At 41.2% G+C, this 288,358-nt stretch overlaps 2 protein-coding genes across 2 annotated transcripts; both read right to left on the bottom strand.

Annotated features, from left to right (window-relative positions):
* Positions 1-56,712: 56,712 nt before the first annotated feature.
* On the bottom strand, positions 56,713-215,695 carry GUCY1A2 (guanylate cyclase 1 soluble subunit alpha 2; the record flags this gene model as incomplete). Its single annotated transcript, XM_082011315.1, has 8 exons — positions 56,713-57,308; positions 68,676-68,830; positions 105,050-105,193; positions 126,234-126,719; positions 183,359-184,077; positions 196,667-196,788; positions 200,093-200,154; positions 215,444-215,695. The coding sequence occupies 8 exons, from the start codon at positions 215,693-215,695 to the stop codon at positions 57,101-57,103; spliced, it is 2,148 nt and encodes a 715-aa protein (XP_081867441.1). The 3' UTR covers positions 56,713-57,100.
* A 69,710-nt stretch (positions 215,696-285,405) lies between these two features.
* LOC309417369 (vitelline membrane outer layer protein 1-like) lies at positions 285,406-287,361 on the bottom strand (the record flags this gene model as incomplete). Its single annotated transcript, XM_082014864.1, is given in 5 exon segments — positions 285,406-285,612; positions 285,616-285,691; positions 286,418-286,512; positions 287,193-287,280; positions 287,282-287,361. Coding segments are annotated over 5 exon segments (546 nt in total).
* Between the last annotated feature and the right edge of the window lie 997 nt (positions 287,362-288,358).

Below are 288,358 nucleotides of genomic sequence, written 5' to 3'. Positions count from 1 at the left end.
TTTGGCTTTCAGGAAGTAGATAACCAAACACAAAATTCTGGTCAGAAAGCTCTTGCACTGCAGACACGACTGAGGACATGACAGAGGGGTTTGTCATCCCTTCAGTCTGGGAACTCCTTCATCAGAGAACAACAGAGAACTGGAGATTAGGGGAGCTTCGAGGTTATGTCTGGGGTACCTCCATGCATGAGCTTGTTGACTGAATAAGTCAGTTTGGGTGACCTTTATTTTTCTCTTCTGATCATGCCTAGTCAGCTCAAGTGGCCACAAATACAGGTTTCCAGCCAGCAGGTGCTGAAAGTTATACTGAAATGTACCAGAGTGGGGAGAAATTGCTCTAAAATTTGCTTTGAAGTTGCTAAGGAAACTATCTGCCTCCTATCATACTGGTTCAGCATAGCTTTACAATACAGGTTTAGCTCCTAGATGTCTATATGAGGGACTTTTCAGTGTCAAGGGAAGAACTGAAGAGAAAGAAGAAAACATTTACTTACCACCAGCATATAAATGATAATTGTTTCTGAGTGAGTTCGAAGTCTAATTTGTGGTGTGAATCATGGGGCTCTACCCTGGGATTAGACACCTATCTTTTCACCAATGCTTTTAGCACCAGATCACCTAAAAATAATTGTGAGCAGGAAGCCTAGAAGATCTTTTTTTCTTTTTCTTCTTTCCTGGCCAGCATAGAGCTTTCTGTTTCAAATTGCAGTAAGTGTTCACTGCTCTACATTTCAACCTCTTGAAACTTCTGCGTGAATTTTGGCAACTGGAGATGATGGGTTATCTTCCAGAGTCTCTTCAGTTTCTCTCCAAGAGAAGTGCAGGGAAAAGGAAAAGGAGAATTTAAGAGTCATCTCAAGCTCTTTTGATAAGCTACAAGTTTATTCTAGCTGAAGAACCAGATCCTTCTGGAAGCACCTACACCAGGTGGAAGAAAGCAGGCTTTTAGGAATTCTCCAGAAAAGATGAGGACTGGAAAAGTCAAATTTGTTTTCAGATGGGATTAAAAGAGCATGCAAAGCCAAGAGCTTGCAGGCTGTTAAAAAAAGACTTCTTCTGGAAGTCTGACCTTGATAGCAAAGAATGCGTGAAATAATATCACAACCCACAAATGGTAGGAGGAAATTTGACCTGGAATGAGACAGGCACAGTTAGAGGTGTGCCTCTGAGCAGAGCCCCAGGGCTGCACCCTCACAGAAACACAGGTCCTGCAATACCCACTTCCTACATATCACATACCACCTCCTAGGTATCACACGCTGATCCCTCAGCCCTGGTTGTACTGACCAGCATAAGGAAATATTAATTTATTTCTTACAGCAGACCTGCCTGGCACACTCATCACAGTGTGATCCAGGAAGGAAGAATGATTCATGTGATGAATGTGTCCTCTGAAAAACATAACTCTCTCTCTCAAGTGGTGTTCAACAACAGTGAAAAAAAAAACCAGCCCTAGCCTTTGTTGTTTATATACTGGTCTAACAGATGTTCACTGGTTCTATGCCTTTTTTCCGTCCACTTGAATCTCTGTACCACCACATTATAACTTGTCAGAGCATGAAGTGTTTAGTTCAGTGGCTGGCCAAAACTAAATGCTATTACTCTTCAAGATTCCTAACTCCTATCATAAATAATACATGACTATTTTTAATGGTAGCCAGGAATGTTAAACAATGACTACTGTACCAGACAAACAAGAGCTACTGTACTAGACACCGGAGGAAAAAGCCACAGACAGTCCTGCCATCTCGAGTGCTGGCAGTTGATAATGTCAGACAGATGACTAAATAAATAAATGTTGGGCAGAAGGTGGGAAGATTTGCATAAATCAGTCAGAACCAAGAGTACAGATGTCACATTCTACAGTAGTCATCCCCTCTAGGAAATCATGCTTCTTCACATTGCCAGATCCTATCTTTCAGTGGCACAGATTATGTCTGCAGACTTAAAGAAATGCTAGATGCAACTTCCATATTATTTCACAGGGGTTTTAGTTCTGATGCATCTTCATTCATTAGAAATATGCTGGCTTTCATTCCTCCTTCTATCCCACCCTCACACACAAAATGATTCTCATTTCTGCAACTTAAAAGTACAAATCTGACTCCATCCAAGCAAAGATGCAAGCATTTTCCCAAGGTTGTTTTTGTTGCAAAACTGACATAAGCAACAAAGAAATGCAAATGAGCAAGTGTATACAGAAGTGTCCCCCAAGACGTCTGATCTTCTTTCCTGAAATCAAAGCAAAGAAGCTTTGCTGAAGGTGAAGGCTATTCCTGCCAACCCACAGCAGATGTCATGGCCTGAACTGTTAGTGTCCAGCTACACGAAAGATCGGTGACTCAGGCACAGGCATACCCTCAGTACAGCTTATGCTAAAGTCCAGGGATGCTTTTCAGCTGCAGTAGGGACAGAAGCTTTGCCCAGGCACCCAGATATTCTCTGAGAAACACTAGAAGATAAACCTTGGGTCTGTGCTACCCATTTATGTGGACAGAAGCAAATAGTCTCCTGCAGTTTGCCTGGGACAACTATGCTCAGACTGTCCACCAGATATTCCACCTGCCTCCATCACTTTATCACCTGGCTGTCAGGCAAAGACAATCCAGGATCCTTTCTCTCATGGCCCTAAAGGTGCATGCCACAGGGCTACCTAGAATTTGTAGACAGCTTGGTCTTCATACACTGTGGTAAAGGAGTGATTGGTGGTGCAGGTACCAAGGATTCATGGGTCTGTATTTGGGAGCATGCTAAGATGTGGATTAAGTTCTTTCTGGACCATGTTCCCAAAGGCAGTGCAGTGGTAGCACTGAAGTTAGTTCCTAATTCTAACCAGTTCATTTAGTTATACATTTTTCCTGGAATGGTAATGGTTAAAACCAGTGTTAAAGCAATAACTAAACATTTGCAACTCAAACACAGGTATTAAGGCTGAGGGAGGCCACCTTTTCTGTTTCCTGCAGTTTGCCTCAGAGCCCACGGCACCGCCATACTAAGATTTTGTCAAATGAATTTTACTAAAGCTCACTTTCTACACAAAAGACTTTGAGTGATATGAATCATCATCACCTAGAAGCACCTTTCATAACATTATATTAAATTAAACAAAGGAGAACAATGAACTAGATTAGACTTTAGGGAGCACTGAATCCTCACTCCTATTTTTACAGATGAGTGTTTAGATGAGCTTAATATAAAGTAGCGAAGAGATAGGCTGCAAGTTCCAACAAAAGGATGGCTTTTAGACATTAAAAAAGGAATACTATTATACAAGCAAAAAAAATCTCAGTAACAATCATAATACATTTGCAATTGTTACCCACATATTTCCATGTGTGTATACAGCACCCCTTTTCCTGGTGCTACGGTCATACTACCATGCCCCCCCTGACTCACAGCTTGATGGCTTCAGTCTGGTAGGGTGGAGGAGGTTCAGCAAGTTGTCAGCATCCAGAATCCTTCACCAGGAGGAGTGGTGGTGGTTTCTCTGTCTTCACTCTAGGATCCACTTTCTTTTTCTTCATTGGTCTACAATGCCATGTTACATGTGAATTTACTGTATATGGTGCATTTTACATATGTTAGGTACTTGTTCTCCGTTACCCCTAAAACCAGTTTTGTCCAGCTCTACAGCTGCATCTCTTTAAATAACCATTAGTGAGAGCCATGGGGTCTCTAGTGCAAATCCTGTACCCCATCTCTTATCATCTTATGCTTGCAATCCTCTCCACTGCATCCTACAAACCCATTTTTCCTGGGGGTTTTGTCTCTTTTATCTGACAGACCACATTATTAAGTCACAGTCATAAATATTTCATTCTATATAGAATGCTTACTTGCTACTATAATCTATATAAAAATTATGGTTGTACCATATACAAATAAGCAACAGTAAAACAAGTTAGACATGCCTAGTTGATCATTAGAAAGATTAAATGAAAACAAAACTCTAGGCAGGTCAAGAAAAGGTCAGACAAAGCCTTGACAGCTCAGTACAAATCCTGTGGCCTGTTACTAGCAATGGCAGTATTGTATTACTAGGCTACAGGGCTAGAGATGAGACAATCATGGGGTGACTTCATGGTGTGTCTCTAAGCTTTTATTTGTTTAGCATTTCAGATAATTGCACTGTTCTCTGCTTCAGCTGTTAATTCTTTGGCTGTTTTTTTCCCATTGATCTAATTGGGTTCTTTTATTTTCATGGCATTTTAGATATACATATGTATAGATACAAAATGAATACCTGAGTAATGGAAGTTTTTAAAGTGGGACCGAATGAATCCATTGCCAGTGAAAGAGTTACACTGGGAAATAATTTTGCTGCAGAGGTTTTAATCTCAAAATAATTTCTTTCATATTAAGTCCCACTAGAAATAATATTAAAATGAAAATGGAGTAATGGATCTTGTAGAAAGATCTAGGGGGGATATAAAATTGAATTAAGGACAAATTAGTCAGTCCAGTTTTGGTGAACACATGGACTTAATGTGATGAGCAAAGATCAGAGGCTTAATTCAGTGCTCTCATTTGAGAGTTAGAGAAAGGCTTCAAGCTACATTACATGCAAGTAAATCTACTTACGAAAAAAAAATTTATCCCATTCTGTCTGTCTCCCTGAAGGAATGGATCTTGAAAGTGTTTAGTGTGTATGTACATCTAAATCACAAGACTTATACAGCGAATGGAAAATGTAGATAAGCAATGTATCTGGGTTTAGGTGGTTAGGTATACTTATTTATATGAGGAGGAAGAGGAGAGAGGATGAGTAGAGGAGAACATTTGTCTCTGCTTCCAAGCCTTTGGCATGGAGGCGTGAGAGCCCACTCTTGGTGGGCATGTCAGGAGGAAAGAGGAAGAGGAACAAATCTGCTAAGTTTAGATTACAGCAATTTGCTCCCGATTTGTTGTTCCTAGCACTGACTGATAATCACCTCAAAGTTCAGTGCTTTCTACTACCTGCAATAAAAATTCCGGTATTCAAGCTATATGAGCATATTTAGAATTAAGCACGAAAGAACTCAAACAGTTACAATTCTCAGCCCTCCCCCACCTGAAAGAAACCCCCACAACTTAGTATACCTTTACCAGACTGCCTCAGGTCATAGTTATGTGAAGATATGGATTCCATAATGAAAAACAGATGTGCTTCAAAAAGTGTCTCCTAATAGACAACAAGCTCTTCAACAGCTTCATCCTTATTTGAATTGACATTTGTCCAAATACATAATCAGAACCTCAATTTTATTACCACTGGCAAAGTAAGCTGTGGTCTTGTGTTTTCATAGCAACCCACTGACCATGGAATCATTTTAGATTCTGATTGCCATGTAGAACGCAATCAGATTGGTTAGTCATGATTTATCCTTGGCAAATCCATGCCAGCTGTTCCCAGTTATCTTCTTGTCCACCATGTGTCCAGCAATGTCTTCCAGGAGGGCTCACTCTATGATTTTCCCATAGACTGAGATGAGGCAGACCAACCTGTAGTTCCTGAGGTTGATCTGTTGGCCTATTATGAATACAAGTGCAACATCTGCCTTCCTCTGGTCATTGGGAAATCTTCTCCCATTTCCATGATCTTTCAGAGATGATACAGAGCAACTTTGCAAGGACTTTATCAGCTCTCTCAGCATCCTTCGATGCAGCCTACCGAGTCCAATGAACTCATGCAGGTCAATTCCTTGCAAGCATTCCCTGACTCAGTTTTTATCTGCTGCTGGTCATTCTCCTTCTCCCTGAACACCTTCACAAGGGGGCTTGGAGATGCTGAGGCAAAGAAAACATTCAGTATTTCAGCTTTAAACAGTTGTTGTTGTGTGCACCACTACACATTCCTGTTATATGTGAGAACACTTAGGAAACCATTAGCAAGCATAATCTTTTCAAGACAATCAACTTCATATGATGTTAGGTCATGCATACAAATTGTATAGATTTTCCACTGCCTGAGCATGAAGCCTGGCAGGAGCGGTGCAGGTACATCAGTCTGTATCATCCATTTTCTTAGACACACATTTTGTAGCAAAACAAATCAGAATCACAGAATCACAGAATGGTCGAAATTGAAAGGCCCCTCTGGAGATGATCTAGTCCAACCACCCTGCTCAAAATAGAGTCACTTAGAGCAGGTTGTTAAGGGCTATGTGCGGTTGCATTTTGAATGTGTCCAAGGGTGGAGACCCCAGAACCTCTCCAGAAAATTTGTTCCACTCTTTCATCACCCTTAGAGTAAAAAAACTTTTTTTTATGTTTAAATGAAAAAATCAGGTTGAACTATCTTTAGTCTTACTTGATGGGATTCTTGTTAGTTAATTTTACTCTGTGAGAGTTGAACATCAATGTAAGATTTATTTGACTTACTACGGAATAAAATGAATTTTCTTTCAAACATCCTTCTTTCCACTGGTTATGGAGTGGCATAGACAGATGATTTTAAACATCTAGTTCAGATGACATGAATCCTAGCAATAGTCATTTCTCTTCCATAGCACCATACAAAGTCAAAAATGAAAAAGACTAAAGACCCAATTAAAAAAATACTGCTTTTTCTCTAGCTCTCTGGCTGAAAAGAATGATTTCCAGTAGCTAGGATTCAAATTGTTTAAAAAGCTATTCTGCTTTTTTTTTTCCTTTGCTGTGCTTTGCTTATCCTCTCTACTTGTGGAAAACATCTTTATGGAATCCCTTGTGCTATGGGAATACAATACCTTATCCCACTCCATTTGTAACCTCTAAATCTGTTGGCTATTTTCAACTAGAGTTAAATTGGGAAAAACATCACATAAGAACCCAGCACCAACATGTTTTGTGAAAATCAACAGATGGTTGATAATAAGGAAAAGGAGAGCAGAATTCAGTGTTTATCTATTTTGAAAGGTAATAGACAACTGACCAACCTGCCATGAGTACCAGATGGCCAGTCAGAGTACTCATAATTCCAACCTAGCTACAGGACCTGATTGTTTCTTGCCTTGAAAACAGAAAACAGGCAGGGAACACAGTAGTAAGGGAATGATACGGGGGGAAAGGGGCCAAGAGAGATATCTGGCATGTGATAAACTACATGGTATCATGGGAATTCTGGGAACACAGAGAACCTGGCGGTACTGCAAAGGGAGCAGGTGGGGATGGATATAAGACATAATCTATGCGAAGTGAGTTTCAGTAGCTCCACATATCGATCCACATAGTACCTTGTACAGTCAGGAACTGAAATGCCATTGGCCAGACTTCAGACTGACAGCAAACGCCCTAAGAGTCAGTTTCTGTTCTCAGTTATAGTGTTACAAAAGTAGAATAACTCCCCCATTTGTTATTTTATTCCTAGTTATCACAAGGTGACCCGTCTGTTTATATTTTCTCACGCAATGCATGGTTATGGCAAATTGAAATTCCCATCAAATCACAATACTTTGCATATACTTAGCAGCATCTAAGAAACCAAGTGTTTCACAATGTCATATTCCTACTTGTCAAATAGAAGACTACCATCTGATTAACATTTTAAGTGTCAGAGTTTCTTGGATGACACAATTAGCAAGACACAGAATAACTTCAGACATATGCTTTAAAATACTATAAGAGAGAAAGGAGAATTAAGCATAAGTAGAAGCCCAATCTGTGGCCAAAACAAAAAAGATATGTGCCTACATTTAGGTTCTGAAATGTGTAACTAATCGTTTTCTCAAATGAATCAGTTTTCAAAAAAGCTGGCAAATCCAGACTACTCCAGACCCTCACATCTGCAAGTTTAATGCAAGGAAAGCAATCTGATTAGGGATCAGAATCCTTTCCTGAGTTAATTTGGCAGGTGCTGACACATGGAACCCTGATGTAATCCCTTTGCTTTTCATCAGATGAGAGAGAAAAGTGTTACATCTTTTCCTAGCCTGAGAACCCTGAAGTGGGAACACACACAGTAAGAAGCACGTAAATCAATCTCCATTCACTAAAGGTCAAATCTGTCTATTCCATACATATCACAGAATCATTTGGTCTGTGAGGATGTTATAGGAAACAGTCAAAAGCCTTGCCAGTGTCAAGACAAACAACATCCACTGCTTTCCCCTCATCCACCAAGCTAGTAATTTCATCATAGGAGGTGATTGTGTTGATAAGGCATGGTTTCTCCTGTGTCTCCATGATGACAACTCCAAATCACCTTCCTGTCTTTCATATTTGGAAACAGTTTTAAAAACACAGGAAGCAGGATTGTTCCAGGATTGAGGTGAGGCTGGCCAGTCTGTAGGTCCCTGTATTCTCCTTTTTGCTTTTCTTGAAGGTAGGAGTGGCATTTTCTTTCTGCCCATCCCCAACCCCCCACACCGTAATCACCACAATCTTTCAAAGAATTGAAAGCAACCTCAAAATTACATCAGCCATCTCCCACAGCACTTTTGGGTGTACTCCATTAGGTCCCAGCGACATGCTTATGTTCAGTTTTGTTTAAATGTTCCCCAACCTGATCTCTTTCTTCAGACTTCCCCATTTGTTTCAGGGGTCTGTGATTCCTGAAAGCAAATCTTACCAGTAAAGACCAAAGCAAAAAAGGTATTGGGTGCCTTGGCATTTTCCCTGTCCTTTGGCATCAGGTCTCCTGCCCTATTCAGCAGCAGGCTCACATTTTCCCTCATCTTCCTTTTGCTCCTGAGGTACCTGTAGAAACTTTTCCTGTTGACCTTCATGTTCCTTACATGTTTCAACACAGGTGGGCTTGGGATTTCCTAACCTTGTCCGTGCACTCTTGGACACTGTCTCTACACCCCTTATAGGTTACTTCTTCCTGCTTCCACATCTTGTATGCTTCCTTTTTTGTGTTCCAGTTTTGTCAAGAGATCCCTGTTCATGCATGCAGACCCACTGTTGTCTTTCCTTGGTTTTGTACACATTGGGATGGACTAAACTTGTGCCTGGAGAAAACAATCTTTGAAAATCACAGAATCACAGAATCACAGAACCACTAGGTTGGAAAGGACCTTCAAGATCATCAAGTCCAACCATTAATCCAGCGCCACCATGTCCCCTAAACCATGTCCCAAAGTGCCACATCCACACGTTTTTTGAACACTTCCAGAGATGGCGACTCCACCACCTCCCTGGGCAGCCTGTTCCAATGCTTGACCACTCTCTCGGTGAAGAAATTTTTCCTAATATCCAATCTAAACCTCCCCTGGCGCAACTTGAGGCCATTTCCGCTTGTCCTATCGCTAGTTACTTGGGAGAAGAGACCAACACCCACCTCACCACAGCCCCCTTTCAGGTAGTTGTAGAGAGCGATGAAGTCTCCCCTCAGCCTCCTCTTCTCCAAACTAAACAAGCCCAGTTCCCTCAGCCGCTTCTCATAAGATTTGTGCTCCAGACCCCTCACCAGCTTCGTTGCCCTTTTCTGGACACGCTCCAGCACCTCAACGTCCTTCTTGTAGTGAGGGGCCCAAAACTGAACACAGTATTCAAGGTGCGGCCTCACCAGTGCCTAGTACAGGGGCACGATCACTTCCCTCCTCCTGCTGGCCACACTATTCCTGATACAGGCCAGGATCCTGTTGGCCTTCTCGGCCACCTGGGCACACTGCCGCCTCATGTTCAGCCGGCTGTCGACCAGCACCCCCAGGTCCCTTTCCTGCTCTCCAGCCACTCCTCCCCAAGCCTGTAGCGTTGCATGGGGTTGTTGTGGCCAAAGTGCAGGACCTTGCACTTGGCCTTATTAAACCTCATACAGTTGACCTGTGCCCATCAATCCAGCCTGTCCAGATCCCTCTGCAGAGCCCTCCTACCCTCCAGCAGATCAACACTCCCACCCAACTTGGTGTCATCTGCAAACTTACTGAGGGAGCACTCGATTCCCTCATCCAGATCATTGATAAAGATATTGAACAAGACCAGCCCCAGAACCGAGCCCTGGGGAACACCACTTGTGACCGGCCGCCAGCCGGATTTAACGCCATTCACCACAACTCTCTGGGCTCTGCCATCCAGCCAGTTCCTCACCCAGCAAAGAGTAAACCTGTCTAAGCCACGAGCTGCCAGTTTCTCCAGGAGAATGCTGTGGGAGACACTGTCAAAGGCTTTACTAAAGTCCAGGTAGACAATGTCCATAGTCTTTCCCTCACCCACTAGGCGGGTCACCTGGTCATAGAAGGAGATCCGGTTGGTCTAGCAGGACCTGCCTTTCATGAACCCATGCTGGCTGGGCCTGATCCCTTGGTTGTCCTGCAGATGCCCTGTGAGCACTCTCAAGACCAACCGCTCCATAATCTTCCCCGGTACAGAGGTCAGGCTGACAGGCCTGTAGTTCCCAGGATCCTCCTTCCGGCCCTTCTTGTAGACGGGCATCACACTGGCAAGCCTCCAGTCATCTGGGACCTCCCCTGTTTACCAGGACTGCTGAAAAATGACGGAGAGTGGCTTGGCAAACTCCTCCGCCAGCTCTCTCAGTACTCTCGGGTGGATCCCATCAGGCCCCATAGACTTGTGGGTGTCCAGGTGGCTTAGCATGTCCTTGACTGAATACCCTGTTGATACCTGGACTGGCTATTAAAGACTGAGGCAAAGAAGGCATTAAGTACCTCAGCCTTGTCCTCGCCTTGGAGACAATGTTCCCCGCCATATCCAGTAGGGGATGGAGATTCTCCTTGCCTCTCTTTTTGTTGTTAATATATTTGTAAAAACATTTTTTATTATCCTTTTTTTATTTTTATTATCAACCAGATATTCAGGACTGTCTTCTCCCCAGGGTCATATCCATGGGATTCTTCTAAACAGATTCCCAAACAAGCCGAAATCTGCTTTCCTGAAGTCCAAGGTTGTGATCCTGATGTCTGCTTTATTTCTTCATCTAACAATCCTGAACTCCACCACCCATGGTCACTGCAGCCAAGGCTGCCTCTGACCTCACATTCCTGATGAGTTCTGATTTGTTTGTAAGCATGAGGCCCATATCCTCTTGTTGGTTCCTTGACCACCTGTGTCAGGAAGTTGTCATCAATGCTGCCCAGCAACTTCCTGGATTGCTTGTGCCCTGCTGTGTTCTCCCTCCAGCAGATAATGGGGTGTTTAAAGTCACCCATGAGGACCAGGCCTTGCGAACATGAGGGTCCATCTACTTCTTGCTCGGGCAGTCTGTAGTGGATTTCCACCACACCATCACCCATATTACTCTGCCCCTCCAAACCTGACCCATAAGTTAGTGCATCATCTGTCACAGTCTATGTCCATTCCCCCTTCTAGTGCTGATGCATGGGAACTAACTATAACATAAACGCATTATTTCAGCTAAAATTCAGGTTTGTTTTCTGCCACAGAGTCAAACATCTACTATGTGGATGGGAGAGAGAAAGAAAAGCTGTACAGCCTCTACCTGACAGTACGATTGATGTGCACATCTTTAAATTGCTGTAAAAAGGGAGTAAGATGTCAGGTTAGGTTGTTGCTTCCAGTTTATATTCACTTTGGAGAGGTCAAACCTGACAGCTCCTTTATATCAAGTTCTTACTGTTATCTCAACTGATATCGCAGTACCATGTCCAAGGAGCTATATGCCCTCCCTCCAGTTTGACATCTAAACTATTAAATCTTGCATGAATGAAACAAGCTCCCTTCAGCCTCCTACACTTAGAGCAAGCAGACTACAAGTGACCTTCAGACCCACAAATGGTTTAGCTAACAAAAGCTTCAAAATGCATCTTATAAAACATGGTCTATCAGTCATTTGTCTCATTTCTCTATGAAAAGGGCTACTGGTTTTCCTATAATTTTCTGAAAGAGATGGTTGTGACATAATCAGGAAAGGTTGGATCTGAAATATTTTGTGAGAAAGAACTTAGCTGAGTAAAAGCTGAACTAGTCACAAAGATAACTAAGTCTGTGTTAACTATGGATGTCTTAGCTAAAGATGCTATAACAACCTTGGCCACAAGGACATAGTGAGGCACAAAGCTTGTCTCAGGTGGATGCGCAAATATTAGGTTCACCACACTCTGAAGACCACTGCCAGACTGAGGCCACAATAAATTTTCCACCTTCTCTTTTCTTGACTGCCAGCTCTGCTTGCAGCTGTCAAATCTAAATCCAGCTCTGCTCACTATTGATAAAAGCTGCACTGATTCCAGCAGGAATACTGAAATGAAGAAGGTTGCTTGTATGAACAAAGGTTCAGAAAAACAGATTTTGATCTCTGCTTTCAGAAAAGTATTCTGTACATTTATGGTATTTGACAAATTAGGCAATTTTGCTACCTGTGCTATGCTTCCTCTTATTAAGTTCAATTTTTTGTTTCATTTGGATCTACAGTTTACTTTCACCTTGGAGACATTGCATCCAAACTGACTAAAGGGGAGCTAGACTTGTCTAGCTTGATGGCCAGCATAATATCATCTATCTCAAAGCATAATATCATCCCCCCCAACCTCTATTCCTCCTGCTAGAGAAAGACACAGGGCTTCAGCCATTCTTCCCAGTAGTTATGTGCAGCTACTCAAAAGACTGAACTCAGGAGTCATAATTTTCTAGGGATTTAGCAATACGGTCATGTCTGATCAGATTTACTGAGCTCTTTGGAAAATAAATACATAAATCTGATCATGTACTCATGCAATACCTAGGAAAATTTTCTAGTGTTTCAGTGTAAGTCCAATGGCATATTTGACAATGTTATTTCTGCTGATGTGTAATATAATGTGCTTTTTCAGGCATTTGAGCAATAATATCCATTACAGTGTTCTTCAGAGTTTTACAAGGTTGCACTTACTCTTTTTCTTTTTGCCGTCATGTATTTAAGTGTCCTTAACAGTAACAGACATGTTGCATCACATTGCCAACATTTTGCAATATTATTTAATACACAGCCAAAAAAGAAATGTCAGCAGGATGATTATACTTTCACATTTCACTGTACCAGTGAGGAACAATTACACTGAAATCCAATAAAAAAATAACTGCTAGAACAGGGAGCTGAAAATACAAGATGTCAGCCTAGAAAAAACCTGTATTGCTTTTCTGCAGAGGGTGCAGACATTGTTTTTAAAAACACAGTGGAAATTTCTAGTTTTCTGGGAAAAAAAAACAACAGAGTTAGATGCATCACAGATCTGAGAAGGAAAGATAAATCTGTAAACAAAGTTCACCTTTAGGAAAGAGCTGTTGACATTCAAACTGTTATGCTTCTGCTTTTCAGAGAAGCAAAGTGAGCCCTGTGGGTAGATGGGGCAAAAAGAGACCAAGGGAAACAGACCAGTAAGAATCAGATTTAAAAGGAAAACAGAAAGTGAAGTGCCTGACTACACCTGGAAGGCAGAAAGGATGAAAATAAGAAATGGGCAAGTAAGGACATAATTTATTCACCTGTGGAAGAAGACCTCTGGGGGAAGAACAAAGCAGGAGATTTCCACACTGTACATAGAATAGGGTAGAATAGAATAGAACAGAATCATTAAGGTTGGAAAAGACCTTTAAGATCATCAAGTCCAACCATCAACCCAACACCACTATGCCCACTAAACCATGTCCCAAAGTGCCATGTCTACACTTTTTTTGAACAATTCCAATGATGGTGACTCCACCACCACCCTGGGCAGCCTGTTCCAATGTTTGACCGCTCTCTCAGCAAAGAAATTTGTGCTAATACCCAGTCTACACCTGCCCTGGCACAACTTGAGGCCATTTACTCTTGTCCTATCGCTAGTTACTTGGGAGAAGAGACCAACACCCACCCCACCACAACCCCCTTTCAGGTATCTGTAGAGAGCGGTGAGGTCTCCCCTCAGCCTTCTCTTCTCCAGACTAAACAACCCCAGTTCCCTCAGACGTTCGTCCTAAGACTTGCTGTCCAGATGCTTCACCAGCTTCGTTGCCCTTCTCTGGACACGCTCCAGCACCTCAACATCCTTCTTGTAGTGTAGTACCTCAGCCTTGTTCTCATCCTTGGTGACAATGTTCCCCCCCATATCCAGTAAGGGATGGAAATTTTCCTTGGTTACCTTTTTCTTGTTAATATATTTGTAAAAATATTTTTGGGGGTTTTTTTGTACAACTGTAGCCAGATTAAGTTCTTGTTGGACTTTTGCCTTTCTAATTTTCTCTCTGCATGACCTAAAAAGATCTTGTCCGCTTCTTAAGTTGCTATCTTATTACATCTTACCACCTTTAAAAAGTCACAAGACAGCAGACTGTTCAGAAAAATACACGCACAAAGCATCAATAACATTTTGCAAGTATGAACGAAACACTTAAGAATTATTCCCCTATTTTTGTTGACTCTTCAGTTTTGCATATATGCACATCCACTTACAGTGCTGGTTTATGTAGGTGACTGATAGCTCTCTGAAACTGGGACTCTTCTGTAACATTTACAAACATTACTGAGCACAAAAAGTTCCATTCTCTGCCTGGGACTCTCCAACATTACCAAAAACTCCCATAACTTATGCTCAAGAAAAATGGTGTATACTGCAGGGGAAAGTGATTTTTAGAATATTTTAGTCAGCATGCCTATTGCATAAATAAATGTCAAACACATTGCAGGCTACCAAATTCAGACAATTATTTATCTGAAGATTTAGGCACCTAAATTTAGGTATCTGCATGAGCCAGAAATTTAACCTTTGATGGTAGCCAGTGGAGATCTGGACAGTACAGATATGGACTCTGGAGAGCTATTTGTCTCCTCTAAAAGCAAACATCTACATGTGGTCAGGTAAATATCTCTCTATACTCCGCTGCCTGACGTGATTAAATATCCCTTGATTATAAAGGTAGCTTAGATGCCTGGCTCAGAGGCTAAAGGTGTTAATAGCAGTTTTCGCATTATAATTAGAGAGAGAGCAGCCCTTGTACGTGGCAGAACTAGGATATTCTAAGTTGCTTTAATGGCTTTTCTAAAATGGCCTCCACCTGGACTGGTATTGTGTCACACATCTGTAGATGTCTGAACCTTTATCTGAGTCCTATCCTTAAATCCAGAAGCAAATGAGAACATTGCTCAATTCCTCATTTAAAAAAAAAAGAAATTATCTAAGAATTTCAAAATCAGATCAAAAAACACACCTCCAATTCATTACAATCAGGACTAACAATAAGGACTTCTGGCAAAAGGAGAAGGGGAAAGGGGAAATGAACTATGAAAAAGACTTCTCTAGATCCAAGGCTTTTATCAGACTTGGTATGGCAAAATCATCCTTCATGAGGATTTTTTTTTTTTTTTTAATTCTCCAGTTTTATGAATTTTTGTATATGTCTCCTAACCAGGACCTGATATGAAGCTGTCAATACCACAAGATGCTAGTAACTGGCATAATTTTCCTGATTAGCCACAAGTTTGACTGACAGCATAGTTTGATTAGAGCTCAGCAAAAGCATACATGTAAACCAGACAGTTTATAATTGTAATGCAGAGACCGCTGTGAATCTCTTTCAAGTTACTCTGAGTCAACTGGAAAAGTTTTTCAAAGAAATATCTGCTTTAAAGTAACCTTCAGTAAATTGCTATAATTATTTTTCTAGCTGAAACAATTAGTAAATAATTGAAAATTCCTTTTTGATGCCTTTCACCATTTCAATTATAAATTCAAAAGTGCATTGTTAGTTCTGGCAGCTCTTTTTTTTTTCCCCTCCTTTCTCCCTAAAAGGGTTAGTGACCGGTAGGCACTGCATGTTAATCAGGTGTTATCTATTGAGAATATTAATTTGTCAAAAAGTAGACTATATGAGTGTGGTGGGCTCTAAGTATTGACGACTGGTGTGAAAACATGAGGCTCTAAATGTCAGTCTTTTCCCTGGCTCATCGCAAGCTGGGTGCTGAGTCAGGCCCAGCTTCATCAAAAGACATGCTGGTCATCAGACTTTTGTCACTGAGAGATACCTAACCAGGTATATAAATAAAATCAGATGATGGGATACCACATGGTAGTGAACACAGTACATCACAGCTGTGATATAACTGTAATCACGTCAAACAGTACTAAAAGAGATATTGTTATTTGAGGGAAAGGACCTCCTATTATATCAAGTCAAACTTTGTCAAGTTGTTTTCACTACCCAGAATAGTCTTCTTTCTTATTCAAACAGATACCTTAAGGAGTTTCAGAAGATTACTTCTAGCATTTTTGAGATAAAGGTAGGTAGCTAAGTAGGTAGGTAGATGAGGCAGCCACTCATCTGGAAGGCGAAATTTTATTGACAGTAAAACAAGAAGTATGATACTTTTATACTTTGAATAAGCTTTTTAAGCTCTGCCTTGTATCAACTCTGGAGTGAAGCAACAAATATATTTATGACTTTTGTTTTTAATAAGAGGACAATGAGATCATGCTTGCATACCAAAGGTTTGAAAGTTAGTATGATGGCAGAAGTCCCTCTGCTCAGAAATAAATCAGGCTGTTGGAGTCTATGGTTTACCACATGAGAGTCAGAAAATTACTCCCTGAAAGTAGTTTATTTCCTGGGTTCATGCAGCAAATCAGAATCGAATAGAATCGCAGAAACATTTGGACCTCCTGACTGATACTTCTGGATCTAAAGATACCTTGTTTTGAAATTCAGAGGAAATACTTTGGACAAAATCCCCATCAAGCCTAACTACATTGAAGGCATAAATGTTATCATGAAAACTCAATTTAAAGGGTGTTTTACTGTGTCTTGCTTTATACACCTGTCTTCTATGTTCCTCCCAATAATGGAAGAACTCGTATAATTCAGGAAACTGTTTTCACACAATTTTCAAACAAGACAGAACCAGAAATCTGGTTTCAGATTCAGATTCCAGGAATCAAAGGAAAAAAAGCCCTTGCAGCTCAGCAGACCTGTAAGCTTCAAACCATTGGGATAAGCACTCAGAAGACATCCATATCCAACCCCAAATGGATAAGGTGCCTGAGCTTCATGTTACTGAGCTATTGGCACACTTTCTTTATCTTCTCTTGAGAAAGACAAGCCTTTTAGTGTTGTCATCTCCATTTTTTTACTGAGTTCATAGCCTCCTTGTCATAAAAAAACCCATGCAGCCATAAATAGTTTACTCTTGTTACCATATGCATTTTAATATTTATTTTCCCACAGCTTTTCCGGTCTAGGTAAGGCCAATGTCATTACACAACTTAAGGTAAAGTAACCCTTTCAGAGCAAAAATTAAATAAACAAATCAATAATGCTTAATTGTTAAAGAAAAGATGACTTCTTAGCTAATGTAGCTGGACCTTTGCCTTCCAATGTCCCTTCTACAACATGGAGCTTGCCATTTTCAAAACAATCCATATACGTTACTGTGGAGTAACCTCGGGGTCCAGTCAGCTGGTGTTTCCCTCCCAGTAAACCCTCATCCAGGCAGCGTCCCAAGTGTCCAACTCTTTTCTCCTGTGTGTGAGATACGTAGGAGGCAGCTCTGTTGCTGATAACCAACTCAAAAGATTCCTAAAGCATGACTCATTAATTCTTCTTTCCAAGTTTTAGGGAATCATGTTGCCTTTCCATATGTACGAAACAGTACCTTCTTATCCATGCTGGAAGCATTTCCATAGGTTGCTTGTTTGGTAGGGAGTCTTAGGAGGAACTCAGAAGTAGCTCGAGAGCAAAGAGTTACAAAGAGTAGGCTGCAACTTTCTTATTTCCAGGAAAACAGGTTTTCACCAATTTCCCTACTGTTTACAAAGTATCCAAGAGAAAATAGGGCATAGTGGGGCACCAGAGGAACTAGTTCAGAAGGCATCATCAAGAAGGCATTGGAAGGAGTTGCCCACCAGTGCCTCCAGTAACTTCTGTCAGCCTCTACCTCTGATCCATGGAAAAGAGTCTTGATTGATCACAGAGGTATCATCTTGCAGAAGTGTATAGTGCTAATTGACTCAGCTTGTTGTAAGGGCTGTCTTTTGATATAAAGTCTATCCTTGTGAGCTCCAGTTTGGCTGGTGCCTGTTCCTCCTTGACATATGTGTCTGAGAATGGGCACAGTGCCACCCAACAGATGGTCATAAATGTAGGCATACTGGAAACCTAGTATGTACAGATCTAAAGCCAGATTTCTCCTCCAAATAGGAAAATTATGTAGAGTTTCTACATTCTTCATCAGCTAAAGTAATTTCTACTTTAAATATCTCCAAATACTTTCCAGCACAGTCAGAGTGACTTTGGGCTCTAGCATAGAAAGATAGATTATTCCTGAGGGTGAGGAAAGAGATTATGAGGGATGCCTCTTTCCAACAAAGTCGATCCCTATAAAATGCGTGGTGTTAAGTGGAAAATGAAGTTTTCTATGGTTTTAAAGTTCCTCCAGAGGAAACGTATACATAGAGTAGACAAAAAGGGAAATTCAGTCACATGTGGAAAACTTCTCAGTTATCTCAAGATTTCATCCGTGTTGTAATTATACATTCCACTAGTCTCCAGCTTGCTATACAATATGGCAGGAGACTTGTTGCTCTCAGAGCAAGTATGGTATTAAACAGGTTTTGCTTTTCATAGCTCAGAAGCTGGAATCTAATTTATGCAATGCATGCAAAATTAAAAAAAAAAGTTATTTTCCAGTGACAACCCAATAAAATCTACACACCAGTTTTTTTCAATCCAAACAACCATTGCAGGGCAGTTTATATATCTTCTCCACTGTTAACATTTCACTTAGAAAAAAATATTTTCTAGAAAACTAATCAAAACTCTTTCCTTCTTTCCCTGGCCTTGCTTTCATTTTTTTTCTCAGCAGCGTAGAGCATGGAAAGTGATTTTCCTGTTCACTGCTTACTGCCTTAGCTGTTTTATTGCTTTTTTTTATACAGGTTTTGTTTTCAGTCAGAATGCCCTTTTTGTTCTGCTAGCTGTCTACACTTCGCACCACACATTGCCTCTTTCTCAGACAGATCTCTGTGATTTGATTTCCTCTACTTTACCACTCTTCTTTGTAGCTGGTCTAATCTAATGTCAGGTTGTCTTGGTGGAAAATTGATTCTGCCAGGCTGCTTTGTGGGTTTCAAGGAGCTTTGAAGAAATGAGTATGAGCAAAAAGGGCAATGGAGGAAGTCAGGGCTTACAAACATTTGGATCTCAAATTACTGGTTCATGCCGTTTTAAGGCAGAAGAGATGGAGCTTCTACTCCTTATAGGAGGGTCAAGTCTCCATGCTCAGGTTTTAGCACTTGTTATTGGAAGCATACTTCCAACTCTGTCAGCTTGTCTACATAAATGAGGGCAAAGCAAAGACACTTTCCTGTCTTCCTTAACCAGCATTCCCAGCTCCCTCACCTCTGGAGATTCTAAACGGTCTGATCAAGGTAAAAAAAAAAAAGAAAAAAGAAAAAAAGTGGTTTTTAAAGGTACTTCTAGAAGGTGTTAAAAATGCTAAACTGAGCATCACCAGGTGAGATTAGTAGCAGCCAATTTCATCAGAAAGTCATCTGCCTGAACAACTAAAGAAAAGTCTTTCTACCATTTTTGCATTAAGAGAGTCACATCCAGGAGCCTTGAAAGTTAAGTTTCTTTCAGACTGGCTGATGGACCTAGTCATCCAGTCCCACTGCGTCTGCCATTTTTGTGGGCTGGCAACTTCTGAGATAGGCACAACTTCGAAATAGAAATGGTTACACATCTGCGCATGACACACTGTTCATAATCAGAAGATAAAGCCCTCTTACCTCCTGCAGTATATCCATGACTAGAAACTTTTTGTAATGTCTCTACACAATGGCCCATGACACCTAATACAAGGCACTGGGCACTCAGATGCGAAGTACAATATATGGAAGATTATGCCTCTATTTGTGGAAGACATTATGCGTGGTGATTTTACATTTGAATATAATCAGTGAGTGAACTGGAGACCATGGATACTGTGAAAATATTCTCTGTTGGCAAGTATGTGTTTGGTAGATGTCAAATTTGTGGAGGTTAGTGAGAGGGCCTCTGTGGTGGGTTTGACCTTGGCTGGCTGCCAGACTCCCACCCAGCTGCTCTATTGCTCCCCCTCCTCAACAGGACAGGAAGAGAAAAGAGATGAAAAAAGCTTGTGGGTCAAAATAAAGACAGGGACATCCCTTACTGATTACTGTCATAGACAAAACAGACTCTCCATGGGTTCATAGGTCCTGCCAGGAGCCTGCTCCAGCGTAGGCGTCCCACAGGGTCACAGCCTCCTTCCTGCATCCACCTGCTCCGGTGTGGGGTCCTCCATGGGCTGCAGGTGGAGATCTGCTCCACCGTTAACCTCCAAAGGGTAATTTCCAAACCTTTCCACCATTTTTTTCTAAAAAATATACAGCGGGAGTTTTATAATCTTAAACTACTATGTAGTACTACATGCAAAAATCCTCATAACTGTAACTATTAAGTGTTTTTAAAATAACTGTTCTTTTTTCTTTCCCTACTTCTCTTAAGGCCGTATTGATGGACTTATGCTGTACCATGGATGAACAAGTCAGAAAGTATAAGTAGTTAAACATGATGCTTGAGAAATTTTCTGCAGTGAGTACAAGACCCTCAGGCCTAACTTGCACCTGACATTGCCTACATTTTCAGGACAGCATTATGGCTCCCCATCTGCTTCAAGCCTTCTGTACGGAGGACCAAACTTAAATTTGGTCTTTGCTGATTTACTGTGTGGTGGGATGGGAGAAGGAAAGGAGAACAGATGTTTTTATAGACAACTCCTGAATTAATGTCTTCTACATGATAATCTGAAAATGCAGGGGACTGAGTTGGAAATCCATTTAGCTCCTTTTCTTTATTCCTTTGTCCATCTGTGAGTTGTGTTATTTGTGGGTAAATCTGTGGAAAACAAGAACTGGAGGAAGTTGGTAGGTCTGCTTGTTTTAGGAGGAATATAAAATGATATAAAACATATGTACAACATAATATAACAAGAAAACCAAAATTGAAGTCTCACTATGCATAAGAAAAAAGCATTATCGCAGAACAGGAATGATACAAAAGAACTGGCAGAATTCTGCCTACAGAATCTGTCCACAAAATCTGAAATCTGATAAAGTTATTTGGGCTATTCAGAACGTTAAAATAGCAGAAAGAACTTTAGAATGCAGAACAGACGGTATATGGACAAGTGAAATGTAAAGTTGGTAAGTACAAAAAACACCACAAAACTACTTTTCCTTCAACAGTTGAATGAGAAGTCTGTTGGTTTTATCACCTAAAGAAAAGAAGCTGCATATCATTACAGATAGACCACTGGAACCTCTACTTAATGCATCACATTGATGGAAAAAAGCAAGTGATATGTCACACTGCATGAAATAGCGGGCTGGGGAAGAATACTGCAAAAGTAATGCAATTACGTTTGCTAGTTCTACCATAGCAGCCACCATTTTTTGAGAAAAATTGCACAGAATTATAGAGGGCTTGAGAGAAGGCATGATTATTAAGAACACAGCAAAACATTTAAAGGGAGGTTGAAAAGAGTGGAATGGTTTCCTCTAAAATGGAAATTAGTAAGAGGAGATGAGAAATAACTATACTAAAAGAATTGTGATAGATAAGGTGGATGAGGAACTTCTGTTTCCTCTCTCTTGCAATGCAAGAACAGGGAGATACGCTAACAAAATCGAAAGCTGGCAGAATGAAAACTGATAAAATCCATTCCCTACAGCAGATAATTAGACTGTGATGCAAGTACATTGATGGAGGTGCAACTGAGGTCAAGGTTTCTGCAAGGTTGAATGAAATTGGAATGGTTACATGAATTAATACCAGTAAGAATGTCAGAAAGAAGATAAAGCCTCAGTTTTCATGGCTAAACCAGTCTCTAACTTCTAGGAACAGGTAGAAGGCTCTCAGTACCAAGCTTCTTTATTTTGCAGTTTATATGTATTTCTCAGTGCTATTAGTAAGATTCCCACAGTATGGCCAATGGAATTCCTCAAATAAGTCGATTTTACAGTGTTGTTCTGATTGCATTTTGGGTCTGTTCACAGTAACATGACAGCATTGCAGATGGTGTAAAAGCCTGTCTCCAAAAAACAATCCAGTCATCACTTCCATTTTCAAAATCCAGAGATGAGTCATTCCCCTCCCACAGGTAAATGTATTTGTTTGAACATCAAGCTCTACAAACTTCTATGTATATCCTCACAGTGAAAAAAAATTACAGCAGAGTCCTCCTCTGTATTGATAAAACTCAGGTTTCAGCCCACCATAACATCAAAATAACAATACAAGAATATTCTAAAAAACAGTTTTGAAAGTTGTGCTAAAGTCAAGGTAAGTGACTGCTCTCCCATTGTCCAAAAATCCAGTCGTATTATCATGGAAAACAATTAGGTTGGCTAGGCCCGATTTACCCTTGAATACCTGTGCTGAAGGTGACTCTCAATCACCTTCTTCTCTTCTGTGTTCCTGGTAATGTGCTCCATCAGGACTTGCTCAATAATTTTCCCAGGGATCTAAGTGAGGCCCATCAGCCTGCAGTCCCCGAACTACCTTTTTTTGAAGATGGGAGACCTTTCGCCTTCCTCCAGCTATCAGGGGCCTCTTCCCAGCTCCACTATCTCATGGTCTCTCTAGCCAAGACTGCCATTATCACACCTCAAATCAGTTGGTCTTAATTAGGAAATAGATAGCTCTCAATCTACAGTTACTCAATATAAAACAGGAAAGACCCTGAATTAACAGCAGGGAATTTAATCCCCACTTGTAGAGAAATTCAGAGGCTAAAAGCAGTCTAGCAATGGAGAGGCTGGCTTAGGTATTGCAGAGACCTGGGTTCATGTCAATTCTGTCTAATTTGACGGAGAAACTTGGATTTATCTCATAGTTGCAACTCCCAAGCAACATTGGGCTGGGTCTTTACTGTACATGTGCAAACTAAAACTTGCAAGGGTGGCCACTGAACATCAGACAGGACAGAGCAGAGGTTCCTGATCCAAAAGAGGCACCTCGCTGTGGCCTGGTTAGCCATTACTGCAGCTAAACCCCATACTTTCCTCCTTCGTTTCCAGCTAATTCTGGCACAGTCCTGCGCTGCTGGCCCCTGGGGTTTCTTTGTTTTATCTGTCTAACAACACACGGTATCTCTGTCAAGTTGAGGAGTATGTTAGATAGCAAACATCCTTCGTACCACAACGTCTTAAAACCCACACAGATTTTAAAGCAGCAAGGATGACTGCCAAGCCGCAAACCAGGGATAGAAAAACTCATATAACCCTTTCTGCTATTTCAGCTGTCAGAAACCTGTGGTGCACTCCCAGCTCTGTCTTTGCTGGTTAATCTGGCCAGTGACTGCCCATAAGTACGTCCTTTGTGGGTGACTTTTCCAAACCTGTGTTCCTGTGCGTATTTTGCTCAGATGAAGATGAACATGCAGACTGCCTTCCCACATCGGACTGTACCATCAAGCTGTATCTAGGCCACCAACTGCAGGTTGCATGGGCTGAAAGGGCTGTATCTGCTACTCGTATATGGAATTGCACAGGGCATAGAAGGAGGGCACGGGCAAGGCAAGATGCATCACACTGCTTTGTGGGACATAGAGTGGTGGATTTGGTGTGTCACCAAGCAGCAATAGGTGGTAGGTGAAGGGCACTGTGGGGTGCTCCTGGCATCCCTTCCACGCGGCTCACTGCTACTGCACCTGCGACACACACAGGCTCTGCCTGGGTAGAGCATCAAGCACTGGAGGAGTTGACCTCAAGTGGAGTGCGGTACCAGAACAACTGGGCAGCGAGCAATAACCAGAAAGCCTGTGTGCATGCAGAAGAAGGGCAAGCCAAATTCCCAGGCCACAAATCCTAGCAAAGCAAATTTCCTCTCATCTCTTGAAAAATCACTGCAGCTCACCAAAATATGGCAGAAGAAGCAAAAACTCGTGTCCACTACTAAAAGCTTTTAGATCATTATGATGCCAAAAATCAGCACCAGTGATTCTGAACAGGTTGCCCAGAGAGGTGGTGGATGTCCCATTGCTGGAAACATTCAAGGTCAGGTTGGACGGGGCTCTGAGTAACCTGATCTAGTTGAAGATGTCCCTGCTCACTGCAGGGGGGTGGGACTAGATGAGCTTTAAAGATTCCTTCCAACCCAAACTATTTTTTGATTCTATGATTCAGACTTGCTCACAGATTTTTCTTGGGCTATTTGAGAACAATCACATATTTGGTGCCCAGCCGCCCTAGGAAGGCTCTGTGTTTCTGGAATGCTGTTCCTCAGGCTCCAGATATGACCCCTGTAGGTAAAAAACACACTTACAGGTCACTCTGATTACCCACAGTGTTTAAGATCATCAGATTAAGTCAGGAAGGGAGCTGGGGGGAAGAAGTGTATGCTGTTTGGATAAATAATAACATTTTGTCTTAACATGATATTACGGGAACTGTCTTTTTGATTGAGAAGGCCTCTGAGACAGCTGAAATGCAATGGTGACCCGGTAAATATAAGGCTGAGTTCATAACTGACCTTCTATTTCTCACCAAGCCACAAGAAGCTGTGGGAGAAATGGCAGAAAGCTGAGAACAAACTCATTATTTTAAAGAAAAACTTAAAAAAGCTTTGAATATCTTCTTTCCTGAAGACATTAAAGTGCATTGAAATTCCTCACAGATTCCACAGCAGCTGTGGATAACCTGGTCTAACACAGTTCTCCTGCTCGGTAGAGGCAATGGCAGCACAGCGCTATGGGTTTTGTGACCCATTTTTCACTGGAAAAACCTGTAAAGCTTCTTCACATCTGTTAAGACTGGCTGTGCATTACAATTGTGCAAACATATCATATCGGAAAATTTTCACAGTTGATTCCATGCCAGTTCTCTCTCTTTTATTTCCTTCTTCTTCCAAACTTATATGATTGTGTATTTTTAAATTCAATATATCTCTTCCCTTAGCATTGTTCCAGTTGGTGAGATTTTAAGACATTAGTGCAATATGCTAATGTTATTATACTAATACAGAAATAATCTAAAACAATGTATATCTGTGGCACCACTGCTAGTATCTGCTGTACTGTTTCCACACAAACTCATTTTATCTATTGTGCTCAGGCCTCTAGCCTTTCTTCAGCTGGAGGGGTGATAAACTTTAAAGTAGTAGCAATTTCCTGAGAGCTGAAAGAACGGTAGCATTTGAACCTCTCCTCAGCTGCATGGAAAAACACTGTGAAGTTTAATGTGAGAAGAAATTATAGAGAACATATCATTGATGGTTAGACTTACTAGGGAATTATGTGCTGTAGAACTACATGGTTGCTTAACAACCTGTAAGGAAGGAAAGTGTCCACTATTGTTTACTAAGGCTTTTAAAATGAATTATTTTAAGATGATTATTGCATCTCTGAAAGATACCAGTTATTTTTAGGGCTCCATCATAAAGACTTTATTGTTTTTTCCCATGTGAAGATAAGGCTTCTGCCATAGTGGTGCAGACACTGACAGAGAATGTTTTTTAGATAAACTGATTTATTGAGATCCCTACATAGGATAATGCTCACAAGGGAAATTGAGTCTCTCAGACAGGATGATCAGCTGCTATCTGGTTGGTGATGGGGGTCTGCAAGGGCCATTGCAGCAGCATCTTCATCTGGGTCAGGTGAGACACCCCAAACCCCATGTCGTCATGGGGATTTTTTATATCCAGCTGGGCTATGGTCCTACATGATCACACCCACACAAGCAAGATCCATTGTTACTGATTTTCTTCAAATACGTAAAAGCTTTTCCTGTCTTAAGTGGTGTTGGGTTGACGGTTGGACTTGATGATCTTAAAGGTCTTTTCCAACCTTAATGATTCTGTGATTCTGTGATTCTGTGGAATATGTACAAAGGACTTTCCCATGTGACCGTTCCTGCATCTGCAGAGATGGTTTCTACTGGCCATACAGGTGTCCTGTTCATGTACAGCTTGGTCAATTCTGCTGCAGGAACGGCCTTAGGGTGTCTCTGGGAAGGCCAGAGTCGCCACCCGGGATGTTACTCAGGACACTGAGGCAAAGCATCCATGTCTATCAGCTGGTCTATGCAAAGCAGCAAGGGGAATCTGCAGGGCTGTCCAAAACCCACCCTGGAGAGCAGCTGTCAAAACTGGTCAAACGCTTCATAGTGAAGCCAGTAGGAGTTCAGCCGAGCACTTTGTCACACATCAGTCCTTGAACCAAACCAGTCCCATGTCTCATCAATGCAGAAACTGGCTGAGGAGTTCCTGGACCCCCCCAGGGAACGAGTGACTAAGTGCACGGGGAGTACACGCAGGCGAATCCCTGCTATCACAGTTATAACTACAGGGCAAACTCCCAATTTCATTTTTGTATCAGATTTACGAGTTAAATCCTGTAACTCTTGCCACAGTAGATATATTTGCTAACCAGAACTTCAAAGGAAGGGCTGAGATCAATATCGGAGTCTTTTGCCATACACAGTCTACTAAAGTTACTGTCGTTACAGCACAAATTTCACATTTCAGTATTACAATGGTGTTGAGTCCCCCTCAGGATGCTTTGATGTCTCAGGTTCTCTTCAGGTTTATTTTTTGTCATGATGAAATGCAGAAAAGATGAAGACCCACCATGAGCCCATTGCTACTGGTCAGACAATATGTATTTTATTATGCTGATGCAAAGGAAAATCAAATAAATATCTCACAGTTTTCGGGACAATTTAAAATGCCGTTTCCCTGCATAGTAAACCACTATTTCTTTCCCCTACACTTTTATTTACCTTGTTTCTTTTGTTCTATAGCTCATGCATAATTTCACACCGGCATAACTTCTGGAGAAGTAGGATTTTGCTTATTAATTTAAACAATACAGAAACACTCAAAGAAGCATCCAGACAGCCATTTCACAGGCTGAACCGAATAGGCCTGGGCTGTTTATGCAGCAGAGTTTTCCTTTTTGCAGCCTGCTGAGAAGTCTTGTACACTTAATAGTGTTAAAAGACTCACAAAGCAAAAATCAAGTGTACAAAACCCCGCAAGAAATAAGAGGAAGAGTATAAAGAATTTAATTCACTAGAAAAGCACAGACTGAGAGCGTGTCCTGCGATGAATGCCAGGCAGTTTGAAGCAAAGGGGTTTTCTTAGAAGGTCTTCAAGGGTAAGCATGATGTCTCTTTTCTCTACCCAAGCCTGTGTAGTGTTCAGAGTTGGTGCCCACTCAGGCATAGCATGGGCTACATGCAAACCTTCTTGATCGGACCCTACCAAGACACCTGGTAGTAGTTCTTCAGGAAGGCAGTCAACATCCAGACATGGAAGACAAGCTTTCCCGGTGTCTCATGCCACTGGCAAGTAAGTCCTGGTGCACAGCCAGTGATGCTGATAGGAAATAGATAGTTGTCAGACTGGAGATCGTAAGGAGATGGATCATTCACAGAGAATGGACAAGGCAGCCCAGCAGTCTCTCCAAAGATTTGGTATTACGTAGATATAAAGTGTCAGATGTGTTATTACCTCCCCTTTATCAGAAATAACACATTATATTGCTAGAAACAGGCTTCACCCCAGGCTGAGTATAGGGGTACATCGGTCCATCTCAGCTCTGGAAAGTGATATTGGCATTGCTACTAGGGGAGGAGGGGTCTGAAGCAGGGAAATAATCCTGGGAAGCAGGGAAGAAAGGATGCTCCAAAAGGCAGCTGTGCTCCCAGAGATCAGCTAACGTGACATTTGCCTAACAGCTTGCTGACATTATGCATTGTGTGCAAGACCATGCCCCGCCGCTTCCAGCTGAGTATGTTTGATGCCACGCTGCTTCTCCAAGGAGTCTTGCTGTCTCAGAGAACCGAGTTTACTCCCCCAGATTCAGCGCTACTGCCGAAGGGTGTTAAACATCTGAGCTGCTTTGGACAGGAAAGTGCAGCCTTTGAGATACTCTCCTGTCTATCAATCCTGTAACGTTGTCTAGACTGTCCCAGGAGAGGGGGTGGAAGTGTAAATCAGATTTATGCGTAAATCTAGAAGTGTAAATCAGATTCTATAAGCATGTCTATGCAACATGTATAGGGAAAAAATTACACATTACCAAGACAAAACCCCAAGGACCCTCTTGAAGCTCTGGTAAGAAATGAATCTTTCTTTGGAATTCAATAAATGGCTGAAATCTTCTAGGAGCTGCGTTCAACAGTTCCACGGCTTTGATACAGCGCAGCTAATACCGCGCTGGGATAGGTTCACGACATACAATAGTGGCACAGCACACCAAATGAGGGTAGGTCACGCTACTGCAAAATAATTTATGTGAGGAGAAGCACCGGCTGGTACCATGGGCGTAATTATGTTTATTATCTGTGAGCCCATGGTGACAGAAAATATGCACTGCAATAGCTATATCTCAGCAAAACAGTAGTCACCCACACTGCTGATGCAGTCATGGTCATTTTAGGAATTACAACAAAGTAATATCTGAGGAAAGTTATTAAATGTGATAATGCAACAGTGCCTGGTACATGCTTTTAATTTTTTTTTTTTCCCAATAAAAAGCCTGAAACATCATTCTCCTACCAGGGCTTTAGGCTGTGCCTAGGTTTACTCTGGTCCTGCAGGGAAGAACAATTAAATGTTCCTGTTTAATGCCTCACAGATCTGAGTGCGGTTCCCCATGTTGAGACCACAGACTGGCTGCATTTTTATTTTATTTTTTTTTCAAAGATCCAGTGTCATCTTGCAGTTAAGCTAATGCAGAAATTATTTGTCTGGACTTTAGTGTGTTTATGAGGGTGATATATGAAATTGAACCTGCAGAGCTCCATGCTAATAACTTCAAACCAAGCCTGCATTTCTCTCTGTAAGACATTTTCTACTGAGAAGAGAAATATGGTCTTGACGAAAAATTATCAGATAAGGATTTCTGTACAGAGTTATGAAGACCAGAATAAGTGATATGGATTCTCCTGGGGCACGAACCAAGGAGGATGTCAAGGCGTGGGCTGTCTTCGGGTTGCGTTCATTACGCAAGTCGGCTCTTGGGACAAGATTGCATGAAGTGCTGCTTCAAACTCTGCAGATCACACACACAGCCTTTAAACCGATTGCTCCTTTGGCATCTCCTAACTTGCAATACCGTTTTGAAAGCAGCCAGTTGAGTCAGGAATTCGGTTGTCCTTGTTTTCTCTTCACGTACTGATTTGGTTTGCTCCTCATTGTTCTATTGTCCTCTGGGGCTTGTGGTATATTACTCTTATATTTTTCACTGCCTGAAGCCACATCTGTTGGTTCTTTTTTCACTTCACCCATGTACTTCCCCTGCATCTTTTTTTTTTTCTCTGCCAAGAAAAGAATCTTTATGATCTTTATGAAAAGAATCTTTCTATGCCAAGAAAAGAATCTTTATGATTTCACCACTGTAAAAATTGTCTATGGCAAACTTTCTTTGTAGCAGAAATGGTCACCAAATATGTCAAAATGAAAAAATCTGCAGTCATGAGCCATTTAAAAAAAATCAAGGATTGCTTTGGTCTGATTGTTCAGTGACTAATCAAGATGACAACATTTAAATAATAATAAAAATAATGTATATCTTTGGTGGAAGTTGCTACAGAGACATTTGAAGAAAATTCAGCTCAACCCAATCAGGACCATGCACAGAAAAAAAAGTGTTAAATTATGAACAGCATTTTTCCGTGTGTAATGGCAAATTAAGTTGCATTAAAAAATAATTAATCCCCCTGTACTCTGCTTTGGTCAGACCCCAGTTAGAGTATTGTGTTTAGCTCTGGGGTCCCCAGCATAAGGACATGGACCTGTTGGAGTGGGTCCAGAGGAGGCCACAAAAATGATCAGCGGGATGGAACACCTCTGCTGTGAGGACAGGCTGAGAGAGTTGGGGTTGTTCAGCCTGGAGAAGAGAAGGCTCCGGGGAGACCTTATTGCAGCCTTCCAGTACTTCAAGGGGACCTTACAAGAAATCTGGACAGGGACTTTTTACAAGGGCATGTAAAGGACAGGACAAGGGGTAATGGCTTTAAACTGAAAGAGGGCAGATTTAGACTAGATCTAAGGAAGGAATTTTTGACAATGAGGGTGGTGAGGCACTCGAAAAGGTTGCCCAGAGAAGCTGTTGATGCCCCACCTCTGGAAGTGTTCAAGGCCAGGTTGAAGAGGCTTTGAGCAATGTAGTCTAGTTGAAGGTGTTCCAGCCCATGGCAGGGCGGGTGGCACCATATGTTCTTTAAGGTCCCTTCCAACTCAAACCATTCTATGATTCTATGAATCTACACAAAATCTAAAAGCACTTTCACCAGGAGGGCACCCTTCCCTGTCTTTATGCCATCCCATTACTTTTCCTCAGTCTGATGTGACTGTGCAATAGTCTCACTGTGGAGCGGGCTGTTCCTCATTTACTGTCTGTATTTCTCCTTGTCACCTGTTTGTTTTCCTAACCTCTGCAGTAGAGGCTATTAAAATAGTTCTGAATAGTTCTGTATACTTTAATCTTGGTTAATTGGATCCTTCCCTCCTCTTTTTTCACAACTATTTTGTTTTCCTAGCATTTATGTAAATATTTACTTCTTACCGCATTTCTCCACTACGTTTCTCCTTTTAAGACCATTTTCTCCTAGGTCCTTTTCTCCATCTACACCACACCATCTACTGAGGTGTGTGGGGAGGGTGGATGACTTCACAAGCATGCCTAAATTACAATCAGTGAGTCATTTCACTCGGCTATTCATTTCTGAGTGAGATCCCACATTTTTCAAAATTGCCTACGTCAGAGCCTAATTAAGGAATTAAGATCCTAACTGTATGGAATGACATTGAAAATTGCAGTGCATGGCTTAATGAAGGAATGCATTTTCATGGCATTAATTATTTACATAAGGGAAGAAAATGAGTGATAGTACTGCTACAGGCAGAGGAGTTCTCACTGGGCAGTGAGATGGGCAACGAGCTGAGCTGCCTGCACTCATTAACAATGGAAGCTGTAAAGAATATGTCCTGGTTTCAGCCAGGATAGAGTTAATTTTCTTCACAGAAGCTAGTGTGAGGCTGTGTTTTGGATTTGGGATGAGAAAATGTTGATAAGGTGCTGATGTTTTGAGTTGTGGCTGAGTAGTCAAGGTCAGTCCAGCTTCTCGTGCTGGCCTGCCAGCGAGCAGGCTGGGGGTGCACGGGAAGCTGGGAGGGGACACAGCCAGGACAGCTGACCCAGGCTGGCCACAGGGATATTCCATACTATATGACATCATGCTCAGTATATAAAGCTGGGATGAAGAAGAAGGAAGGGGTGGAGGGACATTCAGAGTGACGGTGTCTGTCTTCCCAAGAACCCATTACACGTGATGGAGCCCTGCTTCCCTGGAGATGGCTGAACCCCTGCCTGCCTGTGAATGAATTCCTTGTTTTGCTCTGCTTGCGTGCAGACTTCGTTCTGCAAGGAAATTGCGATGTCTTCAGGGATGGGGATAGTGATAAAACAGTGTTGCCAGGTGCTACAAAGCCAGAGGAGGCTTTGCATTGCCTGTTTGAGAAAAGGCAACATGACACCATTTACGTTGTGAAGACTTAGCTGAAGGAAGCTGCTCGTATCGCTTTGCAACTGTCTGCCCTCACGCCAGCCCTTGGCATAAGCGTGAATGTTGAAACCTTCCTGTGGTCACACTGCATCTGCTGTATTTCTTCAGCCTCTCTTGTTCTGAGGTCCTGGGCAGGAGGCTCACAGGCTCATCACCCTTCCCGTGGTGGTGCTGCCTCAGTCCACCTCGGTCCTCCCCATATCAGCACATTACTCATAGTCAGGAAAATGCTTCAGGTGGTGCAAAAAGAATGGCTTTCTCTGCTTCCAAATCACGTTGTGAAACCATTGCAATTCGTTCACTACTTTGATGTGATGTGTGACGATGCAGAGCGGTTGCCACAACAACATACTCCAGCGGCCCAGAGAAGGGGAGACAGCCCTTTGCAAACCAGCGGCAATTACCCCTGTGCCCTCCGCCCGATCGTGGCTGCTGGATGCTGTGCAGGGATGGTGAACCCTAATGCCATGGTCAATCTGAGTCTCTGCAATACTAACATTTAAGCACGGTGACTCGTGGGTCTGACCAAAGCCCGTTACGCAGCCTCCACCAGGAATGTCCCAGGTAGATTAGTAGTATTGGAAAACCTCAAGTGTTTTTTTTTAATGATTTGCAGACAAAGAAATTATTACTGAACTAATCAAGCTTTTATAAATTATGCTAAAGCTAAATATGCCATACTTCTCTGACTACTATATATTTGCTTCAAGAAACTGTAATTAAGAGAGTATTGGTTTACCACACACTTCCAGTGTCACAGATCATTTATGCCACTGACATTTACACAAGCTCCTTTTGACCTGGACTATGCAGCAAATACTCAGCCAAGTTTCACAGTTACTCTATATTACACTTCCTGGAGGTAGTGATCCACTATATAAAATTAAAATTGATTATGTCTTGATTTTCCAGAGTATCTGAGAAATTCATAGCTTTTTCTGAGATGGAGAAAAATTTTGCTTGATTCCAATATAAAATAAATCTGAGCCTAAAGCGAAGAATAGTCCTTCCTTTTTCGACCAATAATCTTCTCTTTACTGGCAGAAAAAAATTGTCTTCCTCCCTTGAATGCCAGCACAGACATCAAGAGATAATTCTTTTCTCCTTATAAACTACAGTCTCCAATGTTTAAGCTAATTTTAAACCCCCGTTTATCCTAGAATTCAAGATTATTATTACTGCTATTGATGGGTTTTCAGCAGCAGATTTATATAATGGGCTGCAATATTATTCTTTTATGATTTAAACAGAAGTTCAGTACCTCCTGATAACAGATCCCTGAACAGTTTTCTACAAGTAACAGCAGCAAGCATCTCTCTTCTTCTTTTGCCCTTCGGAAGCCCTGCTTAAGCCTAGCTTATACTCATCTGCTTCTTCCATCTTCCATTTTTTTCTACACTGTTATTTCAGGTGGATTTGTGCTCATTTCATTTTAAGTTCCATTCTAGGTTCCAGCTTAAGCCCGATTTCATGCATTGTTCTTGGAAAACATCATTACTCAGCCTGTGTACTGCTTTGTACATAGACGTAATTAGCAATAAAGCAAGCCTTGTATGTAATACAGCACACGCACAAAAAGTTAAATTTGACACATTTGCATGTTTTCATTGCATAACCAGGATTTACTGTGTAGACTTCTCAAAGACTTCAGCTATCCCATCCTTTGAAATAGAGATATTTAGTATTTGTACTGCCTACGGCTTCAATATACTAAAGTTTTTATAAATGATGACCTAAAACTCTTCTATGAAGAACTTAAGGCGTACGTACCACTTGTAAGCTGTCTCATTTAGAAATAATGCTGTTGAAATAATACAGAATAAGAGCAAAATACAGCTCAGTTTGGTAATATGCTTACAAAAACAGAGCTTTAACATAACCTGTAAAAATACAAATGTCCATGTCATCCAAAACATGACAGTTGCAGTTTTGAACACATAGTCAAAGATCTTAATCATAATAGCCAGGTGCAATATACGAAGTTCTTATGAAACATCCTTCTACAAAGACTGCCAGCTGACCACATGTTCGTAGTGAAGGAGGCAACTCGGAATATGGAAGGGGGAGATCAGCCTGCAATCTATAAAGGTATCAATACAAGAGGAAGATGTGGCTCTGACTCCAAACTGGGCGCTCTCACCTCAGATAGTGACATTTCTATTGTTGGAGAAGGAGCAGTGTGAAATTTCAGAGCATTTTCCCAATGCATTGAGCATTTTTGAGTATTTCTGGTGTTAGTGAGAGAGCTGGAGAAGCTCTGAGTCCATTTGGGGGAAGAATCTATTAGACTCCGGGATACCTAGCACAAGATGTCTTGTTGGTATTCTGATAACACAGGACTTAGTAATGTAAATGGAAAATCAAATCAACTTCTCTTAACGCTCTGGTGTCTTCAGACCTGAAAGAACTGGACATATCAGAAACTGTAAATGCATCCAGCACTCGAGAAAAAGGTGAGAAATGAAGCTAAGCAATTTGTCGTAACTCATTGTCCAGCTTAGCATTTCCCAAAGCATATATCTGAAAGGAAAGAAAAGGAAAAGAAATAAATAAATATGTAATATTCAGTCCTAAAAGTGTGAAGAAGTATTTATAGGTGTATTGGAACAAGTAAATAATATCAGTAACGACCTGTATGACCTGCCCTGTAACAACTCAGGTGTGTGACAACAGGTCTACTTCTCACCTGACACACTGCTGGGCTGCTGCCACTGCAGAGGGACCACCTAAGGTTTATGAAACTCAGAGCTGACCATCCACGTGCTGCCAATCACAGGACTTTGTGACAGGGAGCTGAATATTGCCAATAACAGAATCAGGAGTCTTTTTGTCTGAAGAGCATTGCACTTGGCTTCCCGTGCTGCTGCAAGGGTTTCTGAACACCACCGTTTTCATGTGCAGTAATAAACTCTGACAGCTCCAGACAGACAACTGAAATAAAAGCAGTATTTGTTCTTTCACCGCTACTGTAGGACAAGCAGTCTATCTGGATCTGTGCACTGTAGGATTATATTGGCTTTCTGAAAGTAATTACAATAAAGCATGTTATACAAGAAGTAACAGCCAGAGCAAGGGACTACTAGTAGCAGAAATAACTGAGATGGGAAAAAAAAATGCAAATTACATAATATTATGTCTATTTCCATGGATGCAGAAGAGACATTTTCTGGATCAAATGAAATAAAACAAATCACAGTTCTGTTTTACTTGCTAGTACAAGTATTCAAATAATTATATTACTATATTAGGTGTGTTATTAAAATTTCTTTTAATATTTCTCTGGACCTTAGGTAAAGCTTTATTTTATCATTTGTGAACATACTCTAGTAAAAGTAATCTTGTACACTGATAAAAAAAATACGTCTGATCTTAGCCTGGTTAGGCAGTTTTCCCTTCAAAGAATGTGATGGTTTTGTCTAGGAAATCAATTATAACCTCATCTTAATGTAATTAATTCAGTTGCCTGAATACAGTGTCATTTTGTGGCATCTATGAGATCGATGTGGCATTGGTAAATATGTCCCTGAAGAAGTCCTTTGGCCACTTAGGAGTTAAGAGGCCAAGAAAGGTGAACTAGGGCATCTCAAACGCTGAAGAGGTCTGTGTTTAGGAAGCTGAACCAATATCCCTTGCACAGATATTGATGTTTAACTTACTTTCTTACATTTTTAAGAAAAGTCCTGAGTACAGGTGATGGCTGAAGGTTGATTCTAGCGCCACATAAAACAGGAAAAGGTACAGAGAACCACAACCTGGATCTGTCGAGAGATACACTAGGTGGCAACTCAGCCTTTTCCATCTCGTGGCTATATTCTTCAGCTGCACCACTTTCTGCCTCCTTAGCCTAACAGAGCAGCAAGTGACGTGAGCACTTTGAACATTTTTGATGGTGCTATATTCTCTACTCAAAGATATACTATTGCATCAGGCACACTTAAGATGTTTTTTATATATGCCCTTTAATAGATGCATGGTCCACTGGAAAAAAAATAGGTTAATTAAATAATTGTATTTCCCTTAGGCTTTACCTTGCTGTCAGTCACAGGAATACACTAACTTCCTGAATGCAAATAATCAGAATTACACACAGCATTTCAGATATCATCCTGTGAATACCCTATGCAATGGCATTGATATTTCCCTGTATCTATCAGAAACATTTCTCTTGTGGTTAGATTTTATTTTCTCATATGACATTAGTGGCTATAATCATATACTTCTCAGTCAGTACCCTTCTATTTCTTTTTCTTCTTCTGTCATTTCTAAATTATGAGCTTCCAGTTGTTACAGGAATGCTCGCAATTAATCCTGGCACACATTACTTATCCTTTCATCCTACTTCTATTTCATGTGGTCTGAAAGCCACTCCATTCTTCCCTTATTTCATTTAGCTCTTGCTGTGTTGATAACAACTCCCAGTTTTGTGCCATCAACACATAATGATTCCTCTGTACTAAGGTCTTTAATGAAAATATTGAATCAAAGTGGTCCTCAACTTCAGTTTCTGTTCCATTCAGCCTGTGCATCTCGCACATGCCTACATCTTAGGAGACTAGTAAAACAGAATTAAAGTATGTAATGTGCTCATATATACAGAGTGGAGAAAATAATTTGTCTGTGTAGACCTACAGGAATAGCTCCTTTATTCAGTACTATTACCTAATTTTCTCTGCCTCTGTACAGAAATCACGAAGGGATATTACATATAAGAAAATAAAAAAATCTTTTTGATTAAAGCTGTTAACATCCCAGACTTAATCCCATAATACTTGTGCTCCAGGTACTCAGATAGAGTCAACACACAACGGAGCGTTTTCCCCATCGAGATGATGAAGGACCTCCAAGTCTTTCTTGTAACACTAATCTTGGCCCACCATGGGTTCTTCATTTATTTCCTTGGCCTACGTGTTCTTTTTTTCCTAGGAATAGGGAAAATTCTGTGAAAGATCACATGAAACTTGTTTGTGCTGAGACATTTTGTCAGAAATCTACCTTTTTGGTTTGTCCCCCAGTGAAGAATCACTAGATGGCCTTTCCTGCTCCAGCCAATATCCTTTTCTGTCTAAAACCCTTACTTTGTACGCTTGCTCCCAGAAGACAGACCACCTCTTTTGCCCCAGGCCAACTGTGATGCCCAGTCCGTGTATTGATTTTAACAGTTAGTTTCCAGTACATTGCACTATCTCCTCCTGGTGCTCGTATGACTTTCAAATTCTCTTTCTCCCATTTCTTCCCTCGGCCTATAGATCACCCTGGACTCTCTTCTGTGAGTGTCTCCCATACAAGAATATGAAATCAGACTTTTTCTTGAAAGGTCCATCTACCCAACAACTTGTCTGTAACAATATCCACAGGGAATGCTACACAAGGGAGAGAATAGAAAAGTTTTACGAGACCTCTGGCTGGTAACTCTCCCAGACCCCTGCAACAAAGGGTTAGTGGCTTCCTGAGCTGACAATAGCATCCAGTTCAACATGTTTAAAATCAGCTGATGAATCTACCCTCCATCAGCTTTTCTAATTGCTTCTATTTTAGTCTCTGAAATGTTCTGTTGGCACCGAGAGCCACAATTTGATTACACACTCTATGAAAAAAAGTACTTTCTCTTGCATTACTTGTTTTTTCATCTGCTGCTTGTAACCTCATTAAAGGCTCTCTAATTCTGGCATTGTAAGAAACACAGTAGAATCACTTTCAATCCCCTTTCACCATAGTATTCAGAGATCTTTATCATAGTCATGTCTTTTCAAACCTGGGCAATTCTTGCCTATTTAATTTCTGGAAGATATGCAACAGCTTTGATAATTGTCATTGTCCTTGTCTGTACCTTTTTATTCCTATTGTATCCTTCTGTGCTAGAATTATGTGGACTGCGTATGGGTTTTAAGCTGAAGCATTCCTTACATTCATACAGTTGCATAAATGAGCTTTACTGGACAAAGTGAGATCTCAAAATGCAGTGTTATGTTAATAAAAAAGTAACTCTCCCAGCTAAAAAGACTCTGAGAATTGTCTTTATCATAATTTTGTGGTTGACATGCAGTATTCCCAAATCTACTGTAGATTAGAACTGACTCCCACATACCAGTGTTATTCAAATTCCCATCTAAACATTCCAGTATAATTTTCTGGAATAATTTTGAAGACAGGAATAAGCAAATCATGAGTATTTTTCTTGGAAAATATTCACCAGGCTTAAAGCCAGCTGTGGCAAGGGCAAAAAACCCTGAAATTTTAGGATAGGTTAGACGTTCCTTAGCTTTAGCCACGTAAAAGCCAAGCACATTTGGTACTGAAATGTCAGAATAAAACTCCCCTGCCAACATTTTGTATTAATTGAAATTCCATTTTCTCCCAGTAACACATTACACAGAAAAATATTGCAACCAATTCTGGTTAACGGTCTTCTGTAAAAAAATAGCAGGCAGAATGAGTCATGTTCTCAGGGATATAGAAAAGATGAAGAAGAAATGAAAAAATGGGCAACACAAGCAGCATTTGTAAGGCTGATGATGTTACAGTGTGCCAGCTTCCTTTGTTCTTGCGTTGGTAGCAATGAGCTAGTGTTAATATTTCATTGTAATGTCACCCGTTTTCAAACTATGTTCTCCAGGACTGAAATCTGGTTCTGCTCTGTTGTTCTACAGAACCAAGAACTGAACAACCACTGGAAGAAATTAGCTGTTATAGTATCACCCAAAACAGAGATTTTTTCCAACAATCTGTTAAATTTCTTAAGCAGCTATGTCTCAAAACTCCAAAAGTTCAGTCAGAATGAAGGCTTTTATATTTTTATATATTTATATTTATATTTTAATTCTGCTATCCATAGGTAAGCTGTCAACAGAAAAAGAGAAAATGTCAATGATTCATCATGACTTTTAATAGACTTTTGTATGATTTATTGATGTTAATATATTGTAAATAACTGGTTGGACATTAAAGGGCAAATGAAATGTTTTTTCTTTAACAGACAATTTGTAAATGAACAGTATAAATAGAACATAGTCATCACCACTTTATGTCATTTCAATCTACTGTCAATTTCTTTTCATATACAAATTCACCTTTTTTGTAATCTTTAATATCTATAAATCCTGCATAATGAAACATGTTATTTACACTGTGTATGACTCACAAATAATTACAAATAAAAAGTATACAAAATGATTAAAATGTATCATAACGTGAAAAGCAAGGAAGATACAGTGGATGTTCTGATTAACTATAAATGCTTACATATTTGAACATATATTTCTAATCTGAAATTTCTAGATGATATATCTGATGATTTTGATCAGGAATACTGGTTCTTATGCCTGCACTACCGGAGAGGAAGCAATATTTCCAGACATAATGAGCCACTTAAGAAACATTTGGGAAACTGCATAGGATGAAATGTAGTCATTTTAGAAAACAAAACCCAAAATATTTGACATTGTAAAATATAAGCAATTTAATTCATGCTATACAAGACACATTGTATATTAAACCAATACTGTAAGATGGCATTGTAAATAAACCATTAAGAGCTATAACATTTTAAAAATAAGCAATTCACATGGCATTTGTATCATAAAATAGCAGATGTATAATATTATTCACATTGCAACCGAAGAGATAATAATCCTGTGAAACTGCAGCAAACAAATTGTTCGAAACATTGATCACAGACCTGATTCATAAAATATGTAGGAATGTGTGTAGAATGTATGGAAAAATAAGTCCTTAGATATCTGAAATGCTGCATTAGATACTGGGTGTGCAACTCCCACCTACAACCACCCGATGAGGTACGGCCGCGGTCCCGCCACCCTTGCTCACAACGTCTGCAGAAGGCCCGGCCAAAGCACGCCTTGCACGAGGCCCCTGAGGTTCTTTGTCCTTTGAGGTACCTGTTCACTTGAGCACACGCAGGACTGCAGCCTAAATGGCCCATGTAACTACGCTTTAAATCCAAATGCAGGTCAGGGGAAAGTGCTTTCTCGTTCCTACATGGAATACGTTACACATCGATGTGCCGGACTACGATTCTGTTTACAGACCGAGGGTTACCCAGCAAATATGACACTTGCAGAATCAGACCACTGATGGTTTTGTACAGCAAGGAGTGTGGGATATGGTTTCAATGCCCTCTGCAGACTTTAAGCCCAAAGACTCCTATTAGCCATAATAAGAGTCTTCTGGTTTTGATTTGCAAGGATTATCAGGAGATAGGAAGTCTGTAGTTGTTCAGAACACTGTCTTTCTGGCATGGCGGTACTGACCAAGGTTTTGACTGAGCTGTAATAATCTGCTTTGTTTGTGAAGGCTTAGGACCACCACAGATCAGTTTTGATTCACAATAACATTCAAAGTTCCTACCACAAAACCTACTTGCCGAGTCCCAACAGGGTATTTGGGTATTGACCATTTCAGCAATGAATCTTTAAACAATGGTTATTAAAAAGGACAGTCACCTCCTGTCCCATGGCAGTATTATAGCTACTCGTATAAAATTTACCTATGGAAACTCAGATACAACTCCTATGAGACGGATGATCAGTGTTGACCACTGTATTTGAACGGTGTTAGTTCTATGTGTGGCGATGCCAAAGAAGGAGGTTTAAAAGAAAATGAAGTTGACAAATGAGCTCTACCTCACCATCCCCCTCACTTCTCTTTTTTTTCCTTTTTTCTTCTTTTCTTATTGCTCCAGATACATTTCACGAAACAACAGAGAGTAGGTGGTACCAATCACGTACACCTGCCAACATCTGAAACTCCAAAAGCTGCAACTTCCCTGTTTTTCCTTAGTGTTGGCCAAGCTGAAATGCATGGCCATGTGCCTGCACCAGCTGAGCAACGTGTCAGCATGTGTTTTGCCTACACACATCAACTCTACAGCGTGAGGCGAGTCCAGTGCACTTGCAAAGTTGGTCCACCTCTAGCAGTAAGCCCAACACATCCATACAAAACTCTTCTCACCTGAGATACAGAATTGTTCTGCACATGTTTAGTGTGGCCTTTTATCCAGGATTTCCAGGCATCGGGCAGCCCAGTCAGAGCTATTGACATGGCTGAAGAGATGTCAAAAAATTCCAGACAGACACAAAAAGGTATCGCAAAAGTGAGGAAACACCTACTCTTTCACGTGGTACCATGAGAAGGCAAGTTCGCAACATACTACCAGATGCAGTCTCGACATATGAGAACTCGAATAATGCAGAGACACAGACTTAAACTATTTTTTTTGCCATTTTAAAGGATGAGAGAATAACAATAAATACAGTCTAGATGGCATCTTGAGCACCTGGCAGTGTAAATGAACTGGTACTTTTCTTACCATGTTATTGCAGTACTTAGAAAAACAAGCTCTGCCAATGAAACCCAGTGAATCAGCTACATTTGTGACAATATTTTTTTTTTAATTGAAGCTCTATAGACTTCAACTGAGAGCATGTAGGGGAAGACACAAATATTTTATGAGCAACTGTTATGTGTATCAGCAAGGTTTAATGAGGAAAAAAAGAGAACTTACTAACTTCCCTATAATACCATTTTTTTAACTAAGTACACGCATTTCTTGTCTGTAAAATCTCTGTATTTGTCTTAGTATTCTGTCTTCTTTGATCACGTCTTCAGTGACTTAGCTCTGAAGTATATAACAGAGGTATCCTGGTCACAATTAGGAACAAAATGTCCTGCAGTGGAGTTTCTCTGGAGAAACATTTTTTTCTGGTTATTGTATTACTAATGTGACAAAAATTAATTCATGGGAAGACTGAGACAAAGAAGGTGAGAACTGACTTGAAGGAAACCTGTAAGTTTGGGTTTTTTTTTTTAGATCCAGCTAATTTCACCATTACAGTAAACTTTCAGATAAAATGGGAAGCAGAAATGAAGGCTGGTGCCAGTGTCCATGGCAAAGGCTTCATCAAACATGTCTGTTATAATAACTCAAGAAACTGAGAAACTGAGTAAGCAATGCAAGATCTTCAAAACTTACTCAGATGAACTTCAAAGGTTTTTTGTTATTTTGCTGATCAATGACAGCTCATAAATGAGATTTTGGATCTATTTATCTTTATGAATCAGGTACTGCGCAAAGGTCATGCACTAAAATAGCTCATTATTTTTCCCTTTCAAAGGCATTAATGGGGAGTCAGAGTAGGATGGTGCCCACCACAAGTTAACTAGAAGCATGAGAAAAGAGTATTTGTGGAATAGAAATGTTACTGTTAGTATTTAGACAACTGTTTGTATTTAGACAAGGCAAGACTTCTTTGCTTGGTCCTGTGAAGAACAATAAAACCTTTATTTGGATTATAAACATTTATATGAATACTAGCCTAAAACTAGAGGCATTGAAATAGTTGTATAGTATATTATATATTGCTTTTCTTATAGAGTGTACCTTATGCTTCTAACATGGTGACAAACAACCTAAACTTTTTAGGACAAACTAAAAGTACCTCTGTGTAACAAACACCATTATAGCAGATCACACTATAAAAGCAAGATGTGAAGTCACAACACAGTGCAGGCGTGCCGTTAAAAGCTAGTTTGGAGTACCCTTAGAAGGCTGTTTTATCCTTCTGCTATCTGTTACAACATGCCTGCATGAATTTTGTAAAGTTTCTTCTTCTTGTTTGAGACCTTTGGTGGCTTTGGAAAAAGGAAGGGTAAAAAAGACAAACTGTTTGCCCTCAGTTACACTTTGCAAGAATCGTATCACCAAAGCCTACTCAAAAAGGAGACAGAAAGAGAAAATTAAGAAGTATCAATAGATGCTGAACAGAACTAACAAATTATTTCTTTCTTATAAGGAAGGCCCAGGCTATTGGCACTGCTTGCAATTGCTAGAAAAAAGAAGTGGCTTATCAGGAGGAGATTCAGGAAAGGCATTCACTGATGTCTCTAGCCTGCAAGATTTACAGATAGCATCTGCTTTTCCATTTCCCGGCAATACATGGAGAAAGACCCCTTGCTGTATGGAGGTCTCTGTAAACAATAACTCACAAAACAGTGATTTTAAAACAAGAAGAATAAATGTACATTTTTTTTCAGAAGCTCATAGGGTCACAGCTATCAAGATATACATTCTGTTATAGGAAAAGCAGTACAAATGTTAAAGCTTTTAAGACCATATGTAGTTCACTGCACACACAGTTTTCCCATGGCCTACACATATGGCACATCAATTTATTACAAAGACTCATGTTCCCATAGAGGGATTAATACTGAATTCTGCTGTGTTATACTGGTGCTGTGGCCTTGAATAATTCTTGCTCAATGACACAACACAAGCGTGGTTAGTACATATAGTATGCACTTCAACTGCTCGCAGTCAAAGACATAAATGACAGAACCAAAATTTACTGTTTTGTTTTCAAGTAGATAAGTCTTTGGTTAGTAATAAATTTAGTTGGTTTGGAGAAGCAATCGTAACAGAAATAATTTTCAACCAGAGGTACTTACTGGAACTTCCAGACCACTAAGGCTGCCAAATGAATCTCAATAAAAAATTGAAATGCAGCATGCAATAGTTTGTATGGACTCTGCTTCTGTTGGCAGGTGTCCTTGTTCTTTGCTAAACAAGGACAAGTAACCAGACCAAATTTTGCAATTGCTGCCTTGGAAGATCTTGGCTTGTATGCTCTGCCGAGCTTTTCTTTTCATGCTCACTCACAGTAAAACTCTAACCTGCCACATCCCTTCGCAGTAGATTGCAGGCTGATGTTTTAAAATAATGTTCAGATTTACATAGTACTAAAATTAATCTCTTAACCATTAAGTTGACAGAAATGTCTAGGGACACCACTTTACCTCCTCTGCATATTACTGAAATGGAAATACTGTCATTAATTAGATTATCCTCATATCTGTAAGGAATTTTATACAAACTGCCTCAGTTCACAAACGTCACAGTGCTCTAAACCCTAACAGAGTTCTAGTATTTAATGACATCCAATATTATTTTAATGCTAAGCATCCTTTGTTGATAGTGCAAAGTTTTAATCTTCTTACTTAGTGCAGAATGCTTGTACAATTGTCCAAGTATCGTCAGAGAAACTTTATAGGACACACAAAAACTGTACTACAGATTACACAAAAAGCATTTGCAGGCAGCAAAATTGGTCCATTTCCACAGGAATGCAAACTTTGAGGTGGTCAGTCGCCACATTTTAGGGCTACCAAATATATTTATCCAGCTTGCGAAACAGAGGAGTTTGAAATAAAACAAGCAGCAATTCTCAGCTTGCTCATAATTCTCATAAAGCTGGGATTAAAACTGCACTGCACTGACCAGCTCCTTCCCTTTTTTCTGCTCTCAGTAAATGACAGACCACCAATATGTGGCTCATAACTCTTACTAAAAATTCCCACTCCTAAAACTGAGTATCATGAACTCAGGTTCCTACAATAATCCAAGTTCTTTACTCATACCTACAATTTACCTTCACATATGTCTGGCCCTGACATTGGAGCTGTTTGTGACCATCTTAGATAAGAATTAGGTCTCAGATTTTACTTTGGTAACACTGAAATCAAAGGGAAAAGTCAAAAGATACAACTCTAAGGCATCAAAGATTAATCATCCTTTAGAGTTGCCTGCAGAGGAAATGATGATGAGCCTGAATGAATTGCTAGTTAAATCACCATTTCATAATTGCAGCAGGCTCCTGGAAGAAAGGTTTAAAGAAGTATCAGAAGTATGAGATTTTCCATTAATGGTTTAATGAATTTCATGGGTTTTCCATTAGGTGGGAGAGTCAGGATCACAGCGACAGACAACCGGAAAATTGTTATCACTTCTTCTAGGCGAGATATTGCACACAAAGTTCAATTTGTTCTCAAAGGCTTTGGGAAGAGACTGAACTATGACTTGATGAGCTCAGGCTGTGAAGTTCATGCCAATAACCCTAGCTTGTTTTGCAAAAGTTTCTCCTAATCATTAATTTATCCCACTGAAACAAATAAACCACCAGAAGATTTTTAGTAGCATTCAGTTCCTTCTCTAAAGTTGGCCATAGCAGGAGAGCTAAGTGGCAAAGAGAGCAAGGGGAATATTTGTGGCTGTGAAACACTGGTTGGACTCTCCAGGATGGTGATCTGAAACAGCTTAACAGTTGTTTGTTGCACCAGTGGATTGCACAACTACACTACACACAGCCTCTTCAAAACACTATGGAATCCTGCAAAGAGGAACTTCAAATTTTAGTAAACTGGGAAAGGTGAAATCAAATCAAGAAGGGATGCAAATTCAGTCCTAGAAGAGAAGCCCATCATATTCAGAAAAAGCAGTATTAGTTCTCCGGCAATACTCAGATGAAAAATTCCTGTGTTATTAATCTCTGGGCTCTAATGTAACTGAGTTTTAACAACTAAAGGGATGATGATGACCATGCCTCTAACCGAAGCAAGGATGGATGCCGAAGATGCATGATTTGGTTGAAAGCAATCCCAAGAGTAGGTGACAATATATCCATAATATCTCAAGATAGCTACCAGACATGGCAGTGTCCACGTATTTTGTATTTTTTACTCCTATTTTTCTACATATTTAACCAGTCATATTACGTTCTATAAAATACAAAGTATGCCATGAAACGTGTGCATAAGGTGTAGGATGTACAATGCAGATAACTGCTGGTGCTGCTTATCCTGACATTTCTATTTCACAGCTGAACCTTAACACAGTAATAATGGCACACAGCAAATGCCAGATAAATGGTATTGATGCTAGTTAAATCACAAAATCAAGATTACTCTTGACCTCTCTTAGAATGATGACCAAAGGCTTCTGCAAGAACAGAATTTGCAAAAAGGACTCTAACTTATAAGATATCTAAAAGACAATGAGCATAAATACTTTACAAATATTTTTCACAGTGATTTGATTCGCTGACATAAGTTATTATTTATACCTTATAAATACCCTATACTTGTCAATGCCTTAGATCTAAAATAAAGAGATTTCATGAAAGGTCTGCAGAAAAGAGACATACTACAGAAAGAATTTCTAAAGAAAGCAGTGAAGATTATTCCTGAGCTATGTATAGCTTCTGAATATAAAAGTAAAAAGAATTGCTTAGGTCATACTAGAAACTGCATGCAACTACTGCCAGCCCTGTCTTCAGCTGAGACCCAACCTGTACCTTGCAGAACTTTTCACCTTGACCAGACAGGCTGAGGCTCCCTATCCGCAGTGGGTTGCTGCTCCTGCAAGGTCATACACAGTATGATGGAATTGCTTTGCTATGGAAAATAAATAACTGAAGAAGAATGAAGAATAAAGAAGTATTTTGTTTGGTTGGTTTTTTTAAGCCCAAGTAAGTAGTAATACAAATTTGCAAAATCACGGCATAAAAGAGAAATCTTGAAAATGCAAATGTTTGATGTAATGAAAAACAATTATCCACTTTTTAGTAAAGATATGCTGTGGTTTGGAAAGTTGCTTTCACTGTAGCTCCCTTATTAGATTTGGGCTTTGGGAGTTTAGTTTTTATTTTTCAGTTGAATAAGTTTAGCGATAAATGATCTCCCCCCGCAAAGAAGATAAAAACGTTAAGCCAAAGACTCTTCTCAGCATTCAAATAATGGCTTTAGACTTTCACTGTCTAACTTGAGGTATGTGACTTTGAATGGACTGTGGCCAAACTGATTCAGCTGATAAAGCAGCAACCGCAAGGTGGATCTGAATAAAACAGAATCAAGACTAAACCCTGTCATTCTTCCAGTTGGTGATTCAGATTATTTTTAATGTAATTTTAGGGGTAACTTGCTTTGAATTGAACAGTTTTTTGTTGCTTTTTCTCCAAACATTATGATATTTTCTATACCTTCACCTCTGTTACTGAACTCATTCTTCTCTGGCAAGCGCGTAATGTCTATTTTTAGCTCCATGAGCTACTAATCCAGTTTCTCTGACAACTGCAGTTTGTTGGAAGAAACGACTAGTGTTACATAGCCTCAGAGCTATGAGCCCATTTGAGAAATTAGCTTCTTAGCTGACCTTTAAAGTAAGTGAGAATAATGTGCCTGCAATACCGCAGGGTTTGGATTTCATTATCACAGCAGCGTGTACGAGACAGGATGCCCCTGCTGCACAACTTTGCCTCCCTGTTTTGTTTTCCTGGTAATTATAGAAACTGTTTACTGTACATGGAAAATATGCAAGTTTTCTCAGCTCTTGAGGACAATACTATTTCTAATTCCTTCTCTCTGGAGAGAGTGACAGTTCACAGCATGCAGGATTGCATGCTATTGCTTCTTCCCAAGAAGAACTTTCCCACGGCCTCCGTAACCAGGACTGCGGTGGAAATCACCACAGATGTCTAAGGATCAGAATGGCAATTGCTGACAGAAGAGAGAAGTATGGGGCCAGTATAGCAGAGTGGCAGCCCTGGTCCTTCCCACTTGCCTCTGGTTCACAGCCTGACCCAAGACCCTGTTGGAGGATCTGGGAACTCCAAGTGCGTAATAACGCAAGTACAATTTGGGACGGGTCAGACAGAAGCTTTAGTAACTATGATTGTAGTGAGAGAACATTTGGCCAGCATCTCCCCCTCTGCTCCCCTGTTCTTTCCCAAGTGATTGCAGAGACCAACCTACATACCGTTTCAGAAAAAAGAGAGGTGAGGAAAAACAATCATTTCAATGTTAACAAAACCGGGTATCCATCCCTGGGAGGGATGGACTCCTTAAGTAGGAGTGTGCTAACTGCCACTATTTTAGGAAGGAATCAAGCAGTAAAGTACGTGACGATATGGAGAGATGGCTCTTCATGGATCCTATAGGAGTGGCACACCAGTATTAGCTCAGAAGTGGGGAGTTGGAAACAATCATAGACTATTAGCTTTTAGTCAAAAGGAATGTTCTTTTAGTTAGGATAAACCTCTTAGCCAGACCCCTCAAATCTTAAATATTAATAATTTTACCACCACAACCCTTTGAATCTCTGCTTGCAGCCTGGCCCCTGGCTCTGATGCGTTTCTCTCCATGTATATTTGCTGTTCTGTCCTATTACATGCTCCCATTCTTATTAGCAGTGGAATTCATCTCACCTACAGTATGGTAGCTAATCTGAACTAGTCCTCCAGCTCCACACTGTAGTCACTCAGGAGAGAGGCAGTGATTTACTTCATCCTAAACACATTAACCAGGAACGATCATTCTTTCAGATGCCAGGATGTCTGCTGTGGCTGTAGAGGGAGCTGACTTGACTAGCTCAGACCAGACATAATTTTTAAATACTTAAATTTAGGTTAGCTGAATTTCACTCAGTCTTACAGCAACTGCCAAACTCCTTGGTGCTTTAGAGCATAATGGGTTCCTGTGCAACTTGGGCAGAGTGAGACATAAGAATAATAAGCAATATTGCAGCATCAAAGACATTAATGGTGGCAACTTTGTGAACGGCTAATTTTCTAGTGAGGCAATATAAATGCCATGTAATCGGGATGGGAATTTTGTCTAGAATGGGCTTTCTTTAGACTTCAGTAAAAGGCACAATGCTGACACCTGTTAGGAAGTGCATTTGACGCCCTGCACTGGGGTGCAGTGTATCTCTTAATACACTCTAAATCAACTGAGTTAAATCTAGGTCTTGCCTAACGTGATCTGCTTGGCATTTTTGCAGAAGGTGCTTGGTGAAATACTGCTCTCTTTGAAATTAACTATAAAAAACTGTTGGTTGAACGTGTTTTTGAAAACTCCATGTATAGGACTGTTTCTGAAGACATGGTGTGAACTGTATATTATGTTCCAGATTTTTTATCTTTTTGTTACAATACAACAACTTTCCAAGCTTTCTTTCAGTTTAAGCATTTCTAAACAATATTTACTTACAAAGCAGAACAGCTTTCACTGTTTTAAGGCGCTAACATTTAAGTACTGCATCTCTACATAATTTTTCAAAGGCATACTTACTATCACCTCTAAATTTCTACCACTTGGCAAAGTACCTCACTTGTAACATTTCACATCTAGTTTTCCATTCAGTACCAAAACTCGTAAAGGAATTCTGAATCCTATCTCCAGAAAAGTCAAATGATGCAAGGACATTCTTCGTTGCGTTTAGAATTTTTAGACTTTCTTTTTCCCCCACAATTTTTCTCTGTAACTAGAGATTCAACTCATTTAAAATACAAAGGAACTTTCCCTCTTCCTAAAATAGTGCACTTCTTATGCAATTCCACTAAATCTGTAAGGATTATGGACTCTCAAACTCATCCTAATGCCTTGAGAGTTCATAACATTATGTACAGCACTTTCTTGCATTTTGCATCATACCCAGAATACTCGCTGGGTCATCTGACTTCCAAATACACAAAAGCTGTGAATCAGCACCACATCTATGCACAGCAGCTCTCTCTTACACACATACTTCGCTTTCTTCAGATGCTTCCTCTCTGTTGGCTTTTTACCTACATACTTTGCAGGACCTGTGAGAAGTTTCCAGAGACGAATGCTTACACACTGTAACACTGGCAAGAACATGGGACTTCACTTAGAGGTGTAATGAGAAAGCAAATCTTAGACTCAGCTTGACAGTCCCTCAGTAGATGAGCTAACTTGGATGGAGTTGGCTGGGCAGTGCTTTCTCCCTTAGGATCCCTCAGAACGTTATAAAGGTGGGCAACAAGCTTCATCCCCGCTGAAGACCAGAGCATTCGTACACTCACAGCTACACATCTGGGAGCACCACCTTGAAAAAGGTGTAAAAAACCGCACAGATTAGAAACAATTCCACATTTCATCATCCAGCACAGGTTAGCACTAGGAAAATGCACCTTTGGTGCTGGCTGGATTTTTAGAATTTGCTTTCATACATCATTATGAACAACATTTCAAAGGAACATAAATAGTATGGACCTATAACCCAGATTCTCAAAACTTATTTAGGCACTCAGAACCTCAGGATCATCCAGCAAAGTTAGGTTCAACCTTCAGAAAAAAGCTGTGTTTACACAGAGAAAATGGGATTGAGAAATATGTCCCTTATGTGACTATGAAAATTCTACCTCTTCCTTCTTAGCAAATGCAAATAACCTGAACCAGGCAGCTGTGCTTTAAGTGTACAGTTTCAGAACGATTGTAACAAATCAGAAATGCCATAGAAACTTCAAAAATAAATATACCTGTCCACATCTCTTTTTTCAATATGATCTATTCTCTCAAACTATGGCTCACTTTTAAAAAAAACTCTCCTTAATAGTTATTTATTCCTAACCATGTTCTTCCACAATAAGCTCAGAAAGTCTGATACCGATTTAACAGTATGTTCCAGTCTCATTAGGGAAGGAAAAAACCAATACCTTAGAGGTATACTGGTAATAAACAAATGTCAAAATGGATTAAACAGTTTTCCTCCTCTCTGGGTATTAATCAGTTTTAGCATCTATTTACTGTTGTGTATAAAGCAGAAGTTATCCATTATACCTGCCTGTTTTATTGCTCACATTTATCATTCCTGGGTATATCTTACATATATTACCGGTACTGTTGTTTCTAGGATGGGAGACCAGTCTTACTCAGTGAGCAGTCTTTAGAATATTGTGTTTAGAACCAGAACTCTTTTCTAATTCTGCTCTATAGTTCTGATTTTGCTCTTACTTATCTAAGTAAGTAGCAACATCTTTTTTTAGAAGATTATCAAAAAGACAACACCTCACAAAAACACGATTCCACTACATACTCTCCTCCCCTGGGGAAGAGGATGGCAGGACAAACAATACACGATAGGGTGTTATTCTGTCATTTAATGTTCTGCTAAAAGGCGGTTTGTTAGCATGATAGGTGTCCTACAAGAGTCTACACAGAACAGATTAGCATGGCTTTACTTATTGCTTCAAGAGTAGTCATTAGAGAGTATTGCTAGGGAATAGTTATCTAGAAAACAAGTAGCTCAGTGTGCGACCTTCTGCTAATGGAAAGTTAATTTTGGACCTATAAATTCAGAAAAGCACAAAAAATGTATGTTAACGATAACCTAGTGACTATCTCTCTGCTTTTTAGAATTTATATGTTCTGTTACCATCTTTACTACAAGCTAACTAACAAGGTTTATGTAGGCATTCTGGCATACAGTTCAGGTGAAGATGGCACACAGGTTTTGCACAATTGGGTTAGGAGCTGAAAGCTCAAAAGCTTTTCTAAGTCAAAGTCCTAATGGCATCCAGGCATCGTGATTGGCAGTGCTGATATCATACGTAAAGGGTCCAGACATCAGAAGAAAGAGATTTCCAGAACCGCAAGTAGCCTCTGCTCTTGACAGTCACCATGGCCACTGTATCGAACCTTTATTTATCCCTCTGGCACTTAGTTTGATTCAATTTATTTTGGCCAATGCAAAACTCTGAAAACCAGCACAGACTAAAAGATTTGAGACACAGCACTTGGGCTGGAAAGAGCTTAATTCAGTGGGATCAATCTCACTTAACTTGGCCATCTTAAAATATAGATGTCTAGTCTAAGTTTGCCCTCTGTGGGCACTGAGAAATTTAAGCACACCAAGGGATGTCAGCAGCCTCACGCTGTGTCTAGAGCAGAGGGGAGAAGTGCCTGAAGCACTTACCTGTCCCCCGTCTTCAGAGGAAACTTGATTCTTGGAATGCTAAGGCCAAAGGGGGCCAGAAAGCTGAAGGCAGAAGGGAGCACTGCTGCAGCCCAGGCAGCCAGCGGGTCCCTCCTGACGCCCTTTCACTCCACTGCCTCCCTGCTAGCCATAAAGCGGGGAAGATGCTTGTTTCCCTGAAATCCTGTGTACTCTCTTTTTGTCCCAAATAAAACCCGTTCAGCCCCACTCTGCCTGTGGAATCTAATACCCCAGGAACAAACAGCCGGTTTAACACAGGGAAGCAGTCCGAGATGCCTCATGCTGCTTTTGAGAGGCCATTTTGTTGCTATAGTCACACAGTGATACTAACTTGGACCACAGGTAACGGGAGCTCAGCGTTTCTAAGCTACAGGAACAAGTAAGCACCCGTAGAGGCGAATGATCTGTCGCCTATGACTGAATGGTTGCATTCCCCAGTTTCACTGTTTTGCCTGCTTTCATGCATGATTGACAGCCAAGCCACAAATGATCAATCATGTATATGAGGTTAAACACTTCACAGATTTTTGTTGTAAGGCTGCTCATGCCTTGCAAATTAATAACATAGTTAAGGAGTAACTCCTAGCTGCATGGATAAATTTAGTGATTGGGAAAGTTAAAAACATGCCATGGACCGTTAATGTACTGACTTCTCCACCTGAATCCACCAGTGACAACCTGCACTGAGGCCTTCTCCCTCTCTAAGGATGTGAGAGCCTGTCGTGTCACCGTAGCAGTCCTGTCTTTGCTGCAAAGAAGAGTAAGAACAGCCCTTTAATCCCAGTTATTCTTTAGATATAAGCAGCCATGTCAACAACAGATGCTAATAAGAACAATAACAGGAATTACTGACTACCTATGTCGCATGCAGGATGCTAAAGGAAGGAAAGTGGAGGTCTTTTGAAGAGCAGAAGCCTGATCGAGAGCAGGAGATGTCATGCAAGGTGACGGAACTATGAACAGCAGCAGGAGCCGATCAACTCCTGCCTGTCGAGTCTCCTGCACACTCAGCTTCTTCAATTCATCCACAGCCTCTACTGTCACTGGCACCCTCAATCCCAGTAAAAGATGAATAACGTATTACCTTGAAGGAAGGGAACCAACTGTTTCTGAGTTTGACAAGCTTTCTTATGCTCCTCGTTTTGTTGCGAATTTAAGCATGTTGCTATTTCCAATAGTACACACGTATAATTTTGCAAAAGATCATCAGAACCCTAAAATGAACCCAGAAGCTCTGAGACTGCATTAGGACAGGGAATTAGCTCTCCTCAGTAAGCTCTGAGCACTCAGGTGAGGTAGTGGCCTGAGACTGGAAGAGGAAAACCCAGAAAATGCCATAAATCTGCAATGCTGCTCTTGCATTACAGACCACTTGGCAGGACAGCTTGCATGAAGCATGCAAGTGGGACAGCTTGTGGCAGCTGAAGAATTTGAAAGCTGTCCAGCAGTTAACCTTGCCCCAACAACTGATACAGGTTTCATACTCTTTTCCAATTCAACGCAGCGGTTTTGAGTGGTATTTTTTTTTTCCTTCATTTTTAAATCATCTGGGAGAAGAATCTATTCAGAGGAATAAATATACAATGTGAAATTGGTTAGCAGAGTTTAAGCCTCAGTGCGGTTGATATGATGCTTTTAATGATACTTTTATATGCATGCAACACGTCATGGTTCTACACTGCTTGCTTTACACAGAAAACATGAAAGCGGGATGCTAATGGAAAACAGAGAAAAGGTGGTTATACACCTGATACTTCTGCTGGGCTTGGTAGGGAACACCATAAGCACAGGAGAAGACAGCATTGTGAAATGGCATATGTACATACATGAACCACAGTAGGACTTGCTAATGACTCAACTGCAAGGATTTCTTCCTTGGAACAGACAATTCCCATAGAAGATTTCCACGGTTTTAAAAGCTTTGTTTTGCTGTTTGCAGAAGCATGTTTCCAGGCTCCAAAATGCCTTTTGAAACAGACTCAGATCTGAAGCTGGATGTGGGAATAAGCAGTGAAGCCAAAACCACATCCACAGTTAAAGACTACTGGCTCTTTGGAATTAAAAAAGAAATATTCTGTGGGATCCTGCAAGAAAACCACACTTGGAGAGTCCTGGCTTAGCAGCAATTCTCCCATGCAGTGGCTTTTGTCTTTGAATGGCAGATATTACCAGAGTGATGTAGAACAAAATTTATCCACCACTCTACCACCTCCATCACTACTTCCTTCTTACTCCGAGTGCCTGACCTCTATGCTTTGCATCACAGAAGAGACTGTGTGATGGGGAGGTTCAAGCAGATGGAAAAATCTGACACAAGATCTGTAAAAAGTGCTCTGGCGGAATGACTCCTGTCTCTGTTTACTTAGGCCTCATGACTTTTGTACAAGAAGCTGGCCACTGGGTCTGCCTCTGTGGTCAGTCTGTGGTCTCTGGTCCCTCTGAGCCTGGAGCAGAAGGAAGCTGCACAGAACAAATTTGCAGCCAAGGGACCAATGACCCCAGCTAGAGTCCTCATGTCATCCTTCCTTAGCCCTGTATAGGCAACGTGCAGTAGGTCTCCTCCCTCTATCTTCAGAGAAGGTGGATTTTTTCATACAGAAACTCAAGAGCAGCTACGTGAAGAAACACGGGTGTATAAATTCTTAATCAGAGGAACAAAAGATCATCTGTTTTATAGGAAGGAAAATATTATAATTCCAACTAAAGTATGTGATTTCTGCATCCATTTCAGCAACTCTAACCTCTCCACCTTATCATCCCAAGGTATGGAAACTCTGAGAACCTTTTTATTTATGAAGATAATGCCAGGCAATTGAGAAAGTTTTCCCTATCACTAAAAGTAAATGCTGTTGAAGAAACGTTGAGTCTGACTACTATTTCATTGACTTCACAACATCAACCTTGATAATAAATTTCATTTCACTTCACAGAGGTGTCCAACAAAATAAACTTGCTACCTAATATTAAAGGCAGCAGATGCAACTACTAAGTTGGAGGAGGAAGTTAAGGAGTGCTGAGGATTTGTTTTACAGTTTTCTCACACTGAGATAGAAAAATGTCCCTAGAGAGCCCACATTTTTTTATTAACTTCCGTTGTCATAACACAGAAACAAATAACACAATACATCAGTGCTGAAGTTCTGGACACATTACCTTTACACAAGACTGTAAAAAGCAGAGACTGTATATCCTTATACAGTAAATCTACTCCAATTTGGGACCTAGAAGATTTATTTGCAAACACTATCATTGTCTCCACGGCAATGTTGACACCAATTTTCAGTTTTTGCACTGATCTCTGCGATTATAAATTTCCTTATAGAATAAACTGTCACTTGAGAGGATGAGGATGGTGATACAAAATTTTTTAGATTGCTTCTCCAATTTGCTGGTAGAATTAGCATTTATCCATCATGAAAACGTTTCTATAGATCTACCAAGATCAGCGACAGAATTAACCCAGACATTTCCTATTGGCAACTGGGAGACACATGTTATTGAGCTACAAGCTTTTGATCTGAACCTCTATGTTTGTCCTCTTCAGAGGACTAGGTGTGGTGAGAAGAGAAAAAAAGTTTGTCCAGAGAGATTTGTACTCTGACATCAGCACCTACTGAACAATGAGGATATGCCAGTGAAGTCAGAATGAAATCCTAATCTATTGATAGCTATTTGAAAAATTTTCGCTCCAGGGAACTAGGTAATGACATCAAAACCACAGCTTTATTAGCTGGGAAGTGGTGTTCCTCTAACAGTGGTGAAACATGAACTTTGCTCCATTTATGATTCTTGCATGTCTCACTAGTGTTGCCAGGAAAAAATGCATGCTACAACCTGTGTATGTGCAAAGTAATGGCTATAGGCAAAAACTTGTCATCCTATGCAGATCTGTAGTTTAGATGGAAATTCTGCAACCTCAAGGTCAAACAGTTTTTGTTAGGTCATTTTTCAGAAAGGCAGTAGAGCTGCAGATGCTGTTTATCAAGGTAGATGAAAGATTAACTCCTCCAATCCCAAGGATGCTCTAGTATCAATGGAAGAAATATTTAACATTAGTGTTCCTCTAGAAAGTGAAGGAATTTCCATTTAAGTTTCTGGGCTAATCCCCATGCATCTACCCTCTTCAGGCAAGAAAAAGACCACACCTGCGTAATAAATTCAGATGTCCTCTACATGGTGAAGTCTGTATACATTCCAGATAGTTCTTTCTCATCCAGAAAGGCTTAATGGAAAGGAAGCCTAAAACATGTTCAGCACAGGCTAGCGGTGCCACACTGACTTGTTCGCACTCTAACATGGGCTACTGGTCAAAGAGGAGAAATACAGCACTGTCTCCCCTCCACAGAAATATCTAACTGGATAATTTTGACGGTGAAAGATAATTTTGTGGTGAAAGTTATTTCCTTGTTTTCAAAAGGTGCCTGAAGTTGTGACTACTAAATCCATAAGCAAACTCTAATTTCTGGTCTGGATTATAGAAGTGCAGAGCTTCTCATGCCTCCTAGTGCTGTTGAGAGTCTTATCTTTGATTTCAGTGAGCTTTGATCAGGCCCACGTAAAGCTAAGCCACTTCAGAATCATTGGGCAAGTGTTAACTAACAATCTGCAAGAGCAAAACAACGTCGGCCCACTTCAGTACAACCCTAAAGGAAGTAGACCTGCAGAGGAAAACTGACTGCCAATATTTTTGAAAAGGAAAACCTGACAAATAAAGTATACCTGAAAATGTGCTTATTAGGGGACTGATCCACATCTTGTTCCAATTGGATTCACTGAAGACAATAAAGCTATATTAACTTTCAACAGCAAAGAATTGGCCTTTTTAAAAAAAAAATTGACATGGCCTCATCTAAATCATGAACTGCCATTTACATTAAACTTGGGAAAGTGTGGCCTCCCCGTTTAGTGCTTTTCTGGTCTACATTAGATAAAGCAGGGGACCTTTCAACTAATCCAGCAACAGAGGAAATTTCCAGATGAGCATTGTTAATAACAGATAGAATTTTCAATAATCGAACTGGAGTAGGAGCACAAGTCCTATTAAAAAAACATGGAAAACCAGTATCCAGAGAGCTTCCAGTGTCCGCTGGAATTCCTCAGAATAAGTTTTCACAAGATCAAATTTTTTTTAAAAGTCCAGGACTTCTACCAAAAATCAGTTTGGCTGATAATTTAGTGGGAAACAAGCCCCACTAAGCAGAACTTTTCTGTTTGTCAACCCATTAATCTTATACACTTTCCATTGCCCTGGAAGGACTGGACATACAGCACTGTAGGACAAATACTGAACATTATTTTATATAAGCAAGACAATGCTCATCTACAGCTTTAGCATAAACATCAGGTAAAGAGATTTACCAAAGTGTTTTTTACTGTAAAATATCGATATTTTTGTTGCCAAAAAAGTCAAAAAATGACTTCTTCCCACTTGTATAACAATGAGGTTTGATAGGTAGAATGTATGAAATATAAAATAGCTTCTTCTGAAAAGCTATCTAAGCTCACTCAGCTTATAGTATGTGGAATGTATTTATCCAGAAAGTGAAATATGTATAAAAATAGGTAAAATTCCTACAATATTTGTATTGAATTATAATTCCTCCTGCCAGGAAGGTTACAACAGGTCTACAGTATATGTATGAAGCGTTTGTTCGTAAAGTTAAAAAACATCATTACCTTACTGAAGAGCACATTAAATGTAGGAATGCATAATCAGAACTGACTCTCAATTCTGCTTAGCTGGTGCAAATCTACAGAGAACCATCATCCTTTCTGCACAAAACAAAACCAACCTCTAATTTGAGAGTTGGGATTTTTTTTTGTTTTGCTTGATTTTGTTTGTCATAGAGGGGCCAGACTGAAGTTTATGAAAGAAATTCCTCTGGAAGTGGAAGTACATTGTTTATTTTTTTTCCCTATCTCCACTTTGTTTACCGACAGCAGTCACCCACCTTTTAAAATGATTATTGCCTGACATTACATGGAGCTTTTACTGCTTGTTCAGAACAAGACGGTGAACTAGAAAGAACCTCCAACTCCCCTGTCATGACCCAGTTCTGGGCTTGTGCTTTTTTGACGAGTCTTTGATCTGCAGCAGGCCTCATAGGCTAGTCTCCCGGAGGAACATGGTGCCAATGTTGTAAGAAACCTTTCTCACTCTGGCAGAGGTGATGGAGGCTTTTGGCGGCTTCTGAGCACTTCTGACCTCAAGGAAGTAACAGATCCCAGGAATTTCCTTTGGAAAGTTTTCTGGAAGCTCTTCACGGGAACGAGGGATAAAAATAAAATTTTCTTCCTTTTTCAAAAGCCTAGGAAAAAAAAAACAACAACAGAGGGATATAAAAAAACCTGTGTAACACAGTCCAGAAATGTCTCTTTGGAGGACATTGATCCTATGTGGTCCCAAATAAAAAATTTGAATGAAAAGTATTATGTAACATCTGAACCAACCCTAAGGCAGGATCCTTAGCTGATATATATTAACTTAGCATCATCAACTTCAAGGAGCTCTGTTGACTGAGATCGGCTGAGGACATGGCTCAAATAAACGCATTCTCTGAAAAGCAGTGTCAGCATTCAGAAAGTCACGTATCAAAAAGGGAACCAAATTCATAATGATCATTAACCATTATGTATCATTTAGCTCACTTAAAACACTCCAGTCGGGCCAGTTACGGAGAAATGAATGTTTCAGAGTGATGCCTACCACCAAATCTCCTGCTGGAAAGTAGGTACAAAGGTGACAGTGCTTGGGAGCTCTCACAGGTAGAAGCAGGATGGTCAGTTTGTGCTCTCCTCATACACAGTATATTGTGTTTCATAAATTAGGTTCAAATACAGGAAATCTCAACAAAAAATCCACAATCAAATCTGACATGGGTTTATTCTGGGCCACCTGCTTGGGGTCAAAAAGGGATACAGGTTCATGGGTGCCATGAAGCCATCCTCCAGGCATGCCCACACAAGTGGTACAACATCACAGATCTGACTATACTGCCTTTTGCCATTTGTCATCTTCCTCCACAGTGGAGAAATCTCTGTATGGCTACACCTGAAAATTTAGGGCCTCTTTATCACGTACCTTCCCTGAAACTGGTTGGACTTGTAAAATGAAGAAAATAAGTCTACACATTTTCTTTTTGTTTCCAGTAAATTAAGTCAGGGGTACTCAGTCCCTTGCAGCATTGAAAAGAGCAGGTTTGAGGTAATGGTAAATTCTGAGCACAGATGGATATGTGAAAGCAGTCTTAGCCTTTTCCCCTCCCAAGATGTTTATTCTTTCTCTCAATCAGTCTTATTTGAAGCTCAAAAGCATCAGTGGGAAGAACTTTATTATCGTCAGCGGATCTTGTAATAGGTTATTTATTTAACGTCTCTAAAGCTAATTTCTGGGAAGTAAGCGAATGAATGAATCCTGTTGCCAGGAGAATTTTCCAGGATTCTAAGCACATGTAATGGCACTTCCTTTACTGACCCTTTTTCATGGGTTTTGGCTGAGACAATCTGTGTGAGCTCATTGAAATGTAAAGGCATTTTCTTCCCAGCTATTACATAATGAGTTGGTTATAAATCTAACAATGTTTTTGCCTTTGAATTTCTGTGGCAGTCTTTGTTTAGCATGCCGTTTGAATGTCATAATCTATTTTCCAGATTGACAATTTTATGATCAAAATACTGTAATCTTTTCTTAATTGCATGAGAGTTTGCAGAGGCCTCTACAGAGATGCTTCTCTCCTTTCATCTCTGCAATGCTCGAGGTAAATATTTTGTGTTTTAAAACTACAGGCTTAATACACAGAAATAACTCTTTGATGGTTCCCAACTAGATTTCTGCAAGCAACAGTTGAACTCTTAGAACTATCCGAGCTAAATCTGTAAGCTTGTGCTGCAGTCATTCTTCCGCAAAATGACTATTCACTGTGGAGCATCTGGCCTTGCTAAAAATCAATGGTTTCCTTCTTATACCCTAATATTATCTAATTGTAATGACAGCTGTACAAATCTGAAACCATAAAATATATATTATATATACTCTTTTATACTCAGTTCAGTGCTGGCCCTGAGCTTAGTTGTTATTTCACAGTCTTTTCCTCATAGAACAGAACTGCAAGATATTAATTAAAGGCCTTATTTTCAGCTGTTTTGTGAATTGCAACTTGGTCGCAACGAAATGCTCTGAGAATATCAAAGGTGCCAGAAGTGATGGGTGCCTAGCCGATTAGTCCTTTGGAAATTCCTCCACTACTGTGGCTTGTGATAGACTCCACATCCCTATATTAGATGCACTGTTTGAATCAGCCTCTCATCCTCAGAAATTTCTAGCTGACTTTTATTGAGGTAACATTTCAGCTCTCAGGCAAGCGTGGTAGGAAACCATTACCAAATGCTAATGGAAGCTTATGATCATATACTATCCTACTTACTTTAGGACTTTTAAGAAAAAAAAAAAATTGCTGGCTCTTGTAATAATACTGTTAGAAAGACTTTAATCAGGACAAAAATGGCCTCTTGTTAGCATTCTCCTAAAGAACAGGTTCTTCAGATTCCTTAAATATATTGGTCCTGACACTTGGTTTCCCAGGCTGAGAATGAGATCATAGTTCAGAAATTGCCTCTGATTTCTTATAGCTTTGTGTATACACTAAAGAAATGCGTTATCTGCTAATCCTCAGTGCTTATGAGTGGAAGACATTTTTCTGCAGGAATCTTCCCTCCTATTCTTAGGCCATTTGTGTTGTTAAAAAGAACATGTCCCACTAAATTATCAGCCAAAAGAACATGTTAAAGGCCATGTCCCAGATCTACAGCCCTGTCTAAGTTCTTTTTCTTCCTTTGGCTACAAAGAACCCTAAGGGATACTTCTGCCAAGCAGCAAAATGAATAGTGCAGACCCTCAGCAAGGGCTAGGCTAAGACACACAATCAGTTTTTGCATTTCTCCTCTGGCTCAGGGCAAAAGAGAGTGTAAAGCCTTCTGGTCTGGAAGGTTTCTTGGGTGGTGGTACACAGTTCTGCTTGTTGTCTCACCTTGTGGTCCCTTCTCAGAGCATTTTGCTGTGACCAAGTCAGATTGCCTGTTCTGAAAGTTTAAGAGCACAATCTGTCTTGAGAGCACAATCTATCCTTCACCTTCAGGAAATTATATGGCACCTTAAACTCTACATAAAATGTCCCCAGATTATCCCATAGTCATAGAGCTTAAGTTGAAGTTACACAGCCTCCACAGTTCAGGAATATGCATATAAAAATAGTAGGAAAATATTCCAAAGCATTTATTTCAGCTGTATTTCCTGCACCACTTCTGTGTATTTCCCTTAAGATCCCTATTGCAAATGAAATTTTTATAGAAGATTCAAAATTCTGTGTTCCACTCAAGAGGTTGGATACAAAATTTACAATTCAGTGCTCTAAATTGTGAGGGTCAGGCTACTCAAGCATTCCTATAAATTGCTTGGAACTAGGTCTGCCCTCAGCTTGTCGTCTTGGTTGATGTTTCAGGGGATGAAGAATTTCTTAAACACTGATTTGTAATTGATTAACTTTGACAGCTTTCCCTCCTAACCTGAAATCTTACAGAACTGTTTAAATTCTTGTTCTGTCCCTTCCCTGGTGGAAATGCTGTTGCTTTCAGACAAAAAGAGATGGTATCTGAGAATTATCCATTTATTTTTGAATTTTCAGTTCCTTCATTAAAAAAAAAAAGTGTCAGTATGGAAACAGAAAATGTGGTTATTTCCTAGTGGAAGCAAAAGCATTTCAAGGTCAGGAGGTCTGTGTGTGAATGAAAATTAGGATCATTCTTAGTGAGAACCTTGAAGAAGCTTTTAAAAGCTGTAGCTTTTTTTTGCATAGATTAAATGATAGGGTAGTTGTATTTCAAACTATTTTGGCAAGGAACAGTCACATCTTCATCAGTGAGTCCATATATTCAGAAAATGAACTAAGAAAAATTTGTTAAAACAGAATGATTTGTTGCAAGGCCCTCTATGTTGAGTGCATGCTTTCCACAATGATTCTTACTCTGTCCATGCCCATTGGAAAGCAATTTCACCTCTTTATCTCTTCATCTCTCAGAGAGAGACGGAGTACAGACCTTTGTACTTATCACTGGATGTTATGAAGATTAATTAATACTCGCACAATAAAAGTACCTCTGCTTGCCCTCAGGCTCAGCAAGAAGGATGGCTACAAATATTTTATGGGATTTTCTGTGAAAAGTGGGCTAACCTGCTCTGTTCCTTCCCAAACAAGATACAGTCACAAACTGAAGTATCTGACCAAAGGGAGGAATAAGATGATGAGAGGAGCAGCCACTTAGCAGCCTGGAGCAGCAACTCCTTTGGAAATATGAAAGAGCAACTCCTTCGGAAACAGAAAAAATAATCTTCCTCGAGAAGTGTATTTCCACAGCTAAAGGAATAAACGATTGCCACACGTGCTAAGTAAGCTCTAGCTGCTTTGGGAAACAGCCGTGCTGAGGAAGCACTCACCTAGCTTCAGCGTGCTCTAACACTTTGAGTTCCACCATGAGGGCTTCAGAGGACATGCTGCCCGTACCAGTGTCTGCAAACCTTTGAAACCTCGTCCCCGCTGCTGTGACTAGTGCTTGCTGGATGTGGCTAGCACAGGCTGCCACATCCCAGCACACTCCACAAATCCCAGCAAAAGCCGGCAGGTTTGTTTGGCTGCGGGAGCTTGGCACACTGCATCATTTGTAGTGCTCAGAGGCATCTTTTCTCTCGCCTTTTACACCGGGCTTGTCTTAAAAACCACCTTCAGGCCATGCAGTCAGGCCACATCCTTCCAGAGTCAACAGACAGCAAGGAGCAAGCAGGCGACCCCGGTGGTGACGCAGCCCGTCCTCGGCCACGCTCCTCCTCTTGCTTGCCAGTCGTGCCGCTCGCGGTCCCCTGACCATAGGAGCAGTTCAGGGGTATCAGCCTCCCCAGAACAAGGTACAGCGTCTCCATTGCCTGCACGGTTTGCTCCCCTCTGTCTTCCTCAGGCCCCCCCCAAAATGTACACTGGGTATGCTTTACGTCACAGTTCCCGACATAAGTGCCATAAACTGATATATATATATGTACATAAAATACGTATTCTATAATAACCTTCAAACACATGTTCATATCTAATTAGATATGAAGATAATTATAGTATTTAGTGCTTCAATAAACGATGTAACAGGAATGTAATATTCATGCAAGTTATTAACAACAGCCGAATATTTATTCAGCTTTGGTTTTGCGTAGGTATACATTTTAACCTCTGCATAATGAATTTTCACGTACCCTAAATAAAAGTAATGTTATGATAGGATTTGGCAATTTGCTAAATCAGAGTTAAAAAAAGCACCCACTCAGAACTGAACTTCGATGTAAACGTCTTTTGAGAATACTGTTTTGTATAGAAGAAATTTAGACAATATTTCTAAAAGAAATACAATGCACTACAATAAATGAGAATACACAGTGCCTTTCCAAATATAGTATGCACCAAGAAAAGCAAAGTTGGCCAGGTCAATCTTCCATAAATGTTACCTTTCACAGGGATAGCTATCAACAAAAGAAAAGGTACTTTCTGCCCGAACTCTTAAAGAACTGTAAAAACTGTAGCTAACCATGTTCACATCCACCTACTAATTGGTACAATTAGGAAAATTTAATGAATGACTTCCCAAACGGATTATCAGAAGACTCTCCTGCTGTATTGCTGAGCCCTTCCTCTGTGGCAACAAGTGTTGGTCACCTCACCAGCTGGGTATCTGGTATGATAACATATGCTAGCTCATTTGTTTCCACATGAATTCAGATGATAAATTATTATGGCACTCATTAGAAATATTGGTAGGCTGCTCATAAAATACACTGTATAAAGATATGAATTTGCTATTGTAATGTGCAAAATCAGTGCACTTGGTCTTAAATTTTAGTGGCTTTGAACTTCTCCCCCAGTTTCTATACATGCTAGGAAGACCAGGAGACTGAAAAAACCCTGACTATGTCTGGATCCAATTCATTTCACATGGTACTTTATTACTTTTTAAACTATGGAAGTTTGTGTATTGGTGTTTTTCCTTCATACAGATCAGTTGTAATAAGATTATGAAGGGATCAGCATGATTTTTTAATGCAATATATTGCACATCACATGCAGCTCAGCACGGTGAGTGTCTATCACTGGTGTTTAATACTTTTTTTTCTCACCCACCTAAGCAGAAGGAATACTGGGTCTCTGCTCTGTGCTTGGGATGTTAGAGAATGAGGCTCAGTGAATAGGATTACACCATCACTAGTAAAAGCCCACAGGGTCTGCGTTGATCTAGCAATGCTGGCCTCAGGACTTGTCTGGATTTGTCTAGGCTTGAGCTTTTTGTAGTTTTAGCAGTTGTGTAGCAGTCAGATGACTATTGCCCAAATATGTTTTAGCTTTAGTTTAGCTGTGTGGCACTGTGGTGTAACATATACTGTTAACTAATTGACAGTGATCTAACACAGAGTTACTCTGTGTAGAGTGAACTACCCATGAACCTTGAATAAAAATGTAGTGTCACGAAGCACAAGCACAGGCAGACAGCAGAGACCCCAGCACGGTAATCACAAAGCACAGTGACTATGGGGGTGCAGCCTCGTGGAGGCAGATGATACATGGAACAGAAAAACAAGAATAAACCAGTGCATTTTGACTAGACTTTAATATTTTAATTAGACTTGCAATAAGTTTTTGTGTCCGTGTATAAGCTGTGTTCCCTTTCTGTCCATAGCTAAATTGCCTGTACACCAATATGTCTCATGAAGGCATACATGGTGAATTGACCAATATCAAAAGAAACACTTTTTTTAAAGGATGCTCAGAAATAAAATTTAAAATAATCTGGAAAGGCTCTTGGAGAGCAAACCCATTTGTCCATATGAGGCAGGAACATATAGATATAGATAGACGAGAGAGATAGAGGTAGAGATAGATAGATGTATAGATGCAGATGCAGATGAAGGTATAGATATAACTTGTAGGAAAAATTATATATATAGATAGATAAAACGTGTAGGAAAAATAATGAAAATAAAAATCTAAAGAAGTTTACAGAAATGCATAGTTTTCATTTAAAATCCCAATAATGAGAGTTGTATGTACATCCTTCTTAATTACCTAAAAGCAAAATTTCTTCCATACAACATTCTGTGAGATAACTGTTAAAACCCTATTCAAATTCTGCAGTTTTTAATCAATTTTAAAGGCTGAGGGGCAATTTAGGCAGGTGATCCAGCAGTGACCTCACCCAGCTCAATAAGGAGCTATGCTTGGCTGTTCTCTCTCCTAAAGCAGAGAAGGATGTGGGATACAGGCTGTTCATCTTTCCCTAAGGTCAGGTCCCAGATGTATTGCCATGCCAGCACGTGATAATGGAAAGTATCTGTACCCAAAGCTTGATGCAAGAAGCACCTTCTCCACAAGGGAAATATATGCTGGAAAAGACCAGGGGCGGAAAGAAGAGAAAAAAGAGAATTCATTTTTAAGTACAGTTACTTGACAAATAGCAACAATTATGTTTACCTGCTTTTGATAACTGCTTAGCGATCCCAGGGCATTACATTGTAATACTATTAGGCAAACGGGATAAATGTAGGTATATTATATTAATATCTGATAAACATCATCATTCAAGGCTGAAACAAAGAATTAAAAAATATTTAATCTCTCTTCTGTGCTGAAGAAGAGACTCATAAATCTCATTGTGCTTCCTTCCTGAGTATGGAAAACAGGGTAATTTTATTCAGTTCAGGATAATGTAGATGAATTAAATAAACCTTGAGCTGGATTTGCCAGTTTACTAAAGGAACGGGGAATGTGTTATTCTTCTCCTGTTCCTTCCTGGCCACATGTTTAAACATGGACCAGCCTGGGACCCTCTACTCGTTTCCACACGTTTCACTGGAAGTTTTACCAGTGCTGTTCCAGTGCTTTCCTTTTACAGTGCTCAGTGATTCAAAGCAAATGAAATGAAGCTCTGTAAATCCTTCCGTAAATGGACCCGCCTGAGTCAAGAGAACAAGGTATATCGAACAGAAGTGAGCTCTCAAAAATCCCCAACAGATTCAAAGGCCACCTTTGTAAGAGGTGCTGTTTCACATGGCAGAGCTCTGCCCAGGCAGGTGTAACTGGAGCAAGGCTGCCCCAGGCTCAGTGCTGCTGCTAGGCAACACCACATCTTATATTTATAATTTTAGACTGTGATTCTTGCATAGGCAGATTATGGGCTTGTAGGGAAGCGTCTGAAAGCAATAATAGGCATTCTGAAGTGTGATTATAATTTGAATGCTGATGACGCTTTCTAGTGCGCAATCTGTACTGTAAAATGAAAGCTGATAAGTATTAGACATGTTTCTAGTATCTGCGAGCTTTGTAAGCACAAAACTTGTATCAGAATTTTCATCAGGGGACATGGTAGACGCAAACAGGTAATGATCAGTGCCAGTAGTTTTAATTAACAGAGAATTCTGTTATTTTCATACTGATTGCAGAATTATCTACTTTGGTAAACATTGCTTCTTAGATAATAAAAATATTAACAGTGCAGCACAGTGTGATCAAATAGAAGCATTTGGTGCAATATAAGGTGAACTATAAAGACATTTCAGTTTGTGATGAATCACTATTTGCACACAGCAAATTCTATACTCATGGAAATTATATTTAAGAAAAGTTATATACAGATGCATCAGATCACTACTTGGTTATTTGGATAGTATGAGTACATTATGTTCAAACCTCCTAGATCACCTTCAGAAGCTCTCAATAATTCTGCCCTATAGAATATTTTGTAATTGCAGTCTGTCCCGGCCACTGTGTCAGCAGTATCATTTCTTGGTTTCTTCCTTCTCTGTTCTCATTCTTTCAACCATGCCAGAAGGTATGGTTTGAAATAGCTTTTCTAAGTCACCCCATGCACACTCATTTTATTTTCTCATTTTTATTTTAAGCATGTAAAATAAACTAGTTCCTTGCCTTTTCATCCTTACTTTTAGTCATTTCTCTTCAAGACAGAGGATAACTGCTTCTCATTCAAACATGTATTTTCTTGCTGTTTCTACTTCTTCTACTTGCACTTGAAGTTCTCTGAATCAAGCCCTGAATCTGTTCAGCACATAGCAGCAGATTTTTTACATAGTACAATAACGCAGATAACAAATACCAATAATTCTATATTTTGTTGTGGTATTTTTGCAATTGAGTTATAGCATTACTGCATCATCTGTCATTTTTCTATTATCTTCTCTTTATGAAAGCAATAGTCTAAATTTGTATCTTTCTGGAAGATAAGCACAGACATGATGATCATATAAGGTGAAAGTTTGGCCATCCTGAAACAAATGGTCCTATTCCTACTGGATTTCTAGGATTAAAGGGAAACAAAAAAATTTTTGATACAACCGGGAAGATATACAGGGCAAGAAAATCTGACTCACGTTATGCTAGCTAGGTCTTAGTAAGAATGCCCTCCAAACTCAGGTTACCTGCATTTGACTTGTTACGGTATGGTATGACCAATGGCAGCCTGGTAGAGGTGAGACACAGACTGACAAGAAGCCATCTTCTCTGTGCTACAGTGTACTTGGAGTCAGATAAAGGGCAGCATAAAAGCACATATTTCTAGCAAACTCCATATACAAGCCCTCAAACTGGCTTTCAGAACAGACTTTTTGTCACCAATGTGATCAAAAGAAAACATAGAATCATAGAATCATAGCATGGTTTGGATTGGAAAGGACCTTTAAAGGTCATCTAGTCCAATCTCCCTGCAATGAGCAGAACATCTTCAACTAGATCAGATTGCTCAACAATGACCACAAATCTGTTGTCTCACAGAGAAGGTGCCGTATCACTCTCATAACCAAAACCAACAGAACTGGCACTGGCACAGTGAAAGTGACTCTGGCTTCAGCATGCCAAGAAAAGAGTTTTCTGCATAATTGTCCCCACAAACACTCACTACTTATACTGCCAACTGTATTTTTCTTAAAATAATATGAAACTGTTTAGCTCCCAATTTCTGCTCTCAGAGACAAAAACTTGAGCAACACCATAGCCCTGAGTGGAATCACACCCTTGAAACACATTTGTGAAGATCTCTCTTCTGAAAAAAGTATGGACTGTGCTTTCAATATACATCGAAGACCTTCTCAAGTTGGAGAACATGCCTTTATAAGAAATGTTGCTGCACAAGAAGACTTCAGGTCCCTGTCACAGGGACTTCTCTCCATGGTTGCATTTTGCCAGAATCACTTACCTCCATTGGTGTAAGATTAATACTAAAGGCCCTGCTACTGCATAAGTTTTCAAAACCAGAACACAACTGGTGAACAATCTTGAGTTCACTTTTTAAACAATGGCTTAGAGGGCTTCTCTTATCCCACAGTGGAAGACCAGGAACCAAAGCCACTATAGCAGCGTACCTGGAAGGTCCCAAAGACAATTTCTTTTCAAGTGACATCAAGTTCCAAACAGCAATTTCCTGCATATTTACTGAATTTATTTTTATTTAAACAAACATTTTCTATACCCGATAGTAGGTTGCATCTGTGTTTCTCTTGCATGTTATCAGTCAACTGTATGAACCTGATTCTGTGCACTTTATGATCAAAAGTCTATTCAGTTTTTCTGCCTCTTGTTAAAATGTCATTTTATTCACTAGTTTTAATTGCTTTTAAACTTTAACTTCTGACTGATTCATATTTTAACAGATCAGATGCTTCAATTCTTGGATGAAGAAATTCCATTTAAAACTTTAATTTGCATAAATAGGTATGGGGAAAAAATAAATATTGAGATTCACAGTTCTGCATAAAAAAAGGAAGAAAAGCAGTATTGTTTGAGCAACTGCATACAGATTTAGCACAGAGAAACAGTCCCCAAACCTGAGCAAAACCATAATTCAGAAAATTACTTCAGATACAGAATGTCAGAAAAAGAGTAAGATTGAGATCTCCTGCCAAAAAAGTAAGTACATCAGTAGTAATCCAAGCAGCAGAAATTCTAATAGTCAAGCTAAATTTGAACAATAAGGAACACCTTTTTTATTTAGGAGCTGTTACTCCTAATCAGATTTAATCAAGCCTGCTCTCTATTTGCATAATTTCTTCAGAGAGCTAAGGATAATGCTTTGCCATTTTCAATCTTTTTTCTTATGTTAAGAAAACGCTTCTATCAAGTGTCTCTTACAGTGCTACATAAGAATTTTTGTCTTCAAGGAACCATAAAAACTCTTTGAAAGCTTGGCCTTGCTGGCAAAATTAAAGGCTTTCTTCTGAGCCAATGGGAATGTGCTTCTCTCCATGAACTGTGGCTAGCAAGTGGAACCCAAATCTTTAGCCTAAAGCTATAATAGTGTATAAAGTTATGGTGCTATGGGAGAAATCTCCCACTTGGGTTACACATTATTTTAGGCAGGAATGGTTGGCCCTCCTGTTCTGCTTCCTTCCCTCCACTGCCTGACTTTGCACATTCTGATGGCAAACAAAAGACTGACAGCCCCATGCAACACCTCTTCCCAGTTGTCCTGGTGCCCTACCAACTTTCTGTTGAAGTTCCTGTGTTGAGGACAGACAGAGCATGTTACAAGATCAAACCCAAAACAGGCTGAAATAAAAACAGTATGAAAAGGCAAAGAGGACTTACTGGTACGTGGTTGGACTGACATTGATGCGGCGTGGGTGACTTCCTGATTCGAACTTGCTTGCAAGGGTGACATTGTTCCCAAAGAGACAGTAACGTGGCATTCTCACACCAACGACGCCAGCCAGTACTGATCCTGAGTGAATGCCTATCCTCATCTGGAAGAACATGAGATCCATGTCAGTCTGTCTGTCTTGTGCTGCCCATGGTTAATGTCATGAGCACTTATTTGTGCTAGTCACAGCAATCCTTTCGAAGAAATAAAAACTGAAGAAGAAAGAATGAAGTGGAAGAAAACAGGCTCTCCCATTCCTCTAGCTTAAAGCAGATGCAGTTAAAAAAGAAAAAAACCATGGTTTTCTTTTTACTAAAACTAGTTTCTTCTTCTGTGCACATTTGCTGGAGACTGCAACAGTCAAAACAGGAATCACAAACAGAATAGGAATGACCAAGGGTTACTGCAATATCAGCCATCTAATTACACAAATTTTGCTTGAGGGTTATTTTTGCCACCACTTCTAACACAAGCTTTAAAGTAAGACTCAAATTTTCCCAAACTGACAAAGGGTAGTAAAATGGAGTGAATGAACATGGCACTTTTATCTTCTTCGTATTTTTTTCTTGCAAACTCCTCAGGGTCTAAGGTCTTTCTCACTTTATCAGACTGAGAGGTATTGCAACATTGAAGATGCTGAAGATTAAGGCACTGATGATTTTAAAAATAATTGTATCTCCCCTAAAATAAGGAGGATTAAATCCCCAGCATATTAAAAAAAACCATGTGGCTATTCTAGCAATCATCCCCTGTAACTGTCTGAGATGTGGCCATAACTTTGATCTGTAAAGCTTGGAGTCACCACCCAAACTTCTTTCAGAGTGAGTAATCAAACAGAGGTTTATTCTGCATACATTTTAGCAACCAATTGTGTTTGCCAATAAAATATTTTTTAACAAATAGGAAAGTCTCTTTCTCTTGTTAACTTTATAACATTAAAAAAATGAAAAGAAGATATTTATATCTTGTGAGGATACTCTTACTCATAGCAACTGGACTGCTGCAAAACATGAGGTAACATGAAGAAAATAAATATCAGCTACTAAAACAGAGGGTCTGATAGGGTCTGAATGAGAGACTGAACTACTCCATACGGTACTTTGACTTACTCAATTCACAGTTATCACACTGTGCTTTTGTTTGTCAATCCCTATTTTTTCAATAACACAATACGTATTTACTCAAACACAAATAAAAAAATCATTGTTAGCATTTTTTTACGTTAAGACAAATGCCAGCATTTTACAACCTTGGTGTCCATGACGTTCTATGAACACGTGGGACCCCACATTATTTCACTGACTATAATTCTTCCCATGTGTCCAAGACTTTTACGATGCGGCTAAGCAGCCTCTTCATTTTGTTCCTCTCTCATACGTCACAGACAACAGGTACAGCGTTATATCTGCTATGCACTAAGCCCATGCCTAACCTAAGAACATGTCATTCTGCATTCAATGTGATACTAGTTACAATGTTCCCACAAGCAACCTAAAACCTTCAATCTTCACAATAATGCTGTTAATTACAGACTAGGATTTAAATAAATATCTGTGAATAAATAACACTTGAATTTAAATGAGCTTTCAAACCTTTACTACAGTTTGGAAGGCGGCCACTGAAATCCTTCAAATCTCTCTATCCTGTTGGGCTTCTCTATCCAAACTCTATCCTACTGGGCTGTGAAGCACTCACAAACTTGCTTTGGCTGTGAACATCTGTGCAAACCCATCACACCCACATTATTTTGGGGCATGAAGATTTTCTGCTTTTTCCACAACATACATTTAAACTCCAAAATAAATGGTTATTTAATAATTCACTCAGGAGGACATAGGTTAGATCCTCTCTGAGCTACTCGACTTTCAGAAGGGATGGGACAGAAGAAGAAAGGAAACAGCTTTTCTATTTAATATAGTATTTATCTAAAGAGATTTTTAAAACCCTTAGTTTGGCTGAGTACATAACATTTTGTGTTCTGTAGTATCTTTGATTTTTTTAAAAAACATGCTCCTACAATAAAAAAGGTAGATGTTCTCACAACCACAGGGTAAACTACATAGAGGTACTGATGAGAATGTCAAAAACTGAAGTTTGCATTGGGTGCAAGAAAGTTAATGTAGGTTTTCTCATTAAACTATTCAGAGAAATGCCTAATACAAGACAAAATTACACCAAGAATGGCTTGCAATAAAACTCTGCTTATGCTTCATTATATGGTTCTCTAGAAGAAAAAGCCTGCAACAGTGATGCTATTGCCATGAAGTATTCCTTAGTGTGTCTTCTTATATCAAGAGTAACCATTATATTGGTCATATATTACTTTTTAGTGAAATAACGCTTTTCATAAAAATGACTTTTCGAAATTTTATTTCATCTGCAGATAAGTTACTCTGTTTTTTTCCTCACTGAGTTGAAAAGCGTGGTGTCAACAGTTTAAGGCTTTTTCTTTTTTGACAAAGGAAGAAAATGTGTGATCAAAGTATTAGCAACAAGACACTTACTGGGGCACATCAACCTCTCACATGAACTTTTCAGCAAAAGAAAATCTGCCTATAGAACTTGATTTAGAACAATAATAACAGTTATAGGTGTATAGTTAATAGTTCCCAAGCTAAATGGCATATGTATTATTTGTCTATAATAACTGTATTCATTTATGGCCTTTAAATACATGCGCAATATATATTATATATATATATTAACTACCTCATACTTAAATTGAGCATTTTTAATAAAATGCATGCTCTTCATTTGTGCTGACTGCTCCTTTATCTGTCCTTAATTATTTGGCTAATGATAAAAGGGCACCATATAACTGAGACTGAAAGTTCAGAGGCATTATGCATATAAATGGAAAGACAGCTCTTTGGAAACTATCACAAGGAGAAAACAGCCGTGGGGAAAAAAAAGAAAAAAAAAACCAAAACCAGCAAATACTAGACCCCCATATCTAAGGAACAGTGACAAGATGGACAAAGGCAAAAGACATTTCTAGAGCAGAATATTGGAAGGCACAATGGGGAATAAAGCATCAAGAAGTGTGAAAAAGAGCAAGAGACCTGTGAGAGGCCTTGTAGATAAAGAGAAACAACTTGAACTGGCTGCAATGGAAAGATTTAGAGTGGAAAATGACAGGGAGAAAAAAGATTAATTCATTTGATCTTTGCAGCAACTGTGGTAATAGTGAGGTGGAGAAAAGCTGATGCGAGTGTCAGAGGCGTAAAAGAAAAGCAGCCTGCATTGATTGATGGAAGACAAGAGGAAAGACATAGCTACGTGGAAAGGAAAAGAAGCTTTCAAAAATTCTAAAGAAAATGGAGCAGTATTTGGATATTGCCTGCAGGATAAGGCACAGGGAGCAGAGAAGGCTAATACCTGAGTGACAGGAAGGATAGTGGTTTTGTATAATAGCGATAAAGATGGTTCATAAGGAAAGATAAACAGCACTGGAGCTATGGTCATCATCTAATGGGGAAACGTGCCACAAGTGGTTATCAGTGCGAACTGATGGTCCAGAATGGATCGAGAGAGAAAAGTCAAGAACAAACAGGAACAGCTATGATCAACATAAAAATATTTTGATTTTCTGAACCAAACATTTTGTTAATGTGTTTTTCTGACATAATGAGTTGTGTGTTACCCCTTTACATGTCCTCATTACCAAAGTATGATTTTAATTTTTCACAGGTAAAAGTTCTGGGTTTGGTTTGGTTTTTACCTGCTGTGCAGTTTCCATCACTTCCAATAGCCCCAATGCCTTCCTAGGCACCATACTGACAACGGTACTCTTCCATCAAAATAAAGCCTATTTCAAGTGAAAGTATGAAAGTAAATGAAACATTGAAAAGTCACAACCCATCTAGACTCCCTTTATGGTGAAGAGGCACAAATATTTTATAAAGAGTAAAGGAATGTAGTGGCATGCCTGAAGTAAATTTCATCATTGCTAATTTATTCCTTAATAGCTTTTTCTGTTAATCAGTACATTCACAATAAGCAAATCCAGTAATTTGCTTTATGTTCAAAGCTCTAGAGCTTTTTTTCTTTTTAAAGCCTGTTGAAAAATGCATTTTCCTTTCCTTTCCTTTCCTCATTTCCCCACAGAATTTTCCAGGAAAAAAAAAAAAACTCTGACATTAAAATGCAAGTGGAAAGACACCATTTCACAGTCTGAGAAAGTACTTGTCCCCTCAAGAACATTTTATAAAAACTCTTCAAATCTAAGATTTTGACCAATGTATGTCTGCATGTTGATAACCAAGAGAACACATTAAAACCTGTATTTCCCTTCAGTCAAAACTGAGGCATTGTACTACAAGACTTAAAAATACTTCCTATTAATTAGACCACGAAACATAGGTTCAAACTGTAATGATTCCTAACAGGATAATTAACTGTTTTTTTAAATTATTCTTCAAGTTTCTTATGTACATGGTGCTATGCAAAAGTATTTGCAATCTTGGTTAAAGGCTTACAAATCTATTTTAAAAAGCATAACCCTTGCTTAATTCAGAAGAGAAAGGAGACATCAGAGACATCTTTCCTGATAGGCGACAGCATGAAGAATTGCATAAGGACATGACAAGAATTGCATAAGGACAAAACAATTATTTCTGAGTTGAAAAGAAAGGGACAGTATTGAAAGGCAGAGTAGGAAAATGAAGAGTCCATGGGTACCTTTCTTTTTGCCTGCCAGTAAAGAGTAGTTGATGTTGTAACATGCAAGTAGACTTTCCAATTCAAACCAAAGGTTCACGTAACCTGTTTTTGGATAAGCACAGGGCAAAAAATACATGCTCATTTCCAAAATTCTCTCTCTGGAACCAGTAATTTTTAGTTCCGGGACCAGAATAAATCCTTTCGGTAGAGGAAAGGTGTTTGTTGTTCACAGCTCCTCCTCAAATATGAACTACGATAATATTTCATGGGAGTGGTAGCGGTACACCTTCCCACCACACGCACAGAGAGAAGGACCTTAATAAACAGTTCTCACACTCTGAAAAACTTACTCCCATGCTCAAAAAAGAAGTCTTAGGTTGCCTCACAGGTTAACTGCATCCAGAAGGACTCAATATTCATTTTCACAGAGCTGCTTGCTTTACACAGACACTGAGCTGAAGAAATGAGGGCAGGCTGGGAAGTAGGTGACACAGTTCGGAAAGCAACCATGGGCAGAAGTAATCCCTCAGCCAGCCAGCCTGGAGCATTTCAAGCCTTAATAATGTGACTGACTGGCAGCTGCTCAAGACTTTGTGCTGAGCTGGTGGCAGAGCTCAGGTCTGATACAAGGCAGTAGCTGTATGGAAATACTTCCAGGCACATGGATGTCCAAAGCATTTAAATACAGTAGGAAATGTTCTGCTGGATCAGGACTTTCAACATCAGTTTCAATAATGTACATGGATATCTGTACACTACCATTTCTCAGACAAATAAAGCACTTTTGCTGTAACCTACTGAGTGATAATCTGTGTTTCAGTAAGGACCTTCTCTATTCTGTCCTTAAAATCCCCTTCAGAAAGGAGAGTCACCTCTCGCATAGCGCCTTAGCTATTAGGCTGTGACAGACTGCCAGATCCTTTCAAAGAGGTTGTGCCAAATTCTGTAAGATGTTATCTACCTGATCTAATATCTTGTAGCAGCTTCTACAACAGCGTTATCTCTGAATCTCAACACATGCCTTACACAGGGACATTTATTTGTAAAACTTACTAACGCAAAACAGACTCTACAGAGCTCAGAGCTCTAAAATCAGGGCCACACACTGATGAGCCAATGTGCCTTTCTGCTCCTTCAAAGAACTGCAAGTTGACAGGACTGACAGCTATGCCCTGACATACGCTTTAGTGTGTGGGTTATCTGTATTCTTAGATAGATTTATAAATACCACAGTGTCTTTCTGGAAAGGGACATATGACAGTACAGCTCCCTACAGAACTGTTGCCAAGGAACAGACCTGCTCAGAGGAAAATTTAGATCACACTGAATTTCACAAGGTGTTCTATAGAACTAAACTACAGGGTATATTTCCCCCATATTTGAACAACATTTGGAGAAATGAACACCTAGCTTTTTTCTAACGAGAACTTCCTATATTTCTTACTCATAGACTTAGAATTATTCAACCTGTCTGAAGCAAAAGACACAGAAAATTATACAAGGACAATGAAAAATACAGTAATAATCTCAGAAAGATTGAATTCCTTAGGATCAATAAATCAATTTTAAATAGTTATCGGGTAAAGCAATCATGTGGTTTGTGTGAAAGACATACAATTAAATTATAACTAATGTGATGCACATTACATATGTACACCCCTGGACTATGTTCTTGGCATAGAGTCATCTCTACTGAATGTGGAATAAGGAGTTATGAAGCATTTCTACACAGAGAAGACCCAGACTTGAGGAATAAAATTCCTTTCCTTTTTCCACCTAAGCTCTTCCACTATGATCTAAGTTTGCCTTGCTTTGAATAGTGGTTGGATTAGACGACATCCAGAGGTTTCTTGCAACTTCCTTTATTCCATGATTCTATATTTCATACCCTATGACAAAAAATTATACCTCTATGAGTCTTCATCATCATAAAGTATATAAAGTATATCATCATAAAGTATCATAAAGTAGAATGAGATGAAGTAAAAACCAAAACCAAAGGCTCGGACTAGTTTTGTGGGCTCATTAGTTCTAGTGCCAAAGGAAAGTTTATGCTGGGGCAAGAATTTTTGAGCCAAATTCTGCCCTGAGGCATCATGTGACTTCACTGTGACATTGCTCCGGGTCTAGGTGAGAAGAGGATGTGGGTCATTTGTAAGAAAACATCTGACCTGAAATTATTTACCAGGAGGGGGCAGGGTATAAACCATGTAAACAAGAATTTCTAGAGTTGCTGAACTGAAGAATAAGTCCTATATCCTTCCCCTAAGATTCCAAAGAAGAGACATTAGTGTTAATGTGCTTCTTCGTAAGAAGCTTCTCCCTCACCAATAGAATGTTGCATTTCATTGCTGATATAGCATTTAATCAAAAACATTTTTTATTGTTTTCTTTGGATAGTAATTTCCACAGCAGGAATTTAATTACTATGTGAATCTGTGTGTTCAGGCACTTAAAAAAGAGCTAATCATTCAAGCAAGCCCACATAGCAGTAGAGGATTTTTCCCAGCCTCCTCTCCACTGACACCCAAAAAAAAATTTATCAGAAAGTTCTGTTTGATCCTTAGTGTAGGAGGACATCTTTGTCTCACAGTGCCATCATATGACATACACTGAATGGATTGGGTGATATTTTAACAAGGAAAAATGACATATGCTCAAAATATTTATGGGAACAAAGAAAAACTGTATTCTAAAAAAGAAGTTGGGCATAAGGTTTTTAACCTTAAGAAACAGTCTTTGATACTTTTGCTAAATTAGTCATTTAAGTTAGATTTCACCTAATTTTAACCACCTAGAAGTTAGGTAGCTCATTTAAGTTAGATTTCTAGACTCCTTCTAAACCAATGAGGTAAAAAACCTCAGTTCTTCACATTCCCAAACTGACACCTAGGAAGGGCTGGATCAATCGCTCCCAGAAGTGTCTAACTCTCCTGGTGGAAGAGAGAGAGACATTTAATGGTACGTTTAGCCTGGACACCTCATGCACAGACAGCTAAAGATAGGTGAGATGAATCCAACCCTGAGACTGGGAAAGCTGACACGTGTTCATCTTTGTGTAAGATGAGCTACAATCCTGTGCATAAATGATCAAAGAAACAGGTGTTGATGGATTGGACCCCATCAGAAGATCATTCTATTTGTACGACAGCAGAAATTTCTTCAGATATTTTAATGTAATGGTCTTTGAATCTAGCCTGTAATCTTTGAAATTGTAAAACAAAATGACTTTTCAATGAAAAAGTCATGCTTCATCTTTTGATCATAGTACATGCTTTTATGCATACATGAAATTCATGCTTAGGGAAGAGCTTAGAACTAATCAACAAGGATCTGCTGCATAACAACTTTAAAATCTACAGTAACCATTGACGTATAAGAATCTTGCAGTTTTTCTATTAGAAGCAACCTTATCTAGCCTATGTACCATAATGATATTTCTGTATCAGGATTCTTCCCAAAGGATTCTACACTGTTGAAGAGACATAAATTGCTGCCTATACCTTTACCACTGTGTGGTGAGTTGACCTTGGCTGGATGCCAGGTGCCCACCAAAGCTGCTCTGTCACTCCCCTTCTCAACTGGACAGGGGAGAGAAAGTATAACAAGAAGCTTGTGAGTCAAGATAGGACAGGGAGAGATCATTCAGCAATAACCATCACGGGCAAAACAGACTCAACTTGGGGAAAGATTAATTTAATTTATTACGAATCAAATCAGAGCAGGATAATGAGAGCTAAAACCAAATCTTAAAACACCTTCTCCCCAGCCCTCCCTTCTTCCTGGGCTGAAATTCATTCCAGATTTCCCTTACCTCCTCCCCTCCCCAAGCAGTGCAGGGGGACAGGGAATGGGGGTCGTGGTCAGTTTCTACTGCACCACCCAGCTTCTTGCAATCAGCACCAAGGTAAAAATAAAGACCAAAAATTTATTAATTCCCCTCCTCCATACGGACACAGTAGACATGAAGAAAAAATCAATGGGCCAGGTTTTGCAAATATGACTGTTCATAAGCTGGGAAAAGTGGAGAGACTATTTCCTGTAGCACCTCTCAATCTAACAAACAAATATTCAATTAAATACAGACAAATACCGGAAACAAGTCAACATATGCCCTCTTTTGAAATACTGTAAATCAAGGAATGACCCATTGAAAGATAAAAGACTGAGAACATCCCAAGCTGTGCATCAGGAATGCTTAGTGTTGCAAGTTATAATAGATAAAAAATAGTTTGCTTTCTTGTGAAGGAGCTTAGGGCACAGCCATCGTCATAGAGATTTGAATACTAAATGTCCAACATGACCACTCTTACTCATGCTTAACTAAAGGATAGATTAGCTTGTAAAGTACAGAAAGTTTCCATATGACAACTGGGGCATACAGACACTTTATACCATAATCGTTCCAATATTGGAACAGCTCACAGTATTAGACCATCCTTACACGTCTCTCAAATGATAGTGACGTTGTGTTCCTTTGCTTGTTCATCAGTTTGTTTTAAGAACTTCAATGTCTACAGACTTACCACGGGACAACATAAGATCTAAATGACAACAATGATTTTTGTAGAATTTACCCTCCTGTTAAGCCTGGAGAAAGTCTCCACAGCTCGCAGGTAATGATTAGCCTAACAGGAATGGCAATTCTATACAAAGAGAAAAGAGGCTCTGATTGTATAGATCCTACAAGCAAGAGTCTAAGACTTCACCTTGGCTATAATTGGGAAGGGGTTTATTAACACTCCTTGTTGGTCATTGTACTTCACCATCACAGAGCTTCAGATTTATGCAGGGAAAGTGAATTTCCTCTGCAGTGAAATCTGAACACACATTTGCATATAATGAGGTTTTTTACGTCTTTCAGACAGGCAAATCCACTGAGTTGAGAAAAATTACTTCATGTAACAAAGGGAATGAGCATGAAGAGAAAGGGTGCTGTTTTGCACTGAACTGAGAATTTTAGCAAAGCATTCACAGACTCTCATGATTCATGTGTAGCCAGCACTTCAGCAAGTCAATCGAAATTTCGTGATACCACAAAACAAGTCTAACAAAAGCTAGCGTCAGAACTTAGAGAGTATTCTGTACAGCTCTGTTACCTTCACTGAAAATCCAGGTTAAAAAAGAAATTTGTAATTAAAATGGTTAATGAAATCAATGAAAAATAACACTGTAACTCATGTAAAATGTAACATTTCCTATTCCTAGATTTAAGCTGCAAATCTATTCCTAAATTTAAGCTGCTTAAATGTCTGACTATTATTGCATGTCAGATGTGCCATGAATGGAAATGAGATACTATTTTACTGTTGGTTTCAACTGCTTCAGATAAAATTGTTAACTGCACTGCAATTTTAAGGGAAATATTTAGGATAAATTTGCATGTCCCAGTGTTTTCATGACTAGAAAGATTTCAACCTTATTTTCAAAGCAGATAGAAAACGAAGACCTGATGATGTCAAGAATATGACAAAATCTAAACAGATGGAGACAAACTGCTCTCAGATGAAGGTGAATCACTTATGAGAAGGAAACACTTCAATGTTCAGTCTAACAACTTTCCTTCACTTTATTCAGTGATCTTTCCCTCTGTGTCTCACACCCATCCCCCCCACAGAGACACATTGTCAAAGACCAAAGCATGGGATCACACACATTTGGTTTTAGTTTGTGCATTCTGTAAAAAACTGCAATTATCACACGTCTATTATAATAATTTATTTTTATATATATTATGCATTTTGTAAATAGAAAAATTCAAACAAGTTAACATGCTTAGTCAAGATGACCTCTGCCCATCTTCACAAGTTTTTACTAATTTATTTTTCTATAATCCACAAAAATATACACACACAAATAAAAGCGTATTTGTGCTTTTATTTGTGTGAGTGAGAAAGACCAAAAAGGAAAGGCAAAAAGACTTTAAGCCTCAATTATCCTTGCAAGTTCTTTTGAAAATCACTAGCCAATTTAGACACTAATTCAGTTTTGGATGCAGTAGCAGATGACAGCATGGCATATCTATAACTTCATTGTTTGTCGCTGCTGCCCAGCCAACCTTTAATGCAGATAATTGAGTGAATTTGGCAGCTGAAGGACAGAGATGCCTAGCCCTGGATTTTGCTTATCCAGCATTATCATTACTTGCTTCTTTCCTGCTGCTGCTCTTGTCTGATGGTGCTTTATTTGGAACTTTTCCAGTCAAATTCTGCACCCAAAGCCATCTCTCTTGGTTCAACCTTGGTAGCTTTTAGTCCCATTCTTTCTTTATTTCCTCCCAAATGCATGCAAGATGTGTTTTCACAGAAAGAATCCCTTTATTCTCTGGTGCCCTATATTTTTCATACCCTACATACCTGTCATATGGTGTAATTGACATGACATATGTCAACTGGTGTAATTGAAAAACAGGAGTAAAATATACAAATTCTTCTCCCACAGAGAGCAACCAACTCAACAATCCTCCTCCTTTAAATTTCTAAACAAAAATAAAACACATTTGTCTTTAAAAATTAATTCAGCTTTTATCAGATGATATATAATCAAATCACTGTGAGAAAAGCAGAAAGAAGCAGCAACCATTTGAACTACCTGAAATAAACTGTGTTATCCTCATGGTAGGAAAACAGCAGAAAAAAGGATGAGTGGAAAGTTGTCTTTAAAAAAAAAAAAAGTTGCTTGTTAAAATGAACATTAAAATTTCTGACATTAATATGGACTTTTTTGTAAGGTAGTATTTATTTCATAGGTCATCTGCAGAGAGCACGCAGCCAAGACAAGCAAACAAGTTTTTCTAATAAAACCTTTTCTAATAAATTAATAGTTCTTTTAAAATCGATAAGCAACATAAATTATACTGGAAAGCTAAATATATCTATGATTATCTACAGGAGAGAAAAAAAATATTTTATTGCTTCAAAGTCTATCTTTTAGCCTTAGTAAATCAAGGGAAAACAGTTAGAGAGAAAGAAATCATTAGACATTTCAGAGACTCTGGCTGTGGTTTTATGAAGATTAAATCATGTCAATTTAATAATTTTTATTTGTATTTAACTTGAGTCAAAATTAAGTGGATGAATGAAATAAAGTACATGAAATATGCCTGAACTTAATCTCACTCGTACTTGTGCCTAGTAAATAAAAGTAAATTATGATGAATTTTATTTAGTGTGTTTGTTAATGATCCGTAACAAACAACACACATTTGAAGTTAACTGATCACACAAACTGAATGCATCAAGAAATATACTCCAAAGTAAAAACACAGAATTTAGGAGAGAAAATTGGAAAATTCTGCGTAAGGTCTCCTGAGTGAAGACCAAAATGAACTTAGTTAACATGCAATCTGGCGACATAAAAAAAGTAATTTGGGGCTATGAACATGATATGACACTCAAAATAATTCCTTCCTACAGAATTCTAGTTCAACCACACTAAGAATATTAAGTTAAAACCCAGGTACTGTCAACAGGAAAGATTTCTGAAAAGATCAACAATCTGTTCAGATCCTTAAAAGGTTTTGTTTAAGGGGGAAAACTAAAAAAACCCATAAACATTCACAGCTCAGCTAAGTATTACTCAATAGGGAGAATGTGATAATTATCTACAAATATCTACAAGGTGTTAATGCCAAAGAGGGAGATATGGTAGGTGGGGACACAACTAGAAATAATAAAATCGAAATGAAGACATAGATGAATATCCAGCTTCCCTAGGCCTAAACAGACTATATTAATGGCAGGGACAGATTCCTGAGGCAAGTGTGTTAAGCTACATCATATAGGTCTTTTCTTTAGGGCACTAGTAAAACACTTGAAAATACATGGTAAGGACGTTGACAGGAAGATGGACAGGATGCGTTAATACATATATGTCTTTTTTAACTCTAACATCATACTGTATTTAACGACAACTAATTAGAAAGTGGTGATACCTTTGAGGGGTTCAAATGACTGCCGAAAAGTCTGTCTTCCTGTTATCCTTAATAACAGATGGGGTAGGAGAAATATTTTTTTAAATCCTGAAACCACTTAAAGAAACAGAATTTTGAACTTCAGTTTTAAATTAAGTGTAACTTGGTTCACATTCTCTTTAGAATTTCACTTAAACTTTGTTCAAAAACTTGGGCTGAACTAGGGTTTAGCATTTTGAAAAGACATCAAAAAGAACTTTGAGAATCTGCTTTATCACCTTGAACAAATCTATGTAAAAAGAAGTTAGCACTCTGCACCTAGTACAAGCAACACTCAAAAGTAACTAAAAACAGTCACTGAGATACAGAGTTGTGTCCAATATTGGAACATCTATTTCTGTGGTAATACCAGGTGTAAGAATAAAAAGAGGAACACATTCCTTTTGAGAAAAGAAATGTATCATTTTTAGCAGAATCCAGGTTGGAAAATATTAAATAAGAAATAGTGGTTTAAGTATTTTGGAAAGCAGATGAGACTGGGATCCCAAACTCAAAAGCTTCAGCAGAACCAGGTCTCACAAGATTTGTACCTTCTCAGGTCCTCACTGGGCAAAAGGGATGGCTCCAGAGACACTAGGGAGCATATGAGCTAGTCTAAGAACCTGGTAGAACAGCAGGGAGTCTTGAGGCCTAAAACTTCCTCATATGAACAGAGGATTTGTAGACTCCAGATCTGATCGGTGAACTGGGGATGATCAAAGGGTGTGAAATCCTAGAAAGCACATGATCTCCACTGGTCACCAAGCAAGCTGTCACTACAGTTCTTGAAACCTGCATTTCTGGAAACCATCTTGGGTGTCATGGAATCCAAAGCCCATTTTGGCAGAGAACTTATGATCAGATCAGGGTATAACATTAATCTAGTTACTGGAGATAAAAATGGAGTTTTTTTCAACACCACCCGTGTTGAACCAATTTTACTTACAACATAAACTTGGATTTTTAACTTTTTTTTTAATAACACGATGATCTATGTCTAACAACATACTTTGCAGTATCAAGTACACCATGCATAGCAAACTGGTGCAATCTTGACACGGAAAGAAAGTTGTATGATTTTTTAGACCGTCATCCTTCAGGAATGTGACTGCCAGTTCTGTTAATACACTGAACTAGTCATGTTATTTTGGCATTGGTCTGTTCCTCATCACAGACGATCACAGTTAAGCTTCACATGGATAACTATCAAAATAAACCCTTTCACAGGAAATACTTTGGCAGTTGTACATTCAGCCTCCATGAGGATGAGAGAAAGGATCACCTCACTAAAGGGCAGCAACCTCCGAAGTAAAATGAGGCTATGTCCTACAGTGGTTTTGGTTCAAAAAACAATGGTTTTGAAGCACATACCCCAATTGTTCCTACTTACTCTACATTGCTTCACTTTATAAAGTGGTTTTGCTCTGCATGAACTAGACCCCTGTCAGAGGAAATTAAAGCAGTAGCTGTGCTCAAGAAGCACACCAAAGTCAAGATAGACTCTTATGGGCATATCAGGGTCCAATTCAACATTTGGTCTTTCAGACAACATATGGCAGAGCCATTCAGTCCAAGGAACAAAAGCAGTCCAAGTGAAAGCCTCAAATTGCATTAAATGTAGATGTAAGGTCCTCAGCACAAACTCCATCAATCCACTGGTCTACTTGATGAGGTGGCAAACCTAGTGGATCATCAGTAACAGGGGCAAAAGAGCAAAACTAATTACCTAACATTAGCCAGCCAAACCTGTGATCATACATTTAAAAATTTACTTTCTAAAATTCTAACCAGTGACTGACATTTTATAACAATAAATTAATTACCACACAAAAATGTTATGGCTGTATTAGAAATGCTTAGGACTGAAATGTAAAATGAAAACAATGACATCTTTAATTAGAGTAGTAAGGCCCACAAAATTAAGAGATTCACTTATATAAAAATGCTGTAGATGAACCTTGAATGAAATTAGTCAAAACACATTTAAGATTTCTCATTGCAAAACTGTTTAATCCCAGAAGCTTCCCACATTAAAGGTTTGGCTTCATACATTTCAAAGATATAGCACGTTAAATTCCAATTACTTCATAAAAGGTAGGCAGTGTGCGTACAAAAGATACTTGCAACAATAGACTGCATTATGGTGTGTCTCAAAGCTCATTATAAAGCAGCTACTACAATGGACTGTGTCTGATAGCTCACCACAATTATTCTTCATTTAGTCTTACTTGGAAATTGATCTTGGTTTATAAGCAAATTCAGAGAATCCTAATGTACTTCTAATAATCCCCATGAGAAAGATGAATAATGTTCAGACTACATGTTCCACAGACACCATTCCCCATTGTAGAAATGTGGGAAGAGTAATGAAAACGCCTTTCCTCTTCCCTGAAGTCAATTAATTATTTTCTATAAAAAAAAACACAGGGGCTTTCTTCACATCAACAACCATCCAAATTCATGTAACTGAACTTAATACACAAATTTGAGCAAAGGGAAACAAATCTTCTCCTTTAAAGCATACATTTCATTAATATCTGTTTAAATCATGGAACAGTGTACCTCAAAAAGCACGCAAACTTTTTAAAAAATATGCCTATATGTGAAGAACCTGTTAACAATGAAATACATTTTCATATTAATCATGAGGAAATATTGCCAAGCAAACATAAGTTCTTTGTATCTCTATTTTTTGCCAAACTAAGACAGGCTATTTTTCTATTTTAAATATCTTCAAAGCTTTTACCTGCACTGTAAGTTTCAGCGAGGCATACAGGCTCTGAGCTATGTTAAGATGAGCTTGTTCGGATCTGATCCAATACAGCCCCAGAAGCACAACACTGTTATTGGGTCAGCCCAAGAGGCCATGAAGACTACTGTCCTCACTCAAACCATGGCAGTTGTCAACACCTATGAAAAATTATCAGAACATGACAAGTGCAGAGTGACACATTTCCAGTTTTTGTTGCTTCCGACCAGTTGTGACTCTGGGTCTTCTGAGGTGAAAGATGTAACAACTTCTGTTGAGCCCCATGTCCTCTAATGCCATCACTACACTGTTATGGCTGCTCGAACCAGCTGGTGTAAACCTGGAACAGGTAACTGATATTTGCCTCTCCCTTAATTGCCAGCATATTTCTGGTCTTCTTTCTTTGCTAGATTTTTCAAAGCTATGCAGTGGGTTGGTTCCTCAAGCTGAAGAGCAGCTTTTGTCATATCCCTCAGGCACTAATTAATATCAGCTTACTTGACTGCAGCTCCTTTTTCCATGGTCTGCCATCCTGGCTGTAAGGCCAAGGCAATGATAAAACTGTCCAACTCAGCAGCAACAGTCCCTGCTCCCCTCTACATACCCTTGACTTTATTTAAACAAACTAATTCATTAGAAAATGGGCATACAATGGATTTTTAAATATGGAAACAGTTCTGCTTGGCGTGGGGACATCTGGAAACCCTCCCGCAAAAATGATTTCTCAAAGTAAGAGTTTTGACAATGTGCCATTTCTGTGGAGGTCACAAGCGGTGCTTCTAACATCACCCCAGTCCAGTCCGACAGAGTTTAAAACAGAAGGTACCATCAAATCGCATGATTTGGCTGACCGCATTTCCACCCAGTTAGCCCTATGCTGACACCGACAGCTGACAGCACGCTGCAGCAGGTCTCCTGGATTACGCTCTGAACAGGGTTTGAACCTTTTTAATGAACTCTCACTGACCCAAAGGCTGCCTGAAAAAGTATTTGGGTCAAAGGCAAGGTAGGACAGCGGAGGGCAATTGAAGCTGGTGAGCGGGCTGTACCCTGTGGGAGGGTTGGGATGCCTGGCTTTGCGGAGAAGAGCTATTGAGAAGGGAAGAAGTGTTGTAGCAGTTAAGGGCATGACAGAAGATAAAACACAGGCCTCTTTCAGGGCATTCATGGGAAGGATGACAATGCCTGTTTTAAATGCTGTAACTACCAAACCCAATAAGCAATATGCCTGGGCATAATCACATGGAGTAAACGGGAATCTTGCTTATAGAAAATGCCTGAAAAGTAAAATTCCAATGCAAGACAAAACAAAGGAATGGGAGAGGAGAAGTGTGGAGAAAAGGGGGACTGGTGTAAGTTAAGTTTTGATAGGCTAAACCCATAGTGAGACATACCAGCAAGAGACAATGATGCATAACTGTTTCCATGAACCAGTAAGAATTCCAGGTGTGTCACGGAAAATGTGGGAAAACTATAATGCTTGAAACAGCATTGGGCTATAAAAGTATCATCTTCTGTTAGCCCAGAGCAATGAGAGGACATGAGTCATGTTCTCATTTCGTAACCTTGTCCCACAAACTGACAATATGGTCAGGAAGTCGTTGCATCAGGATAGAGGGCATTATTCACAACATTGTCATTACTGTGCAAGACACATCAGGAGATGGACTTAAAAACGTTTGCAAACAGAATGAATTAAAATGAATGCTTTATCTAGATGGCAAAATAAATTATATTCACATCTGCATAACCCTCGCGTCCAGCTGAGGAAACCACAAGTCCAATTAAAGATTTGCTCTTTGCTGGTGTTCTTGGAAAGAAGCAGCAGAAAAACTGGTAGCACGAACTCTCTCACAGAAATTTACACAAATTTCAGTGCTTTCTACAGCCTGTAAACATGCTGTTTGGTTCTTATGCACATAGATTTGCTGTTCAGAGGTGTACAATCACCTCTACCAAGGTTTTCCTATTGTTTTTTTTCTCCTTTTCCTTTTTTTGGGAGGAGAAGAGGATGGTATAGAGAATTTTTAGGAAGTTGTCAGTGTTCCACATTTCTTTACTGTCTTCAGAAGACCAAACTAAAAGTAGTCATCTGTTGCAATTTTGTCATAGCTCCAAACAGAGGTCCAAACTTTCTAAGGTAATTTTTGACAGTTCAGATGTCCACAAAACATAGATAAGGTTCTAAAACATGCATTTGTTTCTCACTTTCTACCTTCTTGAAAAAGCCTTTTGATTCTTCTTGAAAAAGCCTTTTGATTCTTCTTGAAAAACATTGTTTAGAGCTTGGATTTCATTTTAATGTTAGTGTTATGTGGACTGGGCAATGATGATGCTTGTTGTTCAGGTTAGAAGAATATTAAATTTTGTATAAATTGCAGATTTAAAGCATCTTTCCTGCGAAACAAAACTGAGGTCCTTCAAAATATGAATTGAGAAAATGTTGGCAGCTTCAAGAACAGCTGTTATGCTGTTTTGGGCTTAATGGTACACACTCAGCTGAAGTGTGGGACATTCACCTTTGCGTAATATAAGGCATGGAGACTGAGCTTGGTTTTACACACTGCACTTAACCATTGGCTGCTCTTCATGCCTTTTTATCTTCCAAGAAATGCCATCCCAAACCATAGAACTTTTTGTTCTATTAAAAGATCATTAAAACGAATGCATTTCACAGAAAGTTTTGGCTTAAAATAATCTTTTTTTTCATATGTGCAAAACATTTCACCAAAAACAAAGAAAAAAATCTCAGATAACTTTACTTACAGAACTGTCAAAACCAGGAAAAGGATGATATACCTGACTTACACTTCTAAGTCAAGCTGTATACTACCCTATAGAGCCCTAGACTACCACTGTCCAGGATGCCATGGTTAGTCCCACTGAAAACTAGATTAGAAACTCTGCACTGTCTTATAGTTTGCAGTTTGTGGAGTGTGGCTCCATAAGTTTGTGTAGACATAACTGGAGAGACAGTTCTACTACGAGAATAACCTTTCTCTGTTCTGCAAATATACGTTTGCAAACAATCATTTTGATTCTGAATGCCTGTTTTCTTTCTAGTCATGAACAATCAGACCAAAAAACTTATTTACTACGTTCACTGGCGAACAGATCTTTGCAAAATTAACCTCATCTCCTGTAAACAATAGTCTTCATGTGTGAACAAGAGTAGGCTTTATTATTTAGCTATTTGCCATTCATTCTCATGCATTAAAAGTTTTTCCTCTGTCCAGGGAGCAAGAATGTCACATAATTTAGATAACCCATACACAATGCAACAAATGGCAAAAATCAAGGAAGAGCTCATGAAAAACAAAAAGGCTAAAAATACTTTGGCAAGTGCTCAGAAATAATGAAAGCTCTGAGAACAGAAGAAGGATGTTATAGTCTCCTCAATATGTTTATAATTAGCAATTTCACAAGCACCCTACGAGTCCACTGGGGAGGAAATGACAGTGTATGAGCCACCATAAAATGTTGTAGGGTAACCACACTGAAATAGATACCATGACCTCAGTCATAGCAGACAGAATTTGTGCACTCTCTTTTGTTGTTTTTGTTATCTGAGCTATCCTAGCTATTAAATGTGCTATTCCTTCAGAAAAAGAAGTTGGCATTTAGCTGCAGCGGTATGTGACTAGGAACAGGCAATAAGTTAGATAAGCATGTAAGAACAACTGTACTGTATCAGACCAAACGACCATCTAGTCCAGTGCTGTGGCCCTGAAAGCAGGCATAAAGCTTGAATACAGAACCCAGTATGCAAGGTATGGTATCCTGAACACAAACAGGGTTAAATGAAGGACTCACTGAAGCCTGTGAGAATTTTAATTACAGTAGAGAAAAGGTTTCAGAAAGTGCCAAACAGAATGTAATAAAGCTTTGTTCTCTCCAAAAGTTTAAGAAAAGGGAGACTAAATTTGAATATCAACTAGGTTCCTAAGCGATGTGAGGTTTTGTGGTAAACGTATACAGAAATAAAAACCCTAAGTTTGCGCTCCACATCATCTTCTTTTAATCTTCACCTTTGAGAAAGTTCTTATTCACAGATAGCCCAATGAAATGGAGACAGATATTTTGGAGTTAGAAATAATGGAACTGTCTTCATTCCAGTACAAAATTTCAGGGCTTACAAGAAATGCCCTGAATTTAACAATTTTAATTGTTAAAATTAAAATGTGTTGAAATTAAATTAATTGGGGTTTGAGAGTTTATATAGGAAAAGGGAAAGACTCAGTCATTAATTTGGGAGACATTTTCATGTTGTCTTGCTGCATATAGCTAAGAATCAAGTGGCGTAGAAAACATCCATCAATGCATTTACAGAAAGTGTATGGATTTCTTAGACTTCCAGAGGCTTAAAAGCTGAAATTGTGATTATTGCAAAAGCTAGGTTAAAAAATAAAATCACTACCTTAACTTACATTCTTTTGAACACTTATATTACTTGTTGTTCTTTCAAAAAGTACCTCCACTAACACGTTTTGAACTTAAGTTTTTTATAATTGTCTTCTAATCATGAAACATCTGAACTATTGAAAAACAGCAAAATTACATGTTCAGTGATCATTCTGGCTTTTAGTCATAACAGTAGTCTGTAAGGCTACAGACTGCTCGTGTATGCAGATGAGTCACATTGGTGACTTGCTGAATCTGGTCTTTCATACAAGTATATGTGTGTGCATACACACATACATATATATGGAATATTTATATATGTTTAAGGAATTATTTCAGTTTGTTCTGATTCAGAGTTTTTGTTAGTATTGCTTGAACCTAAATATAATTGTGTGAGACATGGACTTGGCTATTACCTAATTTTCTAATAGTTCAATAGCTGTTTGTATTAATTTCAGTAAGTCCAGACAGATATAGTTTTCTAAAGAAAGTCAAAAATAGGCCAGTTTAGGGCTGGCAAGCACCAGCTAAATGCAGAGAAGTTTGAAGGTCTGCAGTGATTTGGTAGGTGCAAGTCCTTTACTTTGTAATTCAACACAACTAAGGAAGATCCCGTTCTTATATAATACAGATTCCATACATGCATTCATAGCTGAAGAAAAAGCTGCTATTTAACTAAAATTTAATTTTGTAAAACATTCTTAATACTTCAGGGACCCACATGTCCTATAAACAAAAGCTCTCACAGATCAGATTAGACCTTCAGAGCCCTCCATTCCTTAGAAAATTAATTCCATGAAAGTAAAACATATAGAAAGAGAAATCCAGAGAGCTGCTGAGCAATTATGGCTTCTGTTGATTTCAATGCCTCAGAGACATTCCACACGCTTTTGGTTTTACAAAATGGTACAGTTGTACCACTTTGAGCAAATTGTTGAAGACAGATATACTTGTAATACAGAGAAGAAAATGTTTGGTCTTTCTGTCTTTATAAACCAATAATCAAAAATGGCAGTTTCACCTCAGAAAATCAAAGGCTTAACAAAGGTAGCTAAATGCAAAAGATTTTCTACTTAAATCAAAGAACATAAGCTCAGCTCCCAAACCACTTAGATGCACAAACGTGTAGCTAGCTAACCAAGTTTGAAGCATTTCCATTATCTATAAACCCTGGATTGTTTATGATTAAACATCAAAAAGACATCTCAAGAATGATGTTGTTTCCTAAGTTCAAGCAACCAGAGTGTTGCGAGATGATTGCCTTTTCATAATATTGGAAGGAAAGTGCAATAACCAGTTACTGAAGATGGCCTATACAACCTGCTCTGTAAACTGGAAAAAAGACAAACACTAGATGCAAACAGAAATCACAAGCAAATAAAAGATCAAACTCCTACAACCAGAGACCATAAAAATGACTTTTTGAATAGACTACCTATTTTAGAGTTTGGTGTGAGTAGTGATTTTAACTGTCCTACTTGAGTTGCCACACAGATGCCTGATTTTCAGACCACAAAGCTCAATTATTTTTTGACAAGAGGCCACCTTCAGATCACAGCATTTTTTTTCAGAAAAACACAGAAACATTTATTGGAAAAACAGGGGAATATTTGTGTCATTTCATATTATGTATTTGTCATTGTCACTGACATAGATTGGTGAAAAATCAGAAAAAAATTCTTTAAGGTAAGGTTTAGTAAAAGCCTACTTCTTTGAAGTAAATCACATTGGTGGTCCCAACAGAAATGATTAATTCTGCAAGGTGTTGTTTGTGGCTACCAAGTGATTCCTAAATGACCACCCAAGGCAGGTCCTGGGCTGCATCTGCAGGGCCATCACTAGCAGAGGCAGAGATGTGATCATCCCACTCTACTCAGCGCTTGTCAGGCCGCACCTGGAGTACTGTGTCCCCTGCTGGACCCCAAAGATACTGACAAACTGGAGAGGGTCCAAAGGAGGGCCACAAAGATGATGAAAGGGCTGGAGAACCTTGTGAGGAAAGGCTAAAGAAGTTAGGTCTCCCTAGAGAAGAGAAGTCTCGGGGGGACCTCATCACAGTATTCCGGTACTTAAAGGGCAGCTACAAAGAGGACAGAGGATCTCTCTTCACAAGGAGTCACATGGAGATGACAAGGGGAAACAGGTACAATTTGCACCAGGATAGATTTCATCTTGGTATAAGAAAGAAATTTTTTACAGTGAGAGCAATCAGTCACTGGAACAAGCTCCCCAGGGATGTGGTGGAATCCCCATTGCTGGAGGTTTTCAAGATGCGATTGGACAGGGTGTTAGATAATCTCATCTAGGCTTCCTCCCCCAGAAAAAGTTGGACCAGCTCATCTTTCAAGGTCCCTTCCAACCTGGGCTGTTCTATGATTCTATGACTTTTGATAAGCTTTGTTTTAATCCATTTTTGTCATTTTAGATTTTAAGACAATGGTGAAGACTTCAACCAGTATTATAATGTTTAGCTAAATGTCAAGAATTATCTTGCTCACTCTAGGAAAACTACATACCAGTAAGAAATTACCAAGGACCTTGTGTTTAATGGTGTCGAGGTTTTGCAGGAAGGAAAAATGGGATCTCAGCAATACATCACTTCCTATCTTCCTCCTCAGGGTTGATTCTTTTTCCTGTAACAAAGCTTCAAACCCAGACAAAAATCAGGTCTTCCTTGAGGATAATTATCACTTGGGCCCCTCCAAGTTCTGCCAGATCAAAGAAATCCCAGTACACCCTAATCCACTTGTGTTTATACCACTTTCCCCTTTCTTTTTATTGACCTAATCAAATGGGTCACAAGCTAGGAAGAAGACAAAGTGCCCTTTAATTAACTGAACATCCTTAGATTAATTGTGCCTTGTTTTCCCTTCTTTTCCACTCAAAACTAATGTCTTTGCCTCTCCTCTCCTCACTTTTTAAAATATTAAAGCAAAACCAAAACCCAAATATTGAGATATACCAAAATATGGAGATTGTTTTGTTTAAAAAAACAAAAAAAAAGTTCAGGTTATTCAATATGAAGTCTCTGAAGATGATTATTTACTTTGAATGACTTTTACCCTAGTTTGCACAGAAGAAGCTGTCGCAAGTTTCTCTGAAGTATTGGCATTTTTTCCAAAATACTCTGTTTGGAGTGTCTCACATGAAAGGAAGCTGAAATACCATTAAACATTTAGTTTATAGATTTATTTTTGACAGGAAATACATTTTTCCTTAGGGAACCAAACTATTCTGAAACAGTTGAACAACGTTGCTGAACTTGTCAGCTTCAAACAGAAGGCCAAGTATAATCCTGCAGCCCACCCCCCATCTGAACTGTTCGTTCAGATCTAGCAGCGTGTAATGAGTCACTGTTTAGCCCAGAATAATGACAATAGTTATGTGATAGAGTATTTTAACTGGGGCTTAAAGCTGCAGACTTTGACTTTTCTTCTCAGAAGTGTGCATGTTGGAGGGAATGGGGGAAGAAAAGTAGAGAATTCCCATCAACAAATACACTTTCTTCTTAATCTTGCAGAGGAGATGCTGGCAGCTGCTTCCAAAAATCCCGTAACTGTGGATGCCAGAGTATGGAGCCAGATCTGCATAAAGGCTAACATATCTGCAGGATTACCCAGCAGGGCTGAGAAAGACACTGTTCTCCGTGACACAACCCACAGGCAGCTCTTCTGGGACTCTGTGCAAGGCTCTGCTTGCAGCCCAGGCTCAGAAAAGCCAAGGGCTGCTGAGGTGCCCTTCCTTGCAACAGGAAAAAGCTTTGTGTCAGGGGGGCTTTTTCCTGCAGTGAGCATAATCCTCCCATCAAGATTATATTAAAGGGGCAAGATGATAAGTCGTGGGGAGGAGAGCTATGCCCTCTAAATGTGTAACACAAGGTATGCAGTATAAAATAGCACATGCAGCTCAGCTCCATTTTTTGTTTTTTATTTCCAGTGCATCTTATCCAAAACTATTCATGCAGTAGGAGACAAAGGAGAGGTGACAAGAAGAAGATGGAAAGAGGCCCTTTCTTGAATCTTTTTCTCCAGCCTGTATGAGGGTGAAAGAAGAGCTATGCTAGCACTGTCACCTAGCGCATGAATGTCCAAGTTGCAATACCCAGGCGGATGTATTACTCCTGCGTGCTGGAGGGCTCCTGGAGGCATAACACCATCTCTTGCTTCTAGGGGAGGATCAGATCAAAGGAGGAGGCAGATTTGCCCTATTCACTGCTAAAACCTGCAATTTATGGCACGTTATCTCCCCAGATAAAGTAGAACATTTGGATTAGGGGACTTCACTGTCTGGACCCTTGGAAGAGGGACAGAAAATGAAGGGACATCAGTGATGTAATGAGGTTCCGAAACAAAAATATTGCCCGATGTAGAAAGGACAATGTACATAACTGAGATTACAATAATAAATAAATATCACTAGCACTGGCCAGAAGAGGCTTCCTTCATTTTAAAGCAGGCAGACCACAAAGCAGGTGCAGACAGCTCGGTCACCGAAGGCAGAGGCAGATGCTGTAGCAATGCAGCACAGGGCAGCAGCTGCCTGACAGCATCTCAGCAGCTGGAAACACAGACGCTCAGGTAACAACCACCTCTACAGCTGCACAGGGAAAGGTATTTTCCCCTCTACATCCCACTCAGAGGCCTCTGGGATCACCTGTGCCCATTAACTCAGTGAGGTGGCAATTCAAGTCTAGCAGCATTTTCTGTGCTAATGTGGTCAGGCTGCATAAAAGCCAATAAAGCACTATTTTTATAAAAAATCTGTGCTTGTTTCTCAGTGTATTACTGCTTATCTTCTGTGACTCTTTGCAGGTTTGTATAATCTCATATCACTACTTTTATTTAGGTTTTGTGTAACGTTTTCCATCTCATCTCCATCTCAGGAGATAAGAAAAATAGTCTTCTAGTTGACAGTGGAAACCTGACTTTTAATTTTTATATGTCAGTAAGACACACTGAGGGAAGAAGAGAATAGATATTTAGGACTTCGGAGAAATAAAAGTCCAGCACTCAGCTACCCTGGGTTGCCTTGCACAATTCTTTATGTATTCATGGATAATTTTAAATTATGCTTTTTTTGTCTTTTTCATATAAATATATAACATCACTATACACATGGCAATTCTCACTTTCTAAAGATTTTTGTCCATTGTTCCCTTTGTATAGATATAACAATGTAAATCTCCTGAAATTCCTGTGTACACCACACATTTATTTATTCACCTGGTGGGTTGTGTTGCTGTTGGTTTTGTTATTACCGCTTTCTTTTTGTCTGAATAAACAGCCAATTACAATAATAAAAGAAAATTTCAGCTTCATCAGGTAAGTTCTCCACTGACTGTAACAGTCAAAACCAGAACATAAAGTTTTGGCAGCTGCACAAAGTGTCCTAACCCAAGCACAAGGGCAAAAAGTATCATAGGATATCTTCCACCCTAGATAACCAAGAACGCAGGTTTTTTTTCATAAAGGACACAACTTCAACGCTTTACTCTATTTCAAGCCTTTTTTTTTTTTTTCCAGGTGATTGTCCTAGTCACTAATCTATTTACTATTCTGGAGCAAGTTTTTCTCTAATCAGAAATTTACCAAAATCTGGTAAATTTGCCTGATGAAAATGTGGCAAGACATTTCTTGTTTTCGGTTTTGATCATTCAGTGTTCTCAGCCAAAAAATGTTTTCCGTGGAAAATTCCCAACCAGCTCTACTGCTAGCCAGACATCTGGAGTATTACTTGGAGGCGTTTGTGTCTGAACAACTGCTGAACCGTGAGAATCAGACCAGTGAGAGATGTCACACCGTGACCTTAAACCTAACCCCACAATCCAGCTGCACATCCTGTGGCCACAAATCCCATGTGGGAATCTAAATCTTGAAATCCTCGCTGGTCTTCTCTGTGAATGTACTTCTATCACCTGGAGAAAGAAATGAAAGTATCTGCTCGCTGTGAGACACTAGGACAAAGTGACAAGCTAGGTGCAGCCATCATAGTAAGGCTTTGTCTGCCTTAGGGAACAGGACATATGACTGAATTACAGAGGCATTTCTATACTCAGCTACATCTAAATACTGTGAGGCACAAATTGTTGTACACATGTAGTAGTCACTGTGAACTAATAAACAATGGAGAAGTCCACAAGGTGCCCTGGGTACCAACCCTGGTTTCTATAAGTATGCTTTATCTTTGCCATGGAGACATGTCAAGGCAAAAAGGTGCTTGTGCGTCTTATTCACAGTACAATAATGTCAGAGAAAGCATGGCATGAGAGGAGAATGGCCAGGGACAAAGACAAAACCTTCTCTGCTCATCTTTCAGGTCTCTTCCTCCCAGCAGTCAGAAACAGAGTATCTTCACAGCCTTCTAATTAATTAACTCAAGTTAATTAACTTACACTGGGTTGCCAATCCTGATACCATGTCTCTGTGCCCTGTGATTGCATGCACAGAATGCTGACACTTATCCTGTGCAGGATCAAGCCCTGGTAGCTTTGAAAGTCTACCTTTATTATGTGCTGCAGACTTTAGCTAAGTACCTGATTAAAACAAGAAATGCATGTCACCTGAAAGAATAACCAACTCTTTGGGAAGCTTGCTTCTTCAGCAGAATAAATATCAATCTAACTTTCACATTGGGCTTTTCCACAAAGCTGCTGTTGTGCACCCACCGGTCATATTAAAGCCCATTTACCCTTGTTACGGCAACACATATGAGTAGCACTGTCATACAGTGGGTGTAACATATAACTGCATATGACAAAGTCCCTTCAAAAGAATAGAAGTTTCAAATAATGGGTGTGGTTTGGGTTTTTTAAAGCAATTGATAATTACTAAAATCAGACAAAAAGAAGCACTTGAGTGAAAATGACTGGAGGGATGAGGAAAATTAATTTTCTCTTAGGGTAGCTTAACAAAACCTGCAGTTGTCCAGAGGCCTGGGGAGATGTGCTTTGATACAGATCAGCTCCTCTCGTTCTGCATTTCCAAAGGCACTGTGCCAAATTGAGGTATGGCTTCATGAACCCTCCTTAAGTCCAGGGAACCATTGCCAGCGCTGACTTTGGCTCACCATCTCCCAAGCGTGCTCTCAAGAAAAAGTACCAAGTTTCCCCCTGAGACATGTGGCTCTGAATGTTCCCCAAAGGAGCTGTGCTGCCCTAATATTGGTAAGCCTGTGAAACTAAGAACTCCTGTAGTGGCTTGTTGGTCATTTTTAGTAAAAAAAAAAAAATCTCTTAATGCAAGTGTTTGTTTTGTAGAACTGTTTCTGATTTTTTTCGTTTAACACAAGGAAATTTCTAATTTGAAGTTATCCAGCCTGAAATAGGGTATTATATACCTTCCAGAGTCTGACGTAGACATTAGGTACAAGGTGAAGTTGCTAGGAGACCACAGACGACCAAGGAGCATTGCAGTAACGCAGAAGCTTTTCACACAGGGCTGATGAGAATGCCTGCATCAGCAGTCAGCCTTCCACAACTTAAAAAAAACCAGACAACCTTTTACTGCTTATTTAAAGATGCACATTTGGTAAGGACCACTAAATTGCTATAAAACTAGGACTCCACAATCTAAGCTAAAAGCCAGGCGAGAAACGCTGAAAAGGATTACACAGACGACACTCCCTTATTGTATGTTTGGGAATGGCTGCTTCATTTAGAAACTAAAAAAAAAGCATATATTCAAGCGAATGTTGGTGCTTTCACTCTACTTGTGTTCTGGGCCCAAGTGACATATTGCCATAATGCAAAGGGGAATACTTAATGAGCCAGCAGAAGATGCTACGCACACTAAAATTCATTGCGCATTTCTAAGTTATTTAGAAAAGTGTGTCACTCTCACTGTGAACATGTACCGTTACAATCCACAGAGCCCTTTTGTCTCTTCTGTACCCTTACTCGTGAGGGACAGTTCATGCTTATAAGAATTTACTACTTGGCAAGCAGAGATTAGAGGTTTATCAAACTCAGGCTTTCATTCACAGAATCACAGAATCATTAACGTTGCAGAGGGATCTGAACAGGCTGGATCGATGGGCCGAGATCAACTGCACAAGGTTTAACAAGGCCAAGTGCCAGGTCCTGCACTTCGGCCACAACAACCCCATGCAATGCTACAGGCTTGAGGAAGAGTGGCTGGAGAGCTGCCTGGAGGAAAAGGACCTGGGGGTGCCAGGTTTGACAGCCGGCTGAACATGAGCCAGCAGTGTGCCCAGGTGGCCAAGAAGGCCAACAGTATCCTGGCCTGTATCAAAAAGAGTGTGGCCAGCAGGAGTAGGGAAGTGATCGTGCCCCTGTACTCAGCACTGGTGATGCCACACCTTGAATACTGCGTTCAGTTTTGGGCCCCTCACTACAAGAAGGATGTTGAGGTGCTGGAGTGTGTCCAGAGAAGGGCAACAAAGCTGGTGAGGGGTCTGGAGCACAAGTCTTATGAGGAGCGGCTGAGGGAACTGGGGTTGTTCAGCCTGGAGAAGAGGAGGCTGAGGGGAGACCTTATCGCTCTCTACAACTACCTGAAAGGGGGCTGTGGTGAGGTGGGTGTTGGTCTCTTCCCCCAAGTAACCAGCGATAGGACAAGAGGAAATGGCCTCAAGTTGTGCCAGGGGAGCTTTAGATTAGATATTAGGACAAATTTCTTTACTGAGAGAGTGGTCAAACATTGGAATAGGCTGCCCAGGGATGTGGTGGAGCCACCATCACTGAAGATGTTCAAAAAATGCGTGGACGTGGCACTTCAGGACATGGTTTAGTGGGCATGGTGGTGTTGGGTTGGTGGTGGGACTTGATGATCTCAAAAGTCTTTTCCAACCTTAATGATTCTGTGTCGTTCTGTGACACATAATTGTAGTTAACTTCACAGCTTCATGTAAATAATTTATTTTTCCTCTGCGTGTTCCAAGTTCTGTACCTCTTCACAACCCTATTAGGACCACCTTCATACACTACAAAAATAAGCAGATACTCTTAGAGAATAACCTCTGGGGAAATCTCATTAGTCAAAACTGGGTATGTTCTGCCAGAGCAGCCCTTTTAACAATAAACTGAAAAGGAATCTTTTCTCTTTCTTTGGGGTATACACTGCACATTAATTAATTAGGCAAGATTTGAAGCATAATAAAAAGTTATGCCACTGATAATATCCTATGGGTTTTAACACATCAAATGAGATCTGCATTGCGACCTTTATCTCTAAAGGTCAATGCTCTGGAGAATTTTTCTTACATCATTATCTCTATTAAAATTAATATAATTCCACTTCATCTAAGAAAAATGTAGTAAAAGATGAAGCATATCCTAAATTCAAGTAACACTCACTTAAATGTAGAAGGCAATTTTAAATCAATATTTTCAAACTACAGTTATAGGGCACTACGTATAATTAGTATACAGAACCTAAATCAAATGAGTGCTTCTGGACTACAAAGTGTTTTCTGAAAGAATATAAATGTATATCCAATTCTACATGCAGTGTCGGTGCCAAAAGTCCTTCTTTTGTACTAAGGCCTTAACTCATACTAAAGCAATGGGATTTTGCCTCAAATAGAACTGAGTTTAAAAAAAAAAATCATACAGGGACCTGAAGCCTTCTCTGTCACTCACAGGACAATGATCAGCCCATTTTCTGTTACAAATATTTCTTTTGGAAAGAGCAGACTGTATTACAATGCTGACGATAGGATTTGTGGAGGCTGCTACAATATAGCTCGCTCGCTCGTTCTGCAAAACAACTTTTTTTCATTACCCTGCAAATCACAGGCTATTCACGCAGGTATAAAGAGTGCAGGCTCGGGGTCTCCATTCTGCTTATGCATTGCTCTTTGGCTCTGCTGGAAGTGTCAAATGCCTGAGTTGGTGTCAGCTGCACGCCATGGTGCTCTCATCGGCATGCTGTCGGGGCAGGGAGCATCATCTGGGTATAAACCAGACCTGCTTCATAGACCTCGTGGTCCATCACTGCTTACTGGCCACATGAGCGTTGCTCTATGGGCAGATTTTTCATAAAGCGTACGTGGCTGTTACAAACAAGGTATTTTTGTGATCGCTACAATGAATAGTTTCAAATAACTGTGTACCCAGATAACAAACTTCATTTGATCATCTGTTAATGCAGTTTATAGGTGAAAATCTTATCCTAAACTCCAACTTACATGATACAGTACTTTTTCATTCACTCATTTACTTTGTCTTCCTAACTCCCTGAGTCTCCCTCTGAGCCTCTAAGTGTCATTCAATAAGATACCTGTTTCTATTGCAGGGATGAACATTTCAAGCGCTACAAAATGTAAATATTTGCACTCTGGTGAATTCAGTCCTGAGATGACAACAAAATATATCCAACAAAGTAATTTAGAAATTACATATATTCCATAAACTATAAACATAAACTCAGGCATATCTATAATTGAGTATTCATCAAAGAAAAAGTGCTACATTTCATAATTGCAGTTAGATTTCCCTAGAGCTGAAATCTCTGCAACCAGGACAACCCAACCATATTGGTAATGACTCTGCCTGAAAAAACATCACCCCCTAAGTAATTAGCCTCTTAAATGTGCATTGTATCGGGCACATCCCAGAAACCTGGGGAATAACTTCTGAACTCGTGGCTCCCAGTGCTGACCTCAGGTAGCTTAATCAAGAGATATGCCTCTGGGAAAGAAATCCCCTGCAAACACTTTACCATGTTTGCTTCTTACTAGACAACACAAGCAGAACAGAATAACTGTGCTGTAATTGCTAGACTACTAAAAGAAATCGAACTTCAAATAACTGTACTGTCATGTATTCTATAAAATGGCCGAGAATAATTTCTTCCTGTTTAATCAAGGCTTATTGGCGAGTTTTGTGAGGGGAGAAAAGAGAACACTATTGTTTACTCCTGAGATCATAAGGTCCCTTATTTTTAGAAATTATGTTTTGAAAAATTGTCTTGGACTTAGTGAAGTAATTGTCTTACTTTTTCAAAACAGCTACTAGACTACCCTGAAGAATTAAGTTGGAATTTAGTCACAGCAACTGATGAAAGCTGTCAAAGATATCAAAAGTTGGGCATGAGGAAAGCTTCCCTCTCATTTCAAGTTCTTTTCAAATATCCAAATACTGATGTAGGTTTTTCAAAACAAGAAAACGAAAGAAATGAAAGCTGCATCAGCATTCTATATTCAACACACTTGGCAAGGAAGTGTGACTTGTGCTTGGTAACATGAATCATGGATAAGAATTAAGGTCAAAATATAGTCAAAATACTGCACTTGTTTTGCCATCCATATCAACAGGACCAGCTCAAAGTCACCACATTATAGTACAACTTCATTCACTGTTTAGAAGTCAGGCCACTTATAAATGTCTTATAGCCTACATCGTGTAATTTGTATCAAATGTTAATGAGTATTTAAATATTTTAATGGCAAAGCTTAATTGTAAAATGTGTCATGTGGTAAGTCTCCTATTAATGGTTCTGAGCTGAGACCATAGCAACAGTTACACATACCTAGGGGTTCCTTAAACTTCAGGTAGATTATAGAACCGTAGCATCCTTAATTGGAAGGGACCCAAAAGGATCATCAAGTCCAACTCCTGACTCCACACAGGGCAACCTAAAAGTTAAACCATATATCTAAGAGTGTTGTGCAAACACTTGAACACCAACAGGCTTCGGGCCATGACCACTTCCCTGGAGAGTTTGGTCCAATGCTTAACCACTTTTTCCTAATATCCAACCTGAACTACCCTTGACACAGCTTTAAGACACTATTATGCACATGAATCATTTGTTAACTGGAATCTCTGGCACAGCGGGCACCTGCACATTTTTTTAAGTGAAAAACTGGAAGCTAACAAAAATAGGGATCACTCTAGCCAATTCAACATTGGCTGGAAGGTAAAGTCATGCCAACACGATTTAGAAATAATACATATGTTTTTAATTGTGATGATCATTGACATAACCACTATGAAAAACTATACATTCTTTGCTATTTGTAGGTTTCATCTGACAGAATGTAGAAGCTTACAGTGTAGATATCTACACTTGGGCCAAGTCCATAGACTTCCCTAACAGACAAATGAGAAAATACACATTTTTAAGGTGTGATTCATCTCATCCTAGAATAGACACCTAAACTAGGACAAATTAAAGTAGACTTCTCCGAAAGTGACGCAGACAGTGGGATCAGCAAGTTTGCAGGCAACACCAAGCTGAGTGGTGTGGTTGACACGCCTGAGGGATGGGATGCCATCCAGAGGGACCTGGACAAGCTCAAGAAGTGCGCCAATGGGAACTTCATGAGGTTCAACAAGGCCAAGGGCAGGGTCCTGCACCTGGGTCAGGGCAACCCCCAGTATCAATACAGGCTGGGGGATGAAGGGATTGAGAGCAGCCCTGCCGGGAAGGATTTGGAGGTACTGGCGGATGAAAAGCTGAACGTGAGCCAGCAACATGCCTGCAGACCAGGACAACCAGTCCTGGCAGTGTGGCCAGCAGGTGCAGGGAGATGATTTTGCCCCTCTACTCCACTCTGGTGAGACCCCACCTGGAGTCCTGCGTCCAGCTCTGGAGCCCTCAGCACAGGAAAGACATGGACTTGTTGGAGCAGGTCCAGAGAAGGGCACAGAAATTATCAGAGGGATGGAACACCTCTCCTATGAGGACAGGCTGAGAGAGCTGGGGTTGTTCAGCCTGGACGGAGAAGGCTCCTGGGAGACCTGATTGCTTATAAGACCCCAGTACTTAAAAGGGGCTGATAAGAAAGATGAGGACAGACTTTTTAGCAGGGCCTGTTGTGATAGGACAAGGGGTAATGCTTTTATACCAAAAGAGGGTAGATTTAGACTAGATTTAAGGAAGGCATTTTTCACAACAAGGGTGATGAAACACTGGCACAGGTTGTCCAGAGAGGTGGTAGACGTCCCATCCCTGGAAACATTCAGTGTCAAGTTGGAGGGGACTCTGAGCAACCTGATCTAGTTATAGATGTCCCTGCTCAGTGCAGGGGGGTTGGGCTAGATGACCTTCAAAGGTCCCAAACTATTCTATGATCCTGTGAAAAGTCCTTTTTTCAATAGTTATACAGGGTAGACATCCATGTGAGAGGAATCCTAACCTTAATATGTTTAAAATCAACTCAAGATGCCTCTATGAAAGAAGCTTTTTTAAACATGATTTAGCAGGCTAGGTACAAAGGTAACAATAACATCCTATGGCTTTTCTCACCCAGGAGGTAGCATCAGTTGATATCACCAGCCCTCCTGCCTTGAAATCTATTACACCTAAAACTGCAGACAGGACGGCTAACACCCACTGAGGAGCTTCTTAGTACCTCTAATTTCAGCTAAAGTACAATGAACTGACTTTTCTTCTGAATTCTAAGGGAGGTTTATTAGCACTTTTTGAAAATACTTGGTTATTCCTCACATTTTATTCTATGCAAGCATTTTTCCTCTGTGCTGTCTTTATAGTCTGTCTTTTATAGGTTTTCTTATGCAACCACTGAAATCATGAGGAATTTTCTGAAAAATAATGAGAGTGCTAATGAAAACAGTCACAAACTGTGACTCTCAGAGTAAAACATACTCCTTCAAAATTTCCCTACAATTGCAGCAATCACTCAAAAGAAAGCTAAAAGATGGAAAGGATCTGGAAGACGGCTCTCCCAGCATGTGACAGTGTAGCTAGAATGTATTAATCAGCTATAGTCCTTGGAAAAACAGAGAAATTATCAAACACTCTAGAAAATCTATTTTAATAGAATTAAATTAATACCTGTTTTAAACAGTCTTATTGTATTGGGTTCGTGTGGCAAGATTTTGATAGTTGGAGGGCTGCAGGGGTGGCTTCTAAGAGAAGCTGCTGGAAGCTTCCCCTGTGTCCCACAGAGGCTGTGCCAGCCGGCTACAATACAGACCCACCACTGGCCAAGGCCGAGCCCATCAGCGACGGTGGCAGCACCTCTGGGGAACAGAGTTAAGAAGGGGGGAAAAACTGGTATCAGCAATTGCAGCCGGAGAGAGGAGTGAGAACGTGTGAGAGGAACAGCCCTGCAGACACCAAGGCCAGAGCAGCAGGAGGGGCAGGAGGGCTCCAGGCGCCGGAGCAGAGGGTCCCCGGCAGCCCCTGAGGAAGCCCCTGGTGAGGCGGCTGTGCCCCTGCAGCCATGGAGCTCCACGGGGGAGCAGATCTCCACCCGCACCCGGGGAGGGCCCCACGCTGGAGCAGGGGGATGCCCGAAGGAGGCCGTGACCCCGTGGGCAGCCCACGCTGGAGCCGGCTCCTGGCAGGGCCTGTGGCCCCGTGGGGAGAGAGAGGAGCCCCAGCTGGAGCAGGTTTGCTGACAGGACTTGTGACCCCAAGGGGGACCCAGGCTGGAGCAGCCTGTTCCTGAAGGACGGCACCCGTGGGGGGACCCAGGCTGGAGCAGTGCGTGAAGAACTGCAGCCTGTGGGAAGGACTCACATTGGAGAAGTCCATGAAGGACTGTCTCCCGTGGGAGGGACCCCACGCTGGAGCAGGGGCAGAGTGTGAGGAGTCCTCCCACTGAGGAGGAAGGAGCAGCAGAGACAACGTGTGATGAACTGACCACAACCCCCATTCCCCATCCTCCTGCGCCACTCAGGGAGGAAATCTGGAATGAATTTGAGCCCAGAAAGAAGGGAGGGGTGGGGAGAAGGTGTTTTAAGATTTGATTTTAGTTCTCATTATCTCTACTCTGATTTGATTCATACTTAATTAAATTAATTTTTTCCCCAAGTTGTGTCTGTTCTGCCCATGACAGTAATTGCTGACTGATCTCTCCCTGTCCTTATCTCGACCCGCAAGCTTCTTGTTATATTTTCTCTCCTCTGTCCAGCTGAGAAGGGGAGTGACAGAGCGGCTTTGGTGGGCACCTGGAATCTCACCAAGGTCAACCCACCACACATACCAAAACTGAAAACAGTATGTCTTCTGATATCATCAGACAACATTTGTCTTTTAACGATTATTCTGTGTTAGATGAATGTCCACATGAAGCGTTGAAAAAATTTTCTTCAAGATCCGTAGTCCAAGAAATTTTTTCAGAAAGTTATCCTTCTGAATATGTCGACATTTGTCAATTATCAAATAAATATTTATTTTGACATTTAAAAAATTCATCAACAGCATTGATATCTAAAAATAAAAATATTTCATCCAGAACTCCATATATATTCATTTGGATATCGTGTTGTCATAATTCATGGAATTTCTAGGTTTGTTGTCTCACATCCAGACTCTCCTCTCTGAGCAGAACAATTCATTTGGATTAAATCTCTCTTTACTCACCATACACAAAGAGTTCAAGGGATATATATCACGATATGACCTAACTAATAGATAGAGTTGGAACTCAGAACTATATAATTTTATTGCTCAAGGAGCATCACAGCAACATCCCTGAATATATTTTTTAAAATTGTATCTCCTTTCTGTCAAGTTTTAAACCTCCAGAACAGGTCTTTCAATTAAAAAAAAAAAAAAAAAGAAAAGAATGGTTTCAGATTCAACCCTCATTTATTAACAGACATGAGGAATTGCAGTTTACAAAGTGCATTTCAACTATGATGCATATCATCCCATGGGAAGTCTGTCTGGCCTTCTTATCCATCTACATATGGCTTTTGTTACAGCCTTTAGAGAGTGTTGAATAATTGTTCTACATAATCCCCCATTTTCTTTGAAAACAAAAGGTTTGTATTATGGGAAGAACAATTTAACCAGAAACAGGAGTGAGTACACATAATGGAAATAATGTGTAATCTGACCCTTGAAAAAGAAATGCACATACGTATCTCCATGTTTTTTCTTTGCTGCTGAATCTCCATCTTCTACCTAAACATTACCAATTACAAATGCCAGCAGCTACAATGTTGGTATAAGATCCAGAGAAGCAGAACAGCAGTGGAACTTTAAAATGGTACAAAAGGACATGTGGTTTTCCACCTTCTTCTACTTCCTGTACCAATGTAGGAGAAGGAACTGGAGTTGTGTGGGAAGAAAGCACATTATCACTAAGAAAGGGCAGGCAGTCTACACAGTCTTCTTTTATACAGCTCAATAACTATTTAGAAAAGAGGCGTGTGGCCTCTTAGAGCTGCAGAACTCTCTGAGTGCCTCTACACTAGTGCTGAAGTTCAGATCAGGAGCCTACTTCTGAAGCAAATTTCCCAATTGCCATCACATACTGTGTTTTGGCTTGTAGAATCGGATAGTCCTGGATCATGGGCACTCTCTTCGTCTCACACTAAACTGAGATGGAAGAAGGGCTCCAGGAGTGCAACTAATGCCCTCCAGCCACAAATAGGCATTCGATGCATATGGCAAGGCAACAGCTAGTCTGTGTGGTCTACTTTGCTTTCTAAAGTTAGGCATAGTTTACATGATTGTTAATGGGCACCCATGAAATATATGTTCATAAATCAGGCTGTGATATATTGATGCAATTTTAAATCCTCCTAGCAATAAACACATTTCTACTAAAAGAACACGATGGAATTAATCAGGTCCACATACCACTGACTAGCTGAGAATAAAGAGCAAAAGGGTTACCTTAATAGGGCTCCCATCTGGAGTGAGAACCTCTTCTGAAAGCTCCATCATCTTCAGTGCCATCAGGGCAATGGCTTTAGCATGACTAAGACTTTTCTTATGGAGCCCTGCTGCAACGCAGTACGCATCACCTATTGTTTCCACCTGCAGCAATCAGACAAATCAATATTAAAGTATGATGATGGCAAGAGATCCTTATCATTCGTTATCTGCAATCAAATAGCATTGCTTAAAAACATGTGAGCAAAACATCCATAAAATAAGCAATTAGACAACGGAGCATAATTACCTGAGTTTGCAAACAGATGCAGTCAAAACGTGACACGCAATTGCATAGTGGTTCATCACCATTATAACCAAAGAAGATCATTACATCTAGAACAGTGTATCCCAACAGCCGAGATATGACATTTTCTCATAGCAGTCATACAGAAAACTCTATTTTCCTAAATGAGAAATTGTTTGCAGCTTTGTTTGACACTATCCTGGCTGAGTTTGCTGTGGGGTAACAATAGTGCTACATGATTGTTATTCATAATTATTATCTGATGTGCTAGAAATGTGTATCAGGAAGAGAATTGGAAAAAGCGAAACATCACCATAAAAAAACAGTGTAAGAGTCTGTAACTCCACATTAGCAGGTAGCTCTTCCTGGTGTAGGGAGAATTTACAAATAGATGCTATCACTACAGACTTTTGACTGCACCTGTGTCTCTTATTTTCAAATAAGAATTGTTGCCTCTCTCTACTATGCAGGCTGTCTGACTGTGAACTCCCTACCTTCAGGCGTAAAGTTCAGCAGACTGATCCCTCTGGTCTCTTCAGACAGGCCTTACCACTCTCTTATCCTTGATTTTCTTTAAAGAAAGCTGTCCCTCAGGAAAAAGTGGCAGCAAAAGAAATTACAGAAGCTCTCTGGATAAAGGCAGCCTGAGAAACGCTGAAGCCCTCGAGTTCTGCAGCTTTATTGACAGCACTGTGTTTTGCAGTCTGCTTGCCCGCACATCTCCAACACACTCTGCACACAGTCCGTTAGCACATGCCCAAGCAGACTCAGGCTTCCAGGATTAGTTTGGTTTTTGCTACATAACTATCTGGCTTTCAGCCTGCCCACAGGAATGCCACAAAAGGCCTCAGCAAAGACTAGGGTGAGAAGAAAGCATGTACTGAGCAAGGAGTTATTCAGGGAATAAATACAGCTGATTCTTCTCTCTGCAGGGATTCTACTAATATTAGTAGACGTGCACCTTCTCAGATTAATTTCCAGTCCTGATAAACAGAATTGGAACTAATACCTCAAAAAGTAAGCATTATGTGTAGACCTACCAAGAGCATGAATCTACAACAGCGGTATGCACTAATACTTCCCACCATCAAACTTTCAGAAGCTGTTAGAAGCCCACTGCCAAGTCTGGCACCTTAGCCTTTCCTGCTGATTGTGCAGGAGGATATATATAAGAAGCTGAGGGTTTCTCATAAGGTGAAGAGCTGAGACAGCTGTTAGAGCTCCCTTGTGGCTTTTGGAAGCTCCTAATAGTACTTGTATATAGAAAAAACATGTAGGAGCAATCAACACTGCTGTCTGTCTGCTTTTTTACCCAAGCCCTATCTCAGGATCTTTGTCCACAAAGAGCAGAGACTGCTGACTCCCAGCAGTTTAGGAGGCAGACTTTCCAAAGACAAATGGATTGGCAAGTATATTACAATTGCTGGTGAAAAATGTAGGGAAGAAAACACATGAGCACAGTGAGAAAATGTATCAGAAGTTAAAAAGACACTCTAGATGGATAAGAAATAGATGGTAAAAAATTCTCTAAATCAGAAGGCACAAATCCCAATAACTGCACATTGTCATCCTTAAAAATTGTGGATGTACATAACCAGTTTGAAGAGGTTACTACAAAAAGAGCTGAATCTATGATGTAAAATACAAAAATGAAATACAGATTCTGCTCTTGAATGATTTAATTTCAGAATGACTTCCACTAAAGTTAGTTGCATTACACCACTGTAAGCAAGTATAGATATGGGAACTATGTACTGTTCCTGCAATGTTCAGGCAAACCTACTTATTTTGTTAGCATCTTGCCCTTTGGTAATTTCCATAGCTGTGTAAACTAATTTAACAGCTAAATTGCACTCACTGAATGAGCAGCATCATCAGACTTGCATTGTACATATCTGTGTACAACCAGAAAAATGGGATTGAAGCTGCCTCATATTGATCTTACTCTGAAAATAAAAGTGATAATAATACCGTTGTAGGATACTCTTTAAAGCGCTTGTCCCTATGACAGTAAAGCCCCCTTGTCCTCTGACAGTAATACTGCAGAACCAGGGGAATGATTAGGACTGTTGAGACTGACCTGGTAGTTGAAACTAGATGTGATGATTATTGATAAGGTTGTTTAATGATTTACTATTCTGTGCCTCTGTTTTCAGACTTTTCCCAACTAAATATTTAGGCTGAAATTTCCATGCTGAGTATCTCCATCAAACTTTAACCTTGGTTCAGTCCTCCTTCAAAATCAGATTTGACAAATTTTGCAATTATCTATGGTTTTTTTTTCCCCAGCTCCTTTTTTAAAAACAGCTCCAGGAATTCTTGTAATTCAGTTTATTCATGGCACTTTGATTTAGTCCTCTCATATAGAGTCATAGAATCATGGAATGGTTTGGGTTGGAAGGGACCTTCGAAGATCATCTAGTCCAACCCCCCCAGCCATGGGGAGGGACATCTTTCACTAGATCAGGTTGTTCAAAGTCCCATTCAACCTGACCTTGAACACTTCCAATGATGGGGCATCCACAGCTTCTCTGGGCAACCTATTCCAGTGTCTCACCATCTTCCTCATAAAAAATTTCTTCCTTATAGCTAATCTAAATCTACCCTCTTTCTGTTTATAACCATTGCCCCGTGTTCTGTAACTACAGGCTTTGGTAAAATGTCTCTCTCCACCTTTCTTACAAGCCCCCTTTATATATTGAAAGGCCACAATAAAGTGTCCCTGGAGCCTTCTCTTCTCCAGGATGAACAATCCCAATTCTCTCAGCCTGTCCTCACAGGAGAGGTGTTCCATCCCTCTGATCAATTTTGTGGCCTCCTCTGGACCCGCTCCAACAGGTCCATGTTTTTCCCATGCTGAGGGCTCCAGAGCTGGATGCAGGACTCCAGGTGGGGTCTCCCCAGAGTGGAGTAGAGGGGCAGAATCCCCTCCCTCGACCTACTGGCCACGCTGCTTTGGATGCAGCCCAGGATACAGTTGTCCTTCTGGGCTGCGAGCACACGTTGCTGGCTCACGTTCAGCTTTTCATCCGCCAGTACCCCCAAATCCTTCCCAGCAGGGCTGCTCTCAATCCCTTCATCCCCCAGCCTGTATTGATGCTGGGGGTTGCCCTGACCCAGGTGCAGGACCCTGCCCTTGGCCTTGTTGAACTTCATGAGGTTATATGAGGACATTAAAATAGAAACATCGCACTTCACAATTTCAGGCTGCGCATGTCAATGAGTTAGATGTGCCAGAGGAAGAAGGGGATTTCTCTTGTGTCAGCTGAGGAGCAAGAATTGGACCAGAAAAACAATGCACTGCTTGTAGCTCGCTCCAGACTATCTGCTGGGTAGATCCTGAAATCACTATGCACACCAGAGAGCAACTTACTCCATAAATATTCAAGTAAATGTCAATAGGATTAAGAGAAAAAGAAGGTACTACTCAAGGTGGCTAAAAATAGCAGCACTCAGATCTGTTTGATGCTCCTCAAGATGATGATACACAGTAACGAAACTCCAGAGGAAATCTCTAACATGTGATAAACTAACTTCTGAGTTTTTGACTTTGTAATATGACTATTATAGTGCATTATATTTAGTATATTTGATTTTTATAACCTTCCTAGGTGCATATGCAGGAAAAGGTATTTTGCTATCACTATAAGATTGGAATACATTATCCTGCTTCTTTCAAAAGCCAAAATATATTCTGTTTTGAATATTTCAGCCAGTTTTTTGCATATGATTGACAGTTTTACAGATTTAGTACATTTTTGTTTTAGTTAAATAATCATTTCTTACTGTTCTTAATATTTCTAGCCACTCACTGACAGCCTGACCTACTCTTACCTACTTTTCATCCCTTTTCACTGATTTACGCTCACCATGGCCAGCTTCACTGAAGTTTTCATTAACTGGGAATTAATATATAGCAACATAGAAGTGAAGAGAGGTTGAACTTAGATTTCAATATTAGACAAAGCTATAAATACGTAGGATATAATTTTTATTCTTAATTAGCAAACAAAGATGCCAGGAAACATTGCAGCCACTTACACTGCTATACAAAGGCCTTCTCTAAATGCTTCTATAACTCCACGTCAAGTCATTGGAAATGTCAAAAGATTTTCAGTCAAACCCTCAAGAAATCAAAGATTAAGATTCATAATTAATTGGAGTGTTTGTGTGTACTCTACAGTTCAGAAAAAGCTTCTTGGTAGATATCCTGAGACTGCTGAATACTGTAGAATGACAATGCATAAGGCTTGCAGCAGGAAGCAAAAAAAAATACCTTCTATTTTTGAGAAGTCATTTTCTATGTACCCAGCTTCTGTTAGTCCTCAGCAGACACCTTTTGTCTGTCTTAGACATGAATGGTACTTTTTACAGAAGTTGAGCTCTACAGTAATCATCTCATAGCCACTTATTCTTAATTCATACTGATTTTATGTGGAGTATGACTTGCAGATGAATCTTGTAGCCCAGCAGACAGACTATAATTTCTCCAAGTCTAATGTGTCCAGAGAACAGAGGTTAATAGACTGTCCCCTGGGCAGCTCGAAAAGGTCTCTTCTAACTACCAGTAGATAAACTTTGTGTTGTGTTTTGTTGCTTAACTGAGAAACTAGAAGTTCTAGCTGAATGATGCTGCCCAGGCATAAAGTCAGGGTGTTGATTCAGTGACAATTTAGAAGAGAAAATGTGGTGTACTGGAGTAACATCCCTGCTTCTGTACACTTCCTCATGAAAGCATGAATATGCACTAGTCATTACGTATATGAACTTCTAGAAGTAATGAAGGAACTGAAGTGTCACACTTCAATTCACAGGGTTACACACAAGGGGGGAAATATAATTTTGTAAATGAAACTTGCAATGGCAAGTTTCAAGATTTTAATCTAAAATATTCAAGAATCCCAACAGTCTAAGGAATCTTACTAGCACATTTTTTAAAGCACAGCTTGGAAATGAACATAAAAAATGCAATTGTGGAGGTCACTTGTTTGGCAATTCTTATCTGAAATTCCTACAGCAATCAGACATATTAAATCTACTGAAGGAAGTAGCTGGAGGAAGAATTTGCACTAGTCTTAGTCCTGTTTCTCTCAGCAGGTTTCCTGTAAAAGCCTAATAGATAATTTGTATTATAACTGTTACAGTGGAGTAGTCATTACTATTTTTTTTTTATGCAGGAGCCATAAATAAGTCTGTGTGCAGCTTGTTCTTTTTTAATGGGTTAAATCATATTAAGAAGGCTTCTTTGCTTATGATAAAAACTAAATAGGTACAAAAAAATTGGTCTGAAAATTCAAAAATTGCTGTCTTTTTTCAGGAAGAAAATCTACCTTTCACAGTATGTCCCTTGTAGATCCTTCACCTTTCTCTGAAGGGTACTTGTGTACTCTTGTTCCCATCTCCAAAATACTCACAGAGCTGTGTGGGTATTTATTATCTCACTCCTAAGGGTTTTAATATTTAGTACACTATGCCACTGTCTCCATGGACTGTTCGATGCTCTTTTGAAAAATAAACAAATAAATTGGAAATACAAAGTTGGATTGCCTTCACTGTAGAGATAAACACAGTTAACAAATCATCTCTAACTCAAAGTGTCACCCATAAATAAAAGCCCTTAATGCAGATTGCACTAGTGATTTTAGTTTGAGTTGGCTGTTGTGGTGAGATGAAATTAACTGCTAATGGAGCTCTTCTCAAGCCAAATCCATTCAAGGGATGTCCTTCAGCACCTTCCTGATATATATATACACGTATACAGATAAAACAGATTTTTTTTTTTTCTCACAAGGCACTAGAAAAAAAATTACAGTGCAATTTTGGACGAACTACAGGACATTCCTGGTTACCTTGATGTTATACACAGGTGATCAAGTGAATACAGGATTACTTTGGAAAGTAAATACCTAAGTACCGCATAACCATCCTTTGCTCAAGGATGCTCTTTCCCTGAGAAAAGAAAAACTTTCAGTGGTACATGTATGAGGAAAAATACATTATGCTGTTCAAAGTTTTTTTATTTGGTTTATTCTGTTAACATAAGTAGATTATCTATATAACTGTATCAGACATACAGACTTTAGATAGAGTAACTAAACATAGATATTATTCAGCCCTTTCCATGTCTTGATTTCTTATGCTCCTTTTATAGTGCAACAGATATTGATTCAAATTCAGTTGAGTTTCCAAAAGCATCAAATCCTGCTCATGGTCTCACATGTTTCTATTATTTTAATCACCACAGAATCGCACAGAATCACTAGGTTGGAAAGGACCTTTAAGATCATCAAGTCCAACCATTAATCCAGCGCCACCATGTCCCCTAAACCATGTCCTGAAGCGCCACATCCACACGTTTTTTGAACACTTCCAGAGATGGCGACTCCACCACCTCCCTGGGCAGCCTGTTCCAATGCCTGACCACCCTCTCAGTGAAGAATTTTTTCCTAATATCCAATCTAAACATCCCCCGGCGCAACTTGAGGCCATTTCCTCTTGTCCTATCACTAGTTACTTGAGAGAAGAGACCAACACCCTCGTCGCCACAACCCCCTTTCAGGTATCTGTAGAGAGCGATAAGGTCTCCTCTCAGCCTCCTCTTCTCCAGACTAAACAACCCCAGTTCCCTCAGCCGCTCCTCATAAGACTTGTGCTCCAGACCCCTCACCAGCTTCGTTGCCCTCCTCTGGACACGCTCCAGCACCTCAACATCCTTCTTGTAGTGAGGGGCCCAAAACTGAACACAGGATTCAAGGTGCGGCCTCACCAGTGCCGAGTACAGGGGCACAATCACTTCCCTACTCCTGCTGGCCACACTATTCCTGATACAGGCCAGGACGCTGTTGGCCTTCTTGGCCACCTGGGCACACTGCCGGCTCATGTTCAGCCGGCTGTCAACCAGCAACCCCAGGTCCCTTTCCGCCGGGCTGGTCTCCAGCCACTCCTCCCCAAGCCTGTAGAGTTGCATGGGGTTGTTGTGGCCAAAGTGCAGGACCCTGCACTTGGCCTTATTAAACCTCATACAGTTGGCCTCTGCCCATCGATCCAGCCTGTCCAGATCCCTCTGCAGAGCCCTCCTACCCTCCAGCAGATCAACACTCCCACCCAACTTGGTGTCATCTGCAAACTTACTGAGGGAGCACTCAATCCCCTCATCCAGGTCATGAATAAAGCTATTGAACAAGACTGGCCCCAGAACCAAGCCCTGGGGAGCACCACTTGTGACTGGCCACCAGCTGGATTTAACACCGTTCACCACAATTCTCTGGGCTCGGCCATCCAGCCAGTTCTTTACCCAGTGAAGAGTAAACCTGTCTAAGCCACGAGCTGCCAGTTTCTCCAGGAGAATGCTGTGGGAGACGCTGTCAAAGGCTTTACTAAAGTCCAGGTAGACAACATCCACAGCCTTTCCCTCATCCACTAGGCAGGTCACCTGGTCATAGAAGGAGATCAGGTTGGTCAAGCAGGACCTGCCTTTCATGAACCCATGCTGGCTGGGCCTGATCCCTTGGTTGTCCTGCACATGCCCTGTGAGCGCCTTCAGGATGAACCACTCCATAATCTTCCCCAGTATTGAGGTCAGGCTGACAGGCCTGTAGTTCCCAGGATCCTCCTTCCAGCCCTTCTTGTAGATGTGCATCATTTTGGCAAGCCTCCAGTCATCTGGGACCTCCCCTGTTAACCAGGACTGCTGATAAATGATGGAGAGGGGCTTGGCAAGCTCCTCCGCCAGCTCCCTCAGTACTCTCGGGTGGATACCTTCAGGCCCCATAGACTTGTGGCATAGCAGGTCCTTAACTGCTTCCTGCTGGATTACGACGGGTTTATTGTGCTCTCCGTCCCTGTCTTCCAGCTCAGGGAGCTGAATACCTTGCGGATACCTGGTCTGGCTATTAAAGACCGAGGCAAAGAAGGCATTAAGTACCTCAGCCTTTGCCTCATCCTTGGTCACAATGTTCCCCCCCATATCCAATCAGGGATGGAGATTCTCCTTGGCTCTCTTTTTGTTGTTAATATATTAGTAAAATTGTTTTTTGTTATCTTTTACAACTGTGGCCAGACTGAGTTCTAGCTGGGCTTTTGCCTTTCTAATTTTGTCTCTGCTTGATCTAATGAGATCACTGTACTCCTCTTGAGTTGCTTTCCCCTTCTTCCAGAGATGATAAACTCTCCTTTTTTCCCTGAGTCCCAGCAAAATCTCCCTGTTCAGCCAGGCCGGTCGCCTTCCCCGCCTGCTCGTCTTATGGCACATGGGGACCGTCTGATCCTGCACCTTTAAGATTTCCTTCTTGAAGACTGTCCAGCCTTCCTGGACCCTTTTGCCCTTCAGGACAGTCTCCCAAGGGACTCTCTCAACCAGTGACCTGAACAAGCCAAAGTCTGCCTTCCACAAGTCCATGGTAGTGGTTTTGCTGACCCTCCTCCTTACTGCAGCAAGAACTGAGAATTCTATCATGTCATGGTCGCTAAGCCCAAGATGGCCTCCGACCATCACATCTCCCACCAGTCCTTCTCTCTTCATCAACAGCAGGTCAAGTGGGGCACCTCCCCTGGGAGGCTCACTCACCAGCTGTGTCAGGAAGTTATCTTCCACACACTCCAGGAACCTCCTAGACTGTTTCCTCTCTGCTGTGTTATACTTCCAGCATATGTTCAGTAAGTTGAAGTCCCCCATGAGAACAAGGGCTCACGATTGTGAGACTTCTGCCAGTCACTTGTAGAATGCTTCATCTGCCTCTTCGTCCTGGTTGGGTGGTCTATAACAGACACCCAGCAGGATATCTGCCTTGTTTGCTTTCCCCCTCATCCTTACCCATAAGAACGCGACTTGGTCATGACAATCATAAAGCTCTATACACTCAAAACGTTCTCGAACATGCAGAGCAACCCCACCACCTCTCGAGCTGCAACACTGCAGTTTCCCTGGTGATCGCCCAGCAGATTAGTGTCTACCACAATGTCAGTCTATCTAATGATCATCAGTAAAATTACCACCTCAGTCTCCTTGGTTGATGAAATACTGTTAATTTCTCTTCTTAGCTAAAAGTTAACAGAATCAGCACTAATGTCAAGGACCCTTGAATATTCCATTGCCTCTTAAAGTCAATCCCACATGTTACTGATTGTTTCAATGGGAGTGAGAAATACATAGTTCTTTGGATGAAGATCATCATATCCATTTGCAGAAGTCATGGAAAGTCAAGCTTTGAATTAATCAGTAAAGTTTTCTAAGGGACCCTATTGAGAGACAGCACAATTCTCATGCTTGGTGGTGATGGGAGTTATTCCAGCGCCAATGTAATAAAAAGCAATGAAATGAGGAAATAACTTGGGTTGATGCTGATTGTATGAGAGAAGTTAAAATGCAGTGAAACTTCATTTTATTCAATTAAAATGCACTCTATGCATTAAGCAACATAACATGGCAATAAACCATACAACATGATTAAATAACTGTAAGAATAAAGCACATGAAAAGTAGATGGCACAAGCAGGGAAGAAGCAATATTTCAAGCACATAGGTTGCAAGTTGATAAGATGTAGAGTGATGTACATGGGTGAGAGTCAGCTCCCCTAACCAAAGACATGTTTAATATAGTAATCTGAATATGAGTTATTCACTTTCAATTCTCTTTATAATCAATGAACTGAAATGGGAAGTCTAGCAGTCCTCTGACCTGTGCTAAGCATCTCATTCAGGAAAAGATGAATCTCACACAAAAAAAGATTCACACTCGCCCTATAAAATGATACTTTCCTCTTTTGACTGTGGGGATAGTCTAGATGACTAGTTCTATGTTATAAATAGTATAGTTTCACCTCTCTCTCAGAACTATAGAAGAGAAAGAATTAATAAGACCATGTGAAAAGGCAGAAAGGCAGACTGAACATGGAAGGTCACAAAAGCGGGTGAATTTTAGAAGTAGGACAGGGGAAGTTCTGGGACATCAAACAGTCCTTCAGGAAAGCTGATCTCTAGGTGGACAGATGAACCAGCAGAAAACCTTTCTACACTCCATATGTCAGTTTCCTTTCCATTCTTAGAGATTAATCCAGGCTCAGAAAAGCATTTATTGGAGAATATGAAGTTTAAGTGATTCTTATGATTACATTAACATCAAAATCAATGACTTCTAGCGTATTAATTTTGTTTTGCAGTCCTGGACATACTTTATTAAGGAGCAAAGTCAGGGTCGGCTGTCAGATTATGTAGTCTTCAACATGGACTTAATGGACCCCATCTTGGCTTCCTGCACACCTAGGTTATACTTAAATGGGAGCATATAAATACATAAGGAAGTGGTTTCTTAAGTCTCATCCCAGCATGAAGCCAGGATTCAGGATGGGAATGCACCTGGAACTGGAAGCTGGGAAGTGTTCTCAGGTACTGCAGTAAAGACCTATGCCTTCCCAGAATTTTCATTATCCTGTTTATCCATATTTCATTCCATCTGCAACACTGAAATACATAGTACCTCAACACTATGTATTTCTTTCATGAAAGCTGAAACGTCTTCCCTCTACAGAAATACAGCAAAATTCATCCTTAAGATGAAATTCTTGCAAGTATAACTCTATAAGAAACCTTTGAAATTATTAGTATCTCTCAATGGGTTTTTCTTTCATCTGTTTTCTGCCCTAAGTTGTACAGCAGGAAAATTAGGAAAAAGCCATGGTATATGGTAAAGTGGTGCTTCAGACTTGTCATTTGGGCTTCATTATATAGAATATAAAGGATATAAAGGTATAAAGGATACATTTTTAACTGTTATGGGACAAAGACTGAAGAAAAGGGAAATGCTTTCCATTCTCGTTTTATTTTAAGTCACTAATCTCAGCACTCATCACAGGGAGCAATTTATTAGATATCCATATTCTACTTCAAGACGTCATTGATATCTCCTGTATTTCCTTCTACCCAAATCCTTCTCCAAATATATCTCTGCAAGTCAGTAATAAACTTACAACATTGTCATTCAGCATGGGACTCTCTACCCAGCACCAGTCACATAAAAATTAATCCCCTACTTTAAGCCACTCATCTATACTCTTTCTGAAGAGGAAAAATAAACTTCCAGGGCATGATATATTCCATCCTGAATTCTGGAAACCTCATTGTTTTACGCATTTACTACAGCAGGACTCTGTCTCTATCTTTGCTCAATTGCCTTCTTCCATGCCCAGACTGTCATTTGATATACAAGGCCCCTCCCATGTTCTCATCAGTCATCATTTCTGAGAAATGGCTGAAAAACAGGTTTATGTAGGCTTTGATGGCCACAGACTGGGAAGGCTTAGTTTGCGAAACTCTCAGAAGACTCTAGGTGAGCTGTTATCTTCTCATGCATGAGTAACCCCGTGCTTTTGAAAGTGCACTACAGAGTGCATGTTCCTGCTCCCATATAGTACCCCAAAACAGGAAAAAAGATTGCATGAGTGTGTTGACTGCTTGTGCTGACATGCTGTTTGTCATCACAACAGTAAGATCTTCTTTAGCTAAAAAAATCCTTTATCTTGGCATGCGTATTTTGGCATGCAGGTCAGGGATCACTAAGTGGAAAGGAGGGCAACATGAAGTAATTTGGGCAGCTTGAACAAGTCACTTAATCTAAAATGCAGATTCTAAGGAAAGAAATACCAAAGAAACATGCTGGAGAGAAACTAGAAAGGTCATTCCACTGAGAGGTGAAGTGTGTGTGCTCTTTCTCTGGAGGTGGTATAAGTGCAGTTCAGAAAAGCCTCCACTTGCACGGCCTAAGTATACTTGATCCCGACGTGGCTTCTAGTTTTACATTTCTGTCTGCATAACAAAGAGTGAATACTGATCTTTTTTAAATTAATCAAAACACATTTGTTTCCTTGATGTTGTGTGAATACAAATTAAAGCCTAGTTCTGTTTGCATTTTGAAGTATTCTATATGATTTTCCACTGCACAGATTTGGCAGAAAAGCTTTGAAACACAGTTGAATTGTGCAACACTGTGAAGCTTAACAACATCTGTCAGATTAAAATACTTAGGTCTGGGGGTTTTTTGCTAGAAATTAATTCTACATGTTGGATACCATAGGATTTTTAGATTCCCAAAATCTCTAGGATACTATAAAAAACCTCCTGTTTAATTTTAAAGGTTTTAAAACTTTTCAAGATAGGATTTGAGAATAAGACTGTCTTCAAATGGACCCAAGAATCTCTTTCAGTTTCTACCTTAGTGTTTGGTACTCTCAGCTTCTGTCTATCAACTTTTCAAAATTAACTCCTAAGCAGTAAAACCTTGCGCCTAAGTGTCAAGGTAACTCTGCAATGCTTTCTGACACTGCATTCTGCTTTTGGAAAGAGTTCAGTGTATGGAAAACCCCTCCGATGTGAGCAAGAATGGATTCCAAGTGTCCATCTAGGAAGTTCAGAAATCTGATCATCTGATAATCTTTTAAAACAAATGTCTTACTACAAATCTCAGCTCCTTTCCCAAGATCCTAATTATGAAGCTCTTATATTGCTCTTACCAGACAGAGGGCATTTTATTTTTAGTAAGTTTAATGATGCTACATGCTGGCAAGTTCAGAAGCATTTTGCAGGAAGAGCCATTTTCAAACTCTTCCTATAGCACCTACTTAGCAGTCTTAAGCATAAATTTTTCAGTATCCAGTATACAGAGGAAGTCTTTCGTCTACATATTAATTGAGTGCGGTTTTCTGTACGAAAGGAGAAGAGACAAATAGTACTTGCTGTGTAGACTTACTATCTAGTATTTTTAAAAGGTTTTTTTCAATGGTTAAAATACACACGTTAGAAGGCTTAGTTTACATGATGTCAACATCAGGTTTGCACACAACAGTCATGGAATACAAAAGTCATATGCATAAATGACTTCTCTCTCTGATAGCCAAGTATGAAATTGCAAAAATCACACCAAATATGATGAAGAGAAAATGTCCTGGCTGGCATTTGGCCTTATGTGAGGTAGTTGCAATGTCAAAGAACTGTTTGACAAAACAAGCAAATATTAAAATAATCATACATAACTTAAGATAGACATTTCAGTTGAATGTGACTGCCCTTCTCCAGATCTAAGAGTGGTCTTAATTTGCTATAGGTATCACTGGTATTAAAACTACTACTGAACAACATCATCTTCCTCAAGGTTACATACGCTTTAATTTACCTGTCTTGAAATTCATATGTTAGTTTCTCTTAACTTACCTAAGTATCCTCTATATTCATTTACATCATTTAAGAAATTAAGGTACAGTTATGAATGCTATTTGTATGACTGAAAATGCTGCATTTTGGCATGCTGATGTATATGAAGGGCCAGCCATATGTTGTCATGGTTGTGCTATGTATCCTCTAGATCTGACACAATACTGGACTGCTTAAATGGAAATAGCGTAGGTTGGTGCAAAGTGAAACCGATTTCCTCCGTTCCCTCAGAGGGACTAAAATTTAATATGTGGAAAAACTTGACACAAGAAAACAAAGAATTTAATTATTAATGGTAGGTTTTACAAAACATAGCATCAGGGAGACCTATCTGCTGCAACAGCGCATGCTCTCAGCCATGGTTCTTTTCCAGCTGCTATGTCTGGACTTGCTGCTCAATATGGAGCACGGAGCCACAAAGGAGGACACTCTTTTGGTTCCTGTCCAAATAAAAGGCCAGGATATGGCCAAGGTTCACACACAAACTGAGGACTTGGGAAGCACTCCCAGGACCTGCAAGTTGGACACAGGTTCTAAGGCTCTGAAGCAGCTTGAGAGAAATGGAGCGGGACACTTATAAACAAATGTGTGTTTTTCAGTTAAGAGAAAAGTGGAAGGAGAGAGACAAAAGAGAAGAAGAAGGAAATATATACAAGCATGGTATTCCTGAAGAAGAAACTATATACGGAAGCAGAAGTCCTAGACTCTTTAGAGGATTCTTGGGTAATGAATTGCCTAAAGCAGGGGAACAGGCACAGATGTTCTAGTGCTTTGTGCAGGTCTGTATGTTTATAAAGTAAAGAATAACTCTTCTGGAGCCTTCATGTCTGCTTCATTTGCACATCTCCCTAAAGACAAAAGTGTAAATCCTCCACAAGGCTGCAGAAAAATACATGCTTAATGCAAAGGGAAGTCGTAAAATGATACACCAGATCTCCAGAGAAATCCAAGGCAACTTTTGCGTTTCTTTTTTTTTAACTTAACCCCAGAACAATTCTGAGTTCCCAAAGACGACAGGTGCCCCAGCTTTGCCCTGACCTCATACTGGTGCGAGTCACACTTGTGTGCCAGCAAGTAAGTCCACGCACAGACAGAGAGTTCAAGGAGAAAGTCAGTGCTGTAGCCTGCTCAGAGCAAGAAAAGGAAGATGGTTCGGGAGCCCTCTGTGGTATGACCTGAACAGAGCAGGGTGCTGAAGGGCAGCTCTACCAGGCTGGGTGGCACCACAGAGAGAGCACTTCTGGGCAACGGAATTTTTCTTCTATTACTCATTTTCTTCAGTTACACATTCAAAACCCACTGTCTTTAAACTACCAGGAAGAAGCAACAACTAGTACACTAGTAGTTGCTTCTACCGCACCTATTCATGTTAAAAAAATTATATTACAGTATTTTATGCATATGATATTGCTCATATAAGAGTATCAGTATCACTTACAAATTTTGATTGCATTTCATAATAATCTTTGTTCTGCAGATGCCTAAGCTGAAGCTAAAAGAATTTGAAACTTTCTCAAAATGGTCATGTAGTTGCACTGAATTTAAAAGGTTAAAACTGCCAAAGTGATGAAAGAAGACAAAAATAGCGGCCACAGATTTTACATGAAAACCTGGAGACTTTGGTTTTTAATTTATGAAACATAAAGCCTGGAAAACCTCAAAATAGTCTGAACCTCATGACTCCTCCTGTCTCTGCAGTATTCTTTAGTCATTAGAGCACTGACAGTAAGCTTAAGAACATACATATGACTATGACTATCCCTCCTTGAGAACTGAAATTTGTACATAGCACTGAGAAAGTACTGATATTTTCTGTAAAATTAATTTCTGCAACTTAAACTACCAGTATAAAAATGTAAAGTGATATTTTTAGAAAATGTGAGTTTAAAATGAGGTTCCTAAAAGCATTATATCACAACCTCAATATAAACAGCATTTTTCAGAACTGGTAAGTATCAACCTCGCATGATTGCAGAGCAGTCTGGACTTCTCACCTGTTTTTAGTCTCGGGTCTTCACAACAGGCAAAAATTAAGTCTGTAGCCAGAGTTAGGTGTAGAAAATCAGAAAAAAAAAATCTGACACACTAACTATATTATTCAGAAGAAATAAAATATATCATTCAGTGTAAAGTAAGTGAAATAATATTGCCAGGAATAATAGCTAAAAAGAACCCCAAGGAAGCTGGTAAAGGACTTTGAGGCATGTGTGTGGCACCACTGAGAGAGAGCATCAGTTTAGCAAATAATGAAACTAAAGAGAAAGCAGAAATTCACAGAACGAAATTGTGAATTCTAACTATAAAATTAACCTGAGGAATTATATTGTCTTATTCAATAAAAATTCAATAAACTTTTAATTAAAATTTTGACAACAAAGATGTATAGCAAAGAAATTTTGGCAGCTGACAGTAGTTCATTGTCAAAAACATTGTTTAGGACTCTCTGCTCAGACATGGAAAGTAAGACTCAGCAATTCACAGAAAGTGAAGTTTACTGTTAGGGGAAAATTTGCAAATGTCTTCGAGGACAAATGCTGCCCTGTCCAGAGAAAGGTCAAAGAAAACTAAAACCTACAAGAGCAGGCCTGGTTCTGCTCTAGTTGGCTTGGTATTCCCCAGCCAGCATATATAGCCACCCAGTGAGTGCGTCCATGGCCAAAAAAACAGCCTCAATACACACTGCCTTTACTCCACACAGTAGCTGAAGGACAAGGGAAGGAAGTGGGGTCGTTTCCGAAAGGGAACTGAGAGGAAAAGAGCTGAGAAAGCAAGCCTACACAGGCAAAAGGACTCAACAAGAAAAAAAATACTTAAAATGATCCTATGTCAAAGACATATTACTTGGAAGGTGAAAAAGAAACTGCAGGAATCTTAAGCAGGTAAGAATTCAGTCTGAAGGGTTAAGTTTTAAACACCAGCAGCCATGGCTGCAGCATATCTAAATAGTTTATTTGATAAAGAGATGGTTTAGCTGGAGTATTTTTTCCCAGCACTTGGCTCATAAACAAAAGGAACATACAGAGAAAAACAGGTCAAAACAAAGACGTAAACAGTCAGGCCAGCCAGTACATATTTTAACCAAAGCAACTGCTTCCAAAATTTACTGAGATCTTCTCCCTCCCGTTACTTCTGCTCCTGGAGTCCATGTTTCTACTTGCATGTCCACAGACGCTAACTTACCAAGCATCTGCATCTACATTGCTTTGATTTGCACTCCTTGCTCAACAGCATCTTTTTCTCCCATTCCTCAATTCCAAGACAAATGTAATTAGCTCAGACAGCCAGCAGCACCAGTTTCCAAACACATTGCCAAGTCTCAGTTCTCTCACATCTTCTCCTTTCTGTGATTACCCCAAGAGTATCCCTCTTGATCTTTTCATCAAGGCTGTATGTAAGCAGATTCTTTCTAAAGTTTCACTCCCTAATACACAGATTCTCCCAGATTTCTAAAACTGTCACCCAGGCTCGTATCACCATGCATCTGAATTACTGCAATGTTCTCCCTCAGCCTGGACAAATGTAATCTGTCATCTTTCATAAGCATTCAAAATGCTCCTGTGAAGTTCATCTCCTGAGCCCATCATCTGCCCGTGTCATTCTTACCTGTGCATCCATCCACTGGATATCCTTTCCCTACCTCATCAGTTATAGCTACTTACTCTCATTTCCAAGAAATTTCAAAGTCTAATTCACCCTGCTTCAGCCCTCTCCAAGTATTTCTTATTCTGTATCCAACATCTCATTATGCTTGCCCTTTATGTCTGACTTGTTAAATGCGAGGATCTTTGTTCTTCTTCCTCTAGCATACTTCTCTGTAAACATCCCTGAATGAATAGTATGAGACAATTGAAAATATTACATTCATTGTCTGAGTCCAAGATTAGAAACACTGAGGTTCTGAATTCAAAATGCTGTAAGAGTAAAGCTGGGTGAATAATTACAGCATGGAATTTATTTAATGCATTTTGCTTAATTTTCTGTTTACAAAATGGTGAATTTGGTATTCAGAAGTACTCACTGAATAACCCTTGCAAATTATTCTTGCCATGTTGCTTAAAAACTAGCAAGTTTGAAAATTATTCTGTTTTGATGTATATATAGGTCACATGATACATTTCTGTAGCCTAGTTACAGGAGTATATCTCCGAGGCAGACTGTGGGTACAAATACTGGTGATTAAATATCTAAAATTTACTGCCTGACAGTAACTTCTATAATTATAGTCGTTGTGGTGGTGATCATTCCTAGCAATAAATTTAGCTTCCAGAATATCATCTGAAACAAATGAAAAAGATATAAACACATGAGCTATTTTTATTTTAAAATGCATGTAATTTTTCAAAAGAATTGTCATTTTATTTTAATCCTGATTTTGGAGAGAGTTCAATGGAGGGCCACGAGGATGATTAAGGGACTGGAACATCTCTCGTATGAGGAAAGGCTGAGAGACCTGAGGCTGTTTAGTCTGCAGAAGAGAAGGCTGAGAGGGGACCTTATCAATGTCTATAGATATCTGAAGGGTGGCTGTCAGCAGGATGGAGGCAGTCTCTTTTCAGCAGTGCCCAGTGATAGGACGAGGGGCGATGGGCATAAACTGCAGCACTGGAAGTTCCATCTCAACATGAGGAAAAACTTCTTTATTGTGAGGGTGATGGAGCACTGGAACAGGCTGCCCAGGGAGGTTGTGGAGTCTCCTTCTCTGGAGACCTTCAAAACCCGACTGGACGTGTTTCTGTGCAACCTGCCCTAGGTGATCCTGCCTTGGCAGGGGGGTTGGACCAGATGATCTTTAGAGGTCCCTTCCAACCCCTACCATTCTGTGTTTCTGTGATTCTGCAATTCTGCGATTCTGTGATTCTGTGATTCTGTGATTCTGTGATTCTGATTCGCCAAGGAAAAGCAAAAGGGTTTATTGCCTGAGTTTTGTCTTTCTGCAATGCTCAACTGAGTAATTTTCGCCTAACCCCACAGTAACTTTTTTAGACTTGTTTAAAAAAAAATAAAAAATATTTGGGGGGAGAAAAAAAGGGACGTACAGCTCCAAAATAGCCACAGTACACACTGCCTTGCTCATGGATGGGCTGTGGAGGAAAGCAGGGGATGTGTAGGGAGGCTCAGGGGACATGGGAAAGTACGGAGATGGAGGAAAATCCAGGATGAAAGGATCTGAGAAAGAACTGGCTGTATTAAGGCTGTAACAATGGAGAAAGGGTGTTCAAGGTGTAAGAAATCCTTCCATAGAAAAACAGGTTTTGTTTATTCCTCCGCTCGTAGAATTACATGGGGGCCTTAACTTTTTGGAGTGTTTATTCCTTTTCTGAATGCGTAAGTCATATCTTGCCTAGGTGAAAGGCAGTAAGCCAGGTTCTAAATGATAAAATATTCATGACCTATGTATAAATATTCCTTCCTAGTGTTCTCACTGGACTCAGCCAGCCTTCCTTCCAAATAGGTCATAGAGTTTTACATACTTTATTTCCTATTCCCATGCAACCATAGTTTTTAACAAATAACGTCCTGAATGCCTCAAAACAGCTAACTAAAATTAATCTGGGAAAACATGAACTACACCCATGTACCAGACAGAGCATGTGAAACTGGGTCACTAGATATCACTCTTGACTGTGGGTCAAAAGTTCTTTAAGTCTCATTCTCAGAGCTGGCTTGAGATCCAGTGCACTAACATCCAATAAATACAAATTGAGATCAAACTTCCAGTCTTTTCTATGTCACTGTGACAATTTTCAAATGAGCGTTGGTACCTTCCATTGCAGTTCTCTCCCAACATGGCCTTTGGCTTCAGAGCATTAGTAATACAAACACCGAGCCCAGGAGCATGAAACTTATTTACAGTGTGATCTTTTACTTTGGTATATTGTCCTACCAACCTATATCTATACCATAGAATCACAGAATAGTTTGGCTTGGACCTTTTAAGGTCATCTAGTTCAGCCCACCGCAATGAGCAGGGACATCTTCAACCACATCAGGTTGCTCAGAGCCTCATCCAACCCAACCTGGAATGGTTCCAGGGATGGGGCATCTACCACCTCTCTGGTCAACCTGGGCCAGTGGTTCACCACCCTCATTGGGAAAAATGTCTTCCTTAGATCTAGCCTAAATCTGCCCACTTTTAGTTTAAAACCATTACCCCTTGTCCTATCACTTACAGGCCCTGTTAAAAAGTCTGTCCCCGCCTTTCTTGTAAGTCCCCTTTAAGTACTGGAAGGCTGCAGTAAGGTATCCCTGGACCCCTCTCTTCTCCAGGCTAAATAACCCCAACTCTCATCCTGTCCTCACAGCAGAGGTGCTCCACCCCTCTGATCATTTTTGTGGCCTCCTCTGGACCCGCTCCAAGAGGTCCATGTCTTTCCTGTGCTGAGGGCTCCAGAGCTGGACCCAGGACTCCAGGTGGGGTCTCACCCAAGTGGAGCAGAGGGGCAGAATCACCTCCCTCAACCTGCTGGCCACGCTGCTTTGGATGCATCCCAGGAGACAGTTGCCCTTCTAGGCTATGAATGCACATTGCTGGATCATGTCTAGCTTTTCGTCCACCAGTACCCCCAAATCCTTCCCGGCAGGGCTGCTCTCAATCCCTTCATGGCCCAGCCTGCATTGATACCATGTTCAGTTCTTATCTGTGGTATATATCATAACTTTTCAGCCACAATTATTATTTAGATGGGTATTTAATATTTTTTGATCCCTTTTAAAGTGTATTAGAGGCCAAAAGTTAAAGGGATAGAACTCTTGTGAAGACTTTTTCTCTATATCCTGTCAACAAATTCTATTTTTAGTTTGCAAGCCTCAGACAGAAAACTAAGTCAATATATAAGTTTACAATTACTTTTTTTTTCTTTGGTGCATTCAGTTATTAAAAGAAATTTGCTCTGCTTTTCCTATCACAAAATTAAAGGTATTCCATATGCAAAACATATTCTCTGTAGATTTCACAGGATAATTACACAGATAATATCTTAACTGCATTTATTAAATTCTACCTGCCCTCTTTTTTCTCTCAAATACATACTGGACACCAAATACACCGAAAAGAAGTGAAGGTGATGGACGTCTGTAACAGGACCAACACATGCGTCACCTCCTTTTCTGAAGAGCAGCAAAGAAGGATAGCACCCCAGTGCCATGTCCCACTTACTCCATTTACTATGAATGGAGATCTGCTGTCCTCTTCCTCTTTTTCAATGGAAGTGTAAATCTCTTATAACACTTTTTTTAGTGAATGCTCTGGTCTTTATGGAAAATTTTCTTTTTTTCAGGGGAAAGATAAGTGCCTAAACCCTAAACCATTCAAGTTTCAGGTGAAACAGAAAGTATTTGAGTGCCTTCCAGGAGCTGCAGCTTGGTCTAGGATCATCACTGTGCACTTCATTACCCTTAGGACACTGTGGCTGATGTGTCACCTAAAGGAAATCAGGCTGTAATACAGGAGGTGTACGTTTCTATAGGAAAATGGGAATGTGAAGCATATATTCTCATGGGGGAACCATGATGACAGCTCAGCATCAAAGTATTTGATTTTCAGTGGGCATATTTCACATTTATTTTTTTCATGTGAAACAAAAATATTGCCTTTCCATTTTTATAGGCAAGGTCTGTGATTTAGGAAGATGGCTACTGGGATTTTTTTCTACCTTTAGTTTCATTAGATTTTGTTAACTTAGGACTTGAGCTATTACCTTGTAGATGTCCAGGAATCCACACTGATGGTCAAACCGCGTGTAGAGTTCATTCAGCATGCTGATGACCTGCATGGGCGTGCACTGCGCACAGATGGCAGTGAAGCCAACAATGTCCGAGAAGAGCATGGTGACATCATCAAACTTCCTGGCTTGAACCTGCTGCCCCTGCCACAGCTGCTGAGCCACTTCTTCAGGGAAAATAGAAATAAGGAGATCTACTGTTTTCTTTTTCTCCTCTTCCAGGGCTTGGTGTGTGCATTCTAGCGTTGCCTTCAACTTATCCATTCGTTTTTTCAAGCCATCCTGTGCCTTTGCTTGCTCCCCAACCAATATGACATCACGAGTAGCATCATGGATAGGTATGTCCGAAAGATGGAGGCCTCGGCCCATCAATTCATCCAGCTTGTCCACACAGGGGGAACCCAGAAACAAAATTGAATTTGATTCTGGCACATGAATCATTTGTCCTTTAATTTCCATCACCTGCAAAATAAACATAGAGTTTATAAAAGGAAAAATTAGCTGATAAATGTGGATCCCCATTTCACTTGCTTTTCAATTAAAATGATAAACATAAACTGTAACCTTTTATACAGAAGCCTCTTACACTCACCTATTCAAGTAATGAGACTCACATAGTCTACTCACCAGTGTGCTTCAGAAAACAGCCTATACTGACACAAAAGTACTCCCAATTCAATTGTTGGATTCTATTTCAATCCAACCAAATAAGAAAGCAACCACAATAACACATATTTCTCAGAATGATGTGTAAATAATGCTTCTAAATTTTGCTCCTGGAATGTACCTGGTCTTAAAAGTAAATTCCAGAGTAGCTCCTTCTCTGTTACTTAGCTACAGATTATAAAAAGCACAAAATTAAAGGAAAATGACAACTATCTGAAAGCAGGATAGTGAAATAGTGAGGTAACTTCCATTCTTTTTCAGCAAAATAGCTACTAAGACAATGTGGCCACGTTACAGAGGAATCACGTGAGAAAGAACTCCATAAAATAATGAATGGCATGGAAAAAGTGTACCAGTGCTCCTATTTCCTATTTGCCTTCTCATACTTGCAGCAGAGTTGAAGGCTGACATTCTGTTAGAGTCTGCAGACTTCTTGGTGATACAGATTCACGTAATTTGTATTTGCAGAATAGAAGAAGGAACAATAGGAAAGGAGTAGCAGGTGGTTCATCACACTGGCTTATAGATTTCGCATTTGCCTGTCAAATGGCTAGATGTTTTCAGTGCTGTGCAGTGGTTGATACCAGCGAGGTCCTGCCTTGTTACATCCTGCTCCACGATGGCAATCGAGCACAAAACTACTAGATTGAAATGGACATTGAAAACCAACTGTAATGATATATTTGACATTTCGGGCTACGGACATTCTAATTTTACAAAAGTAACTGCCAATCACTGTAAAGGGATATTTCTCACCTGAATATAGTATTTAAAAAACAAAAAAACCCCGAACAAACAGAAAACTAAGATGAATATGTTTTGTTTAAGCAGAAAATAATTAAATCAGATAAACAGGATCTCTTTGTAAATACAGCTTGCCATAGTCTCTGACATAAAAAACAATCACAGTTACTGTTTGCATTCCAGGACTGCACAAAGATCAGGGTAATACTGTGCTAGGTGATCTAAAAAAACCACAATCCTTACCGCAAGGATCTCATAGTCAAAACAGGCAAAAGACACAAACCTTGTGCATCTAAGCATAGTGTTAGGCACCATAATGCCTTAAATCTGTATTTTTCTATTCCACACAATCCACTGAAATAAAAAGGTCTCCTCCAGTCACGCTGGCTTTCATTGTGTAGGCACTCCCTCAGTCTCACATGATTCACTTTATCATTTAATCCTCCTTCCATCCATAATCCTCCCAAGCAAAATACAAAAACTTCAACCAGGGAATCCAGAGGTGTCTGTAATAATGATGTGATTTAAGTGTCCAGAGGCCTGGAAGCTCCTGCTGAGCTGACAGCTACCCCTACATGGTACTTTCCATGTTTGGGGGAGATGTTGGGAAGCTCCTCTTTCTATTAGGGATTTTTTACATCAGATAATATGCTGGCATCGCAGATCCCACTGTCAATGTGGGGACTGAGCCTATCCTGTCCCCATGCCCCTCTGCCTCCATACCCCACCCTGCCAGCAACCCAACAGGTGTAATTGCTGCTGTCAGCCTGGGAACTCAGCAAATGAAAGTAATTAAAATTGTCAGTTTTCCTAATTTCTATTCCTGCACACCTACTAATATTTACATTTCTAAGCATTGTTTCCTCAGGTTCATTCTGGCACAGCCATGTCTGTGAGAAAGCCTGTCAACTCCCTAGATGGGAGGATTTAATGCTCCAAAATTAATTGTGTGTTTTAATTTTTAAAACATATGGCTCCCTGCTCAAAATATAAGGGAAATAGGTGCTTTCTTCATACGTGCAGCCTCACACTTTCAAATGACACATACAAAATTGTTTTAACTCTGAAGTACGAATTGCCAAATGTGAAATGTGTGGCATTTCTTAATTCTTCTTATTTCGTTCCCCTTTGCCAGAGAGTTTTTCTGTTTTCCATTCCTAGAACTTCACAGGTGTGCAAAATAAACGTATCTCATATTATCACTTCTGTCTTCCACCTCCAGGTGAAAATAGGTGTAAGTGCAGGAGGAGAGAGTGTGACCACAGACCCCGGCTGAGCCAGCCTGGCCTGGGGTGGGATGCTTGTCAGCGAGGCGGCTGGCTCGGAGCCGTGTTTCTTCTGTGAACCTGCTGTGAGACTGGAAGAAAATTAATGCACCCCTCTGTGCTCCTGCTTCACCTTTGTCAATTTGAGGTGTTAAACTCTGATGCAATCTCTGTCCGTGTGAATATACTGTGCCAGCCCTCCCCGGGTGGATCCTTCTCAGGCAACACTGATCAAGTGACTAATGTACTAAACGAGCACTCTGGAGTCTTCTCCTCTGCTTCTGGGTAACCCCAGGCAAATGATCAACTCTGAGTGCTTATTTGGCCTTTCAGCACAGCCGGAGCAATGATACTAAGCACCATAACACACTCCGAGATTCACGTGTGAGAAGCAATAGAAGACACAGACAATCTTGTAAAAAGCCTAATAATAACCTGTTCTTCTGCCCAAGCGAGCTGACCCCCTGCTTCAACAAGGCTGAGGGTTTCTAGAGCATTTTCAGAAACCTTTCGCAAAGATATTCTCCCTACACAACTGCTTGGTTTCCTGAAAGTGTCAAAGGTTTGGTGCTTTTTTGGCTTTATCCTATGAATATTATTATCATTTGCTCTGCTTGACAGGAATTGCTGATTTTCCCGTCACTCCTTTCATGTTGTATTAGTGATTCTGATGTCCTGCTCTCTCTTTATGACTGAGGGGTTTTTTTAGAAACTGGCCTGCTAGTCTCTTCAAGTTGCCAAATCAGGTAACTGGACAGCAGAAACAAAGCTGCTTTCTCCCTCAGCTTGCCTGGGGAAAAACACTCGGGTCTTGTAAAACACAACAGTAGAGAAGAGCGAAGACTGCATGACTCTTCTCAGCTTTTACAAAGTCCTTTCCATTCCAAAGAAGTTTCTGAGATGATTCACACTCTTTCTAGAGGACTTTGGTCTGCAACTGTGATCCAGCATAACCTCCACCTCTTTTCTTTGGACTCTCTTGCCTTATACACTTCTCTGTACCTTAACATATAGCTGAATGAAATGGGACATCAGATTTGCCTGAAGCTTGCCATAGCAAGTCCCACTTCTGGGCTTCTCCCCAGAGCTGGACTGCTTTACACCTGGACCATAAGACTACGCGCAATCAGGATTACATCATCTATCTTTCTTGTAAGCAGGGAAAGATTGAAACCCTTCTGCCACCAGTTGTATTTCATTACTGCTACATTTCATTGCTTTCCTGACTCTTTAATTATATTCTTACCAAATAAAATCAGAATAATTCCACTATTTTCAGGAGACATTCTCCTGATCTACAGTTATAAGAGAACATTTTGAAATGAGCAATTACACGTCATGTTTTATGGGATTACGTTGCTGTGAAATGATGGTGCAGCCTAAGTAGCTCTAGGATGAAAACCAAAAAACCTATTGCTGAATTTTACTTCCACCGCAAACTCACTGCAAAGAAAGGGCAGCAAACAGAAGAGGCCCTGCTTCTGAGGAACTCCTTCAGCCTCTCTCCCCAAAGACCTACCCAGCGAATACTGACAGACTCTAAAGCTGCTGTTTGAGAACATCAGAGAGTCTCCTACTGTGCTGTACACCAACAGCTACTTCATCAGGTACACAATATCCAGCACTCTGCTTGCTCTGGATGCATGCCACCCTAGGATTAAGTATGGATCAAAAGCTTATGAATCAAATGCCAAGTCCACTGCCTAGTTTTTAAGGAAAAGCATTGGGAAAAGCCTCATTTGTTGCACTGATGGAAGACTATACTTCTCTGTAGAGAGACGGGTGTTTAGCACAGTGACTGAGAGAAGGTGTACACACCTTCTGGAAAATATTAAAGGAAATATGAGGCAGTATTTTCTGAGAAACAATTTCGGGTTTTAAAAATAATCTTCTTCATCATTAGGCCAGGCCATGTATTCTGCAGCCTCTGCAATCCACAAATTTTACTGGAGCTGGTGCTTTGACTTTGACCAGTACATAATCCCTCACAAACTGTGAATATAGCCTTCTTTTTCGGGGGAGAGAGGGACTGTTATTAGAGTAGGTTAGGAAACTTGCAGTGCTAGGCAACACTTTTATAAACAGTTACAGGTGCATGCTTGACTTCATACAATGAACAATTTCAATGAGAATAAACATGAACAATTTCAATGAGAATAAACGAAGTTGCTTCTTTAACAGGCCCATAATTATTTAGAGAACTGGGAAGGTTGGGGGAAAATCAGCTTATGACAAATCAACCTGGACACCACCATCACTTCAAGGTACAAAGAAAATAGCATAAACTCAGAAAAAAAAAGCATCACTGCACACTGAGGATGAGAGTACAGGGTGACGTACAGGGTGACTTGGTGAAAAGTGAGCCAGCTGCTAGACTAAATTTTAAAACATCTGGATTCACTTTTCTGAATGTCCTGTAGGATACACAGCCGTGTCTCAGGGGCATTCACAGCAAGATATTCCCAAGTATTTGAGCGGTTAGGGGCTTAGGGGATTTTGTGAGCACTGGACAAGGCAACAGGATGCTTCCAGAAAGAAATGTAATGACTCTGCTTGTCATGTTTCCAGGTAACATGCTTAGAAGGGCTGCAAGTATGGTGGAAGACACTGGAATTAAAAAAAAAAAAAAGTCTTAAACTGGAGAAATGGGCTAAAACCAGAATTCAACAACAAGGACAATGAATATGTTTAGGCAGAAATAAGTGAATGCAAAAAGTACAGGCAGGCTAACAGTTCCGAAGATGATGGCCCGGAATCTACAGAGTGGAACAGATGAATGTAAGCCAAGTCATGTTGTTATTTAGAAAGAAAACACTATACAGGACTATGTAAACAAGAATATCACTTGTGCAACACAGGAACTAATCCTGCTCGGACCACCAGTGTTCAGGCCTCAGATGGGCAAATCTGTTCCTGTTTGGTATAACAAGGAGGTGGATCAGCTGGAGAGTCTGGTGAAGAGCAATGAATGTGATGAAAGGTCTAGAAACCAAGACCTACAAAAAAATTTGAAGAAAATTGACAGTTTACCGCAAAGAAGAAAAATCTCAGGATGGGGATATGACACTCTGCCTGTACACTAAGAGCGGATGCAAAGATATCAGACTGTTCTACAAATCCAGTGGGAAAAGCTTTGCAGAAAAGGACCTGAGTGTCCTGGTGGACACCAAGTTGAACATGAGCCAGCAATGGGCCCTTGTGCCAAAGGCTAACAGTACTCTGGGCTCCATTAAGAGCAATGCTGCTGCAGGTTGAGGGAGGTGATCCTTCCCCCTCTACTCAGCCTTGGTGAGGCCACACCTGGAGTGCTGTGTCCAGTGCTGGGCTCCTCAGTGCAAGAGAGACATGGACACACTGGAGTGCAGCCAGTGAAGGGCCACAAAGATGGTTAAGGGACTGGGGCATCTCTCCTATAAGGAAAGGCTGAGAGCTGGGACTGTTTAGCCTAGAGATGAGAAGGGTCAGGGCGATCTTATCTATGTATATAAACACCTGAAGGGAGGGTGCAAAGATGACAGAGAGAGGCTTTTTTCAGTGGTTGTGGCGGACTGACGCACGGACTTTGTCTTAAACATTTCTTGGTGCAGAGGCCTGCAGAGCAGAGCCACGGCGCAGGCACAGCGGTAAATACGGCACTTGTCGAGGGCACCCAACAACCAACGACACCCCCAAGCATGCGAGACACAACACGGTCATCGTGTGGGCGCTAAGGACGTGTCGTTTCCTTGGGCAACTGGAGTGAAAAGGCGGGACTAAAAGGTGGTGTTCACAGGGGCTGGGCGAGACCTCCACCACCAAGGAACAAGAAGAATCAAGAGGATCAATGGGACACTGCTGGCTCCACCGGTGGTGATACCTTCTTTGTCTCTCTCTCTCTCCCCCCCGCCCCTCCTCCTTTTGTCAAATTGTGAAAGACAGGACTTGTTCATCTAGTTGACTTGTTCAGTTAGAATAGTTGCCATTGAGTTGTTCCATGTAACCTCATGTCTTGCATTTTGTATTATTAAATTGTTAAATTGGTTGGCTGGTGTCATTTCACCTTAATTCAGTCCAGGGGGATCACGAACTTGGTCGCTGGTCTCAAGGGGAGGGAGGTCGTCCTAAATGACTCCTTTCGGGCCGCAACACATAGTGAGCGGTGGTCAGTGAGTGACAGTAGCCCTGGGGAAGACGTGTAAAGGTGAATTGCATGCCCTCCCATGTGAAAGCAAAGCGATCTCTATCTGCTTTTTGCAAGGGAACTGTAAAAAACATGTCCTTAACATCAATGGTTGCTAAAATATGGTGAGCTTGCTCCTGTATAGTTACAGTTAGTTCAGCTATATTAGGTACAGCAGCCGTTAATGGGCCTGGACTGGTGTTCAGGCGCCGATAATCATAATCAGTTGTCAATTGCCACTTCCCATTTGGTTTGGGGACCGGCCACACAGGGGAGTTATGAGGTGAGTGAGTGGGGACAATTACCCCTTGTTCCCATAATTCAGCAATTACAGGGCTAATTCCCTCCCTTGCTCCTAATGGCAGGGTGTAGGGCTTGACATTGACTTTCTTTGAAAAAGGGAGTGTGGGTGCTGACTGAAGCAGTCTCACTGAGGCTGTGGGGAGTCCGAACACCCACTCTTTTCCGACTGAATCTACCCAGGCGCGACCTTTAAGTAAATTGAGCCCCACAATGTGTTTGTTGGTAAATCTCCCAATATCATTGTGGTCTCAACAGGCGATTTGTCTCCTGGCAACCAGCGTTTAACTCGAGCTGTTCGTTGTGGTTTAGAGTTGCCGAAGACATCAGTAACCCAGATTGGCTTCTTATCTGCGACTATGCCGCTTTCATTGGCAACATCTGTCCGGAGAGCTGATATTTGGGCTTCAGGTCTACTAAGAAAGTAACCAGAGTTTTAAAGGGCCCCAGCAGGAAGGTTATATCAACAAGTCTCTTTTACTGTTTTCTGTGAGTCTTAAGTGTGCCCACCAGCCATCCTCTGGCTCACTTAAAGTGGACGGTGTGGGGGGGTTTCCCGACTCTGGGGTCTTTAAATCAATCAAATCAGTCTCACAGGGTGCAGATGGGGTTACCGTTCCGGATTCTTGGGATAAGGAAGAAGGATCTTTGCGGTTTGAGGGGATGGGATTCCCTTTATTCTGTCCCAGCTTTTCACCACACTTTCCAGGTTGGAAATGGGTAACCTGTCCATTATTTCTCTGGGAATGCCCTTTGAAATGCCCTCTGCCCATAATAACTGTTTTTTAGTGCCTGGTACCCATACCAGTTTCTCATGATGTGGGGGTCATGATAGTTTAAGTTTCCTCCCACTTTCTTCGACTCTCCTTATCTCTGCCCTATGCTTTGTTTCCCCCTGGACAGTGAATCCCATGCGTCTTCCGTAATTAATTAGCTCTTGTGCCACTTCCCCCCAGGTCGTTTTGGGGAGCGCTTCCCCTTCGCCTCGGTTGGGGAGTTCGCAACCGTCTTGTAGCTGAACAGCATACAGTTTTAAAGCATCGGGAAGTCCCCTGATTAGGGGATGAAACCTCTGGGGTCTGCCACACACTGCATGAGGGAAAGCTGTTGTGGAAGCAGCAAGCGGTCATGCATTAATTTGGAGTCAGGCAGCTTTCTGCATGCTTTCCAAAATGTGACTCGCCATGAGTGTTTTGATAGGAAAAGGGTTCCCTCTCTCCATTGGGTCTAATCCTGCCCAGTAAGCCACCCTCTGGGTCAAGGACCAGGGTTCTCGGTGATCATTAGTAGTTAAGAAAACCCCAGGTCCCCAATATCCTCTAGCCTCATCTTTGCTCAACAGAATGCGATCTCCCTCAGTAAGGGACACTCTCCAGACATACTTGGTTTCAGATTCTCGGGGGCCCCGAGAGTATCTTTCCTGTATTTTGACCAAGTCTGTAGAAGAAAAGGGGATGGTATGTGTTGCTGGACACCCCCCTGACCAGTATCAACGGTTTCAGTTTTGATCAAGGGTCTCATCACCACTTCCTCATCTCTAGGATAAAAGACGTTCCTACTTTCCTCTAGTTCTTTAACCGGATATATAGTTTTCAGGTCAGATGCCTGTTTTTCTCCTAATTTTGCCAAACTCAAAAATCCCAGTTCGCTCTCCACATCTGAGCCCATTTCTCTCCTATTGCGAAACACCTGTCTGTTTTCTTGCAATTCAGACCGTAAGATTCTCTCTCGGTCTAGTGAATCTGACAAAATTGCGTGAAGCCACTGAGTAGTGCAAAGCCAGCTCACTGCTGAGCGTAGCAAGTCTCTGATCTGCTCTTGCAAGGACTCAATTGTCTCTTTGTCTGCTTGTTTTGACTCCGGAGCAGCGATTAGTGCTGCCCCCTTCATCAGATCCTCAAATCGATATGGACAACAACTGTCACACAATGCAAAAGTAGTACTCCAAAGTCTTCGGCCTACTCAGGGTTCATCTACCCAGTGTGGATGTCTATAACAAGATCTTCCATCTCTCTCTCCTGTCAGGCACTTCCCAAGGAAGGGGCTGTGCTAAGGGCTCTGGTCCCTTCTGGTTGGTTCTGTTTCGCAAGGGGATCCCATCCATGATGTCAATTAAGATGTCATGGTCCGAAAGGAGCTGTTTAGGACAACCTCCCTCCCCTTGAGACCAACAACCAAGTTTGTGATCCCCCTGGACTGAAGTAAGGTCAAACGACACCAGCCAACCAATTTAACAACTTAATGATACAAAATGCAAGGCATGAGGTTCCATGGAATAACTCAATAGCAACTATTCTAACTGAACAATTCAACTAGACGAACAAGTCCTATGCAACACGTCTTCCCCAGGGATACTGTCACTCACCGACCATCGCTCAGTATGTGCTGGCACAAGAACTTACTCAAATCACTCGCAAAGAAGGAGTCAAAGTATATCAGTATATTGATGATATACTGATTGGTGGCTCTGATGTCGCTGCTGTAGGACAAACCCAATCTGAAATAATTGATCATTTGGAAAATTTAGGACTCCAAATCCCAACAGAAAAGGTAACAGCTTCCCTCTTCTGAAGTGAAATTCCTAGGCATTTGGTGGAGGGGAGGAACAATATGTATTCACCCTGAGACTTTAACTACCCCTGAACAAGTGAAAATTCCTGGAAACAAGAAGGAGTTACAACATGCCCTAGGTCTGTTGGTATTTTGGAGAAAACACATTCCAGATTTTTCCATCATAGCACAGCCCTTGTATGATTTGACATGCAGAAAAGCTGCCTGGGACTGGACCCCTGTTCAAGAGGAAGCCTTAAAATTGTTAATTTTTGAGGCTGGAGTACATCAGGCTTTAGAGCCAATACACCAAACAGATCCATTTCATATTGAGCGGGGTTTTGCAATCCATGGATTATCTACACATATGTGGCAACGTGGACCTCATGGTCCGACTCGTCCCATTGGATTTTATTCAGGCAGTTTTAAAGATGCAGAAAAGTGATATTTAACTTGGGAGAAAGGCATTTTTCTAGTTAACCTAGCCTTTCAAGAAGCTGAAAAAAATCATACGACTACAGTCATTTACTTTAAGAGGATCCTTTAAGGTTTTGAAACCGATACTAGCCAGAACCCCACCTCCTGTTGGAGTTGCACAGCAAGAAACAGTAAGGAAATGGTATGCACAGTTAGACCACTACTGTCATACACACCAGATAGAGGAAGGATTACCTAAGATGCTTCACATGGAGAGGGTGGTCAAGCATAGGAACAGGCTGCCTAGGGAGGTGGTGGAGTCACCATCACTGGAAGTGTTCAAAAACCATGTGGATGTGGCACTTCAGGACATGGTTTAGTGGACATGGTGGTGGTGGGTTGATGGTTAGACTTGATGATCTTAAAGGTCTTTTCCAACCTTAATGATTCTGTGATTCTGTGAAATACAGGATACGTCTTCTGATCACCCAGATCAGGAGCCTCCTCCTTCAGTTATAAAATCTGCTCCTCCTTTTGATTCCCAATTAAAGAATGTATGGTTCACTGATGCATCCTCTAAAAGAGAGGGTAAGGTATGGAAGTACCAAGCAGTAGCGCTGCATGTTGATTCAGGGAACCGGACAGTGACAGAAGGAGGGGGAAGTGCTCAGGTAGGAGAGTTGATAGGAGTTTGATAGGAGTTGAAAGGAGCCTCCTTTCAGGCTGCGAGAGTGGTGCCCAGAGACAGGACAAGAAGCAATGGGCACAAATTGAAACACAGGAGACTACCTCTGAACATCAGAAAACACTTTTTTTACTGAGGGTGACTGAGCACTGGCCCAGGTTGCCCAGGGAGTCTCCATCCTTGGACATGTTCAAAAGTGGTCTGGACATGGTCCTGGGCAGCTGGCTCTAGGTGGCCCTGCTTGAGCAGGGGGTTGAACCAGATCACCTGCAGCGGTCCCTTCCAAACTCAACCTTCTGTCACTGTGAAATGAACAAGAAGTAAATGGCTCAAATTGGAAAAAAATTAGTTTCATGTCAGATGTTCTTGTCTTCATAGGGACAGTGAAAATGGAAACATCAAGTGGTGAGGAGCTGGATTCTCCATTACTGGCGATTTCTGAGATCTACCAAAGGTGATCAGTCTTGCTGGGAAGCAGAGGGATGAACCAGTGACTTAACAGGTTGAAACAGGAAGGAGAGAGGTAGGAGGGTATCATTTTTTTTTCCAACAAAAACTACACAACATATTTCTGGGATAATTAATGTAGTGCAAGTGTGGATAGTGTGGAATTCTTTGCTTCGCTCAGTTTACAGCTAAACTAGTCACCACAGAAACAGGTGCTTCTAGAATAAAATTCGTGTGATCTATGTGAGACGTCTAAGTCGGGGTCGAATGAATCGTGTCCCATGTGTAGAAATACCTACCTTTCTCTGTTGTAAAGGGAGCACAAGGCTTGGACACAGGTGCCTACACTGGTCACATGAGTCTACGCCCTATCAGAATAAACTTACTTCACAGCTGTAAAGATATTCCTGTGTCTTTAAAGACACCTAAAAGCCATTATGTAAGTATATTGAGGGAAGTACAAGTACTCTATTGGTCTAACAGATTTCTATTTTAAATGCTCCAAATCTCAATTCAGTTAGTTAAACAAAAACTTGATATACCCACAAAGGTAACTCTGCTCTGTGGTTGGCTGACCACCAACACAGGCAGAATATGACTCTGACCTTAAGCAAAGAAAAAGGAACGGCTATTACAACCTCTCCAATACTCGAGCTCTGCTTGTAGAGTGGGATAAGCAAGAGTCACAGCCAGCAGAACTAACTGTGAAGAAAGATTTATGCAAATAAGAATAATTCATATTCAAATGAAGCCCTGACTCACTATCTTATTTGCAGACCAAAAAAAGCATCTAAATTCAGTATAAAAATCATAACAGAACACCAGCTTTCATTACACCTATGTTTTATTGAAAAAGCTAAGAGAGAGATATATAATCTCCACAGAAATAAATATTTTTCCAATGGATGCCTAATGGAATTGAATAAACTAGTCAGCTTTTGCTCAGCACAATTCAGGACATGCTCAGGTTCTTGCGGAGTATAACTCGCAGCCTTTGCTTACAAGTTTGGATTTCTAGCTCAATGCATTGTCAAAAGAACATTATTCCACACAGCAACAAAGTGACTGCTACAAATTTCTGGTTATTTATAGAAATCCCTGGGGTGTTACATAATGTGTAACAGTCTCCAGGCCAAAGTGAGTAAATTTAACATTTGCTGTATGTCATAGATACCTCGTGACCATAGAATGGCAGCACAAATATTGCAGGGAACCCACCTTTAGGAAATCCAAAACTTTGGTGGGAATACATTCATGCTCTATAATTTAGAGTGAGTAGTAATGGCAGAACCATTGAAATCCTTCAGTTGTAAACTTGGACCTCCAGAGCAATTTCGTGATACCAAAAGAATAAGTGTGGCAGATTAAAAGCAAACAAATTAGAGTTAGATAGGACCTTCTCCACATGAAGCATAGGTATGCATGGCAAATCAAAGCATGGAGCCATCTGTAAGCAAATGTGAAAGGGGAAGAGGTAAAGGAGATGGCTCTATCCTTTGCACATTAGTCTGTAAAGGCAACTAGATAAACAAAAGGAAATGGTGGATTACACCTGAAAAGATCACGATGATTTACAATTTCTGCTTTTGTGCTTCAAGAGACAGAAATTGCTTTTAAGATCGTACTCCAGACTGCTTCTTGGATAAATCCAAAATAAATTTAGCCCTGAGGCACAAAACTCATGGGAAAATGACTCCTTTGAAGGAACCCCTTTCCTCACAAGGTAGCAAAAAGCCACAACTCAACCCTATGTGTGCCTGAGTCAGTTCCCCTCATGGATGCTCCCAAGCAGAGGAGCGGGTGAACTCAACATGGCAGATGGGCACGGCAGCCTGACAAGGTGCTGGTGCCAGGCTGCATGGCACAAAGGAACAAAAGGCAGTGGCTAAAACAAGAGGAAGAAACTCACCAGTGATTCCCAGATTAATTTCAAAACGCCTTTTAAAGTCAACAGGCTGAGATGAGATTGGATTTTTTTTTTCATTAATAAATACCCTCATATACTTAAAAACAATCTGTCAGGGTCCTGAAGGCACCACTGGCCTGACTGCCCCTGCCCAATCCCCTGGGGCTCCCCCGCCGCTGCCCACTGCCCAGGATGCCATGTCAGCCCCTGGGGCTGTCAGTCCCTGCCCCAGCGATGCTGGACCAGCCTCCAGTTCTCACAGCCTGGCCATGCCCAGCCACAGGCCCCGCTCTGCCGGACCCACACGGCCAAAGCCCAGCCCAGTCCTGTCCTGTCCCCATCGCCATGGAGGTGCCGATGCCCGGGGCTGGGGCTGCCCCGCTCCTGGCTTGGGTGGCTGGGACAGGCCCTGGCTGCCAGGGAGTCCTGGCCCCCACTGCACCCCGACAGCATCCCAGAAAATATTTTATGTAAAACGCCTGTCACGGTTTGAGGAGCGTCTGGATGATGCTCGTAGTCACATGGTTTAGTTTTAGGTAGTCCTGTGAGAAACAGTGGGTTGGACATGATGATCCTTATGCGTCCCTTCCAACTTGAGATATTCTGTGATTCTATGATTCTGCGTTTTTCCTTTCACTGTAAAATCTATTTAATCCCTTAAAACTGCTTTTAGGTCGTATACACTTCAATTACCGTGGTAGATTTTTAGGTATCAAGAACATGTGTCTCTGTTGCTTTATTAAAAGCCAGGACACCCTATGCAGATACACAGCTATCCACCTTAACCCAACAACACAGAGTTACAAATTTACAGCATCAGTGTTAAAAAAATCTGATTGCATTGCCCAGGAGCAGAGCAGTGAAAACAATCTCCAGGGAAATGCCCGTTTGTTTAGCCTAAGATCTTCCTCTCCGATGCTCTGATTAGATTGCTTCCAGCAATCAGGTAGAGCTAGCCTGGCTTCTTCATGGACGGTGGGGTTTAGAAACTAGGATTTTTTCTCTCGGACCAGTACACAGCACCTGACGTTATGGACTGCAGGAGCCCCATGCAACTTCTCAGTGAGATTTATATTCTTGACATGAAGTTTAAAAGGGACAGGAGGATTACCTGCTCTGAGAAGCTGCAGATCCTGGGGAGATTGCAGCTTATGGGATATTTTACCATTTTCTCATATACCTTTGAGTCAGCCAAGTGGCTTTTTAAAAAAAATCCTGAAAAACAGCAGCCCTGCTGCTTGACAGGAACTGTGAGAACAGTGGTACAATAAACATGCTCCAAACAGGAGGTCCCCAAGACACACACTTGCATTAATTTTGCATTTCAACCAAAGCAAATGCATTTTTTGTACTTACGATCCCACCAGAGTTTGATTACAATGAATCAATTAAAATGTAAGGGAAACATGCCATATTTAATATTCTTTCTGTATTTATGTAAGACAAATGAAAGAGAATTACACTACATCTCCAGTGAATGTATGCTAAACATTACTTCTTATTTTAAGTCTTTCCTGGGAAAAATAAATGGATTGGTTTTTCTTTCCATTTTAGAACAGGGATGGAGAATGTAGCATTTGAGAAAGTCATTATATCTCTCTGAAATGTTGGTTCGTCAGTTCAAATGAAGCTCCATTAGCCTGATAAGGCAGTGAGGTGGAGTGTGACACAAATGTGCATTCAGTTTGCTAACTTCACAGAGGTAAAAATTATGCTTGTTACAATTAAGTTACCTGACATCATATGCCAAATTAATAGGTATAGGCCCTAATACAATACTTTTCATATCTTCTTCTGCACCTGCTAATATTTTAAGAATATTCACATGCATTATCTTTTATAATATAATTTATAATAGGCATTCCTTGACTTCCAAACATTTCTTCTGTGTGCGATGTACTTAGTCAAAAGAAAATCTTGTAAATCTTGTAGCAAAGTTAGAAGCCTCATATTTTGCTTTTGGTGGGGTGGGGGCAGAGGGAAGAAAGAATTTGTGAAAAAATGAAGCTGTCGTTTCATTCTTAACTCCTGGAGAGTACGTGCTCCTGCCCCAAAAGCAGATCCGAGGGTCTGTACCACAGCCCGGCCCCCAGCTGGACGCATGTTCCTGGGGGTAAGCTCAACACAGGTAATGGCGAGTCTCTGGCTCGCCACTGGCTTTAACAGTGGCCAGGCTGGTCCTTACCATGTCAGCCTTTACACAGACAGCTCTGAGCATGCTGAATTACAAGCTGAAAACTCCACTTCTGACTAGAAGACAATGTACCGTCATTAAGTACCTTTGTTTGCTCAACTGCATCTTTGAAGCCTTGTTTCTTTTTTCTTTTTTGGATATTATCTTACAAAGTAGCATAATTATTAGCACCCAGAGCAAGGTAACGCTCAGCAGAGTCCCAGCTGCCTGAGACGACCTGCTAGCAGAAAGTACTCTTAGTCATTCTGTGATATTACTTGCTAAATATTTTTTGTTCCCAGTTCCAGGTTAGTTTGTTTCTTTGTGGAAATCATTTTTATCAAAATGTAATTAAATGGTTAAATAAGAATATATGTTTATTCATGAGAACAGCAGGCAATGAGCAGCAGAAGCAGCTTTCCCCTTTGATCCGTGCAGAACATACATAGCAATCATTAGGAGATGTGACATTTCATCACCAACCTAGGTATCTTAAAATTCCTGTGATTAAAAGATCTCTTAGCCCATGCACTAAGTAACTTGCAGACATTTTTCTCCTTTAGGGCTTATATGCTCCAACTCTTTCGCTATTTCATCTTAAGTATATAAATCTGCCCCGCATTCCTGCCAGCACCACACCAAGGAAACTGATTAGATGTGGATCCTCTGTTGGTATTTTTACTTTGTTTTTCTCTTTATTACCCCATATATCAAGTACTTTTGCAGTTCTGATATATCATTAGAAGTTGATATTGAGATTAATCAATTCTGATCCCTTGGTACAGTATATATTTTCAGAAAAACAGGAGAAGAATTTTCTTCTTTTCCCAGTCCAATCATTCTTAAGTTAGATAGATATAATTAGAAAGAGCCAGTCTACCACTCACTGATGTCATTGTAAATATATCCAGCTGGTTTTAGTGGAAACTGTACCAGGTCTTTAAAATTAAATTTTCTGTATTTTTCTTAAAAAGGTTGAATTTCTTTCAGTATGTTCAACACAATACATTACAGCATTAGGACACTTTTCTTCCATAACTTTCTATTAACTACCATGTTTGACATGTACCAGTAAAAGACAATCTTCATGTAGTGTCTTAGGGGCCACGTTAAAGATCTGAATATGGGAAGAATGCATTTGGCCTGATTTAGCAGTCCCAGGTTAAGGAGGTCACTTTTAACAAAATCCACAATGTATTAATTTTACAACCCATCAAGAAATGAAGAGCAAACAAAAATACTAAAATGCCTTTAACCTAATTTTAAATAGAATATACATAGATTATGAGAGGGAACAGCCAGATGTAGTGAATATTCACATTTCTGTATGTGCCAAAATATCTGTTTAGCTTCCATTTTCTTCATTGCAATTAATTCATTTTTCCTTGAAATGGTAACAAAGGAAATTAAATTACTTAGGTGGAAGGTGGTATTTTAAAACCAGAACATGGTCTCTCTTGCCTTGATTATTCTAGCACAAACTGCAGAAAGCAGTTAGAGAAAGTTGCTTCTATGACCCAGGCTGACAACAAGAGAGAAAAATGAAGCTGTGCCCAAGGTCTTAGCTGCTCAGCATTGCTGCCTGGGAACCACCAAAGCCTGGAGGAAGGCTGGTCCTTCAAGTGCAAAGGTATGGAGCAAGTGTGAGTGTGGATGCAAATAGGAGACCCAGCTGTCACAGAGAAGAACAAGAGAAGAGAACGGTCTAAAAATGTTGAGAACTGCTGCCTTAGGAAGCTCCCCACTCATCTTGAGGATTTCTGTCCTTGGATACCTCAGGGGAGGTTTGCAAAACTGCTCAGTACTTGCCATGGGTAGGCCACAAGCAAGCCCAGCCCCAGAAACCACAGGACTGCCCTAGCACAGTGGTCTGCCTGGGCTGAAGCACCCTGCTGAGAAGCTGAAAATACTTGCTCAGGCACAGCATGATGCTAACAGGCTAGCTGGCTTTTGGGTCGGCGCCAGCTTACCCATGGCAGGCGAAGAGACCGAGCGGAGCTAAGAAAAAGCTGTCTGTACACACATCGACAGGACCAACTTCTTCCAATTTGTGCAAATACTGACCTTGTTATATTTGCAAAGGCAGTGGACAGTTGGCATGGCATGGACAAGCCAGGAAGGGGCTTTGACAAAAATTTTCCAGACATACCCAGGCTAGACGCAATGCTGTTGCTGCAAATGGAAGGGGCTGATGAGCCGCCCGCTCATCACCAGCACCACATCCAAAGGTGTAATTGTAGAAATACAGACCCCTAATGCTGTCCTTAGCTGTAATCTAGCAGTGCGTGTTTCGCGGTGTCATCAGCAAGCTTCCCCCAGGGGCTGTCCCCTCCTTTTCTCAGTCCCTGCTGGGGTTATTAAGGACCCTGCCTGACCCTTGGTTACAGGAGCAGGGGCTCCTCGATGCTTTTCCTTCAATAGCTCCTGAAAGAAAAAGGACGCTACCTAGAATCTCTCATGAAAAAGACACCATGAGAAGAGCTTAAAAGAAAACAGACTCTCTTTATGGAATTAGTTTGCCTTACTTCTTCCAGTTTTTAGCTGGAAATCTGCAGCCTTCTGTGCTGATGATTCACCGTAAGGCTAAGTTTTATTAAGCATCTATAGTACCTACTTCCTCTGACACATGTGTTTTCAATAGTTGCACTGCATTTTCATTATTTATTTAGGTTTTGCTTTACATGGCCTGTCATTGACTCATGTAAACTTACATCGTATAGACTTATTTCATTTATGTGCACAGATACACTCATAAATTTTCACCTCCTTCAGCACAAGTCATGATCTACTTGAATTCAACAAGCAATGAGGCCAATGTTGGGCCTCGTAATACACATTTTGGACTTAAATGGTTTTGCACTGATACCAGATATTGCTAGAGTGCTGTAGTACACTGTAGTATGTAGATTTTTCCTACACATTTACACTGTAAATCCCATCCTATCCTCTGAGCATTATCTGTTTATGTTTCATGGTACTCAAACTAGCACAGGCACAAAGAATAGAAATCTTTCCCTGGTTTTCAAATACAACTTGCAATATTTGGCTAGACATGGTGTCCTCCAGAATGTTTAATTTTTGTTATTTTATTATTGTTCATATGCCTTACTAAAGTATTAAGAGTCTATGCAGCACTTTAAGGAATATTAAATGTTATTGCATTATCAAGGTGATGATTCTATGAAATAAAATTCTAACCCTCAAAATGGCAATGGTTGATGTGCTGGGAATACAGAACATAGGACCTCAGTTTCTCACACATGATCATATGATTTATTTATAAAGTTAAAATAAGTAAAAATAAGCCAATTCTCCCAAATAATCTATTCTTGCACAGTATTCCATCAGAAGAATAATCATCAGAAAAGAGGGGACAATAAGATTTAACCGTTCTTAATCACACTGCAACAGTCTTTTGATTTAAAGCAATGGGATTATTCACAGATCAGTTGATTACTTTAAAAGGAGAAACTATTCTTGTACTCGCCAAGGAAATGAGAGAAAATGAAGATGATTACCCACCTTCAGGTAAGAAATGGCACAGAAAAGCACACCGATGACTGCCTATTTCTGTGTTAAGACACAAATTATTTCACAAGATCATACGTAACCTTTTGTTTAAAGAAGTTTTCCAGCTGCTCTAAAAATGCGTGGCTCTCTGGGAGGGGTGCTCCTGAGCTGTAGCAATGAAAAGGCATGATGTGAAGTCCTATGAAGTTAATGGGGAGGCTGTTTCTGACAGCAGCATACTCTACAACAGAGGGTCACCAATGAGTGCAAAATCCCTCCTTTCTCAAACGATCAAAATACATTCGTCTTTTATTGGAGGAAACAAAAGACTCTAGGTTATATCTACCAACATATACTACAAGTATACATTGTGTATACATCATTTATTATAATATTATAATACGAAACAGTCTGGCATAAACAACTCTCCGACTGTGATTTGTCAGTCGTAGCTAAACAGTGTAACTAGCCCTTTTCCCCAATTTCTTCCCATACATGTTTGTGGAAGGAAGTAACACCCTTTGCTCAACAGGCAAGAAAATAAGGCATTGTTTACCAGAGCTTATTTTGATTTATTAGTGGCTTGTGAAAAGACAGAAGAATGAAATCTCTTTCCTTTCTGCTTTGGTTGATGACCCCTCAGTCAATCGAATACACCTTTGTATTTCATACACAATAACCCAACTGAAATACGTGAAATGATCACAGATTACCAAGGCACTTCAATTACCTTTAAATCCCCAGAGTAAAAATCCTGACCTAGTGAAATAAACAGCTAAACAGCCAACTTTTCTATGTAGAGAATTCCATTGCAGCTTCTTCTCTATGCCATGAAATTATTTACTATTTGAACATTGATGACCATATATATGAAATAATACAGTCTGCTTATTGCAAAGGTTCACAACATCTTAATGCTTATATTTCACAAAAAAAAAAAAGCAGTTAACAGTTGAAGTCAACAGAGACATTAAATCAAAGCTTATTCTGTGAAAGCCTTCCAGAGATCAGCTTCCATATGCCCAAAGCTGTCTTGCTCACTTCACATCACCAAAAGCCTAAATTCTGCAGAGCTCAGAAAAATCTCAGACTTTCGTGCGTGTAAATCACCTAAGCCAGGAGAATTGTCTTGAATTCATACAAGAATAAATGACAAAACCATCACTGCCTCACAGTGCCTAAACTTTTAACCTGTTATATCAGGACATTCTTGTTACTCAAGTTAAAATTCCTGATTTTATATTAAAATCAGACCACACAAGAAATTAAAAATTTTAGAGATGCAAGATTGTTCCAAATATTTTAGTTTGTAACAGAATAAATCTTCCAGAAATAACTCTAACATTGAAGTTAATTAGTAAAACAACCTGCAAATTAATTCTTCTGGAGTGAGAATTGAAATTTGGCAACATACCTGAGAAATGTATTTTAAACTTCACTTTTTTTCATATTTGGTGACAGTTTCGTATACAAAGCTGTTGTAGCCAGACAGTTCCAACAATGCTGACTTTAGCAAGTCACCCTCAAGTACAGACTGCCCCTGAGATAAGATTTCTAGACCCTTAATATGTAGAGAAAACAGTATCAGTAGCTGGTCAAAAACACCCTGGCAAAATATCTTTTTGCATCAAGAAATGATGTTTCAAGGAAAGCAAAATATTTGATGGGCATATAGTAATTAAATCAGAGGATAAAACAAAATATGCATCCACATGTACTCAAATTCAAAACTCTCTAATTCCATCATGAGTATAAAGTGATGAAATATAAAATGAATGGCTTTACCTTTACTGAAACACTGTCAATCTTATTGTATGAAAGATACTATATTCTAAAATTTGTGTTTGTCTCAAAATTTTGAAAAAACAAGTTATAGTTGTAATTTCTGAAGAAAAAAAATTGCGACATGTCAGAATTCTCTCAGGTTAAGGAAGTTGAAGTTTTGATTATTTCTAATAAAGATAGGCAATTAAAAAGATCACATTGTCTCTATGAGGCACTATGCCCTGAGCTGTAATTAACAGAAAGTTTCCTCTTCAGCAGCTATAGTCAAAAAAACCTGGTAAGGTTGTATTACTTGAAGGCATATCTCTTACTACATACAGGCTAAGAAAATTGTATCTTCAGGAATATCGATACTATCAGATTGAAATTAGGTTCACATTCTAAATATTTTAATTAAATCTAGCTTTGTGATATTTAGGCCAACAAGAACAGAAATATCTCTTTCCTGATGCAGCACAGCAGACTTCTAAACATTCATCTCAGATGAATCCTGGGCATACCTTTCCACTGAATATTCTTTACCAAGCCTAGCTGGCATACTGCTAACAGAACTGGATTCGTTTGCTGTGGCTATATGATGCAACACCGAAGTGATTTCCCCCTCTTCATCTTCATTTTGACTGCTGTGCACCTACGCAGGTAACATCAGACTGTATTTTTCTTAGCCCAGCAAACGTTACATGCCACGCTTTCTCACACCGATGCTGCCGTGCTATTCCTCTGGTTCAAGAGCCAGTTCCAGGACCAGCCTGTCTCTGGCAAGACGTTCCAGCTTTACCCACTTTCTGACCAGCCAGGCTGGATTCCTGACACAGAAGTAATGATTCTCCTATGTTTATTCATACATCAACCTTGGAATACAAGGTATTCTTTTTAAAAAGAGGTTGACAACGTACTTTTGTACTGGCACTGTGATAACACTACAACTGCAGTACTAAATTTGCTGTATTAGATTAATCCATGGTCTTCCTCCCCTGCCCTCTGTCTGCAACACCAGACACCCCAGACTAAGTTGCTCAGGGCTGCTGATGTATTGTGTGGGTGAGGAGAGGTGCTTGGTTTTGTAGGGTTTATTTGGAGGTGGTTTTTGGGTTTGTTTGGGTTTGGTTTTTTGTTTTTCTTTCTGTTTTCTGCGAGCTATCTTGAGGAAGTCTAAAAAGCTGCTGCTTGAGGTGAGGAGGAAGAGATGAGGACCTCAAAATGACCTAGCTAGAAAGTCAAATGCGCCACTATGGGATGCTAATGACAAAGTCACACTGGGAGCTCTGAGACAGCAAAACCAGACCTTCTCTCCCAATTAAACAGCTTTGCTGTGAGAGGTTCTCAGCTTTGCTTCAATGCAGCTAATTTTTGGTGTTCTGTAATCTGGTTCTGATTTAGACACTAATTGCTTTCCCTTTCTTATAAAACCAGATGGAGAACTCTTCGATGGGATTACTGTTGTTAGTCTTTGTTCAACAGTGGGAGTAAAGAATTTTTACTCTGGCCCATAGCATTAGGGGTCTCCTGATGCCTTCAGAGAATCTAGGTGCATGTCTTTCATTACTGGATTCTCCAAGTGACCTGAGGCCAATTTCCAAATACCTTCTCTCTCATTATATGTGTTATCAACAACAATCCGCTGCCTGTATCATCTAGCAAAAATGTCCTTAATCTGGAAAGGGAGCTTACTTTCCTAACACTATTCAGTCATCATATTTGTCTTCAGCCTGCTTTGTTTCTTTTTTCCTTCTTTCATATAATTCACAATAAATGGCAGCACTTAAACCTAACAAAATAAGACTAAGGGCTAAATGAAAGTAGTAATCCTGGTCTATTTACTGTAATCTCTTCACATTTGATTTTAACATGATTATTTTCTCTTCCTTTTTTTTCTTCTTCTTACTAAACTCTGGCTTTCCTCTTAAACTTTGGCTAGTGATTTCAGGAAACATAATGTTCTCATTTTCAGTAGTACATATTTAAAATAATGCCCACTGCAGTAATCCAATTTATTCCAAATGTGCAGCAGTGTAATAAAGCAGCACTTGATTTATAGCTGTTCCACAAATTGACTCTGTTAACTGCTGTCAAACTTGATGCTTTTTCCTTTCTTCTTGCAAAAGCCAAAAGTAAAAGCTTTTTTTGCCAAGTTTCAGTTTGATTTTCCATAATGTTTCTTAATTTTAAGTGCTCCAATAAATACACATGTATTTCAGAACTCTGACATTTTACAGGATTCTCCTACTTCTTAATACTTCCAATTGCAGAACATGGAAAGTCCGTTAATTTGATGAATCAGAAACTGAAACACACAGGATCTATTACTTCTCTAGCCAGAGATTCTGTTTTCATTTACTCTAAAAAACATCTCATCTGCCTCCAAAAGAATTAAAGCTTCTAAAAGGAAGGTGGTCATGAGTACCAGAATGCAAAATAAAGTGAGAAAATTACCAAAATTCTCAAAAGCAACTGCTTCTGGCCACCAAGATTGGAACTTTTTAAGAGAAATAAAATTTCATGGGATGAAAATTAGAGCTTTTCAAATACTTTACGTTCAGCACCCACCATCACACCTGTGTATCTTCGTTCATATCCACTTTTTTTTAACCTTGCAAAAAACAACAGACACAACATACTCACAATGTTGTATCCCATTAGTGGATTCAGGCTGCCTCAAAGCTATAATTTTTTAATGATGGATCAATTTGTGATGTAATGTTACATTATTACAGTAAACTATTCTGGATGTGTATTTCATGTTTACATTCTTTGTAGAATCTCATTTCATTAGTGAAGTGTTCATAATGAGGCATATCAAAACAAAGACTACAAATTAAATTCCCTTCATCCTTCCTCTTGGGGTGGAAAGACTGCCTTATCATTTACAAAGAGAAGACAAAATTAATAAAATTGATTACTATTTAGAAAGAGTAAATATTTTTATGTGTTTTAAATTATATAATCTGTAATGTAATTTTGAGTCAGTAACATTTATTAATTTTTGGCAGGAATGAGTGTTTGTTTCATTCTGTTTTGTGTGGAAAAGGCGCATATATTGTCTTTAAAAGAAATTGGAGTAAAAAAGGATTAAATAGAAGAGAAGCTTCATCCTTATGTGGCTAGGAGTCCTTTCCTTTCAATCTTCGATGATTCAGGACTATAGTTAATTTGTTTTCCTAATCTTCCAGCATAATTCCTCCTTTTCTGGAACCTAAGCAATATCAAGTGTAGTTTCTGACGCACATGTACAACCACATAACAAATCTGAAGTTGGCTTGATCATCTTTTCTTTCCATATCTTTGCGTATCTTCCTAAAGCAGCCTCAGTAATTACTGACATCATGTGGCACAATTACGGACTTTGAATCAAAACAAAAGGCAGCAGATTGCAATTATTTTAGATGGTAATGAATCTCACATTAGATTATCAGAACCCTAATGAGAACCAAGGTGGTTTGAAATGGCATGCTCAAAACAGAATTAAATTTTGTATTCCTTTTGTAAAGATAATTTAAACTTCCTGAAAGTGTTACATTCTCTAAATGACAAGGTGTAATGGCCCTTGCCTCACAAATCAGACAGGATATACATGTTTAATTTATGCTGCATGAATTCTTGGAACATGTGTATACAAGTGAGAAACAGACAGCTGAAATATATATATACAGAAATCTGCCAAAATATAAAAGAGGAAACAAACACATAAATCAGTGCTACCTTTAGCTATTCTGCATATCAGACCAATGAGAACAAAATTATCTTTTTCCCTCTTTTAATTGTTTGAATATATTCCAGATTTCTAAGCACAGTCTAAGCATGGTCCGTCCTTGTTCAAAAAAACTGCAGCAAAAATAAATATGTCAAAGGTCATATAAAAAATCCATGCCAAGTAAGTTTTTGGCTCTAAAATGTAATAACTCAGACAGCCTGAGAGCTCCCAGATTATCACAGCACCTACTCAAAATTGTTTTTCCACAAAGTTAAACAATATAAAGGGTCATTTCATATTAAGACTCTCCCCTCTGTCTAGAAAAGACCCTCTCCTTTCCTCTTATAACTATAGTAGTTTCTACTATATTACATTTGTTATCTCAACCACAACTTTCTCAAGCTAAAATCCCAGCCTCAATGCAACTATGAGCATGTTTTTGTTAGATTTTGCCTTTCTTTGATCTCTTCATTTCTTCACTTTCATTAACCGTGAGTTGTCTAAGATTAAATTATGTGTTTCTATATCTTCTATCTATATCACTTTGTGGGTACTATGAATAATAAACAGCACCTTGCGTGCTTCTTACTTTAGGATCCAACTCTTCAAACAAATTATGTCAGCAGTCACAACATCTAGGACAATTAAGCAACAAAAAATGAGCAATGGATAGCAATACATGTCACTCTGCTGCTATTTTTAAATTTCAGGATAAAAGATGAAAAGCCCTAGCCAAATAAAAACTTTTTTTCTGGGATGTTGTACCTTTCATATCTATTAGAGATAGATATATTCCATCTGTTTCCACACATAGACTGAAAAAGAAGTTAATACCGGAAAAGTCTTATTGATAGAGCCAATTATATAGTACATTGCCTCACTAACAAGAAGCATGTATCCAACTGGGATAAATCCTTCTCTCATTTATACTGATCTCTACAAAAATAAGCCCATTGAGTCAATACAGCTAGACCAGATTTACAGCACTGTGATTGAAAGCAGAACTCTTCGCTGTCTTGGATGAGTGAAAGAGGATTTGGCAGGAGAAAAGAAACAATCATGAAGCAAATTCCAACTCTCTCCTTACTGAACAAGTCTCTCTAACTTCAATGGAAATAGGATCAAGCCAGCATTCAAGCTCGATCAAACTGCTCTTTTTTAAATCTAGCAATTATTGTCACATTGTCTGGAAAAACACAGCTATTATAAGATTATAAATGTTCAAAGAAAAATTATAAAATATAATCTCTGTAGCCATAGAAAAGGAACTATTAATTTTCTTTAAACTAAGTCTCTTAAAAAAATTACTAATGAAGGCAAAGAACTGCTAAAAGAATAGATATACTTTCTGTCGGATGCTAATATTTTTCCTCTTGGCTGAACTCTGAAGGTAAATTTGTACTTAGCAGACATAACAAAGCAAAAATGAGAAATTATATCATTACTGTTAGCCAACCATGTCCAATTTCATACCAGTTCTCATCCAGCAGCAAGTGTGTGCCCCTTAAATTAAAGAAATTAAGTAAATTTGGCACCGCCTGTAGCATGTCTTTTTCTTATGGGACAATGCTGAAGCCATCTCTTCCATTAGCCAAGAGGCTTAACAATCCAGAGACTGTTGCATTTGCAGTTCAAATTGAATAGCCAAACTAGGGAGTTAAAATGCATGACAACATGGAGAGTATCCTTCAGTAGCCTGCCATTTATAGTACAGACTGCATGAAAGAAACGTTATTAAAATGGACATTCTGATTTTATTGCAACATCCCTTAGTTGCTCTGTCGTTACTGATTTAAAGAACTGAACCGGGAAGTTGGTTTTCATCAGCGTTATGTTTTCCCTGCATTCTACAAAAAGTGTATCTTGAGAATTGATTTACACAAAATCATTATCTCTGTTATCTCAACTATTGCTGCTGATTAACCAGACAGAGCCAAGAGCCAGCTCCAAAGAAAGGACTTATCTAAAACACGACTTCAGCAGCCTTTTGGCACAAGTGCAACCTTGAAAGGCCCCACACAGTGGTCAGGGGCACATAAGCTCCCTGAGCACCTCCCTGCTGGCCCTAAACACACTGTCGGTGCCTGCATACGTGTCCCAGAGGTGCTCCAGCCGGGCCCGTCGCCGCCAGCCTCCTGCCTGCGGCACAACGCAGGGCAACAACGCAGCGATGCCCAGCCTCCGTCCCCACAGAGCCTCACCGGGTGAGCTTTCCTCAACCGCCCCGCTGCCACGGGCAGTGCTGATTTCTCACTCACAGACATCCCTATTTAAAAAGGTAGCAGAGGAGCTTGTTACGCAGTGTTTTGCATAGCAGTCTAGCTGTAGATACACCTGCCAGATGTGGGCCCAAGCTCTCATCGGCCCATAGCTATTACATTCACGCCTGTCTTTGGGAGAGGATTCTACTTGCTCAATCCTATCTGGGCTCCAGCTCTTCTCTTCTTGCCCCCATTTATGCCCTCGTTTCCAGAAAGACAAGGCATTTCCGACGAGTCCCTTGAGGTCTGCATTTCCTTCACAGCAATGCAGGTCTCATTTTGGACACCTCTCTGCCACCTCTTCCCGGGAGCCCAGGCACCTCTCCCAGGTCTGCTCTCAGTCGCCCTCACGAAGGGAGGGATGCAGTACCTAGAAGTGAGATGCTTTACTGCCTGCTTCTCTTTTCAGACCAGGCCCGGATTTTTCGTCCTCTTCAGCGGCTCAGAGCAGGGCAGGGCCGGCAGGCCCCACGCTGCGCTCGCCCCACGCGTGCAGCCAGCCCAGCCCCGCGATGGGCGCCGCAGGCGGCAAGGGATCGCGCCCGGGGCGCCGGCTCTGCCCCTGCCGGGGCGCGCGGCTCAGGAGACCTGCCGCCGGCGTGGGGCACGCACCACAGCAGAGGGACGTCTGGGTCACGGCATGCTTGTGGCGATGACACGCTAATGAGTCAGTTACCATGATCCTGGGCGTGAGGTAAACAAAATAAATAAATGATACCTGTTCCTAGCTGATAGATCCGCTAATTCCTCATAGGGATCAATCTGTAGGGACTCCTGAGCATGTCACTACTTTTTCCCTTTGAGTCCCACCTGATTTTAATATGAATTTCTCGAGAGCTAATCAGGACCATTCATCAAACTGGGCTTTTACAAAAGAAAATTAAAAACCTTGGGTAACAGTGCTTTTATGGTACATTTAACAAATGTATTTCAGTTTCTCTCCTCTAAAAGAAATCTGATATTCCCACAGATAAAAATAAGGATTCATTATTACCTCTGCTACTCATATCAAGCCTAGACAGTTTTGTAATGGTATTACTGCAAAAATATATTTTTAAATGTCACCATTATTAGGATTTGCTGTGGAAGTGAAGTATGCTGCAAGTGCGTGCCTCATTCTATTTGCTCTTACAGAAAACGAAGTATGTCAGGCTGACACTTTCCAATCATGCTACACTATTTGATTCTGTCATTAATAACGAAGATTGACCAGTGATTTGAGCCTGTCATTTGCCAGTCATAACAAAAATTGTATTAGCTTTTCTGTAAGAAATAATTTAAACATGTTCTGATCTGTCCAGTTGATGAAAGAGTCAACACTGTACCAAATCTGTATTTCTGTACGAAATATATCTTTGGAGAGGAAATAAAATTATCTGTGGTCAAATCCTTGAGTTTTGGTGCATTCATGACAATTCATCCCTTTTCAGAGAACCATTTAATCATATGCCAAGCTTCAAGAATGCACTTAAATCTAACTGGTCTACTGATACGTAGCGGTACTTGACTAAAATCAATACTAGACTGAGGAACAGCCAACAAGCAAATGAATTGATGTTCTACTCTTAGAAAACATATTTTAAAGATCCAGCATATTTAAAAAACTTGGTACAGCCTTCTTCTCTCACTAAAGTAGATCCAAAGAGCATCAAGGAAGTCTTCAATTTTCATGATGTTCATACCTGAATTTTAGATGATAACAAACATTGAAAAGCCATTACTCAGTATCTTATCAGTTGAATTATGAAACAAAAGTCACAGAAAGGGAACATATATACTCTAATTTTAAGAGAATACTAATGTTATTATGTTAAAGAATGGATTTATAATGGAATAAACCATTTTCTTAAAACACTAAGCTACTGCCAACCAGAAAAAAAAAGATGTAGATGAGACTCAGGATCTTGCACTAAAACGATGCTACTGTCAAGAAGTAAAACTTCGTAAACTTGTAACTTAGTGGAGGGAAAACAGACTACGGGAGAAAAGAATTCCCTTTTTAAAAAAAAAATAATAGCTAATGGCCACCAAAAGAGAATGAAAAAGGAATAAGTAAAACGGACACTTCAACAGTCATGAATATGGCAAATCCCTAATAACTACTCATGCATGGTGAACCATCATCATCATGAAGTGTTATTTTACATTACAGTAGTGTGCCGTCTTATTATTTCACAGTGGAGCACCACTGTTTTCAGCATTGCTAATTGATGAATTTGGGGGTTACATACAAATAAGGATTTATACATCTAATAAGCATGGTGCCACAAAGCATGAAATGTAGGTATTAAATTCACGAGGTGACACATTTGCATTAATAGCATTCGAGGTGTCCTGTGGTATCACCTTTGACTTCCCACTGCCGCTCCAAAAGAGCACAGGTCTCCCACACTTCCTGCCAGCCCTGTGAGGGCTTCTCTTGTGCTTTAGGGCATCTTGGTCATACCAGATGACACAGCGCAGACAACTGAATCGAGCCCTGGGTGCTTGTTTTCTTGTATACTACCTGGGGAGATGTGTATGCCTCAAGAAGATAATTGAAAAGCCTCTGTGCTCAGCCTCTAGCCAGACTGCTAGAACAGTGATATATCTGAGATTCAGGATTTCTCCTATTTGCAGATACTCTGGCAAGGTGTTTTCAGGATCCAAAACTAATCACTCACAGATTTTCTTTAAAGATCACGGTTCATTTGGACTAACTTCCTGCACCTCTCACATTGCCTGCACAGAAAAGAATGAAAGGTTACTACAGCTCATAGCCCAATAATTAAGAGCAAAATGATTGAATCATGTAATTGCTTATGTAAAATAGTAGACTCAGATGAAACATGTCTATTTTAGTGTTTTAATTTGGATTGGGATTGCACTTTAGAAACAAAGCCTGGCAGAGCAGCCTTAGAGAGCAGACTGCTCTCCAGGAGTTTCCCTGCTGAACTCCATGTTCCAAAGGGCAGCCAGCCCACAGGACCAGACTAAAGCCTGTCCACGGTAAAACCCACAGAAAGACAAATAATGTAAGTGCTGAGTACTCAACAGTTACTGTTTGGCCCCCCAGGTCTGTTCCTAGTGCTCCGCAATGCTTGCTAGTGTAGATACAGTCAACTCTCATGCCTGGGTCTGTCTCTGATCCAATGTTTATATAAAGTAAAATTCATGAATAATCTTGGGAGCTAATTTCATGTCTGCCAATCCGTGTGACATGCCCTTTTTGGCATGCAATTTAGGTCTCCTGAGTTTGCCAGCTTAAATTTATGCCACCCTGGTAGCATATGTACCTAAAGCTAAAATTGGAAACCAGCTATGGAATTGTCATGACCCCAATTCTTCCTTGCCTAGAAACTCAAGCAGTCATCTCATTCAAACGCTAAATGAATGCAGCACACTCCTGACAGACTGAATGTCACTTTACCCAGGTTTGAATGGCCATGATCTGCAGCAGTGGAGAATCAGGCCCTGCATCATTTCTGTTTGTCAAATAATCATGTTGTCAGTTGCCATTAGCAAGTGCTGCTTATCTGTCACAAATATGTAACTGCTTCAGAAAACAATCCATTTCTGTGATCACGGATTTCTATTTGTTTTACAACATAGACTATGGGTAGGATTTTCCACAAGTCCTATTAAATGCCAGTTTGCTCTTTGTTCTTAACTCTAACAACTTCTGAAAATGCTGTTGCATTGCCATACAGCATGTAAGTTTTAGGGTCCTCACCGCAAATATCAATTTGCCACACCATGTTCTACAGTTGCATAAGTAATAAAATAAGTAGTTGGTATTATCTCCTCAAAGCCAGCTAGCTCTGCAATTCCTGAATTATAACGAAGTCCATTATAAAATGGATATTCAGTATTCAATATTTCAGCCTCTTTGCAAGGCATTAAGTTGAGACATCGAAGAGTATTTTTTCTAGATTACATACAGGTTTATTTTTTAGTAATCTTAATCTATCTAAATTTAAAAAAAATATTTATTGAACAGAAGTGTCCTGGTTTCAGCCAGGATAGAGCTGGTTTTCTTCACAGAAGCCAGTGTGAGACTGTTTTGGATTTGGGATGAGAAACTGTTGATAATGTGCTGATGTTTTGGGTTGCTGCTGAGCAGTCAAGGACAGTCCAGCTTCTTGTGCTGGCCTGCCAGCGAGCAGGCTGGGGGTGCACGGGGAGCTGGGAGGGGACACAGCTGGGACAGCTGACCCAGACTGGCCAAAGAGATATTCCCTACCATACGACGTCATGCCCAGTACATAAACTGGAGTTGGCCGGGGGGCGGAAATCGCTGCTCGGGGACAGGCTGTCGATCGCCGGGTGGTGAGCAATTGCTGTATTGGGCATCACTTGTTCTTGTACATTCCTTTGTCGGTATTATCATTGTTGTTTCCTTCTTTCTTTCTGTCCTATTAAACTGTGTTTATCTCAACCCACAAGGTTTTTTTTCCCAATTCTCTCCCCCACCCTACTGTGGGAGGGGCAGTGAGCGAGCGGCTGCGTGGTGCTTAGTTGCCGGCTGGGGCTAAACCACGACAAGAAGTTATAATTCATCATCAGTTTTGTATGCTTTTTCCATGATTATGAAGACTCAGATATAAACCAAGACAGTCTAGTTCTCACTGTGTATTTCACTAAGGTGGAGTGGATATAAAATGCTCATGGCATTTTGTGTGCACTTTTCAGTTCCTTTCATCAGTTTGCTCCACAAGTCATTAAGGATCTGCCACTTAATTTTGCCCAGTTGCCTGCTGCTGGAGGCAATCACATCATATAGTTCATTTTCCTAAAGGTATGAATTGTCTTTTTTGAAGCAGGTAGTTTTTTGAACACATGCTGCACGTCAGCTCCACCTGCTGCAGCCCCACAGGAGATCCAGGTGAGCTCAGACATGATAAGGGTTCTTGCCACCATCATACCACCAGCGAAGTATGCCCACACCAGATGGTAGGCAGATTTCCAAATCACCCAGGTGAGTTCCTTCATCCTTTCACACCTCTATTTGTGGAAGGTGCAATGAATTCATAGGTCTACCACATCAGCATGTGGTGTAAAACATATAAAAGTCTTCACCAAAGAGAGTAAGGCCATCTTCAGGGAGGTGAAATGATGTCTTTGTAGTAATTTCCTTCACACAAAGGGTGCTAAGAATCTCTGATTAAAGAGGCACAATCTGAGAAAGCTGTCAGAAGAGCTGGTACTGGAAAAAAATGGGTGATTAAATAGGCACACCCAGCAGCCTGGGAAGGTCCCCAGTCAGTGGGTCTGTAAGCTTTTAAGGTAGCAACTTGCAGCTGAGTTCAAGAAGACATTGCAATTTTTTTTTCTCCTTTTTTGTTACCAGTTCAGTCAGCTAAAAACCTTTGTGTTTGACCATATGAATTGTAGGCGAGTAGAACTTTTTCTCAGTCCTAACCAGTTCATTCAGAATGGAGTGATTGAAATAGAACTACTGTACACCTTGAGAGGCATAATAGAAAGTAAATAGGATGACTTTTCCAAAGAAAAGCCTTTTGAAAGGATCACTCAGCAAAAGGCGCGAGCATATATAACATTTAGAAAGCCCTCAGCAAAGTTTTTCATAAGAATATAATAAGGCAATGTAACCGTTGGATAGGATAATATTCTGTCAATTGAGAAGTAGGGTAAGGGAAGGAATGGAGAACAGGGAGTGATCAGTTTTTCAAAGGAGGCTTGTTAAGGTGAGGGTATTTAAAGGAATTGCATTTGGTTTTTCCTTAATGATATTAAAAAAGCCCACCAAAAAACCACAGTGATATTGAGATGGCAAAACTTACAGTTAACAGCTATAAAGTAAGCAGCCAGAAAGGCTGGAGGGGATTTGTAATATAGACGTTAAAGGTATTGAGCTTGTATGTTTAATGATCCTCTCTCATAATGAAAGAGGAAGGCAAGATTCAATGGAAAAGGGCAGAGAATTAAAAGCAGGAGAGGGAATACTCTTTTTATTTAACACTGAAAAATAACCCTGTTCAACTATTGAAAAGAATCATCCAGGCAAAGTTTAGTCCTTTATATGGATAATGAAAACATCCAAAGTTAGTACATGAAAGATAGCCTTCACACCTCACACTAGATAGAAAGTCTGAAAAAATTTCCCCACCAAATATCTCAGTGTGCATTCCACTTTTTAACTGCCGCCAGTTATATTCTGCCAGTCATGGAGAGACAAGATGCTGGATTAAATCAATCAGTCATATGGTACAGACAAATCATTCATAAATATACCTCTTGCTGTTCTTCGGACCAGTATATTCCCCTGAAAAATGTGTAATGCAAGCTGAACATACAATTTTTATGTTCCAACAACTCAGACATCTTCAGACATCTTGGTAGTTAAAAGACAGATTTTAGACAACTTTAGCATCACCCTCATTGGGAGGAGAGGAATCCCAGGACCCTCAGACTGGAAAGGACTGTCAGGAATCTAGACCTCACAACTGCTGAGACCTGTGTGATAGCTGCATGATTTGGAGAGGCCCAGAGAACATGCACCCCACCTCTTACTAGGCACCCCATAACATCACATAGCATTAGACAAAAGATTTGCCACCTCTGTCTCTTGGGTCTTTCCTAAAAAAAACAATGCCACAGGAAGAGAGCAATAGGGATGGAGTCATCACTTTTGTCCTCAATTTGTTTGCCTTCTTTTCTCCTCAGTGTCACCTTCTAAGCCATCTTTCCCATCCCAGACAGACAGTTTAAGCTAAGGTCAGAAGCACTGACAAAGCCACCACAGGCTCAGGTATGGGGCTCACTGAACATCCTCAGAGAATTAAAGCATTCCAGTGAATATACTACATATACATGCACGTGCTGTTTTGCCAGTGCCTCTTTTTTGAAATGAGGAATTTTAAGTATGGGCGTTTACATGTAATTGAGCTAACAACACCTAATTATCTGTGTCCCTGCACCGTGGGGAAAGCGTTTTTCTCATAAAAGCAACTTAAGCAGATGGCAAAGGACATAATCTACTTTATTAATTACACCTGCAAAGAACTGTTCACTGTCATAAGCCAATACCGTCTGAGCTTTTCAGTTGTGTTACCCTTCACATCCTGAGAAAGTTAAAAAACACTGTGACTAAAAGCTGTTCCGTCTGCCTCATAAGCAAATATTACAAGCCTCTTCTACTACTAAAGGTGACAATCATTTCCCATTAACAGATCTTATTTTCCATTGCTCACAACTTTGTGATATTTGAACCATTCAGGCTGAAACTTTCCATTTCCAGTGTCTCCCTAAAGCTGTCATGGCATTACAGAATTTGCACCAAAATGGTTTGGGGTTACTAAAAAAACCAAACCAACCACAAAACACATAAAAAATCTGCATGGTTAAAGCAAATCGATCCTAATAAAGTAGGAAATAATAACCCTTACATTGGTGATTTCTAGTACTTTTGTGCATAAGAGCCTAAATTTGAAATTTAGCATCTGTATCACGCATGTGATTATGCCATTCTGTCAACTCATCCAAATTAGCAAATGCAGACACCCTTTAAAAATGTGTTTATCAGACAGCTGGTAGCAGATTTCAGCAGATATATGCCCTGTGCGTGCTATAGTCCAGAGCCAAACAGACGTTTTCCTGCGATTACAGATCCAGCGTAACTACATGCACTGCTGGGTGAAAACACAGGAACTGAGTGTGAGGAGATTGCTTACCTTGTACCACCATTACCCATCTTTCTGGACAAAAAATGAGGCAAAATGAAAACAGAATCTGTTTTATCAGTATACAAGTAAGATAAAAACTACCTCTTCCCAAGGAGATATTTTTAGGCATATTTCTAACTTTTACAGAGCATAGTTAACTTGGATTTGCTCAACAGCAAGCTAATGTTCTTACAATATACAAATATTATTTATATTTTTGGTAGTAAACAATACAAAGCTCTAGCTTTCAAATTTCTATCATATCACAGACAAAAGCTCTCTGGACCAGTCATCTATTGATAACATTTATAGGCAAAAATGTGCAAGATTTATTAGCAGTATAAAGTTAAAAATTAAGAACTGTTAAGAATATTACCGAAGATACAGTAAAGACCTATGTTACTTCCAAGCTTTTGACTCAAATTTTCAAAGAAGTTAGGTTAATAGACTTCATTTACAGCAAAGATCCAGCTGAAAACAGCAAATCAGTGACAACCTTTGAGAATTTTCACAAAACCTTGGTATTTTGGAGAAGGTTTTCCTTCTGTTAGCGATCAACGATGTGCCTCTTTGTACTAAATTCTCGCTCCTGAACCACAGAAATAACAGAAAACACCAGCCTTACATTGACTGCAAAAGTGGCAGTTATATAGTGAGATAGGAAGTCACCTTTTCCAGCTGATCTATGAAAGCCACTAGCATTTCAAAACTCCAGGAGTACTATTCATGCAGAGCCTCTTCTTCCAACTAGACCATAATGTCATCATTTTTATAATGCATGATCTGCAAATTACTTTTAAGATTCTTCTCCATCTTTCATCTACTGTATTGAGTTTCAACATACACGGACACACAAAAAAACCTGAAAAAATTCCTCTCAACTGCAAATCAAGACAGAATTTTCACTGAAAAGTTAACTGTATTGCACTTAAACTATTCCAAAGCTGTTATGTAGGAGTCAGTAGGAATAATGATTTACATGTGCAGTAATGCTATTAGCACCACAATACACCTTCAGTAAATGGCTAAATAAGTAAGACCTTGCCAGAATATTTTGCTTTGAAAAGAATAAAAGAAAAGAATGAAAAAGGAAAATCTCTATTTGGTATAAATTTAGCAAAGATTAGCTTTTCCATGTGAGGCACCAAAGTAACCTGTAATACTTCACAGGGCTATGGCACACTTGTATTTAAAACACTATAGGTAGACAAAACTGGCGTGTTATTATCATGCTGAAGCAATATTCATTCTTTCTTTTAAAATGCAATCAAAGTCATGGAAACATTAGATTTGGAGGCAAGTCATGCATAGGAATGGCTATAGTAAAAAATGACCATGAAGAAAGCAGCTGACACGCCATAACCTACGCTGCAGGACACGTTTTACCTTGCAATGATGCTAAGGTATCACACTCAGCGAAAGCCATCCAAGCTACTTTACATTTCCCAAAGAGTAAGAGTATGTGGCTGAACTGTTAGGTTGGCATAGTGTATGCCCTAAAATAATACTGGCTGCCTTATGGAAACGTTTTCATGAAGCTGATTCACGACGTCGTGTAACTGATCCTTGTACCATTTTGCTCTCTAAAGTAACATAAATATGCCTGAGTGCTACACTTACAAACACGAAGACACTTTCTCAAATTGCAATAAAGCCTTGAAAGCACTTTAAAAGTCAAGAGAATGGCCATCTTCTAGGTGGTCCCCTTTGCGTTAGAGGTGTCACATGTTGCAGGCAGAGAGCAGTTATGAAAGCAAGTTCTACAGAGGTGAAGAAATATGGGCAAAGCAACAGAAACTGAACATGAGTTGAAAAATCATGCATACTGATATTTAATTAGGACCCCCTGTAAGTAAAAAATGTACTGAGACTGCTCTGTAAAACACATATATACCAAAAAAAGTTGGTTTAGCTTTATTATAAAAGCAGTGTGGATGGGATGCATGATACCACCTTTTCTTCTGAAGGCAAAGATGACAGAGGGCAATGCAAGGCACACAGAAAGATACTTAGCAGTGTCACCATAGGAACCATTTTGCACAAGCGTGTAGGAGCAAAACAGCCCGAGTGATGGAAGCATTCAGTAAAAAAAGAAAAACAAACAACAAAGAGTAACAAAAACCTGAAATGTAAAATCAGCTACAATGCGCTATGCCTGGGATTCAGCTGAATCTGTGTGGTGCCCGATACATGGGTAAATCAAGATTAGAATGAAAGCGTGGTTCAATTCAATGCAAAGAAACTGCAGATGCACAGTGAAATACGCAGTCATCAGGGAAGGAAATTTTAAAGCAATCCAGAGGACTACACAATGATAAAAAATACATAACTTCCATACATGGTGAAACCAACTGGCAGTGGAAGCAAGCTGTGTTTCCTTGGGAACATCAAAACAAAAGTTATGTGACTTTTAGTCAGAAATATTTTCTGAGGCAGCAGTAGGTCCTATATTAAAGGCTTGATCTTAGAATTATGTACATTTTATGTAAACCAGAGCAATTGCTCTGAAGGGAGCAGAGTCATTCTGGTATAAAATCAATATAAAATCAAAAACTTGTTCTTCAGATTGTAAATATGGAATTAGTTTTATTCACAATTATTTATTTTCATTCTTATTTTGTTTTGAAAATGGGTCTTCTCTGTTCCTTAAATTTTGTGGATAATTATATCACAAATACAAATTGGGATTTTCGGCACATACATGCAGCAGGTCAAATCAAATCTTTTGAGTTCTGAATTACCCTGAATCTCATAGACTTAAAATGTCAAGGAAAAATATTTAAGCTAATTCCTATTAATAAAAAAAACCTGTGCATGGAATATGGCTTTTAAAGGACACAGTGGTAGCAGCCAAAGAAACAACATAATCAGTCACACACTTAAAGCAAACATCTAGAAAGGCAAACTCATGCGGTGAACCTCAGCTTCCATATATGCCATCTCAAAGCCTTGAGCTTTCAACAGGCTCAATGGTTGTGATATAAAAACAGTATAGCCTAAGCTATGATTAAACAGAAGAGGAGGAAAAAAACCACCATTCCCACTGGACTTATATGTCATCTGACAGTCTTTTACATTAATGAAATCTTCCTCTGCCTAGGGCATAGCCATTCATATTTCATCTCTCATAAGAGAGTTTCCTAACCACCGGGACCCAAATTACTGTGGCTCAGGAGTACCTTCAATGCTTTCTGCACAACAATAAATGCACGGAAGCTAACAACAAATATATTTAAACAGGAAATTAGAGAATGTCGCCAACCATCAGGGGAATAAAGTATTGGGAAAGTCTTGCAAATAGGAGAACTGGTGGCACAATAAAATCTAACCAATTTAAAATGGCACTTGATTATTATATGAAAAAGTTGTTGGTAATCACAGGAAATTAGACCTTTTAGGCTCCTAAAATATGCATTGTTACTACGATTATGATGAAAAACAGTCAACACAAAATGAAAAATTAATTTTAGCAAAGTCAGGAGTACTGAAGAAACAGAAAGAATTGTTATAGAGGAGGAAATGGAAAATGAAAATACCTAGAATATTGGAGGAGTAATTACATATTGGTGTAATAGGCTGACTACATAAAGGTACTAAAATACTTGAATATAGCCAAAAGGATGAACATAGTGCTACAATCTTTTAGATATATTACTTACTCACCTCATAGCTGTGAGCAACTAATTTACTCTTTCCAAATTACTTCTCTGTTAAGTACAAATGGGACTAATGCCTATTCTACTAGATAGAGCTGATCTGAAAAGTAGCTAATGTCTCTGAGGTGTCCCATCAGTCTCTGATTTGCTACAGAGAGACTCTAAACCACAATTCCAGGTTTGAAAAGGAAGTATTCTTAGTTCTGAGTTTTTTAAAAAGCTGTTTTTTCCCCTTAAAAAGAGAAATACAATGGCATTATTAAAACATTACATGCTATTTAAATCATAAAGATTTCCATGGAAAAGGTGCTGAGTGTTTTACCTCCTGGAAAGAAGAGAGGGAAAACACTTACTACACCAACTGACTTTACTAAGAGCAAGGTAGTACACTGAAAATGTGAAGGGATGTGCAGGAAAAATGAAACATTTTTAAAATGTTGCCAGGCTGTACAGCTCTTGAGATGAGGGCATGACAGAGTCATAAATACTCTTTTGAAAATAGATTCAAATGCAGGTGCATGTGTGGTAAAATGAAATCATAACAGGTGCCTTCAGCAGAGTAGCACCACTCTCATGGGCATCCCCAACGCGAGCCACTTCACTCCGCACCCCAGAATGCTGTTTCCGGATACCAGCAGTCAAGAAACAGCTTGTGTTGCTAGTATTTATAAATTTTGGTATGAGGATGTAAAAATGAAGTCTGTGGATGATATCTTCCTTGATTCTGGTAGAGATGTGGTTTCATCCATCAAGTTTATTATCTTTTATGCTTTAGTGTGCCTAGAAAACTAATTAATCAGACTTGTACTTTGTTGTGCTATATAACAGAGAAAAAAGATGATCCTCCCTCAAGCAATATAATCTCTATATTAAGTTTCTTTTTTTCTCTGTCAGATATGAAGGTTAGACTTCTATGTTAAATTCCATTTGTTCCTTTGTACTCTGTCTGAAATGGATCATGCTTCATGCAGTCATTAACTATCATTCACATATATTCTTTATTTTATTAAAGTACTTCAACTTGAACAAAGAATTAAAGGAGACTTCAGTTGCAACACTTCAGACTTGCTCCTACTGGATTTAATATGATAATATTTTCTTATATATTCTTAAGGGTTTTTTATTGGAAGGGCTTTCTATTGTCCCAGAGGATTCAGTTCAAGGTCTTTGCTGACTGGGTCTGAGAACAAACTATAAATGGTTTTGACTGTGAAAATGATATCAGGACTGCTGGCTTGCCCTTATGTCAACACATAGCATGACTTATCATGTGATGTTGTATTTAGCCAACAATTTCATACCAAAACAAAGAAAACATTTTGTTCTTATTGGATATCTGAAATGGCCAAACACATACACTTGCTCGAACCCCAGTAACCCAGTAACATATTTATCACTATAGCTTATCTTCCCTGTGAAAGAGTCCATTAATAAACAAATAATACTTGGACAGTCACATCATAACTGAAAAAAACACATAAAATTTCAAATGTAACTTCACTCCAGTTGTCAAGTTATATGAGAAAAACTTCATCCTTTTAAAATAAGGATTCCCTTCCTGCTTACAGCATCCATTAGTTTTTTACTTAAAGAGTCAGGGAAACTTCTAAGATACGTAGCACAATGAGGCAGTTTGTGGCAGACCTGTAATCGGGACGTAAGTGAAAAGTAAAACATTTCACATTCAAAAGCGTCAGCTTTCTAATTTGCGGTGCACTAGCAGGTGCCTGTAGCCATGCAGACTGAAGTATCACTGAAATCTCAACAACTCATCACACCTGTGGCTTACAGAACAGCAGTCCCCCAGGGGAGCCCGGATGCTGAGCTCCAGGAGCGAGCCCAAGGGGCTAGAGCTCTTCTCTCACCAGTCCTCGTTCAGAGGATGGCAGGGTTGCCACTCAGCTGTATTAAAAGGATTCAGGAGTTGCTTTTCATACAAACAGCATTTGTTTATATCTTGGTTTAGATTTGAAGATAGGGTCAGAGTAGCTCCACTCCACTTAGTGCTGTGCAGTGTCTAATATGTACAGCCTTTTACTGATCTACGCATAATTCTATGAAGATCTTGAACACTTCATTTTACAAGAAAATCACACACTAAATAGAATACATATGACTCAAGAGACTTCTGTTTTCAAAAATAACAGAGAAAAAAACATTTTTAATCTATAATTAAAACTATCTAGTTAAAGCATTGGGGAAATTTGCCAGCCAATAATAACAGTATTACAAACCAGTCTCATTTACCAGGTAACGATGGAACTTCAAGTGCAATTCTACACTTCAAGGGTGCTTCTTCCAAGGCCTACTCTCCTGAAGAAGAATCTAAATTACTGGGAGGTAATATCTTATTTCATCTAAAGAACACTTTCAATGCAGTGTATCTCAAATTGCTTTTCATGTTCTAAATTTATAGGAAATAAATAAGGTTTTATTCATCAAGACGGATTCAGAGAAAGGAAGTGTTTCATTCGGCACTGACAGGCAAAGTAAAATTTTGCAAGTGTCTAACAGGACACAGGTACGCTACACACCCTTGCAATGTGAACTCCTAAAATCAATGTTTTTAATTTTTAATTTATCAGTGCTTTCCCTAATACAAGCATATGTAAATATTTATGTACATGGTCTTACTGTCCAGCATGCAGTTTGTTCATGTATTATCAGAGTATCTACAGAAGGTGCACTGTGTTATGATGTACACATGTCATGATTACCTAAAGAGCATAGTATAAACAAAGATTACAGATATTATGCTTTCCTAAAAGTAGACATGGCCTCATGCCATATTTTAGATCAATTAAGAGATCTTTTTAAAATATTATATTACTAATATTATTAATAAATTTAAAAGTAAGAAAATTCTGAATTTCCAAGTATCAACGGTAGTATAATCAAAATATGTACTAATAACTTTATTCATGTGTTCCTATTTACTTAGCAGAAATATTTAAAGTAGAAAATGAAAACCTTGCAATGAGAAATAAAAAAGAAAATCAAGCAACCTGGTATTCTTAAAAGTAAGTACATTGGTGGATTATCAACAGCATTACATTGCATAAGTAAAAAATTACTTCTTCACCTCTTCTTTTCAGACTCCTGTGCAAAGCAGATAAGAAAGGTTGCCATATAGCAGTTATTTCTTAACAAAATGCAAGATAACAGAAAATCAGACTTTCTGAATTACAATTTTATTCTAGTTTTACAGTATCGTGCTTCTGTCATTCCAGAAATGGGCTACTTGAAGGAATACATTTTTGTCTGTTTTCACCTTAGCTAAAATCCTGCCTCTTTTATACTAATTTGCACAAATCCTGTTGATTTTAGTGGAGACAGAACTTCTCTTCTAACAAAGATCAGTGTTAGTTAAACATTTGGGCACCAACCTCTTGTGCAAGTGCATTGTCAAGTACAAGATTCTGTCTGGCTATCTCAGCCTCTTCTTTGTCTATATAAGAACTCATTTGTTTCCTATAGCGTTTTGGCTCTTGCCAAATCCCAATGATTTACAAAAATAAATCCGTAACAAACATATTCACAGCAAATGGGTCCCAGTAACTAGGGCATTCGGGTAAACTTTTCAGGATGTTTCTGATCCCAGTTTAACACAATCCTTCCCCTCCACTCCTCTGGGAGACATTATTTTAAATCTAGATCATTCTAATGAACAAGAACAGAGTTATATTATTAGGTTCTTCTCACAGACCTGCAGTAGCAGATTGACAAATATTCTTTACTGATACATTTCTTCAAGGGGAATAAACCTACAAATTAAACTCATTTCTCAGTCTTACTTCTGCTAAAGGGAAGACAGGTTTACTCGAGTCCTTTATACTTTGCTATGGGATATCCGTCCTGCTCAGCAGAATGCCTTATTTCTGTTCATTTTATCCAATTCAAGTGGGAAAGCACGAGGTAGGTAATCTACCTTGCGGTACATTACTACCTACAAATACAAATGCTTGAAGAATTACACAGGGAAAGATCTGTTAAGCTTAAATTCCCAAGGCATTTTTTTATGATTCATATAGCGCTTCTTTCAAAGAAGTAAGTCTCATGCTTTTTAATCTATGCAGGGATCAGAAACTCACTCTTTATTTTTAATTCTGTAACACGTTATCAAATACTGATAATCTGTACAATTCTCACTTCAGCAGACACAATTCACAAACACATGCAGATACCCTAAAAATGTTAATAACTCTTCAGCTTCTTAGAAAATAGAATCTGTTTTTCCTTCATATGTAATCCTTCTGCTTCCCCAGTCATGTGTGAAAGCTCTGTTTGAATAGCAACCACTAACACCTACTGTATAATCCACGGTAGAAAGCAATTAACAGAGGGAAGTATAAGGCCATCTCTAATCTGGCAGGTAGCTATTTCTGACAGAAGTTTGAATATTGCATAGCCAGGAAAAGTGTTACAATAAAGTCTCCTTTCAGAACAGGACCCTAAGTAGGAAAGTACCTCTGCATCTGCTTAAAGAAGCCTCCTGAGTATCTGCTGCTGTGAAGACTAATTATGGGGCTAAAAATTTGCAGTGGTATATCCATTAATTTGGATGACTCATTGACACAATTGTTTTCAAATTCCAGGGCTAACACAGCTAAAGGGTTGAGGCTTCTCAGTGGATTCTCCAGGCAAGGACCTGGAGACCCTGAAGAACCCCAGCTGTGTTTTGTTCAAGGAAAAGCACATTGCACAAGAAAGCCTTGCCCAAAGGGAGGGGAGGAGGACTCCCCTTGCTCCAAATTGCTCATGAAACACAGACAAGAACACCCTCTAATCTATAACCTGTAAGGCAGTTATAGATCACAGAATCACTAGGTTGGAAAGGACTTTCAAGATCATCAAGTCCAACCATCAATCCAGCGCCACCATGTCCCCTAAACCATGTCCTGAAGTGCCACATCCACACGTTTTTTGAACACTTCCAGAGATGGCGACTCCACCACCTCCCTGGGCAGCCTGTTCCAATGCCCGACCACCCTCTCAGTGAAGAAATTTTTCCTAATATCCAATCTAAACCTCCCCCGGCGCAACTTGAGGTCATTTCCTTTTGTCCTATCACTAGTTACTTGGGAGAAGAGACAAACACCCACGTCGCCACAACCCCCTTTCAGGTAGTTGTAGAGAGCGATAAGGTCTTCTCTCAGCCTCCTCTTCTTCAGACTAAACAACCCCAGTTCCCTCAGCCGCTCCTCATAAGACTTGTGCTCCAGACCCCTCAACAGCTTCGTTGCCCTTCTCTGGACACGCTCCAGCACCTCAACATCCTTCCTGTAGTGAGGGGCCCAAAACTGAACACAGGATTCAAGGTGCGGCCTCACCAGTGCCGAGTACAGGGGCACGATCACTTCCCTACTCCTGCTGGCCACACTGTTCCTGATACAGGCCAGGATGCTGTTGGCCTTCTTGGCCACCTGGGCACACTGCCGGCTCATGTTCAGCCGGCTGTCAACCAGCACCCCCAGGTCCCTTTCCGCCGGGCTGCTCTCTAGCCACTCCTCCCCAAGCCTGTAGCGTTGCACGGGGTTGTTGTGGCTGAAGTGAAGGACCCTGCACTTGGCCTTATTAAACCTCATACAGTTGGCCTCTGCCCATCGATCCAGCCTGTCCAGATCCCTCTGCAGAGCCCTCCTACCCTCCAGCAGATGAACACTCCCACCCAACTTGGTGTCATCTGCAAACTTACTGAGGGTCAGAAGGTCTTCAAAGAGAGAGGAACATGTCCCAGAATATTTTGTTCAAAAATATCCAGTAGTCATTAAGTGATATCAAAAAGAAAGTCCTTGTCTTGACAAATTCTTGTGCTTATGCTCCTTACACCTCTGCCACATCCTTGCTAAAGGCATTAAACTACAAGCCCAGAGGACCTACGTCTTATGGGCCTCTTCAGTATAGAGGTAAGCACCGTGAGGGAGCAACATGGCTTAGGCACAAGTTCTAGGGGTTTCTCTCACAGACAAAATCAGATAGAAATTACTAGGAAAGTAAGGACAGTGGAATTCATTAAAACAAGATCATAGAGTAACAGAGCGTATGTCATAAATTTAATCATAAATGGCTATGTATACAGGATCGTGGCAAACTGAGCTTAAACTGCAAACTGAACATCTATCTGTGCTCAACCACGATATATTAGGATGTTCTTGTATTGTTTCCTACATAGAACCTGCTTAGAATCTGAGCAGTCCAATGCAGAGACTATGTCATCCTACATATCAACACAGAGGCATGAACTATAGACCCTTTTGGGTAACGCTTAAGTACAAATAGTAAAGGCAAATAGAATAGATACTTAGGGTTGTTAGCTGGAGAACTGTTTGGGCCTCTCCCAATGTCAAGTGGACATTCACATTAAGGATCTCATCTTCAGACGATAGTTTCACACTGAAAAACTTATCTTAGATAATGTTTCCAGCATACAGATTGTCAGAGACTAATTGATCAAATCACATCCTGGAGAATGTCACAAATGGTTTAACAGTATTTCACTGCTGACTTAAAGTAATCAGTTATTTGGATACAAAACAGGACACAAGCCCACAAACAACATTTTATGCACTTTTAAAACTTTTTTTGTTACAGAGCATAGCACGCTGATGGGAAAATGGTGCTACAGAGCATAATACACATCTGTAATTCTGGATAAGAACCAGCACTGCCTAGCTGCAGCGCAGGCAGCAAAGTGGGATGGTTTGGGAAGAAAGGGATTAGAATACAAAATGCAGCAAGAACAACAGTCACCCAGTGTGGTAGCTAAAATTGATGTCTAGGAGAGACAGTAACTCACTGTATCAGCTGTTCCCAGAAGGTACAGTACCAGGGGCAGGGAGCAGCGTGCCTGCAGGGAGGCAGGCATATGGAAAAGGCATCCCTGCCTGCACAAGGGTAGGCTGCCTACTGCATCTGAAGGAGCACAGTGGGGGCTACAGATCGTGTTCTTCTGAGGTGACCATCTTTTGCTTCTGCAGGAACTCCTGCACTCTGAACTCTGCGAATAAAGTTAAAAAGCCCAGGATTGTCCTCTGGTGTGGTGACCAACAGGCAAGGAATGGTGTGTGTTCACACAACTGACCTCCTTCACCCTCCCAAAGAGAGTGGTCACATCCCTATTCCCCTGGGAAACTCTTGACCCTGGGCCAGGAAATGTTTGGGAGATTGCTAACTGGTACTAGCCAAAATCATGCCAAGGAACATCTCACCATTTAGGAGTACAAACAATTGCTTTGCAGAGCCTCCAAATGTTTCCTAGCAGTGCTCAGGTCACTAGTCCACACATGGTCAGTGATAATGTGGTGTGACCTCCATGCTCCAGTTGTGGACCTAGGAATGGGGTTGCAGCAGACCAGATGTGGAGAGCAGACAGCAAGAGAAGAGTCAGGGTCCTGGTTTAGAGAGGTGAACATGCAGGAAAGGAGAACATGAAAATGGGTGAGAGAAGACACAGCATCCCTTCAGGGGACCAAAGAGATGTGCTGTTTGCTTTGCATATAGTCAGCTCATTTACCAGTTGATACAGTTCATTTAGAACATTATTTAAAAACTATATTTATTCTCCATCACAGCCCTTTCTTTTGAGAGCAAGTAGTGTTAGCTGTTTGCTAATACAGAATATGACTGATTTGCCTCAGTGATGCTCAGATGCAACAAGGTTGGGACCAGATGAAGTATTTATATAACAATTTCAAAAAGTAACAGCACTGCTGCAAGACAGGCATGCAGCAGTGGTCCTCACTCAGCTGAGAAACCAAAGAAGCCTGAGCTATGAAAGGGAGCTGTCAGCTGGAAAACAAGAGCTCACCCAAATCTACAACATCCCTTCCCCAGCATAATCAGTCTGGGGGCAGCAATGCTTCTGTAAGGTCATTAGTTCTTAACCAGCCACTCACACTCTGGGGGAATTCTGGATAATTTTCATGCCCCAGGGACCCTTGGGAGGCCGCTTTCCTGCTGATACTGCATACAGCAGGCTGTTGACCTGCTGTTGGGAAAAGCTGTACCACTGCTTGGCCAAACAGTCCCTGGCACAAGCATGGCTTGGGCACCATGTTGTACTAGCAGCAGTGACTTGGCTCCTCATTCACAGCTGGCCAGGCTGGACCAGTGTAGAGGTGGAGCTCATCCACATTTTCCAGCAACATGCCCCACAGGGTATTTTTGAGTTATCAATGCAACCACTATGTTTCTGGCCAGTCCTGCCAATGTAGAGTTCAGTACACAGAAGCAATGGGCTAACGCGTCCTTCAAAGATTCACCCTGCAGGACTATTCCCATATAGACACCTTCTTTCTATACCAACAGCTTTTGGTGATACAGTATTGTGCAGAGGACATTTTTATTCGTGCCACAAAAAAAACCCAACAGATCGAACTTTCTGCAAGACATCGTCATTTCATCTCAGACACCTCACTCAGGTGTTGCTTCCCTTGGCAGACCGCAGGATAATTCCCTGTATATTATGATTTTGTAAAGCGAGACCTGCATTAAAATAGTTAACAATAATTTTAATGTATCTATTTTGATTAAAACATCTTAAGACAAAATCTTGGATCTGTCCTGTTTTCTTAGTTAAGTAATTTCTTGATCAAATTCTCTTTGACTTCACACAGAATTTATATTCATAAGATAGTTACCCAAACCAGCATCTGATGGCTTCACTGTAAGATCTGCTAGTGAAAGGAGCCTAGGGTCTGGCCTACAAATAGCCACTTGTAGCTGAAAACAAAACCAGAAATAAACACTTGGGGGGGTGGTCAATCCATTCTTTCACCTCATAATTTTGTACAGCTGTACTGTGGCATAGGTAGAAAATAACGCGTTAGTCACTTCTTGTGATAATTTTGTGGATATCACCCATAATGAATACTACAATCTCTGCTTCTGCAGTGACTATAGAAATGAGTCTTAAAGTGTCAATCAAATTAACACATACAAAAAGATAAAGCTTATACAATTATCTAAGTCACAGTTTGTTGAATGGTAAATTAAATTTTTAGAGAAAAAGGATTTTTTCTAAAAAAAAGATAATTACTTATGATCACCTCTCTTTTAAACTAAAAAAATACAGCAATACAGTATTGACGAAGTTAACGCCTCCAATTTAGAAATAAAAGTCTAATTCCCTGAACACGCCATATGGACAGCTTCTGTTACCAAAAGAGTTTCATGCTCAAGACATATGTAGGAGCAGTCACCAAATTTATTTTCTGCATTTAATGTCAAATTAGACTTTATTTTGCTTTCCTTACTCAAAATAAGTACTCTTCTCCCAGTGTAATCCTGTTGAAACTGGACTGATGATAATTAGTAAGACAAATCAAGAAGTAGCATCTTATTTATCCTGAGCAAAGGTACCAGGTTTTGTTCCCACAGTATCAGGATGATATACTCAATTTTAGAATTGTAACTTGATTTATGTTATCAGTTAGGGGTCAGGAGTTCCTGACCACATCCGCTGGCACTTTTCTTTGCTTTTATATTCTCAGGCACACCTCATTACACCAATACTCACAGAATGTTTTTTTTTTTTATTGTTACAGTTGTGTCTCAGAATATTCTACTAAAAAAATTTGGAATTTCTGGACAGTGCAAGCAGTGGGCTGCTAGGATGGTCCTTCAAGTCCTGCTAGTCTGGTATGGTACCCTGGTGTGCTCATCACATTCAGTGAGCCCATATATGATTATATGACACTATGGGAAAAAACAGAATCAGAGCAAATAAGTCAGTTATTTTTAAATACTGTTTATGGATTTGTCAGTGTTATTCCCATGTCCCAGAACTCTCTGTGGAGTTCCCCATCACCCAAAATGGCTCCAAAATCCTTTCAGGACCCTCTGAGGCTGCTGAACATAGCTAGGAAACCTCTCAGATGTTTCTTCATTTTTGGCTGACAGAAAATATTCTCAGCTATTTTATCGCCATATTCCCAGGAACAAATGCCAGCAACTGAATGTTCAAGACACAGAACAGAAGTTATCCAATAACTGAATTTGAAGCTTTCCTGAGCAAAGAGGAAATAGACTGAATCAGCAGTCCACTAAGATTAGTGAGAAAATTTGACGCCCTTTTAATGATATGTTCCATGCTTCTTTCACATGAAAATTAAACAACACTGCCTGTCTGCACAGCACTGACATCGTTGCCATAGTCAGCATTTTCACAGCATATTTTTCCTTTAAAATTAAAAGCTAAATACAATTCAATGAAGCTAAAAAATCAAAGTTCTTTCAATATGAAGTATGTCCTTTAATATTTGCCAAGCACTGGTATTTTTCCACATGGGCTTCAGTGGAGCTGAAATAAATATAGTCTCTTCTGTTCTTTTCTTGGTAGTCCTCCTTTATTGGCATTACAGAACTCTGGGAATAGGGGATCTCTTCATTCCTTTTGTCTGACTTTTGCCAGGTGCAATGGCCATGGAAGCAGGAAGTACTTTCACAGGGGAGTCATCCAAAAGTCTGCACTGCGAAGAACTCAGAGCCACAGCAAGCACAGCTGAGAATTATCCCCAGGCTCTGTTAAACCATTCAAACATTCCCTCTGCTGGATGCCTTTGAGGTAACAAAGCAGAAAGCACCAAGGGTTTTAAAAAAAAATGCAGCAATTCTTTTATATTTAAGTAAAGCTTTCAAAATATAATGAATTTACAATTCACTGGGCATTCCCCATGAAAGTTTTACACTAATACAAGAAATCAGTCTGTGCTCTATCACATAAGATCGGTTTTAATATCATACCTATCTAAATGAAGTCAGGCAGATAAGAAGCAGCTGCTTGAAGACTGAAATCATCCAACACTCTTTACGGAGCGAAGGATTAAAAGATGAGTTTAAGCAGCAAAGATCCTTGGCATCAGTGGAAGGAGGGGACATAACTGAGTCCCCTGGTTCACACCTCATGCCTATGCTGGGGCCCATGTCTCGGTGTCAGTGATCTTCCCTTCTCAAACAACAGAACAGCAGGACGTGCCGAGGTGTTGCAGGGGAGCCTACCCCCATCACACACCGAAGGAAAAAGAAGTTAGTCTGCCCAGTTTTTTCTTTCTTCCTCAAGCCATTAAGTATGCCTTTGCTTTTGTTTTATGACAGGCATATTGGTCATTTAACAGCCATAGCTGAAAGCCTCTGAAGTTATCCTAGTTTGAATATCTTTGTCCATTAAAATACCTGCTTAAGGAATTAAATTTATTAATAGATTGCTTGCAAATTTGGGGTTATTCTTCCAATTCTCCCAAACAGAGCACAGGCCAAACATTTTTATGCTCTAAGCTTTTATTTTATGAATTTTCAGAAGCAGTTATCTTTGTAACTTGTCAGTGTAAGCCATCTTTTTTACACACTTCTATAATATTATCTGTACTGTCTTAAGGATAATCCCCTAGAGCTATATTTTCATCAGATCAGACATTTTTAAAGCTACCCATTCAACTTTTGAGGAGGGAAGTACTAGACTGAAGTACTGAGATGTGACATAATCAGATCTTACCAACTCCAGTCATGATAACAATCCACTAAAGCACTGGAATATTCCTAGGAAAATGCTGTGAGAAATACATAGCCGTTAATAGCTAAAATTATTATTTATGCAGATGAAACTACATGTTCGTAGGAGTCCCTTCTAGGTGCAACATCTTTGGACTATAGGTAGGGCAAAAGGGATTCAATTTCTAAATTTTCAAAGAAAAAGAAAGGTGATGTGAAAATAAAAATGAAGTATCTTTATATTCCTGATAGAGTTGCGTAGACCTTGCTCTGCTAGTGGTCCCACAGTAGAATGAGAATCATTACAGAAAAAGCTGCTGTCCAGTGTGAACAAGAAGATCAGTTCCAGTTCTTCGAAAGAAAGAAAGAGAGTAACAAGTATGTATAAAATATATAAAACTCAGAAGCACATCGAAAATACATCGGTCAAAATGTTCAAAATAATATTTAATGTGTCTTCACCTAGGACTGAATTTTAAAATGTTTATCTCTTTCTGAAGTGTCAAAGTACCAAATGTTTATCATTTGCTTGTAATCTGCAAAAAGGTACAATTTTATTCTATTTTGAACCAATACAGGAGGAAAACTATGTGTTAGGAATATCTTACATGCTTGTCCTGGGTCTGTGGAAAAAGAACATTTAATTTTCTTTTCAGACACTCACGCTAAATCCTCACTTATAAAAGCCAAAGGTTAACGACAGGAACAAATAATACAAATATTATGTCATGGGTTAGCTCATTTCACTTTCTTTAAACATGATGAGATGAAAGGGGTGTTATATAGTTTTTAAAAGGAAATGTATCATAGTTTTAGCTAGAGAGAATGTGAATACATACAACAAACAGGACAAACTAGAAAATTTGAGGAATCCTCAAGACAGCACGTTACAAAACTCTGGATTATTTTTTTCCCTACAACAGTTTAGCACAGGCAGAAGAATCTGGGCACATCCCTGTGTTCCCTCTAAGCAGTACTTCTGTGGTTTCTATAACTTCTGCATCTTACACATTGGTTACTGAGACAACTTTCATCTTAGCACGTCCTAAAAACCCACACATGAGGAAGGAATACTCCCAGAGTAGCAAATCCAAAATTATCCAACCACTGGTTGGCCTGGCTGAGCTGCACACTTGAATGATGACTCCATCCTCAGCAGTGTAAAGAACTGCAAAGGAAAGGCTCGTCCTTCCTGAGCGAGTACTCCTGGCTCCTCAGCACACCCTTTCATCATTGCAAAACGTGTGCTGAAGCGATGACTAGAACTGCTGGCATGGACCGCCTGCCTGGCAGCAGGTGATCTGCTGTTATTCAGGCTGTCGGTCACTGCCCTTGGAAGACGCCGGAGAAAAGAGCAGGGTAAATATCGCACATCCTTGGCAAGACTAAAAGGCAGCAGAAGGTGACCTAGTCAAACTTACTCACGTCATGCCGTGTTCCTCTCTGCATCCATTGAGGCTGCTATTGCCGCTCAAAGGTAATAGAAATGCTGGACCTAAGTATTAGCAAATCACCACCTGCCTTTTGCAGGTCACTTTTATAAGTTTTGACTTTTGCAAATCCCTATTATCTTACTCTCTCATACTACTACTAATTATTCCTAGTGGGGCAACATACAGAATAAGCTAATTCATAGTAGTATTCCTTTTGATTTGAGTCTTATGACCTCCAAAATTTATGATGTCTGATTAAGCTACATTCCCAGAATATAAAAGGGGTCAAAACCAGGTACAAAGCACAAGCAAAGTAATTTTCTGTCAGCTGTCTATCCTGCCTGGGTCCCTGGTCCAACAAAAAACATCAGCAAAGTTCCTATTTCATGGAGAGTTTCAGAACTTCAGAGCTTTTCCTCCATGGAAATAAAGCATGCAGAATCCAGGACAAGATGCATGCACAGTTAGCATGAGTAAATCCACATATTTAGAATCAATCTGTGCTGTCAACTACAACATCAATTCAAAAGACTAGTTATTTATAAGATAGGATTGGAGGACCCAAGTAGTCAAAAACTGGTCCAAAACTACTAAACTACACTCAAAATCAAATAAGAGGGGAATCCCATGGTCCCAATTTGAGATTTCAAGACAAAGGGAAAAAGGCGGAGGGAAAAAGTAGAAAGCTTCCTTTCCACTCCCTGGGCTCTTTGGCCATGCAGGGCCACTCTGCAAGTAACCTGGAGTAACTCAGGCATGCTCTTAGACAAGAATCATGCTCCAGGAGCAGGGTTAGCAGGAGGTTTTGGGATTTGCTGGGTAGAAGTGACCTTACAACTGAAATCTGCCAACACAGGTAGTGCCAGGCCTTGCATTTGCTGCCCCTCAGAGCAGTAAAGTTTAGCATTTTGCTCAGAGGCACACCCAGGTGTTCCCACAGCCTCTGACTTCCCACCCATGCACTTGTGGAGCTCATTTACAAACCCCACTCAACCCTCAGGGAGACACTCTGGCTTTTCCCCTTCTTTCTAAGGTCACTTCAGGCTCTGCAAAGAGACACGGAAAAGAAGCCTTTGCCTGACTACAGGCATTGCGCAGTTGCAAGTGCCAGGACAGGAGGGAGGAAGGTAAAGAGTGACTGAATGTTTCTACTTCAATTCAACCATCCCAAGGAAAATGTATTTTTTTACGTCACGCCTAGTCAAATTAGAGGACTGTGATGCCATGAAAAGCACAGTCACTCAAGAACTCACATGAGCAAATGAGGAAAAGGATAAAAATGTATTGTGAATAACCAATAATTAATTTCAGTCACTAGAAGACAGAGGTAGGAAAAAATGCATTCCTGAAAATCAAACTGAGTTGTGCCTGAGTATTCTTATTATGTAATGTAAAAATTAACAAAATGCACTTTTTTATTCCAGTTATGACATATACAGTTTAGAAACCCATTCAATCAAATAGTGAAAGATGGACACTTTCATGTGTCTTATCATAAACAATTATACAAATCATAAGAGGGGAGAGTTCACCATGGAGTCAAATACTCAACAAAATAATTTCCAAACAGCTTCTTCAGTTTTCAGCTAATGGAAAACAGAAGGGAGTATTTTATCTTTAGATTGTTATACTTCTTCTTCAGTCCTATCACTGAAAACACTTCAAAAATGACATTTTCATTGGCCTGTCTTGAAGAAGAAATATTAAAAATTCTGGGCCACTTTCACAGTGTTATTAAAGTTCTCTGATGCACAACCGCTAGTGAGATAAGAAAGTCATGTCATCTATTGTTTCTTATAATCCATCACAGTCTCTAGAAGCAGTCAAGCCAGCCAATCCAATTCATCTTGAAAACCATCAAAGTCCAAACACATTTTGACAAGCAAACAGGTGGGATATTAGCATTAGCAGAAACAGAAGACATAATTTGATTCTGAGAGCTCCAGGAGCCTGCAAAGCAATGGGAGCTTAGTGTCAAAGGCTGACTGACTGTGAATAAATCAGCTCTGGGAAAAAACAGAATTTCTAGATCATAAGTGACAGATGTCCCTCATGCTACAGTGACTTTCAGGCCACTTCATTTGAATTTTATTAGGAGAGGAGGAAAACCACAGTTACAGAGCAAAAGCAAAACACTTCAAGATTGTGTGTGGTGGGTTTTAAATTAGTCTGCCAGTGTCAGGACTGCTCATTTCATTCAGTTGGTCCAGAATAAAAACAAAAAGTAGCAGATAAAGCATAGACTCTCAACATAAAAAAAGGGCACAATGTACTTCCTGGGTTTGAAAAAGCATTGGTTTTATACCGTTTCCAATGGTCAACAGACACAAGGGGAAAGTGCTCTGCTGAAGCAATGGGTAAGCAGGCTTCCTCACCAGCTGCTCCACTCTGCACATGATGTCCCCACAGACCTGGCTGAAAACGGCTGCAAGTGGCCACCAACCAGAGAGGTCTCATCTTCACAGTTCTAGTAAACAGTGGACCTTATCTGCACAGGATGCCACAGAAGCCGACAGTATGAACTTCCCCTGGTTCAAAAGGTGCTAGAGAAAATTATGGAGGAGTGGTCCTGCAAGGGCTATCAGGTGCCACATCTGGGATGCCACTGCAAGAGGATGCACTTTCAGCCTGGGAGAGCTAACAGCTGGGAGGGTCTATTACAGAAAATAGCACTGCAGGCTTAAACTTCTTGTATTTTTCATTAAGCATAGTCTGTTGGTCACTGTCAGAGTCAGCATGCTGTACTGGACCGACTTTTGATCTGATCACACATGGCAAATACACAGCTGAGTGACTGAAAGGAAGTATTTGACCTAGAGATGCCGCCTCCCCATACAGTGGAAGGACTAGATGAGTAACTCCATAGTGAAACAGAACAATGGAAGTGAACAGAGGAAATTCCCACAAACTTCCACTGAATCAGCTACATTTTAAAATGAACAGTTGTTTATTACTCAGCATTTTTAAAAATCTGGCTATTTACTACTTGCCTATCTATACACTTTTAGAATCGAACCTTCCAGATACACTTTTTTAATCTTGGCTTTGGACTGGTTTATTTTTATTTATTCATGTATTTATCTAAATCAGTACACTGGGACAAACTCCTGCTGGTGCAGTTTAGCTCATCTACCACAAACCTCTCCTCTCCACTGACAACAGCTGAGGTGCTGGCTTAGACAGCCTGCACAATCAGTAGAGCTATAAAAAGCTGACACTACCATTTTACTGGATGTTTTATCATTACAGAGTTGGTGTTTCTTGAAAATCTGAATTATATGTTGTATATGGAACTTCTTGCTGTCCTGGTTTCAGCTAGGGTAGAGTTAATTTTCTTCATAGAAGCTAGCATGAGGCTATGTTTTGGATTTGGGATGAGAAAATGTTGATAAGGTGCTGATGTTTTGAGTTGTTGCTAAGTAGTCAAGGACAGTCCAGCTTCTCATGCTGGCCTGCAGCGAGCAGGCTGGGGGTGCACGGGAAGCTGGGAGGGGACACAGCTGGGACAGCTGACCCAGGCTGGCCAAAGAGATATTCCATACCATATAGCGTCATGCTCAGTATATAAAGCTGGGACAAAGAAGGAGGAAGGGGTGGAGGGACGTTCAGAGTTATGGCGTCTGTCTTCCCAAGAAACCATTACGCGTGACGGAGCCCTGCTTCCCTGGAGATGGCTGAACACCTGCCTGCCCATGGGGAGTGGTGAACAAATTCCTTGGTTTGCTTTGCTTGCGTGCACGGCTTTTGCTTTACTTATTAAACTGTCTTTATCTCAAACCATGAGTTTCCTCACTTTTACTCTTCCGATTCTCTCCCTCGTGCCACCATGGGGGAGTGAGCGAGCGGCTGCGTGGGGCTTAGTTGCTGGCTGGGGCTAAACCACGACACTTGCAATATAAAAATTTCAGAGGATTCTTCGTGTCAAACCCAATGTTTCATATTTTTTAATGCTGTTGTGTTATAATATAAATGTAAAACTTTTTCCTAATAAAAAGAATTTTCAATCTAAAATTATTGAACAAAACCATTTTAACACGATAAAAGTAAATTTTGCCAAATCCCTGGGAAGTTGTGATTTTAACAAAGTGGCATATTCAAAGAGAATATGTCACCAGAAGAATTCTGGCCACCTTCAGTAATGCAGTTTTAGGTGCCAGCTTTATTCTTAGACAGGTTCTCTGAATTAAAGTGTTCACACGTCTAACAGTAAGTCAAAAGCCAGTGAATATCCTTATAAAAAATGATTTATTTCAAAGATGGAAAAGGGCTCTAAGTCTGAGCAGGTGAGCAGTAGTACAAGGAAAATACAGCTGCACAGTATCTGGCAGGGAACCAAATAATTTCTTTCATGATTCACTTTCAATTTTCTTGGCAACTTCACGCCAAGTCACAGTTTCAGAAAGGCACCCACAAACCAGTGCTGGCAGGGCTCACCCTGTCAATCTGTGCATCAAAAGGACTGGGTCTGGGTCAAGGCCCCGGGGACACAGCGCGTCCCCACGAGGGCAGCCCCGTCTCCTCTCGATCTGCCCAGCACTGATGGCACAGGAGTGGCACAGGAGGTGAACGTTAGGCAAGAGGAAAACCAAGAGTCAGTCCTTGTCTTCCCACACAGCCAAAAAGTGAAGCAGCTCCAGCTGTCTCACTATACTGTCAAGGAGGCAAGTATTTACATCAAGTCACAGCCAGCCTTATTCATTAGTATCATGAGAAAATGACTGTACTCAGCAAGTACCTATCAGGAGCTTCCAGCCCTTGTCTGGTCAATAAATAGTGGAAGGGCTGCCCACCTGCACTCATGCTACATGTGCACCTTACTGCTGGGTTATCAGCTGCATTTTGTGTTGTTCTCTGTAAAAAAAAAAAGACAAAGTGGAAAATTCCTATGATGCACTTCCAACAAGAACTTGAAATGTGGCCCTGGTGACAACTAAAAGAAAGATTTGTGCAAGGTCTCACCATTAAGGTGAGGGGGAAGTTACCAGGATCCAAATTTTTCACACAACATTTCCTTTTCATAATTAAAGGCTAGGGTGACTTTGAGGACAGATTCTGAAAAATAAACTCCCTTTTGGTTTTAAATAGGTTGAACTACATAAATTGATACAAAATGAGAAGCGCTAGTTTGCTTCTCTTGGGGGAACATGTTGTTTCCAGGGGAAAATGCAGTTGTGCCAAAGGTGAGCTGGAAACATTGCTGCTGTCAGAAGTGGTTATATTTTAAAAAGAACCCAGAACTTAATATGCAGTTACCACAGGACCCTTACTGAAACTCTGGCCCAGTGTAGGTAGCAAAACAGAGGTGGAGTTTCTCAAGCTATATCCAGACCACCTAAACTGTAAATATGGCACATATAGGCAGAACTTAGGTGCCTAAGTATCCAGTGTGATTGAGATTGACTATTCTTGGGTGCTATCTCTTAAAAACCCTGAAAATCAGTAACTCCTTCACTTAGGGCATCAGTATTTCCAAGGCACCCACATACAGGATTTCAATGTAAGCATTAAGTACTTTCGTGCATAAAGCTGGAACCCAACTTCACACCAAAAAGCTTCCTCATAATTAAAGGGTATGCAATGAGACAAACTTCATCCAACCTTTGGAGGGGTCCACTCTAGAAGACATGTTCGGCCGTTCTCACCTATCTCATCTGGGCTGCACTGAATTCACATAGGGCTTGCTAGTTAAGGTAGCTCTCTTCTAAAACACTGAAGGAAGAGGCAGTGTAGGATGACAAGTGCTGATTTAAATGACTGGAAAGCATTAAAACTGGCATAAGTGATACTTGGCATCACTTACAGCTCTGGTTCCCGTAAGTGCAGGGTGAGAGATAAGAAGAAACACAGAGGAAAGCAGTGTTTTGAAATAGGAAAGTAGAATATAATAAAGTGGCAGTGTGAACCCTGCAGTGAGAGTCTTTCAGAAAACATACTGAAAGTTATTCCCTAGTAAATGGCTTAATAACTGTTACTGTTATCATAATATAGCTGGAGCGAAATTAAGGATTAGATATGGTCATTTTGTAAAATTCCTCACCCTTTTGATTTAAGCTGCACTATTCAACTCCACAGTGCAGTATTTTCTGAATGGCAATGTCACGATTTGCTACAACATCACAGGCAAATCTTATAAATAATTTAGGAAAATATTCACTTGGCTGGGGAATACCACTTAGCCCCTGTTTGCAAGACGTAAGTGAGCTTTCCAGAGTACACAGGGCTTGAGCTGCTTCTCTCTGAATAAATAATCCTCTCCCATCACACACATATACACACATCCCCTTCCAAATTAATGTTCTTACCTTATCTTTATTTTCAGAGCCAGAATCCTCAAGTTTGGTCCGAATGACAAAGGGAGTAGATAATCTCAGGAGAACTCGTTCAAATGTGGCACTGATTTTAGGAGAAACTATGTCGAAGCAGTCTTGGAATTTCAGAGTTTTATGAGTGTCACATCTGAGCTGCTTCCTAAGACCTTCTCCAAGCTGGAGAACCAGCATGTTTGGATCAAACATCAGGTGAAAGGGGAAAGCTCTGCAGAAGGTGCTGATGCTAATCCTCAGGTCTAAGGGGGACTGGGAAGTTCCCGGTGGAAGTGCTTTTGTGATATTTGCATTTTCATGTTCTTTGATAAGGAAAGTCAGACAAGTGCAGTTACCTGGGTTCGTCCCCTCTGAACACAACTTATCGTTAGTGACCTGTTCTACTTCCACCTCCAAGTGGTAAATCTTCTTTGCTGCTGCCTTTATCATTCCCATCATTGCAAATCCCACAATCTGATGTGGGTGAAAGTAATGAAGCATGAGATTGCCTTCAGGGAGCTCTTTGCATAGGAAAGAAGGGGATTCCAGGGTAGCCTGTCTTCCAAATGAAGTTCTAATGTGCTCCAGCAAAGCATCAAAGCCATTGAAGAAGTCTTGAAGGGTCCCACCTACAGCTCGAAGAACTCTTTCATTCTCATCAAAGCAGATATTGAAGAATTCCTCCCCAAACTTTTCTTGCATTTCCTCAAACTTCAAACCTATAGGACAATGAGACACTGGTATCAACAACATATAATTGCTACTGCGTTACATTTTCCCCTTGTTCTCTACTTGCAGGAATTTTTCCAAGTCAGTGAGAGTGGCTTTTTCACTGGATACCTACGCATAGGGCTTCTGTTTTCTCTGGTGGTTGGGAATAACCCTAGAAGCTGGTTTTGCCTGTCATTTTAAGTCCTCAAGCTCGCTGTCCCACCCAGCTACGTGTGAGACTTACATTTGCCCGTCTCCTTTTGCCTGCTGGAAGCCAGGACGCACGATCACCTCCCTGACTTCTGCACATCACACGCAGTCCACTGTACGAATGCACCCGGCCACGGGTGCATCCCTTCCACTGTTGACCTAGCCACAAATGAGGCTTCTGCTTTCACAGCCCCACTCTTCAGTGCCTCTGTGAGGGATCCAGCTCTTCCCATCTTGAAGAATAAGCTACTGGGAATCAAAGCCAGGCCTTTGGCTTTCAATAAGCAATGTAAAGCCCTGCAGTCAGATGACACTTTAGTATCTGGGAGAGGGGGGGCTATGGGTTTGGGGATTTTTTTTCAGACAAAATACTTCTCTCATTATAGCTATTGGGCATTGCCAGAATATACAAAGGAATAATTACTTCTTTTTTGTTGCCTGCAAAGGAGAGCAAAGCCTCTGCATTTCAGGTTCCACACTCACCCATCTTCAAAAAAAACCCTCTGCCTCTTAAAAGCGATCTAAGCTGCTAGTAGATGGGACAGCTCTGTGATATCTCACAATGTCACTTCAAGTCTCCATCACAAAAATCCAAAAGGTTTTGATTTACAGAGGTGATAAGGCTGGTATTGCTGAAGGGATGAAAAAATATCAGTGATGGAAGCCCCTGGATATAAATGTGTATCAAATCCTACTCCAGTTTGTTATTTTCTAGGATAACCCAGAAAAAATATTTTTGAGATGGTTATTAAACATCTTCCTCTGTCTTATTTTAAGGAGGACATGCTCTGTTAAATTTCATCTGTAGGTAATCCCTATATCACATAGTAGAGTTACAAATTAATCAGATATGTTTGTATAGTTCTAAGCTGTAATAGAAGAAAAAGAAGTATGAATCAGATGTGTGTGAATTACAAATATCCAGCAAGAGTTTTCAAAGGAAATATAGGAATTAACAACATAGTTCCTTCAGTATATTGAAATCAAATCAAATCACACTTCAACTAGTCAAACACTTCAAAATTTATCTCGAATTCTAACAGAAATGAAGGGGCAGTTATTTATTTCCTAAGGGCGCAACAAGCCCCTTATTTTAATATGAATACCATTGATAAGATCCCAGTGGATCATTGAACTTCTCATTGTTTGTTTATATTGCTTGTAGGCTTTTAGGTTTGGAAGAACAATGTGATTAGTGACTTTCAGGTCCAAGAGGTCTAACAGGGGACAGAAGTCATGCATCTGTTATTTGCAGATAGTAACCTTTGATCATCTCAAGGCAGCGTCTGAACTGCCTACACACGCAGGCATAGTTATAACGATCAATAGTCACAAGGGATCTGAGCGTTCCACAGACTTGCAAACTGTCTGCAATGATAGTTTTGTTTGGGCCTTCAATATGATTAATAGCAGATTGAAATGCATAAAATTACATATATAAACAGGACAACATGACAACAGCACAAAGCATATTTTATGAAAGAAGTAATAGTAATAATTTGGGAAAGTTCATTCAAATGCCATTACTCATAATCAAATTTGGTCACTAAACTAGGTTATTACAAAAATATTCCCAGGATCTTTTATGACCACAGATGGTCAGATCTGTGGCTAAGCCAAAAGAAAGTACCTCTGGTACACAATGCCCCCTAATATCCTGACTCAGAGGACAGCGTGCCAATTCTTGACTCATTACCACGATGTCTGCATAACACAGCATTGTAATAGCTTCCACAAAAATAGTCGCGATAATCCAAAAATAATTAAATTCTAACCCATACCAATAACATTGTCATAATTGGATATTAATAGCAAGGAGCTAAGAAATTATCATACTCATATGTATACACAAATACATATGTACACTTTTAAATCTCATTGTTTTGCAGAGTAAACTGTGAGTAGCTTTAGAAGAAGTCTGTGTGTAAAAGTGAGCAGTCCAGCAGCGGCACACAAGGCTGTAAGATTGCAGAGGCCCTGGAAGTATGGGAACAGAGCAGTATCAGAAAGCCCATGGCTATTCGTAGAAATGACCAAATACTGTTATAGAACTATGTAACATCCCACAAAGCTGCCCAAAATGATAGCATAGGTGAGCTGTCTTTAAAGTGTATTATACAATTACAGTAAAACAGTCAGTTACCCTGGCTCACTAACTGCAAATAGGGTATGCAGAGCTGATCACGCGTGTGCTTCACTGCTACATATGTAAGCCTGATCTCATTATCGTTAACTGGACTTGTATCTTTGTATTAGGCCTAAGGTTTTGCTAATTGTCTTAGACTGGTCTTGTCATCCGCCTTGAAGGACTTGCTGTTCAATCTGAACACAATGTACTGACTCCAAGCAACGTGAATTATACTATGAAATTCAGGGCAGACCCAGCTAGAGGACGTGCCACTACTTTAAAAACATTTTGGCCTTGAATTGAGTTACACACAGTACCAGCAGAAAATTGTATTAGCTCAGAATAGAAAAATGGCTATGCCCAAGCTCGACCAAACTGCTGGTCTGTCTTAGTCGGGAATTTTCTCTCTAATAGAAGATACTATGAGATACTGAGAAGATTAAGCAAAGTCAAACAACCTTCTAAAACAAACAAGTATAACATACCTATCAGGGAAGTTTCTTCCTAAGCCTCACTAACAAGAGGTCAATTTTGGCTTGAAGCATGATGGTTTTTCTTTAAATCAAAAATCTTTATTTAAATTCTTATTATACAAACACATGCAAACTACTTTTTTTCTGTATTTCTATAGAGCTCTTGGCTTAGGTGATGTGCTTGCATGAAGTTGCACAAAATACTTAATCTGTATTTTTACTGACTTATTCCAGCCTCTCCCATTCTTCTGTTCAATAAATGATGAACAGAAGCACACACTTACCTAACATCAGTTCTGTATATATTTCATAACCTTTTAACTTACTACCATATAAATGATCCCAATCTTTTGTGTATCTTCAGTGGACTTTCTCCCTATCCCTTTCTCTATACTTACATCTGTTTAGCTTTCAAGAGACTGTAAAATCTGATAGAAAATCATGAAAAAACATGATTTTGAGAAAGCTCCTCCCTAACTGCTACAGTAAATGTTCGGCTTATTCAATGAAATGCATGGAAGTACCAGATTGGGAGATAGTTTTATTGCATATAGAAAAACCTGCTTGTTAAAAAAATTCCCAGAACTCATTGTCTCTATAGTGCATAATCTACTGCATTTGGAGATTTCCACAGGCTAATTATTATCTTTAAAAATTACTTTTGGTCTGATTTCCAATTCCAACTTATTCACTATTTCCTTTACTTTTTCTTTTATTTTGAGAAAAGACAAATAAAATCTTCAGAATAATCTTCTTTAAAACCTTCAGGTTATACATCTGCATAAACAGCCTAATCTTTTCAAACTCATCTCACATTAAATTCTTTCTCTGCATCTTCATTTTGTTTTCATTTTTATTTTGCAGTGCAATCATTCAAATTGAAGATGGCACTGAAAATGTGAATGAATTTGTGTTCATCAAAATCTTGCTATTCATTTCTGAAAAGCTGGCATTTCCATTCTTTCTTCCTCACTATGGACCTCTAATTAAAAAAAAAAAAGAAAAGAAAGAACATTTTTCTATTTCTATTCCAGAATTTTTCTATTTCTATTCCAGAAAAAAAAATATATTTGAGATCTGTATGCATGCCCAGCACTTCCAAATGCAGAGGCCACTACGCTCCCGTATCGCCTCATGCATGACCCCGACAACCATAGATAGGTCTTCCTAACGGGCACTAGCTTGCAATCGGTAAGAGGAAAAAGTCTTCCTTAGTTTCACCAAGACACTGGACTAAACAGTAGGGATACAAAATAAACCAAAATTCATCCCAACACTCTCTGCTGTTGCCCAAGTGAAGTCATTTGTTATTTTGAGCTTTTGTTATTTACCAACCTGCTACTAATATACTGAATGAAATTCTAAAAATTCATCAGTCTCACAATTTGTTTTCCTCTTGGAAAGTGATCTACTGTGTCTCTACCACTTAATCCACTTCAAGAGGACAAATCATATGTCTTAACTCTACTAAGTTTCTTCCTTAGTAGGTTCTTTTTGTTGCTTTTTCTTACAATGCAATTTTTATTCTAGCCTATACTGGAGAGAAATTAAATATGCACATTGTAGAAGGAAATTGAGGCAAAGCAACCATAGAATGAAAATATTGCTATGAGCCTCCACTACAAAGCACTTAGGGATCTATGACAAAAGTACTACATAAGGTCTATTATTATCCTTTGAAAATGTGTCTCAAAGACGTTTAGAGAAGAGATCCTATACTTATGAGCCAGATCCAAAATTACCAAAGTGTTTAAGCATAGGCTCGAAGTACAAATTAAGTATTTCATTGAACTGGAGCAGAAATAGGTGATTTCATCCTGTAATAACATGCTAGTAAAAGGTCTTTCTTCATTTTCTTTTCAGCAGTTCCTGTAAACTGCAAAACCACTACAAAACGTCAAGGAACTAATACAGTATTCCTGAGTATTTTGTACATTATTAAGCAGAGAAATTAAACAGGAATCTGTTCCCATAAAGAAAATCACACATCATAGGCTCTTCAGAAACAAACAGAAGATGAATGATGTGATAAAAACATGAAAGTAATCCCTTAACTCGCAGAGCATGCAGAAGCAGTTACAAGCCATCCAGTTCCTCCTTAAAGTAAATCATGGCGACAACGGTTGCAGACTGGCCAGCATGTGATTCCTTTGGCATAGAAAAATACCTTTTTTTCTCAGATACCCATAAAGAATCTGTAAATGTCAAACATTAAGGAGATGGGACAATACAATATGCAATTCCAGAACTCATACTGTGGATGGAAGCAGAATTTGCCACCTTCAATTATAGCAAATATCTCTTAAATGTTTCTGGATTATCAGATTTTTAGCATGAATAAGATCTTCTCCTTAAGCAGCCTTTTGGACAGAAAGCCAGGTGGCAGTTCAGAATTCCAAAGCATAATTTAAGATGGTAGGGAAAGCAACATTTATTCTCTCAGTAAAAAAGGTTTTAATGTGTATAGGCTAATGCTGAAGGTACATTAGATGACTCATTTGGCTCGTAAGTGAGCCTAGTACCAGTATCTAATTACTGTATAAAGGGCTTTGATCTTACTTCATTACAATGGTGAATATATATCATATATTCCTGATAGTATTTTTATATTACCCTTTTTAGTGGTTTTTATATAAATACAATAACATTTTATGCTTTTACATGTGGTTTTGACACAACTGTAAAATTTGTACTACACTTCTCTTACAGTGCTATACAGGGCCTGCATACCTTTCAAGATTTCATAAAATAAAAATGAGAATTATTGTTAAAAAGAATTTCTCACACTTCTTCACCTATAATACTTGTTTTATCCAATTTTAATGAGGTGTTTTCTTTCCTTGTTAAAGTGAGGGTGTCCTCCCACAAATGATGCTTAGAAATATCAACGTAATTACTGCCTCTTGGTGAGGACCTGATCACCTGTGCTCAGCATACGAGTAAAAGATTCTGCTCCAGCTGAGATATTAAGAACAGGCAATGTTCTTTTTTTTTTCCCTCCTCCCATATAGCACTTCCAGTAGCAGCCAAATCTGCAGGCAAAGCCAAGCTGTCTGAAGCAAGACTTACCATTATTTTATATCCCCCATCATATCTTGGAAATCTCACTTCTTAGATTTGCACAGAGTTTATAAAATGAAAACTGCAATCTCTAGTTTGGTGAGTCCTAAAAATGAGGCAGATACAGGTTGTTTCATGTTAGCTCTACAGATCAAACATCAATAAGAACAGAGCTTTTTTATTCGCTTTTGCATTAAAATAAGCATATATGTTTTTGGATTGACATAGGGAGAACAACTTCACTTCTTGGAAAGAAGAAAATTGTAACGAAATCTAAAAACTCTTCCCATGAACTGCAAAATCATCTCTCATAATTCCTCACATATATAAATGGCTCAATTCAGCTGACTAAACAGAGAAAACTAATGCTACTTGTGTCTTCATAAGGCATCCAAAACATCTACAAAAGAACTCACAGATAGCTACATCTGCCAGGATATGGGACTTAGGGGAGACCTCTACATTTTCAAGGGTTTGATAGAGGCCACATAAGATACACCACAGCACCTAAAATAATGGCAAATACCTATATTCAGTCAATGAATCATGGCCAGAACGACTTCTACTTTATAAAACAGACTTATACAAGAATTAATTGTACACCATAACTTCAAACTGCTCACTATCTACTGGTAGTTCACCAGCTTTCTAACAATAAATAGCTGTGATTTGAGAAGAGTGGGATGTCCAAGGCCATTTTGTATAAACATTTGTCCTTTCCTAATTTAGATGTATTCATTTCAATTTTGAAATCACATGAATTATGTGATTTTTGTTTAGATTACTTTTGTATTGCCAGTGTGCTGTAATATCTGCTAAATAATAGGAATCCTCTGTGTACAGCTTAGACCTCCCCAGGATAGAGTTCCAAATATTATTAAAATCCATCACCAGTCCTCTGGGCCATGTAACAGTTTCTTTTACGCCATTTGTAAACCAACAACTTTAATTATAAATCAGGCTGTGTTTCCTGAATTAGTTGCATCGTAATGACTATCTGCAGTTATTAGCTCAAAGGAAAAGGAAAGTGATAGCAATTCATGTACTTTCAATATATAAGCATTCACAGTTCTCAGACATCTGCTGAGCCGTCAGTGTGCCAAACCGTTGTCCATCGTTTCCTATTACATCACCCGGTCTGACCTCACGGTAGGCTAAGATCTGTCCTGGCATCTCCTTTTCAATATATTTCCTGCCTCTTCCAACGTAGTATTTCTCAGCAGTAATGTGCTGTTATTATTTAATAGTTACCAGAATGATCCCAAATTTACTCCTTTTTACAGAATATGGGTAAGAGGTGAGATTTTCTTAGTATCATAAAGGAAACACAGATTTTCAACTTTGACAAATGTACAGAGAACAAATTACTTTTATAGAATTATGCCCTTTGCACTAAATGAAGGAACAGCCCCCAAGATATATTTAGACATGAAGTGATTTGCTTTATATAAAGCAGCCTACAGCACCTAGCTTCTTCGGTGGTGACAAGCAAATGTCACCCAGAGCAGGATCCCTCTAAACCCCTACACCAACGATGGAGTCCACCTCCTCCTCAATGTCTTGGGGAGGCTGAATCCAGAAGCATGATTTATCTCCCTGACAGAACAGGGCTCTGGGCTGGGATTCCACATAATGCTGGGGGATTCGGGAATCCTCGCCACTGTCCTCCTCCAGATGGAAGATGCTCAGAAAGATATTAACTTAGAAATGACAGAGAAGTCCTCACACCACTCTCAGAGCCAAAATCAAGAGAACAAGCATTATTACTAACATGTAAGTTAAGAGGACTAACAGGAAAAATCCCTGCAATACATTTAAGTCCACATGCAGAGCTGGCTTAGCAGCCGTTGATGTACGCTGTGCATGTTTCAAGGAAAATGAGGTAGTTGAAGCAAGATTTTAGGAGCCAAATTTTTATAACAGATGAAAAAGAGTTCTGTTGCATAAATTAATTTATTGAATAAAAAAAATGGAAAAGAATGTTTTTCTGTATCTTCAGCAGTAGAAAGTCAGATAGGTGCAATCATGTCTCCAGGCCTCCTCATCGAAAGAACTATCTGATGCAAGCACATTTGTAACTTCAGGCTTTGCACCCAAGATGTTGCAAGCGTTATTTCGGCAGTGTATATCGCATGGTGCTGCAGTACATGTAATTTAGATATTGTAGTCTAATATACAAATAGGCTTTCAAAGACAACATTTCTTCCATGTCATTAAAGATGGGGTATGAACACCTACTTCCGTTTTGCAAATTTGGCATAGCACAGTTTTTATAGGTATTTATGGATTTAAGTTACTTTTCATCAGTTTTATCAAAGTTATGACAGATTACAGAGTTCCTCAGCAAGATGCAAAGAGGCTCCAAAGGAAATACTGGTGACATTTAAAGGACAACCGGTAACTCCCTTCATGAAACTCCCTTTCTTTTTTTTTGTGAAGGATTGAAATAAGAGTGAAAAGCAGTTCATGTTCACAAAGGCTACATTAGTTCCGTGCAGTGTTTGAAAAGAGTGTTTGGAGGACATGAGATGAAGGCTGTAAAATTTTGATCTAGTTTGTGCATTTGGGATGTGTGAAACTTCATGTGATATTTTAGAAGTACACAGTGGGGTTGAAAAATTAAAACTGGGCATTTCTCTATTGCTTCATAAAGCTCAGTAGCACAGACCTGCTGGGAATATCTGCCCAAAAGATAAGCAGGAGACAGGTCATGAAGGAATATGTCCCAAAATAAACTAATTACAGTAGGAATTACAGACTATCAATTAAAAATTGTTTTCATCCTTGTTGCCAAAGTTTTAATTTGGAAGTACCTGGAATTCTTACGCTTTATTCTGACTAGCTGCACTTAAGTCAAAATGGCCACTCTAATCTTACTTGAAATCAAATTATTTTAAATCATGGGGACAAAAGCAGTCCCAAACAAAATTTGGCTGTCATTGCTCAACATGCTGAATGTACAAAAGGTATGAAAATGTCTTTGTATTGAGAAGATTAAAATATGAACAGCACTGACATATGGTTTAATGGACTTAAAAAAAAAGTGATCTCCATTATATAGATGGGAAATTGAGGCACAGAAAGAATAAAAACTTGTCCAAGGTCAAACAAGAAATCTCTTCAGATACAATCTCTCTCTCTAACATATCTCAGCATAAATTCATAGTCAACTAATAAAGAAATGTGGTAGTCATCCACATAACATACTTCATCATAGAAATCTTTTTCTTATCATTATTTCCAAAATAAATTCAAACTAATACCACCAACGTGCTCTGAACACTGCTTAGCTAGCCACCTAAAAGCATTATCCATGTCAAGAGGATAAAACACACCAGTGCTTACTCTTTGAAAAACTTCATTTCCAGCTAGGAACTTTATAAAGGCTCCCTTTAGAAGTTAGGATTACTGTTCTCTTTTTCCTAACCTCCAATATATTGTCACTTGTTTGTCCTTTGGGTGATATGCTTCTGAAGGACACTGTAAAAGTGTGCACGCACCAATTAAAGCAGGATCCGTCATAAAGCTGTCTGGACTTTGTTGAAAAGGATAAAAAGTTACATTAAATATTCCAACCTCAGAAGCTGTCACTGCAAAGGAAAGCTGTGCCATTGATCTGGTATCAGACATGGTTTACAGCATGTGAGCATGATGGACGTGGCTCCCTTAATTACAGTGGATTAAAGCAGGAAGAGCTCTACTGATGTCTAGACTTGTAACAGGAGCAACTCGGCGAGATGAGGAGAATCAAGTCCTTCCACTGCAGGAAAATGGTGTCACATCGTAGTGATGACTTGACGGGGGAAAACTCCAGAATTCATACATGATAAATCAGGTGCATCGAGCTGAGCGTACAGCTTGCAGTCAGCACTTCGCTGTGAGCAGTGTAAGCACCAGGACCACGGTGTGAAGCATCTGTTCACAGTCTTCCAAGCTTACTAATGATCTCAGCATTTGCTGTCTTCTGATGAATAAGCAATGCCAAATTACTATTTTAGAGGCAGTCAGAGGGCCAGAAGAGGTGAATCATGTTGGCATTATCTAAGGTAAGACAGCAGGAAGTTGCTTTCAAGCACCTTTAAGAAAACACTTCCTTCCAGCCCTAGACAGCAAGTCCCTGTTACCGGCCATATAAATAAAGAGAGCTAGCTTTGGTTCAACGGTTCCTCTAGCCTCCATCACAGTCAGATTCATTCTTGTCTCCTGTCTCAGCAATGCCAATTGCTCTAGGTACACACCACAGTGGTTACATCCTTCTTGCATAGAAGCAGCTCTCACTAATCCTTATTCAACCAGAAAAATAACTGTGTATGTGAGAATTAATTACACAGCCTCCATTAATTATTTACCTGTTGTGATAGGCACTGCAATTAAAATTAAGAAGCTGGTTTTACTTCTCATTCCCTTATGTTCCTGCCTCAGGTAAGGAGAAGGAAAGAAGTACTGCTTTTAAATTACGTTAGCGTTTCCTTACATTAAATTTATCTTTTTTTGCTATGAATTCAAATTCATTCTTTAAATGGTAAGCTCTTCCCAGAGTAAGTGTCTGCAAACTTATTTTCAGCAAAGTCCATTTTAATCATCCCCCAAGACAGTAATGTCTAGATGTTACCCCTACACTGCGATCCCAACAGTCCGATCTGCCCCTGACACACGTGCGCTGTGAGGATACCACTGAAAAAACAGGCTGCACATTACTCGTCCATGCTAAGAGACCAGGACTAACATATTGATTTAAAAGCACTCTAAAGATTAAAAAGTATTCATAACTATTTCTTAGAATAATTTGTGTCATCGTGAAATAAGTACTGAATGTCTAATTTTTTTTATAATACTGATACGCACCTGATAACATGAAAAGTCATTACTTTGCATGAGTCCTGCCTTATCACTCATAGCTAGCATTCAATTATTTAATAATGCAAATTAAAAAAAGGTAACTAATACTGGATATATTTACAATTTCATTTGTTCTAAATTCTCTCCATGACCCAAACATGCAAAGTGCTAAGTACCATTTTTTCTCAGGAATTTCAGCAGCAGTTAAAGGCACTCAGAACCTCCCTGACAGTGCCTAGCATCTTGCAGAATAAGGCATCTGACACCAAAAAAAAGCATTTTGATTGTCAGGGAAATGCAATCATCTCTCAACTAGAACATGTTAGCTGTTTCACAGAGCGTACCAGGTCTGTTTAACAGTTTGAGATAGAAAAGACAGACATGTAATCCATATACCTCCAGAATGATTTTAAGTCAGCAGGATACAATGGCCCAGATACCAATGTAGGCAGAATATCACCTTACTATATTCCCCTGGCATGGAAGGTAAATCACATCTTTAATTATCATACAAGGTCAGATTTCATTGTTGTGCCTCCTGTTGAAGAAAGTCTCTCTAAATGCATAATCACATAAAAATGTCACAGGTTTATGCTGTATATTACTAGCTCAAAGGAAACTTATGAACCAGAATGCCATCTTTTGTGCCTTCCACCCCAACTCCAGCAGCCTACTGAGACCTCCAATGGAAGAGCAAAGAGGGTTTCTACATTACAAAAAAATACAGCCCCAAGTGTTGTGAGTGCTGTAGAAAAGTTCAGAAAAAAAAAGCTCAGTACTCAACTAGCAAAAATGTCATTGTGGTATCAACAGCTCCTTCTTGTTAGCTGGGCCAGAATCAGAGAGGCTTTCAAACTGGGACAGACCCCATGAGTTGCCTGGGTCACTTGCCTGGGTCAGGCCAGGTCACTCATGGCTTTACCCAGTTGGGGTTAAAAACCTCCAAGGCCAGAGACTGCAGACAGGTGGCCTCTCTGGGCTACCTGTGCCTCTGGCTGATGGTCCCCATGGGGAAAAATACCCAGTCTGTTTCAACTTATGCCTGCTATCTCTTGCCTTCCCACCCTGCACCACTGTAAAGAGCCCAGCTCCCTGTCCTTGAGGATGTCCCCATAGGCACTGAGGGCTGCTGCTAGGTCCTCTTGAAACCATTTCTGCTCCAAGCTGAACGAGCCCAGCTCCCCCAGCCTCTCCTCACAGGGCAGGTGCTCCAGCCCCCACCATTTTGGTGGTCTAAACTGAACTCCCTCCGGTTTATTGACTTCTTTACAGTTTTGGGATCCCAACACTGGATTCAGTAATCCAGATGTGGTTTAACAAGTACTGAGTAGAGGGGAATAATGAGTCCCTTCGATCTGTATCTCTACCCCTGTTCATACAGCCCAGGCTGCCACCAGCCACCTTTGCTGCCAGGACTTGCCGCTGGCCCATGTCCCGTCTGCTGCCCACCAGGACCCCCAGGGCTTTTCCTGCAGAAAAATAACTGCAACAGCTCTCCATTTGCAAACTCCAAGAAAGCAGCAGATGGCAAATGACAACATTTGTCCTAGCATTTGTTTCTGAGAGTTAGTATTCAATTATTTAAAAATGCAAATTTTTAAAAAAATGGTAACTATTTGGACTCAAACGCTTTGAGACTTCTCTAATCACTGACATCAACCTGGATATCACACAATACACCTCCACCGACTCCACTGAAAAATGAGTCTGGATTGTCTAAAAGACACAAAACATGTACAAAAGGAGACAAATGTAATAACAGTGCACTGCCTACATCTGAAATTTCCTTCACTGTAGCAAAAATTCCTTGGTTCATTGTTGGTATTAAGATGGTCAGTAAACTACCCTTCCAACTAAAGGAAACAATTCCCTTGAAAAAATACATACCAAGAACATTAGCTGTACACTGGAGAATTCCTGAAACATCTTCAGTTTCTTCATTGCCAGAGCAGTCCGTATAGGAGCATCTGTTTGATATATTGTGAAAGTTCTTCTCCGCATCCCTGTAACTACAGTAAAAAAAGTAAAAAAGTTATATCATCTCCTCATACAAATGCAAGGTCGACAAATGTCTTTCAGAAGTGGCAGTAAAGGATGCCTTTAGCCTCCCTTGCCTCTTCCTTCTTCTCCCCTCTATCATCCCCTTTCCATCTGGGCATTATCACATGAGACAACACCGCATTAGCAGCTTGGGTATCTCAGGTACTATACTACAGTCTGGAATATTATCTGTAATGATAATGAAGACATAAGAAAAAAATAGTACCAAAGGGATGAGGGAACGGTATCAGACATATCTGCCTTACATGTCATTCCCACTGGGGCGTTGTCTATAACAAAGTTGTACAGTAAACTCCAAGCAAGATGTTTATGAGGCAATGGTAAGTATCTAATAAGAATGATAAATCTTCTACATCACATTACATTAGCACTGCAAGTATAAAACCCAGCTTTCTCTGGGGGTTATCTTCAGAAAGATCTCAGCAGAAAGAGGGATGTCAAGCTGCAACTCACTATGCTATCAAGAATAAAGTTTGTGCTATAGCCTGTTAAAGAAAAATTAAAAAGAATCACACCACTGATGAAAGACACAGAGCTATGCTCCCACCAGCAAGAAAGCGGCTACCACCTAAATTATTCTATTTGATTTAGCTTTGCTGGATTGTTTTTCCTTAATTCAACAGAAACAGAAGAGAAGCTCAAACTACGTTTAAAACAAAGCTTTATGCAGGTGATAATGAGGACAGAAGAGGGAATACAAGTGAAGAAAATATTGCAGCAGAGTGATAATGCACTTGGCGAAATATACAGTTCATTTAGTTCAATGCACAGAGAAAAGCTTTTCTAATGAGTATTTTATTAACAGTTTTGTTATGCTTTCATGCTTTCTTTATAGTTCATAAACCACGAAGGGCAGTTTTAAGGCTTGGACTCTTCACCTGGTTAATGTCTGCAAAATCTCAGCACCCGGGTTGCCAGCGCCTCTGGAAGGGGACTAGAAAGGACTCAGAGCTGCACCTCAGGCTACCCCCCAACAGGGAAACTGCTTCTCCACGTGGGGTAAAGCACATTGGGAAGAGCAGGCTCATATTAGACAAGGAAAAGCCGGTGGTAAGGGCCGCTGGTGTGCTCCACAGTGAGCTGCATGCTCTGCACTGCTTTCCAGGTCTCCAGCCATGCCAGGCCACGGGCCTGGGGGGACACCACGTCCTGACCCGCTGCCCGAGCTCAGCCGCAGCCCAACGTCGTGGCCCCACGCCACCGCCACACCTGGAGGCCAGGCCTCTTCAACCAGCGTCACCAACTCCACAGCCCCTCCTCATCTCTGATCGTGACCGGGACAGGAGATTTAATCAACATTTATGTCGTACCAGGTGTCGACAGCCAGGTTCTGGCAGGGTGGCTGCAGGGGACGCTGTGAGGGGAGGACAGGGCTGCCTGTGCTGGGCACAGCCACTTCCAGCCAGCTCGAACGGCCCCACCACAGGGCACAGCTGAGCCCCTCAGCCAAGCGGGTGGCACCTCTGGAAAAATGAATTTAAGAAAGGGCGAAACACCTCACGGTGGTGTGAGGGGCGAGGAAAAGAAGTGAGAGAAACAGCCCTGTGAACATCAAGGTCAGTGAAGAAGGCGGGGGAGGAGGTGGTCCAGGCACTGGAGTGGAGACTCCTTTGCAGCCCCTGGAGAAGACCATGGGGAAGCAGGTTGTCCATGGAGGACCACAGTGGAGCAGATATCCACACTGCATCCCATGGAGGTCTCCATGCCGGAGCAGGGGTATGTGCCCTGAAGGAAGCTGCAACCCACAGACAGCCCACGAAGAGCAGGGAAAAAGCATGAGGAGGAAGGAGCAGCAGAGAGGAGCTGTTATGGACTGACCACAACCTCCCTCCCCATCTCCCTGTGCCACTCGGGGTGAGAGGAGGTAGAGGAGTTTGGATTGTCTTTATCTAGACCCACAGGCTTTGTTCATTTTATTTTTCCCCCTTCTCCTGTTGAGGAGTGGAAGCAAGAGAGCAGAGCGGCTGGGTGGGGGTCTGGCAGGTGGTCAAGGTCAACCCACCACAATGTGTACCAAAAGTAAAGATCCTGGGGCAGGACAAACATAGGACACCTGCTGGAGACAGATGCTACTTTAACAAATTGATACTGATGTTCAAAAAACTGACTCAGTGTATCATAAACCACAGGAATTACAGGTTTTCAGAGTGTCCCCGTTTTAAACTTTGTCCATTAAAAGAAGTATATCTAAGCCACATGTAGCCAGGAATAAAAATCCGCATTGTTATTGCAGTGTTTCATCCTCTGCAGTCTCCTAATGTAAGACTTCAAGCAATTTTTTCGGCAACTGAAAAAACTGGCAGCCAGAAGGGTTTCTCCCGCTGCCTGCCCCGCGGCGGACATCACAACTGCTGCCGAGACTCATGTGCCCTCAGGTGCCAGCCAGACCACTGATGTTGAAGGTATCACCCACTAAGCTGTGAATTTTAACCAAACATTGAGAAACAGGCAAGGACAATTGCCTCCTGTGCATCAAGTTTCAAAACTATGTCATAAATTCTAAAAAACCCCTCAACACAGCTTGAAAAAAATTTCCCTTACATCTGTGTAATTAAATTCAGAGGACAGCATTCTTCATTTGTCATATGGCACAGCCACTTAATGGCTATAGACATGCAGCCATTTTGTTCTGACTCTGTTAGGAAAAGTTAGCTATCTGTGACAATAAAATACTTGCGCAGGTAAAGAAAATACTTTTTCAGGTAAGGAAAAGGTTGAAAGGAGATTATTTTAATCAATGGGAGAATGCCTTAAGTTGTCATGATGATAACTGCAATTTCTTCTTATTCCTCAGACATCTATTAATTTACTTAATGAAGTCTTAGGACATGGCTTTCAGCTCTGCTTCTGCAAAAAAATGCAAGTATGAACAGCGTATGTATATAACAAGCACTGATGCAGGATTTTGCAAGATTTGGACCTCAGGTCATAGCATAAATAACTTTTCCAGCATTCTCAGCCAGCTCTGTGGAAAGCAAATTGGAATAGATCTTACACTTTTAGAAAAAAAATCTCTATTCTCCTTATATAGGAAACATTGCTGTTAATGGAACAGTCGTGCTCCGATGGGATTGCATGGAAGCAGGACTAGGCGTCAGTGTATCATTGATGTCCATAGTATGTCTAGCTACTCCAGAGCATCTCTAAGAATTTGAGAGAAAAATTTAAAAGCTTGTCACACAAGGCTGTGACTTGGGAAGCATAGAGCAAAACGTTACCATGCACCTTTCACTACCTCACATTAACACTTACCCAATAACTTGATGCTCAAAATACTGCAGTGTCCTTTGAAGAGTTTGCCGAATGGTCTGAGGCTACGGAAGAATAACAAAAAAACCTGTAAGATTAGGGAGGTATAGTACAGTTTAATTAACAGATCTTTTAACACACCATTTTCCTCCAGTTTTACTCTTCCTCATCTTGTATCTCCCAGATGCCTATTGCAACAATGGATATGAAATATTTTTCATTCCTTGTTTGTTACTTCACCTTTTAAATAGGAAAGAATTTTACAATGTGACATAATTAATACTGCTTACAAGACTAGTTGTGCATAACAAAGCAGCCACATCACTATTAGCTCTGAAAAACTATCATCCACCAATTATTTCATTAATTTAAAATAATTAATTTAAAATTGTCTGCAAGAAAATGCTATTATTTTGTGATGAAAGAATCATCAAGAAAAGGCATTGAGTTTTTAAACTTTGTATGCTCCCTAGAGTGTTTTGTACTAAAGAATATTATAAAGATGCAATCTATTTTGGCTTACTTTCCTGACAAGCTATGACTGTTCAGTCATCTTTTAAATTATCAGGAAATTCAAGTTCATCAAAAGAAAATCATGACATGCTTCAAGCATTTTTATGCTATTTCATTGTAACAGGTGTTCACCAAACTACGTATTTGCATAAGTGTGTTTATTTGCATTATAATTACTACAATGTTCACCAAAATACATACGTACATATATATATTTTCCTTACTACTACTGCTGCTGAGGCTATTCTTATCATTTTTGATTAATTCATGAGACATCTTTGGGTAAATAAAGCAAATGTGAAATATGTATCTTTCTCTTTTTGAATTTTCCAAGTGACTTCGGCAAAACATCAATCTTCCAAAATTACTAGTTTGGAAATCTGAGATTTTTCATCTATTTTATCCTGGTGCCAGAGGTCAGACAAAGGTACACAACTGGGATTTATAAGCCTTCCTTCTGTATCAGAGCACACAGGGCTATTTTGATCAGACTTGCAGCAGCAGACACTCAAATTTTAGAGACATTTGGTATTTCCCTACCTTTTGGAACAGACATCTAATTGTTTTGGAAAGTAATAGTTGAAATGCCCCTTACTTAGAGGAATTTCATTCTATAACTGCCACCATCTTTGAAAGTCTCAGGTTTTGTTTACTGCTGTACAGATACAGCAGTTCAAGAGCTGACCTTTCTACCTTCTCTTGCTCCTGAGTTTCGAGAAAGAGGTATCTGTTTCGATGGTGGCAGAAATGAAAAGGCATATAGCAGGCTGCACTAGGTTTGTACAATTGTAAAAAATTCTCTTTTAATACCAAACGATAAGAACGTATCTACCTTTTTGAATCCAAATGTGTAGAAATGCAGGTTCTTAACAAGTGCATAAGGGGGCTTATAAGAAAGATGGGGACAAACATTCTAGCAGGGCCTACCGCGATAGGACACGGGGTAATGGTTTTGAACTAAAAGAGGGTAGATTCAGACTAGATACAAGGAAGTAATTTTTTGACAATGAGGGTGGTGAAGCACTGGCACAGGTTGCCTGGAGAGGTGGTAGATGCCCCATCCCTGGAAACATTCAAGGTCAGGTTGGACAGGGCTCTGAGCAACCTGGTCTAGTTGAAGATGTCCCGGCTCATTGCAGCATGGTTGGACTAAATTACCTTTAAAGTTCCCTTCCAACCGAAACTATTCTATGATTCTGTTAACAAAAATAAGCTCAAAACAAATGTAAACCCTTGAAAGAGGGGTTTTTTTGTTAATTCTGTATCAGATAATCACTTCTCTTCTTTGTGGAAGCTAAGTTTCCTGTGCTAAAAGGCATTAAAAGTTACACGTTCTCTTGCAAAACACAATGGAAGCACCATACGAATGAAACCATCACATATCAAAAAACCATCCCCTTCCCAGTGGTACAGCAGGTGCTGAAGTCCTTAGGCCTGATGGCTACAAATATATTTCATGGCACTTTCTCACAGAGTTTCAGAAGCTTTCCTGTGCTCTGCAGGCAGAAAAATCCATTCTTCACATACAGAAAAGATGCATTTTCCCACTCTAGCAACCAGGCAAAGCAAAATGGCTTTAAGCAGAGAAGTCCAGACAGCTGCCTTCTCCCATCTCCATACACCATTCCCCTCAGCCCTACCCTCTACACACAGAACACCAGGACTCTACCGGCAACTCCTCTAACATGAAATAGGGAATGGTAGAAATGTTTGATTGCTAAATTAAACCTCCCTTCTCTTTCTCCCAAAGTGTTTTTACAGCAAGCAGATGGAGGGCGGCAATGACTGGTACCACAGCAGAGAGGAAAGAAAATAGCTTTTTGCCTTCTCAGGAAGTTTTGCAGCTTATGACACCTAAGCAATCCTCCGTAGATTGCCTTTGCCCTCCTCAGGCCTGACACACATGTTACACTCCTTATCCAAGGAAAAACCTTTCTGAATACCTCAGGATTTGACCATACAAGCAACCTCCAGGTCCTGAGCTTATTTCATCAACAGACCTGCCTTCTCCTGCAGTGCTGAATGAAAAAAAATAGCACACTTACTGTTAACTCTCTGTTCTGAAAGCTAAATCATCTGCCTAGCTGTTGTCAGACAATTTTATACAGTCCCGTGAACTCATACCCCTTTTCACTGGCATCTCCTATCAAATCTTAGAAATTAAGTACAGATGAAAAATAGGATTTACGATTAAAACATTTGTCATAAGCAGAGCTCTATGTAATGTGCTCATAGCCAGTATGAAAATTGACCTGAGGAGTCACAAAGCCTTTCTTTATTTCTAAGAATTATTATGGCATGCCACTGAGCATGGTGAAAATGCCACTGTGCTCACCTCCTCAGTTTGCTGTATTTCATCACTGGTGAATGTCATTTTGCTATAAACGTAATTCTGTAACTATGGCCGTAACTAAACAAAACGGAGAGAAGAGAGATGACACCTACTTATAGCTATGTACAAGGGTAGTTTGGTGTACCACTTCCTCCACTACTGACTATGCACTGCCTATGAGAGAGAGAATGAGCAGGAAAACATTTCCACCTCTTTTCTGCATCCAGTGACAAGACTGGATGAAGGCAAAATAGCTAACCTTCTTCTAGTAGCCCTTCCAAGAAACATAGCTTCTGTCATTCCGGGAGATAAAAGATAGCCTATAACTATACACCTCTTCTACCGCAATGTACATCTATGCCATGGCAAGTACCCAGTGATGCTTATTTACTGGAGGGGTTTTAAAGCTTCATGACCACTTAAAATAGAAGATGTAATATAAATGTAAAATAGCAACTATTACCTAAAATAGTAAATTTTAACAATTCATTTTATTATAATGATTTACTACTATTTGGTCTGCATTACAAAAGGAATAGTCACTTCAGCAAACATTTCTAAAGGCAACTCAAAGTAAGACATGCCAGTATTGCTATTGTTAACTGTAAATTAATCCAAGAACAGTTATACCAGACCATATCTAAATCCATCTGAGATGATGAAATATAAGATAGAAGGGACCACTGAAGGTATTTAGACTGATCTCTTGCATGGCAGAGGCCACAGGATTTCCCTGAATTAATTCTGAATCCAGACATCAGGCCATGGCTAACCCTAATGTGACAGAATAAATTGTGAAAAATCATAATCACAGAACGGTATTGTAATTTGAGTTATAACTGGTTGCTTAGGTATTTCTCCAGATGATTTCTGAGTGTCTCCAAGGATGGTGATCTCACAACCTCTATGGGCAACCTGTGCCAGTGTTTGAACACCCTCATAACATTTTTTTTTTTAATACTGATTTGAAACTTCTCATTTTCTAGCTTTCTCGCCTCTCATCCTTCTGGTGTGCACCCCTGTAAAGAGTCTGGCTCCATCTTCTCTAGACAACCTGATCAGGTAGCTGTAAAACTGCAACAAGATACTCCTACAGATGTCTCCTTAAAAGCTGAACAGATGCAGCTCCCCCAGCCCCTCCTCAGATGTCATGTGCTCCATCCTTTGACCATGCTGGTAGTCCTCTGCTGGCCCCAGTATCAATCCCTGAGGGATATGTAGAGGTAACTGGTTGCTAATTTGATTTTGTGACTCTGATGGCCACCTTTTGAGCCCTAAGGCACAGTCAATATTCTGTCCACCTTATCATCCACGTAAAGCCGTCCCTATCTCGCCAGTTTGGCTCTAACAACACTCTGGGAAACCATATGAAAGACTTTCCTAAAGCCAAGGTAGACAACATCCCTTCATCCATTGAGCCAGTCATCTCATTACAGAAGTCAATTGGATTGGTCAGGCACGATTCATCCTTGGTAAAGGGCAAAACGTGTGTAAAGGGTGTTAAAGGGAATAAAGGGGTAAAATTTGGCCTGGCTGTTCCCAGTCACCATCTTGTTGTCCTTTTTTGTGCTAAGAAAAAGCTTCCAAAAGGATTTGCTCCATAACCTTCCCAAGTACTGAGGTAGGCTGATTGGTCTGTAGCTCCCTGGATCCTCCTTGTCCTTCTTGATGCTGTTCTTCCTTGTTTGTGAGCAATAGCTCCTGCAGAGCATCCCCCCTTGTCAGCTCATTGATCACCTGCATTAAAAAATTGTCTTCCGCATACTCCAAAAATCTCCTGCATGGCTTGTGCTCAGACCTATTGCCCTTCTAGTGGATTTTGGGTTGGCTGAAGTCCCCCATGAGTACCAAGGCCTGCCATTTTGAGGCTTCATCCATCTGTATAAAGGCTTCCTCTGCCTTCACTTTTTGACCACCGAGTGTGTGCAGATGTACCAACACACCACCCCTGCTCATCTGTACTCTGCTCCTGACCCTCACGCTCTGGGCTAGCTTTCTCTGTCCAAAGTCAACTGCCCACATGCTGCTGCCACCACCTCTTTGCATAGAGTACCATTCCTGCTCCTCACCTTCCCAGCCCACCATTCCTGAAGAACCTGTGTCCATCTCCTGCAGCACTCCCATCCTGAGATCCACACAAGGATGTGTGCAATCCCATGGAGGTCCAAGCTCAGTGGCAGCATGGGGATGTCTAATGCCACCTGTTTGCTCCCCATGCTGCCTGCATTTGGGCACGGGCACTTGAGATGTGCTCCCAGTCATGCTGCTTTCATGAGGTGAGCATAAGAGCCTCCTCCATCTTGTTGTTCCCCTGATACTTCTTCACTGCCCCCCGCTTCTCTTCAGAGAATGCAACCTCTTCCCCTACAAGCACAGTTTAAAGCCCTCCACATAAGGTTGTGAAGCCTGTTAGCAAAGACACACTCGCCTCATTTTGTCAGATGAATGCCATTCTTGCTCAGCAGTCCTTGCTCCTCAGAGAGTGTCCCATGCCCATGGAGACCAAAGCCCTGACAGCAACACCAGCCACACAGCCAGGGACTACCTTACTAGATGTGTCTGCTCCAACCAGAGCCTTTCCCCCTCACCAGCAGGATCGAGGAGACACCAACTGGGTACCCACACCCTTTGCCCTTGCACTCAAAGCCATGTAGTCACTCCTGATATACTGAAGGTCTCCCCTGGCCACATCATTGGTGCCCACATGGATGAGCCGCAGAGGTCATAGTCCAAGAGACAAACAAGCTTTGGCAGTCTCTTTGCTTGGCAAGCAGCAAACATCCGGAGGCAGCAAGGCACACTGGCAGATGAGTGCCTCTGTCTCCTCAGGAGAGAGTTTCTGATACCTACCACCCTCCTTTTCTTGAAGCCTCTAAGGGATGAGGCTCAGCTGGCTCTGATGCCTCATCCCAAGGAAGGTTAACTCTCCCACCTCTTCCCAGGGCATTGTACCTGCTCTGTAACTGCTGAACCACAGGTGGAAAAGGGGCCCTAGTTGTGCTGTCAGAAGTAACAAACCTCCAGCCTCCTGCATCTCAGATGTTTCCACCCTTGACCCTCAAGTGTTATCTCTATTTTTCCCTTCTTCCTTTCAACACAAGGCTCAGGTTCTTGGCTCTGCAGCATCTCTGGAAAGACCTGTCCATCCTACCTGATGCATACAGCCTGCTCACTGTCTCCTACAGCTCTTCCACCTGGCAACTCAGTGCTGCAACCAAAGCCCACCACTGTTGTGCAGCAGCGGGCAGCAATCGTGAACATGGCAGCCCTGCCAGGACAGCTGCTGCGACTCTGCCAGCCACCGCTGTTTGCAGGATCCACTCGTAGAGAAATCTGCCCTTCTTGCTAGGTCTCACCTGGCTCTCCAGTAGGGCAAAACTGGTTCAAGACCTGAAGCTAGAGGAGTAACGGCTCTTCAAAAGCGCTTCTGTGACTAACTGGAGAAAAGCTTTATGAATATATTTGTTTAAATGATCTTGAAGTACTGCAAGTTTTTTCACTCAGACAACTTCCTTTAAAAATTAATTCCAGTTTAAACATTTTGTATAATTTTTTTTCTTTTTTTGAGTTTAATTTTCCCTTCCTTTAACTGCATTGCCTCCAGTTTTGGAGACAAAGGGGAGAGGCCTTCCCCTTTAATTACATCCCTTGTTCTAAATGTCTTTCCTAAGGCAATCAAATGCAAGCTTTCCAATCTCCTTTCAGAGAACAGAGACTTTAGCCTATTCCCTAGGCATTTTCTGTTGCCTCTGAAATGCCTTTCATTTGATTGCAACAACTTCGGAAATAAACGGTAGGGCTCATCTGCCCAACTGTAGGCACCCGAAGTGATTCATTTCATCCCACAGTTGGCATCTAATACATGCCTGAGGACTCAGTCTTTAGAAATACCCATTTCTTTCTTTTGTCTAGAAAAAATGTTGAGTGACTGCTTTAGACTTAGACATCTTTTAAATGTTTAAGTAAGGACAGACAAACCCCACCCTGAGGTGACAGAACTGCACACAGTATCCTAGATGACTCAGTCTAAGTTTACATAAATGCAGTTTCAAATTCTCCAACCCATTCCTTTTGCATCCTAAGATAACCAGACAGAATTAGAGAAGAAAGGGACTGTATGGAACAGGGAGGTCCGAGCCAAGAGAGCAGCCAGGCACACAGTTTCTCCTTAACCCTAACAAGCCTTCAAAGATTTTTCCTGGTAAAGACTAAGTGGCTCCTAGCTGAGCCTCAGAAGTGCTTCAGCAGTCATGCTCTTAAAAACTTGAGTGCTTAAAATTTTAAACATGAAAGTTGAAGCGCTGAAGAACATAATAGGCTCAGCTAGAAACCACTTTGCTTCTATCAGAATGTCTTCGAGGAATTCCATCGGGTCAGGGGGTTCCTCCAGACTCTTGTGCCCTGGGGAGCTGCAAAGTCCTTCCTAGAGGAATTGGCAGTTCTGCATGCAGGAGAGGCAAGCTACTGCAGACCTCCGCCACATCAGCACTGTGATGTGGTAAGCGTTACATGCTGCAAATTTGTGGTGTTCAATCACTAACTCAGCAGATGTGTAAGACTTTAACTGCTGGCTTCACGGCTGGTGATTGCTCATTAATAAAAAACATTTATTTTTTCAGATTTTAAAGTTAATTTCAGTCAAGTTTCTGTGCATAGGTGATTACAGAACACGAGTTGGTGTACACCTCGCCCATTCAGAAGGAAATAAATGGTAAAACAGTAATTTTCACATCCAATCTCTGTTTGTTTTTTTTAATATTTACCCCATGATCAGGAAAGCAGTGGAAAACTGTTCTTTCCCTGTCCTTCTGGTCAGCAAAATATTGATGTTAAAAAGGCCATAAACAAAGAATCAAGGCTCCAATTGAAGACATTTATCAACATTCACAATTGCCAGCAGTGGGGACATAAGCATTGAAATTGCTGCAACTAGGGAAAAGCAGAACTGAAAAAGAAAAGGAAGGCTCCTTTTGGCATCATTATTGATGATGCAGAAAGGAGGAAGGCTCCCTAACAGGTCCTTGCAGGTCCTGCACAGCCAGGAGCCCTCCCCATCCCCTCCCAATAGCTGAAGAATGAAATGAAAGGGCACAGACAGAAATCAGAAATGGAGAAGCAGAGCCCAACCATAAGCAACCACTTGAAAATTAAATCAACAAAAAAAAATCTTTCGGGGTTTTAATAGTGCTCTTGATAATATAATCAGGAAAAAAAAAACTATTCTCTAGCTTCTGAACCTTTAGGGTGCACTAATTTTCTTTCTCTGAAACTGTACAAGCTAAAAATGTTGGGGGTTTTTCCTTCATGAAATCCAGCTTCCTGATTCCTGAAGTTTGTGCTTTAGATAAAAGCACCAACTGCTTGCCGACGTCCATGAGTAGCACCAGATTTGGTACCAAGAGAGGAAGATGCAGAATCCAGAGGAGGGCACTGGTTGAGGATTCAGAGCAGGACGACTGACAGCTGGAGGCAAAACAAGCTGCCCTACAACAGCCCATGATGATCTGGATGGGACCAGAGCTCAGTACCACCTGGTACCTAAACCTGAGACCATTCTGCTCCCCGATTCATGCAAACCGGGTACTCTTCACAGACAAATATTTGTGCACCTCAGAGAATGTACCTTAATTTAATAAGTAAGATTGAGACTAAGAATTTTACCCCATACTATTCCATGGCAATAATAATGCAAACATTCTGAAGAAATAAAACAGACCTAAATTATAATCAGAAATTATAACTCCTGTGTCCCCAGCTGCCTTTCAGCTAGAAGAATCACAGACATTACAGATGGAAATTGCCTATTAGAACACCTAGTCTAACTCCTTGACAGTGAAGGATAAATATCTCCGGGTGCTAACCATTATAATACCGGCTGGGATCACTTTGTTCATCTTTGAATTTCAGCCATGTCTGGAATGGAGAGAAGATCTGTTCTGTGCTGCAGAAAGAATGTATGCAGTAGGTGAGAATATAATAGATGATCTACTGCTAATGCTACCTGTTCATCTTTTCATGCAACTCACATCTACTACATAAAATCATCGGTGCTACTCCAGCAGACAGATAGGAAATGAAAGGCTTTTCACGTCGGTCCTTTTCAAGGAATTTCTTCTGCTGGGGTAGAAAGAACCCAATTTCCTCGGTATAACCAGACCTAATTTCATATGCAAAGCTGCAAAGATGCTTATCCCTTTGAGACCTATAGACAAACCACAGATTTTTTTTTTTTTGTCTTCATTTTGAAACTTAAGTTTGAGAGTTAGCAAGCAGACACATCTAGAAAGAATTTGGATATGAGATGGAAGAATTTCTTTTACTCAAAGCATTTTATAACAGCCTTTAACATTAGCACAAGAGGTAGAAGCAATGAGAGGGCTTTTCTCTGTGTTGACATTATAAGCTTCGTCAGGAGTACATTGGACTGCTATGAAGTGGTAACCACCTCTGCTCAAGTAGTTGCAAATGAAGGACATTCACCCTCATTTTGAGGTAGCCATGACCGCACACTGCTACTTAGGGGCATGTATTGATGATCATAACGTTCCCCTCTACTTTGCAATGTCTTTCTCTATTATTTGGACACTTTGGCAAGGGAAGAGGCAGAGAAGTGCAAAGCAACCGAGATCAATTTTGTGGCGTTAACACCGGCGCTGCCAGGCGCTGGTTTGTCGGCCAGTCCTTCAGCTCTGCCCGTGGGCAGGCCTGTTCCCCACCAGGGACACGCTCTCTGCTTCCAGGCAGCAAAGGTGCCGGCAACGTATGAATGTTTCCAAGACATGGGTTTTTTTCATCTGTAGTCAAGATTTCAGCCTGGAATTACGCAGACATTAAGAAAGCAACTATTACTATGATCAGTCTAAGCACTAGAATGTCAAATACTCAAACTCACCCTAAATAAAATTTCATCAAGGTCAATACAATGCTGCAGGCCCTCAGGTGCAGCTAAACTGTTTGGTTTTTTTTAATATTTTATCTGCTGAGGCTGAAGTTCTGTTGCACGAGATGTTAAACTACTGAACAAAACAAACAAGAAAAACCCACCATGATGCTCGTTTTCCAGAATGTTCCTGTTTAAGACACCACCACTCTGTTCCACACTAAGAAAGAGCAGATCGACTGGCTACAGACTGCTCGTGTGACCTCGTGTATAAATGGCTTTTCTCTCTGTTAAGTTGAAAGATACTGGGCAAAAGTCTGACTTCATTATACTTTAAAAAAACTAATCCTGTTTGCCCGTTGGAATTAGAAATTAGGAGTTTCTCATGGGATGTGCCTTTCTTCACCATTTTCATGCTTTTTTCCTTCACACCCTCATTCCTGAGAAGGACGTTGCTCACGTAAAGCTCATCCAGCCTGGGCTATTAAGTGAATAAGCTCATCACACTTTTGATATGGATATCACTTGACATCATTACCTTACTTCATTCAGAAAGACAGACAAAAGTTATTCCTACAACAGTAGAGCTTAGCTATACCTGATGGGTTAATGTGAGTCATAAGGAGCTCAGAATACTTGTGCAAAATGTTTTCAAAATCTCATGTAAAAATCAATTTCTTACTTCTCCTGCTAGTGGCAAGAATTTGTTATTGCTCCTAAAAAGAGTAGTTATTCCTTGAGAGCAAGCTGTAGAGGTTTATGATGGAGCCAAGGTTCGATTTGAGCTGCTATATTGCGACTTCTCCGCCAAAACCCCACCTCCCCTCACTGGAGGATTCACTTGCAATTAAGTAATTTGAAGTTACAGCAGTTCTGTGACATAAGTAATAGCCTACACATTAGCCTAAAACGACTGTCTTTACATTCATTTTTCTCCAGCTGTCAGGAAAAAGGATGTATTCAAAAGGACAATTCTTACATTCCAACTATTTGGCGGCAGCCAGTAGCAGCTTCCTGACTTAAATAGGAAAAAAATGTTCTTACTTTAATGTGTCTTCAACTGGGCCTTTAAAGAATAGCAGGAATAATTCTGACTGAACAGAAAAGTATATCAGAAGCGATTTTCACTTAATAATGTTTATAGTTCAAGAGATGCGTTACATAGGCCATTCAGAAAATAAAATCAAACAGAAATGTAAGTCAGTTCAATGCTGCGTCATGCTGTTATTCTCTTTCCAGAAAGATCAGCACAGCGCTTGGGGGTACACGGTCTCCTCTGAATGTATGCCCAGTCACTCTCAGCTCCTTTAGGGTAGTCCGTGCCTCTCAGATGGGAGCCGAATATGTGACTTTTCAAATCAGTGACAATTTTTTTTGTTCTGATTTTGATTCTATTTTCATCCTGGTATTGGAGACAAGTCAAGATAGAACTGGAGCAAATGTGAAAATTGCTGCAAGGAACTGGAATTCAGTAATATACTAAATGGCATTTCTAAAGAATAAAACTGTGTCCACTGATGCCAGGATATCATTCCCATATAACACAGCTCTTAAAGGCAGAAAAATTTATGTTGATAATGAATAGCATATAGTAACATAATCTCTAATTATAATTAATCAAAATTTATGTCGTGGGTGTAAAATTCATCCTTTATAAAATGGAACATAACAGCAGAGCTGGAATCAAAAGAAAAATATATCATTAAATTTGCTTGTGATGTACATATTGCAGTCGATTTCTTAAAAACAAGGTCATAAATCAATGCCCCTACTAGGTTCCCAGCATTTTATTATTTATCTCCAAAAAACTGAACCCAGCCCAGTGAGAAGGGCACCTGTTTGTTTTGACAGCAAGCTGGATCTAGCTCCAAATTTCTCTGATAGAGCATGTAACCAAAGCAGGGTGCACCGGGCAGGGAGGCAGAGCAGCGGCCGTAAGCATGGAGCACCGTTGGCCATGATCTCATGAGCTCAAGGAGTCCCAACAGCCGAGTGTGTGCAATGCCCAGAGTTTATCGTATTGAGCCACTAAGCTTGGTTCCATAAAACACCATCTTCACACTCAGGTGCTGAGCGCAACCCTGGCTGGGCATGGCTCCCCTGAGGGCTGCGGCGCCTGGCTGTGCCCGTCTGCTGGGAGACCCTCAACCCTCCTGCTGTCAGTGCTCCTGCTTACTCAGCAAAATGGTACTTCGGGGGGCAAGTGGGCAGCAACTCGATGTGATGTTTGGTGTATACACGGTTAGTTTGTTGAGTGCAGCTGTGACAAAAAGCTGCTTCTCTTCTTGCATGGCTTCCCTGACTTTCCCCAGCACACCCTACTCACAGGTCACTGCGGCAGGGTACCTGTGGAGGTCTGCGCATCCTCCTCATCACCTCATACTTTTCCCCAAAATATGCAGCTGTTTTGGTGGGAGGTGAAGCCTATCATTGTCCTAGTTCTGGCTATTAAAAAAGAGAGGGTTTGGGGTGACCAAGTTCCAGATGAACCATGTCCATCCTTCAAATATCCAGGCACGTAGGGAAATGTTTGCAAACCCACAGAAACATAAAATGACCCTGTGATGATTGAGGATCAGGCCCCTATATCCTCTAGTATAACAACCGCAGGAAAAACCTCTAAAAATGTATTTAAGGGAAAAGTTGGAAAATCATGTGTGCCGGAAAGTGCTAGAAGCTGTTCTCTGGAAGTAAGCAGAAGGGCTTGGATTAAATGCTGCAACACAGCAAGGTTCACTTTTTTCCCCACAGTTCTACAAAAAGTAATATATGTGGAAACTCACACTTAGCTAAACTTGAGACCAAGATTACAAGTGATACAAAGTGCAATAACTTCTTTTCGCTATATTTTAGTATAAGATATCTCAACTACTTCATGACTGCATTTTACTCTACAGAATCTCTTTCCACTGACAGCACAGTTGTACTACCTCATGAATACATTGCACGGGAGATACTAATATTTTCATACACATTTTTGCGCTACCGCTCATAAGACCTATCCTGCTTGCAGAGCCTTCTTGCTGCTCTGCTCCATGGACAGAGCTCTTGCTGAGCTCCTTCACCCCTTGGATGCTCCTTTTGAGGGTCTCCACATCCCCAGAGCAGCTCTCCGTAGCCCCTGCTACTGCCACACTGAAACAACATCACCCCAGAAGTCTCTCCGCATGCCGCAGTAGTATTAAATACACAGAATTTTTCCTCAGTGAAAACACAAAAAAATATTTTACTCAGTATTTCAATCCTAGTCATCACCGAAGAAAAGCACAAGATTAAGGCTAAGTATAAACATCAGGAACCTGTAGCATCCTTCAACTTTGAAAGTGTCTGAAAACACTGGGATGGGGACAAATCGCTGCTGCATTCATGTTGGAAAAGAAAACATTAAGCCATTGCAGGAAATGTATATAGTATATACATTCACACACACTCGTATGTACATAAAAATATGTTTATATACTTAACAGAGATCCATATCTATAATGTCATGGAATGAAGATATATCTACATCTATAGTAAAAGTATTAAAGCTTTTTGTCCAGAAAGAACATATGTCAATGCACCCTTCAGACTTGCCTTTTAATTTTACAGACAATAGAAATAAGTCCCATTTGACACTAATTTTATAGTAGTATCTTTTTCTACTTTAATTAAAAGTTATTCATGATTTATGTTAGCAGATGTGCAAAAATAATCAAAGTGTTAGACTTATGGTAACTTGACTTGTTGCAAGAAGTATCACAGAATGGATTCTCACTAAGAAAAGAATGCACCAAAATAACAATGCACCTGCACTGTGATTTTTCAGAGTGAAAAATGAAAAGACAGGGGACCTGACTCTTTTCTTATACCATGATTGTATAGACTTTTTAGACTTATTCACATTAATTTATGCTGAAATGTGTAAGATGGGAGTGAAGCACCAGTTATGATGCCAAGATAAAAATGGAGATTTTAAGCAATATGTATCACATATCAAAATTTTAAAAACCCACAGTTTTTCAGCAATAAGGGTTGCTATAATTATCTCCCAAGGAAGCCACGGAAGCTGTTGTTTTGGACATCAAAACGAGGTTGGACGAAATTTTTGCGTTCTTGAATTAAATTTCTCTGAGAGCAGGAACAAAAGAGGACTATAAGATCTATCAAAGTTTTCCTCGTCTCTTAATTCAAAGAATGTGCTTACTTTAAAAAAAATATTCAATAATTCACCAAAGCTGTAAAACTACAATTGTCTTTTATAGCAAGTCAATACAGGAGGTAACAGTCAAAGCTGGGAAAATACAAATACTAAGGTTATCTAAAAATACTGCACTGAGCTACTTCTGAATACTTCAAATATTTTGGGTAACACATGCTCCAATTATACCGTTGTATTATTATCAAATTAAATAGCTTTTTTTTTTCTGTACTGAAACAAGACAAGTCACCTGGGATATCATCTATTAATATCAGCATTACAAGACCAGATTCCCAGTGGAGAGGGAAAAAAATCAATGGGAAAGACAAGTCTTAACTGAAACTGGACGACTCTTAGCCATGTAATGATCTGCTAACCTCTCCCATTAAACAGCGTGTCTACTCCTGGCCAGCCAGGTCGACAAACATCGAACAGGAAAGAGTATATTAAAACCAAACTGGCAGCTGATGGTGACAAGACTCATAAGTCATTTCCAAAACCAGATAACAATGTGCAAAAAGATGATCCAATGCCACAAAACATCAGATATAGTTGTCTCATAGATTAAGAATACTTGTTGCAATTAATGTTTTATACCTTAAGATGTTAAAATAGCCCAGAGAGCAAACAAGCATTCAGTTGCAGCTGAAACTTCACGAGGAGAATTTAATGATGGTCACAAAGGTATTTATAGGAGCACAAGAGTAACAGAAAGGTTGGAGGAGAACCTTCAATTTTACATGTGTCTACCAGAACTCCTGAGCCATTGATTTCAGTCTTAGCAAGCAATACCAGTGTACGTTATGGGTCCTACCTAAACTCACTCCTTATTTTAGCATACGCAATGCTTCACCGATTCTCAACTACAGGTGTAGCTATCCAGATAATCGTAAATCATGGATTTCAAAGTACGCTTTAAAGAAACCGATCTCGCAGGAATGTCAGAGCATCTGGGAGGCACCGGGAAATCTGTTGCTGAAATAGCTCTGAACACAAAGTCGAAGCTGCTTTTTTTTTTTTTTTTTTTTTTTTTTTTTACCCCGTCCAGTACGGAAAAGCCCTACAAACGTAAGAAGTTCACACTTCTAGGGTGAAGGATGCCATGCATCACACAGGTGCAGCTTGTTACAAAAACCTGCTGCTAGCACCAGGTAGCGACAGGCGCTTCACGATCCTACGATTTCATTCCGAAAGGGACCCGCGGCAGTGACAAACCCAGCCGAGCCGGCGGTGCGCGCCTTCGCGCCTCCCGACCCGACCGCCAGCGCCGGGCTGCCGGGGCCGCCGCTCCCGCAGGGCCCGGGGCCGCCTCCGCCGCGGCGGCGGGCACGGCGGGGCAGGAAGCGGCGGCAGGGGGGCGCGGGGCGCCGCCGCCTCCCTCCCGGCGCAGACCGGCCCGCGGGGCCCGAAGGGGCCGGGCGCGGCGCTCCGCGGGCGCGGGGCACTCACCGCGGGGGCCGTCAGGCGGCGGATGCTCTCGCCCAGCGAGTCCAGGTTGACCCGCCGACGGCGCGGAGCGCGGCGCGCCCCGGCGCTGGCCGCGGCGGCGGCGAAGGGGGCGTCGGCGGGACCGGGGGGGCTGCGGCTGCCGTTCCAGCAGAGGCGGGACAGGGGACACTCGCCCTCCTCCTCGGGGCTGGTCTCCGGGCAGTCCGAGCCCAGCGAGCTGAAGGACTCCGAGGAGACCTTGCGCCGGGACATGGTGCGGCGGGGCGGCGGCGGCGCGGCTCAGCGCGGGGCGGCGGGCAGCCGCGGCGGGCAGCGCCGAGCTGCGCGGCCGCGGGGGCGGCCGCCTGGCATGGCCGCGGGTGCCCCTGGGCGGGAGGCGGCGGCGGAGGCGCCGCGCCCCTGGGCGCCGCTGCCCGGCTCCGCGCCTGTCCGGGGGAGCGCGGCTGCTGCGCGGCGCCGCGCCGGCAGGCTTTAAAGCGGCGGCGGCGGCGGGTGCCCTCCTCTGCCTCGGCCGCCCGCCCTCGCTCTCCCCTCCCCCGGCTCCCCCGCTGCTCGGCGGGAGTCACGTGCTGCTCGGAGCCTTTCCCCCTCCTCCTCCTCCCGCCTCCCCCCGCCCCGCTCGCCGCCTGTCGCGCTCAGCCCCGCGCGCCGCGGCCCGCAGCCGCCGCCCGGTCCCGCTCCCCCGCGCCGCGGGGCTGCTGCCCCCGCCCCCGGCGGCACCGGAGGGGCGGGCCGGGCCGACGGCCGGAGCCGGCGCGCAGCCCGTGCTCCCGGCGCTGCCGGCTGCCGGGAGGAATCCCCGCGCCTGGGAGCCAGGCGAAGGGGGAGCGGGAAAACGGGCCGATACCCCCGCGCCGTCTCCGCGAGGAGCGGAGGTACCCGCGCAGGGTCTGGGGCGCCCCGCGGCCCGCCCGGCCTCGCCGCCGGCGGCGGTGCTGGACAGCTCCCTGCGCCGGGAGAGGCCGCGCCCGGGGCGGGCGGCGGGGTCGCAGTGGCTTACCGGCAGCGAACTTACCGGAACGGCATTCGGGAAGCTGCAGCGGAGGAGAGAAATCCTGTCAGAGAGGTGGGAAGGCGAGATGCGGCCGTCCGTTTGGGGAGGCAAAAGTTCTTCTCTTCTTTGTGCGAGCGCTGCTCCCGCTAACGTTGTGGGTCGTGTCCAAAAAAGAAAAGAAGAAACTAAATTCATTCCCCTGTAGCAGCCCTGCGCTACAGCCCCGCAGAGGAGAAAGGAGCGGGGTGGAGGACACAAAGCAGAGGAGCTTGGATACAGGATGACACCCTTACAGGCAGTGCAAGGTGTCTCCTTCCCAACTTTCCCTACCCATACTCTCATTTTACAGACACCTTGAGGGTTTCATGGCAATAGTGATAACCCCATGTAGTCCTTCCTCCTGGCAGAAAGGCTCCAAGGAAAATGATCTCAGCAGTAATGGTTCATCCTACCATCAAGGAAGACAGCTTGTCATGACTTTATCTTCTTTCAAACAGAACTTACTTTAAAAAGGCAACAATTTTTATTTTCTTTTTACTCTAGTTTCCCTCTGTATTATGACATATGTTTTACAACCTTATCCTGTTACAGGTCTCGGTGCAGCCCAAACAAGAACGCGTCGGAGAGACTGGGAAGATTTCCACAGGTACAAAGGATCTTTTGAGCATGGCCCTAGGCAGCACAAACCGTCTGTCTGCTTTCAGAAGGGGCACAGGTCTTTGTGCATGCTGCTTTTAACTAGGACATGACAGTCATCGCCAGGACATTGCTTTCAGTATCATCATCCCTGTTTCTCTTGGCTCACCCAGTTTCTGTTTCTTTTTTTTTCCTTTTTTTTTTTCCCCCACTGTAGAAATATATATGTGGAGTAAGAGAAGCAATGCATCTCCTTTTGTCATGCCACACTTCTTAAATTTCTGGGGCTTGAAGCCTGTTGCTTGAAAGGACGCATAATAAAGCCAGGGTAGTCTATGCTACCTTCTGTTGTCTTTTTAAATATTACATTTGGGATGCAGAGACTTTCTTTTTGCAGTCTTGGTGATACCCTCAGCAGCCCTAGGACAGGACTCAGACATGACTTCACCTGAAACTTAATTCACACATAAACATCCAGATCCGTTGTCCTCTTCTGTCTTTCCTCCTCTAGTGAATAACAATATTCATCAGTACCTTAGTGCAGAGAGACAAGACAGTTATTCTGCCTTTTCCTTCTTCCCTCTATAGAAATCCTCATTTAAACAGATTCTTCAAGACCTGCTGCACAATCCCTTACGTCTGCCCTCAGTCCAAGCTCCTGCCATTGAGAAGATTCAGAAATTAAGGGGTCGGGCAGGCATCCTTTGGTGCCAAACACCATCCCTAGTTCAAGGTACTCTGTGTTAAGGTGTTAACTTTCTTCACATGCTTCAGTTTCCAGTAAACTTATTTCCTTCTCATAGACCATATTATACAGTCCTCAGCGAAGCAAGCTTCCACCAGTTTCCTGGCTGATGCAGTGACGGTGACAACTGGGTAAAAGAGCCGCACAGTTTAGCATTGAAAATGCAAATACATATTTATAAGTCTAAACTGCTAAAATACAGAAGTGTCAACTGGTTCCATGTGCAGTACTTCAGCTGTAGGGTAAGCAACTGGCTTGTGCACATATTTGCATTTTATTCAGCATTAGGGGAAAACGGTTTCAAGATGACAAAACTGGCACTTCTTCAGTCTTCACTTTTCTTTTTTTCTTGAAGTTTTAAAGTAGCATTTCCCAATGCAACTTACCATTAGTGTTTGACAGCACTCTTGACTTCCCCTTGCAGCATTAAAAACGACTTTCTTCATGACCCTCATGGGTATATTCCTTTTATGTCTGTAATGCGGTGACCCTGAAATGGGACAGGAAATGCTTTGCTTCAGTGACTATTCCTGAGGTCAAGATTATAATTGTTATTATAACTGAATGCACTCGTATGCCAAGCCCACTCTTCTCAAGAATGTAAAAGACATTTTCCTTCAGCATCTAGACAGTGAAGTTTTTACTCAGAGTAAAAAATGCGGTTAGGGCTTCAAGTCTTCTTCTGTTCCAGCTGAAGGAGCACTTTGCATAAACCCAGACTCAGTGTTGCTCTTCGCTGGCTATTCTGCTCAGCTATGATCTTTAAAACCTATGGAAGCAAGCCTGATACCTGCCTGGTCCGGTTACAAAGATGCTGGTAATCTGCATATTGCAACTCTATTTGGGATGCATGATATAAAATACATGGAATTGGATAGAGGCACCAGCTGGAAAAGTACCAAACACCATCACAAGATGACTTGAGCTAAACAGAAACAGACAGCAGAAGATGCAAGATGATGCAGGTCCTGGAGGTGAGTCTGGTGAGGCCAACAAGTCATTCCATCCCTGGTTAATTATTCTCATTTTATTTCTCCTCATCCAGACACCACCTTGGCAGAAGCTAAATACCACAGGGAGTTGCTTCATCTGACAGTCAAATGCCTTTGACAGCACATAGACATAGATAGTTACAGCACGTAAGAGAACAAATGTTCTTCTTTTATACATGTTTCATCAGCCCAAATCTGCAGTTGGCAGATTATTGCATGAATAGCAGAAGTGTCTGTGAAATGTGTAAGGTTCACCAAAACAGTGCCTGTGTAACTCTTCTATCATACTACAACAGAGTGCAATTTATGTGACCCACATATATTGCAGGCAGTTTGAGAAAAATATGAATACTTTTATTCTTTTACCATCTCTAATGTATAATTGCTCTTCTAAGAAAATTATTTTGGAATGTACAAATGTCTTAAAAATTTTTATCTGTTTTCAAATTTTTGTCTTGGTTCTAGTCAGCAAAACTCACAATACTGAGTTCAGCCCTGACAGAAAATGCATGGTCTTTAATTTCCATTAATTGCAACATGTTACTTTATTGTTATTTATTCATGATTTTTAGCTACTTGTTATTAACTAAGCATTTCTCATCAGCCATTACATGCTGGAGCTTTGATGTTATTATTTTTATATACAGATGCTGTTTTTTCTGTAGTTCACAGAGCCTTGGAAAATTAAAATAACAAAACCAACTTCATCATAGTGCATTACACTGTCCTGTCTGCATTTGCTGAGAAAATGTTAGTCGCAGAGTTGCCAGAGTATTTAAATTAATCCCACTTAGGGATTAGTTGCATATATCACATACATCACATATATATTTCATATCATTTCACCTATTACATTATATGTCTTTTTATAATGACCTTTTTATAGCACTGCTGAACCTATAAGTACTTAATTTTCCTTTAATAGAAAAGATTGTTGTCCTGGGATCGATGTCTCCCACAGAGAAAGTAAACATCTGTTTTGCAAAGCATTTCTAAAGCAGCAGGAGACCATTATCCTGTGACAACATTCTATTACAATTACTTTATTGCAGTCAGGCAAAATGAGTGATGTGTAGCAAATTTATTCTTTTTTCACATTCTGCCAAACCTTCTTGCTCTTTATCCAATGACTTCCATCTGGAGTATTGCCTGGAAGGATGGCTGGGGCATTCTGCCATTTGTCATTAATGATCTGTTGAATTATGATTGGCTTAAAGAACAGATCAATTTTATGTCTCAGCTACTCAGAAATAAAGTTTATGTGCAAGATACAGGAGATTCGTATTGGCCAAAGTTGATGTTCTAATAATCAGGTTATGTTTGAGTCCATCATGTTGCACAGTGTATCACTGGAGGAGTAATGAATCTATGTTGCACTGCGGGACGAGATAGCACATAATGAAGGCAGCAGAATCTGGGTGTTAAAGATCATGAAATGTCTGTAATTTGTGACCCGCAGCACACTTTTAAGAGTTTTATTCTTCTCATGGATGAGAAAAGCAAAGCACAGGTGACTGATGTCATGCATCTCACACTAGACAGCAGATAATAGGAGAATCAGGAATTCCTTGTTGCCTAATCTAACTTCAAGACAACTTCATTCAGAATCAATTGGTTTGAAACATGAATGGCCAGCATCAGATCCATTCATAATTTCAGGGGTTTCACTCTGCCAGCTTGCCAAAGAAGGATCAAAACAAGATGTCAAGGCTGTGGAAGGAGATATGTTACATTAACATCATCACTATTTTACCAAAAAAAATGGTGGAGGAAGCTGCTGAGGGAGTGAAGAAAAAATAAGAATGCCCAAATAACAGTGCTTTGACTCAGATGATTAGGTCAAACTGAGATTGCAAATCTCAGGGAGAACTTCTGATGGCATACAGCTTCAACTAATTGTCTAGAAGGAACACACAGCTGGTTAAACATTCAGATTTAAAAATTTATAAATCATAGAAGAAAAAAATATAACGCAGCACTCAGAACCCCTTATTTCCATTTGGCTTGCACAAAGAGACAAATTTACTGAATTCAACACCGGGTGAGGTAAATTGAACCTTTTCTTGATCAGCACTTCTGTGTCCTGAGTATTTTACAGGTCACAGAGGCCCCATGAGTTCTACCTCAGAGCCACCTATAAACCCCATCCAAATGTAGTTAAAACACCAAAACAAGAAGATGCTGATGGGCATCTAGATGCTGGTCTAGAGCTACCTCACCCCAGCACTCTCTGCAGCTGAGTCAAGCTGCTATTTATAGAACAGCTCTCCACAGAAGCCATGTTTTTTTTTCACTCTTGCAACCATATTTATTCCAGATAAACTTCCCACTATATGCAGTTTTTTTAAGGATATCGATGTCATCAGTCAGGCTAATCTAAAGAAAAGATAATGGTAGCAACATATGAGATTAAAGCCAATTTGCTTTCAAGCATCCTCTGTATCGTAGTGGGAGTTCAAACAGACATTTTTCTAGACTTCTGGAGCAGCTCCCTGTGCTCTTCGTACACCATGAGAATCCAAGAGGGCAAGGACTTTAAGAGCTTCTTGTGTCCTAGGCAGGGGCTGAATTAAACCAGGACCCCCACATTTTCTGAAGCGGCTGCCAGGACTGCCCCATCTCCTGAGGGAAGGCAGAGCTGACGCCCGTGAGGAGGCTGCTCCTCCTGTCCCAGCGCTCTGGCTTGCTCGTAGGAATTCCCCTCGGCTGTCTCTCGCACAGCACAGCATATTTTCCAGGCAGCAGTGCCATGTTCACTGGGCTGGGGATGGGCCAGGAGACCATCGAAGAAGCTCTGGAAGCAAAGGCAAGGAGTTAGCAGGTAAGTCCTGAGAAAATTAGGGTAGTACTGAACCGGTTTTACCAGCTCAAACCCGACCTAAGGGAGTAGTTTGCCAAGGCAAGCAGCGCTGCACTTGTCATCCGGGAGATGACCAGCCTGCAGCAGAGCTTGTACAAGAAGGGTTTTCTTGACTAGCTCATCCAGGACCTGGCTGGGAGCGTGACAGCAGGTTCTACCAAAGGAGGCCAAGCCAGTGTACATAGTACATAGCGGTGTACTACATCTTCTTTAGTGTCATTTGAGCAAGCTGGTCCTTTCCACAAATGTTACACTTTTATTACAGTTCGTCTTTTCACAAATTGACACTTTCTACCAGATGTTTTCCGATTTAAAAATTCTGAAATGTAAATCATTGTCATTAATGTTCTCTCATCAACTGGCCTACGATTCACTCATGCTGGCATATTGACTGATTAGATTACCTTTTTCTTTCTTATCTTAATGACAGGGAATCACAAAATATTTCTCCCAAACTTGTTTAAAAGTGAGACCTCATATCTCATAACGAGTGGGAACACTTTCTCTTGGAAGCTTCTTTGCATCCTATAATGGATGAACTGATTAACAAATTGTCTGCAATGACTTTCTCCCATGAAGCACAAAAAGGAGTAAAGAGGTTTTTCTTATATATAGCTTCAGCAACAGAGTGTGGGGGGAGAGAGAGAGAGTGCTCATACCTACAGAGGTAGATAATAAGAAACCATTAAGATAGTACCTGAGCAAATAAAAAATATCTACACTATCTACCTACAGGATATTATTCACTGAACACAAAGTCAACCAAAAAGTTGTACAAATGAAAGATCCTGTTGAGCTTTTAGATAAAATCTATTGTAATAATATCTACTCTATTTCACCCACAGATGGCAAATGATCCTGTTGTGAAAGCAATTTCTGCAAGCAGGAAAATGTAATGTACATAGCTCCTTACAACACTGGTACGACCATCCTGGCCTTTTTCACTGCATGTATCTTCAAAGTGAACTGCAGTCTCTCTCTGCTTAGTAGTGCATAGCAGTTTTAAGTACTTAGTGTGTTCAGGAACCTTTCCAGGTGTTCAGCTATCTGACCTGCTGATGTTGTGGCTACTTGTATAAAAAGAATCCTAATATTCTAGAGAAATTTTTACAAGAGTTGCAAAATATAGTGACTTAAGCTTTAGCATCAGTTCAGAATCCATTTTTCTGTTCCTTCTATTCTTCTCTTGTGTCTTTAGTCCTTGAAAACTTAATTGCTCTTTTTACCTCATTCTTTATTTTTACTTGGCTCCTTAGAACAAGGCTACAGGTAAATACCAACGTAATTTATTTTCCTGTCATTTAGTTCCTGTCATTTTTTGGGGCATGAAGGAATACAACTTTCAAATATGAGCACTTGTGCTACACGGAGCACTGTCACTCTTGCTGATGTTACTTAGCATGAGGATACCACAATAGCGTATTCCAAGGTTTCTTGTGTTCTTTGCAAAACAGATCATCATTTCCCAGAGGAATATTTTTACGCAGAGAGTAGTGTGAGTATCAGTGGGAAAGCTGTGCACTGAGAGTGTTTAAATAAATATATTTTATAATGGTAACACAACTGGAAACAAATATGTAGTTTTAACTTCAGAATTTGTGTTGGACCCTGTCTAAAATGTTCTGTTGGGGGAGTCGGAATGAGAGAAACAAACAACAGAAGAAAAATACAGGGAAAAAAGCCCAATCCTTTTCTCTCTGAAAAACTCCTAATTGATTCTCAAGTCCTCTTTCATGTCAACATATATTACGCAAAAATATCTGACAAAGGTAGGTTACTGTGAGGGAATCACACATTGGGGTGGGGGAGTTGCAATGTCTTTGCCATAACATCAATATTTCACTTTTGTAGCATGTTTCATTCCAAACTTCTCAAGGCGCTTTGCAAGCAATTACAGAGCAAATGTCTGTGATGTGAATAAGCTTGAACAATCAACCACGATTTCACAGTGGATTTAAAAGCACTGTGAGCCAAATCCAGTAGTTTTCATCCCAACTGTTACTGGCTGGGGTGCTCAGCACCTTACAGGAATCCTCAGGACTTCTCTGAATTGGACCATGGGTGAATCAGTCTCAAAATCTTTTACGAGGAAAAAAAAAATCCGCAGGAAAGGTACATACTGCTATACTAGGAATTTAACTGCTTGTAACAATGCAAAAATAAATTTAGCTACTAAAAACATTTGCTGCTAAAGGAATAATGTTTAATGCCTTTTTAGATAAACAAAACAGATGTGCAAAGTATTTTAACAGAAAAGTGCCATTAAGAGCCTGAAACAGTGGCACTGAGTCTTAAGAGAATGGTATTTAACATTTTGCAATTAAAACCTATAGGTAAACCAGATTCATGGAGTATTTCTCTTAAAAAGACAAGGTAGATCTAAGCTCTCACTGCAGTGGTGCAGCCAAGTGCCTGGTGTGCAGAGTGAACACTGCAGTTCAGATTACCCACTAGTACAGGTTTTAATAATATCAGTTTTTCACTTCGTTCTTCAGCAATAAGATTCGCTAAAGCTAAACCACAGAAGTTAAAAAAACCTTGTGTAAAGCAATAAGAATTTGATGCCAGAAAGGTGAAAATGCTAACATAGCTGGTTTGAACTATTCTTAATACTAATCTGTGCACAATAGAAAGCTCCTGTAAAATATCATGCCCTGTTTTTACCATGAAGTAAATGTATGCCTGCTGTATCATCTCAAATTGACCACACTGTTTTTTTGTCATGGACGTGGTTTGTCTTCAAATAGTGTCATATTTTCCATCCACTGAGACGTGTTTAATGCTTTACATACTTGTTTAACGCAACATGAACAGGGTGTCAAAAATATTAAAAAGCAATTTCTTTGTTGTTCATTGGATACAAATGCAGTGCAATGAAAATGCATTGCAGCAGAAAGAAGTAGGTTAACATTGAAAACATCTATACTACCTCGAATGCTGAACACTTCCCCAGATTTCGAGAAGCATTTTGAACTCATTGCAGGTAAAAAGTAGGAAAAAGCTCATGGCTTTGCAGTGTTAACCTATGCCGTTCATCATATAGCAGAAATTAGTTTTTGCTTACCACAAAAGCATTAAAATGGCTTATTGAAGACAAAATTTGAAAATGAAAGAGAAAAATGTGAAATTACACTAAGGCAAATTATAGGGGCATGAATAAGAAACACTGATCTTATTGCCAAATAAGTTCCTAAATAAACAACTGTTTAAGGAAATAAGGGAAATAAGTAACAAAAGTACTCTGCTGCTGTCCGGGGTATCTTCCTCCCTGTCTGCTGCTGCTGGTAATTCTTAAATGTTTAAAGTTTCAAAAGTTTCTTTCTTCTCTTGTTCTGCTTTCTCATCCTTTCCTGTCCTGTTCTGCTCACTTTTATTTCTAAAAAAAGAAGTCAACATATAGCACATTAAATATTGAAAACAGTAAAAATTCGATTCAAGCAGACTCATATAAGTGTACAGATACACAAAACAGAAGCAAAAAGTCATATTCTCCTATTAGTAAGGCAAGTGTACCTGTTATTATCAAGCAAAGGAATTCCATCATGATCTGAAGCCTTGAGACATATCTGCTAAGAGAAGAATTTTCAGGGTAGTTGGGTTTTAAATAGTGTGAAAGGTCTTGTGAGGGGTCTCTGTACTGATCGAAGTTTCAGCTTTGGTAGAACAGAAATTGGGGGGGTGTTAGGCAGAGAGACAGATTTGGTGTTACAAGGGGCAAATTAGAAATGGATTGGTAAAGGATTCAAATACACACATATGACTAATCAAAGCAGAAAGTTCTGCCGATTAAAACTTGCCAATCTCAGGTTAACTTCTCATGTCTTCTTTTGATTTTAGTGGAAGATGCCAGATTCTGATTTTACATGAAATGAGAAGTCACTGCAAGGAAATCTCTACTTCCTGTAAAAAAAAAAAATCATCTTTTATGGGCCTGACCAGAAGCTGAGTAGCTGTTTATAATTCCACATTAAGAAATTTAATAGTATAAAACTTAACTTTGCTAGCAAATTCTGGGAAAGAACTGGGTCACAGTAAACTTTGATCAACATTACAACTCTTACACTCTTCCTTAATTTTCTTTGACTTAAAAAGGAAATTTGACTTAGAAAGGGCAACAGGATTTGTGTTCTTCATTTCTTCTTCTGAAATCTTTTGGGTTTTTTATTGTTGATGAGAGAACAATGTGCATAATGCATGCATAAGACTCTACACTGAAGACAACACTAATAATAGAATTTTATTATTTTAGAGGACTGGAATTTATGAGGTTTGAGTGCTTTTTTTCTGGGTAGGAAGATGAAGATGACTAACAGAAGGAAAATCAGGTTCTACTGGGAACAGCTGAACCATAAACATGAAAGCAACAGGATTTTAAAAGGTGAGGGGATAAACATCTTAATGCTATGGAAGTTTTGCACCATCTTGGTGGAAATGAGAAAAGCAACAAGCCACTATGCTTGCAAGAAAAAAGTCAGAGGCTGCAACACTCATCTTCAATCCCAGAGAAGTGAGTAGAGTTGGTGTAGAGAGGAGATCCCACTCCTGAAATCTAAGGGAGCACCACTGCTCACCTCAGCACCCCAGCCCTGGGCTGGGGATACAGTCTGGAGCCCGATCTCAGCAGGAAAGGCAGGGCTGTTCCTGCTTTCATGAGGGTCCTGGGGTGCAAACGCACCCCGGCCCCAGCACCCGGTGCCTCCCGGCCCCCCACCCAGCACCCTCACAGGCGCTGCAGCCCCCCCAATGTCCTGCTGGCTGGTTCACGCTGCCAGGCTCGGTGCAGCAGAAAGAGGGGGCATCACTTCGGCTCTGGGGGAGCTAGGGAATACCTCAGGACTTCTGCCCGTCCCTGCTCAGCAGCTTTTCTGCACCTTTGTGGCCATCAGATGAATTTCACAGGCTGTACGTTGTACGCCTCTCCCAGGAGGGCTGCCCACCAGCGTGAGACCCACGGCCTTCATGTCTGCGTAGGATCCTATAGTGATAGCATTACTAATTTTGACAAAAAAAAGGAGATCTCCTTTTCTGACGTCACCTTTTCTTCTGAGAAGGTTATCCTATGAAATACATTCCCAATAAATCCTCTTCCCTCTGCTGTGTCCTCTGCCCTCTCTTACTGAGCACACGGACAAGAGGCATCAGCAGAGAGGAAAAGGACAGCACAAGCCACGACGTGGCCCATACCTGTAGAGTTTAAAAACATACGTCTCCTCTAAGCAGAGAGCAGCTAAAATCTAGGTCCGGAGTCAACTCCCAGGGGTTTCAGCAAGGCCAGGATGTAACCTCATCAGTCAGATCAACAAAGGGCAAATGAAGAAACATACCCAAACTACAGCAACTGTAAAAACACAAGAGTAAACTGTGATGTTCTACAATTGAGAATATTGACCTTATCAAGCAAACATACCAAGCAGCCCTTCCTGGGAATACATTTGTCTGAATGCAGCACCTTTAGTGTCATGTACAGGACTCATTCAGGTTCTGAACAGTTTAAGCTTTTATTTTACAATGCATATTTCCATTCTTCCTGGCTGTGAAGATAACCTTGAAACCTGACCAACACAGGAGTTCCCAGAGTTATGAACTCCCCCACTTCCCATTACTCCTACCGGCATACTACCTTCAAAGTCTTAATAATATTTTAAGAACTTGCATTAATTATTTTATTGAAAACAATTTCAGGAAATAAAATAAGAAAGGACTGGAAATTGCTGCAAAGAAAAGGAAGAGGCATAGAAAGACAGGGAAGAGAAAGGAGAAACAGAAAACAAAGATAGGAAAAGCAGAGGTGAAATGGGCAGAAACAGAGGAGTCCTAGGTGTGAGCATATTGCCCCAAAACCACCCATTACTGTAATGTAAGGGTCTGAGCCAATAAGATGTAAAGATAAAATCTAAATACCACTGGCTCATTTGGCCAAAAGCAAAAACCTGCAGTGTAGGCATTTACCTTTCTCGCTAGTACTTACACTGCTCTTTACAGTCAATGCACAGAAACAGGCACTTCTGGGGGTCCAAGGGAGGATCATTTCATTCTGTCGTGGTTTAGCCCCAGCCGGCAACTAAGCACCACGCAGCCGCTCGCTCACTCCCCCTCCCACAGTGGGACGGGGGAGAGAATTAGGAAAAACCTCGTGGGTTGAGATAAACACAGTTTAATAGGACAGAAAGAAAGAAGGGAACAATAATGATAATACCAACAAAGGAATGTACAAGAACAAGTGATGCCCAATACAGCAATTGCTCACCACCCCGTGATCGACAGCCCGTCCCCGAGCAGCGATTTCCACCCCCCGGCCAACTCCAGTTTATGTACTGGGCATGACGTCGGATGGTAGGGAATATCTCTTTGGCCAGTCTGGGTCAGCTGTCCCGGCTGTGTCCCCTCCCAGCTCCCCGTGCACCCCCAGCCTGCTCACTGGCAGGCCAGCACAAGAAGCTGGACTGTCCTTGACGGCTCAGCAACAACCCAAAGCATCAGCACATTATCAACAGTTCCTCATCCCAAATCCAAAACACAGTCTCACACTAGCTTCTGTGAGGAAAACCAGCTCTATCCTGGCTGAAACCAGGACACATTCTAAAATAGTGTCGTGGTTTAGCCTCAGCCAGCGACTAAGCCCCACGCAGCCGCTCGCTCACTCCCCACAGTGGGACAGGGGAGAGAATCGGAAGAGTAAAAGTGAGGAAACTCATGGTTTGAGATAAACACAGTTTAATAGGTAAAGCAAAAGCTGCGCACACAAACAAAGCAAAACAAGGAATTCATTTACCACTCCCCATGGGCAGGCAGGTGTTCAGTCATCTCCAGGGAAGCAGGGCTGCATCACGCGTAATGGGTTCTTGGGAAGACAAACGCCATCACTCCAAACGTCCCTCCACCCCTTCCGTCTTCTTCGCCCCAGCTTTATATACCGAGCATGATGTCATATGGTATGGAATATCTCTTTGGCCAGCCTGGGTCAGCTGTCCTGGCTGTGTCCCCTCCCAGCTTCCCGGGCACCCCCAGCCTTCTTGCTAGCAGACCAGCACGAGAAGCTGGACTGTCCTTGACTACTTAGCAACAACCAAAACCATCAGCATGTTATCAACATTTTCTCATCCCAAATCCAAAACATAGCCTCACGCTAGCTTCTGTGAAGAAAATTAACTCTACCCTGGCTGAAACCAGGACAAATAGATGGCTACAAATAGGTCAAGTTAATCACTTCTTGAAAATACCTGCTTCTCGATCAACTCTGAAAAGAATCCAGTGTGACTCATTTCATTGTAAATGCTTATACCATAAATAGATGATGTAATTAGATGAGATGATCCTATCCCCGACCACTATGCAAAGACAAGATCCTTCTCTTCATCTTTATATGCATCCCTCATGAAGACAGTGGGAGCTCCTCTTATTGGAGCTTACAGACTGAATTTTGGTCCCCTCCACCAAATAGATTGTATTAAGTATGGTTAGTAGGTAATACAAAGTTATATTTATTGCAGTTAGCTACTAAATTAGAACCTGAAAAATTAGTATAATGCCTGAGAAGGTGGTATAGATCAATGCAAATATAACTACCTGAGCTTCCATAATTCCCCAGTAATGTGTTTAATATAAGCAATACAAATGCACAGATACCAAGAGACGATAAGATTTGGGGCACAATCCTATTTAAAATCTCTATGTGAGTGAAAAGAATGACATTTTGTAAGAATATCAAATATTAAAAAATATTTCAACCGTTGTTAGATGTTGCATTTTAACAGCGACACTCAAACACAGAAGCTGATGAACTGTATGAAAGGAAACATCGCTGATGAGCTCCCATGCTCGGCTACAGTTTGTGCTTACCGAAGTGTCAGGTACTCAAACAGCAGCGGCCTCAACACTTTCTAATTCTAACAACCACAGGGGAAAAAAAAGTTTTGTCCAAATATTATCATTTGGTAATGACAATACTGCCCATCGTTTCAAGCGGATCCATAACTGATCTGAGGCTGCTTTGTCATTAGATAATAAACGGTGGGAAACAGCATCTCTGGAGCAAAATACCACCACCACCATTCAGCCTCACCAGCCCAAGGTCCACACAGCTTGTTTTGGAAAGGTCAGGGTGCCACAGCCATCTACTGGGAGAAGCTTTTCTGCTTCCTTCTGCTGATTTCATGTGCTTTAAAAGGACATAGCACAAGTTCCTTCCTGTGGCGAAAACGAGCTCTTGAGGAGTCTGAGACCTCCACATCATGTTGCTGCTGCTGCCCCTCACAGCTACCCAGGGCAGGTGTTGGATAGTCACCAGGAGCTGCGCTCGGCCAGACTTCCACTGTGGTGCATGCACTGGGGACACTGGGGACAGCCAGCTGAGGCTGGGATAGCCCCCAGCCCTGTGACCTCCACCACAGCCTGGCAAACCAGGTAGTTCCTCAGTGTCCCATCCTCTTCTCACAGGCGGCTCCACAGAGCTCTGCAGTGGAGATGCTCTTTGCTAGGTTTCCCCCTAAGCTGAGAAAGAGCCCTTTATTCTTTTATCCTAGTGATGCAGCGTATATCAGGTAAAATCAGGCAAGGGTACAAGGAAAGGATCAACAGACCAAGAAAGAGAAAAAAGGGTGCTCCTTTCTCTTTCTTCAGCACAGGCAGATGCCAGCAGCTGAGCCAAGGTGCTGCGTCAGGGAACAGCCCTTACCCTTCGCTCATGTTAACCCTCCTGCCAGTTATTTCCCCTGACACAAAAGAAGCCCTTGTGGAGCCACAGAAAAAAGGGAGAAACAGCTAAAGAAGCAAGTCTTGGTTCTGTAACAGCCAGTGGGAACAAGGGAATACTTACAGAAAAGGGAAGGCATAGTTTGTGGGCAAGAGGGCAAAATCTGACTATGGGAATATTTGACTGTGTGACAAATTGTGTAAGGTTGAATCAATGGAGATGGGTGGCGGAAGAAGTAGAAAAAGAGAGTAAGAATCCCTAGGAAATACAAGTGCTATTCCTCAGGAGGAAAGAAGAGTCTTACTTTCCAAACCAGTGGCAAGGAAGAATCAGAAATAAAACCACAGCCACTGATTGACAGTAATGCTTTTACTTCTACAGAATTTCAAAGGAACTGGAAAGGGGAAATGTATTTTCCTGTTTTTTTCCTATAATTTTCTTTTAGGTTATCTATTGCTATTCCTGTCATTGTGCCAGATTCCCAACCAAGGCTTTATTGCCTTGGTGCTTTATTGTACTATCACACTTAGAATGACATAAGCACATGACAGAAAGTCTTTTCTGCTGTAAAGTAGTTACATTTTGGACCATGTCAGATTTAAGATTGATCAGATATTTATCCAAAGCAAAGAATCCCATGGATTTGGATGATCTTCTGGATCAGAATCCACGTGTATAAACTAGGGAAGACAGAGCAATGCCAGAGATAAACATGTTTGCGAAAGGGATCTTATCACAAGAACGTTGTATCAAGGCTGAGCAATGGGGTGATTTTGTGATATAATTGAAGAGCCACAGGGAAGCAAGAGGTGGGGGGACAGGGAGGGAAGCACAGGTTTTTTCTCCTCACACAAACCAGTAATAGGTTTAAAATCTGAGATTTTGCAGAGTGTATGAAAAAGGAATTTGAATAAATAAATATTTTGCATCTGTGTATCATGTCTTTCCATTTAAAATTCCAAGTTCAATCTCAGAACTTCAGATAGAGCTTGCGAGTACTGTAGGCCAATTAAAACCAAACCAACAAGCCTAAGCTTCAAACCTGATCAATAAGTTATAATGACCATTGACTAAACAGACTACTACCATGAAAAGGTAGAAAGGTAGTCAGGGTTTGGTCAGACTGTCATTCCAGCATCATAGGACACAGTGCAAGTACCTTCATGGACAACCATGGCAAGTGGCACAATATCCATATTAACAGAACTGAAAGTGTTTCCTACTTAATGGAAACCCCAGCTACAACTCAAACATATGCTAGGGCCAGACCTGCTTCCATGGTTGTGTCAGAGCCACCACATGGTCCTGTCATCTTCCTGGGCACGAGAGCTGCTGGAGTAAGACCCAGTGAGGGCACAGAAGGTCATAGTCATGCAGCCGTAATTGTGTACATACTTGAGAACTGGTCCCTACCAGGGAAGTCATTTCTTTTGTATTGGGGTATACCAAAGGGATCTGTCTTTTGCACAACTCAGATGACGGCAGCCCATTGACTCTAACCCCTTGGGCATAGATGTCTCACCTCTCCACAAGTGTCATCTGGGGACAATCTCTCTGTAACAGTGGGCTTGCTCTTGTGCAACGACAGGGTGAAGAGCGAATCAAACCCATTATATCTCTGTTAGAATGGAGTCAGATGGACTTTTAAACTGTACGATTATGGTGTAAAAAAATAATTTATTTTGCCAAAGTTTGTAGGTGTTTTAAAGATGAAGGGTAATTTTTAACTTCATAAATGACTGCAAAAAAGGCAGAAATTTAATTTGTCCTAGTCAGATGAGATTTCATGGAGAAAACAGAAAGTATTGTTCATGTGTGCCAAAATCCTGTTGGGTTTTCCCCCATGCCTCAGTCAGGCAGATAACACATGTGCTGGTCTCCAAGAAATGCTCAGGTGTAAAATGGTACCCCCTTGGGCAGAGAACTGCTCCAAAATGCAAGTGATGTCATGTTTGTGGATATCTGTGACTGGCAGAGTTCTGACAGACCATAATCACATGGAAAATGTGGATCCTGTGTGGTTTGATGTTAGCAGTTCCACTCAGTACTGAATCACACACCCCCATCTGGCACACCATAAATTGCCATCATCTGTTTGTCTCTGGGTGCGCATCCCCTGCCTTTGCGACTGACTGAGCACAGAATACCGACGATGAAACAAACACCTAAAACAGATTGATCTGGCTTTTGCCTGCAGCAGTTAAAAAACCAGCAGGGAGCTGTGAGCCCGGCAGCGGCACAGTGAATCACGGTGAAACTCCCCGCCACCGGGAAGAGACGCGATTTTTTTTCCCCTTTGTTCTGGGCTGCTTTCTGCACCTGTATCTGTTTTTTGTCACAGAATTACTAGAAAAAAAGCCAGTCAGCCACCACCAGCAATCGGCAAACTATACTGTCAGTGAGCTAAGAAGGGCAAACGTACTAATATTGAGGGAGATATCCTGAGGCTCACAACCGCGCATGAGGTTGAGATAGGCTATGCGTGGCGAAAGCAGAGCTCTTCCCTTTGCGGTGCATACAGCCGAGTGTGAAAAGCCCCCAGATAACCTTTAACGACTCAGTGGCTTGCTCTAAACATTTAAAATACCATTTGACAGAGTACGAGACCAAATCGGGGCCAGCCGGCAGGTGGTCACTGCCCTGCCGCAGGCTGGGTCAGCCCCGCTGGCCCGTGAGCTGCTCCTCGTTACACGTGTTCCAGTTTCGCTCTGTGCTGGGGGAATTCTTCTTCCCTGGGCAAAAATCAATGAAATGTTCTCTCCAGCATGGATTTCTCTTCCAGCCAAAAGTTCACTTTTCCCTCCTCTTGTGCAGTTCCTCTTCACAGTCAGACCCCCCTGGGCTCCTCAGTGCTCGTTTTTGCTCCCGTTGTGCCTGCCCACCTCAGCCTCTGTCTGCTGCCTGCCCAAAATCCTGCTGTCACCCCCCGAGCCCCTGCCATCACCCTAGGCTCTTCTCCCCTGCCCACCGGGGCAGAGAGGCTGGCGAGAGGGAGGAAGGAGGGCTCTGCCTGCCAAGGGCTGCAGGGAGGGGGGAAGCTCCCCTGCCACCAAAAGTACTGGCAGTCTCAGTGAAACAGAGCAATGCCAGGGCCCTTCTGCTGCAAACAGCTTTGGCAAAGTTCCCTCCAGGAGGCCTTCAGATGGAAAATGTGTTTTGTGAGTGTCAGCATGGCACCAGGAATCTGAGCCCAAATGTTCACCTCTTGCTCTAATTTTTCTTTTATGGAGCCCACAGCTATGGACTAGTCCCTAGAATGGCATGTTTTTCTGGTCTCTTGGTGTTTTAAGCACCCGAACATCTGCTGTTACCTGACTTTTGTGCTGACACATTAGTAAAACATGGATGACCACAAGGGGGGACACGCTTCCTCTGCTGGAGGAGAAGCCTCAAATGGTGCCACAGGGCTGTGGCTGCCATGAGTTCTGGTACCAGCGGGGAACTTGCTCTGCAGCTAACCCACTCTGCAATAACATTTTATAAAGCAAGTCTTGGGGCAGGAGGTGCTTGGAGGCAGGAGCAAAGACAGCATGGACCATAGTGGCAGTGTAACAGAAGGTTACTTGCCCACATGGACAGGCAGGCACTGGCTGTTCAAGAGGATTCATGAAGTCAGACTAGAAGACAGATCCTGTGGATTTCACACTGGAGATATCTACCAGCTGCTAGCCACATACGACTGCAAAATGTCTTCCACCCTGATTTGCTGTTTACTACTGCTGCAAAAATTTCAATGATGTTTCCAAGCACATTACTTGGCCAAAGAGAATTTGTTCTGGGTTGCCCAAGATCAAAAAGCCCAACACCTCAGGTGTTCATGCCCTGAGCATTGTTTGGGATAGATGGATGAGTGAGCAGAGATGATATGAGGGCTGGTCTCTCCTTCCAAGTCTTAATAGCAGTCCATAGCAAACATGTTTAGAAAAATGAGCTGCCCAGACTTCTCACACCTTTGGAAACAGACCGTTCTGACAAAATCTTTCATTTGAACATGAAGGAAGAAAACACCTTAAGCTAAGACACTGCCCTCTGGAAAACTGTCTGAGAGCTTTGCTTGTTACAGAAATAGTGGTTTTATTACTCTGATCTTCAAGGAAGGTGTGGCATATGCTATTGCACTGCCTGCGTGAGGATATGAACCTCCCTAGGTCTCCCCAGTGACCTCTGAACCCATTGGCCAATTTTAGACAAATAGGAAATGGAATAGGTACAAAGATTCATGAAAAAGGCAGCTTGATAGAGGAGGGAGACTTTGCTGGTGACCTGACCAGAGGTGATGGGAGCTCTGGGGCTCATTCATTACTAGAGCCACAAGTCCTTCTGCTCACATTTTTACTTGTTTTCAATCTGTGGCTAACTGTAATACATAGTCTATGCCAGCGTGCTTTCTGCTCTGATCACCCCACAAGCCTTTAGTCTACCTCCTGGTCAAATTGTACTGATATTTTTCGTGTATTATATCAGATCAGTAGGTTTAGATGATGTCCCTTATGGGCATAAAGTTACTTGTGGTGCTCGTATAAGGACTGGGAGTGACCAGAAGCTAGGGATACATGGAGACTTATAAGGGGCATGCATGAAGGCAGCAGGGTAGAGCAAACTTTGCACTTTATGCGTGAGCACGTAGTCCACAGGGAAATGACCAATGTGCAGAAATACAGCTTTTGTGCTCATGGGGCCTCCTTAAAGCCCCTGTAGCTCCTGCCCTGTAACAGGACAGCTAAATGTTCTGGGGGGTAAGGGATGACTCTCATTCTTAGGCAGGCTGGCATGTCCTATGCCTATGATTATAGCAGCAGCAGGGACAGAGCTTGTGCAAGGACTTCCCCAACAACCAGAGAAGACCTGTTCATTTGGACTGAAAGTTACCCCTTTTCTACCCTTTGCTGCAAGTATATGATGGACCTGTCAGCCTGATGTGGATTTCTCTGATACCTTATCTGAATTGCCTATGTTCAGGGAAATGAATCACACTCTAAATCACTCTTGGTCAACTAATTCATCCAAACATAGGCACCTAGTACCAGCTGAGATGCATTTAGATGCTTTTATCTGGAAACTAATCCAATTTTGAGTGTCTGTACCACAGCTGTGGTCTAGACTGCTCTCTACATGCTTACCAGGACCCGCGTACAGCCACAAAGCCCTCCTAAAGGCAGTCCCAATTCCCTGAGCTGGCAAACACATCCCGGGCAAACACATATATGGCTGCTACATCGCTGCACTCCAACTGACCCAACCAGATGGCTCAGCATCTTCCAGGCACTTCTTCATCCCACCAAACTGTAAGCTCCTGAGTCAAGCAGGGAAGGGCCTAAGTGTGGAGGACAGAAGATTTGCAGAAAGCCATAAGTAAGCAGGAGCTGAGATAGATACTTTAAAATTTGTCTTTTCCCATATCCCATGAAAAGATTATTCCCAAGACGTAGTCTGAACTGCTGTTCATGGGCCGTTAGTGAAAAGCAGACCAGGCAAATGCTCTGCTATAGGCACTACTCCCATTGTTTACTTAGATCTTTCTGAACTTTCTCCCTTTTGTTTGCTAAACAGGCATAAAAGTAAGTGCAGGCTGTAATGGACAGCCTCCATTACTGAAAGAACTGAAATATTACTGTCCATTAGCATAGTCTCACTTATTTTGTACATTACTTATAGAGAACCAGCTGCCAAGAAATCATATCTTTAAAGCAACAGCAGTATAGAACAGTGTGTTCCTTTAACTCTGCTCAGCTCCTCACTACAGGTCTTCTCTGCTCTCCCGGTGTGCAGAAAGGCCAGCGGAGCTCGGCTGGCTTCTTCATCAGAGGTTGATAGAGCGGGTTTGCAGAGGGGGTGTCCCTCCTGTAATTTTTAGTAAATGAAGACTGACACTGTGGAAGATCTTCTGTAAATGAAACCTGGCTTGACCCGAATGGACAAACTCTTCAATTAAATCCCACCATGTTTACATACACCCCACGGGAGCCTCATTCTGAAAGCGTAATGCTAAAATTATAATATCATAAAGGGTTGTCTTTGCTTTCCCTCATGACTTGCCTATGTTTATCTACACTTTGAATGCATGAAGGTACCTGAAAATAGAATACATAGACCATTTCCAAATTAATTTCCAGACTCCAGTTAGCCTTTAACTTCAGTTCAAATAATTGATCAACATTATCCAACTAATGCAGTTAAAGTATTCCTTATCCCTTATTCATATCTTTGCATCTTTGTAAATGCATGATGATATTGCCAGTAAGAACTTTAATACTGCTGTCTAAATGTGAATAGAAAAATGTCCTTTCTAGGAAAACCCAAGTCTATTTGTTAAGAATTACTGTTAGTCCATTCTGAAAAACGGTGACATGCCTTGCCTCAGAATCAGTTTTATCCTCTTCAGTAAATTAAACATTTCTGCACTAATAAAAACAATAGCAAGAATTATGGGGATTGTTGAATAGCAACACATAAGATACACTGGGCTCAGTTCTCACCTCAGCTGAATCAAGGTAACCTTGGAACACCCCTGTTGGAACCAACTAGGTTATGACTAGGTTGTCTCTGCAGTTGCTGGGCTTCACCTGTCCATGGTTGCACACATTTTGCAAGCAAGAAACGGTGAGCCATATCAGACTTTGCTCTGCCAGACTCAGTCTCTCTTGTTCATTTTCTGCAGCCAAGAGCAATGCTGAAGAATCTCTCAGGAGACACATTGCTCACAGTTGGTGGGTGGAGGGCTGTAAGCCAAGCCAACACCCTTACTGTACTACAGTATTCAATATCTATATCAGACTTCGGGTTTGCAACCAATAATTCGCCTGCCTGCTCTTGGCAGATGACTTCAGTGGAAGTCCTCTGATCTGAAGGGTAAGAGGCCACGCATGACTTCAGTGAGGTTCTTCTCAAGCTGACCTCTGTTGAACTGCTCACAGGCACACGGTGAAAATTGTGCTGCAGTAGCTACAGCTAAGTGAAGGACTTGGGACTATGTGAAATCAGAACCTGGTTCAATATTTTTACAACTCTTCACATTTTTACACACACACAGAACATACATATGCAACCACTACCAACTTCAGAGGATTTGATGGTGTTTTTTTGTCATGAGTATTGGCAAGATAATAACTATAGCAAAATAAAAATACCAATATAATTATAGCATAAAAAGTATAGATCTCTGTAGGCTTTTTTTGGTCAAACCTTTGCAACCCTGCATGTTTTATTTGTGTTAAATGTGAACTTAATTAGTAATCAGAATTCTAGGTCTCTCTTTTCAATTCTAAATCTCCAGTACAAAATATTTTAATATATTTCTTTTCCTTCTTTACAGTGTGCTAAATGAGGCATTGAAAATTCAAATTTATACTTGATAGATCTTTCTTAAAAATATTCTGAGAAGGCTATAATTATTTAAATTTTAGTTCATAAGTATTTAAACTGCTCGGAAATAAAAGAACTCAAACCTAATTAATCATATTTTGACTAATAAAATACTGTAAAAGGTGATTTATGATGTCTGCGTATAAATAGATTTACTGGTAATTTAGGATAAATGAATGGTTTGCTGTAAGGATCAAGACAACAAGCAGCTGAGAAAAGCAAAAAGCTAATGCCTTGTAGTCACCAACAAGCCTTGCATTAGTCAGGTCTGCAACAAGGTCAGCTCAGCCCATGGGAGCGAAAGGATCTGTCATTAAACCTGCAGATCATTCCCATGCAAACACAGAAAAGACAAAGCACCACAGTTAATAATAGTGCTAGTGCGCCTTGACCCAACATGAGCGGCTACTCATGGGCTGGAAATCACAGTGAGCTCATGCCTACATCAGGCTACAAATATGTTCTCACATGTATAAATTTTTGCCTTACTCCTTCCTTAGTCATCCCTGCTGGAATGAGGTGACAGAGCTCAAGGGAGCTAAGCAACTCACCTGGGCTACTCATTTGTTCAGAGAGGAAGATTAGCACTCTTTTAACTGGATGCTAGCACCAAGGGCTGCTCCACCATACCTAGGGCAGATGGGAGGGTGGGTAGACCCCATTGCTGAAGAAAGGTAAGAAATGCCTAACTCCAGCTAAGCACTGGAACAGGCTGTCTAGGGAGACTCTGGAGTCTCCATCAGGGAAGATTTTTAAGGGTAGGTTTGAAGTCCAGCAGCCAGGCAGGGTTTAGGCACAGTTAGGCATGCATTGGGGCAGGAGGCCTCTTCACTTTCCTTAGAACAGTATTTTTTCTGACTGTGGCACAGTGCTGCTGCTCAGGAAACGTGATAGGTGTTGCATCCCACTCAGAAATATCCCACACAGATGCTTACAGCTCTGCAAGACCTCAAGGGAACATGAGCAGAAAAGCATTCCTGTGAAATAACAGTAAGGGCTGCGACTAAGAAGAGTTACCTGTAGGAAATGATGACTTCTGCACAGAAAGGCTATTTTCAAGAAATGTCCCAGCTTCGTGCTCCAAGTGCCCAAAAATACCTTAGGAGAACAGTATCATCACATTTCCTTCTCCTCATGAACTCAGTGAACTATTACTGCAGAAATACCTTTTCCTACCAATTATGTGGTCTGGATAGAGCATGTGATTTTACTCAGTGCACCTCTCCGTCAATCTTCTCTGTGAAGGTTTGACAAAAATCAAGTCACACAAGAAATATGTCATTTCTGAATGTTTCTGATGGATACATGGTGGAAAATATCCTGAAAAATATCACCAGCTCAGGGATCTTTGCAAATGTTGTAAATATGGGTAGGTCACAAATCACAAGGAACTTAGCTATTCCCATGAGCAAGGGGGGAAACTGTGTTGGTACATGGGAGATGGAGTTCAGCCAAGGATTTGGGTGCCAGCCCTCCAAACTGCAAGTCATGGAGATAACTGTTGTAGGATAAAATTAGTCATTTTTCTTAGATCTTTGCTTCCCCCCCACCCCCTTCATATTTGCTAAGAGTAACTAAACATCAGACTTTATCACTGCCTGCCTCTGGTATCCAAATTGCCTTTTTTTGCCCTTCTTTTCTTTGGAAGGAGTTTAGTCCTCTGCTTAGGATTCGTATTGTCCATGGTCTCCCAAACAATTCATCCCTGTTGTCCTCCAGCCATCCAGCTGGTCTCCTCCTTGCCTTCCACTGGAAAGCAGAGGTCATTGCCACCCTCCTGCTGCTAAGACTCACATCCTGCAGGCACCATCCTCACACCAACATTGACACTGCTGACTCCTAACCCACCTTGCACAAGGGTACAACTGCCACCAGTGAGCCCCCCACTCTGTCAGAACAGCGATCACACAAGGCATTTGTGTAAGAAATAATATAAAGACTGAGCAGTCTGTCCAGGTGAAGCTTGCACTTTGTTGTTCTTGTCCTCATATGGTTAAATGCCTGAAAAAAAATTTCTATTGCTGCTGCTGCTGCTGACAAATGATTAGTAGTCATTTCCCCAGTGCTCATCACCATGGTATTTTGAGAGAGAGATAATGAAAATTCTCCATTATCTTAAGTGCCGGGGCTGCTCTTATGGGATCTGAAGAGTCATTGGTCAACTCAGTCCCAGCAAAGACAAGTTCTTTGTAAAGAAACTCACAAAAGAAAACCTGAAGGCAAATAAAACGAACCTGTTGAGCACGAATTGCAAGTCATGTCATTATTTTTAGGTCTAGTTTGGCATTCCTAATTACAATCTTCCAACATTATCTATAAGTTTGTACAATTCTTTAACTTGGGGGCAGTGAGGGAAGGAGGAAGGCTATAAGCAGGTTACTTATCAAAATTGCAGTTTTGTGGCTTCATCAACATGGAATCATATGCAAATTGGGGATGGAGTGTGGTGGAATTTTCTTCACATTGCCCTCCCTCTGCATGCCTTCTTTTCCCCTGCAGAAAGGACAATATTTTGGAAATGTCAGTATTTTGGAAATGTCACTTTTTAAATGAAACTTTTCAGGATTGTGTAAGTAACTGAACACTAGTTGAGGTTTGGTTTTTTTTTTTTTAAAAAAGAAAATCCTTTTATAATCCCTTTTCTTTCACAAACACCCCCACATTTCAGGACCTTTGGAATCTAGAATACACAGGAAGTTTGGGGTATTATTATCTGACTTCCACATAACTGATCCAATTCTTTTTTTGTTGGCTGAGATTAGGACCAGACTTCTTTCTTCATGAACTGTGAGAAACAGCTGCACTGCGAATCAGCTTTCTGAAGATAGACGTTATGGGATGTTCAACCACAGATGTTATGGGATGTTCTGTCTTATGTATAGACAGATCCCTTGGAATACAGGGTGAATACAAGTTATTATTCCCTTTCCCCCAGTCTGAGTGCCCTATTTATGAAGTTTAGAGAGTCAGATATTCTTGTTTGTTCTCTGGCCCCAGAAGCATTTAAATACTGACGTAAATTGGAACAGCTTCACCAGGACAGAGGAGAAAAATCCACCCCCAGTTCTGACAAAACATGTCCTAAGGATGTGGTTGACCTTCACTGCAACCGTGCTCTGGCTTAAACACAAAGGAGACTTAAGCCCGGGCTTCCTGACTCAAAGCCATGGCCATCCTTGTTGTATCAGTGTGCTCCGTTCTTACATGATGTATGTTTGATTTTAATTTCCAAATTTTATTTCCATGAATCCAAATCTTCATGGGAGTTAACCTAGGAGTTTTTAGTTTATATTACATTAGTATGCATTTACCCAGTTACAGGGTAAATTGCACAAACATGTCTTAGTGGAAAAAAACATAACTCAGAACTCCTCCCTATGTTAATGATCTGACTATTGAGCAACAAAGCCATCCTTATCATGCTCTAAGGTTTTTGATCCAATTAAGCTGCGGTGCTTTCCTATATAGAGAGGTACACATCTGCAGGGAGCGACGGAAAGCAATTTTTGCAACTGGGCGTATAGTTTGGTAGTTAGGGCACTCTCCTGGAAAGGGAAAAAGGCAAATTGGATCCCTCTCAGGGAGAACCTTTCTGCCTCCCCCACCACGAGCACAAGATCTATGCAGAAATCAATTGCATAAGTGAAATCCATTCCTTAATCCAGAAAGAAATACTTTCCGCTGCTGAATTTTATATAGGATGCAATTCTGATGATGTTGATAGACACAATCTGTCACTACATGGTGTGAAAAACTTGCTAAACTGAGCGCTTAGGACAATCAAAACTAAGGACCTCCTCTATCACTTCTATGCCTGTACCATTGCTGTACTCATGTTCAGATTTAAGTTTATCCAGGCATTTGGCTTGAGTCACTGTCCTCTGGCCCATGGCAGCTGAGTCTCTACCACTTTTTGATGGGCATGAAGTTGGTTTCTCCAGCTCCCCCAGGTACTTTTCCATATCACTTTGACAAGCTCTTTCACTTCACTGGCTGTCCACAACCCAACACAGCTTGTATGTCCCCCTCAGCACACTTCATACAACAGGCTCCTATCACCAAGAGATTCTCAACCAGATTTTTGTTTCAGTATCGAGACCAGCAGATATTACCATGTCTGGCAAATAGAGATAATCAGGAGAAAGGATCAGTTTTTTAAACAGTCACTGATATGACAAGAAAGAAACTCTATGTGTTTGGACTTGTCATGGAAATCAAGGGCGAACACACTAAAGACTGTACTCACTACAGTTGTGTGTTTCTATTTATCCACTGTATGCTCTCCTTACAATCAAGTGGGATAAAGGCCTAACCATAGATGCCAACTACCATTGTAGTTGTCCCAGGATAGCCAAGACACCCACATGATGCTGGCACGTGTGTTTTAGGACCAGTGGGACACACATCCTGCTGAACTGGCACCTGGAGGCCAGGGAGGTATTTTTAGGGTATATCCAATGTTGCTAAACATCTACTGTGCTCAGATACACTTAAACTATATAAAATTTGTGTCAATTCTTCTCCTTGACAGTGGAGGGAATCTATACTTCAAACATAGATTCCTGTCCTGTAGAAGTGAACCTCTGAATCAGATTAATTCAACCCAACAGATGGGTGGCCAAGAAAAAATACCACAGTCAGTTCACTCTCTCTACAGTTGTTAGATTACATGCTAAACAAGCTGAGGAGAAGTTACAATACAAAATCAAAAGGGAATAGTTTAGCAACTTCTCTCTGATCTATCCCTATAGCATCAGGAAGAAAATACTGCTTAAATGTGTTTGTGTTTACTTGCCTCTAGTGATGAGAACAAGATGAGTGATAGGTTTCAAACATATGAAGTATCTGAGTGAAATTTCTCACAGTATAATACCACATTAGGACAAATCAGGACAAAACTGAGACCCTTTATGTACTTTAGAACACTCTTTTAATACGATAAGTTCTTTTAAACACTTTCTGCAGTTCTCTTAAGAAAGCTGGAATAAAATAAAGGTGCCACTCTCCTTGGTGAAAGGTCAAACAGCATGTTTTCATGTTAAGTCAAAAACAAACTCAACAGACCTTACTACCATGCAGTCAGATTTTTTCCTTCAGCAGAGATAGACATAAATACATAGCAAGTATCTTACGGTAAGATAGTATCTCAGAAAAAGGCATGAAAGAAAAGGTGTAGGAGGAGAAGAAGCATCAAAAGGTGCATTTAAACCTGGAATCGCTTCCACTAACTGAGTGGCTGCTCATGTTATGCAGGCTGACAAGCAACATTTCCATTTTCCAGTATCTATAACCCATTTATCATTTTCACTCAGCACTCTACCATAAATCTAAAGAACATCAGAAACTAAAGGGCAAACACTCTGTTTTATAGCAATAAAGGGTATTTTTAAGACTTTCCTTCTGTGTTTTGATTTTATCATATATTAAGCCAAGTATTTCAACCCAAATGAACTGATCTTTGCCTTTATTACAAAGGTCACAGATAAAAGTTGCAAGAATTGTTAACCTGGTAGGAATGTAGCTTGTAGCTACATATAAAGGGGGGTGAGAATGTTGCCTCTCCTACTTTGTTCTTTGTTTCCTATTTCAGAAATTTTCAGCCCAGCTTGTACCAATACCTACTCCAGGAAGTGGGATGCTAATTAAGGGAGCTCTTCCTTCTCCGTGTTATCTACCCAATACAACACATGTTCCCAGTAATTTGAACATACCACCCCCTACCAGCACAGTGTGAGCCAAGGAATGTGATTTGTCTTTCCTTAGGGACCAGTAAGATTCCCCAAATTGAACAGAATGACAGTCAGACTGATAACATCTACTCTGTTCTGCCTGTTTTAAATAATTTCCCACTCAGCTACTAGTCTCTATGGGGAAAGGAGTCATACACTGATTAATTTACTGCTAGAGCTTCCACAATCACTTTAAAATGTTCTCCAACTCTAATATTTGGTGGAACAGGGACTCTCAAACTCTTGTACACTATGACTCCACAGGCAGTTGTTTTCAACAAATCCTCTTTAGAGGTAGTCAGTTAGTTTTCCCAGGGCTCTGTAGATTCATAGATGCTAGAAGCTGGCAAATGTCCTTGGGGCAGCTAGATGGGACTTCTCCAACACATGACCATGACTAACTCAAGGATGTGGTATGCAGTGTGGAAGTAAAGAGTAAATAAAGCTAAGCAAGAGCTTATCCCTTTTTCAGCACCTAGCCTGGCCTGGAGCAAGAAACAATTTGTGTTGCCTCACTGTACATCATTTCTATGTGCTTGTTGCTGTGCAATTACCCGTGTGTAAGTTTTCACCGAAAACAGAATCATTGTAAGAACATGCCTGAAATAGCAATCATCCTGTAACATGCATCAGCCTATCTTTGGAAAAAGCCACATCTCTTTCCAACTTGCCACAATAGTAACTGGTCACACAAGGGATAAATACAACTGTCCTGTTGGTGATGCCAGTGAGTTTCTCAAACTCAGCTGATGGATCTTGATATTTCTAGCACTGGTCCAGAGAGTCTTCAATATTGCGAGTATAAATTAACAAAAGAGGAATCCAGAGACATGTCTGAAATTCAAACTTCCCCTTATTGTCCACTCTACTTTTCATGTTTTTTATACACACACACGTATATATATAGGCCTTAAAGAAATGCAAAAGGATACCTTCATACCAATATGTTGCTTGGATAGCTTTCTCCACTACAGCTTTCATTGTTATATGTGATAACGACAGTGCATGCTCCTTCAACCGGACGCTGTTCCAGTCCCTGAATTTTTTTTCATGGATATCCTTTAGACTGCATCTCTCCAAGTGTACATATCACCTCTTTACACATACTTGGGCAGCAACTGGTACAGATAGGATCCCATTCATAGAAGGTGCACTTTCATTTTTTAAAACAGTGTAGTATATTAATCAAATTTATATCTGTAAAATAAAAGATTACCTTCAATATAGAAAGTAAATTCCATAGTTTTAGGCCTAATAAGTTACATATCTTCTCCTATGTCATTCAATGCCCACATGTCACTCTTCAGGGTCATGCTTTTATTAATGTCACAGATCTTTCTTCCTTCCACCTTCAGTTTGGGTTCACTTTTATTCTTCTTTCCAGGGTAGGAATGTTCTCATCACAGCCTAGATTAAAGGAAGATGCTTAAAAATACCCAGGTGCATTGTATCATTGCTCTCTTGAAAATCTTTGTAAATTAAACACTTAAATTTTGAGGCTTTTGTTTTGCAATTTCTTGATAGTGTTAAGTGAAGTTACAGGTCCTAAAAGAGAAAGACAGGCAATCCACATGTCGTCCCCTTCATTCATTATCAAGTGGAAAAGTTGATTCTGTAGGTGGCACTATGAACCAATGCTTCCACACAGCATTTGAAGTTACATTGCCACACAAGTGACCTTCCTTCAGAAGAGGTGTAGAGCTGACGTCCTGACCACGTTGTGGTTATCAGTCAACAGACTCAAAGCACTTGCTGCAGGGAGGAAGTTGTTTATACGAGTGAGTTGTCCAAGGTGAATCAGCCAATATCCGCTGGCAGACATCCGAGGAAATCCAAGCCTCTATTTCACCTTTCATTGGGTGAACCACAACCTCTCACACTTTTTTCCCAGAGCTGAATCTGACAAGAATAAGATATAGCTCATATCCCTTTTATTCACTTTTCACATTGTGCAGATACCAACAAAAGAGGATTTATATATAAACAGATATAGAACAAATTAGGTGCTACAGAAAATAAGTTTCTTTTATCTGGTACTTTCTAGTCACAGTGGCTGCTCTTTGCTATATCTGCAATAGAAACTTGCAGATATACTCAATTCCCTTGGAGAAGACCAAGAAGTGAGCTTTGCAGAAAACAAGGTTTCTGATTTCTTTGAGAGTACTGCTTTTGGATTCTCTATGAGAAGGAAAGAGCTGTAGGGAATATCAAAGGTTACTAGGGCATCTGTCTGAAATATAGTTCTGGCAGTTGGCTTGGGAAAAAAAGACAAGTAAGTCTGTGTGGTATGAAAAAGCTAAGATTGCTGGGGAATGTCACTCATTCCCACACTGCTTACTTTTCCACATGTTTTTCTAAATTATTTATTTATTTAGCAGCTTACTTAAAGGGTGAGGCTGAAGCATGAGAGAATTATGCCTGTTCAGTAAAAGAAACTGGTATTTTGTCAGGATTTTGAAGAAAAGTCATACATCTCTAATGTATTAACCTGGCATATACCAAACAAGCAGGTATTTGGTGACCAAGCTTGCCAGTAAGAAGGTGCAAGGGTGCCATTTAGCCAGATCTTTCCTTTTGCAGAGCAAATGTTGGCAGTCATGTGCAAATCAAGTATAGTAGAGTCCTGTTACAGGTAAATGAAGAAAAACAAATGTTGTATCAAATGCAGCCAGAGCTGCTTTTGCCATGTGTTTACTAAAGGAGGAATGAAGGCAGATTTAGGAAAAATCAAAAACATATTCACACTGATTTCACTTAAAACTGTCACAGAGATTGAAAATTGAAAACTACTGCTGTTCCTCCTCAGAAAGACCAAGCTTTAAAGAAATTCATACTTCAACCAGTCTCAAAGGACAGGGTCTTAATCAGCTGCTTAAAACACGCTATGACTCTACCCACAGAGCACTAAAGTTACCAAAATTGAATAATTTTCTGAATTCTTTCTTGGCATGTTACACTGTAGCCTTTTCAGGGGATGCTGTGTGTTCTCTATGGGGTGCTTCACACAGAGGCAAATCCCCAGAAGATGGCAGAAATGCTTGCACCTGGCTAGGACCAGCAGAGAAGGGCCAATGAACTTTGGAGATTGCCCATTTAAAAGGTGTTTCCTTAGGCAAAAAAGGCTATGGTTCAGGGTATAATCTGCTAAGGGTGGGTTTGTCACTAACTAGTTACTAACTAACTGACCATTCTGGTCACTTGGGAGCTGGTCACTTGATGAAGCAAATTAAAGGAGTCCCCAACAAATAGTAACTTGTAGGGTTTTCAGGAAATTAAGGAGCTTGAGCAGGAGAGAAGAGCTGAGGGACCTGATTTTACAGAAATGAGGTCATTTTCTCTATGGAAACAGCTAAGGAGGGAGGAGATGGGCTGCAGGAGACATGTGTGTGACTTGAAGGAGAAGCCATGTGCAGAAGTACACTGTATTCCCTGGAAGACTAATGAACGAGGAGGGAAATGAGGCATTGGATTGTCTACAGGTATTTTGTAGCGAGTTTCAATCTGTACAACTCTGAATTGAAAGCAGGGATGTTTCTTTGAAAGTTCTTACAAAGACCTGGGCATAGTTTGCTCTTATGTGGCTGTCCCTGGAAAGAAAATTTGTAAATTCAGACTGCTCATGATGAAAACTCTTGGGAAAATAATGTATTTAAACTTCTGGCAATCTGAAGAGTACAGGTGGTCTGGGTCTGCTGGGCTGCAAACCCTCATCTCATGAGGAGGAGAGAGGCAAAGAGATTATTCTGGGCAGAGAAGCCAAAAGAAGCAAATGAGCCACAGTCCAATCAAATGAGGGAAAAATGAAGAGAATATGGATCCAGTCTGCTGTGACCTAAATGCAGCAGCTGAGGAAGCTTTCGCCAGGCACAATGATTTTAACCCCCAGCTGATTTTTCAACACCAATAAGTAAATGTTCCTAACGAACCTGGCCCTTATTTCAGACATTTTGTAAACCAATCCATATAATCCATTACTTCTGAGTAATTTTTAGCTGTCTGATCATCTGTGATGTGTGCCAATGGATTTTTGGACTGTGATTGATCATGTAGGTCAGGTGATGCCAGCTGTGCTCCCTGCATGACACAACGGGAGGAGGATGGTGAATAATGGCTAATGGATACAGAAAGCAAATATTCTTGTTCAAACATGGATTTTCTTGTTTTCATATAATGTACAAAGGACATATGCAGGTAATGTTTTTTTAAAGTATGCTATAGCAATTTCTTATTCATATTCCATGGAAGGGTGTAAAGATATAACAGCTGGGACTGTCCTGGTTTCAGCCAGGGTAGAGTTAATTTTCTTCACAGAAGCTAGCGTGAGGCTATGTTTTGGATTTGGGATGAGAAAATGTTGATAAGGTGCTGATGTTTTGTGTTGTTGCTAAGTAGTCAAGGACAGTCCAGCTTCTCGTGCTGGCCTGCAGCGAGCAGGCTGGGGGTGCACGGGAAGCTGGGAGGGGACACAGCTGGGACAGCTGACCCAGGCTGGCCAAAGGGATATTCCATACCATATAACATCATGCTCGGTATATAAAGCTGGGACGAAGAAGAAGGAAGTGGTGGAGGGACGTTCGGAGTTATGGCATCTGTCTTCCCAAGAAACCATTACGTGTAATGGAGCCCTGCCTACCCATGGGGAGTAGTGAACAAATTCCTTGTTTTGCTTTGCTTGCGTGCGCAGCTTTTGCTTTACCTATTAAACTGTGTTTATCTCAAACCATGAGTTTCCTCACTTTTACTCTTCCGATTCTCTCCCCCGTCCCACTGTGGGGGAGTGAGCGAGCGGCTGCGTGGGGCTTGGTTGCTGGCTGGGGCTAAACCACGACAAGGACATACGTTTCTTAGTCTGCAGGACTACAATATAAAACTCTCCACAATTCTTGTTCTATTCAATGCATCTTTAGATTAAATAAAACTACAAGAACTTCCACATTAGGTCAGACCAAAGGTCCATCTGATCCCATTAACGTGGTAGATATAGCGATATGCATCCAGTGACCCTTACCTACTCTTCTGATTTTCAGTAGGAACAGGCTGAAGAATTTCTCTTCTGCACAACAAGTGATAAACAGAGGTATTTTCTTTGGTGTTAATGAGAATTTTTTCACTAAATGCTTTCATTCTGGAGAAAGAAAAGCAATGCTGAAGGCAAATATCTCTTTGTTTGGAATTACTTTGACTTTTATTTAGCTCTGCCCATGTGTGCACTTAGGAAGTTATCAGGAATAAGGAGCGAGACAGCCCATAAATGGTGAAATCGATATTCCAGAATTACAAGACATGCAAAATAACCCCTGGAACTTTCTGTTCTGCTTTTCTGTTAGAAGCGTTCTTATAAATTGTAGGTGTCAGTGTCTGTTTTCTTGTCATGGGCCATACTCTACAGGTCATTAAATGTCCAGTTGTCCTGTTTGGAAGGTGAAGGAAACGCTCAAGAATTTTTTTTTGCTTCCAAAGAGGAGAATCATACAGCTATACAAGCAACACATGTCATTTAACCTTGATGGAAAGAATCTGGAAATTTTCTTGCACAAATCTTGCCGTGCCTGGAATAAGATAACTTCTTAATTCAGGCCAGTCAAATCCTTATAAACAATCCCATTTACATCAGATGCACATTCACCTGGTTTTGATAACCGACCCCAGCACACATCACAGTTCTGGGGTACACATTACAGGCTGTTTCTAACTAATTAATTCAATACAGATTCCTTTTAGGTTTTCATTGAGAAGACCTTGGCCAAGTCAGAAATGTGAAAAACACTAGAAAATGCTTTTAAAAGAGAGACAGGGAACCAGTGTTTCACGCACCGAAATTAACTGTCTAGATTAAAAATTAATTTCCATTGAACTATAAGGGCAAGGAAATAAAATGTTGGCTGGCGCTCAAAGGAAAAGTATTCCAGTTGAACCTCTCTTAATAGCTGGTCATTAGAAGAAAAAATTTGCATCCACAGCTGAATCTGCTGCATTTATAACCTATGATCTAGAAATCTGGTCTGCATTCTCTTTGTTTCATTTTTCCTAAAACGCAGTCCAACATCCTAAACTTCAGAGCTCTTTTGCATTATGCAATCAAATTATACAATTCCAGCTTTTTTAAGCAAAAAGCACACAACACAAATGGATCAGCTGTCAGAGTTTGCTGTGACTTGCCCTAGCAGTTCAATCCAAAGGTGTTTCTGTGACATGCCAGTGTGAACAATGGTTATTATACGTCAATGCATGAACATTTGAATTCTGCTTGCCATTGGCCTCTATTTGTTCACTCATATGTCCTTCCACTTTCACCTCTGGAGCAGATGCCAGTCTCTCAAATAACAAAACATCAAAAAAGACATTTCAAATCCAAGCTAAAATAACTATGGTCCAGATTTTTTCATTCACAGCACTAAGCGACCATTTTACTCCCCAGAGCTGCACAGATGCTCACAAGAGAACTTAGTGGTGGGTTTGCAATTATATTTACCATTAATAAGGGACTGAGAGCAACACTGCCGAGAAGGACTTGCGGGTACTGAGGATGGAAAGATGGACATGACCTGGCGATGTATGCTCCCAGCCCAGAAGACCAACCATACCCTGGGCTGCATCCAAAGCAGCGTGGCCAGTAGGTTGAGGGAGGTCATTCTGCCCCTCTACTCCACTCTGAGGAGATCCCACCTGGAGTCCTGCATCCATCTCTGGAGCCCTCAGCACAGGAAAGACATGGACCTGTTGGAGCAGGTCCAGAGGAGGGAGACAAAAATGATCAGAGGGATGGAACACCTCTCCTGTGAGGACAGGCTAAGAGAGTTGGGGTTGTTCAGCCTGGAGAAGAGAAGGCTCCAGTGAGACCTTATTGAAGTCTTCCAGTACTTAAAGGGGCCTTGTAAAAAATATGGGGACAGACTTTTTAGCAGGGCCTGTAGCGATAGGACAAGGGTTAATGGTTTTAGACTAAAAGAGGGCAGATTTCAATTCAATTTTTGACAGTGAGGGTGGTGAACAACTGGCACAGGTTGCCCAGAGAGGTAGTAGATACCCCATCCCTGGAAATATTCCAGGCCAGGTTGGATGGGGCTCTGAGCAACCTGATCTAGTTGAAGATGTTCCTGCTCATTGCAGGGGGATTGGACTAGATGACCTTTGAAGGTCCCCTCCAACCCAAACTATTCCATGGTGCTATGATTCTATGACTTATTATCACTAATAATTAAGTGAGAAGATACTTGCTGTTTTGTGGGGTTTAAGTACAATTTAATATTGTTGCTGTAAAATTCTCTATATATGAAGTAAATGCTGTTTAAGAAACATAACTGGCACTCACCCCACCATATCTACGCATCTCAGGTCCTTTCATACAATATACAACATTCTTTTGGGGTGGGGAAACATTGCCAGATCTGTTTTACAGAAGGAACCAGGTATTAAACTGGGAATCTTGATACCAGCTGTATGAAAGGGCTTAAATAACACCTCTGGTCACCTGGCTCAGGGTTACAAACCTGGACTAGCTTCCTGACACTCCTCTGCAGGGAATGAGGAGAGTAAAGCACCTTGAATAAGGGTTTAGATAGTCCATGTTTTCTTTGCAAATGCTGAAGTCTGGTCTGGTCTGAAACAGATTTAAGTCTGCTGCCTCTCTACTTGCTTGACCCTGCAAAATAGACTTCTCCCAGGCTGTCACCTTTCTGCTGGGTACATAACACTGCCTCACTTATTTTTAAGCTGAGGGTAATAAAAAAGGCTGGTGATCAGAGCAATCGCTCAGGGATGGGAAGACACAAATTTATGCCCTCCTTGGGCTTGATGAGTTTGGACTGAACCCCCTCTTGCCTAAGGGAGTACTCAAACCCCTGGGATGGCATTGGGGCTGCCAAACAATCACTCCTCACTCCTCTTGGTGACTCTGTCCTCCCAACTGCAAGAGCAGATTTGAAGAATCAGAAAGCAAATGAACAAAAAGGAGCCTTTGTAGCCCAGTAATGAGGACAGAGGTCATTGGAGAGAAACCTGGATTTTGAGGCCTTATTCTTGACATATTTGTCTGGTTTTGCCTTAAACTATCAGCAAGTGAAATACAAAATTTAATGTTGGGAACAGTCAAGCATGAAGGTCTGTACCTAGGAGCAAGAGATGCAGTCTTCACGGTTTCTGAAACACAAGGGATGAGGAGTCAAAGTGGACAAGCTGGAGAGCAGTGAGGTCTCACCGGGGATGGCAGCAGCAGTGCAGGGAAACAGGCAGCAGCTGCAGCTTAGCTCATTCCTGTTTACAGAAATTGCTACTAGAATAATTTGTTCAACTCGAGGATCTGACAAAAAATTAGATTTTTTTTTTAAAGAGTGATTAAAATTATTTGAGGGCTAGGGAAAATGCCTCACAACGCTTAAAGCACTCATTGTGGTTCCTGTATCAAAGAGCAGGCTGGAGGATGACCTGACTGCAGAGAAGATGTTCAGTACCACATGCCTTCTTCATCCTGCAGGGAAAAAAATGAGTTGCAGCAGCTAGAAACTGAAGTCAGATGAATTTAAATTAGAAATAAGGCATACAATTATAAGAACAAAGATGGTTAACCAACAGAATAAATGACCAAAGAAAGTGGTACGTTCTCTCCCCCTTTGCGGTTTCACGTGAAGACTGCATGACTTTTTGTAACATTATCTGTGCAAAAATACAAGTCCTACTGTGATCAAACACAAACTTCTGGGTGCAAAGCAGGGTGATGGGTCCTGCTGTACGCAGAAGTTCAGACTAGGTATCGATAATACTTCATGAACAGCCACTAATGCTAAATGTATATGTTATTAAATGTATGTAAGGAGATAATCCCCAGTTGCTCCCTGTGTGAACAAAGAGCACGCAGCATTGTGCCCCGCTGCTGTAGTCAGGCTTTCTCCGTATGAAAACCAGGGCACAGTGGTGCTCACCCATCCCTTCCCCTGACTGGGAGGTGGGATGCACTCCAAGCAGATTACAATGTCCAGTAGCCTGGAAGCTTAAACATAGCCACTGAAACTACAAAATTCCATGACATCTATTTGCAGGAGATCTCAGGAGGCCTAGCCTTGATTGTTTTCATGTTTAAATATGCCTCTCTGAAAAGAAGAAGAGGGGAAACCAAGGAGATATCTATGCAGGGAATGAAGGCTCCTGTAGAATATCAAGTTCTACATTTGCCTGTTCAGCTTTCATGTGGAAATGTCCTTTCTGTGGGGTGTGTTATAGTAAGTCAGTTGGGATACCTATTGGCTACTTGGAGTAGATGGACTGACGACAGCACTAGTAGGGAGAGGTGGTGCTCAGAAAAGATGACATGGCATGGTGGCTACAGTCCTCCTCCATCCCGGTCCTCTTTCTTGTTAAAGGCTGTGGTGCCACAGACAAAATGATGCCCCTGGCTCTTGGGCTTGAGGAGGAGGAAGTGTTGTGCAAGCCCAAGGTTATAACACAATGACTCTGGCAACACATGCCATCTGCCTGGCAATCTGAAGGACACAGTGGATCCATCCTTGTAGGCACCTATAGCACAGGATGCCATGCAGCTAGACCCAGAAACAAGTGTTTCAAGATTTATTGCACACATTCACAGTGACATCATAACTGGTGTCAGAAAAAAAGAAAAAAAAAAAAGAAAAGGAAGATCCCACATGCGTGTCTTCACAGAAAGAGCAGGACAAAAGAGTCAGCTGAGGAGATGGTTAGCCATGGCTGCCACGTACAAAATGTAAGTTTTCCTTCGATTATTTGTAACATTATCTTTGGTCCTGTGAGCTAAAAGCAATCAGTACATGCAGCAGTTGTTACAATATAATGCAAGTAATCCATATGGGATATGCTGGCTTCTACCAGTGATGTCTGTTGCTTCTTAGTAAGCAGGAAGGAATAACTCATCATTATAATATTTACACCCCATTTTACAGTCTGTCTTAATGCTGGTTCCCAGAACCATAAAAAATCCTCAGGCTCTCAAGACGAAATTTCATATCATTGCTCTAATTTGACTCGTTGAGAAATATAACGATGTGTCAACACACTAACACAAATGTAATGCCTGCATTGCATACAAGATAGCTACTTAATGTCACTATCCACAGGGTTTTATGCGTAGTTTGAAGAGATAACTTTGCATCCACGTTGGCAGCTGGTAGTTAAAGTTACGTACATGCTTAGTCTCAGGGGCATATTTTCATCCCACGCTGTTCTAGATTAATGCAGGTAATACAGACAAGAGTATGATGGATATAATCTACAGCACATACAGTCAGCTTGCAAAGAAAAGAAGATTTTTTTTCTCAGTGCTCAGGAAAGAAACTAATAGAGCCAGCTATTAGTATGGGGTATTAGCCCCATCCCTTGCAGGCTGTGCTTTGCCAGGGGACTGTGCCGTGGTGGCTGCAGTGTCACCTCCTGCCAGGAGGACACAGGGAGGACGGGGGGGCTGTGAGCCCGCTGGGGGTCTCTCGGGGAGCACGGCCCGCTGCACTTCAGCGCGCACGCAGAACTTCATCTCAGCCAGTGAAGCACAGAAGCACAAGGGGTATGGGCCACTTCTCATCTGTTGGAGATAAACAGAGCCGAAAGTAGGTCACTAAGATTTGAAGTTCCTCTGTGCAAAAGTAAATGAGAAGGACTCACGAAAAGGCTCAAGTAACAGCTACAGGATAGGTTGCCCGCTGTCTCGGTTAGGTCAGGCTGGAAGCAATGAGAGCCCTATGGAAATGTAAGCACTTCTCAGCAGGCAAAGAGAAATAACCACTATCTCTAAATCTGTACAGATCCTGGAAGTGTCTGGTTGTGGTATTCTCCTGAGTGGGGCATGCAAAGTTTAATATGTTTATACGCATCTATTTATAGAGAAACCAAGTGACCCAATGTGTAAAAATCTCTCGTTGGATTTGAAAACACCAGCTTGAGTCTCCACAGGAGAAGATAAATACTCTAGTGAGGTCTTGTACAGTCTCACAGGTTTCTGTGGTCTGCAGTACATGTGCCTCACAACAACTGGTGGCATGGTCACTCACATCAAGACAAGGACATGCCGGTGACCTTACCCACTGCCCGTGAGCTCAGCTGTACCTGGCATGAATATCTTTCCACTGTAGCTGAGCAACTCAGAGAGAGAACTTTCACCCTTCCCATTCCCAGTGGTAGTGCAGGTCATGGGGGTTGACAGCTGGCCAGCCCTCCTGCAACAGGCTTCCTCTTAAAAAATTGTCCGCTGAGTCACATCTATAATTCTGCTGTTTCTGGCATTTCTGACTTGCCCAGGCAATAGCACAGCTGACCTGCAGGACTAAGGATTTGCTCCCAACCAACACTTTCCATCTGATCTTCTGAGCAGAAGGTATTATTTGGGGGGTAAATTAATCATGCTGCAGCAGGTCAGAAAGGAGCTTTTCTCCAGCAAGCAAAGACAGACCTGCTCACCACCTGTCAGCTCCCAATCAGAGTTAGATAAAATCCTCTGGCACCAGCATATGCTGAAACTATCAGTGGCTGATAGATTACTATTGTCATCAAAACTACAGTCTGGGATTTGTGGTGTTTTTTTTTCTTGAAAGAGTTCAACCACTGACTATGCTGGAGCAATGAGAGTGACTGAGGTAAGTCCCTGCTTAGCAGCTCTTGGGATTTTAACCAGGAAAAGCAAAACTCTTCTGGAATAATTTAATTTCCTTGAAACCTCTTTCGTCAATATTATTCTCCTGGCTTTCTATGCTATAATCAATCAAATCGGTCACCTGCACTTGATGCCTGTGCTGTCCTTTGCTCAGGCATCAAAGTGGATACAAAAACAGAACAGGCAACCTCCCTCCTGGCTGTGCTTCGTGATGTCTCTCATTTACTCCTTTGACCCTCACACAAAGCAGACCAAACCCTGTACTCATATAAGCTCATGTAAGTTTGACTGCACTTGACACTGTTCTCCAGTGTATAGTCCATGGCTGTGCAAATTTCCTACAATATGCAATTGCCCTACCTTGGCAGAACTGTTTCTATTTCTGTGGCTAGGGTTTTTGTCCAGTCTAATAGTTTTTGCCCCAGTGACAAAGACCGTGTAAATAGGAAATAGAAGCATTTGCTCTCCTCAAATTGGAAAGAGAGGTCATATTAACTTGACAGGTTCTAACTAATGGCCTCAGAAAAAACGTTAGTTGGAAATTAGTTTCCATTTCTACTGACCTGGGTGAATTTCAAAGTGCTAAGCTCTTCATAGCATCCTCCATATGCTCACACATAGCTTGAGCCATTCAGTCCCCTCTGAGTATTGATTTTTGGCCCTAGAATATTTCTGTTCTGCACAAACATGTTACCCAGCAGCTGTTCAATACAGTGAGTTTCTATTCTTACTTGCAAATGCAGAATTTTATAAGAAGTTACAGAAACATTGAAATCAGAGGGATAAACTTTGTATAATTGCAAATGTTTCCCTTTGTGTGTTTGTTGCTGTTTTTCAGGTCTTTTCCTCCTCCTGGCTTTTCTTAAGACAAGTGTTTCACAACTGGGCCTCAGCAATTTTATGGGCTATACCAGTACAGTAAGGAATATTTTTTCCTTAACAAACTGTAGCAGGCAGGAAAGAAAATACTGCCAACAGCTATGGACCCCCCAGGGAGGCTTAAGTACCATTGTGGGTAATTTTGCCTGGAGAAATTTATTGAGAAGCAAAGTCAATGCCTAAATATCATTTTATTTGTGCGTTGCTCATTTGAATAATATCAGTGTAAACATCCCTTTTACGTGAGTTTTTTTCTCCCTGCTGAGAGATTGATGGCAGGGCTGGGAAAGGCGGGAGGGAGCACACCGTGTTGCGTTACACCGTGCGACGTTCAGGCACACCAAGGGACCTTTCTCTCTCAGCACCGTATGTAGCAAAAAATATCACTATAGTCATCATACAGAAGTGAATAAGATATAGCTGTCTTAGCCAGAGCTTGAAAATCCACATCCCCCACATTGGGCTAGTGGGAATCTCACAGCACAAACACCTCAAATAGCACTTTTCAGCCCCGGTGCGAGTGTGGCATGCGGAGCCTTTTCCTGAAGAGACTGCTGGTGCTGAGCTTACAGCAGGAGAGCATTTTCTAGGCACAAAGCTGGGCTGCCGCAGCATGCCTGATGCTTATGTCCACCAAAGGCTTTCCACACTGACATAAGAAACAAATAGATTTGGAATAGTTTCCTTTTCTCTCTGAAGCTAGCATCTTCAGCTATGCCCCTGAAGTTTCACTCCCCCTTTTCCATTAAATCCCACGGCACACAGCATCTCTCTGTTCCTAGAAAGGTTGTTACCCTGCAGGGGGCAAACCCCCACACAGCTGCGCTCATCCTTCACCACTGTTAGCAGCAGCAATCATCTCCCACTGCTATCTTTTCAATTTTTCCTTTCCCAGATGCAGAAGGATCCCGATCCTGCAAGACAGTGAGAGTGTCCCTAGAGGGCTCGAGCACTTCCATTACTCATCCAGCTCATCTAAACAGATTTTTATATATTTCACTAAACAGAAAAAGCCACTTGCTGTTGTTCAGCTATGAGGATTCTCTCTGCTACTGGTGCAAATAACATGTTCAAACAAGGGCTTTCTGCCATATAGCCAGATTCTTATGATCTTGCCTTGTAAAGTCATAATCCTTTATTACAATGACTGGTCTGCTGCCCTGGTAGCTATAACAATGTACATTTTACTCAACAATAAGAAAAAACAACCTTCAGTAAACCTCAGAGGAGTAAAAGATGCCTACACTATTCAAGGAGGAAAAAACATGGCACAGAATCCTGCTCAGAGCAGCATTCTTTTGATTCTGGAAATTAAGGGTATGAACAGGACAAAATTAGTGGGATTAGGAATTTGCAAAAGAAGAGTTTTTTTGGAAAAGAGGCTGCTTTAGTGTTGTGTAAATCATCATTATCTTTCAGCATAATAATTATGAGATCAATAGTGCCATAGAAACAAGAAATGGGTCGCATTCACGGTGCAGCCCGTTAAATGCTGATAAGGTGTGTCTGCACTGGTGCTTCAGTTCAGATCAAGGACGTACATTGCAGCTGTCCCTTTTCCTGCACTTTGGCTTGTATCATGAAGTGGGTCTCAGTGGATGCAAACTGGACTGTCGTGGTTTAACTCCAGCCAGCAACTAAGCACCACACAGCCCGTCACTCACTCCCCCTGGGTGGGATGGATCAAAGAATTGGAAGAGTAAAAGTGAGAAAACTCCTGGGTTGAGATAAAGACCATTTAATAGGAAAAGCAAAAGCTGCGCACGCAAGCAAAGCACAACAAGGAATTCATTCACTACTTCCCATCGGCGGGTAGGTGAACACAGCTTGCCTGGACAGCCATCTCCAGGGAAGCAGGGTTCCATCCCACATAATGGTTACTTGGGAAGACAAAATGCCATAACTCTGAATGTTCCCTAACTCCTTCTTCTTTCCCCGGCTTTATATACTGAGTATGACATCATATGGTGTGGAATACCCAGCCTGGGTCAGCTGTCCTGGCTGTGTCCCCCCCAGCTCCCCGTGCACCCCCCGTCTGCTCACTGCCAGGTCAGAGCACGGGGAGCTGGACAGTCCTTGGCTTCTCAGCAGCAACTAAAACCATCAGTATGTTATGAACATTATTTTCATCCCAAATCCAAACCACAGCAGTAGACCAGCTATCAGGAAGAAAATTAACTCTATCCCAGCTGAAACCAGGACACAAATAAAGGTTAGCTGAAGGATTCACTGGACCATGAGTGTCCTTCCCCATGATTCCCAGCACTGAAAAGACCAACACTGTTTTCTGAAAGTGCCACTGGTGTCCCTAAATGTCCTTAGCCTGCCAAGGGGAGCAGGGAAGGGGGACTGCAATTGTATTTCTGCCCCACAGTTACTAGGATCGAAGGCTACTCCAGTAAGCACACAGAGGTGTGGGACTGCCCTTTATCCTTGACATCGCCACAGTAGGGAAACGTTTCTAAAGTTACTAACCTGTCCAGCGTATCATGTTTGTATCAGGAGGAGACAAGTCACACCTTCTTCTCTGTCCTTGGACGGTAGGAGAAACCTATAGACTGGCTCACATATGGACATCTAAAACTAGGCCAGATATTTCTCTTTTACGGCCAGACATGTGCAAAGACCAGAAGACAACCTGACTTGCCTTAATAGTTAGCCGCACCTACGAATGGAATGTGTTTCTCTGGCGAAGAGTGCAGAGTCTGATAGACAGGGACAACCACAGCCACAGAGCCAATGTAGCCAAAGGTGCTCAGGGCCCCCGAAAACCTGGAGCTCCCCACATCGCAGGACAGGTAATGCCTGTAATAACATCAGTCCTGCCTCAGGTGTTGCCTAGGAGGGGGTATGAGGTACTCTGAATGCAGGCTGACAGTCACTATGTGAGCAGGAGGTTTCTAGCAGGAACGGGCTTTTAATGCGTTTCCGACAAGTTCTGTTGAGTGGAAGGGGAAGATTGATTCACAGCAGTCTTGCAAAGTATGTATTTCATGGTGAAGGTAAGTTAGCACTAAAGCCATTAGCTGGGCTCTGTCTGCCTCAAGTCAGGAAATGAAATAGGCTTGATTTAAAAAAATAACATTGAAGTGGAGCAGAAACTTTGGGCCACTGGGCTAGGAAAGCAACTGTCTTTCCAGCCTCTCAGTCAGTCAGTGCGTCCTGGGAACGCTCTCTTATTGCTTTGTGTTGGTTAAGACGACATGTTTAAATAGCAGAAAATGAAGTGTGTTTCATGTAAAGAAAGCTGTGAGCATCTGCCACAAACACTCCCAGCAATGTGGCACCACTCAGAAATGGCAAATTTACCCCTGGATATACTGAAGCAATTTTCTCCCCTTTCCAACTATTATTTTCCGTCCAGATGTGCCGCTGCTGGCCCGGGCTCACCTGCTCTGCTGCAGTTTGCACCCACACGTGTGTCTCAGGCTTCTCTCCCGGCTGAAGGACCATGCGGTGACGGGGGCTTGGGCAGCTGGAGGGGCTGCCGCCAGCGTGGCCACCTGCACAGGGACAGGGCAGAGCATCTCTACTTTATATTTCACCTAGTGCAGCAAGCTGTCACGTACTTGTCTCAAGGTCACCGGTGTCCCACTCCACCTGATTCTTCTCATCAAAGGAAAGAGCTGAGGAATTCTGCTGTGATTAATAACCCTATCTATCCCCCTGGGCTTATTTTTTTCCCTCCATTCTTAATTTTACGTTCTGCTTACCAGCTGCTCTTGTTCATTAAAAAAACAAACCCTCTCTAGTTCTCATTAGCACCATATGTCTACTGATTATTTGAGAAACGAACGCAAAATATATTTAAAGGATTAGTCAAATCATGATAGACAAAAAGATTGAAAAGCAAAAAGCTAAAGAGATGCACATTAGACTGTATCTTCTCACTGCTACAGACACTCTCCACAGCTAAACCGAAAACAACATCCCACCACAGTCCTCCCTCCCTGTTCCACTAGTGCCTCCACAGCTGCAGTGAAATCACAGCGATGTCTCTGGCTCTCACTAATTCCCCAGCAGAGATTTTTTTCTTTCCCTTCAATCCTTCTTCGGGGAAATTACCGCTGACCCGAAAGCGGCTTTCAAATATGAGCCAAGAACTAGTGCTAATTGGAGACAGTTTTTTCTAAAACACTTGCAAAGTTTCACAGGGCTATTCTGAAGCATTCAGAAACTTGTGCAGCACAAAATGCATCCGACTGCTGTTTTCTGCTTTGCTCCTTACAACCCTCAGCATGTGAAGCTTGAAGCACTTTTTTTCTGAAATCTCTCTATCGTTCCATGTCCAAACGTATTTATTTAATTTAAACTGTGAACACAGATAATCAGTTTTCTTTGGGACATAAGGCAATAAGTCTAACCTATTTCTTTTCTCCAAGAGCTTCTGTCATGCAACAAATCCTGTTGCAGTATTTATAAATTCAGTCCCCATCCTGACATTGTGATTCGTAAAGAGGAATATAAACAGCCCAGAATTTGGCTTGTCTTAACACCTCTGCACTTCTTCTGAGAGTGTGACATCTCATCTGATGTGCATTACCTCCAGCAGCACAGGATCCCTTGGCAAAATGAACGTGTCCAGATTTCTTAGCGAATCTATTACCATCAGACCCAGAAGCAACCGAGCTGCTGACTGACACTTTTACAGCACCAGCGTTGAAATTCATCGTTTAGTGCAGATCTGCAAATGGCTATGCTGACAGGAATGAAAATCTATACATTTATACAGAGATTTATAGAGAAATTTTCATATGAAAAACTATATATTTCCTCTGGCAATTGAACTGGTAGTATGAACAGCATTGCTGATGATGGTCCTTTGTTTGTTTGTTTATTGTTTTTCCATATGAAAAAAAATAGCAAGCCATTAATAGTCTGAGAAGAGACTTCCTGCCCCGAAGATACAGGGAACAGGAACTAAATGGATCTTCCACAGCAGAAAATCTTGTTTAGAATAATAACAAAAACTGGCAGTTTCTCCTGGGAGGCTGAGCATATGCTGGAGGTGGGTTATTTTCCTTTTCCCTTGAAGCACACCTGGAAAAACTGAAGCACATGAGTCACTAAAGATAATGCATGAAAACATTGAAAAGGCAGGAAAAAAAATCCAATTCTTCTGATCACTCACTCGACATGCTGCACAGAGGACTTCTTACAGTCCATTACAGGAAATTTAAGTAGTAGATGGATTGCAATAGTTTAGGGGACTGGACAAAAACACTGTGGTAGAAATAGCTTATGGTGTGTGTGGCATGATTAATGAGGCATTTGTACTGGGAACAGGGGGAAATACATTATAATATTTGGATTTAATGGTTTATAGCATCAAATCTTCCTAAGGTTCACGTAAAAAATATTTAATAGCTGCCTTGGTTGATGTCAGGGAAAGCTCCAAGTGCAATTTAATTGTATTCAAAATATTTCAGACTATGTAGTTAATTGCTTAGGTACATGATTTTGCCTTTATTGTTCCTATTACTCTCACTGAGGTTTCGCTACTCCTGCTCCAGCCCGAGGGCATGGGTAGAGGCCTCTGACTCCCGCAGTGGCAATGGGCGCAGGGCCGTGCAGACATACAGCTGTAACCAGGCTCCCGGGCTTGCCTGGAGTGGGTCTGGGGGAGCAGCGGGCACCGCAGGACTGTGCTGCATGTCCAAACACCTGCCCCTGCTCCCGCCTCCCTCCTGGTCCCGGGGCTCCCCATGCACCCTGGAGACCCAAACTCAATGGGGTGTCAGGCTCACTGCCTTCTGGATCAGCGGGGACAGGCAGTCTATGCTTTTGTACAGCCAAGCCTTGGCATTTTATGAGCCCTTCCCTTCCCTTCCCTTAACATTTCCTAAAACACAAAGCTGTTGGAAAATACAAAGCTTTTGATACAACCATTTTCCTCTCCAGGAGAATGAAATGCACCATCATGGTGCGTTTCCAGACAGTCAAGTCTCAGAGAATTTTTTTTCCTCTGTACATCTTTGAAAAAGGAAGGGTGCTTACGATGAAATTAGCAATGGAAGGCACCAAGTGTACCAAAGCAGTAGAAATCTGATATCAGAACCATGATGAAATACCACTATTTCCATGTGTCAACAGATTTGCAAGAGTTTGTAAATTAAGCTGGTGAAGATGTAATTACTGAGGAACTGGTCTGTCTTCTTAAATGTTCTTTCAAACTGACATGAAACCATTTGGAAATAATATTATTCAGAACCAAGATACTGCATCTTCCAGGGGCTGCTGTGCTCTGAGGTAGTTTGGGGTCTTTTTTTAAAACCCACCATCTTCTCAGGTGGCAAGGGTGAGGGTTTAGTGCAGATTTCTGTTGTGACTCTTGAACAATCGCAAGCATCCAAGCAAGATTGCAAGATGGTGTTATGACTCTATTTGTAGGGCACTGATGGAGAGAGGGCGTTAGCATGTGAAATCATTAATTCTCTGTGTAAGTGATGAGCAGAGTGCCTCTTGGCATCCATACTAATAGACCAGTTCAGCATAACACTGGCAGTTTATTTTCTGAACTTGTGGCTTGGGTCATCCAAAATCTTTGGCTGATTTTCTTTAAAAAATAAACAGAAAACTTAGCTTTTCTCCAGAGAATGTCGACTATTTCAAAAGGGCTTGTTCATTATGGTCACAGAATCACAGAATCACTGAATGATTAAGGTTGGAAAAGACCTTTAAGATCATCAAGTCCAACCATCAACCCAACACCACCATGCCCACTAAACCATACCTTGAAGTGCCACACCCTACAAATCTTGACAGTTATTTTTTATATTTAAATTATTGGGTACATCTTTTCAATGGGAAACCTAAAGCACACATCAAATGACTGTCTGAATGCATGAATTTGTCTCTTTACACAGTTATTTTAAGTCCTTACCTGGATTTGGTATTGCAGAGGAACCACTGGCATAAAGCTGAAGCTCATTCGTTTGACTAGGGTACAGGTTAGTTATTGCCGGGGTGAAGCTGAGAATGTAAACGTAAGGTCTTGAACGCCCAGAGCGTTCCTGTGTCCTTCCTATAAATTCCTGCCGACCTCCCTTGCGAGGTGTGGGCAAGGCAGTGCCCCCGCCTTTGCCTGGCACAGAGCTCAGCACAGAGAGTCGCAGGGCCGGGGACAGCAAGCGGGGGTACGGGAGGCACCGCAAACGGGCTACGAATGTTTGTGGTATGCCAGCGTCACCTGCATCAGCCGCATGCTAAAAACATGTGGTATTCATGTCCCAGAGAACAGCTGTTTTATACCTTAACCTGGAATATGGTACGGCGACCTTGATTTCAGGCTACCTCTGATTAGGCTGCCCTGTTTTCTGCATCTCCCACTCAAATCGTTTCCTGATACGAGGAGGTATTTGTTGGATGAGGGTCTGTAAAACACATACTTGGCACATGATGGTTATTCTTACTTGAAAATGGCAGCTCTGACAGCAAGTCTTCCTTTTGAAAAACTGGACCAGTCTGTCTATTGGCAACTCAGCGGGACTGATTTAATTTAATAACTAGATTTTGCATTTCTGTAACTCCTGTAGGAGTCCAGCTCAGCGCAGCGACAAGCTGTGTACCTAACCAGCCTTTCTGCATGTCCCTCTGCTTGATGCGCGTGTCTGAATTTGCGAGTTTCAAAAAACAGTCGATGGCTGCTGTAAGATGAAATGAGCTGCTAATCCTTTCGCTCATTGATCCACAGAGTTTAAGCCCCTTAGGGAACAGCGGGTTCCCTCACCTCACTGCAGGTGCCGCAGCTACTGCACGATATTCTTGTGTTCCTCCTCTAGCCTAACAGTCTGCATCTGACCGGAGCCAAAGTGACTAAAAGGAAAGCAGGAGAGCCTGGCCCAGATGCATACGTCTGCTCCTAGCCAGCTGAATCCCTCCCCTGAGCCATTCGCGGGTCCTCAGTGTGGTCTCCCAACGCCCTGCATACAGCGATAAGATCATTGGCCCAGTCTTACTTGTTAACCCTCCCTGGAGGCATGCAGAAAATGCACTTTTTCTCCACGTGTCTCAGAGGGGGCCGGCGCTGGACTCCTGTGTCACCGTAATCCTTTCTCGAGTGCCTGCTCTCAAGGCTGCAGTCGCCCATCCTGTGGGCTTGGCGTGAGAACCTTGGCCCTGCTCTGTGAAGTACTCCAAAGCACCACCATCTCCCTTCTGTGTTTCCTTCATGGACGACCTAAACGGGGATTAAATGCTGGTTGCCTGCAAATCCTTTCTGCTTCTGTAGCACCTCAGCAAAAGTTTCTTCTTGGGGGGACCTTGAACCCCAGGCCATCCTGCCTGCTTGACAGTGTCATGTAGACACTGTCTTTCTGCACACTCCAGCATCCAGGAGGTAGACAGAACTCCGCACACAGTGAATACCCACCAGGCCTCCCCAAGCCTGCTCTGAGCACCCACAGCTACCTCAGCCCTGTGGACTGACCATGCTTTTGGCCTTGTGACCAGCCTCAAAGGTCGGTCCTGCACAGGAATAAAGGAAAATGTTTTTCCCTGAACAGACTGTATTGGGTTTGCGTGGCCAGGTTTTGGTAGTGGTGGAGGTTGCAGGGGTGGCTTCTGTGAGAAGCTGCTGGAAGCTTCCCCTGTGTCCGACAGAGCCTGTGCCAGCCGGCTACAATACGGACCCATCACTGGCCAAGGCCGAGCCCATCAGCGGCGGTGGCAGCACCTCTGGGGAACAGAGTTAAGAACGGAGGAAAAAACAGCCACAACAACTGCAGCCGGAGAGAGGAGTGAGAACGTGTGAGAGGAACAGCCCTGCAGACACCAAGGCCAGAGCAGCAGGAGGGGCAGGAGGGGCTCCAGGCGCCGGAGCAGAGGGTCCCCGGCAGCCCCTGGGGAAGCCCCTGGTGAGGCGGCTGTGCCCCTGCAGCCATGGAGCTCCACGGGGGAGCAGATCTGCACCCACAACCGGGGAGGGCCCCACGCCTGAGCAGGGGGATGCCCGAAGGAGGCCGTGACCCCGTGGGCAGCCCGCGCTGGGGCCGGCTCCTGGCAGGGCCTGTGGCCCCGTGGGGAGAGGAGCCTCAGCTGGAGCAGGTTTGCTGGCAGGACTTGTGACCCCGCGGGGGCCCAGGCTGGAGCAGCTCGTGAAGAACTGCAGCCCGTGGGAAGGACTCACGCTGGAGAAGTTCATGGAGAACTGTCTCCCATGGGAGGGACCCCAGGCTGGAGCAAGGGAGAGGGTGAGGAGTCCTCCCCCTGAGGAGGAAGGAGTGGCAGAAAACAATGCGTGATGAACTGACCACAACCCCCATTCCCCGTCCCCCTGTGCTGCTCGGTGGGTAGGTGGTAGAGAACTCGGCTCTAAAGTTGAGCCTGGGAAGAAGGGAGGGGTGGGGGGAAGGTGTTTTAAGATTTGGTCTTATTTTTCATTATCCTGTTCTGGTTTTGATTGGCAATTAATTAAACTAATTTCCCCTAGTCAGTTTTGCCCGTGATGGTAAATGCTGACTGATCTCTCCCTGTCCTTATCTCGACCCACAAGCTTCTCGTTACATTTTTTTTCTCTCCCTGTGCAGCTGAGGAGGCAGAGTGATAGAGCAGCTTTGGTGAGCACCTGGCCTTTAGCTGAGGTCAGCCCACCACGCAGACCCAAATGCTCCAGATTGCTCTGAACAGAGCACTCCATCAGGCGCTCCCACGCTGTGACTGCTCCCCATTCCCCGCTGCCCCTCACAGCGACGGTGAGACGGCACCTTATCCATTTAATGCACACGCTCTTCACGAACACTGTTTAACCTTTGTGCTGCAGACAGAACACCATGGAGCCCTGAAATACTGTATAAGATTTTGCTATGTTCATGCAGTTAACTTTTTTTGAGCCAAACTTTTAATTTAAAACAAGATGAGCACATTTGCTTACTAAGACAAATTAAACACTGAGCTGTTAAAGTATACATGTAAATACGTACTATTACAATCTGTCAACAGGGTAATGGCTGGTAAAACATCCGTGACTGAGGAGCAGAGCTGCAAAACAATGGCAGAGTATCACAGAATATTTTGGTTGCTGCACATCTTCGTCTCTGATATGGGGACCATGCCTTGATGTCTGAACAGTGGCAGGGATTTTCCTGTTGGCAGCAATGTACAGGGAGGTCTGAATAGAGCAGATCACACCGAGGGTGAAGAGGAAAGGCGAAGAGTGGCAGCCCTGCAGGCGGACGGCACTGCAGCGGGGTGAGAGAGAAGCCTCCTTGCAGGATCTCGACAGGAGTGCAAGAATGGCAGCCTGTATGCTGCTGGGGGAGCAGGAGAGGGGCACGGGCATGGTCGTACACTCAGTGGAGACTGACGGCAGATGCCATTTCTTAATGCAGATCTCCCTTGCTAGTGTTTTCACCTGGAATGACCAGAAGGGAAGCTGGATCTTCATTTAAGGGCGAAAGGGCGAAGAAGTGCAGCACAGAGCAGAGCACTCTGTGTATGAATGAGCGATAAGCAGCAATGCATTTTGCAGAGCCGGGTGTAGAGCATAGTCTATAAAATCCTTGCTTAGTGCTTATCAAGCCCCATCATGTCCAAAACAGGCATTTCCATACAATTTGCATTCTTTCAACCTTTTTCCTCCAGTCGTATCTTACAGGCCTGTTTCACATCAGCATCCTTCTGCAAAGGAGCTCTGTATTGGTAGCCAGGCAGTGATAGCGATCTGCAGCATGTCACCACCGGTCAGAAGGAGCTGCTGAATTGGATTGATGATTTCATCAGTCGATGTCCTGTTTCGTTTCATGTTTCACCCTAGACACACAGCTCTGTCCTGCATATATTCCTTTTTATTATGTCTTCTTGTTTGACTGTACCTAAGTAACACTGGAGCTTCTTGGCTGGGTGAGGACAACACAGCCCTGACTCCTGCATTGCTCAGACATCATGTAAAGGGCATGCAGATACACAAATAGAAATTTTCACCTAATACAATAAACCCAAGTAAAATCCAAAAAGAAATAGGACCTAAAGGAACATATTTCCTGAGAAAAGTTACTAGATCATACTAAGCTTGGCTTTTAGTTGGGACGGAATTTCCCAATCCTGTAAATACAGACCCCTGAAATGACGCTGCAGCTACCAGTGATATAAAGCGTATTTGTAGCCAATATTCAGGAGAAATTGTTGCAATACTTCCCTAGGCATTGTTTAACTGGTGAGCCTGGCAGGATTGCTGCTTGCAGGGGGTTACAGAATCATAGAATCTTTGGGTTGAAAGGGACCTTTTAAGGTCATCTACTCCAACCCCCCTGCAGCGAGCAGGGACATCTTCAACTAGATCCATTATGTGCCATGTAAATTTTCAGTGTCTGTCGCGTGCTTCATGCTATCGGATAAAACAGAGCAAACCATTTCAAGACAGGTCAGGGATTTGGAAGCACACTCTGTTTGCACACTGTGTTTTTGCACTCTTTCAAGACATCCCAGCCCCAGCTGGCAGCACAATAGAGAGGAGTTAGATACTTGCTGCTTATCTCCTGTCAATTTAAACAGCCAGCGTTTACGCACTGACAAGGCAGCTCATAGGTCACAATTGTGCTCCAGTAGTCAGAGTCACTGCTGACAAATGAATCAGTGAGCGATGAGACAGCTGTTGGCACCAGAGATCCAATGCTCCTCTCTTCCAAATGCCAGTGCGTGGGGATGGAGGCAACAACCTGACAGAGTCAACACATCACAGAGATGTTCCTGCAGGTAAGGCTGGTTTTCAGAAGGTTTCTTCTCCTTCCCAGCAAGACATTTGAATGACCTAGAATAGTTTACAGATAATAACAAAAAAGGCAGAAATGTCCCAAACTGTGTAATTCTATATTTACTGGCAGAAAAGGTGACAGGCAGAGTGGAAGGAAAGGACCATGGAGTTCAAAGCTTTATCTTTATCCCAGCTCTCACACTGATCTGTAATCCATGTTATCCAAATCACTGTGATGCATTTTTTTTTATCTTTTGACAATGAGTTCTTCAAGACAGGACCTACCCATGCCTTTACCAGGCAATGTGACATGGACCTTATTTGCGTTTCTGAACATTAGTAAGTAACAGGTAACAAGTAGTACTACTTACCTACTTAGTCCAGTTAATGTGTTAAAGAGTTGTTTTTTTAGAACTGCCAGTCTCATTGGCTCCAGTGGTACCCACCACTGAAAATCTTCATGTGAACATTTAAAAAAGAAGCTGATAACACTGCTGAATGTGTCTATTAAAATCATAAACACACAAAAATACAGTAGTAGGAGAAAACCTCATCACCTTTCTTAGACACAAGATACTAAAAGAACAAACAGATGAGACTTGAAATACAATTAAAGCTTCCTGTTCCATTGGAAAAAGCAAGTGTAAGAGCAGGAAGCATCCAGAAACTTCTGAAACCAGGTCTTCTGGAGAAAAAAGTTGGGCATATACTAAGCAGTATGGAACTACTCTGTGCCACATTGCATTTTGAATTACATTGTTTAGTCTCCCAGGCAACTAATCTTGAATTTAGTTGGGATCCTTCCAGAGCAAAATCTGCAAAGATAAACTTAGTCATCAAACCACTGCTGAGAGTCTGCAAATAAAGGGGAATATAATGCAGTTATTAAGGAATATAATATTCTAATTCTTATTCTGAATGAGAAATAAGCTATAGTTAATAATTAAAAAGCTTCTGGAAAGTAAGGCCAAACAAGAAAACATTTGGCTGTCACTGCAACTGGTCTGCTCTAGCAAAAGCAAAGTGATGCTGCAGACTGGAACCGTGGTATGTGTCACCTCCATGTCAGCAGTCATCATCTCAAGAAAACACGACTCAACCATGCAACAGCTCAAGCACTTCACTATTTTAACCCCCATTATCCAACCCAGAATTCACACACAGATCCAAAGGAATCTCTGTTTTCTGTGAGTATCCATCCATCGTGGTGAGGCGGGAGGAAGGGGATGGTCATGCATGCAGTCTGCATGAGTTGTTATCTGATCAATATAATCTGTTTATGTGTCATACATGACATTCAGATTCAGCAAAATCTTAAGTTTCTGTTAAAGCGAGAAAGAGAGAAAAATTTCTGTCATGGTTGTAAAGACATACCAAATGTTGCCTGACTCTCAGATTGCCTATCAAAATCATCTAACAAATCTCAGGGATATGACCATCCCATCTCACTCATTTCACATTCATTACACTGAAGCATGAGTTTTAAAGGTCAGTACTGAGAATTTGATGCCAGCAATTAACTAACCAGTCATGCTACAGGATGGGGAAAAAGGGAACAGGAGTGAAGAACAAAGGGAATCAGGTCTAGACAATAATACAATGTTTTGCCATTACAACTGGCTTTTGGTGGCCAGGTGACAGGCATTTTTGACTATCAGCAGCAAAAGTCTGAAAGCTGCCATCAATGAATTTAAGTCAATTAGCTGAGTGACACTAACCCTCTGCCAAGACAGACTCCCTTCCCTGTCCCCACCCCGTGCCTGCATGGATGCAGAAATCTCTCTCTGCCAAAAACCACCCTTAGGTGCTGACTTCGAAGACTGTGATAGAGAGAAGCACTGCAAACTGACACATGGGTGTGCCTGGAGCACCCGCACACTTCCTCCATTGCATTTCTGTTGGTGGAAGGCAGGCACCTGAAAGTTATCAAGGGCCTGAGTCAAAGTAATTAGCCCTTGACCATATAACAAGCCAAATCAGAAACTGATGTACTCCAAGGTCCATGCTGACGGGTTAGGTATTACACCACCTTGCAAGCCATGGCAGCTTTCCAACTTATGTTTTACGTAAAATTGTCATTGATGTCTTGGCAAAGGACAAAAAGGATCTTCCTTTCCTTTATGTTCAACAGACTTAAGAGTTAGGCTCTTTAAAAAACAAGTAATTTATTTATTAATTGCAGAGGAAACACCAGAGAAAATACAGCTACAGAAATCTCCATAGCAAGAAGAAAGAAGTGCTTGCCATATCTAATACAGCTGTGGGTGAGCTGCAATCACTCTCATTCTTGGCATAATAAATATTAATATATTACCTGCCATTAGTTGTCCTTGATGGAATAACCATGGAAGGAAAATAAGCAAACAGCAACAGAAACCTTCAAGTATCTGGCCTGCAATATGAAAATGTCTTTGTATCAAAATAAAATGCAGTTGCAAAATGATCATTAATATTGCCTCAGTCTCACTGACAGGACAAAGTGCACAAGGGTGAAATACTCGTAGAAAAACATTGTCCCATAATGTGTGTGATGAGTCAACCTCCACTGCACAATGGCAGCTTCACACCTATTGAGATCATGTTCAGAGTAGTTAATTTATGTGATTATCCATAATGTCAATGACAATTAGAAATCCTGACATTAGATCAGAACTTGACAAATATCTACCCAGAGAAAGCAGTATTTTGGCACAGACACTGAGCTGGCATACATATACCAAAGCTACTGCTTTGTTCTAGAATTGGAGCAGCACTTGGAAGCTCCAAGGAGGCCAGAACAACATTATGGGACAAATATCCACACAGGATTTAATTCTTCTCAGCTATCTGTAGGCACTTGAAAGCCAGCTAACTAGTGTGGGCTCCATCTGTAGACACAGGAGAAAATGTCTAAAGCAGTGGGACTGAACCATCAAATGGAGGTGACAGTGTCTCGATGAAGGAGAGATTAAAATAGACACCTGGCTTTGACTGGGCATCATTTGCACTTGGACTAGATGATCATTGTACATCCCTTCCAACTGAAATATTCTCTTCCATTCCATTCCATTCCATTCCACTAACTTGTATGTGGCTATGGTCAGTTGAAATGAATCCTGTAGCTCTCTAGTTGAGCTTGAGGCTGCTTTAACCCAACTAGGCGTTGAGATGTCAAAATATTCCAGCAGTCAATATTCCTGCTTGGCATGGGCTGAAGAGCCAAGCATTTGTTCAACTCTGGAGGTTGGCTGAGGGGAAGCACATCTGAGACAGCTTGAGCTTCTGAAGTGGTGTTTGTCACTTCTGGTGAGCCTCCTGCTGCTGTGGCTTTGCTTCTAGTAGCACTGGACTTACCTAATATGAAGCTAACCTGGCTACATCTCTGTGAGCTGCAGGTATCTCAAAGGCACCATTATATATATTCCCACCACGAGAAACCATCCTGATCTCAAAGAGCCTAGAGACCGTACAGGAAAAACATGGACAGGCAATGGAGGAAGGGAGGTGATCTGTTTGATGGAATCCAGCAAATCAGTGGAAGAAATTATGGCATAAAAGCTGAATCCTCCTGCAAGTAAAACAGGAGTGAACAGGCAATTATAGTTTAACCTCCCTGGTTACCCATGCTCTTCCCAAGGACATCCTGAGTTCTTGTCACATAGGTATTTATAACATGCAGTCTGTGATTAGACTTTGAGGGACTAAGCTTCATGAGATGAATAAAGAACAGTAATACAATGATGTAATTTAATTTTAGAGTATATTTCATATAGAAACATGACAAGTGTCCTGTCTCCATTAGCCCTGGAAAATGTGTCCTTGATTTCAACACTGGCACTGGTGCTGCAAGAGCAGTAGCAAACGGGTAGCAATATGGAGAGCCAGGCTCTCTGCTCTACCTAGAAGCACGCAACAGCTTGGCAGAACTGCTGCCTGACAGCATCCCCTCTAAACAGAGGTAAATGCAGGCCACAGTCAGGGACTCTGATGCCTTTGCGAGATGTCTGATGAAAAGTATGTCTCAGAGACATGGCCTTGTGAACCTTCTCCCCAATTTCTCCTAGACAGCATTAAATAAGAGCAGCCACTGTCACAGGGGATAAATATCCAAAATAAACAAGGAACAGAGCACTCAGCAGAAAAAAGATGCTTCTCTAGCATCACTGCAAGGACATGCCACCTCCTGAGATGTGAGAGAAAAGAAAAAGCATCAAAAAACTGATGGAAGTTTTTTGGGAAGTGATTGTGCCCCTGTACTCAGCACTGGTGAGGCTGCACCTCGAATACTGTGTTCAGTTTTGGGCCCCACACTACAAGAAGGACGCTGAGGTGCTGGAGCGTGTCCAGAGAAGGGCAACAAAGCTGGTGAGGGGTCTGGAGCACAAGTCTTATGAGGAGCGGCTGAGGGAACTGGGGTTGTTTAGTCTGGAGAAGTGGAGGCTGAGAGGAGACCTTATCGCTCTCTACAACTGCCTGAAAGGGGGTTGTGGCGACAAGGGTGTTGGTCTCTTCTCCCAAGTAACTAGTGATAGGACGAGAAGAAATGGCCTCAAGCTACACCAGGGGAGGTTTAGATTGGATATTAGGAAAAATTTCTTCACCGAGAGTGTGGTCAAGGATTGGAACAGGCTGCCCAGGGAGGTGGTGGAGTCACCATCTCTGGAAGTGTTCAAAAAACGTGTGGATGTGGCGCTTCAAGACATGGTTTAGGGAACATGGTGGCACTGGATTGATGGTTGGACTTGATGATCTTGAAGGTCCTTTCCAACCTTAGTGATTCTGTGATTCTGTGAACTCCATAAGCAGAAGTTAAATCCTTATTAAAGACCACAGTCATGCAGACTAAGATGCAAAGGCCACTGACTCTCTCCCGAGTTTCAGAGCTACCCCCTAGGAAAAAGCTATTAATCAGGATAAGCTGCAAGTCAGATCTCATCCTTTGGCTGATCCAAACAGCTAAAGCTGGATGACACTTCTCCTCATCTGGAGGTGGGGAGATGCCACCAGCTCTCCCAAGTCATAGGACTGCAAGGACATTCAAGGTCTAGTGAGGACTACTGGTCAGGACCTGCAGATGTGAAAAGAGTGGAGCAACAAGAGAAATTCTTGATCCACCTTAGAAAAGAAAATCACTGAGTTCAAAACAGATCCCTCACTGTCTGCAGCACTTTCCAGCTTCCTTAAAACCCCTAGACACTGGGGCACATGTAATATATCAAGTACTTCCAGAGTGCTAAGGATATATACTTTCCTTCTTTGTAGCAATGACAGCCACAAAGAAGTCAAATCTCTGCTGATATTAAAAGACAAACGCCCCTAGAAGAGATGTTCAGAGCTGTATACCAGCAGCCTAGATGACTATTTAACATGTTGTTGTGGCCTGAAGTGACTATTGCTTTTATGGCCAACTTTTGATTTGACACAGAGTGCCTGGGAGCCAAAGGCCATCTTTGGGTTAGAGCTTGGTTTGGGGATGCTTTAAAGCTTGGATCTCTGGACATCTATTAAGCAGATTCCTTGAGCTCTTTCTGATGGTCACCATAAGGGCACCAAGTGCTGTATCAAATTCAGAAGAGCTTTCCTACAGAATTTTTCTCCTGTAGACCCTGAGAATCACCTCCAAGCAATCTACGAAAGAAACACTGCTTAGTGTATTCCCAGTCCTTTCAAGCATTTGCAGAAAAGGAATCATTTACCCGTCACTGGAGTTTGAGATGTGCCATTCATGCGTTCATTCACTCTATACCCTCTTTACTCTCTCCCTCAGAGCCCTGACTCATCAAGGTGATTGCTCTGTGCCAACACAGGCAACAGCCTAGCCGCTAGTGACTGTGTGGAACACAAAGGCTATAAGTTACATGTGTACTCACCCAGGTACTGCAAAGGCAAAAAGTCTCCAAGCTTTCTGCATGCTATTGCACTTTTTAAGAAATAAGACTAAAGGAAAAAGTATTTTATGCATTTCAGGGTAAGTCTACCTGCTATTCTTAGTCCCTTCTCTTCCCAGTATAACTATAACTGGCAATTCAGCACGATGGACCCTGGTTGAGTCAGGGGAGTTGGGGAGAGGAGCTAACTGGCAACACAGCCATTTGTACCACTGCTAGCAGGTGGCTCTGGGAAGAGTTGTACTTGCTTGTGCTGCCCTTGCAGCTTTGCACCCTGTGTCATCCCAAAAAAACTTACTGTGCACAAAGTTAACACATAGTCTTAGGTGAATAAATGGAGATAAATATGTGGATTGCTCCACATCTCTTTGGGCTTTGGTCGCCATCCCCTGGCATCCCAGTACAAAGCTCTACTTACAGGTTAGCAAGCCTCCTGGTACAGTTCTTGTCCCACTTTGTCAGATGGATCCTGTCTTTCCCTCTGCTGTCATTCCTCAAAAAATTTTGTCAGAGCTTATGCCCTGTCTTGGATATTGGATGCATAACCGAAACTTGACCCACAGGATGCAACCACTTTGACCTGAATCTCTCCCATCCACCAGCAGGACTGGGGAGAATCCATCCTGGGTCCTCACAGCCTTGGCCTTTACCACCAAGGCCCTGTAGCCACTCAATATACTGAAGGTCTTCCCAGAAGAATCACTAGTGTCCATGTGGATAAACAAGCAAGGGGTAGTAGTCTGAGGGCTGGATAAGTCTTGTCAGTCTCTTTAGCACATCCCATACCACAGCACTGGTCAAGCAGCAAACCTCCTGAGACATCTAGCCCAGCAGGCCAAGGCTGTCTCTGCCACCCACAGGAAGGAGTCTCCCACCAGCCAGCCACAGCTTCCTGGCTCCAGAGTATGCATCAGGCTCAACCAGCCGAGACACTTCCCCCAACCTTCTGGGCTCACCTGTTGAGGTCCTGCACTTCTTCAGGTGGTGAAGGAGCCTTCCTTCTGTTGCAATAGCTTACAAGCATACAGTTGTCCCCACCATGGGAATCCCCATCCTCCACCTGCTCAGGGATTTCTCTTTGCCATCCCTCCTTCCATGTAACATGGGGCTTAGGGTATTGTCTCAAGGGACAGTCTCCTGTTCATCTTACCTGATGCTGTGTAGTGGTCTCAGCTCCTCCGTCAGCCCTTTCATTAGGCAGGTCAGCAGCATGGCTGAAGCATGACCCTGGCAGAGATGTGTAGATCGTCCCCAGGGAGATCGCAGCCAGCTCCTCCGGGACCCTGGCCTTGCCAGAGCAAACCAGTACCAACTGCCAGCCTGCCTGGGACCCTCTAACATTAAGGTATCTTAAACTACAATTAAAATGAATTAATTAAAAAAACAAAGTTTAAGGAGGTAACTCCGATATGTGGAGGTAAGCACAGAGACATGAAACAATAGCTCATCTCACAGCTGTTTCTCTACCTGGTTTAACCTCAAGACAATGTCCGTGTCCCCTCTCAGCAGTCCTCCTGACGGGCTGGATGTCACCTCCTGCATGAAGGAGGGCAGTTCTAACAAGGACTGCTCACCCCTCTCCTTCTCTCCCTGTGCCAGGAGCCCTTCTCCCTGCCCCTCTGCTCTGCCCCAAGGAAAGCATGCGGGACAGCCAGCAAACCAGGGGGGAATCCTCCCCTGTGGAAGCAGAGAGTCCTCAGCATGGCTGCCATTCCTTGGGTCCCCACCAACCAGTCTGGCTTCAGCCTGGCTGTGAGGGCATCGAGTTCACTCACAGGGATGTAGTGTGCCGTGCTCCCATGTGAAGTGGAGCTGTGTGCGAAGCCTGGGAGATTTGTGTCCAGCTGTAACCCACCTGGCTCCTTGCTGTGGGCTAGACCATCTGTTTTGCAGCAAGGACAGCACGCACAGGAAGTACTCCGTGGAACCAGCCATCGGTTCCCATCAACACCCGTTGGTCATCCACAGCCAGCATCACCGAATCAGCTCCTTGGGAGATTTCTCTGACTGGAATATATCACCTAACACCAAGCTGGAAGAGCTGCATTTTTCCCTTTAAAGAGGTAAAGAACAGAGTTAGGTTATTGCTAAATCTCAGATGTTGCTCTCCCTGCTGTAACAGGAGCAGACAACAAGGACATTGCCCCTCGTGAGCACATGGACTATAGATTACAGGTGTCCATATTCACTCAGGTGTATTGCACCTGAAGGCACTGCAGTTCAGATATCTGTCATTCATTACAAATAATTTTAGCAAGCAAAGTTACCCCCACTCTAATAAAGCACCTGCTCATGTTTAATTTTAAGTGTTGAAAGTGACAGGACTATTCACACACCTACGTTAAGCCTATGCTCAGTTGCTTAACTGAATTGCAGCAGCATTGTGTATTTAAAACTTCAGAAAAAAGGAACTTTACACAGCACTAATTAAATATATCATAATACTTTTGTCTGCATCTTGTAGAGTTTCAGCTCGCTCTGCTCACATTCCTGGATAGAGTAAAACAGCAGGCAGGGTCAATACGGATCCTTGATAAGCCATCCTCATCTCAGCCTGGTCCCTGTATTTTCTAAGAACCACTGGGCTGGCTGCTGGAAAGGACCCTCTCCATCATTCATGAAGGAAATACCTACCTGAGTAGACACCAGAAGGCTTTTCAAGCTCCTTTCCCGTGACTGTGCCTGTACCAGCAGTCTCATGACCCAGCCACAGCAAAGAGCACCTCACAGCCCTCACTCCCCAGCAGCCATCCCCTAGTGCAAGGGGGCTGGACTGAAAACACACTTACCTGAACGCAGCTTCTGCAGGAACGTAGCCCCTTCCCACCTCCTCTCCATTCTGTACTTCCCTTCTTGATCACCATACCCTGCTCAGACCTTGCTCCTGCCCTTGCAGGATGAGGGCCCGCTCCCACACTGCACACTCACCCCTTTCTGCTCCTGCAGCCTCAGGCTTTTCTGCTTCAGCCTCCACCTCATCCCCCTGCTAGTGACACCACTGGCTCTGAATGTGGCTACGGGTCTCTCTATGCCAAAGAAACAGGTGACAGAGACAATCATCAAGTAGCTCTTCAGTATACTGGAGATGGCTGGAAGGGGTCATTATACTTGGGGGTTTGGGAGAATTGTAGCTGGCTTCACCAAAGGAAGAATCCTCAATTTCTATCAGAGTCTGTTAGAGCTGGCAGAAGGTACCTCAATACTGCCAGAATTTCCCCCCTGACAGGAGTATCCAAATATATCTCCTATGACAAACAGAACCCAACTGAGTATGAAAGGACTTCCAAAACAGTGCACAAACATCTCACTTTTGTTTCCCTTAATCAGGTTTCATGGGATGGGTTCTTCCTCCAGGAGCCTCCCATGAGCCTTCAAAAGGGTGAGTGAAGTGATGATGCAGTGTCCAGTGTGCACATTCCCTGGTCTCAGTGCCCAAACCCAGAGAGACAGTATTCCCTCAGATTCTTCTTGTGCAACATGGATCCACAGTCCACCACAGGGGTCAGCACCAACACAACACCTTGACCACTGCTGGGAGCTGGGAGACAGATTAGGGGTCCCACTGTACAGCCTGGTCTGTTTTCTAAAATCCATTATTCTTATACATAGTACTTAGAATTTTTTCCAGTATTTTATGCTGTGGACTTTCCCTCTTTTTAACCTCCGTTTTACCCGTAGGATGGGATTTGCCTGAGTAAGGAAAGTTGCTACATGCTTCTTGCTACAGACAGCATCAAGATCAACATTTGTCGGCCTTAAATATTTGCAGACCATCTGTGAAAATTCTGTTGGGTATGAACTCTGCATTTGAAGCCTTCCCATAACAGACTAGTTACTGAATATGCAGGGACTCAATAAAAAACATACAGAAGCGTAAGGAGAGCGGGAAGGCTTCATGACAAATGGCTCAGGATCTCAAACTGCCTTGCTAAATCAGCTTCAAAATACAGTAATTCTTGTTGATGCATCCAGCAACAGTAATGCAGCAAATCTTACCCTAAACAGTAATTCAAATCTGTTTAGATGAGATCACTAGTGTTTTTGTGCTCTAATAGTGAGAAAAAAAAGTTACCCATCCAGAATCAGTCTTCTGTGCACTGTATTAGCAATGCCAGGAAAAATTATATAGGAACTTTGTTTAACTTTGTAGTGGCGTAAAGCAGGAGACACAAAAATTAACTGGGGAGGCAAAGAGATGGGAAACAGTTTATAAAGGACCTCTCCCACTATCTTGGTATTACAGGGATTAAAAATGAGCTAGGGGAGCACAAATATTATCCAAGTCTAAAACACCGAAAAAAAGGAAAAAAAAAAGATGGAAAAAACCTCACCCAAGGAGGAGCTAACAGTCTGGGCCCAGTGATCAAGCTTATTGCCTGCCTCTCTTTTAGTTGAAAACATTAAAATGCCCCCAAATTACTAACTAATTAGTACAGATCAGCCCCATCTCTGTTACAGAACAGTATCGAGAAATATCTTCAACCATGACTGAGAAAAGCAAGCAGGGTCCTAAACCACTAAGAGAAGTGGGGTGAAATTACACAGGAGAACACTGTAGACTGACTGTCAGGGGAAATCTTTCTTTCTGGAAAATCCCTGTTACCACCCTGTTGGGTGGGAGGTCCAATAATTAAGGGGAACGTTTAAAACTTGACATGAAGAACACTAGAAAATGCATAACTGGAAATAATACAGACCTGGGAAAGAGATCATAAGTATAATTATTGTTGCTCTTCTCATGGGTTTTGCAGTCACCAATGTGCTTTGGGAAGACAAATGAGTAAGGTCTTTCCCATCTATAGTTTATGCAGTTCTGTAGGTTTTCATTGCAATTTTATAAAACTGAACTTGCAGGGAAATGGGATTCCAGAAAATGTCTGAATGCTGCAAGGCAATTCTGAGATGTGGGATTCAAATTTATTTTGCCCCACATGAGAAACTTGACTGGGTGACAACTGTGGCATTCTTTTTGTCAACATAAAAAATTATTTGACTATTCACTGCATATTTTCCACGTCTGTGAAAGCCTTTGGGATTATGCTGGAGGAAAGATTTAGTTATGTTTCTATGGAAACCATAACACTTATATAAAAGCTTGTTTAACAGGCAAGAGTGTGACACTGTACCTCATTCAAGGTAAGCCACCTCCAAGATAACTCACTGATAAACTTCCAACTGGGTTTTAAAGTCTGGGAGGACACCAGTGGATTTCTTACACCTCTAATAGGAGTGAAACTCAGCAGGTACTGCTGATAACTACTTAGCACTGTAGCATAGGTGTTACAATCTCACATGGAAAGTTGCAGTCATTTGGCTAGACTTGAAAGGAAATTTTTTGTCAGGTAGATCATACAGTAATGATTTCCTAAGTTTATGTCTTTCTTGCTTATCCCCTGTTTTACACATGTGTAACTTCACTGACTCCAGTATGACCCAGAGGAGAAACACAGTTCTGTTTTTTCATAAAACACTGAAGTGTTCCCAGCTGTTTGTTTGCAAACACCTAGAAATAGAAGTAGTATTTTCTTCACTTAGTTACTACTTTTCCTGAGGTGAAAGTCTCCTTTGAAATTAAGAAGAGCTTTGTCCCCTTGACACTGCTCTTCCCAGTAAGCACATGGAAGTTGCTGTCACAGTGAAGCACAAACACCGTAGCTGGCAGGAGTCGAAGTTTATTTTTGTCTTTTCTCCTCAGAAAAGAAGATGTTCAAATCAACTGTTAGAATATATTTCATGTTTTCCCACTGACAGCACTCCCAGCCATGTTGTGGATGCTATAGCAATAAACTAGAAGTAATAGAGCTGGTCTTATTTGATAATCACAATATTAGCAAAAGCTGAGAAAGAAAGGTGCTTTACAAATTACTTCTGGTTATCACCATAAAAAGTTCACTGAGGTGAAAAAAAAATTGGTGGAGCAATGATTGAAAGGCATTCTAGACCCAACATCAGAGTTGGGGATTAATTTTTCAATCTACTCCTACCACTTGAAAAAGTGCAATGGGTTAAAACATTTTCTGATAGCATGGAGACACATTGTCCTTTAGTGTATGAGTTAAATCCTTTTTGGATTTTAACAAAGCCACTCATGTACATTTTTGTCAATGCACTTCCAAGTCATTCACAAAACAGCTGCAGAGTGCTCCTCCTGAGAAAGAGATCAGCAGAAACACGAAGGGGATATCTCAGACCTGAGAAAAGACTCATACAGTAACATAACTTCTCTTGGAGCACAAGTCTTATGAGGAGCGGCTGAGGGAACTGGGGTTGTTTAGTCTGGAGAAGAGGAGGCTGAGAGGAGACCTTATCGCTCTCTACAACTACCTGAAAGGGGGTTGTGGTGACGAGGGTGTTGGTCTCTTCTCCCAAGTAACTAGTGATAGGACGAGAAGAAATGGCCTCAAGCTACACCAGGGGAGGTTTAGATTGGATATTAGGAAAAATTTCTTCACTGAGAGAGTGGTCAGGCACTGGAACAGGCTGCTCAGGGAGGTGGTGGAGTCGCCATCTCTGGAAGTGTTCAAAAAATGTGTGGATGTGGCGCTTCAGGACATGGTTTAGGGGACATGGTGGCGCTGGATTACTGGTTGGACTTGATGATCTTGAAGGTCCTTTCCAACCTAGTGATTCTGTGATTCTGTGATTCTGTGATATTGTCATGTTCCTTCTGAAAACATTCTTTTCCACAGACTGGGTTAAAAAGATCATGCAAGTGTTCTTGCAGCGCTTTCACTTCTTTTCTCTGCTACATAGCCACTAAAGAGGCCATTGATGTCCACTGTGGTGGTTTATGCTCATTAAGAAATGCACCAAACTACTGTTACTCCACCACTGCTGTTGAACTGGTTTTGAGTGATCAAAAAGAAATAGTTGTTACTCTTTGCTGGAGAGGCCCAGTTAGTGCAGCCGAATGTCATCCAGTTAGCTGAACTGTTGCAAAAGCCATCAAATGTTAGCAAGCTAAACAGAGTTAGTCTGTATTATAGGTGCTATGAGGTGATTGAGGTCTACCAAGTTTTGCTCTGGTAGGATATGGAAAGTGCAGGAACCATGCACCAAAAGAGAAAGTCTCTAAGAAAGGTTCCACATTATCTATCCAAGAGAAATATGGTTTCTATAAATTTGGTGTTGCCACCTGGCTGTTAATAGTGTTTCTGAACTGCCAGACAGCTCATTCATTCTCACTAGCTTTCACTGAACCAGGGAGGTACCTTCTACCCCCTCTTCCTGCCATGACAACAGTTTCTAACATCACTTGCTAGAGCCTGGACCGCCTCGGGTAGACTCCATCTGGAGGCAAAGCAGGCAGGTACAAACCATGCAACAGCTTCTCAGACAAAATATTAGGATTCAAGCACCATACCATAGATATACAGTCCTGCGGAACAAGAGCATACCCACAGGCTCATTGTTGCAGGGGAGGATGGAAGACAGAATTCTATCCTTCATGAATCACCTCTCCAAAGCCCTGCTGGTTTTCTTTTCATGACCCATAGGTTAATATTCTCTGCTGCTCACATTCTGTACCAATATTTCCAAATAATTCTACTAAGAAAATTCTAAAACAGATGTTTTTAGTTGTTTCCTGTCTGGCAATCATGCTAGTTAATTGGGGTTGGCTTTAAGGCATAGCAAGGGTAACTATGACAGATGGAGCACGAGCTGCATGGTGCACATCTCCATCGTGTATAGCATTAACAATCATATGTAGCTAAAGCATCTTCAGATGTTTTCTCTGCTTCTCACAAAAACTAATAACTTAAGGTTCAGAACACCTGTGATGTATGGAATATTTGTTTTCCTCGTGCAGAGGGAACAATGCAGCCATAAATGCTAAGATTTCTAAGGTCAATTTTCTAGAAGCAGTCTCAAAGCTTGGTTCGCTAGAGCACCACTAACAGCAGATTTGTTCTGGATATGATTCAGGCTTATTCCATAGAATTGGCTTTTTAAAATCACTTCTGGAAAGTTCCAGACCTGCTGCTTCTGCTGGCCTCCCTCGGAGTTGTGCCACATGTGTGTGGATGGGTGGAAAATCCCTCTTTGCCTTCCCCAAGCCTACACATAGTCCAGCCCCAAAATTGCCACATTATCAGTAGATGCAGGGATGATTCTTGCTTGGTCCTTGGCCCCATTTTTTATCCCACAGGTACTGGCTGGCAGTTCTTTGGCCACATGTTCCTGACTCCTAGATGTGCCAGGGACACTCAGTGACTTTTTGAAGCCATGCAAATGTAGCTACTCACAGTTTCCACTACACACAGTTTCAGCCACATCAGTCCCAGCACACTTTGGTGATGTTTTTACGCTTTCGTTTCAGTTGAAAGAGTTTGGTTCCTCCACGCCAATTGCAGTAAATGGCTGACACCTGCTCAGCTCAAGTTTCTAAATTGCAGTCCCATCCCATCTTTTCTGTAGATGACCCAAGCAGACCGTCAGAGGAAGCCCGGCTGGAAGTATTCCATCAGTATTCAGATGACAAAAACAACCCCATTTGATTTTGAAGTTGCTGATAAATAAATGGGGAGGTATGTGAAGAGGAGGTGGCATCCAAACATTTCTTGGAAGAGCTCTCGTTTGGGGTGTCTATTCACACACCGATAGGAAGCTATGTTACACTGGGCACAACAGGGAAGCATAAAAGGTCCGTTTTGCTGATGATGTGCATAATTCTTCCCCCACTAAAGCCTCAAAGTTTAACTGAATCATTCATCTGAGGAGAAGCAGCAGATATTTAGAGTCTTGAAGCTTGGCCTCCCCTCTGGAGAAGAAATGTGCAATAGGAAGATCAAGTTTTTCAATTGTGTACATATATACATACATACACACACATAAGAAAACAGGCACTGCTTCTTGAACAAATCACTCAAAAGAAAATTCCTTCTTTTAGGCACTTCAGCTCAGTGATAATAACAGTTCCAAGAATGAACACTCTTCGAGGACAGCTCTACCTGCAGAACAGAGAAACTATCAGACCTCTTTCCCCACACGTAACTGGCTGGACACAGAACTTAGATTCACACAGCATGTCTTTCCAAGACACACAACTTACATGCTGAGAAAAAAATCATTTGAAATGTCATATTGCTGCATTTGCTGGTGACACTGATCATACTATATTGTAATATAAAATACTTGATGATTTTTGCTTGTCCTACTTGTTCTGGTGGAAGGTGACCAGTAGTTGGCTTCCTAAAACTTCTGTGAAGTGCATGGAGCTGCCTCTGCCTGAGCAAAGGGATTCCCCAAGCTTTGGAAGATGGTGCAGATAATCTCACCACTATTAATGTTCACTTTCATTGAATGAAGCCTGGTTTTTTTAGATCAGTGCAGCTATTTTTATTTTTATGTCCTCAAATATCCCCTCACTAATTATACTGGATGGTCAGTTTACAAGCTGAAATGATCCCTATCTCATAAGAAAATGGAAGTCAAGCAACTAGATGCAATTAAGATATGTCCATGTGTGGGATTTGAAAACAGAGTCATTTTGGAAGTTAAGTTTCTGTGTGGTCATTGTTAAACCCAGTTAACTTTGATAGCATCAGGATATAGTTTTAATTTAGTTTAGTTCAGCTTGTTAGAGAAAGGTTGCTACTTCAGGGTTTTTTTTTGCTACTAAGTACTGGAGCTGAGGGATTTGAATATTTACAGAGAGCTGAATATATGACATAATTTTTTTCATGAAACTCCCAACTGGAGATGGAAGTTACAAAATGCTTCCTCGAAGCTAATAATCCCTTGCATTTCAAGTGCTGACTGGGTTGGGTTTGCAAAATAAGCATTTCTTTAAAAAAAAAGTTGCATGCTTAAAATATCTGCAGTCAAGAGGAGGACAGAAGGCAGTTAAAGGAACACTTAAAAATACCGAATTATAAAAAAACAGCTTAAAAGGCTAAGAAATAAATCAGATCCTTAGATAAATAAATGAGAGCCATGCAAGTTTGCAGCAGAAGGTCTGGCTGGAAAGTTTCATTATTTTTTTAAGAATAAAATCTTTCAAATCCAGGAATATTTCTAAGATTTCTTCTTACACCACGGAGGCTTTGGTAAGTGCTTCACTTAAGGTAACTTTGAATGATGCTGTTGGAGATGCATCAGTTTACTCCAGCTGCACCTCAGGAAGCAGAACATGGGAAGCAATACCCTGTACAGTACAGACAGGGCCAAGAGAAAGGTTTTATTCTCCACCTGGTTGCAGTAGATGCAGTCAGTCCTGAGTTCTGTATAGTTGGCTTCTCCGCTGATCATCCACCGCCTGGAAAATTACTGTGTTGTCAAAAACAGTGACTGGGAGGCAAAATTACACAAGTGTTATGAGAAATTGCTCTATGCTCCAAAGGCCAGTTGGAGAACGTAACCGAACACCAAATACCCATTGCTGTTGGCTTTACCAATAACATTCATACTCATGACTTCCCTGACGCAGAGAAACTTTAGCAAGCATTAGATACTGAGCACTGCCACCAGAGACAGCACACAGAGTTAGACAGTAACAGAGTTACTCAAAAGCAAACCCCTGATTTTTTTATCAAAACCCTTTTAACCAAAGTATATATCATGTTTGTTCTATTCTTTTGCTTGCTATATTCCATTTCTCTTAAAAGAAAATACAATTATTATTTGAGTATTTTTTTAGGTAAGTGACAGGAAGAAAATTTCACATGGGTGAAGAGCCAGAGTGGTGATGGCTGCTGTGTGTGTGCTAAGCAGAGGATGTGAACTGGCAGAAGCAACCTCCACCCATCAGCTCTGTGCTTCTCCACGTGGCTGTGGTCCTGGACACAACATCCCCACAGCCCAAGCGGTCACCTAGAGAATAACACCACGCCCCTACCTTGTTTCAAGTACACAAAGATGTATAAAGCATTGCTTTGAGAGAATAGCAACTGCTACACTTCCCAAAAGGTGCTCAGAGAGGCACAGATATTAGGGCACAATAATGATCCCCAGGCATGACTTTTCCCCAAATCAAGAGTACATTCACATTTACATCTATCACGTCAGGACAAGGTAAGAACTTCAAGCTTATCCAGAAAATTGGAGCATAAAAACTGGATGAATGGCATAGAGTTTATTTTTAGTTTGGATTCTTCCCATTCTATTTAGAGTATGAAGCCCAGAGGCAACTACAACAAAAAAAAGTCCCATAAAAATGAGTTTTGCATTAACATCTAGGTGAGCCAGTGGATCACACTACAAAGCAGCAACAAGGGAGCTTTGGGGAGCTACAGCCCACCCAGGTGGCACCATAGCCACACTTAGATGAATGCTCAGTGTAAGCACACTTTCCAAGCACGAGGAGCAGGAGCTCAGGTATGAGCTAACAGATTGCTTGTATAAAACATGTACAAGACTTCAGGCAATTAAAGTTAGAGTGTGCAATGATACCAAACCTTTGACTCTCCTCATGAGCCCACCCAGATTTCCATTTCACCCCATTTAGCTCTCATTGGTCATTCTCTCTTTGGTCAGAAACCTCAAGTAAACTCAAACTAATACCCATTCTTCCCTGTCTGTCATGTCAACAACTCAAATATTATTTCAAACAAGGAAAAAATGGGCAGAGCAAACCTGAAAGAAACTCACCAGTCAGACAAAAACAAGAAAGATCTGTTCCTCAGCTCTGAGCAATTGTCAAGAAATTGGGCATTTTCACAGTGTTATATTAGCAGTTGCATGATGTGACGATTCTTGTGAACATAATACACTTTGGTAACTATGAGAAGCTATGCTAATGTAGTGGTAGCTGTAAAAGACATCATCGTCTAAGGCACTGGACGGTACAGCAAGAGGCAAGCAGTAAAAATGTCAAAGGCATGTCCCAGTATAAAGCCAGGGCCAAGCTTTACTGATGTTTCATTTGCTGTGGGATATGGGATGTGTAGGCAGTGATGAAGAAGTGTTCATTTACAGCAGAAAAATTTCACATTGTTGAGTGCTGTGTCATCCTGAAGCCCCTGTGGGGGCTCTACCCTGGTCTGGAGACTGCATATGTTGCAGCTTTTGCTCCATGGACCAAATCTACCCCACGATAGTCCACCACCTACTAGTACAGTTGCATCTGAACATCTGAACTGGATGTTGTTGGCTGCTGTGTCATCACCTCCTCCTTAGGACTTCTCTGTTCTCAGTGAGAAGGTAATCAAGTAGCCTCCAGGGCAAACTTGGAAGCTGGTCCAGGTACCCCACCTGACAAAAAGCAGACAGAGGAATGTCTGGCCTCTGCAAACTGCTGGGAAGTGCTCCTTCTCCTTGTCATGCTGTCCTGAAGCTTAACACTTCCTTGCTCACTGCAGTGACCAGCACAAGATCCTGCTGCAGCCTGGGGCCCCTTCCTTTCTCCTTTTTTTTTTCCTTCTCTTACAAGGGTGTACGTTTCTCTTTATTGGTATCTCATCAGAAAAACACCAGGAAGACCAAGATTGGGTAGTAATGGTTCTGGTGGAAACTCCAAGGGCAGCCTGAGCACATGTTTTATCCCTGAGTGGTCTGACAAGTACACACCAGGCAGCAGGGAGAGCAGTCACTGCCGTCTGGGGGTGCAGAGCTGTTCACTGCAGCAGGGCCAGGGCTTCACCCAGTTTCTAAACGTGTGGCTAAAACCCCTTTTCTCTCATTTGCCCCATGTGTTGCAGATTTCCAAAGAAGGACTCCATCCCTAGGACTATACTTCGTGTGTTCACAGTGCTCTGCAGAAATTTCAAGAGGAAACAGAAGGCAGTAACATGAAGTAACTGCATTTAGTCACCCTAAAAATAAATGAACAAAAATCCCAACCACCTGTTTTAATTTACTTTATGCTCCAGCACTACACAGACAAAACAAGTCAGAGAAGAGACCCCTGCAAATAGTGACACCTATGGACATTTTGTGAGCTGCTGCATGACAACCAAGGGAGAAACCAGTTTTACCTACTCCCCCACCAAGGACTCGATGACTGTGTCATCTTGACAATGCGGGTGTATGCTGTTCAGAGCTGTGTCATCTATTCCAAACTGGGAGGGCTCCACCTGCAGTAGAAGTCAAGCAGGGACAGAAGTAAAGGCAAGAGGGAGAAGACCCAGGAAAAGTCCTTTAAGTGCCAGTTATATACAGTCCCAACGCCTTTCTGTAATAAGAAAGAGAAAATGTCTTGACAAGCACATGGGAAAAGATGTCTGTCACTGGGAAACTGCAATGTACCTACATAACCCTTGTAACATGTTCTTCTTTGTGTTTTCTAACTGTTCCTGACCCAACATGTAAGGCAGAGACTCTGAGTCCCAGGAGAGAAACTGGAGGAGGCTGCTTCTCTCCCTGACTCCAGCAGCAGATTTCAGCACTGGTGTGGCTTCTCCCAGCAACATCAGCCACATGCAGACTGTGCGTCTACAAGCACATTCTATCCAGATTGAGAGCGAAACAATAGTAGCTGAGTAGCTCTGTTTTTGCTGTATCTAATGCAGGACCTCTGGTACTAAAAGAAAAAAAAAAACAACGTATTTTTCTTTACTGGTGTAACTATAGTTGCAACATTTTCTGGGCTAAATTTTCCAGAAGATGCGTAGTTTTATGTATGGAGTACCATACTCAGGAAGAGGAAAAACTCTGCAAAAAGCCCATAGACTCTGGAGAAGACCCTCCTGGGAGGCGGAGACCTGTAGACCAGTGTGCGGGGACAGGAGATGGTGGGAAAGAGGGAGAATTTTACCTTCAGCACAAATCCATTGGCATAGCCACAGTGGCAAAATTGCCGACTCCTCCACTTGCCCCAGTGGCCTCCACTGGGCGCAGTGAGGAGAGGTGTATTCACGCGCCCCTGTGCCCAGGGTGCAGAGGGAGAGGGGCAGGATGAGGGTAGCTGGCATGAAAAGCTTCATCTCTTGCACTCTGCACCTGCTGAAGGAGAGCTGGTATGTGGACAGGGGAATTTATTCCCTGCCAAGGCAGCTTGCTTTTCCCCACCAGTCCATCGACAAACACTGTAGGAACCATAGTTTCTACCTGGGCAGGGACACAGCACTTGCTGACCTGCTCGCAGTGCCCGTGAGGAGCTCCTGTGGGAGGAAAAGATGCTGTGGCTGCAGGGGTATCCACCATCACTGAAAGGTTATAGTGAGACCTGCGTGCCCCTTGCAGTGCTCATGGTGCCTGTGGAGCAGCTTGGCAGAGGTTTGATATCAATTCCTGCTGCTGGCAATACATACACTTGGGCATGGGGATCATAGAATCATAGAGTAGTTTGGGTTGGAAGGGACCTTTAAAGGTCATCTAGTCCAACCCCCCTGCAATGAGCAGCGACACTTTCAACTAGAGCAGGTTGCTCAGAGCCCCGTCCAACCTGACCTTGAATGTTGCCAGGGATGGGGCATGTTTGCCTTTTGAGGGAAGCTGTCATAACCATCTTAGTTATTGCTGGGTGTCTGGCTTCGTATAGGCTAACCTATACAAAGAAACACAGGGGACTTGGTCTGGAACAAAGTATAAGTAAACTCAAGCCTTATGTCTCCCAATATTCTCTGTTGTATAGGATTTCTGATAAGCTCTTTATGATTTCAGTATCATTTTTTTCACTCTGACTTTTTTTTTTTTTAATTTTTTTTCACTGTGATTTTTATTTTAATAAAAGACACTGTGCTTTGCGAAAAGCTTAACTGAAGTCAGGCATGCTGGGATGCCCACAGTGATTCTCAGAGAGACAGCAAAATAAATGCCATTGGGAGGGGGAGATGGAAAGCAGGTTTTCCAGAAAGATGATACTGGACTTGAGTGCAGAGTCTTTGAGGATGCCAGGATGCAGGGAGAGGTGAAACCCTGGAGTTGAGACTCTTTTAACATACAGATAACCAACGCTCCCTAGGGCCCCTACTCAGGCTT

Source organism: Phaethon aethereus (assembly GCF_964289735.1).
Source record: "Phaethon aethereus genome assembly, chromosome: 1".
Classification (NCBI taxonomy): domain Eukaryota; kingdom Metazoa; phylum Chordata; class Aves; order Phaethontiformes; family Phaethontidae; genus Phaethon; species Phaethon aethereus.
The sequence above is the reverse complement of the archived record's forward strand: the minus strand, read 5'-3'. Positions and strand labels throughout refer to the sequence as shown.